The sequence below is a fragment of the Heteronotia binoei genome, chromosome 2 (genome assembly GCF_032191835.1).
Source record: "Heteronotia binoei isolate CCM8104 ecotype False Entrance Well chromosome 2, APGP_CSIRO_Hbin_v1, whole genome shotgun sequence".
NCBI classification, from domain to species: Eukaryota; Metazoa; Chordata; class Lepidosauria; order Squamata; family Gekkonidae; genus Heteronotia; species Heteronotia binoei.
The window spans coordinates 43295780-43584137 of NC_083224.1; the positions used below are offsets into that span (position 1 = coordinate 43295780).

A 288358-nucleotide genomic window follows, 5' to 3' on the forward strand; every position below is an offset into this window, starting at 1 on the left:
AAGGTGGAATGCATAGAATCAATACAGTCAACAGAATGGGACATTTAATAAGCAATGAAATGGGATTTGGTTTGTAGAACCAACCAGAAATGGTAATAAAAAACCAGAACTGAAGGATAAGTGTTAACATTACACATAAAGTAACACAAGATTACATAGTATGATCCAGCTTACAGCAAAAAACCCAACAACTTCAACCTTATTGCACTTGTACTTTACCTGTTAGGGTTCCCAGCCTCCAGGTGAGGTCTGGAGATCTCCCGCTTTTACGACTAATCTCCAGCTCCCCTGGAGAAAATGGCTGCTTTTAAGGGTGGATTCCACGTCACTGTACCATGCTGAGGTCCCTCCCTCCCCAAACCCCACCCTCTCCCAGCTCCACCCTCCCCCCCAGTCTCCAGGTATTTTCCAACACACACTTGGCAACCCTGGCTGGGATAGACAATTCACACCAGCTACTGACCTTGTGCCTTTCCTACCCTTTAGAAAAAAAGTAGTTGACTGCTCTCACCTTCCCTTGGAAGAGACAAGCAAGACTTTGAGTGTAGATCTAGAGTATACACTGGGCCTGAGCAACTGGAGATGCTCACAGGAAGTGGGTGGCCACGCCTGCTGGTCAGCCAGAGGAAGGGGTGGGGCTTGACACTGTGAGAGCTTCTCCCACTTTAGGGAGCATGTGCTTTGAAGACAAGCTTTTGCTGCTAATCTTTCTCTGAGCCACATGTGAGTGTCTGGTGGGTTGGAGAAGCTGGCTGGTGGAGGGGCCAGGGTGAGTGTGAGTGAGAAGGCTTCAGAGGTAGTTCTCATTATGCAGGTAGCTTGAATTTGTAAGCATTGTTATTCAGAAGACAGTGGCACTTGGTTCATTGGGGTTTACTTCTGAGAAAGTGTATGTGTAGGATTGTGTTTTGAGGAGAGAGGTCCTGCAGGCTGGTCAAAAGCTCCCATAGTGGTCTACCCTAAAGGAGTATTCCCCCACAATGATATTTATTTATTTATTTATTTCCTTCCTTCCTGTCCACCCACTCTACTAGAGAGTTTCCCTCTTGCTCTGAGTAGTGTCTTTCTTTTTTTTCAAACAAAGGTTTGCTCTCATAGAGGAGGAGGATGGGGGGAGGGGGACACCATAACTCTATCAGGGAATGAACCTCTAGTGCAGGGGTGGCCAAACTTGCTTAATGTTAAGAGCTGCATAGAATAAACATCAGATGTTTGAGAGCTGCAAGGCATGAATGCTAGATGTTTGAAGGAAGGAAAATAGATGGGGGGTGGTAAGAAAGCAACTTTAACTGAATTTTTCAAGCTGCTGGCTGGCTTGGCTTGTACAAGTGATTTAAAGAGCACAATGTTTTCTCCAAGTTGGCTGATGGGGCGGTGGGGACTTTGAGAGCTATACAACGTGTGTGAAAGAGCCCCATGTGGCTCCTGAGCCACAGTTTGGCCATCTCTGCTTTAGTGGGTGAAGCATAGAACCTGCAAAAAGCACTGGATTGTACACATGCCACTGCTTTATGCAGTGTCCAACCGCACTGATTCCCTTATGTGGATTGGCAGTGGCTGTATAGGCCCTCAGGCAGAGAATAGCCTTTCCTAACAGTTTCTGCTGTGGATGATCTTTGAACCACAGATGCCAGGAGCTGAACCCATGACTTCCTCCAATTAGAACAAGTACACTGATAGTGATTCTCAGAGCTTCATTGGGGTCCCCCCCCCTCCGCAATTTGCTGCTTTCTATTGGAGCAGAGACAATAATGAGATGTGGGAGAGCTGGTTTGTGTGGGGTTTTGGCAATACAAATCTTTTGAGACTTTCTCAGAAGTTCTTTCTCGGTTAATTAACCTGTCAGATGAAGACTTTGAGCAAGGAGAACTGCTCCTGACAAATTGTCTTCCCTCCAGAAGCAAAGTGCAACTGAGGAATGGGTTTTTTAATGGCTTCCTTCAACTGCAAAGGGGCTTGTGAAGTGGTGGAAAATGCCAGATGCTGGAAGGGCTGCGTAGATCAGATATGCTATCAGTTGTAATTCTGGTGTGGTTTTGGATGATGCATTGAGGCACAGAGTTGATATTACTGGGCTAATTAAACCGAGGATTTGACTTTCTGTAAAACTGTTTGATAGGTTCCTATTATGTTACAGGCTGCTGTGCAAATATTTTGAGAACAGAAGAAATTCTTTGCCTTTTTGTAGAACGTTGCTGTTTTTTAGTTATTGCTGCTCCGCTGTAGATTCTGAAGTCTGCACATCACTGGTTGGATGAGCGAGTTCATCCAAGCAGAAAAAGAACTGCTAGGGAAATTTCTCTTTCCCTGCTAATTCATACTTTGAGAGTGTTAGCTCCAACATGATACAAATTTTGAGTCCTGTGGCTCCTTTTAAGACCAGCAAAACTTTATTCAAAGTGTGACCAACATAGCTACCCATCTGTCTGATATGATACAGTTGGGGTTGCCAGCTCTGGGTTGGGAAATACCTGGAGATTTGGGAGGTGAATCCTGAGGAGGGCAGGATTTGGGGAGGGACTTCAGTAGAGCATAATGCCTTAGAGTCCACCTTCCATAGTGGCCATTTTCTCTAGGTGAGCTAATCTCTGTCTCCTGGAGATAACTTGTCATCCTAGGAGATCTTCAGCTACCAGCTGGAGTTGGCAACCCCAGACACAGTGTTGTGGAAAACAGCATTAGAATTTATTTTTTGTGGTCAAATTGTTCTGTTTAAGACTTGAAGCAGTCTTTAAAAGACTTGAGGGAGAGTGGTTGCTTTGAATTTTTTTTAAGAGGTTGTTATGCTACTCTGGGTTTCTATTAGGGGGAACATCAGGTTAGTTAGGTCAGGCTGATTGTATATGGACTGGCACAAGTCACACAGTGTTTAGGTTTTTGAAGACATGCTCCCAGTTCCTTGTCCACAACACCCCATTTAGCTTTAATGGTGCTCCACTCATACCAGCTGGGGTTTGCCTCAGCAACTTGAAAGGAAAGAAACCACATGTGACTCCAAGACGTGCTTGGTTGGGTGTGGGTTTATCCCAGTGTTGTATCTTATGACAATAACTAGGTTTTGCTTCACTTCCAAAGTTAAGCTGCATGACTGACCATGAATGCTAGTGGCCCTGGATATCCCTTAGCCTCTCTCTATGTGGGTGATTTACATCCAGATGTGACTGAAGCCATGTTGTATGAGAAATTCTCACCCGCTGGCCCAATCATGTCCATCAGAGTTTGTCGAGATGTTGCCACACGCCGATCTTTGGGTTATGCATACATAAACTTTCAGCAGCCTGCAGATGGTAAGTTAGATCGCAAGTCTCAAATATTATGCTGAGTAAATAGTCACAAACGCTTTCTGAGGTAATTTAAGATTCTTTGGGAGAAAAAGAGAATTTTACTAGAGGAATGTGCAATGATACCCCTATTGTTAGAATATCAAGATTATCCTAAGGGCCTTGCATATTTCATTTTAATTCTGAGATTGCTGGTTCTTAAATTATTTGGAATGGAAAAAAGTTATTTGCTGGTTTACTGACTGATTTCTGATATCTGTGAGATCACTACAGATGCCACACCAATGTGAAAGCAAGCCCCAGCCGCTAGGCTCAGTAAACCACTATGTTTAAAGCTAGCCCTTGTAAATTTAATTTAATTTAATTTTTTAATTTATATCTTGCCCTAGTGGGCTCAGGGTGGCTTACAACAATAAAGCAACAGAGTTAAAATAATATTATAAAAACAGACATTGCAAAACAGACATAGGCGGTAAACAGCACGTGGCTGATGGCTAACAGCATAACATAGCATGCTTGGGGAAGTGATGACTTTCAGAGGATGCCTGCTGGATTAATTAAAAGCCTGGTGGAAGAGCTCCATTTTACAGGCCCTACAAAACCTTGAAAAGTCCCGCAGGGCCCAGATCTCCAGCAGGAGCTCATTCCACCAAGTAGGGGCCGAGACCGAAAAGGCCCTGACCCTCATTGAAGCCAGCTGGGCATCTTTAGGACCAGGGACTATGAGAAGATGTTGAACAGCAGTAGTAAATGTAGTACAGTACCGTTTTTTTTCATCACCAAACTATAATTCTGTTTTATATATGGATTATTCCATGGACGATCTATTTCTGAGTTCAGCCTTTTTTTATTGATTCAGAGCTAGAGATCAGTAAACAGTATACTTGAGATAACTGAAATATTTAAAATATACAGTTAGACATTACTAATAACCGAGGTTGATTAATTTATAAAGCTTCTGCAGCCCAGACTCTGCTTTTTGCAAGTCAGAAAGTGCCACACATGAAGTCTTGTGGTCTAATATACACGTGTTGCTGTTTTAATGCACTTGCATAAAATTTGTGCATGGTTCACAGTTGGGCTATGACCATGGTTCACTGTTATCACTTGCTCCCCTTTCTGTCAAGCATCTTTTTAAAAGCGCTTTAGTCCCATAAAAATCTCTTCTGCCATTCCCTTCACATCCGTTTTATCCTTACATTCCACCTACTCATCCAATAGACCTTAACTTAAAGCTTTCATTTTCTTTTTTTTAAGGGCTATACTGTATTCAGAATTAAACCTCATTTGGCTCTACACCCATATGTTCCAGCCTCCCTGTCTATCTGAACCCTCAGCTTTCAGGAATATTGTCCAGAAGCCAGATTTGGTTGGAATAAATCTCTAAATTTCTCCTGTTATTGTAAAATCTGTCTTGAATCTCCATTGCTGGCAATGTGGACATACACGTAGATGTATCTTTACATATGAACATATGAAGCTGCCTTATACTGAATCAGACCTTTGGTCCATCAAAGTCAGTATTGTCTACTCAGACTGGCAGCAGCTCTCAAGGGTCTCAAGGTGAGGTTTTTCACACCTATTTGCCTGGACTCTTTTTAGATGGAGATGCCAGGGATTGAACCTAGGACCTTCTGGTTACCAGGCAGATGCTCTACCACTAAGCCACCGTCCCTCCCCTTTTTGAAAATATAGATGCTAGGCTGTATGTTAGTTCTTTTTTTCCTTCCAATTTTGTGTTCTGCCTGTGTGCAAATGAATATGCTTATTCCCTGCCAGCTGAGCGGGCCTTGGATACCATGAACTTTGAAGTAATAAAAGGCCGGCCCATTCGTATCATGTGGTCTCAGCGAGACCCAGGACTTAGGAAATCTGGAGTTGGGAACATCTTCATCAAGAATCTGGATGATTCCATTGATAACAAAGCCCTGTATGATACATTCTCAGCCTTTGGGAATATCCTTTCATGCAAGGTAGGTAAGCTATTGGCAGAAGTGGAATAGGTAAAAAGTTTGCATTACTCTAATACAGGGGTGGCCAAACTTGCTTAACATAAGAGCCACATGGAATGAATGTCAGATGTTTGAGAGCTGGAAGGAAAATAGATGGAGGATGAAGAGGTGGAAAGAAAGCAACTTTAATTTTAAATGCATTCTCCAGCTGGGTGGCTTGGCTTGGAGAAGTGATTTAAAGAGACAAAGGCCTTCTCCAAACCAGCCAGTGGGGCAGTGAGAGCTTTGAGAGCCACACAATATGCGTGAAAGAACCACATGTGGCTCCTGAGCTGCAGTTTGGCCACCCCTGCTCTAACCTGTTACCAATACAATATTTTTAGCAGGCAAAAAGCCTGACCCTTGCATTTCTTGGTATCGTTTGGCAAATCACAATGTGAAAGATCTTCTGATAGCATTTAGTGGGTTTGACTTGGAGTGGATACACATTTATTGCCCTTCATCTGGGCAGCAGGCATTAGTAATTTGATCCTAAGCAGAGTTACACCTTTCAAAGCTGGGCTTAAGGGGGGTAACTATGTTTAGGATTGCATAATTTGCTCTCCTCAGCAAGTTTTTCTGGTGAAAGAGTGGGATGAAAGGAGACTTGCCAAGGCTTCTCCAACAACGTTGTAAACCAGTTCCCCAGGCTAGCAAGCAAAGTCTTCTCCACTCCAATCGGATATCCAGCCTGTCACTGTTGTGGACTGGCCATTTAACTTACAGGGAAATTTCCTGGTGGGCCACTGCCCTAGAGGGCTACCACTGGCCAGGAACACACCAAGCCTCAGTCAACACCTCAGGGGCTGCTTGGTTTAGATCCTTCACCTAGGGATGCCAGCCTCCAGGTGGACCTGGGGATCTCTGATAACTAAAACTCATTTCCAGATTACAGGGATCAGTTCCCCTGGAGAAAACTGATTCTTTGGCGGGTGGCCTCTATGGCATTGTACCCACTTAGGTCCTTGTCCTTCCCAGGCTCCATCCCCAAAACTCCAGGAATTCCCAGCCTGGATCTGGCAACCCTACCTTCTCCATTCTCTGTCAGGGATCTGGCAATCCTACCTTCACCAACAATGGGCAATTGGTATTAGTTCACCCATTTTGTTTTCCTTCTGTCAGTTTTCAGGAGGAACCAGTGAGTGAGCTAGTACCCATTGTTTGTGCTGCTGCACTGAATGACCCCTGCAGTGGTGTCCTGTAGTGCCACAAGGGGTCTCTCAGCTTGGCTTGCTCCAGGACCAGTTTCAGTTCCTAGTCCACGCCTGCTTTGACTCTAGGATTCATTTTTCTGGAGGGAACTTCCTCCATTCTTTAAATTCAAGAGGATATTAACCATCCTAGGTAGCTCCATTTTAAGGTTACATGTCCTTGGCTTGCCAAGTATTTAACAGATGGACAAGTAGAAAGTGGTAAAAGGGACAGGCACTGATCGATTTTATTTCCAAGTGTGTAGCTTTCTTCACCTTTTCCTCTCCTTCCTCCTCCTTGTCAACAGGTAGTTTGTGATGAGAATGGCTCCCGGGGATATGGCTTTGTCCATTTTGAGACCCATGAGGCGGCAAACAGAGCAATTGAAACGATGAATGGGATGCTGCTGAATGATCGCAAGGTGTAAGTGGAGACCCTTACAACTTCCATAGGGTACTCGGTATAGTGACAAATCATAGTTACTTGGAAATTGAAATTTCTGAAGAGTTAGTGGAAGGTGCTTTCAGATGCAGAAATTTTGCCCTCCTATAGTGACCCCTTTTTGACCCACAAAATGCTAATGCATGTGTGTGGGGTACGTAGATAAAAGCTATGCAACTTGGGTCATTGCAGTTCAACTTGGAAGGTGTTTTGAGGAGAGGCATTGGATGCTATGCTGAAAATTTGGTGCCTCTAGCTAAAAAAACAGCCCCCGCAGAGCCCCAGACCCCTGCAGATGAATTCTCCATTATACCCTATCGGAATCTGTCTTCATAGGGAATAGTGGAGTACCCAACAGACATTCCCTCCCCCCCCTACTTTCTGATGACCCTGAAGCAGGGGGAGGGCCTCCAAACCAGGGGATCCCCTGCCCCCACCACCTAGCTACATCAGGGGTGTGCGGTCTAATATGCAAAGGAGTTCCTGCTACAAAAAAAGCCCTGCAGGCATCTAAAGTAGATAGCTTCCCTAGGCATTCAGGGGAAAGGGTGAGAATGGGTACAGTCTACCAGAACCTGGGGAGACCTGGTAAGAAACCAATTAGTATGACGCATTTGACATTTCAGAAATAAAACAGGAAGATTTCTTTCTTGACTCATGAGTTGATGCCTGGTTCAGAAGGAGAAAGGGGTGTGGATGAACAAGTCTGTACCGGGCCCAGGGAAAAAATGCTTTGGCCTTGGATAAGGGTAGCCTTTGTAATCCAGTTTTACTGCAGTCTCTGAATTAATCAAATACTGATAAATATAAGCAATTCGTTTTTAAGCTAAAATATGAAATATTCTACAGAGTTATTTCCATTCATTCTTTTGACTCACACAAGAGGAAAGGAAGATATGTAGTGCTCTTATCATGGGACTGATCCAGTCAGCAACTCAGCACACCTGGAACTCCCCACTTTCCAAAGCTGCAGTTGGGCCATGATTGAATCAGAGTCCTTTCATCTCCAGAGCCTTGGGACTCTGCAGCCTTAATAGGAGATGAGTTTGTTCAGCTACAAGCATAAACAGCTTAAAGAAGGGGTTGGATAAACATATGGAGCAGAGGTCCATTAGTGGCTATTAGCTGCAAGGTGTAGATAGAACACTATGTCTAGGGTCATGATGCTCTGTATTCTTGGTGCTTGGGGGGCAATTGTGGGATGGCTTCTGGAGTTCTGGCCCTGCTGGTGGACCTCCTGTTGGCACCTGGTTTATTTGGCCACTGTGTGACACAGAGTGTTGGACTGGATGGGCCATTGGCCTGATCCAACATGGCTTCTCTCATGTTCTTATATCACCTGGCAAATGTGTTCCATATTAGGTGCCTGGATCTCCAAGACTGAAAATCTAGAGAACTATCCTTTCCATAGTACCCTTGAACCTTATCAAGAGCAATTTGCACCTTGCAAATCCTGCTCATCATCCAACATCACGATGGGGGGGAAAGCCAAACCACTTACATTGTTTAGATACAAGCAGCACAGGAGTCTTGTTTGCTTAGGATTGGCCTGGTGATTCTGCTTGAGCCTACTAGAAGCTCATCAGTGTTACAAAGCAGTTTCACAGGACTTGCTTACTCTTCCCAGGTTTGTCGGCCATTTTAAATCTCGTCAGGAACGTGAGGCAGAATTTGGAGCCAGAGTAATGGAATTCACCAATGTCTATATCAAGAACTTTGGAGATGACATGAATGATGACAGGCTGCAAGAAATATTTTCTAAATATGGTAAGTACAGCCTTTAAAGTTGTAGGCAATGAGCTTAAATATGAGATTGTGCCAGCAAGAAAATCTAAAGAAAATTCCCTAGGACCCGAGAATAGTTCTGCACTGTTATTGAATCCTTTTAGCTAGCCTGAGGAAACCCACCAGCAGGGCTTAAAAGCACCCTCATTTTCATTGCCCTAAAGTGTGAAACTTACGGAAACTTTGTGGCTCAACACCTGTTTGCTGGTTGTCAGCCTGGCTTAAGGCTTGTTTTACTTTCAGGAAGGACCCTGAGTGTCAAGGTCATGATGGACAACACAGGCCGCTCAAAAGGCTTTGGATTTGTCAACTTTGAAAAGCATGAAGATGCTCAGAAGGCACGGCAATCTTTGGTTATTTAAAATTGGTTCTTTGGGAATCTTAATACTCACCTAGACTTTCTAGTTGGTAAGGCTAGACTTATCAGGGGGAAAAACATCATTTAGGTCAGGGGTGGCGAAACTTGATTAACATAAGAGCCACATAGAATAAACATCAGATGTTTGAGAGCCACAAGACATGAGTGTCAGATGTTTGAGAGCAGGAAAGTAGGTAGGAAAATAGATGGAGGAGGGAGAAGTTGAAAGAAAGCAACTTTAAGTGCATTCTCCAAGCTGCTAGCTGGTTTGGCTTGGAGAAGTGATTTAAAGAGAAAAATGCCTTCTCCAAGCTAGCAGACTGGACAGTGGGGGTTTCGAGAGCCACACAATATGTGTGAAAGAGCCGCATGCGACTCCCAAACTACAGTTTGGCAACCCCTGATTTAGGTAAATGGTATGAATAATAAGAATGAACTTTTGGGACCATTGCCTTTTCATAGGCAGAAGCTTTGTCAGTGTTATTTATTTGGGTTATTTCTGTCCCACTTTTCTCCCCACTGGGGGATTTAAAGCATGTTACAGAGCAACAGAAAAACATAATTTAGGCAAATGACAATAACAAATAAACAGGACCTGCTCCCAGTCTTTGACCAATCTGAAGTTTACTGCGCTATGTTAACCATGGGCCAGATCCCTTTGGCCTGGCCTGAAGGCCTCTGCATCTGCCCATGCCCAGACTTAAATATCTGCAGTAGAGGAGGAGCAAAAACAGCTCACAGAGTCAGGAAGAAATCCTTGTATGTTCTTCAAGTGTATGAGAGCTTCAATGGCATGGTGTGGTGGTTAGAGTGCTGGACTAGAGATCCAGGTTCAAATCCCCACTTGACCATGGAAGTTCACTGAATGACTTTCAGTTGGTGTCTCTCTCTATGTGCCTGTTCTGCTTTCCAGGGAGGTTGTTACAAGGATAAAATGGAAGTGTAAAAATTATTATGTAAGATGCTTTGGGTCTAACTTGGGAAGAAAGCTGGGGCATAAATATCTCAATAGATAAATCTCCTTCCATGGAGATTTTGTCACTTGGGAAACATGGGTAGTTTTCTAGGCACACAGAAAGTGTCAGTATGGTGTAGTGTTGAATTAAGACAGGGAAGACTTGAGTTCTAGTCCTCCTCACTCAGGTCATGGAAGACATTGGGCCAGTTATGCTTTCAGCCTAAGCAATATCATGAGAGTGTGGTGGTTAGCCTAAAATGGACAAGGCAAGAACCTTGTATGCTACTGTGAAGAAAAAGCATAATAAAAGAAATTGTGAGAGAGAGACAGGAATTCAGGAGTTTTAATAGCAATAAGAATCAAACTCAGTGCAGGGCTTCTGGCATTCTGGGAAGTGCTCATAATCTGTGGGGTGGGAAAGCTGAAACTGTAGCTTCTTCCTGCTTGTGAGCTGTTTCTTGATGGCCTGTCCCTTGGCAGGCTGTTGAAGACATGAATGGAAAGGAGATCAATGGACGGATGCTGTATGTGGGTAGAGCCCAAAAGAGGGTGGAACGTCAGAGTGAACTGAAGCGCAAATTTGAACAAATCAAGCAAGAAAGAGTGAGCCGATACCAGGTAACAGAAAAACAGAGACAAGATGCCCACTGGGTATAGCAAGGGGCATAGGAATTTTGTATCCCTATTCATCAAAAGGACAGATTCAGCTAGTGAGATGTAGCAGTGAGAGTGTTGGACTAGGATCTAGGAGACCCGGGTTCATGCCCCCACTGTGCCATTGAATGAGGTGCCAACCATGCACTGGCAAACCCTAGAAGATTTTGGGGAGCAAAGCATGATGGGAGGGAACTTCACTGATGTGGTGACATCACCACCACTCTACACTCTAGGATTTCCCCAAATCAATATGGTAAAGACCATGGAGACTGGGAAAAATCCTAGAACAGCATGGGAGGACAGGAGAGAACTGTGTAATGCCACCCCAAGCTCTTTACAGAAAGAATAGGATTTAAATGTCTTGAATTACATTCAGGTTTCCATAGTAACTACAGAATCTGTACATGGAATCCTTGAATTTTCTCTTTTGGTTAACTAATGGGGTGGCTGCTTTGGACTTGCTGTTCTTATCAAGTGGAAGAACAAAGTGCCAGATTTAAAGATGCATCATGACGACATTCCGTACTGATTCCTACTGTAGTAAACAATGAAACTTATTGATTTAAGTGGTGGGCTTCAGGGGATTTACGATTGTTTTTAAAACTAGCACATACATACCTAAACACTAGAAAACAAAGGCACGTGTCGTTTGCCATGAGCACTGTGTGCTTGGCTGGGCGACTGTTAACAGATGAATCTCTTGCATCTTACAGCGTTTTCCAGCAGGGTATCTTATGACACTTTTCCAGCAGTTTTGCAGGACTGTGACCCTGCTAGCTAGAGGCTGCTTTTCAGTCAGTAGCCTATTAATTAGGGGCATAGAATGAGCTAAGCTTCAAAAGGCAAAGCTAGAGATAGGTGCTAGTCCAGTCTTGTCAGAGCTTGGAAGCTAAACAGGGTTGACTGTGGTCAGTACTTGGATGAGGGACCACTATGGAAGATGGGGCTGCTATGAGAGGGAGGCAATAGCAATCCACCTCTGTTCATTCCTTGTCTTGAAAACCACGTGAAGTGGGAAGCTCATGGGGTCACCATGAGTTGGCTGTGACTTCACAGTGTGCTTTACCTTTAGAGATAGCTGTATGAGACACTTCGGTGAGAAGGGCGGGATATAAGTCCACTAAATAAATAAATAAATAAATAAATGTTTTGTATCTTCACATAGTTTTAGGCTTTCCCATGAGATCTTCCAGAACCTGTTAGTAAAACAACTATTTCTAGTTCAGCACAGGAGCATCTTATTTTTTGTTCAGCAGTTACTGCTATAGAATAGGAATAATTGATGTGTGAGCTTGTAAGCGAGAGAAACAGCTGGTTACTCTTCAGGGTAATGTGAGAACATAAAATGCATTGTTCGTTGGTGCCACTGTGGTCTATCAGGTAGACTTCCAGACAGGAGGTCAGTAGTGCATTCATAGTGTGGCCTTTGGTGAGATTCTCTTGCCTCCTCTTCCTTTCTGGGGAAATGTGAATTACAGTGTCCTCCTTCAAGTGGTGGTGAGAAGAGCAAGCAGGATCGAATTTACCAAGTCATGTGCAGGTCATGTACTATTTAAAGGAGAATCAGTATTAGTATATCCCAAAGGGAGTCAACTGTTTTGGCCCACATGTTGGAGTAATTTGTTATCTACCTTTGAAAATGTTGGTGTGCTGACACATAACAGGGGAGAAGGAGAAATGGTGACTAGAGGCCAGATGTGCTGTGAGCAAGCCAGTCCTTGGCAGTGTGGCTAGTGTTTTAGGAATCTACCTTGGACTCGCCCAGTGGCTGTGCCTTTCTGGGAGGTGGTGACAGTCATAAGCATGCTTGCAGCCCTCTGCTGTACCACTAGCTGCTGCAGTGTCTTGGCTGCTTGAGCAAAGATCTGGCCACGAGTAACAAGCAAAAATGTTAGGTGTGCCACATTTGGCACATGTACCAGGGGTTGCTCACCCCTTCAATGCCCCCTTACAGCAAGGACTCTTGAGAAATATGACAAACTCTGAATGTGGTACATTGGGCAAAGTGTTTGGCCTTGGTGGCATTTGGCTCCTTTCCATCATTGTGATTTCTTGTGGATCATTAAGATGAACACTGAGGAACTGCCTTTACCTCTTTGCTTTTAGGGAGTGAACTTGTATGTAAAGAACCTGGATGATGGAATTGATGATGAAAGACTAAGGAAGGAGTTCTCCCCCTACGGAACCATCACTAGCGCCAAGGTAAGATAGAAGTATAGCCTTTGTGCCATTAAATATGGAGACCTAGGCTTAATTCTCAGTACTGGCAGGTAAGTCAGTACACCTGTGTCAAGTCCCTTATTTACTGTCTATGCCTGGTGTATGTATCTGATGGAATGTGTGGGTAGAATGTAACTAGAGAAATGGGAGCTAAGCTGCTGCGCCTTCTGTGAGCAGTAGATCACAACCCCAAGGTCGGGCATCCTACATTGGAATGTTCTTATCTATTGCCTGCGCTTTGTAGTAATTGTGAGTGTGAGACATGATTTGTAACCCATGAAGTTTGAATTGTCTGCATGCCTAAAATGAGGTGCGCTTTTAACTGCTTGTCCTGAACTATATAACTTTTGCCATTTTGAACCGAGTCAGTTTCAACACGGACCCTGTGTTGTGAGCACCTGGTATTACCTTCTATTAAATGCTTATCTGAAAATATGGAGAGCCTCTTTATTTGAAGGAAGCTAGGGACTTGACAACCTGTTTCTGTACTATACTATTTCAGATCCTGTGTGAAGTGAAATAGTCATGTTTGCTCTTATGTTGAAGACAAGAATGATGTAAGCTGCTTTGGGTCCTCTCTTGGGGATAAAGACAGAGTATAATAAAGAAATCCTAGCATTTCTTTATTCTTGTGCATAGTCCCATGAGCCCTGAAATGGTACATTCTAGGAACAGAGTCATCATCTTTTCTACTTGTGCAAATTAGGAATTAGGATGTTCCTGGTCTTGCTGTTCTCTCCTACCTTCTCTTGCAAGTCAGACTACCATTAAACTTATGAAGTGGATAAAGTTTATCTTGGGGATAAAGACAGAGTATAATAAAGAAATCCTAGCATTTCTTTATTCTTGTGCATAGTCCCATGAGCCCTGAAATGGTACATTCTAGGAACAGAGTCATCATCTTTTCTACTTGTGCAAATTAGGAATTAGGATGTTCCTGGTCTTGCTGTTCTCTCCTACCTTCTCTTGCAAGTCAGACTACCATTAAACTTATGAAGTGACCTTATACTGAGTTGGGCGACTGGTCCATCTAGCTCATTATTGCTGAATCTGACTGGCAGTGCTTAGGGGTTGAGATCTTTTCCAGCCTTGCCTATGCAATCCTTCTGCATGCATGGTGTGTGCTCTATTGCTGAGTCATGGATTCTCCCCCAAATGGGACACAGTTTGTAACCTTCCTCAAAGGTAGGGATGCCACCCTCCAGGTTGGACCTGGGGATCCCCCAGAATTACAGTTCCACTCCAAGCTACAAAGATCAGTTCCTCAGGAGAAAAGGGATGCTTTGGAAGGTGGACTCTATGGTATTGTACCCACTGGAGCCCCTGTCCTCCCCAGGCTCAGTCCCCAAATCTCCAGAACTTTCTCCTGGATCTGGCAACCCTACTGCCCGCCCCATCCCCTGCCAGTGGCCAGGGAGAACCTGGCAACCCCAACTGAAAGCCTGAATTCATGTCAGCCTCCAGGTTGGACCTGGAGCTCTCCCAGAATTACGACTCCACGGATCAGTTTTCCTGAAGAAAATAGCCGCTTTGGAGGGTGGACTCTGTCACATCACATCCCACCTGAGCTCCCTTTCCTCCCCAAACTCCATCCTCCTCCCAGGCTCTGCATCAAAGTTTCCAGGAATTTTCCAACCCAGAATTGGCAAACCTGCTTTCAGATTAAGAGAGTGTAACTGGATGGAGGAATTCATCCTTGCACTGAAAAGCTAGAGGAACACAGTAAAGACTGCCTTGATGAGTTAATGCTGTACATGTGAGACTACCGGCAAATTCTACATGTACCAAATCAGGAAATGGCAGACTGCATCATTTGACAGGCTGTGGCAACTGCTTACTGAAAGTGTTTACTGATATATGTCTACCTTTCTGGCAATACTAAATCAATGCACCTCTAAGTGCTCAGCTGCTGGGGGGCACCCATGCGGTAAGGTTGTTGCTTTCATTCAGTGGTGCAATTAGGTAGCTTTAGGCTCTGGGTTGCATGGTTTTATGTCAGAGTCAGTTTGGTTTAGTGGTTAAGAGCATGGACTGTAATCTGTAACTCTTCCACTTGCAGCTGCTGGAATTGCCTTGGGTCAGTCATAGCTCTCACAAAAGTTGTCCTTGAAAGGGCAGCTTCTGTGAGAGCTCTCTCAGCCCCACCTACTTCACAGGGTGTCTGTTGTGGGAAGAGGAAGGGAAAGGAGATTGTAAGCATCTCTGAGACTCCAAGTAAAGGATGGGATATAAATCTTCTTCTTTTGATTAGGATGTTTACCTGAACAGCTGCAGCCTGATTTTGTTCTTGCCTAGTTTTGTATTGCAAATTACATGAGTTGTACAAGACCCTTTCTAAGCCTAGGACTGTATAAATGTGTGTGTGTACAGTAAAGCTGCCAATTGGTCCCCCTATTCCATTACTATGTCTCTCTCCCTGTGCCCCGCAGGTAGGAGTGTCATATGCTCAGTGGACTTTGTTCTGATTTTCAATTTTAGGTGATGACAGAGGGTGGACACAGCAAAGGTTTTGGGTTTGTATGTTTTTCCTCCCCAGAAGAGGCTACAAAGGCAGTGACTGAAATGAATGGCCGGATTGTCAGCACCAAGCCTTTGTATGTTGCCCTTGCTCAAAGGAAAGAGGAAAGGAAAGCTATTCTCACCAACCAATACATGCAGAGACTGGCCACCATGAGGGCCTTGCCCGGGCCACTCCTCTGCTCCTTCCAGCCTCCGGCAGGCTACTTCCTGCCCTCCATCCCACAGGTGAGTTTCTTCCAATGTCTGCTGCTATAAAATCAGACTGTGTAGTGCCAGTTTCAGTCAAGGTGCTGTGAACAAAGATGGCTGCATAAAACATCCTTCCAGAGAATTTGCATCATCAGAGGATGAAACACAAGTGTGAAACAGACTTCTTAATTGAACAATGGCAATTGAACGTCTGTGTCTCCTTATAGCACCTCGAAGCACAGTGCTTAAGAACAAAAGAAGAGCCCTGTTGGATCTGACTAGTGGTCCATCTGGTCTGTTATTCCCCCCCCCCACCCCTCAGACAGTGGCCAGACAGTTGCCTTGGAGGGCCAATGAGCAGGCTTTAAGGTTGCCTCCTAGCCCTGATGTTCATGAACATCAGGAGGCCCTGATGTTACCTCCTAGCACCTTCACCTGCCTGTAAAGATGAAGATTCCCTTCGCTTACCATGGTTAGTAGCCATCAATGGGAATTTTTCTCCTAAACCTTTCAGTGGAAACAATTAATCAATTCCCATGAGCCTTCCTGAATGATGGAACATCTCATTGGTATACCTCATCTCATTATGGCCTGGTCTTTAGAGAGCCAGTCCCTAAGAAACTAGTTTCCTAAGACAATGGAGAAGGAAGGGTAAGCCTGTGGCAAGAACTGAGAGCAGTCATAAATCCACAGTCCTGTTTGTGCACAGAACAGAGAATATCTGACCAGAAGCTTTTGCCAAGCTCAGTCCTGATCTGATCTTTGTTCAAGAGGTGTTTTGCTGGCTTGTCAGAACAGAAGAGCTCTGCTGAATCAGGTTGGAAGTCCATGCATAGCAGCATCCTGTTTGCCAGTGGCCAACCAGATGGCTCCATAAAGCACAAAAGTAGGTCATGAAGGCAATAGTCACCTTCAGTTGGGACATACTGCCCTGGACTGTAATGGTTACATTTAACTATCATGGCAAACAGCTCTTATGGTGGTGATAGACTTTATTTCTCCTTTTGATTAGTAGTAACAAAAGGCCAACTCCCCACCTGGCAGCATTTAGGTTGGGAACCACTGCTAGTCAGGTTGGTATTACCAAGGAAGATCCAAAGCCAAGAGTGTTGAAGCTGATGTGTGTAATTGCAGGGAAAAGAAACATACCTGTTTTCTGAAAGTCTTTGAGGATTCATTTCACTGAACCATCTGGAAGCGTATTTTTTTAACTTCAAAAGTTCATGTATTACGTTCAGATGGTTCTTTAAACTGTTGGATGCTTCTGTCATTGTGTCCTCCCAGGTTAACTTTCTAGCAACAGATTTGCATTTTTGCCATTGCAGATCATATAGTTACCCTTCCTATATTTTTACTTTCTCAAGATGGTGCCGGTATAAATTCTTTAAAAAGAGCCTACATGTTCCTCTGAAACTGCTACTTTTTGCACTTTAAGCTACCTGATGTGTGTGATCTGTCTTTTCTCTGAGAAGCTCAGGGAAACCCTACCCAATTCTGTAATCTTTTCCTGTTTTGCAACAAATGTGTGAGATAGGTAGGGCTAATTGGGAATAGTGTATTTACCTGGATATTTATATCCAGCTTTGGTCCTCAGGAGTGATTCAAAATGGCTTACCAATATTCTTTCCCCCTCCAGGTTAGCTAAGCTGAGGGTAATTTGCCCAGGGTCACCAAGCAAACATCCTGGCTGAGTAGTGATTCAAGGCTGGTTCTCCTGGATCCTAGGCTAGCACTTGAATCACTACAGCATGCTGGCTATTGCAGCATGAGGTGAGCTCACTGGGTGAGCTTCACAGCTGAGCAGTTATGCCCAGTTCTGCACTCTTAACTCAGGTGTCATGAACATGGTGTCCATGGGGTGCCATGACACCCACTCACTCCTTTCCTGGCACCCACCAAGTGTTTTTAGAAAGTGGAGTGGGCTTATTACCCAGTAAGACTTCTGATTGGCTGTTGATGATTTGATGGATTGTGCAGATTTTTTCTTAAATGTTGCTTTGGCAGCAGCTGCCACTGCAGCACAAATATCTTCGCTTACATCTGAAGGTAAGCTGATGCAGCCATTTTGTTGCTGGCTCTGCCTCCTGTGGCAACCATTTTGTGGCAGCACCCACTATGCTGTGTCAGAATTCCAAAGGTTTCCACAAGCTCAAAAAGATTGGGGACCTTTGTTCTAACCAATACCAACACTATCTGTGAGAACAGTCATCTTTTTATGTTTACCTACAAGCCTGTGCAGACAACCTCCTTTTCTTTTTGGTAGCCACAAACCAGAAGTACATTCTACAGCCCCAGCCCAGTTGCCCCTGTCCGACCTGCCCCCCGATGGAATGCACAGCCCTCCAGGCCTGGATGTGAGTTAAACATTTGGCTGTGTGAGGGTGGAAGTGGGTAAGGCTGTTCTCGGTGCAAAGCTCTCCCTTCCCATTGGTGCCTTTTTACTCAAACTGAAATGAAGACATCACTGCACCAGGGGGAATGCATGGCCTGTGGGACCTTTCTCTGCTTAGGCACGTGGAATAGCAGACTCAATACAACTCCTATATAAATAAGCTTCCCAATGAAGGCATTTAACATCTTTAGCATCCTTTCACACAGCCACCCCGGTCATGAGGACTAATGCACCTCCGAGACGCCTGCTGTCTAACATCAGCACCATGAGGCAAGCGTCCACCCAAGCACCACGGGTACCCCACCATGCCCAGAGAGTGGGTGAGTAAGGAAATGCTGGCAGCTTGGTCATAATCGAGAATATGCATGGAGGCGCATGCTGATTCTGCCACCTCCTTCCACTTGGCATCGTACATCATGTTCTCATGTGAACATCTTCAGGAGGGCATGGGGAAATTCAGGGTGAACGGCTACAGCCAAGTTTGATGTTTGCAGAAAGTTTCCTTGCTTTATAATAAAATAATTTGAGGGCAGTCAAAGATTGATCCAGTAAGGTTTATTGAAGTCAAATGCACAGTATGCTATTAATAATCTATTCAAGCCTGTTCCTGAGGTCTATCATAGTCTGTCTAGGCAACAGAATCCAGGACAAAGCTGTGCACATAATAGGGGCTGATTTGATAGGGACCACTGAGGGGGTTTTTTTGAGGGTGGGAATAAGATACGTGAGCTGCAATTGAGGTTGTAGCTGAGAGATGGGAAGGGGAGAAGGACAAAACTTGTTCTTGCTGTATCTCCCTTGGAGACTGAGAAGTGCTCAAGGAGTCTTAGAGTGCATCTGTTTATTTTGCCCATGTATCTGAATGGGGAATCATTACTTAAGCTTTGGGGCACTTGTTAGTGACTGGTCTCATGCAATTCAGATCTTGAAATGAGATTACTTAGCACCAGTTCACACATCAGAGAGTTGGGTCTGGAGTCCCCACTCTGTATAACTGTCAGATGTCAGTTGTGGGTTGGCCTCAGTTCTGAGTGTGCTCATTTCTCAATTTGGATCAGGACCCCAGCACACACAGAGAAGGGGCTTCCGGCTTCTCTCCTATACTGTTTTACTTCCTTGAAATGACCCTGAAGGTGCTCTTTGACTTGTTGGGGAAACCCACACAGATCCTAGCCAAATAGGCCAAATAAGGTTTCATTCTTTTCCATGAGCAGTGTGATCCAAATCCACTATTTGTGTTGAGGTTCCAAGAGAACCTGTAACACATCTGACTGTTATACAGGGTGAGAACCCAATCTGTGTTTTCTGTAATGTGTGAGTTTAAAAAATCCTATGTCCCCAGGTCCTTGAGGGGAGTTTCAGCTGCTGCCTCCACAGGCTTCTTTCACCCTGCGTAGCTTTGGGAAGCATGGCTGAGGGTTTTTAAAGTTCTTGCATGATATCCTTGGTCTCAAGCTTACAAAAGCGGACTGAATACAGATGGCTATTGGTCTTGCCTCATCTTTCTGGTCAGTCTTCTAAATTGTTTCTGTTTTCATTCTAGCCAACATAGGAACCCAGACCATCAGTGCTCGGGCACCGTCCTCACCACCCTTTTCCCGGAGTATCTCTCAGTACAAGTATTCCCCAGCGGTGAGGAATGTTCAGCCCTTGGGTGCTGTGACGCCCATGCCAATGCAGCAGGTAACGCCCCAGTACAATATCACCGCCTTCTTCAGCAGAGCACATAAGGTTACATAGGTCATGTTTTCTTATCACTCACAAACATGGAAGACTTTTGTGTTCATGTCTTTTAACTTAGAGTCCATGGACCCCTAGGCAAAGGCTGTGTGAGTGTTTTGGTCTTTGGCATGGGACTACTCGCAGTGTGGGTATCTATGACAGGCCAGCTCTGGGATCCTGATTATATGCTAGGTGTTATACACCATAGAATTTTAAGGTACCTTTTCCCTACTACAACTGCAGTAAGGAAAGGAGAATTCTCTTTTTTGTTCTTTTGAGAATCTTTTCACACAGCAATATTGTAAGGAGTTGCATGTGTGACAGGAAGGAGAATTGTTGAGATCAAAAGCCTTCTCACTGTTTCCTCCAAGGGAATGAGTCCTTTACTTGGTATCCGCTGAACTAGAATTCCTGAGGAAGCAGAGGTGTGGTTTCTGGATATGATTATTTTTGGCATGGATCCTTTCCAGGTCATAGAGCCAGCTGTTCACATCCATGGGCAGGAGCCGCTGACAGCATCCATGTTGGCTGCAGCCCCACCGCAGGAGCAGAAACAAATGCTTGGTGAGTGGAGGGTGTTGTCCTTTATTGCAGGGAAGCTACATCATTGTCCTTTATTGCTTCTGGGAGCTACATCATTTCCCCCCCATAAATCTCAAGAGCTGCCAGTCACAAAATGGTAGTTTGGTTGGTGGAGCTGGTCACAAAATGGCAGCTTGTATGTGTGTGTGGTTTGTTCATATATAGATACACACACACACACACAGACACACACACACCCCGAGCCTGTTGGTAATCACTCAGTGCTTCTGGAACTGTATTCTTGTATAGGTTCAAGTAGCATGTCCTTTCTGAATTCTGAGACCTGCATTTAAACCATGATGCAAATTGAGCTCTCCATGTTTGTTTCCTTTATATCTTTGAAAAGTGCTGTAGTTGCCTCCTTTACTTTTTATGACTCCAGGCAAGGCAACAGATCACTGTTGGTTGCTAATTAGTTGACTTCTTTTTATTTTATTTTATATTACTTCCAATTTCAATTTATATGCCAGTTCATGGGGCTCAGGTCCAGAGCTTTTTTTGTAGCAGGAACTCCTTTGCATATTAGGCCACACACCCCTGATGCAGCCAATCCTCCTGGAACTTACAGTAGGTCCTGTACTAAGAACCCTGTAAGCGCTTGGAGGATAGGCTACATCAGGGGTGTGTGGCCTAATATGCAATGGAGTTCCTGCTTAAAAAAAAATCCCTGCTCAGGTTCATTAACAACAACAAAAAGTACAGTATAAAAACAGATTTAAAACAAGTTAAAATTACGAAGCATTAAATGGCATCAAATAAATACAGACAAATTTCCCACTCACCTTACGCCGCTCTCATGTTCCTCTTCTCAGTAGGGCTTCCTTCTGATTTCACACTATCTCCCCTGGGGCTGCAGCTAGCTTCAGCTTTTTTGTGCTGCAAACAGAAACCGGTTTTTAGAGGTTTCTGTTTGCAGCATGAAAAAGCTGACGCTGGAGGACTTCCGGAAAGATGGCGTGGTGAGACACAGGGCATCGCTGAGCTCCGGCGTGCACTGTGATTTAGAGCGCTCCAGAGAGGTCCTTCTTCGCAGGGGGTCTCTTAAGAAGCGTCTGAAAGACGCATCGAAGCTTGGGGGAGCTGGTTGGGGGTTTAGGAGAAACGCGGAGGCGTCCCTTCTACCCCAGCCTGTCCCTCGCCTGGAGCTCTCCAACGCATAGCGCAACAACCAGGCCTCCGGAATAGGAGCGGAGGGGGCAACCGAACTCAGATGAACTGCCCTAAGCTAAGATTAATTTGAAAATTGCTAATTGCTAACATAAAAGAAATATCAAGAAGAGAAGCTATTGAAGAATATAAAAAATTACCGATCGGCGGAGAAGCGGGGAGCGAAAGACGGACCAGAAGCGGCTGGCAACGCGGCGCGGCAACGGAGAGGCGGAAGGGGCCATACAAGGGGAGAGGCGGAAGGGGCCATACAAAGTTTGACCGGGCGAGAGCGGCGGTGGCGGTAGCGGCTGAATAGTAGCGGCTGAACAGATCAGACAACTACTGGAATCCGAGGCATCGGCGGCCCTGAGTCAAGCGGAGACGGCCACAACAGAGCTTGGAAAAAGTGCCGGGGCGTCGGGGTGAGTCGACGGAGAGGCGAAAAGGAAGCGGGCGGTGAAGCGGTGGAGCGGAGAAACGGCAACGGGTCTACTGAACAGATGTGGTGAACGGAGAGTCGGGGAGAAATAGCCTGGTGTATGGCTTAGAGCGAGGCAGCATGGCGGAAGATGGCGCTGAGTGGTGAGTGAAAGAGAAAGCGGTGGCAGAGAGCGGGCTAAGAGCAAAAGACTTGTGACGGGAATATAGAAGGCGTCTGGGAAGAGAAGAAGGTCAATAAGACCGAAAGAGAAAGAGAAGGAGAGAAGGAGAGAAAGAAAAGGAGAGATAGAACCAAGGCTTAATCAAGAGAGGGAGAGGCAGTTCTTAGCAGGGAATTCTGCGGCTGTCCCTCCCTTGAAGAAAGGGTGAGAAATAAGAAGATATAAGAACCAGAGAAACAGAGACAGAGACTAAGACTATATATAGAAACTTTTTGGGACAGACTGCAAGCGGTTGAATAAAAGGGGAGAAAGAAGACAGAAGAAAGGAAGAAGAAGATAAGAAGCCAACAAGAAGAAAGAAGAAAGAAAATAAAGTAAAACTAACAAGACTGAACTTTAAATTTACAGTGGATCTCAGCTGTAATGATCATATTGAACTGTGAGTTGTGTGGGATGAATTCTGAATATTATATTAATGCCAAATATCATTATATTAATGCCAAATAATGAATTGTTAACGTGAAAAAGGTTGGGGGAAGAGATACTGATTTATAATTTTCTATTTGTTTAGGGATTGATGAAATGTGGAATTGATTTACCAATGAAATTGATTTATTGATTTTGGGGAAGACACAACAAAAGGAAATGATGGGGGTTTGACTTAAATAATCATCAGTAGCAGTTAAAATAGCCCATAATTTTTGAATGGCCAATATATACTAACATGCTGAAGTAATTACTTTGTGTTGTGAGTAATAATTGAAATAGAAGTAATATAAAGCCAGGAGAAAGTTACTTTATATTGTGTTAGTGACCAGAAAGATTATGGGAGATAAAGAGAAAAAAGAAAGACAGATGGAGGCCAAAATCAAAAAAGTGGGCCAGGGCACCTCACCGGGAGGTCAAAGAACTTTACCACCAACAGATAACCAGGAAGCTATAGAGAAATTGCAAGCGATAATGGTGGCAAGCTTTAAGCAAAGCCAAGAAGCTCTGGAAGGGATGAAAATGGATCTGATGGGGGAGATTAAAAAAACGAATGACAAAATGGATGATTTTCAAAAACAACTATTAGCAAACACACAGCAAGTGCATAGTTTGGTTGCTAAAGTGGAAAGACTGGAAGATCAAAATAAAGCCACCACAGTGACGGTACGAGAAAATCAGAATGAATTAGTGGAGCTGGAAGACAAAGTAGCGAAATTAGAAATGGAAAAGGCGGCATACGTATTAAGGTTCCAGAATATCCCAGAAGCTAGGGGAGAGAACTTAGAGGAAAAAATTCTGGAGATACTAAATACAGAGGAAGAGAAATTATTGGAGGGAGGAAAGAGCGAGATTGACTGGGTAAGAAGAATATCTTCCTCCTATTCCAGAAGACATAACCTGCCAAGGGAAGTTTTAGTAAGGTTTGTTCGAATAGCGATCTGTGAAAAGATTCAAAAAAAGGCAAGAGACGAAGGCTTATCCTGGCAAAATATTAATATAAAAGTCTTGAAAGATGTTCCCTGGACAATTCGCCAAAGAAGACAAGGATATAAGAAGCTGACCAGCTGGCTATTGAAGCAGTCAATTCAATTTAGATGGCTGGTGCCAGAAGGAATCTTTTTCACGTACCAGGCCAAGAGGTATAACATCACTACCTTGGGGAAAATGGAAGAATTCTGGGACAGCTTTGTAGCCTCAAGTAACCAGAGCTCTGATATAGAGGAAGATCAAGAGGAAGAAACAGACCTGTGTGGAAAAGAAGCAGAGGATACCTGCAAGTTCAGAAGAGAAGGAGTCAGAACAAGACAATTCACTAAAAGAGACCAAAGAGCAACCGAAGGAAGTAAAACGATTTTAGGATGAACAAAACGATGGGACTACAGATTGTATCGGTAAATGTGAACGGTTTAAATGAACCAAAGAAGAGAAGGAAAACCTTTTTACTACTTCAGAAAACTAAAGCCCAAATAATTTGCCTTCAGGAAACGCATATAAAGGAAAGCGATACGAAGTTTTTACAAAATAAGAGATTGGGACAGTTATATTGTTTGTGTGATGAAGGGAAGAGGAGAGGAGTAGCCATATATGTTCACCATAATATAGACTCCAAACTGATTTATAAAGATGAAATGGGAAGGATCCTGATAATAGAAACAACAATTAACAAAAAAAAGATATTGCTTGTAAACATATACGCACCGAATGACAAACAAGAAAATTTCTATTAAAAAGTACATGAGAAATTAGTGGAATTACAAATCGAAGCTTGTTGCATTATAGGAGATTTTAATGCGGTATTTGATGCCCAAAAAGATAAAAAATTCGAAAAGTTAAAGAAAAATCCATCACGTAGTGTCTTGCCAAAAGCTTTTCTCAAGATGGTAGAGGAGTTGAGTCTTATTGATATCTGGAGGGTTAAGAACCCACAAACAGAAGATTTTACACACTTTTCACAAGCTCACAGGTGCTGGTCCAGAATCGACATGTGTTGGATGACGATAGGCCTGATCCCGCAAGTTAATCAAGCCAACATTCTCCCGAAAACATTTGCCGACCATAACCCATTGCAACTGATGATACATTGTCCATCAAGGAATAGTCGTTGGACTTTGAATACTCAAATTTTAAAAGAGACTGCATTTCTGGAAGGGGCGAAAAAAGAAATAAAAGAATTTTTTCAGCGTAATGTGGAAGAAGATACCAGCATCCAGAATATTTGGGATACTTTCAAGGCCTTTTTTAGGGGAATGGCTATTAGCTTCACAGCAAAAAGAAATCGGGAACGGATGAAATTATTTAATGAATTAGTAAAAGATTTAAAAGAACAGGAGAGACAACAAAAAATTAAAAATACGAAAGAGATAAAAGGAAAAATACAAGCTACGCAACATAGAATTAATTTATGGCTAACAGAAGAACTGGAAAGGAAAATGAAATGGACCAAGCAAAACTTTTTCGAAAATGCAAATAAAACAAGCAGATGGTTAGCATATAAACTCAAAAAGGAAAAAGAAAAAAAAATTATAAGATCACTCATAAATCAAGAAGGTGAAGAGACTACAAAAGAAGACCAAATGGAACAAATAATCAAATGTTTTTATCAAAATCTATACAAAAAACAGGATATTGAAGAACAACGGCAAGACGAATATATTCAAAGCATTAATATGAAACAAATTACGAAAGAACAACAGAACTCATTGGATAGTTCTATCACAATCCATGAGATAATTGAAGCAATTAAGCAGCAGAAATCCAACAAAACGCCCGGTCTGGATGGTCTTCCGGTGGAAGTATATAAAACTTTTGAAGATATACTCTTAATTCCCTATAAAAAATTGTTAGAGAAAATTCAGGAGTCAGCAATAATTCCAACATCCTGGAGAGAGGCGTTGATTACATTAATCCATAAAGAAGGAACAGAGTCTAAGGAAATCATAAATTATAGACCAATTTCTCTCCTAAACGCAGACTACAAAATTTTCGCAACAATACTGACAAATAGATTTAAGAAAGTAGTAACCAATATAGTGCAAGAAGATCAAACGGGTTTTATACCGGGTAGAATGATGCGACAGAACTTAAGATATTTTTTGAACATCTTAGAATACTATAAAGATCATCCGGACAAACAATTTGCAGGAATTTCATTGGACGCTGAAAAAGCGTTCGATAACGTGAACTGGAATTTCATGAGCAAAGTGTTGGAAGCTGTTGGTTGTGGCAAGAACTTTAAGAAGCTGATTGAGGCTATATACACTAAACAAAAAGCAAGAATTAATATAAATGGGAACAACTCTGGATTTGTGGAAATAGAACAGGGGACCAGACAGGGATGTCCTCTCTCACCTCTCCTTTTTGTAACTACAATAGAATTTTTGATTCAAAAAATAAGAGAGGATACCGAAATTAGGGGCCTGAAGGTAAAGAACGAAGAATTTAAGATTCAAGCATTTGCAGACGACCTGCTGTTTTTCCTGGAGGATCCTATATCTTCGATTGATAAGCTAATAATGAACTTGAAACAATTTGGAGAAGTTTCTGGATTCAAAGTTAATACACAAAAAACCAAATTCCTAACTAAAAACATGACTAAAGAACAAATTAAACAATTAGAAGATAAATCGGGCTTCAAAAAAGAGAAGAAAATTCGATATTTGGGAATCTATTTAACAAACGACGTGAAATCTCTCTATTGTGACAACTACGAGAAGATTTTAAAAGAAATTGAAACAGATTTGGAGAAATGGCGAGACTTGCAAATCTCCCTTTTGGGAAGAGTAGCCACTATAAAGATGAACACTCTGCCTAGAATTCTATTCCTATTCCAGATGATCCCAGTCCAACTTCCCAACTCGTTCTTTCAAAAGCTTAATAAAATGATTCTGACTTTTATATGGCAAAACAAGAAGCCAAGGATTAAGTTAAAAATTCTCCAAGAGAGCAAACTAAGAGGGGGTATGGCCTTACCAAACTGGTATTTATATTATAAAGCCTCCTGCTTAGCCTGGGCCAGAGACTGGTGTCTGTTAGAAAACAAAAGATTACTAGTTTTAGAGGGGGCAGGACTGACTAAAGGTTGGCATGCATATATTTGGTACCAGACCTCCCCAAAAAACACCAACTTCCAGGCACATGAAGTTCGAAAAGCAATTTATAAGATTTGGTTTGAGATTAAAAAGAAAATTTATACATATATTCCATTGTGGGTCTCACCAGTGGAAGCAACCACCCACCCTAATTTATATGACTGGGAGAACCCTCAAAACTACTCAACTCTGTTAGATACTAAAAATAATTTAAATCTGGAAGCAAATATAATCCCAGACTGGTGGGTCAGATGCCAAATTAAGTCAATATACCAATCTGACAAAAGCGTGGGATTTCCTAAAGATGCCAAAGTAAATGAATTTGACACAATAATACATGAACCCAAAAATCTTATTTCAAAAATCTATAGCTGGTTATTGGAGATGGAAATGCAGTCGGAAACGGTTAAAGAGTGCTGGATAAAGTGGTTACAGGACTTTGGCTATTCGATTGAATTGGAAGAATGGGAAAAGATCTGGAAATATAATATTAAATTGACTAAATCGGTAGTCTTCAAAGAAAACCTTTATAAAATGATGTATAGGTGGTACCTGACTCCAGCGAGATTAGCCAGAATGAACCCAACTTATAACGATAAATGCTGGAAATGTAAAAAAGCTAGAGGGACACTATACCACATTTGGTGGAACTGTGAAATTGCTAGGAAATTTTGGATACAAATAAGTATATGGATCCAAAAAGTATTAAAGAAAAGGTTGAAACACTCTCCCGAATTGTATTTGTTGAGTGTATGTAGAGAAAACTTAACACAGGGTGAGAAAAAATTGGTAATATATATGATTACAACAGCCAGAATTCTCTTCGCAAAATATTGGAAATCCCCCCAAATCCCGTGTAAGGAAGAATTTTTGTTCAAGTTACTGGAGTCTGCCGAAATGGATGTTTTAACCATAAGGTTGAGAGATGGAAACTGGCAAGAATGCATAAAAACCTGGGAACCAGTGTATTTATGGGCGAAAGGTATGGGATATGATATGAGACAGTAGACTTAATATCCCTACATGCTCCTAAAGCTCCTTTCACAGGTGGTGGTGGAAGATGGGTGGGTATGGGACATATGTTTTTCTTTTTTCCTTTCTTGTAAAGTTACTTTTTGGTGGTGTCTTTGGTTTTTTGTTTGTACTTTTTTGTTTGAATTTCAATAAATGTTTAATTTTTGGGAAAAAATAAATAAAAAAAAAGAAAAAAAGAAAAAGCTGACGCTAGCTGCAGCCCTAGGGCAGATAGTGTGAAATCAGAAGGAAGCCCCACTGAGAAGAGGAATGTGAGAGCGGTGTGAGGTGAGTGGGAAATTGGTTACAGTATGCATTACTGTCCCACAAGCAGGAGAAAGAAACGGGGGGGGGGGGGGGGAAGAGTGTGCCAGATAAGGTGGTACCTGTTTCTGTCCTCAACCAAAAGCCTGGTGGAACATCTCTGCTGTACATGCCCTGTAGAATTTCATAAGGTCCTGCAGGACACAGATATTATCTGGCAGAGAGTTTCACCAGGTAGAAGCCAGGGCTGAGAAGCTCTGGCTCTGGTCGAGGACAGCTGAACGTCTTCAGGGCTAGAGATTACCAGTAGATTATTTCCAGTGGAGCATAGAGCTCTTCGGGGAAGGAGGTCCAGAAGATATGTAGGGTTTGGGAATACTGAAAGGAGAAAGAAGGGCAAGCTTCTTCCTGCTGTTCCACTTTCTTCCAGCGTTCCAGTTTCTGGGATATGCTGGAGCCTTTTAGTCTGCTGCTAGATGTCTGCCCCAACCAGGGCAGATGGGAGAAGGATGTGGGGTAAAGCAAAGGATTTGAAGTACAGGAATCTTCTTCCTTGGAGGTTCTTCATCAATAATAGGCCAAATGAAACGCCACAAGTCTTATGAACTGAGTCACTGGATGCATTCACACTAAATAATGCATTTTGGAACTGGATTTTTACTGTAAGAATAACAAAAATCCAGTTGCAAAATACATTTAGTGTAGTGTGAACAAACCCACTGTCATGTCTTCCATAGATTTTAAACTGATGTACTAGTAATTCTTTCTCCTTGGGGAATTTTTTTTTTTTTTGAACTCTAGGGATCTCTTGCAGAGAATATTTCCAGACCACAGATTACAACTTCCAGGGTTCTCTGGGGATTGTCATAGCTGTTAAATTATACAACAGAAGTAAATATGCTTCGCAGATATTCCCTTAGTCTATTAATTGTCTTTGCTGAAGATCGTGGTGCCTGCTAGCTCTTAACTGGGTCAAAGAAACTAAAAGAGACTGAGCTTGCAGATCTCCTGTCATCTTTTAAAGGTAAATTTCAGGCATTCTTGGCCTTTGATCAGAACAGTACAGGGAGGGACTTCAGTCCTTCCACCTCCACTTGGTTATGCTTATTGAACCTGCCCCCCCTCCAAGTGCCATTACTAGTCTTACAAGGGAAAAAGACAGGCACCTGTCTTCTTCCCCATTCAGGCTAATAGCAACATGGAAGGAAGGGGGGCATTTTTGACAGGCAGAACAATGCAGGGATGGATTTAATCCTTTCTACCTTCCCTGCCCCCCACACCTGAAATTTACATTTTTAAAAACACCCTGGGAGTATCTGATCAACCATTTCATAGCAAACTATGTACTTCCTCTGGTGTTTAAGTGACTTTCCTAGTCTTTGGGAAACTTTGGCTATTTTTCATAGCAGCCAGAAGTTCGGTGAATCGTTCTGAACACTTATTCTGCTCTATGGTAAGTGATCGGTTGTCTACTAACAAGCCTGAACATCAATCAAAGCATTTTTCCCTAGCAACAGTTTTGGGATATGGCAGCAGGGATCTCTTAGCATGCTCAGGTTTCATGGGGAGGCCAGTTTTCCCTGCTGACTGAACAGCTGGTGTCTTCCTATGAGCTGATGAAGCAAAACTGTGTCACGAGCTGATGAAGTTAAACTGAATTCAGACTTAGCTAGATTATTAAAAGTGGGGCGACGCAGGCCCTTTCTATGCTGTCATTTGTCTTGGACATTTAGTAAGCCCTCTTTCAAGAGTTTAAACTAATACTCCATTCTTGGGAGAATTTTCCTTCATCAGCACACTATAGATTGCATGAATGAAATATGGCATACCTACTTCAACTTCTGTTTGGCTTACGTGTTTAGAATGGTTAAGGAAGGTGGAATTGCATTATGAGAACTGGGCATGATGAGCAATCACAGTAAAGATGACTGGAATGCAAGTGTAGTCAAATAGTCATATCTTGGGTTTGGAGATGAGGGACCTGGATTAAGAACATAAGCTGTTCTGGTTCAGACCAGCGGTCCATCTAGCCTTGCAGTTCCCATCCATAGCAGTCAACCAGTTGCCCTGGAGGGCCAATAGCATGGAATAGTGGTCAAGACCTTCCCTTGATGTCACCTCCTAGCACTGGTATTATGAGGTTTGCTGCCTCTGAATATGGAAGCTCCCTTTAATTACCATGGCTAGTAGCCCTGTCTTCCACAAATCTGCCTACCCTGTTTTCAAGCCTCCTGTGCTTATGGCAATGAATTCCGTAATTTGATTCCTCATTGAGTAAAAAAAGTATTTCCTTAGTCCTGAATCTATCATCCATCAACTTCATTGGGGTACCCCTTGTATTATGAATTCGTTTCCATTTTGTGATGGTTAATACATTATAAGGCCTTGGACTACATAGTTGTTTCTCAGCATCTCCCCACCCCCATTTGCAGTACTGAAATAAGGGTTTCTTCTTATCAAATGACTGAATGTTTGAAAACATAGTAATTAAGCAATGTTATAGACATTCTTACTCCCTAACCCAGATAGCATAGGCTAACCTGATCTTGTTAGATTTCAGAAGCTGAGCAGGGTTAGCCTAGTCCAGGGATGGCCAAACTTGCTTAATGTAAGAACCACAGAATGTTTGAGAGCCGCAAGACATGAACGTCAGACTTTTGAGAGCTGGAAGGAAGGAAAATAGATGGCGAGGGAGGGAGAGATGGAAAGAAAGCAACTTTAACTGTAAATGCATTCTCCAAGCTGGCCAATGGGGCAGTGGAGGCTTCAAGAGCAAGACAGTATGTGTGAAAGGGCCACATGTGGCTCCCAAGCTGGAGTTTGGCCACCCCACCCTAGTATGTATTTGGATGAGAGACCTCTTGGGAATACCAGGATTGCTATGAAGAGGCAAGCAATGGCAAACCATCTCTGAACACTTCTTGCCTTAAAAACCCTACAGGCTTGCCATAAGTTGACTGTAACTTGATGGCAAATATATATATGTAGTTAAGAAAATTGAAGCATCAGATCTGCAATGAGGCCCATCAAAACAAATAAATTTCATTTTATCTGGGAATACTGCCAATGGCTTGTGCTGTTAACCTTTGGTCAGGTGTCCCACCCAAATGGTGGTCCATGTTGGATTCCATTGTGTGAAAAACAGGGCCAAACTGGTGGGATGTCTGTGATTGCAACTCCAGTTGTAAACAGCAGGGAGGAGGGACTATCTAATCCCCACTCCGCTCAACAGCTGCAGTTGCAGATCCTCTGCTTGGCACTTAGTACCTAACTTTCTTACAGTTGTTCTGGTTTGTATGTCATTTATCATTCATCCTACATCCCCCAGCTATACGGACTTCTTTTAAAATCCAGTTTTGTGCATGGTCTGCCCATTCATGAAAAGAGACTTTGCTTTTTCTCTGGTTGATGATAGTAGGGGAGGATTCTGTTCTATTACACAAATCCAGTTGCTTCAAAGTACTATTAGATGTCTGAGGAGCCTTCATCCTTGCTTTCCTATATGTAAAAAATGTGCATAGCCAAATTATTCTGGTTCATAAGGCTGCACAACTTTTCTACAAAAATTTTTAGTGCCTTGTGAAACAAATTAACCTGGGTCCCAATCCGGAGAGGAGGAAGGACATGTGTACTATAGATAAGTAAAGAGCAGCAGTGGGTCAACATAGGGACAAACCAATCCAAACAAACAGAAACTGTAGGTAGAGGGGATCTAGGTAGGGATGGTGGCTCAGAGGCAGAGCATCTGCTTGGTAAACAGAAGGTCCCAGGTTCAATCCCTGGCATCTCCAACTAAAAAGGGTCCAGGCAAGTAGGCGTGAAAAATCTCAGTTTGAGACCCTGGAGAGCCGCTGCCAGTCTGAGTAGACAATCCTGACTTTGATGGACCGAAGGTCTGATTCAGTATAAGGCAGCTTCATATGTTCATATATGTTCAGGTGGGGGCTGGAGATGTCCAAGAAGATCAAGTGTGCAGCCTAGAACAACACTTGCTGCTTCTTTCAGTGCAAGAATTCAGCTGGAGGCACTGAAGGAACAAGATAAATTCTTGCATTGTACCAACTGTCTCTTGAAATATTTTGCTTCTAATATGGGTCAGCAGTGTGCTAATTGCAATAGGCGGGGGCCCTTATCTGGTTTCATCTTGCAATCTTGGCTGGTTTCCACTTTTTCTCTCTGCTATGTACTTCTGCTGAATCTCTCCCTGAGCCAGTGCTTCCCCCTCTCCCTTCATAATCCTGTAAGACAAAACCCAAGCACTGTAGGGAGAGAAGCAAGAGATTCAAGCTGTTGTCGTGTCCGTTGTGACCTTTTCAATCCCTTTTTAGTAGGATGAAAGCAAAAGGGGGGGTGGAGATCCCAACTACTACAATTAATGTTGGGAAGATGAATTATTATCAGAGAATGCTAGAACTGGTCATCCAATTATATCATTTGACAAAGAGAGCAAAAGGAAAGAAAAATGTATATGTACTGTATACATATACACTCTTTGCCTGAATATGCTTACAGCACTCATTGTACAAGATGCAGCAATTTTAGAGATTGCTCAGTGGTTTTAATCTAGCAACAAGTTTCATAGCCCTGTGGCGCAGAGTGGTAAAGCTGCAGTACTACAGTCAGAGCCCTGTGCTTACGACCTGAGTTCGATCCCAGCGGAAGCTGGCTCAGATAGCTGGCTCCAGGTTGACTCAGCCTTCCATCCTTCCAAGGTCAGTACAATGAGTACCCAGCTTGCTGGGGGGAAAGTGTAGAGACTGGGGAAGGCAATGGCAAACCACCCTGTAAAAGGTTTGCCGTGAATTGTTGCGAAAGCAACATCATCCCACAGTCGAAAATGACTGGTGCTTGCATGGGGGACTACCTTTACCATTTTTTTTAAAGTTTCATAGGTGTTTGACAGACTGATCATCAGCAATTGGCAACAATAGCCAAAAATGGAACCTCCATATTTGGGGGTTTTGTATCTCTGGTTACCAGATATTACGAGTAAGCCATAAGGGTGGCTTATCACACTTTTGGCTTCATTGTGGGAGACACAGATTACTCATTTGATCTGATCCTCCAAGAGTTATGTTCTTAAAGTGAGTAAAGCTGCTTAATCTTTGTAGGCAGTGAAAATGGTCTACAGCTATTTGGGACACAGTGAACTGTGGATGTGTTTCACGCCCTTCAACTTATGGCACTGTTAAAATCCTTATGTTAAAGTGTTAAAACTTAGAAGTTTGCTTGCTGAAGTTAGTGATGTCATGCAATGCATAAGGAAATGTATGCTTCAATGAATACTTTCAGATTTTTCAAAAAGGCCTTGAGACTTGGGAGAAGTATTGGCAAAGCTCCGCGTGTGTTTGAATCAGCCTTCCCTTTGGACAGCCCAAGCAGATATATAACGATATCCGATGCATCCATATGGGTGCTAGTATTCCTGGACATACTAATTAACTTCCATGATTTTAAATGTCATCTTAGTCTTTAGGAACATCTGAAGTGTGTTTCCTCCCCCATCCCTCATTCATAGGCTACTTCTTAGGACATCTGTATTCTTTCACAGCCTGATCAAAATGTGTTAGAAATCTGGTACTGAATCTATTACTGCATTGTGGAGAATGCTTGTTTGTTTGGCCTCTACCACTTTAAACATCTGGTGCTTTATAGAAGTTGCTGGCAATTACATACAAGTAGGGGCTAAGAGGAGCCAGAATCTCTGCTTGACATGCAGAAGGTCCCAGGTTCAGGCCCCAGAATATCCAGTTAAAAGGATCAGGGAGTCGGTAATGTGAAAGACCTTCACCTGTGACCCTGGAGAGATGCTGCCAGTCTAAGTACGTGGTACTTGACCTTGATGGACCAAGAGTCTGATTCAGTATAAGACAGCTTCCTGTATTCAGGTAAAAGTGTACTCCACAGCCCTTTTTCATAAAGCCATTTTGTTCAGTTCTCAGCTTGGATTTGGGGCTAGCTTTCCCATGTCAGAGGAAAATGATGTGGGAAAAGCGCATTATTGAATAAATGATTTGAGGTGTCAGAAGCAAGACCACATGTTGTAGAGTAAGACCAAAAAGATCTTGTGTAGGGGGGGAGAGAAGAAATCAGGGTCCTTACTGCATATAAGACAATCTAGTCATAACATGAACAGAACTCATCCACGGTGCCATCTCAAAGACAGTTTAACAGCAACCTGCGCACCTCATTCCTTAGCTGTAACGCTTTCTGATGCTCAAGTGTGGTAACTGAGGCATTTGGGAGAATGAGAATCTGGCTCTCTTCCTAGGCTGTTGTGCAAGAGCTGAAAGATGGATTTGCTACCTTTTCTGCTTAATTTTAAAATTCTGTAAATGCGACAAATGGCTTATCCTTTTTGTTATGCACAGGTGAACGCCTCTACCCACTAATTCATGCAATGCACCCTTCACTGGCTGGGAAGATCACAGGCATGCTGCTGGAGATAGATAATTCTGAGTTGTTGCTTTTGCTGGAGTCGCCAGAATCCCTCCACTCTAAGGTACTAGGGGACTGGGTCCAAAAACCTCCAACTCTGAAACTTCTTTTAAATTTGATTTTGATTCCTGCCCTTACTTGGAGCTTATGGTGGTGTGTATTTCCCCTTTTTTGTCCTTATAACATCCTTGAGAGAGAGGTTAGTGTAGGGAGAGTGATCAGACAAAGGTCACCTGGTGTGATGTATGGCCCAATAAGAATTTGAACCATGCTCTATCTTCCAATTCTGATACTCCAATCACTACACCATAATTGCTCCCACAGTCATTTTTACTGAATAAAATTGTGCTTCATTTCTTAAGTTGCAAATTCTATAAAATTTGCACGCCTTCAGAATGTGCATTCCAGCACGTGTTATCAGAATCTGGAATGCATTTGGGATTGGGGGGGTGGGGAGAATTGCGTATTTGGGACCATCCAAAAGGTCTGATAAGTAAGAGAGTTTCACCTCTAACAACTTGAATTTCCACTTTGCCTTTGTTTTCTTTCACACCTAGCAAAGTCTCTTGGCTGTAATGTGTGTCTGATTTCTCACTCTTCTCTGTGCAGATATATATATCTGCATTAAACGACTGGTTTGCTTGGTGTGATACAAACACACGCTTTCTTCATAAGATTAAAAACATGATTTTAAAATAACTGTAATGGTGGTAGTAATAAGCATGCTAGTCTGGGGAAGAGGAAGGAGAGCATTCACATGACATAACTGAGAGATGTTAATTTTGGGAAAAGATACCGAGTGTGCAGGGCTTTGCTTCTAGTTTTGGCAATTCAAAGCAGCAGACTGTCATGTAAAGGCCTGCAATCCCTCTGGTTAAGTTCTGTGTAAACACACTGAAGTAAGGAGCAGACTAAGGGTTGGAGCCTACAGATTGTCCACCTGTGGTCCTTTCCTCCAGCATTCAGCAAAGTACTTCTGCTAGTGGGAACAGATGTGAAGGAAGGATCCAACCCACACTAAATATTTAGTTGTTCCTCTCACTCCACTTGAAGACTTGGAGCCATCTGAAAACCTACTTGGTGTTTCATAGAAAGTTCATGATCTGAATGCTTTCAGAGCCAGTTTGGTGTAGTGGTTAAGTGTGCAGACTCTTATCTAGGAGAACCAGATAAGAAGCAGAGATAATATATTAGAAGCAGGAAACCAGCCAGGGAGGCAGTGGGGCCCTTGGATGACCAAGAGATAAAAGGATTACTGAAGGAGGATAGGGAAATGGCTGAGAAGCTAAATGAATTTTTTGCCTCCATCTTCACTGTGGAAGATGAGAAGTGTTTGCCTGCTCTGGAACCACTTCTATTGGAAGGGGTGTTGAAAGACCTGAGCCAGATTGAGGTGACAAGAGAGGAGGTCCTACAACTGATGGACGAATAAAAAACTAATAAGTCACCGGGTCCGGATGGCATACATCCAAGGGTTCTGAAAGAACTCAAAGTTGAACTTGTGGATCTTCTGACAAAAATATGTAATCTTTCATTGACATCTGCCTCCGTTCCTGAGGACTGGAAGGTAGCAAATGTCACCCCCATCTTTAAAAAGGGTTCCAGAGGAGATCCGGGTAACTACAGGCCAGTCAGTCTGACTTCAATTCCGGGAAAGTTGGTAGAAACCATTATCAAGGACAGAATGAGTAGACACATTGATGAACACGAGTTATTGAGGAAGACTCAGCATGGGTTCTGTAAGGGAAGATCTTGCCTGTTACAGTTCTTTGAGGGGGTGAACAAACATGTGGACAAAGGGGACCCAATAGATGTTGTTTACCTTGACTTCCAGAAAGCTTTTGATAAAGTTCCTCATCAAAGGCTCCTTAGTAAGCTTGAGAGTCATGGAGTAAAAGGACAGGTCCTCTTGTGGATCAAAAACTGGCTAATTAATAGGAAGCAGAGAGTGAGTATAAATGGGCAGTCTTCGCAGTGGAGGGACGGTAAGCAGTGGAGTGCTGCAGGGCTCAGTACTGGGTCCCATGCTCTTTAACTTGTTCATAAATGATTTGGAGTTGAGAGTAAGCAGTGAAGTGGCCAAGTTTGCGGATGACACTAAATTGTTCAGGGTGGTAAGAACCAGAGAGGATTGTGAGGAACTCCAAAGGGATCTGTTGAGGCTGGGTGAGTGGGCGTCAACGTGGCAGATGAGGTTCAATGTGGCCAAGTGCAAAGTAATACACATTGGGGCCAAGAATCCCAGCTAAAAATACAAGTTGATGGGGTGTGAACTGGCAGAGACTGACCAAGAGAGAGATCTTGGGGTTGCGGTAGATAACTCATGGAAAATGTCAAGACTGTGCGATTGCATTAAAAATGGCCAATGCCATGCTGGGAATTATTAGGAAGGGAACTGAAAACAAATCAGCCAGTATCAAAATGCCCCTGTATAAATCGATGGTGCGGTCTCATTTGGAATACTGTGTGCAATTCTGGTCCCCGCACCTCAAAAAGAATATTATAGCACTGGAAAAAGTGCAGAAAAGGGCAACTAGAATGATTACAGGTTTTGAACACTTTCCCTATGAAGAAAGGTTAAAACGCTTGGGGCTCTTTAGCTTGGAGAAACGTCGACTGCGCGGTGACATGATAGAGGTTTACAAGATTATGCATGGGATGGAGAAGGTAGAGAAAGAAGTACTTTTCTCCCTTTCTCACAATACAAGAACTCGTGGGCATTCAATGAAATTGCTGAGCAGTCGGGTTAAAACGAATAAAAGGAGGTACTTCTTCACCCAAAGGGTGATTAACATGTGGAATTCACTGCCACAGGAAGTGGTGGCAGCTACAAGCACAGACAGCTTCAAGAGGGGGTTAGATAAAAATATGGAGCGGAGGTCCATCAGTGACTATTAGCCACAGTGTGTGTATATATATATATGTGTGTGTGGGTGTATGTATATATATATATATATATATATATATATATATATATATATATATATATATATATGAATTTTTGGCCACTGTGTGATACAGAGTGTTGGACTGGATGGGCCATTGGCCTGATCCAACATGGCTTCTCTTATGTTCTTATTAACCGGGTTTGATTCCTCACTCATTCACTTTCAGCTGCTGGAATGGCCTTGGGTTAGCCATAGCTATCATAGGGGTTGTCCTTGAAAGGGCAGCTGCTGTGAGAGCCCTCTCAGCCCCACCCATCTCACAGGGTGTCTGTTGTGGGGGGAGAAGATATAGGAGATTGTAAGCCGCTCTGAGTTTCTGATTCAGGGAGAAGAGCAGGGTATAAATCTGCAGACTTCTTCTTCTTGTTCTACTTCTAGAAGTTAGCAGAACTATGAACTGATGAATTCATAGAGAACAAATTGTAAAAGCCCTGTTTTTTAAAAAATGGATGGGGAGGGCAACAGAATCTCTGGTAAAAAAAAAAGCCATTCTTAGTGCATAAAATTGGAAGTGCTGCAACATTTACTTTGTCACTTGCCTTCAGTTTTGATGATAAAAATCCCTAGAAACCATTTAATAAGACGTTAAGTCAGCTGTGTTGAGTACACTCCTCTTTCCTACTTTTTCCCTCCAACCGGTTTGCAAGAACTTTTCCTTTCACGACTTGAAAAAATGGCAAGCAGGAGTGGCAGGGCTGCTTCTAGAAACATCTCAGACTCTTTGACTCTTCAGCATGAGAAAGATTTCCAGGTACCTTGAAGGCTCCTGTGGTGCATTCTGAACACATGGCCCAATGAAAAAAATTATGTATATATTTAGATTTTTTGACTCCCTTGCTACTGCAGGCTTCAAGGTGAGGTAACAACATATTAATAAAAACAATAATAAATTAAAACAGTTCAAGTATCAATGGTCAGATGGCATAATAATGTAATCTCATTAGGGTCATTTAACCATATCAAAACCAGGGCAAGGTCCACAAAGAGAGGGGGGGGCTATCAGATGGAGTTATTCCAGGGTTGCCTAGCAACCCTGGTATTCCCAGGAGGTCTCCCATCCACAGTTATTCCAGGCCACTGGCTCTGGGATGAGAGAACCAGGGCTTTTTTTGAGCAGGAATGCACAAGAATGCAGTTCTGGCTGGCTTGGTGTCAGGGGGTGTGGCTTTATATGCAGATGAGTTCTTACAAAGCATTTCAGAATGTGGCTCTTCACAAGTGTCCACCTGCATTCTGAGGCAATGCAATCCAGTTCTACCCCTTCATTCTGCTACATGTGTTAACCAGCGCTAAACACTGGATACCAAAACAGCGAGGCTTTAATGAATGGTTCTTTTCTGCCTGTATAGCAACTTTCCTTTTGGGAAGGGTGGCACTGCTAGTGTGGCAGACTTTGGTTGTCCAAGGTGTCACTAAATCATTCATGCTGGTGCATCAGGATTTTATTAAATGACCATGTTGAGCTTTGATTTTTTTTTTAGATTGAAGAAGCAGTTGCTGTCCTTCAGGCACACCAAATCTCTGAATCTACCCACAAGAGCAGCTCAACAGCCTTTCTCCAGTGACCAAGGTGGGTATGGAAAAACCAGATGGGTATAAAAGCATTTGGTTCCTTTCTAGCCACAGTGTGGAAATTCCATAAGACCTGTTGATTATGCTTGACTGTGATATCTTTAAACCAGTTTTGCACAGATCAAAATTTTGTTTCTATATTGTGAACTGTTAGGGGAAAAACATGTAAGACAGGAGCTTTGTGGTGTCATGATGGAGGAACAATAGAGGTATTTAGTTTCAATGGAAATTAAGGAAGAGAGCTAGAGCAATGGACTGGGATCTGGTTTGTCAGTTACAGGGCAGGCTTTTGTGCCTGGCAAAGCAAGTCAAATGCTGACAAAGCTCCAATACTTTCCACGGTGCAATCCGGTAGGAATGGATGGTGGTGAAGTATGAAGAGGAGAGCCAGTAGCCAGGATGGAGCCAATAGGTGAACTGTGCGTTATCTGAAATGCTGATTTGCTACACAAAGTTTTTAAAGTAGCTTTTTATTTGACAAGATTCTTTCAGTAAAGGAGAGCTACTTTTTAGAATAGGTAAACATATGGCTAGAAATAAGGGCTAGGCTGTACCTCCAAAACTTTGTTGTTGTTTTCCAAAAAAACCCTCCTCTTCGCTGATTTTTCTTCCACTGTGCTGCAACTTGTAGAAATAGATTTACAGGCTCTGCAGGGGTCGGGGTCAGGAGTGCACTGGTACATCACCAAGAAGTGGCATAGGGTTTCCTAGCTACTCTCTGTCATTTCCAGGTTTTCTTGGAAAGTGATGTAATCACCCATGTGACTCTGCTGGGTTTTTTTGTCCTGCCAATGCTTGGACTGGCAGCGGGTAATGGGAGCTGGGAAAAGGAGATCCCCCGCCCTAGCCAGGTGACTGTCAAGCCTATATGTGCATCAGCCCTTGTGAATTTAGTTTTTATTGTTGTACTGCCTTGCCTGAATTGTTTTTTAAACAATCCGAAACAGGAAAATAATGTATATCACTGGTATTCAGACTGCGGCTCACAAAGAGCTGCATTTACTTTCTTCCCTGGCATGCCTCTAGGAGTGGCCCACTTTCGAAGGACATGGCATAGCTGCCATATTGGGGAATGGTGTTCAGAAGAGAGCCATAGGAGAGCATGCCAAAGCACAGGTGGCCCCTGCGCCACTGTGAATATCACTGGTGTATATCACATTACATATTTGCTCCATTTTCTTTGCTGCCAAGGTGACTCCACCATTCAAATTTGGAAGATGGTCTTATGTGCATTGTTTGACTTCTGCATTTAATGAAGTATGTATTTGATGCAGGAAAACAGACAAACCTGTTGCTCTGCGTAATACAAGACTGAAGAGAGTGGCGCCATCTGAGAAACACATCACCTATACGTTGTCAAAGCCTTCTTCTGTATATGTACACAGGCCTGCTTCTTGTGCAAAATCTAACCCTGTTGTGAATTATACTTTCATTTGTGCACTTAAGAGCCACTGCAGTTTCTTTTCCGGACTGACAAATTGTTATCTAGATTTGAAATATATGTATATATCTCTCACACGAGTACTGTGCTGGCAGGCCTAGTAGTGATGATGGGAGAATAAAGCGGAACAAAATCAGTTCCCTTGGTGAAAAATGATACTATTGGTTGTGGGTTTGTTTTTTTAAAGTTAATTTCTCAATGCTGGCCATTTTTATTAGCTTTAATCTTTAAAAAAGCAACACTGGGGCCTGCACAGATTTTTTTTTAATTTGTTCCTGTCGACATGATAAAGACCATAAGCTTCACTTCATCAGCCCTTGGTGTCCTTTTCTAAAAAGTTGTTCGCTAGCAGTCACTGTATAAACAATATTTCTGGGTGTGCTGTAGGGTAAACACCCCACTCCTCCTCAGATGTTAGTGTGAGAAACAAGTGTGAAGCATTCTAAGTTCAGCTAGAATGCAGAGATGGCTTTAAAAAACCCAAATGACGCAGGGCAACTAGTATAGAGAAATATAGGTTTTAAAAAACCCACATTTCTCCAGGGATTGCATTCAGTAGGTGCTCACAAGAGCACAGCTCCTGAACCTCCAGCCAGGTTCTGCATGCAGTGGGGAGATCTCGGGGCATATGCAAATGAGATATGCTACTGAGCTCCTGCACCCTTTTTCTACAAAACAACCCCATACCAATTGCCCCATGTCCCCTTTGGCAGACGGGTACTCAGTTTTGTGTAAGCTATTGAGATGGCATTTACCTCCTTTACTTGTGCAGAAACTTCCGTAATGAATACAGCAGCTGAAGTAAAAAGGACTTAAAAGACTTAACAGGGAATGCAGTCTCAGCTGACACTTGGAAGTGTGCAGGACTTGCAAATGGTTTCTCTTCTTAAGGTGGCTCGTATCTAATACATAGTTTGCATTGCATATAATTACATTGCAGAATATTAGCATTTTGATGTCTGTGAAAGAAAATCATCCTGAAGCAGTGCAAGGGCAGAAATCCTCTCCCCTTCTGCTGATTGAATAAGGTGGAAATGATCCCCAAGTTCCACAAAATTGTCTGTCCAGTCCTTTCACAGTTGATGGGGAAAAACTAGTGCAATAAAGAACCTTTCCCCTAGAAATAGAGGCAGGATGTGGGAAGAGGGCAGGAGCAGAGACTAAGAATACCCCTCTCTCAGTGTCCCGTATCTCGTGTCAGGAACATCCAAATGAAGTGAAATACAATATATAGTCACAGTTATTAAATGTGGATTGTCAACAGGGCTCTGTGGCCTGTGCTGAAAAAATACGAATCCAAAATCTATTGAGTATGTATATTATGAAAGGAGGAAGAGTTCCTGGTTTGCAAATTCTGGGGATGATCATAGGATAGTGCCACCAGATGGGTTTCTTTAGAGATTTTTTATGTCCCCATCCCCTTTTGTTAAGAGCCCCGTGGCGCAGAGTGTTAAAGCTGCAGGACTGCAGTCCTAAGCTCTGCCCACGACCTGAGTTTGATCCCCGGTGGAAGCTGGGTTTTCAGGTAGCCAGCTCGAGGTTAACTCAGCCTTCCATCCTTCCGAGGTCGGTAAAATGAGTATCCAGCTTGCTGGGGGGAAAGTGTAGATGACTGGGGAAGGCAATGGCAAACATCCTGTAAAAAGTCTGCTGTTAAAACGGTGTGAAAGCAACATCACCCCAGAGTTGGAAATGACTGGTGCTTGCAAGGGAGACCTTTCCTTTCCCCTTTAAGCAACTGGTAGACAGGCATGTTTTTAAAAGCACTTCCAGAATTTTCTGTGTGAGGATATATTTGAGTCACAAGTCTCTCTCCACAACCCCACCGCCCATATGTGTGAAATGGCATGATCTATTCTTACCACCCCAGGACTTTCCTGTTGTCTAGGGCTGAGGAAAAGGAGACTGGGACAAATCTACATAGACAGAGTAAAGTGGTTGGCTCCCCTGAGCCCATCAGGGGAGGGCGGGATATAAATTTGATAAAATAAAAATTTTCTTTCAATATGCCCACCAAAAAAAAGCATTGAGGCGTGAGTTTTTAACTCAGTCCACATACAACTGATTATGCCATTGCCTACTTTTAAAAAAATCCACAGGGAACATTTAAAAATGTGATTTCCCTGCCTACAATCCAAACTGGTGCTGCCCCATCCTATCACCTTATTCTGCTGGATATGGAGACAAATCTCTGATTTTTTTAAAGCAAAAGCATTTTAAGTGTCTCAAAATCCTTTTTCAGGAATAATATGGGGGTGGGGGGGGAATGCTTTATCTGAATCTTTTGCAAATTACTTCTTGAAGAGAAAAACACTACTCTTGCCTCTGACTGAAATTTGTAAGAGCTTCCATGGAGAAAATTATACCAGATTTGCAATCTCATGAAAGTGGGCTTCATTGACCTTTTGAGAAGAAATGAGAATTCACAGACAACTTTTACTTAAAAGATCTCTGAGAGCTTAATAGCACATTTTGCATTTGTGTGAAATTATAGCACACATGCAGATTTGAATACAGTTAAGAGTTTCAAGCATAGCCTGAGCAAGCTACTCCAAGTGATAATCCCATATTCTATGGGGTGGCAGGTGAAGTGGTTTAACATTTCAAAACTGAATTTTTTATTTTAATGCAATCTGCTTCCAAGATCTTGGACTCAGGTGGTTGTTTGCCATTCATGAAGACATCTTGACTTTGCAAACTACAGCTGGTAATGTAACTGGATATGTGAAAGCTATTTTTTTAACTATCAGGAACTACACAAAGTAGTGAAGTCAACTAAACTTGTTTATTTAAAATTTCAAAATAACACCCAGAATGCGGACCAATTTATGATATCAGAATCCAGCTTCACTCCTTACAGGCAAGGCCTCAAATGGGGGGGGGGGCGGGCAGGGGGAGAGAGATAACAACCCAAGAGTGCTGGGGGAATCGTTCCCCTCTCAAAATTTCCAAACAATAAGCAGCTGCCATTTGCATTGTATCTTTACAATATGTGAGTACTAGGAAGAACTTGGTGCATACCCTATGTTAAAAGGCCATATATCAACCTTCCTTTAGTCTAATCTTACAATAGCTTCAAGAGTGGAAAATGGGATTCACAATTAAGTCTAGCTCTATGAAAAGGGAAGGTAGAGTGGTCCAAGCAGGTTATGCTTCCTTTGTTACAAGTAACCATTTAAAACATCATTCTTTCAAAACAGATGATGCATCCAAGCTTGTACCAATCCAGATTGCTAGAGGGGTTCAATGCATCCAAAAGAATGGAACTTTTATTTTATTAAAAGAAGCCCTGAGTCCTACCTGCAGTCCGAAATGGTGATGTCAAGTTTTAGTAACTCAGCTGCTTATTTGTGAAAATAGAAGCTACAAGTCCAGACTTGTGATAAGGAAAGCATCCATGCTGCTCTACATTGTTTCTTTGTCCACTACATGGCAAGAAAGTTAATATCCTTCCATGTATATGAGAAAAGTGGCCTTGTACAATAGTGTACATCTGCATCTACGAAACACACAGGCATTTAACCTTAAGGAAGCTGAGGCTAAGAAACAAAAACTCAAATCACAAAAATATATAGAAAGCAAAGATTTACTGGGCTCTTTGGTAATGGAGGGGAAGCAACTTTGAAATTTCTATATGACTCTGGGGACAAAATGCTGCAGTGTAGTTCAGTGCACAGAAGTTAAGGCAAAGCACACAACTTTTTCTTACTTCCCTCTACTGCTGCATTATCCAAAGCCTTTCATTGACACTGTCACCCAGTGTTGTTGTTACCCAGGTGTATCAGTAGACCAATACTGTAGGTATGAAGTTCTTTCAAGTGTTGTTTTGCCCCATCTGTTACAGAGATCTTTTTTCAGTTGCTTAAAAACCAGTAACTGTGCTAGGAAGTTAAGAACCTCAGAGGTTACTCTGAACTTTCTAAAGGCTTGATAGAAAGACTGAATAACTCTTAAAATATATATGTATATAGCATGAAACCCGAGCAGTGTCAGCAGGTCTGGAAGGCAAGATTTCCTACCAGGCCCTGCCTTCAGCCTGGTCCCAGTGACAGTTTTTACAGGGAGCAAAAATGTTATCTTCAGAATAGCCCAATATTGTTCTTGAGCGACTATTTTAAAAGTTTCCTTAATTCTTGCTGTAATTTCTGAGCAGCAGTGTTCTTTGGTTCAATTTTCAAGAGAGTGTTGATATCCGCCATGCTGGATTTGTAGTCCTGGAAATAATTTTAAACAATTAGTGTAGGTCACGGGTGGGGAATCTTTTTTCTGCCAATGGCCATATGGATATTTATAACATCATTCGCGGGCCATAAAAATTATCAACTTAAAAAACAGTGCTCTGCCAAGGGAGCATGATTCAGGCCAGCAAAATTAATACAAATAATTGTTTTTCTATTTGAAGTCATGTGGGGAGAGCCTAATCTGGCGCACACATACACACGGCCCGCTGCCCTAGGCAAATACATAGGGCTTTCTTATAGAAAAAGCCCAGCAGGAACTCAGTAGCATATTAGACCACACCCGTAATATTAGCATATTAGGTCACACACTCATTAGCATATTAGGCCACATCATCTGGGATAATCAAGTGCAAACTGAACTGTGACAGTAACTTTTCCAGTCCCTGCAGCAATTCTGACCAGCCAGCCAGGCCCCAGGGAGGCTGCCGCATAGTACATCTGGGCCCTGTGATCCTTGCTTGGCCCTGGGGAGGCTGCTGCACAGCGTGGCTGGGCCCCACGATCCTCTCTGGCCAGCCATGCCCCAGGGAGGCTGCCACATGGCTCAGTTCAGCCCAGCAATCCCCAAGGACCACACCAAATGACCTTGAGGGCCACATACGGCCCTCAGGATGGATGTTCCCCACCCCTGGTGTAGGTACTTGAGACCATGGTAAGGAGCTGACGAGAATTTGCATTAGCTAGAGCTTTTGGATGGCCTGTTGGCAAGAAATAAAATCAAAGAATGCTTAGGGAAAGCAAAAAGTAGTAGCCCTCCATAGCTACAAGACAACCTAGTGGAATATCTTTTGGTTGAAGAAACTTCACTGGCTCTTGTTGCCACTAAATTGAGTGTAAAGAAACAGCTTTATGTTTAATTGCAGCAAGGTCAAAGTGATCCATAGCAGCCTCTTCTAATGTGCGTTGAATAAACAATAGTAATTTCCTTATTACTCAGGCGGAGGAGCTACTGCCAATGTGGTATATGGGCAAGTGTTACCAGAACCCAGGGAGATCCAGATCTGCCATGAAGCTCACTGGAAGAACTTCAACCAGTCCAAATGTTTCGGGCTAACCTGCCTCAGGGTGCCTGGTGCCCGAGGTGAGGCCCCACCCTGCGAACTGCCCCGCCTTCCTCCCTCGCCCCTAGTGAGAGCACACGCCACCCAGCTGCTGTCCGTCACCCTGGCCACCATTGCCTCCAGAAGCTTCTGGAAGCAACAGCAGCCAGACTGAGTGACAGTGGCCAGGCATTCGCCTATTTCACTTGTTGCAGAGGCAATGGTGGGGGGAGGGCCTAAACTGGCACCCCCTGGGCCGCTCGCTAGGCAGTTACCTAGGACTGCCTAATGGATGGGCTGGCCCTGCTCACAGGGTTGTTGTGTGGATTTTAAAAAAAAAAATAAAGATGTCATGTTAGTAATCTGACTTCCTTGGAGGGAGAAGGGAAAACATTGATAAAACAGTTTCTGCAATAAAAAGCAACAGAGGAAAAGGTGAACTGGCATAAGCTGTTATATTGGTTGGGGGGGGGGCAGGGAAAGGTGGGCTCTGTCCTTGCCCTACCCAGATTACACAACCAGGGTAAAATCCTTGTTCAGGCAGAAACTTCCCAGTAGACTTTGCCATGCTGCAGGCTTCCACCTGTCTGTCTAGAAGGGAAGCGCAGTTAGGAGAAAGTGCATTTACCGTAGAACCTTCTGCACAGTTAAAAAAAAAAGTTGATTTAAAAAAAATAAGCAGCACACCATGGTATTCCCTGTAATGCACTCTAAAGCAAGCAGGAGGTTCCGTACCTTGAGCTCTTTATATGCTTGTGCTCGTCTGTAGAACGCCTTGATGTTTTTAGCATCTAATTTAAGGGCTTCTGAACAATCCTGAATTGCTTCCTTGTGCTGCTTCAGATTCAGGTAGCAAAGAGCTCTGGAGGGAAAAAACACATACACACTAGAATTACCTATTTAAGCATCTGGCCACACTTTGGGATTCTGTACACTTCTCATGAAGGGATGGTGGAAGAAATATGTGCAACAGATGCTCAGTTTAGAGTCACTGTGGCATAGGGGTTAGACTGTTCAACTAGGATCGGAGAGACCAGCATTCAAATCACCTCACTGTCACTGTCATGAAGTTCACTGGGTAACCTTTGTCAGCCGCCCTCAGCCTAACTCACCTTGCAACAACACTGTGGGGATAAAACAGGGAGATCTCTGGTGGAAGGGTGGCATAAAAATGTATGGGATCATTATCTTTGATGCAGCTTTCCCAACAACACTGCATGTTTTAGTTTGAATTATTAAAGTGATGAGTCCTGAAAAGACTATATGTTTGCAACCCATCTTCTTTACAGCCAACTAGACACCGTTCCCTTTCCACGTTTCTTCCCAGAAGCTACCAAGCTATCATTTTCCTGCATTAGAAGTACTGCCAGGATTTATATTCCAAGCACCAGCTTTCAGCTCAGCAGTAATAGATACTGGTGGGGGTCCAGGGGTACGTGAGCAGAGAAGGAAATGTATGAAGTACAGTTCAACTTTTGCAAGCAGTGCTTTGAAACGCCTATGAAAGAACTAACAGGCTACATATGGAGCAATAGAATATATACAACACGTACTTTAATTTGGTTTTGAAATAGTGCATGGAAAAGGTAAGTGGAGTCACAATCTTTTTTCCTTAGCACAACAGGATAGTGAGGAATAATTTTAGTGCTTCAGCAAGGACTCCTAAGCACAGGGAAATTTTCCGGGGGATCCAACCCTGTGCTCTCACAGTTCAAGGAATCTTAGAGTTGAAAAAGACCTCCAGGGTCATGTAGTCCAACTGCCTGCACATGCAGGAAACTCACAAATACCTCCCCCACTACACACACCCAGTGACCCCTTCTCCATGCACAGAAGACAGCAAAAAAATCCCTCCAGGATCCCTAGCAAAATTAGCCTGAAGAAAAATTGCTTTCTTATCCTGAAGTGATGATCAGCATTTCCCTGAGCTTGTGTAAGAAAGAGCCACAAGAACTAAGCACTGATGCAACCCTTCCTGCCCTCCTTCTCATGATCTGCCTAATTCACAGAATCTGCATTGCTGTCAGATGGCCATCTAGCCTCTGCTTAAAAACCTCCAAGGAAGGAGAGCCCACCACCTCCCAAAGAAGCCTGTTCCACTGAGGAACCACTCTAGCTGTCAGGGAGTTCTTCCTAATGTTTAGGAATTTGACTTTAATTTCAACCAGTAGGTTCTGGTCCGACAATCTGGGGCAACAGAAAACAACTCTGCACCATCATCTATATGTCAGCCCTTCAAGTACTCGAAGATGGTGATCATATCATCTGCCTCCTTTCCAGGCTAAACATACCCAGCTCCTGCAGCCTTTCCTCATACCCTTCAGGTAAGCTCCTCCATTAGCATGTCACAGTCCAGGAAGCTCCCACAAGATAATGACTCAGCCCTACCCACCTGCCTGAGTAGATACAAATTACCTGCCTACCAACTTCTTCTCAATTTGACCCAGAGAGAACTCCAGTTTTCTGGGTTACACCTCTGAGAATGCCAGTCACAGTTGCTCGCGAAATGCCAGGTCTCACAATGCCAAGACCATGGCCACACAGCGGGAAAATCTACAACAACCAACATTTTAATTGTATTATATGACATATCAACCATCAAGGTTGGCATCATAACAGAAACACAAGAGGGCCTATCCTTTTTCAGCACCTACAGTAAGAAAGGTGATGCCCATGAAAACCAAATTCTGTGTGACAAAAAGCTGAAATCTACAGCCTGCACACAGTATGCAAGCTGAGAAGATCTGCAAAATACATATATTTCTACTAATTTTAAACATCAAGGAGCCATGCAAGTACAGAATCCCAGTTCAGCCACTTCTCCGGCTTACAAGATTTCAGCAGGAATTGCCTGTATTTGCATTTCCTCAATCATAAAGGCCAAAAATTTGCATAAATATATGAAAACCATAATTTTCAAAAAGCTGCATTTACACCTAGTTTCACAACTGGTGCTTTTGCAGAGCAGTGGCATTTGCAGAACCGTGCACAGAATTAATAATATACTGTGATGAGACAGTGCTAAGGATATTTAACTAAAAGAGAATCTGACTAAAGGATAATCTGTTTTGAAACCACACGGGAACTGGCCTTGAGGCTGCACTGCCCTAATCAGTTCAGGTAGGTTATTTGTTCATCCAGGGTTTAACAGAGTCAATGTAATTCCCTTTGCTGCTCTTCCCAGAGGATTCTTACTGCTAAACAAGCAGATAAACATTGTCTTAGATCCAACGAAGTGTTTCTGGGGATGGAAAGATTTTTGTTCATGGAGTATCACTTCCTAGTCTCCTCCCTACCACTGCAGCCCCCAAAATCTCCTAAAATGCTGCTTCTGGATGTTCCCTGTCCTCCAGGAGCAGCATTTGGGGAAGGGGGGGGGGGTGAGAAGGCCATGCTTCACAGATGAAAATCCTTCTGTTTGAGGATCCAACCCAAACTGTAGGAGAAGTTTTAATGAAACTGAGACCCTTCTAAAGCTCAGACACTGGGCCCTTTGTTAACAGCTGTCTTCCCCAATCTCAGTTGCTGCATGGAAGATTCCTGTACCAGCTATAGTCAGAAGAACTGGCAGGAAGATGTCCCATTTTCTTTCCCTGGGATGCAGAACAAGTGGAGTACCAGAACTGACTTATCTGCCTGCTTTAATCTAAGCTCTGTGCAAGATTACTGGCCAGTGTTACTGGCCAGTGTTACAAGAGCTGCTTTCAGTGTTGCTTTTGCAGCATGTTCTCCACTGGTTCAGTAATGCCAAAACTCAAAGATCATCTGTTGTACATGCAGGGGCGACCTGACATCCCATGGTGCCCTAGGCAGACTCGATGCCTGCCCCCCCCCAAGCACTCCCGTTCCTCCCCCTGCCACACCCCCTCTCTCCCTTCAGACCCCTCCCCCCCCCGTGTCATTTTCAACGCCGGAACCGGCTGTACCGCCGCGTTTCGGCTCTTTAAAGCCCCCTCCCTGACCGAACACTCGAAACGCTGCAGGGGCAGGGCACGCTCACCGGCTCTCAGGAAGAGCATGCTGAAAGGAATACCCCCCGCTGCTACTGACTCCTCTCTCCTATCCAGGAAGTGGGGAGGGGAAGAGTCAGTAGCAGCAGGGGTTGTCCTTTCAGCACGCTCTTCCTGAAAGCCGATGAGTGCGCCCTGCCTCCACGGTGCGGTTTTAGCCACGTTTCGAGTGTTCGGCCGGGGGGGGGCTTTAAAGAGCCGGAATGCGGCACTAGAGCTGAAAATGAAACGGGCGGGAGGGGGGAGGGTCCGAACTCCGAAGGGAGGGAGGAGGTGTGGCTGGGAGGAGGGGCGCAGAGCTGCAGTGGGGAGCGGGGAGGCGAAGGGAATGGAGGGGCGGGCGGCGTAGCAGCAGGGGAGGCAGGCAGGCAGGCAAACTAGGTGCTTGCCTGAGGCACCAGGAAGGGGAGCCCAATTTGCTTCCCCCACCCTCCCAGTGCCCTAGGCAACTGCCTAGTTTCCCTAGTGGGAGGGCCAGCCCTGTGTACATGCTTCTCCAAAGGAAGGGCTGGTGATGCATTGGTAACATGGGCATTGCTAACAGGCATGTCCCATACTAAAGAGCTAAACTACTGAGCTACACAAATATGCTCCAAACCGAAAGTAGGAACAATTAGGTTCTCCATCCATTTACAGAAGGCCCACTACAATCCCTCTCTGCTGGCTTGGCTTACCCCAACCTCCAAATGTTGTATGAACCAGAGTTGCGGCTTTTGTAAGATGATATGGCTAAAGAACCATTTTTCCTGGTAAGAACAGGACCAGTTGCATTGCTCCCATCATTTGATGGCAACAACATTCTTTAGTTATGACACCATTGCATCAGACTGCATGACTGATAGGGGTAGGTATTTGTGGGTTTCCTCCATTGTGCAGGGGGTTGGACTAGATGACCCTGGAGATCCCTTCCAACTCTATAATTCTATGACTGCCCAGCCCGATCATGAGTGCTCTGTTATCACATACCCTCTGGAATAGACCCACCAGTGGAAGTTAGGAGTGTGTCCTTCCTATGGATTTTTAGTAGGCACTGATCCCATAATTGTACATTAACAGATGATGTATTGAGTTACTTTGCTAATTATGATTTCTTAAATCTTCCTATGTAATTCTGCACTGGTTGTTGTTGTTTTTAAAAAAATTCTTGTTCTTGATTCTGCTAAATATGCCATACATCTATAATTGCACTTTTAACAAAGGAAAGGCAGGATTTTTAGTGTAAAAGATGTAGGACCAGCATTATGAAAAGGCAGGCAAGCACTGTATGAGAAATAAGCAGCATCCATATAAGATTGTCCTTGCAACCGATGATAGACAGTGGGGGGGGGGGGGGGGTGGCGGACATCAATGATAGCATGTCATTTCTGGGGGAAACTGGAAGCGACACTATGCCTCTCTAGAAATTGCCAGAAACTCTATGATAAAACCAAAGAGTTTCCAGTGATTTCTAGAGAGGCTTGGCATCATTTCTAGGTTTTCTTGACTGATATTTTTATTTATTTTATTTTTCTCCCACCACTGCTCTGAGTAGCATCAGGAAAGGTAAGCTGAGGATCCTCTGCCCTGACTGATGGGCTGGTAACCCTCCTCTCATCTCTTTCATTCTGTTCAGTGCCCCTGACTAGTCCTAACTGGGATAAATTTAAGTGAAGGATGCCGTAAGAGGTCCATGAATGAACACACATCCTGCTAGTGTCTTCTACCCACAGGACAAGTTTAAAACTGGCAATCAAGGTTTCCTGACACTGTGTTCCAATTCCTTGAACAGACTGCTCAGGGTGGAGAAGGAAACATTATGTGACAAAATGATTATCTGAGCATTACCTGTTAGTGTAAGTGGTGCATTCCAGCTTGTGAAGTTTTAAGCTCTCCGTGTACTTTTCAATAGCTTTTTTATAGTTGCCCTTTTTCACAAATTCATTTCCTTCTATCTTCAGCTTATTTGCTTGTTCAGTGGTAGCAACTGTAGGCACTGGAATTTTAAGAAAAACAAATCAGGGCTTTTTAAAACAGCTAGACATACATTTATTGCTACAGCAGCCCATTAAATGAATTAAAATCCAGCCTCTGGTGCTTGGGGTTGTGGAATTATAATAATTAAAGTCAATTCATGATGTTACAAGGATACAAATCAAAAATTTCCAATGATCATTTGGCAGAGCCTAAATGACTCCAAATTACAGCCATCCTATTTGTATTATATGGTAGCACCAGGGAATTTCAGCACATTTTAAAGATTATGGGCAGGAGAAACCAAGACAAGGATGCAATTCAAGCTACAGAAGTCTGAATAAAAAAGTACTACTTTTACCAAGCCAGTAGACCTTGCAATTCAGCAAGCCAAATACAGTCAGCAGATACATATGCTGGACCTACCAGTCTCTGAAAAATCTCTTTCTGCTGCCTGCTGAGGATGAGGGGGGGGAGCTGTCAAACATCTGGCAGGTCACAATACTAAGCTGCTGGACTGCATCTAGCTTAGTGGTCATGCTGTGCAACACTGTCCTTGACCTACTTCACATAACTAATATTCAGAGATTGAAACTGGACTTACAGTGAGGGTTTCTTATCATTAGTAAACTAGAAGGTATCCTTGTATGGGTTGTTTACGCCTGCTCTTCAAGCAGAGCACATGCAATTACTACTCCTTTTCTTCAGGCAGAGCACATCCACTATCCTGTGGAGCCTCTGCTCTCCCCATTCATGTTTTGCGAAACTTCTGAGGAAGATACCCACCTGTAACAATCACAAACACTGACTTCTCCCTGGAGACTCGTAGCTGGAGATTCTGTGCAGGACAGAGAAATCCCAGAAAGTCTTCCTGTTTACACAGGGAGTTCCTCTCCAATTCTTCCTCCACAAGCCAAGACAGGGAAGAAACACGGCAAGTCCAATATTTCATTCTCCATCAATGGAGGAAGGTATTATTGTATGTGATTACTGAGTTCTGTTATCCCAGGTGGGAAAACAGAGAGGAGAAGAAAGGAGAAGAATCACTGAGGAACTACCTGCTGGAAGCCTCTTCTGCCAAATACCACCTCAGCCTAGGAAAGTGTGTCTATTCTGTATGGCCTCCTGAGGGAAAATCGTAGAGGAGTTCCTTTTGCCAGGGGGCTGAGACAGCATCTGCCCCCTTCAATGGAAATCTGGACAGGAATCTTGTTACCTTGTTGTTGACTGGAGATACAAAAGAGGTCCTGGCAGGTGAGGCACATTCTTCCCATCACTGCATAAAAGACCCCAACAATAACAGCCCACTCTTCTGAATCCAGGTCATGCTGAATGAAACTATCTGCCTTCAGGCTGTAGATGCCCTAAAGCTGTTGAGCCTGAAGAGGTAAGCTGGTACTATCTACGGAAACAGAAGAATCACTTTCTGCTGGAGAGAGAGCTCATGCTTCCCTGACAATTGACATGGTGGATCTTGAGGAAAGCAAAAACTTGATCCTAGGATGCTAGCAGAGGTCTATGACGTGCCCCTGACTGATAATCTGGTACACCCACTTGTCCTGGGTGGAATAAAACTAAGCAGGGTGAAGGTTTGTAGTTGGCCTCCTGCTGGTAACTGAAGGGCTTCTTTACAGTTCTTTGGCTGAGAGCTCTCATACATGGAGGTAGGCTTGGAGGAGAATTCTGATCTGTTCTAGATTGGAATTTTCATGCTGGAAAGATCCCCTGTGGTCATGAAAGGAACTCTGCCCTGAACTCTTGGATGTGCTGTTGTCTTTTGTAAGAAAAGACAGCATTGCTTTCTTCTTTTCCTTGGTCTCCACCAGGACTTTATTCAGTGTTGTGGTCCCAAAGAGCTTCTCTCCTTGGTAATAAACAATAAAGATGTATTTTGAGAGGTGATCCACATTTCAGCCATAGGATACAGAGAATAACAATGCTGGAGTCTAAGGAATAAACATGGCACCCAGGCTGGTATTTGCAGAGAACTCAGAGGCTCTTTGATTTTAAGCAGGTTTTGTTCAAGCCTGACTGGATTGGATCCTGTAAGAATTCTTCTGCCCAGATGATGGAAGCTCTGGAGAAACCAAAGGAGACTGTGCCCACTCTGAAGGCAAAGGCTGAGGCTTTGTGGGCTTTTTGAGACACAACTCTTTCTTTTTGTCACTTGTCTCTGGGGGTGCTGTCCTGATCTTTAAGAATCACCCCTGAAACAAGACCAACAACTGCTGCATCAACTAAAAGTACCCTTCAGAGTTTCCAAAGTGGAGAGGGTTCACATTATTTTTCAACTCAAGTTAGCCTCTCCCTTCACCCAAGGAGGCCCACTGCCTTCTGAGGGCCTTGTCAAAGGAATGTAGAAAAGAACTGGCAGCAGGAGTCGGCTCCAGTCCCCTCTTGTATATCCCACTTAAAGGTATCTTGATGAGCCCCATGGATAGAGGTTTACAAGATTATGCATGAGATGGAGAAAGTAGAGAAAAGTCCTTTTCTCCCTTTCTCACAATACAAGAACTCGTTGGCATTCAATGAAATTGCTGAGCAGTCAGGTTAAAATGGATAAAAAGAAGTACTTCTTCATCCAAAGGGTGAGTAACATGTGGAATTCACTGCCACAGGAGGTGGTGGCGGCTACAAGCATAGCCACCTTCAAGAGGGGATTGGATAAAAATATGGAGCAGAGGTCCATCAGTGGCTATTAGCCACAGTGTGTGTGTGTGTGTATTGGCCACTGTGTGATACAGAATGTTGGACTGCATGGGCCATTGGCCTGATCCAAAATGGCTTCTCTTATGTTCAAATCTCATTTTGGATGTCACCTTCCCCAGAAAGCATAGAATATTCTTCTGTTGGAATAGTCCAGTAAAAGCTTGGCCAGATGGGGCTGTTTTTCCCCACCCCCCACCCCCTCTCTTCTCTGAGTGCAGTCACTCTGAATGGCCAGAGGGGGCAGAATATCTAGCCCTGGAGACAGAAGGTGGTGTTGAATGCAGTAGGCGTAGAAGAGCTGTGACAGCTAAACCTGAGGGTGGCTTTGGGATCTGGGGAATAAGAGCTTAATTTAAAAAAGAGAATGCCACTTACATCTTCTGGGTTCCTTTTTTCACCTCTTCCTGGAAAGGGGAAGAGGAATCCTTGCCCCTCTATCTATGACTTCACCACTTTGCACCTTTTCCTCTTCAGATCCTGTTTAACTTCCTTCAGCACCTCATCAGTAATGTGGGTGTGCAGATGTCCAGGTAGACCAAAGACCTATCAGTGAGGATGGTGGAGGGGAGGAAAAGCCACCCTCAAAAGAAGGCAAATGAGCTCCCCCATTGCCCCCTCCACTGCCTTAGAAATCCTTTCTTGTGGCTGGTGGTACACTGGGGGGAGAGTGACGTGGGTGGCTCCATTGACAGGCACATCCTCCACCAGTGCTTTGGAGAAGGAGAGGGCTTCCTGCCTGTTCCCCATCCCTGCCTGTGCTTTGGCAAGGAAAAGGAGAATGGCAGCAGAGGAAGAAGGGTTTTTTTTAAGCAGGAACACACTTCCGGCTGACTTGGAATCAAGGGTGTGTGCCTTAAAAAGCAAATGAGTTCCTACTGGGCTATTTCTACAAAAAAGCCCTGTGTGAAACAATGGTGCCATCAAGGGGTGTGGCCTAATATGCAAATGAGTTCCTGCTGGGCTTTTTCTGGGGGGGGAACCCCTGAGAAGAGATGGTGGCTGTCACCATGGAGGTTTGTTTCAGGGGGCCTTGGATGATGAAGCAGCCATACTGTCCTCTTGTGGTAGATTGGCACCAGTTGATGCTGTTGAGAGTTCCCTGTCAGGGACAGCAGCTTTTTCTTACTGCTGCTATGAACATGGGAGATGGAGGGAACCGCTGCTAATTTCTTCAGGTGTTTGAGCATTTTCTCCTGCTTTTGCCAAAACAAGGCAAAAGAGCTGTGGAAGCTCATCCATAGAGCACACAGGGCATGGAGGGTGGACTTGAGCACTAGCATATGCCTTGCCTATGGGGCAAGGAGGCAGAACAATCCATACTAGGATACCTTCCTCCACTGACAGAGAAGGGAAAACTCCCTAAAGCACGACCCCAGGTTGCAGCTGGAGCATTACATGATTATATTCTCTTCCCAAATCAGAATGCTGGTTAGAAGTGGATGTTTCAGATTGCATTACAAGGCTCTGAATGCTATGTTCTTTGCAGGTACCTTTAACCAGCAGAAACACTCACCTTTCTTTGTTACAGAATCGTTCGATTTGCTTTTTGCAATAGCTTCGTGGCTTCCTAAAGGGGGCTCCCATCTTTTCTGAGCAGAAACAGGAACACTTGGGATGGGTGGCAGTTTCTGGCGCCACTGGAGGCCATCCTTTTCCAGTAAGGCCTTGGTCATTCTGAAAAAGGAGATCTACTGGCTTATACAGTTCTTCTCAGACACAGCCATTCGTACTGTAATAGGCTATCCAATGCAGTTGGTATGCCTCTCCGGTTGTGTGTCCAAGCATAATGTCATACAAGGCAGTCAGGCACTTTCTCCACTGAATATCCTCAAACTCACTAATAATTATTAGAAGCACTGGAGCAGTCATATACAGGTTTCCTTACACTGCACAATGGAGTGATGAAATCCCCAGAGTTCAGCTGGCTTGTTGGAATGCTTTCACCTTCCTCAGCCCAAATGATGTAATATCTATTGGGAGCTCAAAAACCATACCCTGGCAGCACAGCTGGACTGACCCTAGATCAATGGCCCCCAACCTTTTTGGCACCAGGGACCGGTTTTGTGGAAGACAACTTTTTCACGGATCGGTGAAGGTGGGGATGCTGGGGATTTTGCTGCCCTCATGCCCACACCATCCCTGCCACGCCAGGGGTCTTTAAATAAGGAGTAGGTGAAGGTCGCTGCCTCACTCCGCAGCTCAGTTGCTAACAGGCCGCGGACTGGTACTGGTCCATGGCCCGGGAGTTGGGGACCCCTGCCCTAGATGATTATCATGTAATTTTCTTTAACTACAATCTTAAGGAGAGTTGCATCTATTGATGTCCTCATGGGTTCCCCACTTGTAACATTATAATGATCTCTCTATTCTTTCCTCTGAATTGCACAGCTTTCATTTTTAAAAGCATGCCTTTCACTTTACATCTCTGTAACAAAAAGGGCTACAAGCTTACCTCAATTTAAAAAAAAAAAGCCGGTAATTCAGAGGAGCTAGGGGACAACAATTGCCTTTCTAGGTAAGATCCATCTTGTTGCATCAGGTGCCTCTAATCCAGTCCCATTGCCTCAATACTGAACATCCCGTTGCTCCTGAGAAACTCACTGCTAGGACTTTACAGAGATGGTACACCTCATTTTAATATCAGAAACACACCATCCCCAGAGAAAGAATGCTGCTTCCTAGTCTTAGCATACAATGGACAAAATTTATACTGACTTTAGTGGAGGCAGACAGAATCTTAATTTACCAGGTTACAAGCCAGCTGTTTGGGACGTGAGGAAAACATTTCACCTAAATACGGTGAATTCATTTCAGGATTTCCTGAGAGCTCCTTTAACACAGCTAAGCAAGAAATTACCTGTTGACTCCATCATGTGCAGCTTGTACAGTACAGTCAACTTGTAATACAGTTTTGTAGTCCACATAGGCTAACTGGTATCTTTCCAGAGCTTCATAAGCTGCTGCCCGCCTCAGAAGGGGTTTGATTGCAAAAGGGATAAGATCCAAGGCACTAAAATCAGTGGAGAAGCAAAAAAACAAAGTTAAGCAGCAGAAGCTACAAACTCAGGTTAGTGGCAATTCGTCTGGACATCTGATTGCCTGATTAGTGTGCATTTCTCTTGGGCTAGCTAGAGCTACCACACGGTGCTACACTTCAGTGAAGCAGGGAGACAATCATTGCTTTAATATAAAGTAAGGGTGTGCATTTTTTTCCTTTGGTTTTTTGGTTTGGAACTATTGGACCTGAAAAAAATTCAGGATTCCCCAAAAAAAGCAGGATCTCAATACCAGGAAAGTATTCAGAGCCAGGGTTTTTCAGATCTCCTGATTTTTTTCAGGTCCAACAGACCCAAACTGTGGGGAAAAGGGGGGTGGCAGTTGCAAAGCTACTAAAAACAGCTGAAAGGTGGCTTAGCTTGAGATCTTTTGCCCAGACCCTTTAAACTAAACTGCCCAACAGAGCCTGCCCACGAGCCTATCCTGCAAGTAGAGTTCTCACTGCAGGCTCAGCTGAGGCTCTGCTGGACAGCCTGGTTGAGAAATTTTAAAGGGGTACCTCCCAGTCAGTACTGACAGTGTTGCCATTGCTCTGAAAGATAAATCTCTGGACATGCTAGGCATTGCAAGAGACACTGCCTGAAGGATGCTGCTGCTCACCATTTCCCTGTGCCTTAGGAGAAATTGAAAGCAGTGTTGCTGTCACTGAGCAATGAAAGGAGGAAGAAGTGGTGTTCTGTCATTTACCTAGCTCATTTTAATTACTGAGACTGGTATAGTTTGTTTTGCAATATAATGATTCATAATTTTTTTAGATTTTCCTCAACTGCATCATATTGCTGTCAGAAGCACTGCTTTCAGAATAGTGCACAGGCCAAACAAGAGGCATGACCCTGACTGACCACAACAGTGCACTGTTTGCATTTCCTGGTTTTCCTGCCTTTAAAGATGACAAGATCCACATATGCACAGAGTGCTTTCTAAAGTGGATCTCTCCTTATGGAATGGGATATCAGTCAAAGTAAGGCTTTTTCATTCCTTGATTTTAAGGGTGTTTATGTATGCTAATGTTTTTAACATGTCAGGTCGCAGGTTGGTTTTAATTTGTTTTACTGTAAGCTGCTTTGAGCAATGAGGAAAAAAGGTGCAGAAATACAATAAATAAACTAGGTTATCTTATGAACAGTTACAGCCTAAAAAGAGCCAAAGTGTGCTGGCTTTCTCCTTGCAATCTCAGGAAGGAGAGAACCCTTAGTAAGTCCAACTCACTGCAGAAGTTTCTTGCCATACAGATGAGATCACGTTTTCTTGGGGGGGGGGGCATGTGGGTCACTTTCTGTGTTATATATGAAGCAGCTGATCTTCTCTGCTCTTCCTTCAGCAACTTAAGAATGAACACCAGAAGAGAACCTCAACCCAACATGTCCCTTTCCCTCATAGCAAGAAGCGACTGCTCAGATTTTGACAACCTGAAGGTCTTTCCTTCCCAGGACAGCGAGAGAGGTGAGATAGTGATTCTTTCCCTGGGTTTCCCTGTCTAAAGGGACAGCATCCTTCATGATTCCAAGTTAGCAGAATCAGCTGCTTCCCTGTAAAGAGCTGTAAATAAACAAATGAAGTGAGACAGTGGTGGACCAGCCATTTGTCCTCCTCTCCTCCGAACAAGCAATACTTACACAGAACAGTCCTTAATGCAGAGGCTGCAGTTCCCATCCTTCAAGTAACAGGCAGCACGGTTGGAATGAAGAACGCTCTTCTCTTCTGCACTTGCCTCCCCTGGGTCAAGAGACAGTAAGATAGGCTCTGAGTGTGAGGCAACTAAAAGATTCCTACCCCACTTCCTCCTATTACCAAGGCACCTTAACAATGCAAAATGTCTACAGTATGAATAAAACTGGTGTTATACACAATACAGTAACGTAAAAGCTAAAAACAGCAAACAAGCCTACAGAAGCCAGTGTGGTATAGTGGTTGAAGTATCAGACTAGGATTGGGGAGACCTGGGATCAAATCCCCATCCTGTCACTAAATCTGGTGATGCTGGGCTAGTCACCCAGCCTACTGTGCTGCACAGGCTGCTGAAAGGATGAAATGGAGAAGGGTACCTTGTATGCCATCTTGAGCTCCTTGGATGAAGGGAGGATAAACATATTCCAGACAGGGATAAACACTATTAGTTATTTCAAATATATCCTACCTTTTTCCCCAATGGGGGCCCAATGGGTGTTCTCTCTTCCATTTCATCCTCACAACAATCCTGTGAGGTAGCTTAGGCTGAGGATGTGTCACCGGCCCATCCATAACTGGGAAAACTAATCAGGGTGAGAATGCTTTAAAACAGAATTGATCCCTATGTTGACAGTAGGCAAATATTTGTTGGCAGAGTGTTCCAAAAGTTCAGTGATCCCATGGAAAAGACCCCTAATTACCAATCACTTCACCTCTGGAGGCAAAGGTAATCAGAGCACACTCTCCAACTAAGGGAATAGATAGGCTGATGTGGGAATAGGCAATTCAACAGAGTCTCTTAGAGATGGTTTATAGGAAAAAACCAGCACTCCAGATTGCATCTGGAAACAAACATGTAGCTGGTAGCAAGTGCAAAACTTTCAGTACAGGTGAAATATATTCATTTCATCAGATTCCTAAACAATCTGCTGCAATATTTTGAGTCATCTTTAAAGGCAGCCATATGTATAAAGAGTATTACAGCAATCTAACCAAAATGTAACCCAATATGGATATCTGTGGTGGATCAGTATCTTCAGTGGTAGCAAAGGAGAGTGAGACTTAGAACCACCTCCTCTTCCTCCACCAGGTGGTTCTTGCTGCTTATTAAAATCTTCAAAGCCCAGTAACTATGATGGCAGGCTGAGGTCACAACTAGGGAAGAAAATGGGTGGTTTATTAGCAACATCACTAAATCAGCCCTTCATTAGCAATGCTCACCCACTTTTTCTACACCACCACAATATTAATTTTCATCCTTATGTCTGATATACCCCTTCCCAGCATTTGCACAGCCCTGATTTTTCTCCTTGTGCTCCAGTTATTTGTTTACTAAACCTTTATCCTTCTCTTAATCATGTTAGGTGTAAAAACAGTGATCAGATACCAATCGTTCAATTTTAAGCACCATTTCTTAGCCCACAGAGCTCAGTGGGGGGTTACTTCCCAGATAACAGTATGTAGGATTTCTGACAAAACAAATTACATCTCTTAAAAGGAGATTGGAGCCAGGACTTCCCAATTAAAGCCCCCAGTTCTATCCACTACCACACACTGGCACTGCATTATTTCTCTAAAAATTATAATGGTTAGCTTATAATTCTTCTTATGGGTTTCCTTGTAACTCAATACAGATATCCAGGGCTATTTTTTCCAGAAAAAGAGGTGCCAGAACTCTCAAGAGGGAAATGGAGAAACACATGGGTGCTCCTCATGAATTTTTAAACATTTTTGAGAATTTTGTTTCCACAAAGAGGTTCCACCACATTCCCTCAGAAAAAAAGCCTTGTAGATAGAACAGAGTGCATTTGTGCCCTGTAAAGAAGGAAGGTCATTTTTGCCATGTTCTTCTTCACCATTCCTGAGAGCACCAACCCAATTGCTATTTGTGTGGGGAGATTTAGGTGGAACATGACATACCCCATTTTTCTTAACAGGCAGAACGTGTCTTTTGTATCCATTACTCATACTAATATATGCAAAAATCCTGTCACAAACCACTCTGAGGTTATTCCGTTGCACAAAACTAAAGGGAAAAACTTTTGCTATACCGCTATCTTATTTCTAAATAGTGCCCTAGTCTCTCTACAAATTGTTTAGTACTCCTGTTCCTCACCCTGATAGGCTTTTTTGTCAAGAGGCAACTCCTATTTCATATAACAGGCCCACAGCTCTCTGCAGAACACCACTACATTTCATTTAAGAAGTCAGAGTCCTCCCTTCTGCCCTCATTACAAGCTCTTTGATCCTTCATTATAGTCTCCTGTCCTTCATGTTAAACAAAACCATGAGGTTGAGAAATAGTCAGGAAGATGGGGGAAGACAGTCCAAGTGAGGTGGTAAAATGAGCTTCCACCCCTCACCTTAAGTCCAAGAAGGAATGCATGGAAAAGAAATGAAACAGAAGGTAGCTTTAGTCAGCCTCCGGCCCTCTCAATTCAAACCAGAAGCAGGCAGCAGAAAAGAAACAGAAAGTGGATCAGCCAGCCAGCCGACCTGCATCTATTTTCTGCCACTAACCCAAACTCCCTCATTATGACACAATGACTGCAGCAGACAGCCTGCTGACATAATAAGTCTAAGGCTGTGGAGGAGGTTTCAAAGGTCACCAGTAACTTAAGTCTGGGAAATCATGAAGACCTGAACATCTTCTACTTGTACATCCACTGCACTCTACCACATTTGGTGTACTGCGCTCCATGACAATTCCAGGAATATGTTCCGTCTGACAAAGAAGGCTGGTTCCCCATGCAACCAGAGAACCATAAAGCATCTCTGCCCTACCTAAAAAGCTGGTAAAGGCCTAGAGCACCCAAAACCAGCTAATGGGATGGAGTTTTTCTATTCTGCCTTCAGGTACTGTTTTTAACCTATTCTGTGTACCCAAATGCATGGAGTCTTAAGGGAATCCAGCTGGCTGTCTCTGTGCTTCTCTGTCCTCTACTTGAATCTAAACCTAAGTACATGGAGCAAAACCAAATGCATACGTATCCATATTTTAGTCCCACTTTCCCTTCCTGTTTTCTTTACAGCAAGTTTTAGATTAAAGCTAATTAAAGCTTGCCAGAGGGAGCTTAGATGTCCTATATGGGACATCGTAAATAGATCCCTCTTGGAAGGGCTTTTCCAACACGTCTTAAAGAGGTCCGCCCTCTCTTGAAAAAGACTACATCAGATCCGACTGAACTGGCACATTACCAGCCGGTCTCAAATTTACCCTTTTTGGGCAAAATTATTGAGAGGGCAGTAGCATTACAGTTACAGAGTTTTCTGGATGACACTTCTGTCTTAGATCCCCACCAGTCTGGCTTTCGCCCAGGTCATGGGATGGAGACAGTGCTGGTCGCCTTGGTGGATGACCTCCAGCAGCATCTGGATTGAGGCGGCTCAGCGGTACCGATGTTGTTAGACCTATCGGCTGCATTCGATACAGTCAACCATCAGTTGCTGACCCGCCGCCGCAGGGATTCAGGGGTTGGCCTTGCAATGGCTTTCCTCTTTCCTTGATGGTCGGGGACAAAGGGTGGCGATTGGGGGTGAACTGTCCCAGAGGCATCCACTTAATTGTGGAGTGCCACAGGGGGCGGTGCTCTCCCCAATGTTATTTAACATCTACATGCGCCCCTTTGCCCAGATTACCCAGAGGTATGGGTTAGGTTGTCACCAGTATGCTGATGACACCCAACTCTATCTACTGATGGACGGACGGCCTGACTTCATCCCAAGGTGCTGGTTATCACCTTTAAAGCCCTATATGGCCAAGGACCTGCCTACCTTAGAGACCATTTCTCCCCATATATTCCCCAGAGGGTACTCCGATCTGGCTCTCAAAATCTTTTGGCAGTCCCCAGGCCAAAGGAGCCCAAACTGAAAGTCATCAGGGAAAGGGCCTTCTCGTTTACAGCTCCCCACTGGTGGAACCAATTGCCGGAGGAGGTGCAGGCCTTGCTGAGCCTTACCCAGTTCTGCAAGGCCTGCAAGACTACCCTCTTCCAGCGGGCTTTTGCTTAATATGGAATTTACTGTAGAAGAAATACCATTACCACGGAACTGTAAGATGGACAACACCGAGATTTTAGCACCAAGCTAATTTGATGGTTTTAATTAATGATTTTAATGTAGGATAATATGTTTATATGATTTGTAATATACTTTGTATACACCTTGTTTTAACGGTTGAAATGTAGCATACTATGTTATGCCATGTGAGCCGCCCTGAGCCTGCTTCGGCGGGGAGGGCGGAATACAAATTAAAGATTATTATTATTATTAGATTGTAAGCTCTTTGGGGCAGAGAGCTGCCTTGTGCTGAGCAATATACAAATAACAGCTTTCAGAATCCTCACAACACAGACACACAAAAAAATGTTTTTAACCAGCATAGAAAGTGTTGTGTGTGTCTGTTTAAGAGAGTTAGAGCAACCAGAGCAATGTGAGCCCTAAACTGGAAAATCTGAGTTAGGCTATAACAGGTGGCCGAGTACCAAACCAGATCTGTGTTTTATCTAGCTCACAGCTACTATGCCTGATCAATTCCTCAAGCATAGATCTTTCTTACTTTTATGTTGCTCTTTTAAACTTAAAAGGATGGGAATTAAAAAGGGAGCATCAATTACACGGCACATCCTGCTAATGAACTGGTGTGAACTAGTCATTTTTCTCTCACGTGCAGTTCACATTTTTTAAATGGGGCTAGTAACCTCACAGGAACGTTTTGAAAATGATCATCACTCAGCCTTTACAAATTAAATGTGATAACTGGGCGTGATGACTAAAAGGAGCCTCCTCATCCAGGGGCAGCAAGTCACAGAAGCTGTGAACCCATGAAGGCCTGGGCTTCTATGGCCTGCTTGTTGGCCCTCCAGGGGAACTGGACTAGCTGGGCCACTGGTCTGATTGTCCTCACAATGTTCTCATGTAGGCAGATAAAATATAACAGCAGGAAGTGACTAATTATTATGGGGGAGGAGCAATTTCTCAACCTACTGTTCCATAATTAAGAAGAACAGATGAAGCAAAATAAACCACCAGATTAATCTATGAGATTCGGAGTATCTCATATAAATGAATTCGAATAAGGTGATCACCTTACTTATGGCAGTTAACCTCCAATTCTCAAAACCACTGGCAGCGGGGAGACGAAGTTTTCCTTCAAATAAGAAAACACTGAAAACAGGAGGGGCTGTAACTAGAGCTCCCCAGTCCCCCAGGACTCGGACCCCTGTCCCTCCGGCTTCCCCACCCGGCATCCTGAGGCCTTGCTGGGATTCTCCCTCCTTCGTCAGTACCTGCCGTTTCCAGCAGCTCCAGCGCCCGGCCATACAACGCAGCCGCCTGCCCGTACTGCCCGTTGCGGAACTGCTCGTTCCCGGCCTGCCGCAGGTCCGAGATCCGCGACGCAGGAGCCATGAGGGCGGCGACGAAGCCCGGAGGAGCCGGAGCCGGCTGCGATCAGCAGAAAGCACCGGCCGCGGCAGCAGCAGTTTCCTTTCTCTGTGTCGGATTAAGCGAGGGGCGGGCTTAATCGTGCCGGGGCTCCTCCTCTTTCCTTCAGGGGCGCCTGGGCTGCGAGAAAGATCCAGAGAAGTCGCGCTGTGAGCGGGGCCGAGCGAGTAGCAGATTAGAAGAATTCCATTTACACTAATTCCAAAGGGAGTAGCCGTGTTAGCCCGTGGCAGCAAAAAATAAACAGGAGGTTTATGCTACTCTACGGAGTAAAAGCAGTTTATTCCAAGTATAAACTTAGGTGGAGTAGACTAGAGGCCTCTTCTTCAAATGCACTGAGTGCCTCCTGTTACGTTGACTTTTTATAAGAGGTATAAAAGCACAAAGGGCAGGTTAAGGAGCCCATGGAAAAGAAATGCAGGAAATCCTGCGTAAAATTAAAATCTTATCAAGATAATTCACTATGGGACCAATCCTAAAGGGGTCTATAAGTCATTCAGTAGGGCTTAAGTGTCTCAAGTTGCTTCTGACATATGGCAACCCTATGAATTAATGATCTCCAAAATATCCTATTGTTTACAGCCTTGCTCAGGTTGTGCAAACTGAAGGCCCTGGTTTCCTTGATGGGGTCAATCTATCCCATGTTGGTAGATTCAGGTGGGTAGCTATGTTGATATGAAACAGCAGAACTAAGTTTGAGTTCAGTGGCACACAAAAGCTTATACTTTGAACAAAATAGGAGTCAAGTTGCACCTTTAAGACCAACTTAGTTTTATTCAGAACGTAAGCTTTCATGTGCTCTAAGCACACTTCATCAGATGAGGAATCTGGTACTTTGAATAAAACTTTGTTAGTCTTAAAGGTACCACTGGACTCAAACTGTGTTATCTCATTTTAGCGCTTCCTTTTTTTCTGCTGCCTTCAACTTTTCCTACATTACTGTGTTTTCGACTGACTCTTGTCTTCTCACAATGTGATCACAGTAGCCTCAGTTTAGTCATTCCAGCTTCTAGGGAGAGTACAGGGTTGATTTGATCTAGAACCCACTTTTTTGTCTTTTCAGCAGCCCATGGTATCTTTATTTATTTTATTTATTTATTTACATTAGACTTTTATCCCGCCCTTTCCGCAAGCAGACTCAGGGCGGCTTACAACAGTCATTTATAATCCAACATCACATTTCAAAGGAATCAATTTTCTTCCAGTCAGCTTTCTTCATTATCCAACGTTCACACCCATTTATAATAATAAAGGCAAATACTATGGTGTGAATTATCTTTGATCTTAATTGCCAGCAATACGTCCTTAAAAATCTGTTCTCGCTCCTTCATGACTGCCCTTCCCAGTCTCAATCTCCTTCTGATTTCTTGGTTGCAGTCTCCCTTTTGGTTGATGATGGAGCCAAAGAATAGAAAATCTTGAACAATTTCAGTTTCTTTGTCAGCCTTAAACTTGTGTAATTCTCCAATAGGCATTACTTTTGTCTTCTTAATGTTCAGTTGTAATCCTGCTTTGACACTTTCTGCTTTAACCTCCAGCATAGTAATTTCAGGACTTCACTCTTTTCTGCCAGTAATGTGGTATCATCTGCATAATGTCCTTCCAATATTCACTCCAGCTTCATCAAATGGATAAAATACATCCTTGTCTGATGTGTATGTGTAGACAAACATCCAAGGATGTATTTTATCCATATTGGCAAAGGTGTCAGACAAAGATGTATTTTTATATATGGATAAAATACATCCTTGTCTGATACCTTTGCCAATTGTTTCTTCGTATTCTGTCCTAACAGTAGCCTCTTGTCCAGAAATACAGGTTGCATATCAAAACAAACAGACTTTGTGGCACACCCATTTATTTTAAAATCAGCCATAACTTTTCATGACCCACACTGTCAAAACTTTTGATGTAATCTATGAAATACAAGGTTATTCTGAAATTATCTTTATGATCCAGTATGTGTGCTCATATTTGCAATATGATCTCTAGTGCCTCTTCTTTTCTGAATTCAGCTTGAACATCTGGCATTTCTTGTTCTCAATGCTGAATAAAAGATGTCTCCACATTCTGAGTCAGCAAACCTCTGATTACCAGTATTAGGAGGCAATTACTAGTCTGATCCAGCAGAGATCCTGAGGTTGCAGTTGAAAGCATTTAATTCCTAAACTCAGTGGGGAATCCCAGTGTTGAGATCTGTAATGGACCTTTATCTGTGATCTTCAAATGCATATTTTTTTTCACATAAAAAGACTGTATTCTGAGAATCTACTCAATGAATCTGACAAAGTGAACTCCAGTCTTTGGAAGCTGATGCTGAAATAAAATGATGTTAGTCTTCAAAATATCACTGAGCTTCTATTTTCTGTTTCTTGGAGTAGAAAACTAGCACTGTAGCTAGCAGGCTGGGCTAAACTTGAATCTGTGGTGATTATTCCAGATGGGTAGTCTTATTAGTCTGTAGCAGCAAAATAAAACAGGAATCCAGAAGCACCTTAATGACTAACAAAAATATATTTGTGAGGTAGAGCTCATTTAATCAGAATCACTGAAGTGTACATCCATTAGGTTGATTCACCATTCTGTTGTAAATGTTCACAAAAGCTTATACTGGAATCAATTTTGTTAATTTTTAAAGTGACATTGGACAGATTTCTACTCTTTTATCCATTGTGTGTTAGTTTTTTCCCTCTCATTTTAAGGCACAGGGAGTGTTTTTACAAGAAATTATGTTCACATGCAGAATCCTTTCAGAAGTCCATTCTTCCACTGCATGATTCCACAACCTTATTTTACTTCACTGTGACATGATTTCCCCCCCTTAAAAATAAGCCATGCAGCAAGACAAAAGGCTGGAGACTCTCTACCAGCTCTGCTAATGTTTCACTTTCACTCCTTTGTACCTGCTTTTTTTGCATTAGAAATCTTTCAGAAATGGCAATCCCACCTCTAACTGTGGAACAGCTACCATTTATAGCTTCTCGGGTCAGTACTTGAACATTGAACCCTACAGTTAATGCCCACTAAATAAGGCCTGGTTCACACATGCAGTAGTTTTAAGTAGCAAAAATGGCACAATGGACTGTATCAGTTCAGACTGCTACTGGCGGATTCCAGCTTTCAGTGTTCCTTTGCGTTAAAACAAACACATAACCTCCATGCAAACAGTAAAGTAGCAAGCAGGAAGAAAGGTTCTACTTCATGTCTTTGCTTGTTTTCTATTTGCAGTGTTTTCTCAAAACCACCTCAGAAGCCACCTATTCTGCCCCCGACACCTATGAACTAGGCCTCAGCTTACACACAACCAATGTTTCCTCTAAACTGAGTTAGCTTGAGCTGGCTCACAGATTTTTAGCCTCCAACTCACACATTTTTGTCTTAGCTCAGGAAGTATGACCCCAGAGCACACTAATTTATGCAGTAGCTCACAATTTTAATGTCAGTAGCTCATAAAGTATAATTTTTGCTCACAAGACTGTGCAGCTTAGAAGGAACATTGCACACAACCACTGCTAAAAACTAGGTGCTCTTTCCCTTCCTACGTCTCCCAGCGCAAATTAAAACCGCGACTTAGCCAGCTAGACGCGCGCCTGCGCCGACCCTCTGGACAAGTTGCTGCCACCGGTGAAGAGAGTAAAACTGGGTCAGTGACGTAGACCCGCCCATCAAAAGCGCCGGTGCTTCTCTCCGCCCCTCTATTGGTTCCTGTATGTGTGTGGGTAGGAGGCGGAAGTGCCGGGGGAGGGGGAAGAGCCTCAGCCAGAGCGGGCAGAATCGAAGATGGAGTGGCCGTGAGAGTGGCTTTGGTTGTGCGTGCGCTGCCCTTGACCCCTCTCTCTCGTTAGGCGGCTGCTGTTTTGGCGGCCTCGCCATGGAGACGGTGCAGATGCGCCATCCGCGCCGGTGAGGACTCTGGGTTAGAGATTGGGGGGGGGGGGGGAGAGTCTTTGAGACAGAAGAAGTGGTTGGATATCATCCTAGGCAGACCGGTGCTCTGTTTGCAGGCCTGCTCCTTCTCGAAGAAGAAAATGTTTCCTGCAACCCAGTATTTAATACGTTTACTCGGAAGTAAGCCCTCGTTTGCGTTCCGCGCGGCTTACTCGCAGGGGAATTTGCATAGGCGTTCCTGCGTTTACTGCACGGATCTCAGTGCATGCTTTCATATTGGCTAACTTATCTTTTTTTTTTAAAAAAAATGTTCCATTTCTTAAGGGTGTTCTATTGTGTCCTTTCCACCCCGAAGGGACTCCAAAGAAAGCTTGTAGCATTCTATAAATCCATAGCACACCTCTGCTCAGTGTAAAATCATAATGAAATAGCAACGATAGATAAAAAGAAAGTACTCTTTTGCACAATAATATTTTACTTGTGGAACTTCCTGCCGTTGGATGTAGTAATGACCATGGATTTAGATACTTTTAAAATGGGATTAGAAGAATTAATGGAGGATAGTTCTGTCAGCTGCTAGGAAAGCACCAATGGTGACACCTTAAAGGCTAACAACTTATTCCAGTATAAGTTTTTATGAATCGGCTTTGGATGGATGCTATATATTTCATGAAGTGAGCTATCTGATTTAGCAAAGCTTATCTTGAAATAAATTGTGTTAGTTCTTTCAGTGCTACTGGGCTCGTGTTTAATCTTGCTGCAACAGACAAATTTGGCTACCCCATTGGAGGAAGGAAACCATGTTTGGAGGTAGTATACCTCTGAATACCATTTGTTTAGGGTGGCCAATAGTAACTCTCCAAATGTTTTTTTTTTGCCTACAACTCCCATCAATCCCAGCCAGCATGGCCAATGGCTGGGGCTGATGGGAGTTGTAGGCAAAAAAAAACATCTGGAGAGCTACCATTGGCTACCCCTGGTTTAGGGGAAAACAGTAGAGGTTTTGCCATTTGTGCTCTGTCTGTCAGTCTTTCAGGACATTTGACTGGCTCCTGTAGGAAACAGAAAATGAGTTAAATCAACCCTTGATGGGATCTGTCAGAACTATTCCTGTTAAGAATCATGAACATAAAAAAACATCCAGTAAGCAACTTTCCACTAACCTGGGACAGGCTTTCTTTTTGGCCCCAGTACCACAATTTGTGAGGATGTTGGTATGCTGGCAGAAAGGGATGGGGGAATAACAAGAGTCATACTTGGTCAGACTCTCCAAGAGCATGTTGAGCCATAGTGGAAGGTTTGTTTAGGGGAACTGGGCCAGCATGCTGAACAAAACAGTGTGGTGTTCTACTGTCTGGTGCACATGCTGAGGGTTGTGTACCCTTGTACTAACCCTGAAAATCAGTGGTAAATTCAGGAGGGTAGCCATATTGATCTGGAGCAAGAGAACAAAGTTTTTTAGTCCAGTGGCACCTTTAAGACCAGCAAGTATAAGCCTGGGTATAAGCTTTTGTGTGCATGCACACTTCTTACACCTAGAATTAAACTTCGTTGGTCTTAAAAGTGCCAGCTGGGCTCAAACTTTGTTGAAGTGGTAAATGTTATAAATGTAATTTTGGGCTTGTGCTTTGAAAATATATGTTGGGTTGTTGAAGAAAAAAAAAATCCTCCACACCTTTATGACAGCTCAAGGACAACCAATTTCCCCCTCCCCCACCCCTCCACAGGTTCTGTTGAACTGAGAAAGTGGTATAGAAGGTAGAACGTCTGGTAGCTGGAAGACATAATGGGGGAATCTAATTTCCTTTCAGTTTTTCTTTCCACCTGCTTGCTTTTTATGTAATTTCCAGAAACTGGCCACTCATGTTCTAAAGCAGCTTTTAGGATGGCTTATTGTTCTTCTGGTGGTTGTTGTGCATAGTGCGAAGTATGTGATACTGTGGTTTTGTACCAATGTTTTATGTTGCATATCTGTAACGTGGAAACTTCTCCATTGGAAGTTATGTGCAACCAAGTGTAAGTGATCATGTGCAACCATTTTATAGGCGTACACTTTGCTTCATGTTAGGAAACTGTTAGCAGCCTTGAAGCAGGAAGTGTTGGTTTGTACTTGCTGATGTTCATTAATATGTATGTTCTGTTTCAGTCTTCTGTAATCCTAGCTCTGTTACACTGCTTATTAGGTGTCTCATCTTACTGATTGCATTGATTTACATTGTGTAATCTGCCTTGAGTCTTGGTGAGAAAGGTGGCCTTCCAATAGTGTAAATAAAATACAAATATTTATGTTTATTAATCTTCATTGCTCTTTTGGAAGCTTGAAACTCAGAAGTTCTGGTGGTAAAAATCAAGGATACTGAAATTTGGAAGTCATTGTCTTTAGTTGTGTTGTCCGATGCTTCTTGTGCGCATGTTTGAAATGGCTCATGGACTGTGTAGTTTAGCAAAAGAGAAGCAATTTAGTAGAAGCTGAGCTTTGGTTAATTGAAGCTAAAGTTACATGCTTGAGACAAATGCTTGTAGAACACTGCCTCTTCTTTGATTAGACACTTAGCTTTTAACTTTTAATGTAATATAATGCTAAGCTTCCAAATCTTTGCTAGCTTTGGACAGCATTATTGATCAGGAAAGCAGCCTTATTATGACAGTTGGAAGAATGCTGTGTTGCTGAGAACAGAGTAGGATGTAGATCTGTGGAAGTAAAACTAAAGATAGTTAGGCAAACTTGCTCTTCCTTCCTGTGCTTCCCCTGAGGCCCATATCAACTTAAGCATAGATGCGTTCCCTTCATCACTGTTAAGATAGTGTTCATGGGGAATATTACACTTTCTTTCTGGACAAAGGATGTTAAGGAAGCAATGCTATATAACAGCAGATCACTGAGCATACAAGTGACTTTTAAAATCTAAAAACACAAAAGCCTTCACAAAATCTGTATGCTTTTTAAATAAAATGGTAACAATAAAGAAATCTAGAATATATAATATTTAATATATATATAATTTATATTTAATGTACAATAATATGACATTTTAAATTAGTTATTGATAGAAATTAATGACTAATAAAGAAGTACATTTACTTTGATCATTTACAATGTCTCCTGCTTTAGCATGTGCATTCAAAGGGTGTTATTCGATGTCTACAAACTCATGCTTAGGCTTGGATCCTAAGTCTTTCTTCTGCTTGCTATGCACCCTTTTCCATGGCAGAGGCAGTCCTCTACAGCATAACACATTCCTCCAGCACTGGGATCTTAACATTCATGCGAGACCACCTTTCAATTAGCCAAAAAACCTTTAATCTATTGCTTGAGGCAGGCATTGTACAGTGAAGACCCACCTTCACCATGAACTAAGAGTGGCACAGTTAGAGCAAGATTTATGATCCAAACCTTACAGGACAAACGTAAGCAGAGTTACACCCTTCTAAGTACTTTAGTGCAATCCTGCACTGGTGTAACTCTGTTTAGGATTGCACTGTTGATATCTGCTTTTTAGTGTATTCTGAAACATGTTAAGAAAAAAAGACTTTGTTGGTATGTGCCTGAGTGTGGTTGGGGCAGTGTTCCCTCTAAGCTGAGTTAGCATGAGCTAGCTCACAGATTTTTCACCTCCAGCTCACACATTTTTGTCTTAGCTCAGGAAGGATGGACCCAGAGCAGACTCATTTAATGCAGAAGCTCACAACTTTAATATTAATAGCTCACAAAGTAAAATTTTTGCTCACAAGACTCTGCAGCTTAGAGGGAACATTGCTTGGGAGATGCCATGCATACAAAGAAATGCAATATAAATGTTTGCGCAATTTTGTCATTATTAGTGATAAAGGCATCATTGGCAGAATATGCCAGAAATGTGCTTGTATTCATCTTTTAGAGCAAATAGAAGTCTTGAATTGAGTGTTATTCTGCCTTTAGATGCATGAAATGGGTTCAAATCCATAAAAACTTGTGCCACTAAAATTTGCCAAGTTTTAATGTGCCACAATTTTTTGTCATTTATGCAGGCAATAGATGTTGTATTGTTAGAACTGAACTCTTTTGTTTTAATCTACTGGAGCCTGGAAGCACTAACCTTTATTACTCTTTGGCAGTGTATCACTTGGGTGTTTGTTTCTGTAAGACTGTGTTCTTGTTTTTTTATGCCTCTGTAAGTCATAAATTAAGTCAATAGATTCTGACACAAGTATGATAAAGCAGAGTTGTGGTACCTTGAAAAGCAACAGATCTATCATGACACGAGATTTGAATTTAGAAATATAATAAAGACAATTCATTCAAAGGATTCTAAAGTGAGGATTTCAGAGAAGTTTTTCAATCAAATTGAAGGTTGCATCACAAGGTTGACTTAACACACTTAATTCAGTGAAGTTTCTCTTGACCAGAGGCGAGCACTATGGAACAAATGCAGCTGCCTTTGTCTGATGCCTCATTAGAGCCATGTAGGCATTTTCCTTTGTTTCTGTAGCATTTAAAAAAGAACTGATATTTATCTGTTATGTAGAGTTCCTATTTGTTTTATAAGTCTTCTGTGATTTCTAATGGATTTTTAAACAAATAGAGCTGAAATTTGCAATTTGTTCTTGATCAAGTTTGGGTTATTTACAGAAAAATGCTTGTAGTTATTTGCCTCAGTAGCATAAGAGAAAATAAATTATGTGGGGGGATTTTAATACCTACTTTCTAACATTCATATGACCAAAAAGAAGAAGCCATAATTAATATACTGGCTGCATTCCTCACTTAAGAGAAAGCCTCCCTGGATAGAATGGGACTTGCTTCTGAGTAGACAAGTGTAGGATAATACTGAAGAACTCTGAGATTATAATGATGGAATAAAAATGGAACTGTTTTGCATACGACAAGGTTGTAAGACAGTTGTGTGCCTGTTTAGTTGCATATGTTACATAGCCAAGAATACCTATGTGGATTTTTTAGGTGGGTAGCCGTGTTGGTCTGTGACGGAAGAGCAAGATTAAAGTCCAGTGGCACCTTAAAGATTTCCAGAACATAAGCGATGTAGAATACATATGCTATCTCCTTAACCCCACTGAGTTTGGAGCGGGCACCAACTCCCCTGTGGTATAACATTTTAAAATCAGAACTTGTCAAATGCAGAAACTAACTTTTAAATTTGGGTTTTAGTAGTTGGTCACACTCTTAAACAATCCAATTTTGTTACTATTTTAAATATCAGAATATTAATGTTTGACCAATATAATGATCAATTAAAAGGCCAATTTATTTAGAAGCTTAACCTGAAGTTAAATTTTGAGTTGAACTCATTTCTTTTCTTAAAAATTGTACTATTAGAAGGTATATTTGAGACAATTCTCATTCTCTATGAATGGTATCCTAAGTCTATTTGTTTAAATGAGAACAAGTTCTGTGGTTGTAGTGCTTATCTCTGCCAGTGGTCTTTCGCCATTTCCTGGGTTTGAGTCTTAGTAATAGTTCCTCATTTCAGACATGCTGTTAATTCCACTATCATTTTTCTGTATTCCGAGAAGAACATTGAGGTTAAAGTAAGTTTTGTTTTTCAAAAGCCTATGTAGAAGATCCTGAGCCTGTTACTTATTGTACATGTGAAGTAAAGTATGCATGCAAAGCAAAAATTCATCTACAGGATCTAATACTTTAACATCTGGTAGTATTTGCTGATACAAATATTTAAGTAGCAAACATCCACTCACAGGCATCGATATATCTTAATAGTGGTGATAATTCTCTATGAGTGCTAAGTGCTAAGTAGGAATTATTTACTAATCAAATTGGGAAGACTATGGTGAACTAGATAATCGGGAATTGAGGACGAAGGTGGGCTGGGGATCTATGCTGTGTACCTATACAGATTAGTAGCTGAATACGATTTGGGAGAATAGGTTTGGATGTCCGGTCAGGGGATTCCAGTGCTCCTGGGAAGGGGAAGATATGACGGTGAGAATAGACGGAGATGCGAGAGAAGGAAGCAGAGACAAAACAGTGCTCGGCCCCCTTCTAGTCTACTTCCCATCCCAACGGTGACAAGTAGTGGGACCAAGAGAAATTGCCCGCGTCCGACACTGGTGTTATGCAACGCCAGGTCTATAAATAATAAGACCGAGACCATCAGGGACTTCCTGCTCCGGCAGGATGCTGACCTGGCTTGCGTGACCGAGACCTGGGTTCAAGAAGGGGAGATGACAGCACTCTCCCAGATGACCCCCCCAGGTTACTCGGTCTTTCACCAGTCCCGGATTAGTGGGCGGGGGGTGGGGTGGCGGTACTCATACGGGAGGGTTACTCCCTCTGGGCTCTCCCGGCCCCAAAGATCGACGGTATTGAGTGCGTTGGCCTTGCATGGGATGTCGGGGAGAGGTTGGCAATCTGGCTGGTGTACCGTCCGCCTAACGCACCAGCCAGCGCCTTACCACCCCTGATGGAGGCGGTGTCCGGCTGGGCGTTGGAGTACCCAGGGCTTTTGGTCCTGGGTGACTTCAATGTCCACGCTGACGACGCGGCCTCCACTCAGGCGATGGACCTAGTGTCTTCCATGGCGACACTGGGACTCTCCCAATTTGTCACGACTCCCACGCACCAGGCTGGGCACACATTAGATCTGATCTTTGCGACCGGGATTCAAGTGAACGAAATCGCAATGGAGGCGATACCATGGTCGGATCACTTAGCCCTCAAGGCTCGTATGGAGACGCTACCACAACCCTGTAAGGGCGGAGAGCCTATTTTGGCTCGCCCGTGGAGCCTGATGGACCCGGAACGGTTCCAAACGGCTCTTCGGGATCCTTGGCCCCCTTGCGATTCCCTTGATGCCCTGGTTGATGCCTGGCAAGATCGGCTATCCGGGGCAATCAACGAGATCGCACCCCGATGTCCTCTGTGTCCTTGTTCAAGGCTGGCTCCTTGGTATACCTCAGAGCTACGCCGGCTGAAACAAGGACTCTGACGACTAGAGAGGCAGTGGCGGTGCACTCGTGGCGAAGCGGCGAGAAAATCCTACAGAACGCTTATGAGGTCTTATGAGATGGCAGTCAAGGCCGAGAAGAAGTAGTACTTCGCGGCCAAGATTGCGTCTGCAAATTCGCGCCCGGCACAATTGTTTAAAATAATTGGACACTTAACCACACTGCCCCAAGGCAGACCAAACATTAGAGAATTGGAAATAGTCTGTGAGGCTTTTGCGAAATTTTTTGCAGACAAAATCACGTCGCTCCGCCAGGACCTGCCCATCACCTTGGATACAGTATATGAGCCCGAGGCCCCGTGCCTGTCTTCCGATTTAACCCTGGATCACTTTGACCCGCTCAGCCTGGAGGAAGTTGACGGAATCCTCTCCTCTGCACGTCCTACAACTTGTGATTTGGACCCATGCCCCTCCTGGCTAATTAAATCTTGCCTGAGGGAGCTTAAATGTCCTTTACGGGACATCATAAATAGATCCCTCTCGGAGGGGCGTTTTCCATCATCTCTAAAAGAGGCTTTGGTCCATCCCCTCTTGAAAAAAAGTACAGCAGACCCGGCCGAATTGGCAAACTATCGGCCGGTCTCTAATTTACCGTTTTTAGGTAAAATCATAGAGAGGGCAGTGGCGTCACAGTTGCAGAGCTTTCTGGATGACGCTTCCATCCTAGACTCTTGCCAATCCGGCTTTCGCCCGGGTTATGGGACAGAGACAGTACTGGTTGCCCTGGTAGATGATCTTCAACGGCATCTGGATCGGGGCAGTGTGGCGGTGCTGATGTTGCTGGACCTGTCGGCTGCGTTCGACACGGTCGACCATCGGCTACTGACCCGCCGCCTCACCGACATAGGGGTGAGGGGGTCTGCCTTACAATGGCTCTCCTCCTTCCTCGCAGATCGGGGACAAAGGGTGGCAATTGGGGGCGAGCGGTCCCAGAGGCGCACACTGGACTGTGGAGTGCCTCAGGGGGCAGTTCTCTCACCAATGTTATTTAATATCTATATGCGCCCCCTTGCCCAGATCGCCAGGAGACATGGACTTGGGTGCCATCAATATGCAGATGACACCCAACTCTATCTGCTAATGGATGGCCGGCCTGACTGCGTCCCAGAGAATTTAGACCGGGCCCTGCAGGATTTGGCAACTTGGTTGAGGAGGAGCGGGCTGAAATTGAATCCAGCGAAGACAGAAGTCCTCTGTCTAGGTCGGGGTGCTTGGGGAGGGGAAATACCTCTCCCTGTCTTCGACAGGGCACCGCTAAAAGTGGCGCACCGGGTTAGGAGCCTGGGAGTTTTACTGGAGCCTACACTATCAATGGAGGCCCAGATTACAGCCACTGCTAAGTCAGCCTTTTTCCATCTAAGGCGGGCAAAGCAGTTGGCTCCCTTCCTAGAGCGCCAAGATCTGGCAATGGTGCTTCATGCAACGGTCACCTCGAGACTGGATTACTGTAATGCCCTCTACATGGGGCTGCCTTTGTACCGAACCCGGAAGCTGCAACTGGTGCAGAATGCAGCGGCCAGACTGTTGTTAGGGCTTCCTAAATGGGAACACATACAGCCTGGGCTGCGCGAACTCCACTGGCTGCCAGTTATATACCGGGTTCGTTACAAAGTGCTGGTCATTACCTTTAAAGCCCTATATGGTCGAGGACCTGTCTACCTTAGGGACCGTCTCTCCCCATATGAAGAGCACTGAGGTCAGTCGGGAAAAACTTGTTGACTATTCCCGGATCGAGAGAGGTGAAGCTGCAATGTACCGGGCCTTCTCCTCTATAGCTCCGAGCCTATGGAACCAACTTCCAGAGGAAATGCGGGCCCTGCGGGACCTCGAACAGTTCCGCAGGGCCTGCAAGACCTTCCTCTTTCGACTGGCTTTCGCCGATGAAAATGGAAATTGCTAAGGAAACCGCCATCATAAAAGCAAACATAGCATTAGCACTTTTATTAATTTAATCTAATTTAATTTTAAAACTTAAGCAGATTTTTAATTAAATGTTCATGTTGTTTAATTTTATCTATTTGTATAGTTAAACTTGAATTGTGTTGTTAGCCGCCCTGAGCCTGCTCCGGCGGGGAGGGCGGGATACAAATAAAATTTTTTTGTTGTTTGTTGTTGTTGTTGATAATAATCACAGGCTTTGAGAAATGCAGTCACTGACTCTTGTGATCTTAAAGCATAGGAAGCCAAATTGCCTTTAATGCCAGAAAGTGGCACAAGCTGTGAGTCTTCATGGCACTCCTGAATTGAAACAAGATGATTTAAAGGCTGGGCAAAAGCATAGTTGTATTTATTCATTTCTGCTTCTCCTGTGCTGCTTCCTGCCCCTCTCCCCAGCTCAGAAAACCCACTTCAAAGTGTTAGAGTGTGTGTGTGGGGGGAGGAGCTAAAGCTAATTTGTCGCTAGTTTACTTGGTCAGCCTCCTTGAGCTCTAGAGAGGGGATATATACACTTTCTAAAAAAAGTAATAGCATGGCCCTCCTCCATTCTCTGAGCTGACATGTGTAATACTTGTTGAAAAGGTTGCCCTTTGTTCTTTTATCTTGGATCAGTATAGTCATTAATTGGTACATGCTAATCTCTAATGCAGGTATGATTTCTTATTACTTAAGAACATGCTTATTGCTTTCATTTAATTAATAGTTACATAATTTTTACTGATAAAGCTGATGAATTTGCCACAGTAGGTAATGGCATTTTTGCGTTAAGGCCTATTTTGCATTTATAGCTCAAGATCTTTTTCTTTGATTACAGGCAGTTAAGGAAATTAGATGAAGATAGTTTAACAAAGCAACCAGAAGAGGTGTTTGATGTTCTAGAAAAGCTTGGAGAAGGGTAAGTATATGATGTGAACAAATCAAGCTTCTTGCTCTCCATCCTCTTGAGTAATGTTCTGAACACCTAGAGTGGCTGCCTTTTACAGAAACGAATTGATTTGCATAAACTAACTTAATGTCAAACTGTTCTGAGGTTTACTAAAAGCTTGAATTATTATCTTAAAACTTAATATAATACCTAGAGATTAGAATGTCTGGAAATTCTGAAGTTTTGGAATAAAAACTGTCTGAAGGGATTCAGAAACATTTGTGGGGGGATTGAATATGTGCAATACTTTACTATCAAACCTGAATTACTTTTACTTATTTAAGAACAAAAAATGCATCATATCAAAATTAGCTAACATAATATCCATATATCTAATTCTTATTGTGCCTGTCTGTGGATTGGGGCTGTGGACAGACAAGACAGATCTTCATACAAATCTGAGAAATGCCCCAAGTTTGCAGAAACATTTCCAATCTAAAAAAATGGGGGAGATAACCTCCCCCCCACCAAAGGAGCATCTATAGCTTTAAGAAACTGATGTACCGCATTGTTTTGACCTTTGAGCAAGAAATCGTGGCAGCTAAACCTGACGGGAACTGCTGGGTGACTTGCTGTCATGCAGCTTACATGACTCATCCAGGATCATCATCTCGCTGCTGTTTAGCAGCAGCCACTCTATGAAAGCCAGTGTGATGAACAAGACAAGGTTGCCTTCTATCTCCATTTCTATTTATAATGACTTTAGAGATTTTGCTGATGCAAATCAAAGAGGATAGAGAAATAGTGGGGCTGAAATTGAAAGGTTTCTCTTATAAATATAGGGCTTTTGCTGCTGATGTGATGTTTATTAATGAAAACCCATTACAAGTGACGCCCTTGTTGTTAAATAAAATTAAAGAGTATGGAGAGTTGGCGGGCTTCTATATAAACAAAGAAAAATCGAAAATTCTAAGTAAGAATCTGTCATTGAGCAAACAGAATGAACTACAGAGTATAACTGGATGGTGAAGTTACCTCGAAGGTAAAATATCTAGGTGTAGAGATTACGATGAAAAACATTGATTTGTATAAAAACAATTATGAAAAGCTTTGGCATAAAATTGAAGAAGATATGTTAAAGTGGAATAAATTGAATATGTCTATGCTGGGTAGGATTTCTGCAATCAAAATGAATGTTCTACCAAGAATTATGTTTCTTTTTCAAACAATCCAAATAGTGAAAGATAACAAACAATTTAATCATTGGCAAAGAAAGATTTCAGAATTTGTATGGGTGGGTAAAAAGCCAAGAATTAAAATGAAAATTCTGACGGATGCGAAAGAAAGGGGTGGTTTCCAGTTGCCTGATATTAAGTTATATCATGATGCAGTTTGTTTGGTATGGATTAAGGATTGGATAATTTTGTTTAACAGAAAATTATTGGTTTTAGAAGGCCAAGGGAATGTTTTTGGTTGGTGTGCTTATATGTATTATGGGAAGGAGAAGATGGATGGATTTTTCTCACATCATTACATAAGAAGAAATTTGTTGAATACTTGGAAAAAATATAACAAATATGGTGATGAGAGAAAGCCGTTATGGATTGTGCCAACAGAAGTTATAAAGTTGTCTTCAGATCCACAGGAAGATAAATGGCTGTCATATAAACAACTGCTAAAAATACAGGGAGGCAAGGTGGAACTAAAACCGGTGGAAGAATTGAAGGACAAACTTAATTGGTATCAACTGCAATAAATTAAAAGCTTGGTGGAGCAAGATATTAGAAATACAGGAATAAGACAAGAGCAAACAGAATTGGAAAAAGTGCTGTTGGGCGAAAATGAAAAATTGATCTCAAAAGTTTATAAGTTACTATTGAAATGGTCTACAGAAGATTAAGTAGTAAAACCTCAAATGATAAAATGGGCGATAAATATGAACAAAGAAATACAAATGGAAGAACTCTATGAAAATATCGACGTGTTACAATATAAAAGATAACTGTTTCAAAATGTTGTACAGATGGTATATGACACCTAAGAAATTAGCAAAAATGAATAATCAAATATCAGATAGGTGTTGGAAGTGTAAAAAACATGAAGGTTCTTTCTACCATATGTGGTGGACTTGCGATAAAGTGAAACAGTTTTGGCAAATGATTCAACAAGAGACCTCGAAAATTTTGGGTTATGACAGCAAGAGAGCACCAGATATCTTTCTGGTGGGATTACAAATGGAAAGTTTTTCGAAACAAGATATGACATTGCTGTGATAGTTGCTTTCAGCTGCAAGGACATTATATGCGCAAATGTGGAAGCAAGATAAAATACCAGAGAGATGGGACTGGATCTTAAAAGTGTTATACTAGAGTGAAATGGATAAATTGACTAGAATTTTAAAAGCCTGTAACTTAGAAAAATTCAAGGATGATTGGAAGAAATTTCAAGAATTTGTTGATTTGACATGCAATTTAGTAGAGTATTTATGTGATAAATAGAGGGTTAACTTTAATTATAATTAATACATAATTTTGGTTTATTTTGTATTAAGGTAAATTGGAATTGAAGATTCTCTATAAGTGTGAATTTTACCTTGTTTTCTTTTTAATTATTTTAGACACTGGTGGAGGTCAAGAAAAAGGGGTGGGGGGAGGAGGAAATTTTGTAATGTATTGGTTAATATTTTGGAATTTATGGTTGATGAATATTTTTCAATATGTTGCAAAAATAATAAAAATTGGTTTCAACAGCATAGCTCTGTGAAAACCAACCCCTGTCTCAAAAAAAAAAGAAAGAAAGAAAAGAAAGCCAGTGTGATACAATGGTTAGAGTTTCAGTCTAAGATTTGTGTTCAAATCCCCAGTCTTCTGTGGAAGCACACTGGGAGACTTTAGGTCAGTCACAATACTGTCAGCCTAATATACCTCACAGGGTTGTCGTGGTGACAAAATGGCGGCAAGGAGGATGGATCCCTTTTGTGGAGAAAGGCAGGATATAAATGATATTACATAATACATATAGCTGGAAATGGGGGTTTAAATTAAAAAGGAGAGAAGGAAGCAAGGAAAGCTGATGATATGGGGTCCACAAGGAAGGAGGAAATAGTGTGGGAGAGGGTACAGGGAATCATGTTGGAGGGGATATAAGTCTTTTTAGATTTGCCACTGTGGAATTGGGCATGGTTCAGCAGGCACTCCACAACTTGTCCATGGCTTCCCGGGGAGAGGTTTCCAAGGGGAAAGAAGGAGGGCAAAATGAAGGCTGTGCGGGCAGATGAAGATAGATTGACTAGTGGGTGGAAAGGAGAGACGGAAGTAGGAAAAGGATGGGGGCTATGGGGGCTACCAGGGAAAGGAAAACAACAATAATGGGAAAGGAGAAAATGAGATACCCTCCTCAAGTCCTGCTTGTAAAGTTATGTTATTTGGAATCTTTATTGAATTTAAAAGTATACATTGCTTTGTATCTATAAGATAAATTGCAGTTATACTGAATACTTGAGAAAGTTGCAGACTGATGCATCCCATACTGCCATTTTTCTATCTGAGAATTAAGACAAAAATAAAAATGGAAGGTAGGAAACATTCAAAATGAAATAAAAGTAAATTTGGATAGAAACACATACCTTTAAAAACCATATTTAGATATTAAATTAAACTTTTACAATGTGTTATCACTAAACACATAGAATATAAACTGTTGCCAAAATTATTTACAGTTAAGCAAAATAATCTTGAAAATGCAATATTTTTAGAGCATATATAAGAATGATCACTGTCTAATGCTATAGACTGTCTTAGATAAAATTTTATTCTGCACATCTTGAATAAAAAAATTCTTTCATTTCACTTATTGCAGGAGAAATAAAAATCATAGGATTGTTTTTCAGTGTTCCATCAAATCTCCCATTTTTCATGTCACAAAAATTGAAAAAGTTTGGAACTCTTTTCATCTTATAAGACTAAGACTTCGGAAAGCAAACTATTGGAGGCAGAACACTGGATCCTACTGTCTGCAGTCCAATGATGTGGAACCCATTGAGCAGCTGGGACTAGCCATTTCCCCCCTCAAAGCTAACTTTCTCCTTTTGTTGCCTATAGCTATCCAAGTTTATATATCTTCTGAGCTTGGGATGTGCTCTTTTGATTTTGGCACATTGGGTCCTGTTTTTACATGATAATTAGTATGTCTGAGATATCTGATTGAATCTACTTTTGCTGCTGGCAGTTATTTCCCTAACATAATGAGCCTTTCCTTCCTTGACTCAGAAATCTCTTATTCTGTAGCCTCCTTGGTGCTTTATTTCTGCTTATTGTAGTACTGTGAATAAACTTGGGAGTATACTGACTTTGTGTTCAAAGCACCAGGTAAGGGAGTTGTTGGGTTTTATAGTGCTTCCAGATTTGACTTCTAAAATCTTATTTTTTTGGAGGGCTGGCTGGTTTTGGTCACATGGATCAATCATCCCAGCAGGATGGAGGATTCAGCAATTGAAAGTATTCTTGCTATACTATCAGGCAGGTAGGAAAATGACTCTTGAAATGAAAACCCCCAAAGTCTGTGGATCAAAGTCGTGTCATGGCTAATAAGGCAAACCTGCATTTTAGAACTCAGTATGAAGGCTTTTAATGTCTGGAAGATTTGTTGCATTAGTTGCTGTGGACCAACCTTTTTACAGTTTAGTGGTCTTTTGAGCTTGGCTCGGGCTTCTTAGAACTAACCACAGGGACCACAAACACAAAATATCTGCATTGAGACAGATGTGTGGGACAGTTCTACTTATTCCATCTCCTCTACTCTGCAAACCTTAGAAAAACATTATTCTTGTTTTAATTCATGGAACATGGGGTGAGTCTGTAGTCATTAAGACTTCCCTGTCCTGTTTGCCAGGAAGTTAAGGTGGTATTATTACTTTGATTAACCCACCTTCTATCAGAGTCTATTATCATTGTAAACTTTGTGAACTTTTTCTGTTTTGGAGGTGCAGCTTGTTATATTCAGAGGGTTTTTTTTCATTTCTATGGAACTTAAGCAACCCCCCCAGAACTCTGTTGATATCTTTAGCACGACTATTGGCTAGCGCTATTGGAATAGCAATGACTGTGCACCCAAAGCTTTACACCCACTGTTATCTTCAGAAACATAGCTTCTAATATCAGTAGTTTCTTAAAAAGCATTTAAATGCAAGTGAAAAATTTAGGCTGCTAGGCAGGAGACTCAAGGCCAGGACTTCCAAGATAGCCTTCTCAGAAGTCCTGCCTGTTCAACATGCAGGGCCAGGTTGCCTTCCTATTAGAGTCTCAATGTGTGGATGAGATAATGGTGTAGGGCAGGGGTGGCCAACGGTAGCTCTCCAGGTGGGTTTTTTTTTTTTTGCCTACAACTCCCATTAGCCCCCGCCAGCATGGCCAATGGCTGGGGCAGATGGGAGTTGTAGGCAAAAAAATCTGAAGAGCTACCGTTGGCCACCCCTGGTGTAGGGTGGAACGGTTCAAGTTTGTTAGGCAGTGGGATGCTTTTTGGAACAAGCAGGACCTCTACAAAAGAGATGGCTTCCACTTATCCCGAGAAGGAACCTGGCTGCTGGTGCTTAAAATAAAAAAGGTGGCAGAGCAGTTTTTAAATAAATCTTGGAGGACAGCCAACAGGAGATGAAATGTTGCTGGTTTGGGATGGCTCATCTCTCTGTTAATGTTCTAGAAGGAAATGGATTAGGACTGGCCACTGAGAGGGTAACAAACATATTGACTGCCTGACAAGGTCTAGAGGGCACAGGAAGAAGGCTACAGGCCTAACCTGTCTGGGAAATTATAGATGTTTATATACAAATGCTAGAAGTGTCTGAGGTAAGATGGAGGAACTGGAGTGCTTAGCGTCAGAGGAGAACATAGATATTGTGGGCATTTCAGAGAATTGGTGGGATGAGGATAATCAGTGGGATACAGGAATTCCTGGATATAAATTATAACAGAAGGATAGGGAGGGAAGGGTCAGAGGTGGAGTGGCTTTGTATTCAGAGAGGGTATACAGTCCAGTAAGACTGAAAATGTAAGAGAAATAGTTTCACTTATAGAAACACTATGGGTGGAAACAGTGTGCCGAAAAGGAAGGTTAACTCTGGGAGTTTGTTATTGCTCGCTAGATCAGAGGATGATTTTAAAACAGCAAAAGAATTAAGCAGCTAGATGAAATAAGTGTATCATAGGTAATTTTAACTACACACACATTGATTAGGTCAATATGTGTATTAAGTCAGGAGAAAGAGATTAGGTTTCTAGATAGTCTCAGTGACTGTGCCATGGAGCAGATGTTCACTGAACCTGCTGGGGGGAAGGTAATCCTGGACTTGGTCCTAAGTAATGCCTGAGATCTGATGAAAAATGAAATGTGATAGCATTGGTTTGGAACAGTTACCATAATGCAATTAAGTTTAACATTTATGTAAATAGCTAGTTGCCCAAAGACCAATGCAGCCACATTTAACTCTAGAAAAAGTAACTGCTTTCAAATGAGGGGGCTTGTGAAGATAAACTGAAAGGTAAGGAGGGTCAAATCCCTTCAGGAAGCTTGGAGATTATTTAAAACTACAATCCTAGAAGCTCAGATAAAATGTATACCACAGGCTAGGAAAGGTACAAATACATATTTTAAAAGGCCAGCATGGCTTTTTGGCCCCACTGATGATAAATTCTCTCTTTGCTCTCTCTGTGTATATATATTTTCAGGTTTGGACTAGCAGGCAGGGGGGAGGGTTGGCTTTTTTCGTATGGGAGGATTGCTCCTTCAGGGCGCTCCCTCAGCCAAAGATTGTAGGCATAGAATGTGCTGGCCTGGTGTGGGATGTAGGAGAGAGTTTAGCAATCTGGCTGGTATACCGTCTGTCTAATGCACCAGCCAGTGCCCTACCGTCCCTGATGGAGGCTGTGACAGGCTGGGCATTGGAGCACTCTCGGCTTATAGTCTTGGGTGACTTCAATGTCCATGCCGAGGACACAGCTTCCACTCAGGCGACGGACCTAGTGCTTTCCATGGCAGCACTGGGACTCTCCCAATATGTAACAGTGCCCACGCACCAGGCTGGGCATACATTAGTCCTGATCTTTGCGGCGGGAGTTGGAGTGGATCAGATTTCTGCTGAGGCAATGCCATGGTCTAACCACTATGCCCTGAGGGCTTGTGTGAATATGTCACCTCTACCCCGTTTAGGCGGTGAGCAAGTTTTAGCTCGCTCACGTAACCAGATGGACCCTTTGCAGCTTCAAATGGCTATGCGGGATCCCTTGCCCTCTGGCAACTCGCTGGATGAACTGGTGGAGAACTGGAACAACCAGCTCTCCACAGCCATCGACGAGATCGCTCCCCGACGTCCTCTTCATCCTCGTTCATGATCCGCTCCATGGTATACCCTGGAACTGCTATCAATGAAACAGCGATTAAGACGACTAGAGAGACAATGGCGACATACTCGTGACGAAGCTATGAGAACATCTTATAGGTCATTTATGCAGACCTATGAGATGGCAGTCCAGGCCACAAAGAAAACCTACTTTGTGTCCCGGATTGCATCTGCGACCTTGCGCCCAGCACAATTGTTTAGTATAATTCGGTCATTAACAATTTTACCATATGGTAAACAAAATATTAGAGAATTGGAAATAGGCTGTGAGGCTTTTGCGAGTTTTTTCACAGATAAAGTCTTGTCGCTCAGATGCAACCTTCCCGCCATAATTGATACAGTGAAAGAACTTGGGGCACCGAGCACGTCTTCTGGTCCAGTTCTGGATTCCTTCAGTCCACTCAGCCTGGAGGAAGTCGACAGGATCCTTTTAGCTGTACGCCCTACGACTTGTAGGCTGGATCTGTGCCCGTCCTGGCTTATAAAAGCTAGCCAGGTGATGCTACGCAAACCACTGCAAAGTATCATCAATAGATCTTTGATAGAAGGGATCTTTCCCACACCCCTTAAAGAGGCTGTGGTCCATCCCTTCTTGAAAAAACCATCTGCAGATCTGGCCGTATTGGCGAACTATCGGCTGGTATCAAACCTTCCCTTCTTGGGTAAGGTTATAGAGCAGGCGGTGGCAATTCAGCTACAGGGTTTCCTGGAGGACACTTCTGCACTGGATCCATTCCAGAACGATTTTCAACCAGGTCACGGGACGGAGACGGTTCTGGTCGCTCTAATGGATGACCTCCTGCGACATCTGGATCGGGGCGGCTCAGCAGTGTTATTATTGGACCTGTCAGCTGCTTTTGATATGATTGATCATCAGCTACTGACTGGCCACCTTGCCGACCTGGCTCTTCAAGCCATAGCATCTTGGCTCAGGCTGAGTCAGCTGAAGTTGAATCCAACGAAGATAGAGATTCTCTATCTGAGCCGGGGTGGTCCAAGGGGAGGGGTCCAGCTGCTGGCTCTTGACGGGGTGCCACTGATACCGGCCCCTAAGATCAAGAGCTTGGGCATGCTCCTTGAGTCCTCCCTTCAATGGAGGCCCAGGTAGCAGCCACTATTAGATCTGCCTTTTTTCATCTCCGGCAGGTGCGGCAGTTGGCTCCTTTTCTGGAGCACAACGACTTAGCAATGGTGAGCCATACTACGGTCACCTCAAGAATAGATCACTGTAATGATCTCTACATGGGGCTACCCTTGACGCTGACTCGGAAACTACAGCTAGTGCAGATGCTGTGGCACGGCTGTTAATGAGGCTCCCTCGAAGGGAGCATATTCAGGCAGTGCTGAAAGAGCTGCACTGGCTACCTGTTGTGTTCCGACTCCGTTTCAAGGTGTTGGTATTGACCTTTAAAGCTCTTTATGGTCAGGGACCTGTTTATCTGCGGGACCGCCTTTCCCCATATATCCCCCAGAGAGCACTGCATTCAGGGACAAAAAATCCGCTGTCCACCCCTGGACCAAAGGAGGCCAGGTTGCGTTTGACTCGAGCCAGGGCCTTCTCGGTGGCAGCACCAGAGTTATGGAATGCTCTCCCGGAGGCCATAAGGGCCCTGCAGGACCTTACTACATTCCGCAGGGCCTGTAAGATCGAATTGTTTCGACAGGCCTTTGATGCTTAAACTGAGAAAGAGCTGCCACCAGACATCAGCTAGAGTTTCCGGTGACCAACTGTCTGAAAAACAGAACCGCCAACATAGTAATGGCACAGCACTGTAAAATAGTTTTTAAATTTTAATTGTATTAATGTTTTATAGATTGTATTGACATTGTTTTAAATCGTGTAAACGAATGTTGTGAGCCGCCCTGAGTCCATTTGCAGAGAGGGCGGGATAAAAGTTTAATGTAAATAAATAAATAATCAGTTTTAAATAATCATGTCATCGTGTTTTTTTTAATGTGGGGTATATATTATTCTTGGTCTTCTAGCTTGCAGTCTATCCCTTTAAAATTGTTACTGGATTGTTGAGCATAAATGGAACTTGGGTAATCATTACAAGAGACCCTTGAGCAATGTTGCGTTCTTCAGTACATTCTAATGCATAAGCCAAATTCCTTGACATGCTGTGTTGCTTTTTATGGTATTCTAATCCTGTATATTTCTTTCTTTCTTGCCACAGATCCTATGGCAGTGTATTCAAAGCTATCCACAAAGAGACTGGTCAAGTCGTTGCTATTAAGCAAGTTCCTGTTGAGTCTGATCTGCAGGAGATTATTAAAGAGATATCCATAATGCAGCAGTGTGATAGGTAGGAGCACAACATGAGTTTTCCACCCTTTGTTTCTTTCACCCACCTCTACCCCCTTGTCACACCTGCACTGACAAATTATGAGCTAAATCCAGCCACTACTTCCCCCCTCAAAGCATGCATCCTTTGAGAATGCCTGCCTTGCCCTTAAGCCCCAAACTGGATTCTGCTCGTTAAAAAGACAAGTAAAGTATTGTAAAGTGAAAAAATAGAAATAAAAACATTTATCAATGAAATCATACATTTACTGAGCTAGTCCACTAAACAGATTTATACACCTGAAGCCCCATTTTAATAAAGGTTTTAAATTTTAGGACACTGACTTTAGGGCACTGTCTTGACTCATCTTCCATGGCATAAAATTCCATGGCAGAAAACTTAAGTAATAAATAAAATTGAACAGTGCTATTTCAGAAAAGGTGCAATCTGCTGTGGCTGCCTAGCTTGCCATGGATGATAGAGGGGGGTACAGAAAGCAGGGTTATGCCAGTCAACCTCAGTACAGACGTGTATATGGGAGGAGATGCTCATTTGACTGCCATGGTCACAATCCATGCAGGACTATAAGGGTTGAGACCATCATCTTGAAACATGCTGAAAACCCTAACTAGTAAATAGCAAAGCTCATCTTGGAGACAGGTATAGTATAGGTGAGCCAGTTTGGTGTAGTGGTTAAGTGTGTGGACTCTTATCTGGGAGAACGGGGTTTGATTCCCCACTTCCCCACTTGCACCTGCTGGAATGGCCTTGGGTCAGCCATAGCTCTGGCAGCTGCTGTGAGAGCCCTCTCCAGCCCCACCCACCTCACAGGGTGTCTGTTGTGGGGGAGGAAGGTAAAGGAGATTGTGAGCCGCTCTGAGACTCTTCGGAGTGGAGGGCGGGATATAAATCCAATATCTTCATCTTCTTCTTCTTAGCTAATTCAGGCTCTATCAAGTGTAACCCTAGTTGGACTACTTTGTGGCTGAAGTGGGGACCAGCTCACAGAGAGGAAGAAGGGTGACACATACTTTGCTGGGAGCAATCAGGCTACAGCTCTATTGATTACTGGTTCCTCAGATCTTGGCACAGCATAGGGGACAACAGGTATGGTTGACAGCACACTGCTATCAGCACCTTCTCCAAACCCAGCTGTTGGGATAACCAAGGACAGGGGGCTGGTATTAGAGCTGGAAGAAGTGGAAACTGCTATTCTTAGCCATCATCATCATCCTTCTTAGAGCATGGCCAGTACATCAGCCCTGAGTTTGGCTGTCTTGTGCCCCCCACAAGCCGCTTAAAGGGGCTGTACAACCTGCACTGTGTTCCCCAGCCCATATCTAAGCGCCAGCAGCCAGTTGTGACAGATGTGCTCATTTGACAAGTGCAAACAAGCACACACAGTAAATATAGTTTTTTGCTATGGGGAAGGTGAAAGTCCCAGAGGCTATCAGCTAATCAGCTCTGGGCCTTCCCAGCCCTGTTAACCAGGGGCCCACTGTAGTCATAGCAAAGGATAAGTAGCCACATAATGCAGAAGTATATTTGCCTGAAGTATCATACAGATTCTTTGCTGTTTTTGTTGTCTACTTTGATAGAAAAATTTACCCTAATGGTATCTCAGTGGTGGGAGAGGATATCAATTTTATAAATCCAATTGTTTAGTTTAACCTCTTAGTACTGTGATTTGTGGCCCAATTTCAGTGTAAGCATCCCAGTAAACTTTCTTTTATTAATGTTGTGTAGTTTATCACCAGGATGCTGCCTAAATTCAACATTTATTACATCATGTGTCCAACATCTGTAGAATCATGGTTGAGAGTGTGCATTTTTAAAAAAACCATCCCAATTCAGAACTTGTTACTGGGCATTAAGTATGGCTTTTTCCAGCATTTTAAAGGGCAAATAGCAGCTTGTATGGGCCATTTCTGATCAGGACCACATCACTGGGGAGGTTAACCAAGACTGAAGTGATACGATCTCTACGACTCCCTTGTTTTTTCTCTTAGGAGGCTCCTTTGGTATATCAAGGCAAGCCATTGTCTAACATCTTACAATGCTGCTGTGGGGGTTAGTGGAGCAATGCCCATAAAGTACTTTGCAGTACAATCCTAAAACTGGTGTCCTGAGACTAAGGCCTGCTGAATAGATCTCAGTAGGATTCTGAGTAAACCTGGTTAGGATTGCTTTCTTGGACATTTAAAACCCAAAATATATAACTGCTTAATCTTATGTTTTGGTGCAGTGTGCATTAACATTTTGATGTGTTAAAAATACTTCCTTATTAGAAGACTTGATGTGTTGCAAATTATTATTGGTAACTAAATATTGTACATTCTTTATGTAACCCCCTGCTGCAACAGTTTTAGCAACTTTTCATCACTTCTGTGCAACTGAATTATTTCCTTATTTCCCCTTGGATTATTAAACAGGATTATTAAACAGCAATTGCAGGCCAGGTAAATAAAGTTGTGCACCCTTCAGAGCAGCTCTGTGTGCCATATATTATTTTGACATTGGAGCGAAACTGCAGAACTAAGAGTGTGACCAAAGATTTCCTGTTTTGGTGTTTGTCTGAATAATGGAATCTGTATATTTTACTGAACTGAGGTTCCTAGTTAGATTCTTGGCTTGTTTTTTTTTTCTTTCATTTTCTTTCATTTTTTTATTTTGTACAATACATTTCATTGTATTCTGTATGTAAAGCATGTGAACAATTTAGCCAGTTTAATGAAGTGTTCTCTAATTTCCTTTAGTCCCCATGTAGTCAAGTATTATGGCAGCTATTTTAAAAACACGGACCTCTGGATAGTCATGGAATATTGTGGTGCCGGATCTGTGTCAGATATCATTCGACTGCGAAATAAAACGGTATGTGCTGCTTCAGAATTATAGTTGTTTGACACTGCTGTGAGGTGTGTCAAATTATTATTTCTGTTCTGCCTTTGGTCTTTTGAGCCTAAGACAATTTACAACAGCCTGCTCCCAGACAGGTTGAAATAACAAAAATACCATTACAGTCAGAAACCACATTTGCAAAGAGATCTGACAAAACGGTGCTTGCTTAAAAAGTAGGCAAAATGTTGCTGCTGTTGTTGTTTGGGGGGGGAGGGGTCCTTGCATCTTGCTTGGAGAAGATTGGCAGAGTTGGAACACACCTCACTTTTGGAGGGTGAGGCAGTTTTACAGTGCTGGAACACCAGTAGAAAAAAAACCCCAAGCAGTGAACAAAGTTGAGGGCAAGAAAAAGAAGCTTCAGTTATGCCAAGGAGTGTAATTGGTTCATGTGTTTATATAGGGAGACATTGCCTTTCAGCTATGTATATGCATGCTAAGGATGTCTTTCTAGTCACTAGTTTGATTTTTTGAATGACATGAGATGTAAAGCTTCATGCATCTTTGTTGCCTCAGAGATGGTGGCATCTTTTGGGGTCTATAGGTTCTCTCTGCTGCCTCTCTTCCTGGCCTCCTGAGTGTATATTTCTTCACAAAACTCTGCTGTATTTGCACATGTATCTGACAGCTCGCAGTAGGTGTGAAAAATAACTGTTGAGTACTGGTAGATGGCAACACATGACAGTTCTATTACATTAGACAATCATCATGTCTTGAGCATGTTAAACTAGAACACAGCTTGAATCCAATGAAGAACAAGACTGCTTGCCATATATAGAGATGTAGAATTTCCAGAAATGTTGAAACTATGGAGGGGAAATTGTTTTTCCCTGAAAAAGCAGAATTTGAGGGGAAAACTAAAAATATATGCAACTGTCATTTACCTATCAAACGTACACTTCTTACTTGATTGAACAACACAAAATGCATCATTTGTAGCTGAGCAAGCTTAGACACTGTTTACATATTTATAGAATTTAAAAGTATAAATTATAATTTTCTATGACATATACCCATTGGTTGAGAAAGATTTGCAGATTTCTACACCATATACTGCCATAGCAGATGCATATTTACCGTATTTTTTGGCCCATAAGGCGCTCCGGACCATAGGACGCACCTTCCTCCTGGGGGGAGATCTGCTGCCTCTGCCTCCGATCCGGCACTTCCCCCACGCCTGCCTGCCTGGCTCCATCTTCTTCAGGCAAGCGCTGGGATCGCTCCACGTGGCCCCACCGCAAACCCAGCGTTCGCAAGCGCCGGCTGCGGAGGGGGCAGCATGCTTCCTCCTTGTCTGTCTGCCTGGCTCCACCTCTGATGCTTAAAGCAAGTGCTGGGATCGCTCCCTCCGTCCTCCGATCCCAGCGCTTGCTTTAAACATCAGAGGTGGAGCCAGGCAGACAGACAAGGAGGAAGCACGCTGCCCTCTCCACAGCCGGTGCTCGCGAAGCGCTGGGTTTGCGGAGGGGGCGGGTGCTTCCTCCTTGCCTGTGTGCCTGGCTTCAGCTGTGATGTTTAAAGCAAGCGCTGGGATCGGAGGAAGCGATCCCAGCGCTTGCTTTAAGCATCAGAGGTGGAGCCAGGCAGACAGACAAGGAGGAAGCACGCTGCCCCCTCCGCAGCCGGCGCTTGTGAAGCGCTGGGTTTGCGGTGGGGCCACGTGAAGCGATCCCAGCGCTTGCCTGAAGAAGATGGAGCCGGGCAGGCAGGCGCGGGGGAAGCGCCGGATCAGAGGCAGAGGCAGCAGATGGCCCCCCCCCCGGAAGGTACGTACCTTCGGACCATAAGATGCACACACTTCCCCCCCACCACCACTTTTTTGGGGGGGAAGTGCGTCTTATGGTCCGAAAAATACGGTAATTTTTGCCATCTGAGAGATAAGGGGAAAAGTTAAGTTGAAAAAAGAAAATAAGTTTTTGGGTAAACAAAAAGAATATATTATTGACAGAACCTCTCTCATAGTGTCAGAATAGGAAGAACTGTCAGTTTGTTTGGATATTAACCACACTATAACATGGAAAGCATTGAACTCTGTAATGGATCATCATTAAAGTAATGACTTATTAATTGTTGCCAAAATTATTTACATTTAAACCACAAACATCTTGAAAATATTTTGGTTTTTTTTCTAACTGTACACTTAGAGTGAGTGAAATGTTTTGTAAGAGAAGGTTTTTGTCATTTAAAAAAAGGAGAGATTTCATAGGGTTTTTTTCCAGCGTTGCCCCAAATTTTCCATTTTTTCCATTGGAAAAATGGGGAGTCATTGGAACCCTCCCAATACCTTCATATTTTCAGCTATATGGTTCTTTCCTATCCTCCTCTTCCTCAGTGACTTCAAAAACTGAGTTGAAGGTTGCAGGATCATGTGGACAAAAGACCCCCCCCTTCCAAATCCACAAGATCTTGGGGTCCTTCAGTAAGGAAGGGGAACCGGATGCAACCATTCTCCCTTTCCTTTTCTGCTAGCAATGCATTTCTAGCACACAGAAATTCTACTAGCAAAAGAGCAGTGCTCATTTACCCATCTTTCCTTAAGCTGTGTGGGTTTTTACTAGTAGAATGCTCTTTTACTAGTAGAATGGGTTTAGTGGTAGTAGTGTGGGTTTTTACCCACACAGGACCTGCTACTTTCAGTACCAGCTTTTTGAAAGATCATTTAAAAAAAAAAGAAGTCCCCACGCTTATTTTTACTAGATGCTTTTTGTGTGTTTAGTGCCAATGATTCATAGGGAATGGGGCTTAGGAACTAAAATGTGTGTTATGATAGTGAGACCCAATTCATTCCATGCAAAGTAGTAAAATATAACATTCTCTTTCTCTAGTTGTTGGAAGATGAAATAGCTACAATAATACAGTCGACGCTTAAAGGACTAGAATACTTGCATTTCATGAGGAAAATACATCGCGACATCAAAGCTGGCAACATACTACTCAACACTGAAGGACATGCTAAGCTTGCAGACTTTGGGGTAGCAGGCCAACTTACAGTGAGTAGAAATTGTTCATGTACACATTTTTATGACATCTGGTGGAGCTAAAGTCAGGATGGGGAGGCAGGGGGATTGGCTAACATGGGTGTAATTTGATTTTTAATGATGATATTGCAACATATTTCATGCTTGCTGGTGGCTGCAAGGTTAGCTGTGGTCATGTATATTTCTAAGGCAGTTATGAGAACTTGTGACTGGTGTGAACCATCTCCCTCTCCACTCCCAAAAAAGCTTTCCTGCCCCACCCCCCAGGTTGTGCTTTAATTAAGTGCTGTCAAGTCACAGTTGATTTATGACAATCCCTCATGATGTTGTCAAGGCGAGAGATGAGTGAAGGTGGTTTGCCATTACCTGCCTCTGCATTCTTGTGGTCTCCCATCCAAATGCTAACCACAGCTGCCCCTACTTAGCTTCCAAATACTGATAACCTCCAGCTATTCAGGCTGCTAAGACTGCTTTTATCCTGAAGTAATAGCCACTTACTTAGGCTTGATTTCCGTTGACTTAAGTATGTTGAGGATTAGGATATCATTTTAATTCTATTTATGGTGTTTGAAGAAATACGTACTTCCCAATTTCTTATGGAACTCCCCCTCCGCATGTGTTCTAGGAAATTTCCTCTTTGTTGCCACACTTGATTTTTCAGCTGGGTAATTGTTACTTTCCTATTTCTTAGGATACCATGGCTAAAAGAAACACTGTGATAGGAACTCCATTTTGGATGGCACCAGAAGTGATCCAGGAAATCGGCTATAACTGTCTGGCGGACATCTGGTCTTTGGGCATTACTGCCATTGAAATGGCTGAAGGAAAACCACCATATGCTGACATTCACCCAATGAGGGTAAATATCAGGTAGAAACTTGAGAGCTCCATGCCTGGGAAACTTGATGAGCACTTCTACTTGCTTAAAGGGTCAAATCAAACTATTTTTGTTGCATCCATATCCAGGCCTAATTTAATTAGATTTTTAGTAGCAAAGGAAAACTTCTCTTCAGGATCCAAGATTCTAATTAAGTTGTAAACGTTCACCTTGGTATATATGTTAGACATCAGAAGAAAGGGGAGCATACCAAGACAAATGAAGAATTAAAAAAATGAAATAGTGCAAAGGAAAAAAAACCTTTAGTAATTATACAACCCCTGTGTGTTTAATGTGCAACTTCATCAGGGGAAATCTTTCACATTATTTTTAATACCATTCCCATGCGTACACTTGAAGATGCTAAAAAGAATCTGAAAGATTTCCGCTGACAAAGCTGCACACAAAATGCATCAGACTAACAAAGTTTTATTCAATCTTTGAAAGGTGCCAATAGACACCTTCTACTTCTGCTTGTTCTACTTCTTCAGACCACTTTGAATCTATCTTTATGGAAGGCAGGCTGTTTATAGATATGCACAGGGGTGGAATTCTAGCAGGAACTCATTTGCATATTAGGCCACCCACCCCTGATGTAGCCAATCCTCCAAGAGCTTACAAGGCTCTTTTTTGTAAGCTCTTGGAAGATTGGCTACATCAGGGGTGTGTGGCCTAATAAGGGTGTGTGGCTTGTCATAACCTTCTTTTGATACATTGGCCAAATCTTGTGCTGTAATGAATGGCATTTGTGAATATTGCTCTATAAGTCATGTGCCTTTCACTTTTATGATTTAACCTTTTACCAGCAAACCTTGGGTCTGGACTTCACTCTTTGTTAGTGTGCTCCTTCCTCTGAAGGAAAAAAAAATCAAGTTTCCTATGCCCCAACTATTTAAGGAAATTAATGAACATAAGAACATAAGAAAAGCCATGTTGTATCAAGCCAATGGCCCATCCAGTCCAACACTCTGTGTCACACAGTGACCAAAACTCAGGTGCTTGAAAAATGCTTGAGTACCTAATGTATCTGATGGGAAGGAAAGGAGATGGAAATTAACAAGCTGACCTCAGGAAGATTCTGCTGCACATTGTTGTAGTGCATAAGAAGCAGACTAAAGCCAAGTAAAAAAAATACTAGATGTGTAGAGTAGAAGGAATTAGCATTGCTTCTGTTCCTGGCTAGAGATCTGCCTTGATCCTCATTAGTCTTCCAGATGCTGATGATACTTTAGCTTCTTGTACTGGGCTGCAGGTGTGGCACAATGTACTGTCTTTGGTGCAGCTGCCATTCTGTGACAAAGGATGCTGGGACTCTTGTCAAGGAGAGCACTTTCTCTTCCATTCATCCCTATTTTCTTCCAAACATTTGGGGAGTTGGCTACCAGGTGCAGAAAGCTGGGATAATTTGGCAGCCTAGATGGGCAGGGCCACAGATTGCTGAAGACCATGCACAAGAGTTTTTAGCTGCCGTAGGTGGACTTGTACTTCATTGAATGCAATATTTACTGAAATGACATTCTTTCATAAAACTAGTTTACTTTCATAAAGCACAGTTTTCACAGTATAGCATAATTGTATTGTTGCAGTCATCATTTGATTTTTTTCATAAAATATAAAAGGTTGATTCAAAACTTAATAAATATAATAATCTACTAAAAGTGTAGGTAATATTTACATGTTGGTGTAGGAACAGTTTATGGGCACATGTTTTGTACATTCTAGCAAGTAGTATGCTGACAGCAAGCAAATGGGCCTTGTATGTACTGCTGAATTGGAAAGTAGATCTGCTGAAGGTACATTATATCCAATTAGGAAATGCAAAGTTTCCTCTCAACCATTAGTCCAGTTAAAGCTGAAAACAGTTGGAGTGCATTTTGACTAGTGAAGTTTTCAGTGCATTTGTCCTTTTGTATTTGGCTTTTTAACAAGATAAACATGTAGTGGAGGAAGAAAAAACACTATTATTGTTGCTTGCAGGCAATTTTCATGATTCCTACAAATCCACCTCCAACATTCCGAAAACCTGAACACTGGTCAGACGAATTCACAGATTTTGTAAAACAGTGTCTTGTGAAGTGTCCAGAGCAAAGAGCCACTGCTACACAGCTGCTTCAGGTCAGTAAATGCAGGGTGGAATGTAAAAAACACTTTTAAATGAAGGTGATTCCCTCCTCCCCACCCTGGTACAATCAACATACAGTGTTCTTAAATATACATTTCTAGAATCCTTGTTTTCTATTTTCCTGGCATAACAGTTTTTTTGCTGAGTTCTTAGTGCTTTGTTTTTCATAGTACTCCCGTCCCTGTCTGTGTTTGACTTGCCACAGTTGATATTCATAATACTACTTGAAGAAACAACTAAGTGGTTCACTTCATATATTTCAGTAATATTTTTTTGTATTTTAATTTTTTAAAATATGTGTGTATGTCTGAACCTGGAAGTCTTGGCAACTACTAGGGGTCTGGAGGATATTCAGAGAGGTGGCTGATTAAAGTCTGCCCCTGTCCTCCCGACTGGGTATTTCAAGGAGGTCTCCTATCCAAGTACTTGCCAGAATCAACTCTGTTTAGCTGCTGAGATCTGATGAGATTCGGTTTACCTGGGCTATCCAAATCAGGTAAACAGTAATCTTTCAACAACCTAGTTAAGGCAAACTAGTATAATCAGTTATCTCCATATTAGATACAACCTAGTTAAGGTAAACTAGTATAATCAGTTATCTCCATATTAGATACGGGTATGTGGCTACTAGATGTGAACACATAGTGACTTTGTGAGGTTTATATCGAGTGGAGGGGTCTTCAGATGTGCAACTCATAGCATTTAGTTAGTATATTGTACTAACTACTGATCTCTTTGAGAAAGCTAACCATTTTAGAAGTCTTAATCTTTGTCAACCTGAAGGGTTGAGCTGAGTACAAGCACATAATGAAAAGAAGGGGGAAACTTTTTTTTAAATTAAAACATTGTACCAATTTAAAATCATTAGTGGTAGTCATCAGCTTCCCAAAAATGTTCATGTTGTGATTCTGCAGAGTACAGGGAGAGAGTTCCATGGCTGTGCTGCAGTTATTGAGTGCCTCCTTGCATAATGTGATTGTGCCGTCTTGGTGCACAGATGGAAACGTTCAGGCTAATTGACATGACCATCTGGGTAGCTACAGGAAGAGCCTGCATCCCTTGGTTTGCAAGCCTGTGGTAAGCCAGTTGTGGGCATTCAGGAGAGAGGAAGAATTACTGGAGTGGTACATGGCTGAAAATGTTTGTCCAGCGTGTGTACTAATGCATGCTGAAAGCTGAATTTTGTGCACGCCATGAAGGCATACATCTGTCAGGAGAGACTTGTAGCTGATGTGTACAGGTTTTTTGAACACTTCTCCCTGTGCCTGTGATAAACTCCTTGGGTGTTTAAATAGGTCTTGGGAGCCTATCTAAATCATAGTAGGGCGGGGTAGGCTTTGTTGGGAAGTTCATAGCATTTTAAGAGTGATTCTGCAGTGTAACATGCTACTTGATGTGGCTGTGTAATATCCTTCTGGGGAGTTCCATGAAGCAAGACAAGGATCTAACGGTATTCTGGGTATTGGATGCCATGCTCTGTTCTAGGATATCAGGCTAAATCATCCCTTGGATTCCTTCTGCTTTTGTTCTGCAGCTGTTGTGCGATGGCTAACAAGCAGACCTTAAATTTTGCAAGCGTGTCCTTAATTCAAAGGCTTGCTCCCAAGTCCCTGTGCACAAGAGAGCAGCTTGTCAGATCCCTTGTTGGGAGGAGGGGTGTCTCTGACGGTCAGCCATATGCTGGGTAGCTGTATTCATTGGCAAGCTCCCTTTGTAGCTTCTGTGTATTTTTTTTCAGTTGTTTGCAAAATTAAGAACAGACTACATTCAGATGTCTTACTCAAACTGTAATGAAGTAAAATGTGCATGAACTGGACTTCTTGTTTCACTGTGCACTTCAGTTCTCCTCCCTTTCAATTTCTAATGTGGAGAACTAGAATTAAAAACCAACTCTGGTTATCCTTGATGCACAAATTCAAGGATGTGAGTTAACTTGAGTTAAATCTCTCCTGCCCTCAACTGAGAATTTTCATGCCAGTTTTAGATTTCAGAGTGGGGAGGTCTTCATCCTAATTAACGAGATTATCATTAGCTCTCAGTAGAATTTTTTTGCTGCTGCATTTCAATTGAAATTGTAGGTATAACATGTATATATATTTTTTTTCAATGTGTGTTTTAGCACCCATTTGTTAAAAATGCCAAAGGAGTTTTTATTCTGCGAGATCTAATTAATGAGGCAATGGATATTAAACTGAAAATTCAGGAAGCTCAGCAGCGTGAGTTGTATCATGATGATGAAGAAAATTCAGTGAGTATTAAAAGTGCATAAACACTTGCATAGCTTTTGTTGTTGTTTTTATATTTAACTCACTTGGTTGTTAGGCTTTTCCAGCCATCTCTCAGGAGAAACTTTCTTCCAGGATCCTCAGTTGGCTAAACTATTAGCCAACTGAGCTCTAAGTAGGTGAAGCATGATAAAGAAACAAAAGGGTTGGTTCTGTAAGCTTTGTCTTCTCACAGTATGGCTGCCTGAATGCTAACAATGCTGAACTGGCTCCACTACTTATTTCAAGCCCCAAGCATTGCTGGTTTGATAGCCATGGGATATTGGCAGCCAAAAAGAAGATAAGAACCATCAGTAGCAAAATATGTTAAGAAAGAGATGAAGCCAGGCAGATACTTGGAAAAGATCTTAGTAGGCTATTCAGGGCTTTTTTTTGTAGCAGGAACTCCTTTGCATATTAGGCTACACCCCCCTGATGTAGCCAATCCTCCAAGAGCTTACAGAGCTCTTCTTACATGGCCTACTGTAAGCTCTTGGAGGATTGGCTATATCTGCAGTTTACTCAGACTTTTTTAAAAAATGGGATTTCTATCCTGCCCTCCCCCACAAGCAGGCTCAGGGCAGGTTACAGTAACAAGATAAAAACAAATAAAACAATTCCATAATTCCAGTTTAACCTAAAAACTTATCTGATAACTACAAGATGGCATTCCATACTTCGACATTGCTAGATCAGCTTTCCTCTGTTGCTGATATTTGATGACTTATTAGGAAATTTCATTCTTCAGAACTGTCTATCAAACATCATTCTGTTGATTGAGAGGGAAAGAAACAAAGAGGACACTGATACTCAGTGAGCCATAATAAAATTCGTAGCACTAGCAATTCATGTTGCTTGCATTTAGTGGTTATCTGAAAGTTAATATTTTGCATAGATTAATTTATTGAGAGGGCAAAAGAAGGTGTTATCGTTCAGAAGTGTGTTTCTTGCATCCCATGTTCAGGAAGAAGATGAACCTGATTCGAGGACAATGGTGCGGGCCAGGGGACAGGAGACAAGTACAATCAGAACAGTTTGTGGAATGAGTGAAGGCATTAATACCATGATAGAATACAATGACACTTTGGAGTCTCAACTGGGGACAATGGTCATAAATGCAGAAGATGAAGAAGATGAAGGGACAATGAAGAGTAAGTGGTCTGATTTTAATTTAGGAGCTCAGTCATACAAAAGTAATCTCTAATGTAAGGATGCTATGAAGAAATTCTGAATGATTCTTGCATTTTGTGATGTTTGATGGGTTTTCAGTCTACAGTACCAGTACAATTCCTGGTTTTCAATAGTAAGATGAGGGTTGTTCCATCAGAAGCTCAGACTGTGTTTCTTATAGTGTTACTTGACAGAAATTATTTTTTAAAAAAGAATGCAGTAAAATGGCTTTTTATGCCGTCTATGAAACTTCAGTCTTGTCTGATGCGCAAGAGTTTCAAGTGGACCCAAGAGGTTTTTTTAAGTTGGTTTCCCAAATCGTAGTTTTCCGGTTCTACATAACAAAGGTGCTTTTGAACCAAGGGCATTTTCCAGCAATTTGTGAAGCGGCACAGAGGCTTGTTCAGAGAGAGAGATGAAAAGACCAAGACTTCTATGCAAGCCCTTAGGTATGCCTAAAGCAGCTCTTGGATCCTGGCCTGATTCAGCCAGCTATACATGCTTGAGTTGGAGTGGGATCCAGAGGGTAGTCTCCTTACACTGTGAGCATCTGACAGAGATAAATGTCAGCTTTCTACTGCTGGAGTGGTAATATGTCAATGGCACCAGTCCCTGTTTGCATATATTCATTTCACAAAACAGGGGGGGAAATCTACTTGAGAGTTGCACTGTGTAGACCAGTGTTCTTTTTCTATCTGCCCACTTGAACACTGGAAAGAAAGAGGGCATATAAGCACCTGCTTCACCCTCCATCAAAAAGTTAGCATTCACTTACTCACACCTCTCATCAGAGGGAAGGGAACTTGGACTGAAAATCTGAATCAGTGGTGCCTCACACTCATGCCTGGAAAAAGGCTGCTTACCATGGAAATTGGCAGAAGCCATATTAAGCTTTTCTTGCTGCTCCCTCCAAATTCTAGGAGGAGCAGGTTTGAATGGAGCCAGCAATGATGGAGGCTGCCTCAACATTGGCAACTCCTTCCTTTGCAGCACTCTTGCATCAATTCAGCCTTCAGTACATTGGCCAAGAGCAAATAGGCTTTAACCTCCGGACCACTGTCTGGTTCTCTCTCACCTAAGGCGCAGAAGATCCAAATTGTATGTGGCATTTCTGGACCTCAAAGGGGCTTTTGATTCTATCCCCAGAAGTCGTCTTTGGGAGAAGATGGCTGACACATCCCTAGACAAGAGGCTCATTTTTCTAATTAGTAGACTCCATATGACCACTTTGTGTCAAATTAGATACTCTGTCTCAGTGAGACTAACCCAAAAAATCCCGACCAACAAAGGAGTCAAACAGGGCTGCCTTCGTGCACCCCTTCTTTTTAATTTTTTTCCTGTCTGATCTTGTCCCCTTTTTGACCCAAGTGGATGGCCACAGCCCTAAATTGGGTACCACCAATGTCCCAATTTTGCTTTATGTGGACGATGCCGTCCTATTGTCCTGCTCCCGAGTAGGTTTACTTCGGCTATTAAATCGCTGCCAAGAGTACTGTAAAATCAATCAATTAGAATTAAATTATAAGAAATCAAAAGTGCTAGTCTTCTCCAAATCTAGAAAGCAATATACTTGGAGGGTGGGCGACCACAAGCTTGAACAATTTAACCTTCAAAGGGGAACTTGTAAAAGGAGTTAATGGAAAGCCACAGTGGCTCCTCAACAACTTCCTAGAAGTCTGGTTACCCAGGTGCCTGTCCATTTCATTCTCCTCTGCTTGCAGGTCAGCCCCTCTTTAACAGTGTTACTGTGTTTAAAAGAAGTCATTAAGTACAACAATCCCAAAGTAAAACCTTTTTAAAAAGCATAATCCACAAATAACACCTTTTATTAGAACTGAACAAATAACACGTAACTGCGAACGTTTGAGTTCATCAGAAGTCTTCATCAAACATCCAGCCTGATGGAGACTTCTGGTGATCTTGAAAGTTCAGTCCTTGTATGGTTAGTCTTAATAAAGGGAATAATTTGGATTGTGTTCTGCTTCTTTGGATTTGACCATGTTAGGTTTGGTTGGGCCAGATGCCAGCTTAGCCATAATGTGTCTCTGTGATGCTCTCAGTGAGGAGGGAAACTTGCCAGGATTCTGGGCGTCATCATACCAGGTTACTGGCCCTTACCAGCAGGTGGTTTGTTGGGCACATCAGGAGGTTCTGTGAGGTAGAACCAGTTCAAGCATGCCAGAGATCATACACTTGCTCTTCCCTCTGCCACCCCAAAGTGGTTAAACACTTGTTGGGATGGGAACCTCAACCATATGTCCTTTGTGTCTTCTGGAGACAGAGTTTCTCCCCCTCCTGGGTACCAGCATGGTGGAGTTGGAATGGATGATACAAAGAGAAAGGTGACTAGTCAGAAAGGATGTTCCTTTCCAGGGATGCTAATTTAGAGTTGAATAGAGGAGGAGACTATTGGATGACAATTATTTACTTCCTGCTCCCACACAGTGTTGTATCTAATTTCAGCCTAGTGATTCAGGCTCAGGGGTCTTTCAGTTAGGAAGTCCCACAATCCCTGAGGCCACTTGTCTCAAAAGGCACTCAGTCTCAGGATTCATCTGAAGCTTTCTCTCAACAAACTGACTGAATCAGTTAGTTCCATTCCTGGCCTTTTCCCATGACATCCAGGAAAGCAACATGGGTTAAACTTCCCTTTCTCTCTGAAAGCTACTAGTTGAATGTATTATTGAGTTGTAAAACACAAGAGTGGGAATGTTTTTCTTTACACAACAAATGATTAAAATGTGGAATTTGCTGCCAGAAGATATAGTGATGGCTACAGGCATCAATGGCTTTAAAAAGGAATTAGACATATTCATGGATAGGTTTAACTATGGCTACCTTGCACGTTCAGAAGCAGTCAGCTTCTGAATCCCAGTGCCAGGAGGCAACATTAGGGGAAGGCCTTAGCCTCTATGCCCTGTTGCTGGCCCTCCAGAGTAACTGGTTGGCCACTTTGTGAGGCAGGATGCTGCACTAGATGGACCAGTGGCTTGATCCAGCAGGGCTCTTCTTAAAGTTGTAATGTAGAAATGCTGTGAGCTTCTCAGCTTTAAGCCCTGGGGCAGCTCTTCCAGTGGCTGAACTTTAAGCTGTAAGTGTCTAAACAAGTAAGACAAAGTTAGTGATGGCTTAAGTGTAATACAGATGTGTGTTGGAGGAAGTTACTATAATTGCCTAAATAAAATATAGGGCAGGCAGCTCTAGTTAACCCCCAGAGCAGTTTGGGAACAGGGCAGCACTGTTGGAATGCATTTAATTTCAAAGAAGGAACTGGATTTCACTGTGTGGTGTGCATCCTTTTTTCCTGTATGCCACATGCAGATTCCCCCTCCCCCATCCCCTTTGTGTTAGCCAAACTTCAGATGGATTTATTGGGACATGGAATAAAAATGGGGAGGAAGAACAGAAATGAGTTAGGTTTGGTTAGGTTTTGTTTTTAAGTAAGCTAAGTAGCAGTTCATCCTAACTTGCTTAGAATCCCTGTTTGAGTCCTTTGACATTTTGATTATCATAGTTTGCCAGAGCTTTTTTTTTTGGTAGAAAAAGCCCAGCAGAAACTTATTTGCATATTAGGCCACACACACCCTTATGCCAAGCCAGCTGGAACTGCATTCATGCTCAAAAAAAGCTTGCTATTTTTTTTCTCTGCTTATATATTTCTTTAATACTTCTACATATTATTCTATTATATGCTTTCAGGGAGAGGATATGTTATAAAGATTTGTAATGCTGTTGATTTAAAACTGATTTGCTGTTTCCAATGCACATTCCATTGTGAATTTTATGTTTTGTGTTTGTGTGTGAATGCCCTGTGCTTTGAGGACTCCCGAAGTAGAAACATGTTTGATAAATAAAACAAATTATTTATGATGAAACATAATGCTGAAGTCCTTTTGACAGCTTTGAACCGAAAGAGGGAGCTCCAGCACAGTTTTTGTAGTAGAAAGTCTTTTGCACAACGTCTTAGGATGCTTGATTTCTCCCATGTTATCACTGATAGAAAAATTTTAAGCTAGTCTTTTACAAAGGATACAGAAGAGGAATTTCATAGTTCTGTAGTTGAATACAATGGAAGTTCAGTTGTCTGAATGTTGGCTGTTTCTTAGACATGGGTCATTGTTTACTCCTAGATAATGTAAGACCTGTGGGCTAGTTCTGAACTCATCCGTTTGTTGTCCATTTTCAGCTTTCCAAAAAAACTCCATTGCTTGCGGATGTCCCCCTAATTATTTGTGGTGGCTTCTGTGACACACCAAAGTCCCTCAAAAGTGGCAGTGGGAGAATGTTTGTAATCACTATGTCTCCCTTGCTCGGCCTCCTTCATGGGTTCAGAGATGTTCAGTGTAGCTGGCAGTTTTTATAGCCTACTGCAGCCAGTTTTGTTATATGGCTCACCTAGGGCATCTGAGACTGCCCCTGTGTATGGATTACTGGAACCATGAAAAGCTTGTTTGTTCTTATTGCCAGATACAGGGAGATGACAGACAGACAGACAAATTTATTGTCATTGTTCTCAAAAAAGAAAATGAGAGCAACGAAATGAGGTGGTCTTCCACAAACATACCAACACATCAACACCCACAAAAGGACATATACATAGAACATTTAAATGCATCTAAAAACACATAACCATTCATAACCCTGCATTTAGCTTAACCACGGCACTTGGATAGAAGCTGCCCTTGAATCTATTTGTCTTTGCCTTCAACACTCTATATCGCCTACCTGACTGTAAAATCTCAAATAGCAAGTGGCCCGGATGTGAAGGGTCCCTTAAGAGGAGGAGGGAGAAGGGTAAGTAGGCAAGGAACAAAGTAAAAGACTGGAAAGGGAGAAGGGTTGAGCTGTGCGTAATTCTGTGAAAAGGGGGGGAGATTAAATGAGACACTTAAGGGGAGGAAACGGGTTGGAATGCAGATGTGTGGTGGTAGAGTATGTGTGCAGAGAGTAGCTATTGGTGAAAGGCTCAGCCGTGTAGTGTGCAGAGAGGGTATGAGTATAGATGTGAAATTTCCAGAAACTTTGAAGCTTGAGGGAGAAAAAAGGCACAGGTGTGGAGTTTCTGGGAAAAAATTTTCTTTGGGAGGGGGGATTTGAAATATTTACTGTCCTAACAAACCTAAACTAATTTTACTGCCTTAACAATAAAAATGTATCATTTGCAACTCACTTAGCATATGAAATTGCAGTATTTTCCATACAAGAAATTTAGAAGCATTCTAAAAGCAAAACTACAAATGCACCAAAAACTTGAGGGAAAACTGCAAACCGATACCTCCTTTGCTACCTTAGTTCACCTTAATTTTTGCTTTCTGAAAAGCAGAAAAAATAGTAGTGAAACAGAAAACATGAGTGTTGGGGTAAGTAACATAAAATATATTATTTGGTTAGAAAAGGGGTCACATAAAGGGTTGATAATATCCACACAGCTAGATGTAGTTCCAGTTACATACGGTCTTCTTCTTTCTGAGGCTACTGGTTAGAGAGAGCTGAGTTGTCAGTGAAATTTTCAGAGTATTCCTCTGAGGCTTTGGCACAGTGTCTGCCCCCACCTCCTTCAGGTCTTCTGCCACCTCCAGCAAAGTAGGCCAATAAGCTACTTGTTACCCAGTCTGTGAGCATATGCGCCACAGTGCTTTGAGGGATAGGTGAAAAAGTCAACCACAAGGGAAGAGTCCAGGCAGAAAGGACAACAGAAGCAGTGAAAGCCTTGTGTTTATTTTATTTACTTAATTTGTACCCTGCCTTTCTCCCCAAGGGGGTTCCAAAGCCACTTATACCGTTTTCCTCTATTCCATTTTATCCTCACAGCAACCCTGGCCCAAAGTCACGCAGTGAGCTTCCATGGCACAAGTGGGGATTTGAAGCTGGGTCTCCCAGATACTAGGCCAACACTCTTACACTACACAACCCTGGCTCTCATAATCCCCTTATGAAGTTTAGGTATCCTAAATGCAGAAAAATAGTAAACAGTAGCGCCTTTAAGACTAACAAATTTCATTGTAGCATAAGCTTTCGAGAAACAAAGCTCTTTTTATTAGTAGCACCTTTAAGACTAATTTGTTAGTATTAAGGCTGCTACTGGACTACTGTTTTGTAGCAACAGACTAACACGGCTAACTTCTCTGGATCTAAGTGCAGAAATCCATTTTGTATTAAAGAGTTGTATGTGTTTACAGCATCCCCCCCCCAGTCCTTAAAAGCATTTCACTCATTCCAAAAGAAAAAAAAAATGATGAAGTTTTTTCAGTACTCAACTTTTTTTGGGGGGGGAGACCTTGTGAGAAAAATGGGGGGAAGCCCCCCCCCCTCTTTTCTGGGCCTTCTCATCTCTAAGTAGGAGATATAACCTAGTGGTAGAGCCTGTGCTTTGTATGTAGAAGATCCCAGGTTAAGTCTCTGGCTTCTGATTTCAGGTAGTAGGTGAAATCGGTACAGAGCAAAACAGATTAATGGTCTGACTTTATAAGTTTCATATGTTTAGAGAGCACAGAGAGTATAGTAAAAAAACAGTCAGATTTAAAGTTGTGATATATGTTTAAGCAATCCCTATCTTGCATTAATAAAAATGGCCATAAGATTATTAAAGCTTTGCACCCCTAATCTGTATTAACACTGGGGTTGCCAACTCCAGATTGGGAAATTCTTGGAGACTCCAGAGCCTGAGGAAGGTGGGGTATGGGGAAGCAAGGGAGCTCAGTGGGGTATAATGTCATATAGGCCACCCTTCAAAGTAGCCATTTTCTGTGGGGGGACCGATAACTGTAGTTCAAAGATCAGTTGTATTTCTGGGAGGTCTCCAGGCCTCACCTGGAGGTTGGCAACCCTGGCCAACAGCCAGTGAGCCTTTGTGGTACCATTCCAAAAGGGAGACCAGCAAGGACTTGCAGAGGAAATCTCACACACCCATTTCCTCTTTCCCTTCCTTGAAAGCCCCCTTAGCTTCTTCCCTTTTCCTGCTTCCGTCTCTCCTTTCGTCTGTCCACCAATCAACCTTTATTTGTCTCCCCTCCTTTCAGTTTTCCTTCTCTCTGGCATTCTTTACCTGGAAAAACTATAGCCCAGTTGTGCAGTGCCAGTTGTGCAGTGCCAAGTTGTGCAGGGTCCAAACCATAAGGATTTGTGGGGGGTACTTCATTTTCATCTATATCCCCTACTCTACATTACTTCCACTTTCTCTCCTGGCAAACCCTATATCCTCTTTCCCTGTTTCCATCTCTCCTTCCCACCCACCAATCCTTTTATCAGCTTCCATCTCAGTTGTATTCATGTTTTATTTGCTTCATTTATACCCCACCTTTCTCTACAGTGCGGAACAAAAACATCTTACATCATTCTCCTCTCCTCAATTTTATCCTCACAACAACTCTTTGTAGATTAGACTAAGCATGTGTAACTGGCCTGAAGTCACTCAGTGAGCCTCCACTGCACAGTAGAGATTCTAACCCGAGTCTCCTAAATTCTGTTTGATGTAGCAGTTAAGTGCATGGACTCTTATCTGGGAGAACCAGGTTTGATTCCCCACTCCTCCACTTGCAGCTACTGGAATGGCCTTGGGTCAACCATAGCTCTTGTAGGAGTTGTTCTTGAAAGGGCAGCTGCTGTTTGAACCCTCTCAGCCTCACCCACCTCACAGGGTGTTGTGGGAAAAGAAGATGTAGGAGTCTGTAAGCTGCTCTGATTCAGAGAGAAGGGTGGGGTATAAATCTGCAGTTGTCGTCTTCTAGTCTGAAGCTCTAACCACCACAAATTCATGGTATGGCTGCTGTTGAACAGTAGCAAGCAGACAGGCCTGGGTAGGTCATGGAAGTTGTGTGGTAGTTGCTGCTGGACCTTCCTTCAAAGGCCAGATTAACCCTGGAAAGGCGCCTGCCTCCTCCTCTTCCTTTTTTCTCCTCTTCCTTTTTATTGACAGAAACCAAGGCTTGAAGGCTGCAGCACTTTTGTGGTTGCCTAGCAACAGCCACTAAGCATATTTATTTAATGAAACCGCAGGTACTGCTTCTGTTATTTGGGGGAATTTTACCTCTCCAATTTTATGTATTTATATTTCAGATTTTTCTGCAGTCCTGAAGAGTTTTCAGGTTTGTCGAAAGAACTGTATTGTTTGTAGCTCTGATCTCTGTATCCATAGATTGAGCCATGTTTAGCCGTATACTGACTGACCTGGAAATGCTGGGAATTGAACTTGGAACCTTCTGTATGCAAAACAGGTGTTCTGGTGCTGAATTGTGGCTCCTCATTGTTATTCAGGGCTCATACAGACACAAGGAAGAATAACCCTAGTTTCTGTGTGAAACATACTGGGGAGTTAAAGGGTTCAGCATCCTCTCCTTTCTCTGCATGACCCTGCATTGTCAGGAACCTGCAATTCACATTTTATTGATGGACAAATATGTTTTTCACTCAGTGCTTCCCCCCACTTTTTCAATGGAATAGTCTCTTAATAACTAAACTTAGTTAAATCTAAATAGCTTTGTGTTTTCTTAATTAGGATTTGTGGGCTTTGATACCTGTGTCGTGTTAATTTGATGTGGAATAATTGTTCCTTGGCAAGGTGACGTGTGCCACATCCAGTCTGTAGAGTACAAATGTATGCATGTCTTTCCTTCTAAATTGCTTCAAGCGCTCTATTTTTCACCTTATCACTTCCACAGTTGTGTCCCTTTCACATTCAGTTAAATTGATTTAGCTGTAAAAGTTCATCAGCCATTTGTGGGATTTTTCTGGGGAAAGGTTTTTAATAACCTGCATAACAAAATGGTATTTTAAGTGCAGTGAAAGTTAAGGTCATTAATATTGTCCAAGTGACTTGTACTTCCTGACTGATGTAACTGGTAAGAAGAATCTGCCAAATGTGTCTGTTCTGTTGCATTCACAGTGTTGTAGAGCAGGGTTTAGATAATTCTTCTCTGCTTCCCCCGCTCCCCCCAACTGGGTGTACAGCTGTGAGTACTTTCCATATTTCCAGGAGGAAGAGACATGACAAGGAATTCCATGTGCATTCTCTTCTTTACATCGTGTCCTCTGTTCCCAACCAGGGACTTCCCATGACAAGTTTGTGGACAGTCAAAGGGTTTTGTTCTGCTCTAGAATCTTTTAAAAGCCTGTGGTTTAAAAGAAGAGTTGAGCCACATAAACCATAAACATTTTAAATTGAGCCATGGTTCAATTTGAACATATAAAAGTTTGTTATACCTGTACTAAGTCAGTGTTGTCTTTTCTGTTTGGTAGAGGCTCTCCAGCATCTTGTCTTTGTTTATTTTAATGGGTATGCCTGGGTCATTGCGCATGCAAATCAGAGGTTCTGCTGCTATGGCATAGCCCCTCCCCAGTGTGTGCCTTGTAAATAGCAGTGAGTGCTGCATGGATCATTGTTGCTGTGTGGAAGCAACCCAGGTATTTCAACTCTTGATGCCTGTCACATTTAATGAATCAGCTTATTTCAGGGTCCTGCAAAGCACATCTTAGTTGTTCCCAGTTTATTAAGTAACCTCTGTGTTTATTCCAGAACCGCTTTTTTGGTTCTTAACCTTATCCAGATGTAAAGCTGTATTGTTCTGTTATTTCTAGCAGCTGTTAGAACTACTAGAATCCTTCTGTAAACGTAAATTGCTTCATACAGCTGGTGAACAAGACACATGTGTGGTACATGCTATATGCATGTTATTGGCATGATTCAGACACCCTGGTTTGGCACTATGAAAAAGCCCCTGAAGAGGGGGGTGCTCATTTATTCTCTTGCATTGTAAATGGCAATCTAATTTTTTAAAAAAACGAAAAAACCTTCCCTTACCATAAGAAAACTTTGTTGTATCTAAACTGTGACTTGCTTCTTTATAAACCTCGATTCCAAATGAGGTTTACAGTTTGGTATCCTGGTTTGTGCACAAGCAGAGCTAGCCATCATTTGTGGGTCAGATGCAGCCACACTGATTTGCTCTAAAGTAAGTCTATAAATCTTCACACATGAGGGGCAGAGAGGAAGAGGGGAGCACGTGATGAGCCTGAGGATCCCCCAGATTGTTCGTGTGATGATAAACTATATTTTGTAAACAAATTTCTGTCATGTTCAAGTCCTGACAGCCTTATATCAAGTATCCTGCAGTGCAATCTCATACAATATTATACCAATCTAGATACATTTAAGTCAGTGGGCTTAGAGTTGAGTAACTCCATATAGGATTTAGCTGTTAGAGTGCAATTGTAAGCCAGTCTACTCAGAATCCTTCTTGGGTCCATTTTGTGGGGCTTTTCTCCACACACATCCTGGAAAATAATTGCTGTTAGTTGCGCTACTGCTTTAGCCAAAGTGGCTTTTGACAAAAAACACTTCCATTCAATAAATCTTTCACTTGTCTATAATTTTTCATATAGAGCAATAGCTCTATTTTCTCTGTAAAATTGCAGGTCTGAACAGAGTATAATTAAATATAGGAGGCATCCGTTAAAAGTGAAGCTCAGCTATGAGTTTAAACAAAGCATTATTGACCTGATACTTTATATGAGAGAGAGATGAAGGTTGTTCAATAGCGGCCACCTTTAACATCACATGGGCCCTTGGTACTGAAAAGGAGTTTGGCTGTTGCAGCCTTTATGTTACCACTAGGTTTTCCAGTTATGTTACCTTTATGTTACCTCTTTATGTAATCTTTATGTTACCACTAGATAACCTTTATGTTACCACTAGGTTGACCAAACTAGGGAAATTATGGTATCACCATAATTGTTGTGAATGGTCGCCATACTTCTGTTGATCCCATTTTAATATTGTGTAATTATGTCACATTGTGACTGACTAGAAGAGTGCTGAGCTGATCCAAAGCAGGTGCATCCTACTCATGCACTTTTAGCTTGGCCATAGACAGATTTCTCATATCTCTTGGCTGGGAAATGGTTCTGCGTGACTAAGCAAGGAGCAAACCTTCCACTTTCTTTGGAAACTGAAACCAAACAATGTCTCTTTCCTTAAGCAAAATAGGCAGTTCGGCTTTCCTCTACTTGAAACAAGAGATGGCTCAGAAGATCCCAGGAGGCACTGCACATCTTCAGGGAGTGCAAATTAGCAGTCTCTGTTAAAAGACAGCATGTGACCAGGAACTTCCCCACACATTGTGATTGGCAGCTGCATTGTGAGGGCACGCACTGTCCTTCCTCAAAAATTTAACAAGTGACCTCCAGTTTGACAAAAATTAATGTTTCCTCCTTTATTCTGTCCCTGCATCTCTTTTATTGCTGGATAGAAATGTAGGTAATCAGGAATTAATAGGGCAAGTTCTTTTGCAGGGTATTCTCCCCTTGGCTTCTGATAGTATCATCTGCAAGGAATAGGTCTGTTCTACAAAGCTAACACTAACTTTTGTGTTCAGGGTTCTACAAACATCTATTTGATTTCATTAGCAAATCCACATCTGCAAGCAAGCATTACTCATCAGGTGTCTTGTTCTGGTTCCCTAAAGCATTACTTAAAATGAAGAGGAAGAAGAAGAGATTTATACCCCGCCCTTCTCTCTGAATCAGAGACTCAGAGTGTCTTACAATCTCCTATATCTTCTCCCCCCACAACAGACACCCTGTGAGGTGGGTGGGGCTGAGAGGGCTCACAGCAGCTGCCCTTTCAAGGACAACTTCTGTGAGAGCCATGGCTAACCCAAGGCCATTCCAGCATGTGTAAGTGGAGGGAGGAGTGGGGAATCAAACCCGGTTCTCCCAGATAAGAGTCCACACACTTAACCACTACACCAAACTGGCTCTCCATGAGTAAAGGAATTTAATGGTTTTGAAATATGGGACTTGTTGCTAACAGATTGTTGTAAAATACTTACATGTAAAGGCACTAGGCTTATGCCTTATTATTTGTTTGTGTCTTTTACGTAGCTTAAACCTATAAGAAAGGTGTCAGATGATATTCATATTAAATATCGCCTAGCATTCAGACAGATTTTTTAAATGTATGAGATGAAAAAAGATTTTTGTTCATGCTTGACAAAAAAAAATGTAACTTTGGCAGATTTGTGTCATAGCTTTATTTTAAAGCTTCAGAAATGGCATATTAGTGTCATCCTCCTGACTCATTAAATGCTATTTTTAAAATTTCATGTTAAGTTCCTTAGACAATGATAAAATCTCTCTTTTTACACACATACCTTGCCATTGTAAGCAGTTACACCTTTCTAACCACATTGATCTATATGGATTTACCAGCAATAAAACCCATAGTTTTCCAAACATGCTTTGTAGATAATAGTAACTACACTTTTTGCTGCATCGCTGAGGAGGAGGTGCTGAATGATCAATGTTGTAATACAACTTGGCCCCCAGGTATTAACTCACACTTGTAAGAGCTGTTGCTGACTTGCTTCCTCTTAGCAATAATTAATACTTTTGCAATCTGACATGGGTGGTTGTTGATCCCAGAAATTTAAGTCAGAGTTCTGTTGAAGCCGCATCTGTTGGAATAGATACATGCAGGCATCTAAATTATACAGAATACTCCAATCTCCATATTTGTGTTTCTAGTGATTGCTAGCTTTATATTTCTCCAATTCAGTTGAAGGTGGTTCTTGAATAAATGGCTTCACATTCCTACCGCCAACATTGGTGTTGCTATTTCATGTTGACAGCCTAAAGTAGAAAATTAGCAGATGTGGTTGTTGAAGCAAGTAAGTGTTGTGTTTCTGAGTACACATGAATATATTTACTGAATATTCTGTCATGATCAGTGTTGTCTACTCAGATTGGCAGTGGCTTTCCATGTCTTGGTTTTTTCACATTACCTATTACCTGAAACCTTTAACTGGAGCCCCGTGGTGCAGAGTGTTAAAGCTGCAGTACTGCAGTCCTAAGCTCTGCTCACGACCTGAGTTCGATCCCCGGTGGAAGCTGGGTTTTCAGGTAGCCGGCTCGAGGTTGACTCAGCCTTCTATCCTTCCAAGGTTGGTAAAATAAGTACCCAGCTTGCTGAGGGAAAGCGTAGATGACTGGGGAAGGCAATGGCAAACCACCCCGTAAAAAGTCTGCTGTGAAAACGTTGTGAAATCAACGTCACCCCAGAGTTGGAAACGACTGGTGCTTTCACAGGGAACCTTTTCTTTCCTTAACTGGAGATGCTAGAAACTGAACCTGAGACTCTGCATGCAAAACACTGAGTTACAGCCGTTCTCCTAGTAATTATGGATTTTTCAGTGAGTTTCTGATGCATTGCTGCTTGGGATATTATATCAGATTAGCAGCCTGTCAGTGCAACTTCTCATGCCTCTGCAGTTTTCCCCTATAACCCCTGCAATACATCCTTAACAAGAGTGTGTTAGAACCAGCGCTTTAGAACATAAGAACATAAGAAAAGCCATGTTGGATCAGGCCAATGGCCCATCCAGTCCAACACTCTGTGTCAACAGTGGCCAGTGTGTGTGTGTGTGTGTATATATATACAACACACACACATATATATATATACATACTGTAGCTAATAGCCACTGATGGACCTCTGCTCCATATTTTTATCCCCTCTTAAAGCTGGTTATGCTTGTAGCCGCCACCACCACTTGTGGCAGTGATTTCCACATGTTAATCACCCTTTGAGTGGAGAAGTACTTTCTTTTATCCGTTTTAACCTTTCTGCTCAGCAATTTCATTGAATGCCCACGAGTTCTTGTATTGTGAGAAAGGGAGAAAAGGACTTCTTTCTCTACTTTCTCCATCCCAGGCTTTATCTTGTAAACCTCTATTATGTCACCCCGCATTTGACGTTTCTTCAAGCTAAAGAGCCCCAAGTGTTTTAACCTTTCTTCATAGGGAAAGTGTTCCAAACCTTTAATCATTCAAGTTGCTCTTTTCTGCACTTTTTCCAATGCTATAATATCCTTTTTGAGGTGTGGTGACCAGAATTGCACACAGTATTCCAAATGAGACCGCACCATCAATTTATACAGGGGCATTATGATACTGGCTGATTTGTTTTCAATTCCCTTCCTAATAATTCCCAGCATGGCATTGGCCTTTTTTATTGCAATCGCACACTGTCTTGACATTTTCAGTGAGTTATCTAGCACGACCCCAAAATCTCTCTCTTGGTCAGTCTCTGCCAGTTCACAACCCATCAACTTGTATTTGTAGCTGGGATTCTTGGCCCCAATGTGCATTACTTTGCACTTGGCCACATTGAACCTCATCTGCCACATTGACGCCCACTCACCCAGCCTCAACAGATCCCTTTGGAGTGCCTCACAATCCTCTCTGGTTCTCACCACCCTGAACAATTTAGTGTCATCTGCAAACTTGGCCACTTCACTGCTTACTTCCAACTCCAGATCATTAATGAACAAGTTAAAGAGCATGGGACCCAGTACTGAGCCCTGCAGCACCCCACTGCTTACCGTCCTCCACTGTGAAGACTGCCCATTTATACTTACTCTCTGCTTCCTATTAATTAGCCAGTTTTTGATCCACAAGAGGACCTGTCTTTTTACTCCATGACTTTCAAGCTTACTAAGGAGCCTTTGAGAATCTTGATGGCAACAGTACTTGAATTTGTCTCCTGAAACGAAATATGAATACAGCAGATGTGATTAATGCCATGGAGACCAATACAACATATGTGTTGGACTTTATGTGGAAGCTTAGTTTGATTTTTTTTTAAGTCCTGTGGAATCCAAAGAAGACAGAATAACTATGTTATACTATACAAAGTAAGCTTGAATTTGATGCAAGGTATTTTGTATGATGGAAGGTTTTAACTAGGGCTTTTTTTTGTAGAAAAAAATTCCAGCAGGAACTCATTTGCATATTAGGCCACACCCTCTGACATCACCATTGTTTTACACAGAGCTTGTTTGTAGAAAAAGTTTTGCAGGAATTCATTTGCATATTAGGCCATACCCCTGACACCAAGCCACTCCTGTGCATTCCTGCTAAAAAAAAAAATTGAACCTGGGACCTTCTGCATGCCAAGCAGACGCTCTGTTACTGAGCCACAGCCCCTCCCTGTGTAACCTAGATTGGTAGGCTGTGATAATCATTCTCTTTCTCACTCCAACCCCCTCCCCACTACAGCTGTGAAAACCATTTGAAGGGGGTGCTTTTGGCAGTTCAAATGTTCTTGTAAAACAACCCCTCTCCCTTTTGATTTATGCTTACTAAACAAAAATTACCGGGCTCAGGAGTGATCCTACTTGTGAGGCTGAATGATTAATTGAACTGTGATCCCCCCCCCCATTGACTAATTGTTAACTTCTTTAAGATTCTAGTATTTTGAGATCCAGTCATAGGTTGCTCAATGCCTACAAATCTCATTCTTTAAATACATGATGACAGAAGTAAAGGTGATTAGATTTCTGATGTATTGAAAGCTGTTTGCATAAATTATCGTTATTCTATATTGTGACCTCCATTCTAGTTTATCTGAAGTTGGCGTTGTTGGTAGTGCACAGTGAGGGCTGTAAAGACGAAAGCTTCAGGCACAGTCTGGGACAATAACATTGTTGGTCTTGTCTAATTCAGAAGTTCAAGCATTTATTTTACACTTGAACTCTCCTTTAACTCAGGAATAACAGCTGGCTTTCCATTATATTTTTGTTTATTTTTAGGTGTTGTGTTTTTTGATGTTATAAATGGCCAAATTAAAAATACAGGAAAATACACAGGATGATAAAATTAATGGTGCAATTGCTGAAGTGTAGGATCTCTGTATGGGAAAACAGCTGTTTATATTGTTAACCATCAGTCCTTCTGAATAGCTGCCTTGTACCAAACAGATAATTGGTCCATCTAGTCTAGAAATGTCCAATCACTGGGACACGGGTTCTTGAAGGTCTCAGGTAAGGATTTCTCCCAGAAACTGAACCAACCACCACTGTCTTCCATAGCATTCAGTTGCTGAGTAGAAAATACTGTGAATTTGTTGTGGTGAAGGGGGCAACAATTGTGGCAACTTAACTTCTGCATCTATTGATTCAGTATTTGGAATAAGCTCATTTTAAATGATTTGTCAATTTGTAGTTTTTTCCCCTTGAACAAATTGCTAGAGTCATTACATGAACTGACCTTAAATTGGCTTCTTACAGTTTCTCTTTGAGCTGGCATAATAGCCTTCTGATGCATCTGGCCTTTCCAAGTTATAAACTTTTTGCTCTGAATTTAATTTCATATATTCAGAAGGGATCTTGGTGTGCTTAGTTTGAAGACTATGGTTTCACGGGGAAAGCTGGTATTTCTGACAACTAGTTTGCATGTGGTGATTAGTTGATTTGATTTTGCAAAGCAAACTCATATCGTAGGCAAGGGGAACATTAGGATTTGATGTACTAGTTAACAGATACTGCTTTTTGCTAAGAATTCGCTTGGTAAATAAGCTCAGAACATTTGTGTGTGTAGTTTTTCTGTAATATAGCCTGTGAACATAAAATGGTTACTTCTGTGAGCTCTGTACACCCAGAGATGATTTAAGAGAAATACATACATCCGGTTCCCTGCAGACCTGTGAACAATCCAAGCAAATTCTGGAGTTCCATTGTCTTATGTTCGTGCAAAACTCAAATGTTTTTTGTGAAGGCTTAGGGGAACCTCAACATGTTGTTCTGGCAGGAAGCTTCCTTGGTGCAATATGTATTTTCTTTGCAAGTGTGTTTTTTCACTGTCACTGTTTCAGCTGACTTGTCAAAATTTAACACAGATTTAAACACCTTCTGAAGCATGAAGCTTCATTCCAGTAAAGCAATACAAACTGCTTCATATAAGCTATTCTCATGACAGCACTCCAAACATCACAGAAACCAAGACCTGGAGCATATTACTTTTTTTTTTAGGTCAAGCAAGCAAACATACTACACAGATATGCATTTACTGGAAAGATGAATCCTGAAAATGGCACCCATGTATGTTGTTGGTCTTTTAGGGACCTGCTCTGTTTGGCTTCAGATAAAAAATTTGATTAACTAATGACTTTTATATATTGCATGGAGATAGCTTCTGTTGTTTTGCTGCTGATCTTGAGAATTCTATGGGTGCAGCTTCCAAGTTCTCCAGAATTCTTCATTGGGCTAGATTCTCAAAAAAACAAAAACAAAGATGGTGCATGGAATCTTTCAGCTCATGAAGCCCCTTTTGTCTACATTTTGGATAGAATGCACAAGTCAGTTGAGCATTCGATCCAAGATGTAGACAAAAGGGCTTCATGACCTGAAAGATTCCATGTACAATCTTTGTTTTTTGAAAATCTAACCCAATGAAGAATTCTGGAGAACTTGAAAGCTTGCACTATGTTTTACAGTCTTAATGGAAAGGTATTACATGACCTTTTTGTTTTGTGGCTCAGTGTGGCTACCTAAGTCTTTTGTACACATTTTATGAATTGTTTACATGCAGTATGTTATAATCAATGTGTTTAATGACCAACACCAGATCACAGTGGCATCATTAATATATGTAGTAGATGCATCTTAAAGAATACATAAACGCATATCATCAGGTGGGTGACATTTGCTTGCTTTTTGCTCTGCTGAAAAAAATCTGTATGAGTACATTCTGTGTCAAGGCAACTTTTTATTTTATTTCTCTTGTTCCTGCCCTGTTGTGTACAATGCATCAGAACAATTTGATAAAGCAAATGAGATTAAATGTCTATTAAAATATAAAGTACTGCCTACTGAAGTTGTCTCTTCCAGATTTAAGCAGGCTGCTAAAATACAATCCAAGTGAGATGATGTTTCTGAGAAATCTTCAGGCTTGAATTTTTAATTTCCTAGATAAGAGAGATGTAGGAGAGTATTTACAAGTGAACTTAAATGTGGTTTGTCCTGTTCAGGTCACAGCTAATATCATTAACAGGGAGTCTGAATAGAGTTATCTACCTCAAGATAAAACCATCCTTAACATATTGAATAATAATTTATAGGTCAAAGACATCCATGGCTACCATTTCAGATTTCATAGTAATATCAGATGGTAGGGATCAGTATTGATTCTCTCAAAAACTTGTAGATAAGAGATTATATGTTTTCCTGAAGCATACCCTGTTCTCTTAAAAGGGCATGCAGGTACTATAGTACTGGTATTAAGTCTATTTGATGAACCATTTATATCAGGAAGAAGCCTGGCATGCTGTGAATTAGTTTCCAGTGATCAAGGGTAGTTCCAGGTGGAGACCAGTATAATCATCTAGCCTTAGAAAGATATGATAATTGCTATTTCAATTTGTCAGACAGTCATAGTCAGTAGGTAGAGGGAAGTACAACTAAACACAATGTATAATTAACTTGTGGAACTTACTCCAGCTTCTGGCTTTGATGAATTTATAATGGGTTAGGGCATGTTTATGGAGAAAAGGTCCATTGTTGACCAGTTATTTAGCCATGAGAGCCAGTTGGGGCCTCCAAGTTCAGAGGCTGAATGACATTCACTATTGAATGTTGGACAACAGTCAGCAGGTGATGGTTGTTCTTTGACTGATGACATCTCATTGGCTGCTGTTGGAATTGGGATGCTGCACCAGGTGTGCCACTGGACTGATCCAGCATGTGCCTACTCTCAGCCACACACATACACCCGTCAGAACTTTTTACTTGAAAATCTTTAAAAGCATTTGTGTTCTACCTAGTAGGTTTTTAATGTATGGTTCTGTTGCCAATTGTTAACAATGAAGAAAGCAATTTGGTTAGTTAGTGGGATATTCTGTCTTTTAGTTGAAAAAGATGATAACTTATATTTATATATAATTATAGGGATAGATGAAACGATGCAGTCCGTCAGACCATCTTTTCTTGACTATTTTGAACAAAAAGAAAAGGAGAATCAGAGAAACAACTATGGAAGACATATGAATGAAAGACATTCCTCAGAATGGAGAGTACCTCAGGATGGTGATTATGAATTTGTAAGTCCAAGCTTTTCTTACTATCCCCGTTTGAATTATGGAGGTATTAATAACAATAAGAGATGGGTACAGTAGTAAGCTTGCATCTCATTTTGATGGATATAGAAAAAGGAGCACAAAAATGCTAAAGGGCTGGGACAAGTACAGCTAATTTCTCTTGTACAGATTTCCATTGATCCCCCTCCTCCCCCAGTCCTTTATTAATGACACAGTAATGAGTACTGGGGACTGTTTCTTCTAGCCATATCCCACTTGTGATCATAATAAATGAGAACATTAAACAGGAAAATAATGTTGGCCAAATAGGAGAAGAACTGGATTCTAGTAATAAGTGGCACTAATTACTTTGGTGGCTTCTTTACAAGAGCCAGTTTGGTGTAGTGGTTAAGGGTGCAGACTTTTATCTGGGAGAACTGGGTTTGATTCCCCACTCCTCCACTTGCACCTGCTGGAATGGCCTTGGGTCAGCCATAGCCCTGGCAGAGGTTGTCCTTGAAAGGGCAGCTGCTGTGAGAACCCTCTCAGGCCCACCCACCTCACAGGGTGTCTATTGTGGGGGGAGAAGATATAGATCATAAGCCGGTCTGAGTCTCTGATTCAGAGAGAAGGGCAGGTTATAAGTCTGCAGTTTTCTTCTTTGTGAATTGAGCCTTGGAAAACCTTAACCTCTGATGTAGCTCTACTGTGACCCTTCCATGACTTGTAAGAGCTGCTGGATCAATGTTAATTTAAATTTTTCTGTTTTGCTATAGACAGCAATTCTAATGCTTATTGATCAAAATAAGATTATAGTGATGGCCCCTTATTCATGTTTGATCCTGTTGAGCATGAGACTATGCCTGAACAGCTGCTCTTATGGGGCTGTATGTCTCACCCTGAATGTTATCTTTCAGAAACAGGGTAGCTGTATTTTTTCTGAGCGGCACTGCTGCTGTTCTTTCCTTTTTAATATATGCTTGGATAAGTGGTTTAAAAACATGTGTTGACAGAATTCAAGCAACATAATGTAGCCTGATTAAATGTGAAATAATTTTGACTGGGGTTTTTTCATTAGCATTTTCGATGGGGGGGACATGTATGCAGTAATAAAAATCAAACATGGAAGCTTCTGCTTTGTGCCTAACTGTCCATATCCTTATTTACTGTGGCTTTGTCTGTCATGAAAGTGTGTACCTAGTCCCATAACACCGACTGAGATGTGTACAGAGCGATAGTAATTTATAATATATAATGCATTCGGGAAATGAAGGGACCCTGGTGCATTTTGTATACACGATGAGCATCTGTTGGCCACTGTGTGACTCTGCTTTCTCATCCCCATTATTGCTGAAGCACATTTAGTGCATAGATTAACTGTGAGCTTGAAGCATGAAATAATCTTATTGGCAAAGTTAATGTTTTGTGTCACTTTCATGTTGCTGTTTGAAAATTGGCTTTTTGATTTTTTTTTCCAAACTCTTTCTCAACCCCTGGTTATATTCCAAAAAGTCATGGTTATATACGCTTAAATCTGAGAGATAATGAAAGCATTTCAATGCAGCGACCATTAGTAGAGCTTATTTTATGTAGCCTTTGCATTAGATCAGTTGTTGGATTCTGACCCTTATAATCAGATGCTCAGTATTACTGAAGTTGTAAAAAACTGTCATAAACTTGGGCACAAACTGTGCAGTTCCATTAATATTTTTGAAAATATATGTCCCCGACATAACTACCCACAGATTTTGCTACTCTAAAATTTTTTAAATGCCTGCGTTTGTGGTTTTAAAACCATGACAGTGCAGTTATACAAATATCACGCATGGAAGACATACTGGGATGCCAAAATGTTTAGTGAAATGTCTCTGGATAAAATGCAGGTATACAATTGTCCTTATATTTTAAAGGCCAGAGTGTGTTCATTCCCATAATTGTAGGGAGACTACTTGGGAATACCTCCAAAGTTTATAAAACATCAATTAAATTAGAACACAGCTGCTGAAGGAGCATGTCCCCCATGCAGTTGCAGTGGAAGGTTTTCCATAGCACATAACAGAGCTTTGTCTTCTGTCTTCTGCCTCCCCCTTTAGCAAGAAGCACCATACTTGGCGGGGGAAGGGGGGCAATGGGAGACATTAGGTGTTGTATATCACACAACCTGTTTAGTGAACCCCCCACTTTTGGTCAGAGAAGGGTAGCTCAGAGGGTGTATGAGGATAAGAAAAGACTGGACAGAGATACAGAGGTCCAGTACAAGTCTCCCATTGCTTCCTGACATACCAATCTCCTGTGAATAGCCACCCAAGTGAAGAGAGAAGAAAAACAGATAAGACCAAGATCTCTCTGTGTATAGGTGTGATAGACTGAAGGCTGTCCTGCATACAAAAGGTATAACGGTCCGACAGCTGTTTTGCACCTATATAGGAGCTCTGCCCCAGCATCCAGTTACCTTTCAGGGGTGGGTGGAATATTGGAGGAAGGCACTGCAGCAGTCAGTTTGGGACTGCCTCAGCAAAGAGCAGACATTTTAAAGGGTAGCTGTGTCTGGTAGCATGACTGAGTCATTTAACATTACCTCTGGAGGAGAACAGAGCACCAGCTGTGAGGTCCTGTCTCCAGTGAGGAACAGACCTGGTACTGTTTAGTCTGACTCTTGGGAATGGACAGGCTGGTTTGGTGGAATCCGGGGTGTGTCTGTGAAGGAAGCGGGCAGGCAGTGAAAGCCTGTTTGTAACATTGGTGGCTAATATGGCTCAGGAGCCACCTATGGCTCTTTCACACATATTGTGTGGCTCTCAAAGCTCCCACTACCCTGTCAGCTGGCTTGGAGACAGAATTTTTCTCTTTAAATCATTTCTCAAAGCCAAACCAACTGGCAGCTTGGGTAATATGTTTAAAATTGCTTTCCTTCCTTCCTTCCTTCCTTCCTTCCTTCCTTCCTTCCTTCCTTCCTTCCTTGCTTCTCTCCCTCCTTCAAACATCTGACCTTTATTCTGTGTGCATTAATAAAGGGGATTCAAATCATGACCCAAAGCACCCATCATAATTTTTTTTTGTATTTTCAGGCAACTCTTGCCTCACAGATCTGTGTTCTTGCTCACCACAAAACTTACAACAGCAAACCTAAAGCCTTTATGCCCAGTAACCCAACTGTACCTTAGAACTAAGGGAAAGAACTGAGGTTTTATTGTGAAAAGCCCAGTTCCTCAAAACTTTAAGAGGCTGTATGGATCCCCTCCGTTTATAGGTAAAATCACTGAACCCCAGTGTGGTGTGGATGGACTCCGTGGTGCCTCACAATGTGTTTTCTGCTGCTCAGCTTCTCCTTGTCTAAACCAGCTGTTCTCCAAAGCAAGGACTGAATCTTGACTTGTTCCATCTTTAGAGCAGGAGCTGCTTCAGAAAAGCCAAGGAGGCATCATCCTTGCATATGCAAGGAGCACCATTTCAGAAGCAGAATCATAAGAAAGATACTTGGCTTGAAAACTCCAAGTACTTTTTGTTTGTGCTTTTCATTAGCATTTTAAAAGGAAAGAGATCTTGGGGTTATAGAGGATAGGTTGATGAAAATCTTGGCTTAGTCTGCAGCATTGATGTACAAGGCAAACTGCATGTTCAGGATTTTTTAGGCGAGGGATTGAAAAAAATGCCAGTACTGTAATGCCCTCGTATAGATATATAATGTGGCTTCAGTTGGAATACTGGGCACTTGGCTTGTTCCTCACTTCAGTGCACCTACCTGTTATCTGCCTCATGATTGCTTTCTTTGGTTCTTTTGCCTTCCCCCTGGCCCTGGCTTTGACACCAAATGAGGTCATAATTCTTGACTCCCTCTTCCCATCACATGACTTCTTTATATGTGCTTGAAGCTTAGACTACTGGTGCAGATGGTATTCAGATGCAGCAGAACATTTAAATGAAATTCTCTAGCTTGTACAAGAATTGTGCAACAGCATTTGAAGTAATCAAGTCATCAGTAGAAGCTTGAACACCATTGCACCAGCGCATTTAATTAGTCACGTAGTGTTGCAGATTTAAATAAATCATGCTTCTCATTTTATTCTGAAGAACATCTCATACATTGTTGGCCTCTCAGTCTGGAAGCCCTGTATACTGAAACTTAGTTTTTAACCACATGAAGAATTGTGTTTACTGGATTGCTAATCTTTTAAAAATGTCCTTAAGTTAATGAAGTCCCTTTTCCAGTTTAATTTATGTGTCTCCGTTGAGAGACGACTGAAGGTTAAAATGTTACTTGGCATAGATTTGTCCAAGATTGTCATGGAAATAAGCTCTAATTTTGAAGTTCATAGCCTGCTTGTGTAAACATAAGTATAAATGATGCCTCATAATGTCTGCTTTGAGTTTAAGACAGTTTATGCCTAATTGGATGTTTATTTTTCCCTCACCTTGACCGGATTTGAATCTTTAATGTGTCTCAGTATTGTGGAGTCTTTTGATAGAAGAAAATGAGAATAACTGGCTTTATCATATCCAGTAGTGGTAGGTGGTCCCACCAGGCACATTTAAAAAATATGCCGGGGGGGGGCACAGATGAATAAGGTATACATTTCTGTAAATCCTTGGTAAACTCCAGGCTTTCAAAAAGCTATGAGAAGTAAAAAATAAAAGTTTCAGGTCTGACCCCTCCCAGCTGTAAAAACAGTCTGAATGTGTACAAATGTCACTTGGGGAGGGGAAAACAGGAGGCATTTGAAGTTGTCATAGCAACAATGATGTGTTACAGCAGCCATTTCTCCACATGTTATCTGCCCTGGTTCAGGGCTGCTGTGTTTGTGGTGTGGGGCAGGGGGAGATCTGAGAGGAGGATACTAGGTGGTCTACTGGTTTTTTCCCTTTTCCCCAGTGTATTATGGCACATTTGTGCACTTTCCAGGGTTTAATCTTTCTCACACCTATTTTTCTGTGAAGTATGGTGAAAGATTAGAGTAAGGCCTGGATGGCTACTGTGTGGGTTGGAATATTTAATTTTTCTGCCCATTTTCCTTGACACTGACCTCCATGACAGCCAATTCCCCCTCCTCTGCTAGGAGTATTTTTTTTAATGGTACTACAATATTGTTATATCAAAACACTGTAACAATATGTATAAAAGGTTCTCTGAATTCCAGCTTCAATTTTTTTTTCCAAAAAAGAAAAAAGTCTCTAGCTGCTAGACCATTTCCTTGGGGAGGTATAAGGGTAAAGGCATACCTTCACAATGGAAGAGGCTAGAGACTTAATCTTTTTAGAAATGAAAGCTGGGAATTCAGAGAACTATGTTTATTGTTGTAGCATACAATGATATTCTGAAGCTCCAGAGACCCAGGGAATATGAGTGGCCACTGCTGGGGAACTGTTGCAGGTACACTGCAGGGAAACTTACCACATGGAAGTCACTTTGCCATTGCATGTTATCAGCAGCCACATAAATACTGGGGTGATCATAAAAGACTATCTCTCTCTGGAAACCATCAATGGAAGGAAGTGAATAGGGGAAAAGGAGTAAGGAAGAAGGGGAGGGATCTAATCCATAGAGGTGGGGAGGAGGAGAAGGAGAAGAGCAGCAGCTCCCATCTTAGAGGATTTCACAATCTCCTTTATCTTCCTCCCCCACAACAGACACCCTGTGAGGTAGGTGGGGCTGAGAGAGCTCTCACAGAAAGCTGCCCTTTCAAGAACAGCTCTACAAGAGCTATGACTGACCCAAGGCCATTCCAGCAGCTGCCAGTGGAGGAGTGGGGAATCAAATCTGGTTTTCCCAGATAAGAGTCCACACACTTAACCTCTACACTAAACTGGCCCAGGTGGTCCAGTTGAGAGAAGAGATCAGACTGGAAGCTGGACTTGGGGATGGGAAGGAAGGTAGATTATGGGAGTGGGAGTGCCAGAGAATGGGAAAGCAGCCAAGTAGAGAGATGAGAGGGGCATATGGATCAGTGTGGAAGGAAGTTGGCATTTCCCTCAAGAGTCCTTGCAGATCTACCACTTGAAGCTTACCTTGAAGGTTGGAGCGTGACTGCTGGGTCTGATCAAGAAACCATTTGTAGCCCCTGAGGATGACTGAAAAGATGGGATGTATTCTATTGATCATCCTTGAGCAAACTAAAAACAATCCAGACTACTTTGTCACAGATTCCCACTTGCTTCTGTTTAGTCTGCAGTCATTGTATGAGCATACAAGGTGACTAATTTTAAGTGCTCCTTCCTTACATATCTTTAGAAAAGTAACTGAATTCTTGTTCTATATAAATGAGGTTCTTGAGGATATTCTACAACTTGAGATGTTCTAAGGATGCTTTCCCATTATCCAGCAGCTATGTATCTTATGCTGTAAAATACAGTGAAAAGAGTTGCCCCTTTTCAGGAGCTTCCTCACTGGTGAATAGTATTTCCTCTTTCTTTTGAGTATTACAGTGCATGTTTGAGATGTATTTGTCCTTAAACTTATTGCCCTTCTTTCCCCTTAATAAATAGCACTGGGTGAGATCATTTCTTTAAAAAAGAAATGGAAGGCCCCCTATATAGCCATTGTTCCTGACGCACTGAAAGTCATGCCCTCAATAAATGTACAGGTTTGTAGCTCAGAAGAGTGAACAGAACTTGATACAGTGCATATCAAGGTGGACAGATCATCTACCTCTGCAGAAATCCTCTAGTGCAGGGGTGGCCAACGGCAGCTCTCCAGATTTTTTTTTACCTACAACTCCCATCAGCCCCAGCCATTGGTCATGCTGGCTGGGGCTGATGGGAGTTGTAGGCAAAAAAAAATCTGGAGAGCTATCTTTGGCCACCCCTGCTCTAGTGGATTCAAGCCACTATCTGTGTAGGTGTAAGTGTAAATAAATTCCACTGAAGCCTAAACAGCTATTAATTCTGTTTCCCCTTTGTGCAAGCACAGTAATATTTGAGGGGTTCATTTAATATTTGAGGGATTCATTTAATATTTGAGGGGTTCATTTAATTTTCCCTGAGTTGCAATGTGACATGCCTCTTGTTTTCCTACTTTGAGCTGTTATTTGCGGAGATCTCTTCTCACATAAAGAAGAAGAAGAAGATATTGGATTTATATCCCGTCCTCCACTCCGAAGAGTCTCAGAGCGGCTCACAATCTCCTTTACCTTCCTCCCCCACAACAAACACCCTGTGAGGTGGGTGGGGCTGGAGAGGGCTCTCCCAGCAGCTGCCCTTTCAAGGACAACTTCTGCCAGAGCTGTGGCTGACCCAAGGCCATTCCAGCAGGTGCAAGTGGAGGAGTGGGGAATCAAACCCGGTTCTCCCAGATAAGAGTCCACACACTTAACCACTACACCAAACTGGCTCTCTAAAATAAAGCAGCTCTTTGATTCTGTTGATAAAATTCCTTTGTTTGCTATAACACCATCTTAAATATCTCTCTGTCTGGAAGGACCTTTACAAATCAAAGTAAATGGTTTCCCCTATTGTGAGCAGAGAAGAATGCCTGGTGTTTTCACTAACTTCTGCATGCAGTGTGGCAAGGTAACAGCCCAGATAGGCCCACTTTTCAACAACTACGGTAGTGGTCTTCTGGACTGAATTTGCCAGCCCTCTGTGCAAATATTCACAATGTAACAGTGCATCTACAGAGTGTGCTCCCCCTCACCCACAAAACTGAGAATTTAAAGTAAGTTTTCATTCATCTGACTTTGGGAACAGAGGTGGGAACATTTTTATGCACATTTAATTACTGGTAAGCTGCGGTATTGCAGTCCAAACTCTGCTCACGACCTGAACTTGATCCTGGGGGAAGCTGGGTTCAAGTAACCGGCTCAAGGTTGACTCAGCCTTCTATCCTTCAGAGGTCGGTAAAATGAGTACCCAGCTTGCTTGGGGTAAAGTGTAGATGACTGGGGAAGACAGTGGCAAACCACCCCGTAAAAAATCTGCTGTGAAAATGTTGTGATGCAGCGTCACCCCAGAGTCGGAAACAACTGGTGCTTGCACAGGGGACTATTTTATTTATTTCTGTAAATTTATAGTCCACCCTTTCCCATAATGGGCTCAGGGCGGATCACAACATGGTAAAAACAATTAAAACCAGCAATAAAACAATTAAACCATTAGATCAAAATTAATTTAAGGCAGCATGGGTGGTGTGAGCACATAAATTAAGACATGATTGTCACAGGCGACTTGGATATCCAAAGAATGTCAACAGTATCAGCCTGATTTTAGCAATCAAGATGGCAAACAGTGCTGGGAGGGCCTGTTGAGTGGTGTACTAAAATAAGGGTGCCCACTTGCCTCAACCATAGGCCTGGCGGAACAGCTCCATTTTACAGGCCGTCCGGAATGGTAACAAACTACCTTTACCTTTAATCACTGGAACCAGAATCAGTCATTTTCAAAACAAATGTTGCTTGTCCTTAATTCAAATGGGGTTATCTTGGAATTCTGAACTGAATTTTCAAGGAGCTCTAAGAAAAGGAGTAGAAAAAGCAAAAGATACAAGCAAATGGGTGTTTTTATTTTGACGTACTTTTGTCTGCTCTTGGAACTTCCTGCATATAAAATTTAGTGTTTCCCTTGACATGCTTTGTCAGCTAAGTTTATAAAGTTTTATTCCTCTGTAACCAGTACCCATTTAACCATCAGTTCCTAGTATGCAGTGGGAGCCTGTCAAGGACTAATAGCAAGGACTTTCTTTCATTCTCTTTCTCCCACATTCTGATGCTGATACATGGTGGCTCTTTCATAGCCTGCTCAGGAGAATGTTAACAGTCTCACCAGTCGTACAGAGGAAGCATCTCTTGCCCTCTTTGGAAATGATTTATAGTGAGGAACTGCAAGAGGCCAAGTGATTTATTGCATATTGATCAGTGAAAACACACTCTGCTTTACAATGACTGCTGTGTCTGTGTTACAAGCCTTTGTGCTGGTCTCATTTGTCTTACGAACAGGCTAGTATCTCAATATGTGCCTTTCCTCCCTATGCTTATTTTTCTCTTCCAAGCACTAACATTAGATTGCATTTTAGCAACCTAAAGTTGATAACTTATTCCTTCAGTGCCTTCTTTTGGACTTTGTTGGAGGTTGAGAACTTAGCCTCTTAATCAATGGGTCCTGCATAGATCTGCCCTTAGAATTCATCGTGAATGAATGACCTCTTTTGGCTCATGGCAGGCGGCTGGGGCGACGAATTCAATCAAGTATTCCCAGTGGCTGAGCACTGTGGTGGCTGCGACCAGGGTTTCCTTGTGACATGAGAGTTTCATAGTGGTAGAGTGGTTGGGGACCTGCCAGTAGCCTGCCCCATGTTGTATTTCATGATGATGAATTTGTCATCCTCCATCCCAGCCCAAGATCCGCACATTCCCATACTGGTCTCAGAGCCACTGTGGTTTCTGGGATACTATGCTGTAGGGACAGAGATGATAAATGCACTCATTAGTGGCAAGCTCGTAGCACTGGTTGTGGAGATAGGAAAACTCTCCACGAGGTCCAAAATCAAAGGAGATCTTTCTCCTTCAGGGATTCTTCAGGGATTTCTCTGCCTCTTCAAACAAAGCAGCATGTGTTTTTGTTGTTGTTGTTAGATTTAGATCCTAATTGCCCATTGGGGGAAAGTGTACATGACTGGAGAAGGCAATGGCAAACCATCCCGTAAAAAGTCTGCCATGAAAACGTGAAAGCAACGTCACCCCAGAGTCTGAAATGACTGGTGCTTGTACAGGGGACTGACTACCTTTTACCTTTTTATGTTCAAAACAAGCCAGCAAATTCATCATTGTACAAAGATCAGAACAAATATGAGAATCCTCAAATAGGAAATGGAAAGTGGCATTTGGCCACTCCCTTGGCTGTTGTGTTGCCTTTCAGTAATGAGAAATAACCCTGCCTGGCCTCTGCTGCTCTGGGGGCAGTGGGCCTCTTGTAGTTCCCTATGCCCCAACAGCTCAATTTAAAGTTGATCTGTATAACAAATTTCATCTGAATGCAGTGAAGTGCTTTGCGGCCCTTTATTTATTAGCAATTTCTTCTTGGGTCAAGCTGAATGTGACTTGCAATAAAATATATAAAATGCATGCATCAGTTGACATAGAAAAGTATTAAGACAATAAAAAGAGCCTACAATCTATTTTTTTTCTGGTATTGGGAGAGGGTGAGATGTCATAAGAAATTTAAAACTATATAGCAGTTGCTGCAAAACTAAAACTGTGGAGCAGGTCCTGTGATCTGTCAGTGGAAGCCCACGGATGTTTCCAGCCTTCCCCAACCATAGCAGCTCTGTCTGTACCCAAGAAAGCTGGGGTTGTGATACCCTTGTGGACTGAGAAGCTGCAGTGGGAAAGAGGGTATTGTCTTCTCATTTTCCTTCAACACTCCTGCCTCCCAACCCATGCAGTTAATTGGTCCATGTGGATGCAGCACTGCTGGAGCATGATGGGATTGCTGGGGGTGGGTGCTTTGTAGTGATGGAACATGAGATCCAACCTTTAATCTCCTCCCATTCATGATTATCATTCAGCAGTCCTCCCTGCTTTCATTCTTCTGCCTCTGTTTCCCAGTTTGACCATAGGTTTTTATACAACAGTTAATACAGGCCCATTGAAATTGCTGGGTAGCAATGCAAGTAGCATTGGTATGCCTTTGCCTGCATTAGTTCAATTCGCTTCCAGTGTAAATATTTGCACACAGATGGTGATTGTTGCCAAACTTTCCAGTGTAAATATTTGCACATAGATGGTGATTGTTGCCATACTTGAACCCTTCTATGACCACATGAGCATTACATTTTGTTTCTCACAGAGCCTCATGGATGTCTGATGCTAGCATGGGTATTTAGGTGGTCTTGTGCAAATCATGAAGAGCCATCTTTTAGACAGTGGATATTATAGTGATGGATATAGCGATGATCCATCTGTCTTGAACTGGGATTAGAGATGTGAAGGCCTGGAAAAAAATGTGGGTTTTTTTCGTTTTTTTTTCCTGAAGCCTTTTTTTGTTTTTTTCCAAAAAATTAGGAAAAAAAGAAAGAAATTGATTATGGAATGTTTTATTTTAACGTGATGAATAAAATATTTTAAGACAAGGTGTTCAAATATTTTCCAGATATTTTCTAAAAAATAATGTATTAGATTATTCTAATTTCTGTGCACTGAGGACAAGCAAGTCCTAGGTCATGCCAATTCATTGAGAGGAAATATGAATAATTGTTACTTCTGGATTTTTAAAAATTGTTTTGTGGAGGTTTTCTTGTCTGTTCCACATAAACAGTTCAGGAGAGTGTTGCTCCATTTGATACAATTACAAATAAATATTATTTTAAAAGTAAATTCTGTTTGTAATAAATGTTTGGATACACTATATTTTTAATATGCTAGTTTTGATAATTGCATGCCAAGTAAAATTATCCATAGTCATATTTTATGTTCCTAAAGTAACAGAATGACTTTAAATCTGGAAAAGAAAAAAAGAAGTGCTAATGTAGCATTTTTTTCAATTATTCCAAAAAAAACGGGGGGCTTTCTGAGCTTCCAAATTTCCAGAAATTTTACATCTCTTACTGGGATAAGTCCTGCGTACATGTTGCTGTTAAGCATGTAACATGGTAATGCGTGAGACTTCTCCATGCAGTTTACAGGAAGCCATCATAGGCCATAGATTTCCAGTGTGTTCAGTGCATAGGGATTCCATCCAAGCCTCCTTAGGCATGGATGATTGCACCAGCTATTGTCTAGTCACAAATATTGGTGCACTGTGCTACTTGAGACTGCAGATATGAAACAGAATCTTTAATCTTAAAGAGCTAGCATATTGGGTAAAAAATTCTTGCCAGGCAACACGCCAGATGAACAGAGAAGGGTATGATGGTGGTTTTGAGACACAGAGCACTAGACATAGATGGACTTTTTGTTTAACCAGCATGGCAGTTCTTTTGTTAGGTTCTGTTGGGAAAGTTGTTGATTACAATGGAAGGTTTAATGTTGAAGCATGTAAGCATAACTATGGGCAAGTCCCTCTACTGGAGATCTTATGGGTAAGCCTAAGAACTCCTTGTGCTTTCTGTTGTTCTTGAGCTTTATACAATGGGATTGCATCAAGAATTCTGCTACTGTCAATCTTCAAGTGTTTTATTTTCTAGGAAAAGTCCATTAAAGTGATGCATTCCTCTGATACACTGAATGTTTTATGACTAAAATGCTGCACTTTTACTGAATCTGAAGGGATTTCTTTGTCCAAAAGTTTCTCCATCTTTTCCATTGGCAAATTGTAGGAGGAGAAAAGGTAGCTTAAATAGTAATATTTTTGCCAACCCTCACCCCTTCCAACATCGTTCTTTTAATATATTTCCTCATATTCATGAGTATCTGAGGAGCTTCATATTTGAAACTAGAGTTGAATGGATTGATCTCTCAATGGTAATTAATGTTAGATGTCAGACAGAGCAATGATACTTTACGGTGACTACACTATCCTGGATTCTTGTCTTTAGGGGCATTGCATAATATTGAAATTTGGAGAGTGGACAGCTTGTTACAGAGTGAATTCTCTATACTAGCATTAGACCTACACTCATAATTTTTTAAATGAAGAATCAAACCAAAACATGCAAATATGCTGTGAAGAAATCTGGAATACAGAATTAGGTTCCTTTCCATTTATTGGTTTCAATATTTCAGGTAGTTGCCTGCTTTTTGCTTCCTTTAAGCCAGTGATATTCACCTAGTGGCTTGACAGACATGTGGCTCTTCAGTGAACTGTCTGTGGCTCTTCTGTGTGCTTTTTCCCAATGTGGCATCTTCCCCATGTTTGAGGAGCACTGACGAGACCCTTTTCTGATGGGGCTTGTGATTGGATGGTGGTTCCTGTGTGATATAGCCACCTCTAGAAGAATGGATGAGCTTCAGACCTCATGCCAGGTATGCAGTAGAAAAGAGTAAGAGTCCAGTAATATTTTAAAGACTAACAAAATTTGTGGTAGAGCCTGACCTAAATAGCCCAGCCAAGCCCGGTCTCATCAGATCTCAGAAGCTAAGTAGGGTTTACTCTGGCAAGTACGGTACTTGAATGGCGAGTACTCCTTGAAATACCAGTAGTCAGGAGGAAAGGGCAGGCTTTATTCAGCCACCTCTCTGAATATCCTCCAGACCCCTAGAAAGGGTGGTATGAGCTTTCAGGACTCACTGCATCATGAAATGGTATCTGAAGAAGTGAACAGTGACTCACAAAAGCTCATATCCTACCACAAATTTCGTTAGTCTTTAAGGTGCTACTGGGCTCTTATTCTTTCCTACCGCTACAGACAGACTAGCATGGCTACCTAGCTTGATCAGGTATGCAAGTGTGGCTTTTTACCTCAGTGGGGTAGGGCGGGATATAAATCGAATAAAATAAATAAATAAAATAAATAAATTTTTTGGGTTCATGCTCATTGCAAATGTGGCCCTTCACAAGCCAAGGAGTGAGTACCACTGTTCTAGGCTTTGCATCGATGAGGATATTTGTGCTTAATGAAAAAGATGAAAATATGTGCAATTCATAGCGAAGAACAGCAGATTTTTGCAATGTGTATATACAAATCTATATGGACTTGTTCTGCTTTTACTGATCTTGAGGGAGCAGCACCTTGGCCAATAGAACTCCTGTGCAGCCACCCTGGAATCTGAGATTTTGCTAAGTTCCATACCCTTCCAAAACTGCCTTTACAACTATGAGAGCTAGAAAATTGATATCATTATATGGAAGCATTTTTTCTTTGCCAAACTTGAGCTTTATTGTAGTTCCTAGGTCTGGTCTTACTAGATCAAGCTTTCCTAGGTCATACTTCTTTTTTTCAAGGGCATCCTAACCTAGGATGGGTGCATCAGTGGCACAAGTTCTCTATCAAATTCCCTCCCCATGCTGAGGTGGGGTTTTTTTTATATTACGGCAGACTTCCTCTGCTTATTCAGATCTGCTTCAAATTCTGATATGCATCAAATGTCTCATATGTGCATATTGTGAATCTTATGAGATCTGAATTCCATTGTAACTCACAATGGGAACACGTCACTTTGGATTTAGAAAATTCTTTCTGCCAGTATTTGAAATTGGAAAAGGACAGATACCTTAGGGCCTGAATTGTTTTTAATATCTACCACAGAAGATGATTCCCCCCTTCTTCCACCCCACCTCACTGAGCACAGAGGTCCCACTTCATGAGATGAACCCATCATTCATAAGTTTACCCTTTTATAAGCTGACACTGATTTGATTTGTAAAGTTTTCTATCTTTGGTGTTTGCATTAAAACCATGTTTTGTGTGAGAAGCAGTTCCTTTGATATTTAAACTTTTTTTCTTTTAAAACTGCTGATTCTGAAAGAGAGTGGTACTTAAATCTTACTCTATTTCCCCTGTATGTGTATAGATAAATCACTTGAATTCAGCAAACATTAAGCATGCATGGTACATGCTTACCCCAGTGGGTTATTAATTCTGTATGTGCCCTTGACCTTTTGAGGCTAAATAAAAGAGAGAGAGAGACAATGACGAGGACTTGGAAAGAGAGGACAAAGATGCATCTTGTTACCTATGAGATAATTAAAAAAAAACCAAAACCAAAATGGTGCCAGATAAAGCTTGGGAAGTTCGGCTCCAAGATCTGACAATGGCTTTTGTGGACTCTGACATGACTCTAGCAAGTACTGGCTCCAATTAAGTAGTGTCATTGAGTAACAATGTCATGCAGATACTGTGCAACTTTTAGAGTTGAGACTGTCAGAACTTGTAACTTTATTATTGCTAGCTTAATGTAGAACCAGTATAATTGATGGTTGGCAAGTATGCATAGAGTGGACCTGAGCGTTGAACCAGACCGACCCCATATTGTAACCTTTCTTAACCTGAAGTGCCTGAGTAGTAGTTAACCCTGCCCCGATGGTATCCAAAGTATTTGGGGGCTGTAGACTGAATAATGTTGTATCTCTGTACTTTCTCACACTGACACCCTTTGAAGCCGAATCGTGTGGCCTTCAGAGTAAGGAGGCAACGTCTTTGCTGATAGCACTGGTGGGAAGACAGATGTGCCTGTAACGGTGTGAATTAAAGCTTTGTGGGTTGTTTGTTTTACTATATAAAACTGGGCCAGTGCTGGCTCTCGCCATCACTGTTATCTTGTACCTTGTATCTAACAGTTCTTAGTTCTCTCTAATAAAATCCTAGCTTGGAAACTAAGTATGGGATCTGCCTGGAGTTCTTAAGTTCTGACATTATAACAGTGATCCCATTGTTTCGGAGCTTATCTGAACTGGAAACCCGGCCCGATGGCTGCAAAGGTTCCAGACAACGGAGAGCCCACCACTCCAACGGAGGACCCGCCGCTCGACCCGAAGGTGACGGGGGTGAGGCGCAAGATTAAGGTGCCCGCACCTTTCTCGGTGGACGCGTTCGCCGCACCCCGATCCTGGAGCCCGCGGAAGTCCACGGCGGCGATCGACGCGGCGGAGCAGCGGTACAGAAGTATGCTGGGCGACGGGGCAAGCGGAGACGGAGACGACGACCAGGGCGAAGGTCCAGAACCGCGAGGCGGGGACGACCCGGTCCGGAGCCTCCGCAACGACCTGTTCGACTATGTACGGGAAATTCACAACGACGTACACGCCTCCCGAGTTATGATGGCCGAGGAGATGCAACAGAACCTAGGCGCGATCTACGACCAGCTCCGCACCTTGCAGACGGCGGTCCTGGGGATCCCCGTGGGAGGGCTGCCGCTGGGGCAACCGCCCGTGGCTCCACCGGCCCCGCTGGCTCCCGCGCCGCCGGTGGTGCCCGCTCCAGCCCCACCGGCCCCACAACCAGTGGCGCCTCCGGCCCCGGGGGCCCCCGCGCCGCCGGTCCCAGCGCCTCCGGCGCCGCCAGTTCCGGCGCCCCCGGCGGTCCCCGTGCCCGCACCGCCAGCGCCGCCGGCCCCAGCTGCACCAGCCCTACCGGCCCTGCCGGCCCCGGTGCCCCAACCCGCGGCACCCCCGGTCGCAGGGGGGGGGAGAGAGCTGAAAATTACTTTCGACGGGAGCCCAGAGGACGTGGAGTACTTCACCATACAGTGCGACACGTTCTTTACCCACTGGGGTGCGGACTACCCGACCGAAGCCAGCCGAGTGTACCACATTGCGTCCCGACTGAGAGGTCCAGCCCGCAAATGGTACGTCGGGCTGTTCACCGCGAGGAAGCCCGAGCTAGCAACCGTAGCGGGGTTCCTGCACGCCATGCTCCGCCAGTACGGCGACCCGCTCCGCGAGGAGAAAGCCATCGCAGCCCTCCAGCGCATCGAACAAGGCAACCGATCCATTCGCGAGTACGCCACGGAGTTCCTGGGCTACTGCGCGGCAGTGAGAGGGTGGAACGAGATTATGAAATATACTGCTTTTTGTAACGGGCTGAACCCGAACGTCCTCGACCGCTGCTACAGCCACGGGCGACCCGACACCTTGGTCGGGTGGATCCAGCTAGCCGGAGAGGTCGAGACCAACATCCAGCACGTGGGGCTTCGCCGACAGCAACTGGCGAAGAAGGGGTTGAAATCCACACCTACCAAGGCGGAGGGGCGGCGGGCCCCGACAACCTCGACCCCCACCACTGCCCGAAAGTGTTACCGGTGCGGTGACCCGGACCACCTCGCCTCCAACTGCCCAGCCAAAGCGGGGTCCACCCCGCCGACAGCCAGGCCAACCGCATCGGGGCCCAAGAAGAAAAAGAGTAATCGGCCGAAAGAGCCCGGACGGGGCTCCGTCGCCACCACCTTGGCGACTGACGAGGATTTTACCGCCGAACCAGAAACCGTGGAAGAATCGACCGCGGAGTCGGACGACACCGAGTCGGCGGGAAACGACAACGACCTGCTTTAATGGGTGCCGCGAAGCAGGTCCAGCAACAGCCGGCACTCCTCACGGTGAGAGCCACTGGGGGTTTATTGTTTATGGCCGTAACCCTTCTCAACCCGAACCTAAAACGGTTCATGCATGCCCGAGCACTAATCGACTCGGGGTGCAACCGGGACTTAATCACCCCCCGCCTAGTAGAGGCGCTAGGATTAGCCACGTCCCCCCTCCCGCTACCCATGCTTTTCCAGCAGATGGACGGGGGGCCCATGAGGGGAGAGCCATGTAAGCTAGAAACGCAGGCGGTCCCCGTTGGGACCGAAGAGCATTGGGGGATCGAAACTTTTGTAATTGCCCCCTCTTGCTCGTTTGATGTGGTGATGGGCTCGGGTTGGCTCGCCCGCCACCAGCCAGACATAAGGTGGGAGGAGCAGATCGTCCGATTCCCGGACTGGAGATGCGAACACCACCATTGGCGCCCCGAATGGGGGCCGCATCCGCCTCCCCGGAATGAGCGAGCCTGCCTCACCCTCGAGGAGGTCGCCTCGATCCCCAAAGAATACCGGGACTTAAAACTGGCCTTTAGTGAGAAGGAGGCGGATGAGTTACCACCTCACCGCCCCACGGACTGTGCAATCGAACTGATCCCGGGGCAGCAACTGCCAAAAGCGAAACTGTACTCCATGGGTTGGGCGGAGAAAGCGGAACTCCGCAAATTTTTGGACAAAAACCTGAAGCGGGGGTTCATACGACCGGCAACAGCCCCCCATGCCGCCCCCGTCCTCTTCAGAAAGAAAAAGGATGGGTCGCTTAGACTTTGCACAGATTTTCGCTCGATAAACGGGATTTCGATGTCTAACGCCTACCCGATCCCATTGATTAAGGACCTATTGAACACTGTGGCCACAGGGAAAATATTCACAAAACTCGACCTCCGAGACGCGTACTTCCGAGTCCGCATCAGGGAGGGGGACGAGTGGAAGACCGCATTCAATACCCCGCTAGGACAATTTGAGTACTTGGTTATGCCTTTCGGGCTACAGGGGGCCCCTGGGGTATTCATGAACTTTATCAACGAGGTTCTGCGAGAGTTCCTGTTTAAGGGGGTGGTGGTGTACCTTGATGACATCATTATCTATTCGCCAGATCTCAAGTCACATGTACCACTAGTCAGAAAAGTGTTGAGCACCCTGTGCAAGCACAAGTTGTATGCCAAACTATCAAAATGTGAATTTCACAAGACTGAACTAGACTATCTAGGCTTCCGAGTATCGGGGGAAGGGTTGTCAATGGACCCAGCAAAGGTTCAAGCGGTGCTAGACTGGGAGCCCCCACGAACCCGCAAACAGCTCCAAAGTTTTCTCGGGTTCGCAAATTTTTACCGCGACTTCATAAAGGGGTTCGCCACCATCATGTTACCCCTTACGGAGCTCCTTAAAACAAAGGGGAAGGGGGCAGAGGCAAAAAAGCCGGGCGCGCGCCTAACGTGGACGCCCGAGTGTCAAAAAGCCTTTACAGAATTGAAACGCCTCTTCACCTCGGAGCCCGTGTTGGCCCACCCTGACGAGTTAAAACCTTTTGTGGTTCAATGTGATGCTTCCGACGCCGCCGTCGGAGCCATATTAATGCAAAGGGGGGACAACGGGGTTCTGCGCCCCTGCGCCTACATTTCACGAAAGTTCTCGAACGAGCAGAAAAATTGGTCAGTGTGGGACAAGGAGGCTTTTGCAGTCATGTTTGCCTTGAAAACCTGGCGCTCCTGGCTTGAAGGGGCCAGAGTCCCATTTGAAATCTGGACTGACCACAAAAATCTCGAGGCATTGACCGGGCGCCGCAAAATGACTGCAAAACAAATCCGGTGGGCTGGGTTTTTCGCCAAATTCGACTTTGTACTGAAACACATCCCAGGTACCAAGAATTTCTTGGCGGACGCCCTCTCCCGCCTGCCACAGCACGAGAGCCTCCGCGAGGAGGTGGTGGACTCCCTTATCCCCCCTTCGGCCATCGCGGGGGGGGTCACCACCCGCTCCGGGAAGAGGATCGGCCCCCCGGAGCCAGACCTCTTGTCTCAGTTAGTTGCGGAGACTGCTCGGGAAGCAGATCAACCACCGAACCTCCGTAAAAGCGAGGACGGCCTCCTGTTGCACAACGAAAAGATCTACGTGCCCTCCTCCCTCCGCAAGCAGATTTTAGAGCATTGTCATTCCAGCCGCCTGGCGGGCCATTTCGGCTATGTCAAAACCCTCAACCTCCTTACCCGACAGTTTTGGTGGCCTAGGCTTAAAAGAGACGTCTCCGAATTCGTCCTCTCATGTCCCACCTGTCTGATGGCTAAACGAAGAGGGGGTAAACCTCCCGGCCACCTAGTGCCCCTCCCAACAGCCACCCGGCCTTGGTCGGTAGTGTCTATGGATTTCATTGTGGAGCTCCCGCCGTCGCAGGGCAAAACTGTTGTGTTGGTAGTGGTCGATACATTCTCCAAACAAGCTCACTTCATCCCCTGCAAGCAGCTCCCCACGGCTAAAAAACTTGCCCAACTTTTCTTTACACACATTGTACGCCTACACTCGTTCCCAGACAAGGTCATTAGCGACCGCGGGACGCAGTTCGTTGCCAACTTCTGGCGGGAGTTTTGCAAACTTGCGGGTATTGAGCAGGGCCTCAGCTCAGCCTACCACCCCCAGTCGGACGGACAGACGGAGAGGGTTAATAGCCTTCTAGAACAGTACCTCCGCTGTTTCATTAACTTCCAACAGTCCAACTGGGTGGACCTACTCCCATTCGCTGAATACGGCTACAACAACAGCCTTCACAGCTCTACTAAAACCTCTCCTTTCCAAATCATAAATGGCTATGAGGGCAAGCCTTTCCCAACGCTTCCCCTCCCTGCCACCCCCTCAGAACCCACTTCGTGCCAACAATGGTGGGAAGGCCTTCGGGAGAGCTGGAAGGGAATTCAGGAGAACCTGGAGGAAGCGAAAAAGGCTTACAAAAAACAGTTTGATAAAAAACACTCTCCTGAATGGGAATTGAGAGTGGGAGACACTGTCTTTTTGTCCACAAAAAACCTCCCCCTTCCTCAGCCCTGCCGCAAACTTGCGTTGAAGTTTCTTGGGCCTTTTAGGATCAAACGAGTAATCAATAAGGTGACTGCAGAACTCGAGCTGCCCAAGTCTCTAAGCAAAATCCATCCTGTTTTTCATTGCAGCAAGTACTGGCTCCAATTAAGTAGTGTCATTGAGTAACAATGTCATGCAGATACTGTGCAACTTTTAGAGTTGAGACTTCATTCTAACAGCATTTTACTTGACCTTTGTCTCTGTGGCTGAGTAGAGATTTGAACCTGGGTTTTCCAAGTCTATCCACTGTACCACATTAATGTTATGAAGTGAGCAATATACTATGCAGTCTGTTTTTTAAAAGTAATGATTTAATTATTTATATTTTGTGCTTTTAAAATGTACATTTAATGCTTGAGGTGCTCGTAGTCATCTGTGAATATACATGGTTTTGCACAGATGTATCAGTACCATGTCTGAAAACAAGCTAAGAGGTCTCTTTCCTGGAAGTAGGGTACCACAGTCTGAAAAACGCTAGTAGAAAATGAGAATATTACCCTGTTACTTGTAATGCAGATGGTCAAGGAAATGGTCTTGCAGGTCCTCATTTGCTCAGTGGGGTGTGGGTGCTTCCTTTCCCCACACTCCCAGTTACTCTACCTTTATTCTGTCGCCTCTGCCACAAGCTAGTCAATTTCTAGACTATTAATTCTTGGAGTTGTAAGTATCTAGAAATAATCTGTTACCTTGTTTGGGGGTTCTTCATCAGTGGTGTCAGCCATGTGTGTTCAAGCTAGAATCAGGATTAAGATGGAGACTTCTTTGAGTCGCTTGGTCAAATGGAAACTGAGCAACTACAGAGAAGAGCAGGAGAGCCTTATATGAATGGCTGCCTAATGGAGCTTCTTCCTTGGATTAAAGAGTTGTATCAACTCTGTCCTGCCTACTCCCTAGAGCAGAGGTGGCCAAACTGCAGCTCGGGAACCACATGTGGCTTTTTCACACATATTGTGTGGCTCTCAGAGCTCCTGCCACCCCATTGGCTGCCTTGGAGAAGGCATTTGTCTCTTTAAATCACTTCTCCAATCCAAGCCAGTCAGCTGCTTGGAGAATGCATTTAAAGTTAAAGTTGCTTTCTACCTCTCCCCCATCTATTTTCCTTCCTTTCCTCCCTCATCTTGTGGCTCTCAAACATCTGTCATTTATTCTGTGTGGCTCTTATGTTAAGCAAGTTTGGCCACCCCTGCCCTAGAGGTTTTTCATTACCTTTCTGTTTGCAGAAAGGGTCCCTTGTATACTTAGGCCTCCTGTGGCTATATGGCTAAGGTGGGACTCTGACTTGGATATGACCTTTCTGACTATTGTTGTTTTCCTGGCTAGAGCCATTTGCACTTCTATGGCACTGGATACTTGGAAGGTGAGTCATTCCCACTCCTTTTTCTCTGTTGCTCCTTCCAGCCAGCAAATGCACTCTGTATCCTTTGAGCCTGTGCAGCATGCAGACCCAATTATAGTAAACTTTGGTACAAATTCAGGGATGTAAGACATTTCACTATACAGGTGTTGGTGAAATCATAGTGGAGTGAATATTAGAGCAGCTGTCTTTATATAGGTACTTTCTTTGCCCTTCTGCTCTTTCAAAACCTTTCTGTGCTGCTTTATTTTAAGATCACTTGTTCTAGCTGGGTTATTAGAAATCTTCAAAGTTTAATATCTCCCAGTTTTCTGCCAGTTAACTATGCTTGTAGAAGAATCACCGGTTAAAAAAAAATTGTCTATTATCACCTTAGAGACAAACGCAGGTTACATAAGAGCCTGGCTGGATTGGACCACTTGTCCATCTATTCCAGTAGAAGTCTCCCACTCTGAAAGCAGTTTCAGACACTGTATTCAGCTCTAGAAAATGTCTAGGGGGGGGGGGGGGGGGAACTAATCTTTTCTGTTGGTCCTGAGAAGTTGACCTTTGCTTATCTTGTAATTCAGTTTCAGGAGGAAGGGGAAGAGACTACCTTGTCCCTTGTGGTTTATTAGATTACGCCATCAGAGACATTTGTCCTTAAGTATTTAAAAGATTGAAATGTCTGTAGCTGTGTGCTCTAGAACAAGACAATTGAGACACCTTGACATTTCTTTCCTTTCAATCATGTGTGTACAACTCTCAAGATGTTTGCAGAAATTAAGCAAAGTGCATAACATTGCAAGGCTGTAAGTAAATTGTTGGCTGTCCTAGTCATTGAGCACACAAGATTGCTTTGGACACCTAATTAACTCTTATCCTATTTAGTTCAATTAAAGTCTCTCATGAAGCTGCCTAATATCCATTCAGACCACTGGACCACTGAGCTCACTACTGGGCTACTCTGACTGGCATTGGCGCTCTGGTCTTTCTCATCCCGTGCTTCCCAAAACCTTTAAACTGAGGACTCCTGAAATTTTCTGTATGCAGATCTTGTGATCGACCATTAAGCCGCAACCCCTCATGCAGATGCTCCAAGACTAAAAGTTGCCATTATCAATTTCAGTTGTCCTGAGAAGCTTGTCTTTTATTTTAAAAAGCAAATGTTAGTTTTGCTGTGAAGATTGTGCACATACCTCTATGAGTAACGCCTGCTGGAATCTCAGAAGTGAGAGAACAGTTCAAATTAGATTTCCAGTGGCTGAAGAGAGGACTGCACAGTCCCATGTCGCTCCTTTCCTCCATATAACGAACAAAACCAGAGTAAATTATACAAAGCTATAATTATGTAAATGTTCTCAATTTGTGTAGGGTACACAATCCATATTTGTGTGTGTGTGCAGGGTTTGGTTTGTAGAAGAAGAGAAGATTGAATTTATACCCCACCCTTCACTACCCCGAAAGAGTCTCAGAGGGTTACAGTCTCCTTTCCCTTTCCCTCACCACAACACCTATGAGGTAGGTGGGGCTGAGAAAGCTCTCCCAGAACTGCTCTTGAGTAGAACAGCTCTGTGAGAACTTGTGACTGACTCAAGGTCACATCATCAGATCCTTGTGGAAGAGTAGGGAATCAAACCCAGTTCTCCCAGATAAGAGTCCACACATTTAACCGCTACACCAAACTGGCTTTGTACAATTTTTTTTTTCCTGTGAAACCAATGGGAAGCCCCACATGTTATGTGGGCAATCTGCTTAATAGCACTCCCATGGTATTTTAAAAAGTAGCGTGATTTTTCATAATTTGCTTTGGTTAGAACTTAGAGGCAATTTCACATTTCACATGTTTATCTCTTCTCATTACTGACAAACATTGTGGGGAGAAAGCGTTCAAGTACTTCATTTCAGGGATTTAAGCGTGGTTGAAGTAGAATTTTTTCAGTTCATCAGAGGTAGTCAGGGATTTTCATATCGCTGATTCAGAACTGTGAGGTTTTCTCCACTTTGTTTCTTCTGCCTCTACTCTCAGTGTGGGTGTCTGATTTGCATAATCATGTAGATGGAGTTCTCTGAACCATATGGTGAATATACAAATCTCTTTAATCCAGATACTACAATTCCTGTGTTGCGTGATAGACTTTGAGAAGTCTGTTGCAAGTCTAATAATACTGTCTCTGTGGGAAGAAAAAACAAAACGTGCAATGCAACTTGACCAAAAGTATCAAATTACTGAACCACCACAATACTTTTTAAATCTACATGGTTCTCATTTTATTCTGCCATCCTCTTCTCTGAGCCCAGCAGTTCTCACGCAGAATCCCAGACCTCCTAAGTGCTCATCCACAGTACTTCCCATTGCTGTCTCATCCTGTGGTTTCTGTGACTCAGAATTGCTGCTTAATCAGCATCTGAGCTTTGCCTGGAGATGAGAGAGGTGATGCTAAACAAGTATGTATGTAGAAACAGATTAATTTCTCTTCTTCATAGTGGAGGTGTATAATAAGAGCATTTCAGTGTAGGTTTAAATCAAAGATTGAAAAAGCATATCATTGACTATTAATAGAAAGCCATAATATGTAGCCCGGTGGCACAGAGTGGTTAGCTGCAGTACTCCAGTTCAAACTCTGCTCAAAACCTGAGTTCAATCCCATCGGAAGCTGGGTTGAGGTAGCCGGCTCAAAGCTGACTCAGCCTTCCATCCTTCTGAGGTCGATAAAATGAGTACCCAGCTTCTTGGGGTAAGATGTAGATGACTGGGGGTGGCAATGGCAAGCCACTCCGTAAAAAGTCTGCTGTGAAAACGTTGTGATGCAATGTCACCCAAGAGTCGGAAATGATGGTGCTTGTACAGGAGACTACCTTTACCTTTTAAAATATGTTTTAATTTTTGTTTTTGCATGCATTTTAGCTGTGGTTTTAGTTGTTTTAATAATGTGTGTGGTTTTTTAAATAGTTAAGATGTGTTTTTATTAGGTATGATTTAATTTGTTAGCCACATTGGTGGCCTCTACAAAGTCAAAAAGGTAGAGAATAAATTTTGTAAAATAAAATATTGTTGATTGTTGTTGGCCAGTGTCTTTGACAAGTGTTCCACAAGTGAAGTGTGTTAAATCTGTTAGAAGTGTTAGAGTGTGCCACAAGTGAAGGTTAGATCTGTACTTGTCACAACCCCTCCCCAGATCTCTTGCATGTTGTTCATGGAAGTCCTGTGACTCTCAGATAGCAATTTCAGAACAAGTAGCAGGCTTCTGAGACATGCTGGGAAAAAAATCTGCTTCACCAATTTCTTCATAAGCTTTTGTACTGTATCTGTCAACAGTAAATATGCAGTATTTCCTTCATGCCTTCTGTGGGTTTGTTCTCAGTGTGCTACAAAACCAGGAGCACAGCTCAGGTGAGCAGGGCAGGAGTGCAGACCTGGATCTGACTTAGGCTGTGATCACACACACTAAAGAATCCCCTTTCAATCTACTTTTCAAGTGGATTTTGCCAGTTCACATAATAAAATCCAGCCAGAAAGTGGATTGAAAGTGCATTATTTAGTATGTTTGATCACAGCTGTAGCCAGTTTTGTGGGCCCTCTCCCAGTCCTGCTGGTGCTGCAGATGGCCACCTGCGAACTAGACGAAGCACCTTTAAGGAGCCTTTTTAGGAAACTAAGCTTGCAAGTAGCTCACTTTTTTTTTTTTTTTTTAAAAAGGCTGTTTTCAAAACATTATATAGAGTCTAGGCATGGGTGAATGGACTTCTGCTCATGGGGTTAGATTCAGGCTAAATACTCTGGTAACAATAGGGGGTGAGTATTTTCTATCAATTCCCTCTTCCTGCTGCAGATCTCCATTTTGCCCATTATACCATTCTTGAGGGTCTCCTGATGCCAGGGTGCAGCATTTTTAGGAGATCAATGGGCTGCAGGGGGAGGGGGAAGGCAGGAAAGTTCTGTTCCACTGATGGAATGCCTCCCAATGGAAGGAAATTTAGTCTGGATCCCACCCATGAAATGCAACTTTCTCCCCTCACCCCTACCCCCGCTTCTGTGGCATGCCACTCCAAATCTTGGTCCTGAGGATGTCCCTTCTCCCCCAGGGGCATGATTGGGTGAGATCACAGGTTCCTTTGGGAGGGGAGAGTTGAGCGAGTTGCACTTCACAAGCAGAAGTCCTAGCACTTGTAGAAATGTGCACTGGATCCAACCCTATATAATTTATAATCTAGAAGATGCTGCCAATTCTTTCTTTTCAGTTATGTTCCAAATGTTCAGTGATGCTTATTTACAAGGCCTTTTGGAAAAATTCTAGAGTGAGAAACAAAATTAAGCAATTGTTAACAAGCTGTTTCATAGAAACTGCCAAACAATATTAATTGCTACTTTGGTTTTGTTTGTGGGCTAGTATAAAATCTAGACTTGTCTTCATAGCCTCCCCAGTTTTGGAGTGCACAGGCAGAGTAGCTTTGAATGGGACCAAAGAGACTTGCTACTGAAAGCAGAGTTTATGGTGCCTGCTTATTCTTTTGCTCACAAGCCTGCTCCGGCGGTGAGGGCAGGATATAAATCTAATAAACTTTAACAAGTAAGTTTGCATTGGCTCCTTCTGCCTGCTCCTGGCATTTCTGGTAACTATCAATCCAGGATAAAAGCTGGGTTCTGAAAATTAGTTCTGTGTTCATTTTAACTCTGATGGTCAAGCTTGCATACAATTCTGAAACTTGGGGGAAGGAGACCAGGGAAGAAAGAGATTGAAAATTCTGTGGCCCAACTCCTGTTCCTAAATCCTTGTGCATCAGGTCTGAATCTGGTATATTGTCGGAGCTGACAAAATGGAGGGAGGATGTGTGTGAAACAGAAAGCTTGTGCAGTATTTATGCTTTATGTACACACTGCCCTCCCACACCCATGTAGGAAAATAGATCTCCTAAAGTCCTATATAGCAAATTATCTCTGCTCCTCTGCATGCATGTGCATATATGCCAAGCACATTGAATCTCATTTTGGTAGCAAAAGAGTACTGTGCACATGCCATGTTTGGTGGAACATTTTTTACCTTCTAAAGAAAATTGCCATTTGCTCCCAACCAACCATATCAGCTAAATCTTTCACATATCTTAAGCCTGCCCTCTCTCCCATGAACCTCCAAGTGCATCCTGGTTCATGATGTGTAAAAATCTCTCAAGTTTGTCTTCAGGTTGGTGATTTGCAGCAGAGTGGTTCCTTTCTCCTTAAACATCTTTTTTTTTTTTTTACAAAAATACAACACATGCAGTGTTTTGAATTCCTTTGCATGCTGCAGCCCACAATGTCTCTTAAGCTAGCAATCTGCCTAAATAATTAAGTTGCATTAAAAGCAGAAGCTTGTGCTAAAACTTCTATTTTTCAAATCCTCTGAAAGATTAATATCTATGCTGTAGACTTACAGGAATTCCAACACTGTCAGCAGTTCATACCTTTGCAGTTCTCTCACTCCAGCTCTGTAAATTTTCTTCGTATTTTCAGAATATATAAAAATCTTATGCTATGGTGCTTGTGATTTTAGTAACATGTAGTAGCTGGTCTATGTTGTCAGATTTTGAGTTGGCCTAATAAGGTTGGTGGTCATTTCATTGTTGACCCAAAGATTGGAATTCAAAAGACTTCATACATTGGGCAATAAATCAGTCTAGAACAGGGGTGGCCAAACTGTGACTCGGGAGCCACATGTGGCTGTTTCACACATATTGTGTGGCTCCTGAAGCTCTCATTGCTCCATTACCCAGCTTGGAGAAGAAGAAGAAGACTGCAGATTTATACCCTGCCCTTCTCCCTGAATCAGAGACTCAGAGCGGCGGCTTACAATCTCCTATATCTTCTCCCCCCACAACAGACACCCTGTGAGGTGGGTAGGGCTGAGAGGGCTCTCACATCAGCTGCCTTTTCGAGGACAACTCCTGTGATGGCTGCGGCTAATCCAAGGCCATCCCAGCAGCTGCAAGTGGAGCAGCGGGGAATCAAACCCGGTTCCCCCAGATAAGAGTCTGCACACTTAACCACTACACCAAACTGGCTCTCTTTAGAGTATAGAAGGCATTCTCAAATCACTTCTCCAAGCCAAGCCAGCCGGAGGATTAAAGGATGCATTTAAAATTAAAGTTGCTTTCTTTCCTCCTCTCTTCCCTCTCTCCCCACAGCCCCATCTATTTCCCTTCCTTTCCCTTCCTTGTGGCACTCAGACATCTGACGTTCATGTCTTGTAGCTCTTAAACATCTGACATTTATTATATATGGCTCTTATGTTAAACAAGTTTGACCACCCTTGGTCTCTAGAACAATTGCTTGCAAGGTTTCCACTCTGATAACATCCACCCTGCCCAACAATTCCAGTTTTCAGGGCATATTCTGTATAATACCCCAGTTTATCCTCTGTGCATGCTTAGCTCTTTTTGTGGATAATATACCTGTCATTTTTTGTTGCAGAGAGGTTATGTAATACAGAGGAATAAGCTATCTTTTGGGGATTTGTCCCTATAAATGTCTTTTCCAACCCAAGACTTCACTCCAAAGGCATTTAAAGGGAACTGAGAGTCCTTTAAATGTCCTTTAACTGTGGAAGCATGGAATCTGTGCTATATTCAGGACTCTTCCTTACCAATAATAGTGTTGGAAGCTGCAATGTGGAAAGAAGGAAAGTTGGGAGTTGGACAGAATCAGGAGAATACGAAGGTCTAGATCAGGGCAGGATTGGCTGTGAAAGAGAGAGGCCAAAGAAAGGATGCATGGTATCCTATGCCAAGCTAGCAAGTGGAAATGTGAAGAACTTAAATGTATTGATTGCAGAAATCTCTTGGAGCCAAGGTTATTGAAGCAGAGGTGGTGTTTGTAATCTTGTACACAGAATACCTTCCATCCCAAGAGGACTTCCAAGCACTTAGCAAGCTATTTATAGGCATTTTCTTGCCAGCTATTGAAATATAGCTACTTTGGATGGTCGAATGTGACCACTTCTTGCTGCTTGATCCCTATTGATTGTCTGTATATGAAAAACTTGGATATGTGATGTTAATTTCTTGGATAGAGTTCCAGCATTTTGCTTGCTGAAGATGTGAAGCTGAAGGCAAGCAGCTATTGTTGATGTTAACTAGAAAAATCTGGATTCCTTTTTTCCTTTGCTAAAAGACCTTGAATATAGAAATAGTTCATAAACTTGTATTTACATCTTGAAGCCACCTTATACTGAATCAGACCATCAGTCCATCAAAGTCAATATTGTCTAAGGCTGGCACTGGCTCTTCAGAGTCTCAGGTCGAGGTCTTTCACATTACCTGCTGCCTGGTCCTTTTAACTGGAGATGTTAAAAAAAACACTCGGGTAATAACTTTTGTTGTGGATTGGGCAGAGACCACAGAGACCTGTTTTGATAGTAGTGCTGTCATTCTAGTATTCATTCTGATCTAGGCAGAGACCTGGAACAAATTTTCCTACAGTGTAAACTTCTTGTCCTTAGCATGCTTGCTGCATCAGCCGTAGTGCACAGTCCTAGTTGTGTGTTGAGTATGATGCTGTGTTGCCTTTAAGCAGAGGGAGAAGGGGGAAAGGGTGTACATTTCTGCATAAGCCCTTCATACAAGTATTGGAGAAGACCTGACTGGACTACATGAAGCCTGTATGCTCTTCTGCAGACACATGGAATTTTAGTGATGTATGAAAGGAGGAGTTTCCAGGAATGCTCACGTGGTCTCATACTTAAATTCTGGCAGATACATTTCATCAAATATTGTACATTTCTTATTTATGCCTCTGAGGGATGAGACACTGTGATAACATGTCTGAACAACTGTTCGACATGAGTAGGGGTCCTCTTAGTCTCCTTCCTATCATTTTCTTCAGTATTTAGGACACTCATGTACTCAAGTTTGTATTCTCTGCCTACTGCCTTTGTTCCAGTCACTGCTTTTACATTTCTTTCAGGTGCTGCTTATGCAACCAAGCACACTATTCCCCTGTTCTCCCAACCTCCCCCCCCAAAAAAAAAAAACTGTGTAAGAGTGATCAGTGCAAACAGGGCTGCTTAAGACACTTATGCTTAAATTCTCAGTAGATCTGTTTTGATTTAAGCTGCTTTCTTCTACAAGGGGCTTCAGTTTCTTTAGTAAATGAATCCTCTGAGCCTTCTCAGAGTGATGGATGTTTCCTTACATGTGCCACTCAAAGAAAGAAAGGTAGACTAGTTATCCCTGCAATTCCTGGTTGTGGAGTATAATATATAACTAGCTTTAATTGTAGAACTATCAGAGATGCTGTGCTGCTGGCATTTGACAAAAATAAAAAAGATAGATTCTAAGGCTTCTTGCCAGCCCATATCTCTGCATCTTCTGTGATGTAAGCAAATTATCAGTTTTTCCACTGACATGAATAGAGCCTATCTTGCAATTTCCTTTATAGAATGAAAATGGGTAGATAAGTATTAAAAGGTTTTTGCCAATGAGTGCAATCATGCATTGGAAAAGGACGTATATTTCATAATAGCAAGAAAATGTTCCCAGTTAACACCTGTATTTTTCTGCTACCGTCAACTTTGATCCCAGGTGATGTACTTTAGCTGTCATTTTGTTCCCAACTCATCCCACCTCTGAACTCTCTCATTCCCTTTGAAAGGGAGATTTTATATTACATATTTTTGTATAACTCTTGAGTTATATACAGGTATCTGCTTGTGCTTATACAAGGGTGGGGCATGATTTTCTGCAGATTACTGCCCCCAAATGTAGCCTCTTATCCCACATTGGTCCTGAATACAAATGTAAAATTTCTAGAAATTTTGGAGCCCTGGCTATAAACCAGATTTTTTTCAGGCTGAGGGGTAGAGAAACATAGTAGAAATTAGAGGGTAATTAAAATATACGCAATAATTTTGCCAAATGCAAACTTACTTTACTGCTTTTTAGACCTTGATACCATGATAAAGTTGAACAATCTGTTTCAATTTATATTTATAATATTTTTAAAAAGAAAAACCTTATAACCATTAATGTATGCAATTGTAATTACTGACACCTCCCAGTAGCTCTTTAGTCTTTGAGAGTCATCCAGTACTGCTTTAAAACTATTGTGTGGGGTTGCTGCTTTCTAAGCCTTCTATTTGAAATGACAATACCTGTATTTTATATGTGCCACCAGTGGTGGAATTCTAGCAGGAGCTCCTTTTCATATTAGGCCACACACCCCTGATGTAGCCAATCCTCCAAGAGCTTACAAAAAAGAGCCTTGTAAGCTCTTGGAGGACTGGCTGCATTAGGTGGGTGTGGCCTAATATGTAAAGGAGCTCCTGCTAGAATTCCACCACTATGTGCCACCTCCTCACATTGTCCAGCATGCCAGCTAAGGTCCTGTGTTGCCTGTGCCTCCAGTTGAGTGGTAAGATGGGTGGCAGCCATAGGCAAGGGCTTTCCAGTGGTGGTGCCTTACCTTGGAATGCCTTTGCTCATGAAGGCTCACCTGACTCCTATTTTACTTTCCTTTAGGTGCCAGGCCAAAACATTTTTCTTTGCCCAGGCTTTTTTGGCCAGTTCCTAGTTTGAGTACAGTTATATCAATATCATTTTAAACTGTTCTGTTGGTTTGTATTGTATTGACTTTATTTACTGATTTGTTTACATTGGCATGACTTGTTTTAATCAGCCTTTTTTCTTGGGGGGGGGGGGTATAAGCACCCTTGACTAGGTCTGGAAAGGCATTGTACAAATTTTCTCAACAAATCAAGCTCCCCCTCCCAATAATAATGTACCCATAGGATTTGCCATCTTAATTAAATGGCCCTTAGTTGCTTTGAATTCGCAGTGACCTTTTTAGCTAATGTGGGGTATGTCTTCTTACTGTGCCATAAATGTATCTCTTATACTGGACTTGAATCATGTAGCTTATTTTGTGCGCTGTAAGCTGGCATTTGCTTTGAATTACATTTCAAAAATGAATAATGTCTGCATCTGAAAATCTGATTTCTTAATCAGTAGGCATTAGGCACAAAGGTTCTAAATTAGATGAGAAGCCCTCTATCCAATTTTGCAAGGAATCAGAAGATATTCTCATTCTGTTTAGAGATAAAGCCCTCCAGTATTAATCATTTTAGACTGGCTGAAGGACAATTAGTCATCCAGATGGAACAGGCTCAAATGATGTGAAGTATACCATTCATTTATAAGAAGTCTAGAAATATGTGATTAAAAATGGTTTTGAACATACAGAGCTGAGTCAGACCACGGTTAATTCCTGCAGTTGTTCTCCAGGGTCCTAGGTAGAGGTCTTTTCCCAGCATTACATACCTGAGATGAGGAAGGCTCAGGACTGAACCTGGGGGCTTCTGTTTGCTTGGTAAACACTACCACTGACTTGTGGCTCTTCCCCATACAAATTTGTATGCATGTGCATAAAATTTATACCGTACAATGTCTTCTATATTTTGTTGTTCAATTACTTTGTTCTTGAGGTTCAGAAATAACCCTTTTACCCAGACCTAATAATCTTTAAAAAGAACGAAGGGAGTGGAGCTGGTATTCATCTTGAGTGAAAGACACTCCTTGTTGTCTTTTTGAACAAGAAGACAATTGCTAAGGTTTAGAGAGACTTGTGTTCACTTCTTCTTCTGGCACTAGTTGCTCTTGTGTCATGGGGCTCTGTAGGGGCTGTATTATCATTCCTATTCCCAGATTTATAGCTCTTAGGAAAGAACTGCCCATTTAGCAAAAAAACCCTAAAAGGTTTGTGTTGGTAGAGAACTGTGGTGAGCACCATTGACTTTATAGGCACTGTCCAGTAGTTGCTTATTACATTATGTAGTCCCTACTGTGTGACAGGGATCTAGGTTGTGTGTGTATTTTTAATTTCCAGCAAAACTGGTGGAATGTCAGTGATAGGAAAGTGTCTTGTGACCTGGAGAGAAAATACACACAGATTCCTCACAGTTAGAGCAGCAGTTTTTTCCTTTCTTCTCTTAACGTTAAATAGCTATAGTGGAAGCTTCAGGGTGACAGTTTAGAAGCCAAAAGTTAGCTGTCTGAAGGAGTTCGTATGAATAAAGACTTGACCTTTTTAACAACTTCTAGTTAATATATTATGACAGAACTGCCATAGTTGCTTAACTCAGGACATATTATGCATAATAATTAAAAGATTTATATCCCATCTTTCGGTCAAATAATCTCCAAGGCAGATTACATTCAGCTAAAACAACACATGAATAAAATGGGAGTCCATGCAAACATCTCTCTCTCTCTCCCCCCCCCCCTCTCTCTCTCACTCACACACACACAAAAAATGTGATATCAAACACTAAATGCAACTTTCTCTAAGGGTTGCAACTTTTCTTGCTATTCTCTTCCCCCCACCACCACCACCGATTCCCCAGTCAAAGGGAAGAGGGTTCTCTGCTGTTTGACCAGACAGGAAAAAGATGCATGAGGGGTGCAATAATAAAATTTCTTCCCAGCTCTCTGTTGCTGTTGGCCTGGGGGACATGGTGAGACCAGGAGATAGATGGTGCATATTTTTCAGTCAACCAAATAGACAACTGTATATGTGGATATCACTAGATGGCCAGTAAATAAACCAAATAGGTTACATAATCAGAAACAGAAGATGAAGAAGTTCTATTCTTTCTGCTAAAAAAGGCCAAATGCAACTGAAGAAAAACACCAAAACATTCATAGTGTCAAAATATAATCTGAAAGGAAGAACAAGATACCTGTTCCACAAGATTTAAGAAATCAAGGGGAAATTTAAAGCTCGGCTAGGTATGATGAAAGATCAACATGGAAATGCATTAACTGAACAGGACCAAATAAATATGGGAACAATACACTGAAGAACTATACAGAAGATATTAATCACAGATTCCTTCAAAGAATAATCTTTTGAAGAAGAACCTGAAATTTTAGAAAGAAAAGCAAAATCTTTGCTAAAGGTAGCTCAGAGAAACTAATCACCAGGAGCAGATTGGAGATCAGGATAACACATTATACTATTTGTCATCAATGTATAGGTGAGAAAGTTGACAGGGAGAAAGTCAATTCATTTGAAATGTGGTGTTGGATACCATAGATTGCCAAAAAGACCAATAAGTTGGTTCTATATCAAATCAAGCCTGAACTCTCCCTATAAGCTAAAATGACTAAACTGAAGCTATCATACTTTGATCACATTATGAGAAGAGTTATTGGAAAAGACAGCAATGCTAGGAAAAGTTGAAGGCAGCAGGGAAAGAGGAAGACCCTACATGAGGTGGATTGACACCATTGCAGAAGCCATGGCCCCCAGTTTGCAAGACCTGAGCAAGGCTGTTAACAATAGGATGTTTTGGAGGTCATTAATTCACAAGGTCACCATAAGTTGGAAGTGACTTGATGGCACTTAACACACACAGTAATAGTCCCTTTTCCCCCATGCCCCCAGAGTCCCACCCATTGTTTTGTTCATTTACTAAAGACTTGCTGATGAATAGTCAATAAATTACTTGTATTTTGTACTTTAAAAAAAAACAGGGAAAAAAGGGTAGGGAGACAGGACATGGTTTCCTGTCTTTGTGTTACAGTAAGTGTAATTAATTTAAATCTATTCCATTCCATCTTGGCGAAACAGCCATATAGCTGTTATAAAATGGTTTTTGGAGGTCAAAACTGGGCTGTGATGCTATACAGTTACTCAGCAATGTGTCCTTGAGAATATGAACTGTGACTAATGGGTCTGCTTAAATCTATTATGTATTCCTCTACAATGTTTTAATTTCATTGAGATTCAGGAAAGCTCGATGTTACGCCAGAGCCTTATTGTGACAGATGAAACCTATTTTAAGTGCTGAAACTGAGAGGTCAGCTTGGGGAACCAAGCTGTCTGCATCAAAATCCCAAGGCATAAAGTTGACCATATGTTTCGGAGATCTGAGCAGAAAGAAATAAAACATGACATGCGACTTGCTTCTTTGGCCAAGGACTTTTCAGAAGTATTCCTTTACCCTTTTGTGAGAGGCGTGCCTGCACAATTATTTTCTCTCTCCCCTTTTTGTTCTTAAAGCAGTGTTTAGCAGATTACCCATGAACTGTTAAAGGTTTGTGTCATTCTGCATCTTTATTCTACGTTACTTCACCTATGTTATTTTGTACAATAAGAAAGTGTAAAATTTCTGAAATCTTGAAGCTTAATCCTCGAGGATAAGGGTAGGGTTGGTCCCTTAAAGGAAGTTATGTAGACAGTCCTTTCCTTATTTCCTGCATCTGTTACATAAAACATTTCACCACATTAGAAAAGTGCTGTAGTGGTTAAGCGTTGCAATCTGGTATCTGGGATGCTCAGGTCTGAATCCCCACCTAATGCCATGGAAACTCACTGGGTCACCTTGGGCCAGACATACTCTCTCAGGCTAAGCTATCTCACAGGTTTGTTGTGAGAATAAAATGGAGGAGAGGAGAACTATATAAGCCACTTTGGGTCCCCATTGGGGTGAAAGGCGGGGTACAAATGAAAGAAAAAATAAAATGCAACATTTATAAATAATAATTAGCAAATATAATTGTACAATTCAACACTTTTATGGAATTTAAGGAATAAATGCCATAGTTTTCTGGGAGCAAAATTGCAAATAAAACCAATATTAGAATGCAAGCTGTAAACTGCTTCACCCTACACTTCCTTAGTACATGCATTTTAATTTTTCTGCTGAAAGGTAGGGGGGATATCAAGTTTAAAGCAAAACCCACAAATTTTGTAGTAAGCAAAAGATCCTGGCTTTGTACATTTATTATTGTTCAAACACAGTAGGGCTAGCAGCATATTTGGATATTGAGTTGAAAGAGCTAATTACTGTTATATTACAGATATAATAACTTATAGACAAAATTAGTTTTGTAAAATTCTAGTACTGTCTTCATATTGTACATTCTGAATAGAATCTTGTCTTGACCACCATTTCACTCTTCTCAAGAGAAAATATTTCTGAGGAGCATTTTTGGTACTCACTCAAACTTCCAGTTTTTCCACTGGGAAAAAAAAATGAAGAAAATTCTGGAGGGAGGGGGAGGCTGGAGGAAAACCCTTTTTCCCTTAATTTTCTGGAAGGGGAGGGGGTCATTGAATCTCTAGTAAAGGTACAGATGGATCCCACTAGAACAGAGCCTGCTTGTCCTTAGCTATTGTTTGTGCTTTCCTAATTCTTTAAGAGTTGCAGGATGTGCGACTGTAGGCATGGAGTATTCAAGGCTTCTCTTTTGTTCTCCCTGCTTCACTCCAGCTGCTGCATTTTCTAAGAAAAATACATTATCAAAAATCAGTTTGGTATTGGGTAAGTAAGTTTTGCTGTTAAAAGGAATGGGAGAGAGAAATGGCTGGAAAGGAGTTCTTGACGAGCCCAATAACAATTGTGAGAAAAGCCATATCAGTGTAAGAGTGGCATGGAAGGAGATAAGATTTTCTAAGGATCACTTATTCAGAACTCTGAGAAGAGAGTCAAGTGCAATGGAGATGTAACATGGATGTGGCCGACATTTGTATATAAAGAGAGAGCAAGAAAACAAATTTCCAAGACCAGGAACCTTCCTTATACACACACAAAAAAGGGTCCTCGTAGAACATTTAATTTATGCATTTAAAATATTTATAATCCTGCCTTTGACCTGAGCATCTCAGGACCAAAGGCAGGTAAGCACATGTTGATGAACAGATACATATTGCTGCTAGGAATGAGAGGCTCTTCCCACATGCTTGTCAACTTGCTTTGTCCAATCAGTGAAAAAGCATAAGTATGCTGGTGTGGGCAGGAGTTTGGCCATTATTTTGGTTACCTTTGGTTCCGGTAGACATCCAGAAATGGTGACCAAACTCTCCGGAGAGGAAGGAATCATGCAGGAATCTAGAAAGCAGAAAGGTGCTGATTTTTACAAGGTCTGTGAGAGCAAGGAAGCAAGGAGGATTAACCCCTGAACAGGATACCTCAGAGAGCTGCCTTTGGTATAGGAAAGGCACACAGACCTCCCATTTGCTTTAATGGCCTGGCACACTCAGTGCCTACATACATGTGTTGAACAAATGGTATAGGGTTCTGTTGTGCCTTGTCAAGATTCCTCTCTGTGAAGGAGACATTCTTATGGGAAAGAAGAATCATGCATCCATGCACCTTGCCTGTTTTTGCATTTGTGTTGCCTTTGTCCTAATCAGTTGTCATGCCCCCAATCAATACAGGAAGAGAATATTGGACTCTTTATGTCAGATTTCTGTGTATTTTGGGACCCTTTTTAAATAGAGATTTTTTGGCAGCCAAGGTTTCTGAGAAGTTCAAGGGCAGGCTCCAGAACAATTGATCTGAAAATTCCTTCTTGAGCAGTTATATCACCAGAGCCCCTCTCTTGTTTCTGGGCATATAGACATTATGTCTCCATTTAAACAGCAGTGTAAACATTTCAAGATTTAATGCTTGGTGGAGAACTTTTAACTCCCATTGAAATAAAATGAGATTCTGTCTTCTCTATCAGTATACTTTGGCTAACATGTAAAATGCAGTTTTACATCACTCTAACTTGGAATGACAATAATATACCTTTACCTTTTTTTAACTTGGAATTTGGCATCTTGCTGCAAATGTGTAGTTTATTCACATAGAATAATACTATATGGATTCATTATAGTGTATGACTGCTTACTTTCATAGAAATAATACATAAATGCTTTCTCTCATACAGCTGCGAAGTCAGCATTTTTCAATACCATGACATAGATTTGAACATTTTAATGCTGCGAGTCATTTCTCTTGATCTGAGGAGTTTTATGGGCAAATTCTGTTTCACTAAAAAGATCTCTGCTTTAGTGTAATAATTACCCAAAAGTAGTTTGAAGAGCTTGTCTTCTTGTGGCATCTGAAAAGCCTTTTCTAATGTGCTGCTGCAAATGACGTTACATATAGCCATCCCTTCGCTTCACAGTCACAAATCTGCTATAGTTGATAGTGGGATGAGCAGTAAGGCTACAAACTGCGCCTGTCGGGAATTGGGAATTGTGCATATAAACAAGCACAAATACCCACTAAAAATCATGTAGCAGTTTCACCAGTTCACTGTACTAACATGACTTCTCAGTTGGTTGATATATGTTGGAGCCCACATATTGACTGCAGAGCTTCTTTGTGCCTTTGTTGAAAACACCTAAGGATTTGCACCTCTGTAGATGCTTGTTTTTCTTTTTCTTTTCAGGGATATGGCCTGTAGCTTCCCAGCTTGCAGATACCATCTTACTGGTAGCTAGAATAAGGGACAAGCAAGTCTTGGGGGGTAAAAAACAAGGGGGGAAGGTGCAGGAGGGATTGTGGAGAATTTGAGAATGCGACTCCTCATGTTTTGTGGCCTGAACAGCCATGACTTGCCTTATCTCATCAGATCTTGGAAGCTAAGCATGGCCGTCATGGTTAGTACTTGGATGGAAGATCACTAAGAAAGACCAGGGATGTTTTGCAAAGAAAGACAATGGTGAACCACCTCTGCTCATCTTTTGCCCTGAAATTCCCACAGTCCTGAAATCACTATGAGTAAGCTGTGATTTGACTGTGCACAATAATTATTACTTTGTGGACTTAAAATCCCTGTCTCACACTTCAGAATAGGAGATTACCAAATTTACTCCTGCACAAGCTTTTGAGGCAGAGATGGCTTCATTTGATTACCTCTCAGGCAGCATTGATTATTAGTTCAATGCTTGCCCTTCTATCCACCACAATTCCCTTTTGTCGACTTAAAGAATAAATTAAGAAACCTTTACCAGGGGCTTGGCTTTCTGTATCCCTACAATGCTAAACTCAGGAGTAAGGTGGGACATAAATAATTTAAAACAGTGTAATTCGGAATGGTTCATAGGTTTCAAAGAAGCCAGCCTTACCCCTGCCTGCCATTCCAGAGCTGTAGTCTCCTTACGCATGAAGTACCTGCAACCACTACACCAGAAACTACAAAACTAAGAATGTTGGAAATGGGATGTAAGAGGACATCAGAAGAGAAGCCAAGCCCAAAATCTGGTGTGTCTCACTGAAAATTGCAAGGCAGAATTCCAAAAGAACCCTTCAACAAAAAGAGAAAATTCTTGACTCTTTGGCTGAGGTCATGAATCATCAGAGAATGAAGATGTTACAGAGTACTACTTAGAATACTTAACACAATGGAATAGCTAGAATTATGTGTGTAGGACCGAAATAATATGTTCATCTTTTTTGTTATGTTTTATTATATTCATCTCCTGAGGACTGGGTATTGAACAATCATCCTCTCTAAAGCAGATGTTATACAATTAGCATAAAATTATAGCAGGTACAATACATCAGTTTAAATAGCTGTCAGGTAAAGGTATATTAATGTGCATGCTTAATACATCAGATGGAGAAAGCACTTTTTCTGATGAACATCTTCCTTATTCAACAGGCAAAAATCTGTGTTGTCTTGCTAAAATGCTTTGTATTTCCCTTATGCTTAGCAGCACAATAATCTATGCATTTTAATGAGCTTAAGATGGTTGCTAATGAGAAAAATAATATCATACCTTGCAAAAAAAATTAATGACTTTCTGCAAACAAAGTCATGCTGGCGCTGTTACTGTTGACAACTCTGGGACTTCTTCTCTATGTAGAAAAAAACCACTCTAGAACTCTATCTACATGAATGTTATACAGAATTGATGCAGTGCACCATAACCCTTCCCCATGTTACCTGAGAGCCAGTTAATGGGCTGGGTTCAAGCAGCTTTTCCTTGGGAAAAGATAGAGGGTCCCTTTAGACTTCCAAAAGGCTTTGCCTGGGACTATGTGCCCTGTGTGGACAGAAGCCATATGGGATGGTGGCTGAAGTAAGGGGAGAGAGTAACTGGACCATGATGACCCAACAAGCTTCATGTCATAATAGGGATTTGAACATGGGACTTCTCTAGATCGGAGTCTAAAACTACTAAAGTAGACTATTTTAAAGAAGTACATAGAAGTATCCAACGCACCCTTCAAAGTACTCTGTGCATCCTCAGTTTGGTGTAGTGGTGAAGAGTGTGGACTCTAATCTGGGAGAACTGGGTTTGATCCCACACTCTTCTGCATGCAGCTGCTGGTGTGACCTTAGGTCAGTCACAAGTTCTCTCAGCTGTTCTCTCAAGAGCAGTTCTCAAAAGAGTTCTCTCAGTCTCACCAACCTCACAGGGTGTCTGTTGTGGGAAGGAGACGGGAAAGGAAATTGTAAGCTGCTGAGACTCCCAGTGAAGGGTAGGGTATAAATCCAATCTCTTCTTCACCACGCATAACCAGGGACGCTTTTTGAGTTGCACTCCCCCCCCCCAAACAAAAAGACATGAATGGTTGCCACAAGCTTGGACCCCCCCCCCCTACCATGCAGATGCAGGAATGATTTTATCTCATACTTGTAGGGAGAGGAAGGCATTGCATGCTGCCACTTTTTCAATTTTAAAAAGGGAAATGTTCCCCTGGACAACTGTAATTTAGTAACATAAAAGCACACTAGACAAAGTAAAGTTCTTCATCGTAAAATAATCTAGAAGTATGCACACTGGTGCATTAAGAATTCTCTGTTTGATGTACCATTTAGCAGAAAGTAATATACAGTCTAGGGATCCATTTCTGGGTAGTACCTTAGCCAGAGGCATTTGTATAGACTTGTATAAATGAAGCACCAATAATATAATAGAACATAAGAATTAGTGTACGTTTCAAGACTCTGACCACTTTCTCAGTAACCAACAGTGTCACATTTACTTCTCTCTCCTTGCTGAAATTCTGGCTGGATCTCCAGGATGTAAACAGGTGTGTGGAAAAAACCAAACAAACTTGTAAGCATACTAATAATGAACAGTAAGTTTAGGATATAACAAAACTGGCATGCCTTAAAGGCCAGACTTCCATGGTCCAACAGCCTTCCCATATCAGTATTGCCTGAGTGGCCAACCTGAGAATGAGCAAAATGAAGCAAGCCAGCTTCCAGCAGCAAATGACTGACAATGGTACACAGTCCTGTAAACATTTGTTTCTGAAGACTGCTCTCCACAAAAAATATAAATAAATAAACTGTATTTTCCCCCATCCACATAGAAGTGCAGCGTTAAGTTCAAGGATATTTGTCTTATGAGTAATCAGGTGTAATTAAAGGCAGGTTGTGGAGTTTCCAGCCAAATGCAAACTGACCAGAGTTTGGAAGAGGTCTTTGCTGAGGCAGTTTTCCTATGCAGCCCCTTGCTCCCTAGGAAGTGGGGGATAAGAACATAAGAGAAGCCATGTTGGATCAGGCCAACGGCCCATCAAGTCCAACACTCTGTGTCACACAGTGGCAAAAAATGTTATATACACACATACACTGTGGCTAATAGCCACTGATGGACCTATGCTCCATATTTTTATCTAAACCCCTCTTGAAGGTGGCTATACTTGTGGCCGCCACCACCTCCTGTGGCAGTGAATTCCACATGTTAATCACCCTTTGGGTGAAGAAGTACTTCCTTTTATCCGTCTTAACCCGTCTGCTCAGCAATTTCATCGAATGCCCACGAGTTCTTGTATTGTGAGAAAGGGAGAAAAGTACTTCTTTCTCTACTTTCTCCATTCCATGCATTATCTTGTAAACCTCTATCATGTCACCCCGCAGTCGACGTTTCTCCAAGCTAAAGAGTCCCAAGCGTTTCAACCTTTCTTCATAGGGAAAGTGCTCCAGCCCTTTAATCATTCTAGTTGCCCTTCTCTGCACCTTCTCTAAAGCTATAATATCCTTTTTGAGGTGCGGCGACCAGAACTGCACACAGTACTCCAAATGAGACCGCACCATCGATTTATACAGGGGCATTATGATACTGGCTGATTTGTTTTCAATTCCCTTCCTAATAATTCCCAGCATGGCATTGGCCTTTTTTATTGCAAACGCACACTGTCTTGACACTTTCAGTGAGTTATCTATCATGACCCCAAGATCTCTCTCTTGATCAGTCTCTGCCAGTTCACACCCCATCAACTTGTATTTGTAGCTGGGATTCTTAGCCCCAATGTGCATTACTTTGCACTTGGCCACATTGAACCGCATCTGCCACGTTGACGCCCACTCACCCAGCCTCAACAGATCCCTTTGGAGTTCCTCACAATCCTCTCTGGTTCTCACCACCCTGAACAATTTAGTGTCATCCGCAAACTTGGCCACTTCACTGCTCAGTCCCAACTCTAATGCGGCACGGGGGCTTCTAATGCGGGATGCGGCATGGGGGCTTCCTCAGAAAGGAGATCTCACTTTAATGATTTCACACCTTTCTAAGTCAGCTGGATCTAAGTATCTGTTTCTTCCTTTTTATTTGTCATTGAACTTCTAATTACACTTTAAGTCTGCCAAGTCACCTTTCTCTTGGTGCCACACTGATGGACACTAAGGCGCTCTGTCTTTAAAAGTGCAAGTGTGATATGTAGTGCCCTGGTTCAGATAGATGGTGCACAGGGAGGGAAAGAGGATTTAACCCTGCCCACCAGTATTTCTTGTTAATCTAACTGGAGTCCTGCTCCTCTCCAGTTCTGCTACTAGAACCTTCCCCTCCCCCCTCTATTAAAGAGCAAACTGTGTGTATTTCTGTTAGTGAGGTTAGAACCTTCTCTGCACATGGCTTTTAAAGACCAACAGAAGTCCAGGATTTTCGTCTCCTTTAACTTAATCCTTAAAAGTAACTGTTTTTAATGTTGAAAAGGTAGAGCAAACATCCCTGCATGGTTCATGTACTCTTTTGATCTAGTAATTCTTAAGCTCTGGATTTTTTGCCTCTGTGGATTTTCCATCACTGTTCGTCGTTCATGCCATCTGTGTCATGTCTTTGTGTCTTTTTTTTTTTTAGTTGAGGAACTGGACTGTTGATGAACTTCAGAGGCGACTCGGTGCGCTTGACCCAATGATGGAACAAGAGATAGAAGAAGTTCGACAGAGGTATCAGTCAAAACGGCAGCCAATTCTTGATGCCATTGAAGCAAAGAAAAGACGCCAGCAGAACTTCTGAGGAATGCTCACCAGTAGAATAGATTTCCATCATCCCTAACAATAAACTGTGCTTTTACAACTCTGTAGATGGATTTCTGTTTAAAATGTGTTAGCAAAGCAGGAGGCCATCATCTTTCCCTTTTTTACTGTAGCACCTTTTCAAACTCAGGAATGCCATAGTATGGAATCCTCTTGAACAGGTAATGCTGTGTTTCAGTGTTTTGTGTGTCTTTAAAGAGGTTGCATGTGGCTTCCAAGGAACTTTGTTTCTGTTTAGAGCTTGTTTTTGTCTTATGACTCTGAGGAACAGTTAGAAGTGGACTAATTAACACAGCTTCAGTCACTTCCACTGGCTCCTCTTCTGTGTTTTTGAGTTTATTCTGTATGACTGCATTGAAGTGCTTCAGTTGTTTCTGAAGGTTACAAAGTACGTAAAATGGCTTAACTTAATGTGTTCTGTGAAACTAGAAACTCTGCATACTTGTATATCCACCTAAACTTGAAGTGTGGGGGTGGAGGTAGGAATGCATCATATAACTTAACTGCTATCTCTCAGGGCCACCAAAAGCGAACACTGTACAATGAACAAACCCTGCTCTCAACTGTGCTGTACTACTGTTTGAATGGTACTGTGAAAAGAATTTGAAAAGGAAAATAAAGCTTCCAATTTCTGTCCCTTCTGAAAGCCTATAAAAGCCCCATGCCTTATATTACCATACTTACTGCATCATATTTCAAGGTTACCATCTGTATTTTCCCCTCTGTGTGTGTACTTTGAGTGAATGCTGATACTTTAAGTGATTTCTTGATTTTTTTTAAAAAAAAAATGTGAAACCAATCAATTGCTGAACACAGTATGAATCCCACTTCCTGCCTGCAGCAGAAGAATGTCAAAGTGCTTGCAACTCAGGAAACTGGGAACTCTCTTGAGACAACAAGAGGCTTAAAATATTTAAAGAATTGTTAATTTTTATGGGCTTTGCTATTTTGAGCTTAATTTGTTTGCAGCTTGCAATGCTAGTTTAAATTTAACTCAGGGTGGTTGTAGTTTCTTTTGAAGAAGACTGTTGGTTAAGTTTAAAATAAGTATCTGTTGACCCAAAGGAATACCTTCAAATTAACCTTTTTGGTTTAACAAAGCAATTGTATTTATTCTAGGCAGAGTCCACTAGGAACTCTGGTTGGGAAATTAAATTGGAACTTTGTAGGAAACAAGCCTCCCACAGTTCATATTCATTAGAGTAGAAATGGTACCAAAATTTATGATTGAATAATGTGCTTGTAGCTAATTATGGCTTGTCTGGATTTCTCACTTTTAACACTGGCATGTAGGGACCAAGATCCAAAGAGGCTTTTTGTGTATGCATAGAAGTCTCTGGCGCAGGCACACTGATATTTCCCCCCCCTTCTCTAGTAGCATCTCATTGTGCCTCATGGAATTTGAACCATCCCCTGATTTTTCAGTGATATCCCTTTAGGTATACAAATACCATTCCTGCTGCTTAAGGCCTAGAAGCATTTGTGAGGTTGTATTCTATTTGACGCTTCCTACAGTAGATTTCTCCTACTAGATTACTTCTCCATTTGTAAAATGCCGGATTGGTGGGGTCAGTCCAGGTACTTCCTGTTGTATGACTCTTACAGCCCTAAAAGAAGCAACATGTTTTGTTTTTTCAGTTGAAATTTTAATAGCAGCAATTCCCTGTCTGTTGCAAAACAATAGTTTAAATTAGTGGCTTTTCCCTTTCTAAGGACATGTCTAATAATACTTTTGGCTCACAGTGGTGTCCTAGAAAAAGCCAAACAGCCAATTCACAGATATTGCCAGACAAGGGATGCAGTTTGTGTCATGCAAATAGAAGCACTGAATAGTAAACCAAAGTAACTGTGTGTCCTTTGTAAAGCCATGCTAGTCAACTTCTTGGGGAAGGATGCATTCTGATAACTTCTAATATATTACAGGAGTATCTCTGCAAACAAAGCCAGTAAATTAAAAAGCAAGCTGCCTTTTTGAAATATTAGTTTCTGTTGATGGCTGAACTCTCCAGTAAATCATCTGGCATGAAAATTGTTAATGACCAGTGTTCTAATGTAACTTTCTAAAGCAGGGTCCAGATGCTATCTGTAGTGCAGCTTATTGTTCATGTTTGTTGTTCAAATAGGCTCATTTTTGCAGCCTGTTCTCCAATTCCTTGCTGTAAAAGCAATTTTCATGTATACCAATAAGATGGAAGGACCCTTAATAGTTAGCCATGAAGCAAATTGCTTCTAAAATGGAAGCATTTTGCCTCTGGTTAGGATTTTTACGCATAATGTGACTCATACATGTTCCAAGCTGAGTGAATTGCTTTCACATAAAGGAGATGATAGCATATTTAGTTGGCAGTATTGCCTTTATCATATCATAGGTGTTACTCAGTATTTTTTCCCCCTTGATAGCAGAGAAAGACTCAAGTTTTGGGTCTTATATTGCTATCGTATATGGCATTGTTAGAGAGGTGGTACCCTGTGCTGTAGAAACAAAAGGGTGAAAAAGCACAATGGTCTCAGTAATTTACTCCCCCCCCCCCAAAAAAAACAACAACAACAATGCATGGAAATCAAAATAAAATGCTAGACTTTTCCACCTGGGGTCTGTGCATTAAACAAGCCGAGTCTCATATTCAGCAACTTAACCATCAAGGGACTTCATTCTGCAATTTTCTAAAGGAATGTAACATTTCATCTGTCACCCAGATTGTAATCTCAGAGACTGAAGGAATGCTGTCCAATTTGAACCGCTTTCAGCAAGAATATGTAACTGGGAAATCTCAGCAAGAATATGTAACTGGTTAATGGGTCCATATGCACTGCTCAGAGCATTCCAAACCAGCTGCCAATATTTCCTTTTTGCAACCTGAAATCAAATGTCTGGTGTCAGTTATGTTGAGAGGCTTAATGTGAAGTTAGTAGCATTAATATTTTTGTAATAAAAGAAGTTATGCTGGTATGATGTGGTAACTTGAAATCCTGTTTTGTAGAGACCTCTCTGTTTTGTATATAATAGTATGAGATCCTTGGTTTGTATATGTATGAAAAAAATAACCTTATTGCATTTCCTTTTTGAGTTTGATACAGGAGATTTTTGTTTGTTTTGGACTATGAATATCTTTACCTTATTTGTTTAATAGGTCAAAATAAACTGTTCTGATAAAATTGTCTCACTGTATAAAACCTCTTTTCATGGTGCAAAATGGCTTTTCCATTATGCCTCCATGCTTAGGATGGAACAAATATTTGAACAAATATCTGCCCCATTTGGGGATATAGGGAGTTGTGTTCTAAATTTCCCATTAGCAGGGCTTTTTTTGTAGTAGGAACTTCTTTGCATATTAGGCTACACCCCCACCCCCGATGTAGCCAGTCCTCTAAGAGTTTACAGGGCTCTTCTTACAGGGTTTACTGTAAGCTCTTGGAGGATTGGCTACATCAGGGGAGTGTAGCCTAATATGTAAAGGAGTTCCTGCTACAAAAAAGCCCTGCATTATAATATCTGATGTGTATATGCATCTTTTTTTCAAGCCAAGTGACCAAGGACTTGCTGAGATGCTGCTGAAGGTAGCCAAGCTAGAATGCCAATTGCTGTTGGAGTCATTACTCAACTAGCTATTACAAAACAGAAAATTTAAGTACTGTATGTTGTTTATTCTGCCACTTCACAGCTTACAGATTGGTAAAGCACACCCACAACCAATAAAAACACAATTAAGATATGCTGTAGAAGAAGATACACCACAAACTAAAATTAAGGAACAATGAAAACTCAGTGCACAAAACCTAGACCAAGAAATTGCTCTCAATTAAATTACATCCACCATAGCCTCATAAATCTAAGCAGCCTCTCAATTCTGTAAGAATTGTAAATTAACAGCTAGATCTTCACAAACCAGGAAAGAGATACATAATCAAACAGACTTTATATCAGCCCTGACCTGGGTAGCCCAGGCAAGTCCAATCTCATCAAATCTCAAAAGCTAAGCAGGGCCTGACCCTAGCAAATATTTGGATAGGAGACCTCCACAGAATACCAGAGTCAGGAGGCAGAGGAAGGCTATCAAGTCACTTCTCTGGACATCCTCCATGCCCCAGCAGGAGTCGCTAGAAGTCACCATGATTTCCAGGCATGGGCACGCACACACAAAGGCAAAAAGACGGATTTTGCATCAGTCGTACCAAAGGCCTGCTGGAATGATATCCCCTGTAAAGCCTTGTAAATCTTGGCAGAGAAGTCACTATGCTCATCTTCTCTGGTGAGATAGTCCATAGTCCATACAGGGGCAGTAATTGAAAAGGAGTAGCCCAAACAAAAGACATGGGAACATCTTGGAATGAGAACTTGGAATAACTTGTTGCCTTAAAAATCGTGTGGGCATATATCGGGAGAGGTATGTAGGGCCCAGAGCATTAAGGGCTTTATAGATTATACATTAAAACCAGCACCTTGAACTGAGCCTTGAGTCCCTGTGAGAACATGAACTATAAATGAAAATAAGTAATATGCGTGTCATGAGAGTACCCAATTATGACTATTAGAAGTGTTGCTGCCACTACTCTGAAATGCTTCTAGCAGGCTGATCTTTGTTATTAAAAAAAATGGAAGAGTTGGGTAACAGAGCAACCAGGCATGATAGAGGTTGACAGAATTATTCATGGAATAGAGAAGGTAGAAAAAGAAATATTTTTCTTCCTTTCTCTCAATATCAGAACTCCTGGGCACTCAATTAAATTAATGAGCAGTAAGCTTAGAACAGATAAAAGGAAGTACTTCTTGACCCAAATAGTAATTAACATATGGAATTCACTGCTGCAAGAAGTGGTGGCAGCTACAAGCATAGACAGCTTCAAGAGAGGACTGGATAAACATGGAGAAGACGTCCATCTGTGGCTGTTAGCCACAAGGTATGCATGGAATGCTATATCTGGGGCAGTGATGCTCTGTATTTATGTTGCTTGGGTGGCCACGGTGGAAGGGCTTCTAAGTTCTGGCCCATTGGTGGATCTCCTGATGATACCTGGGTTTTGGCCACTGTGTGACATAGAATGTTGGACTGGATAGGCCATTGACCTGATCCAGCATGACTTCTCTTATGTTCTTACATTCTTAAGTCCAATAGATTAAAGCTCCTTTGTGCCAGAGGAAGGCTTTGCTATTAGTGAAATGGATTTATAGGATCCAATCCCATAATAACCCCTTCCCCAGAGTCACAGTGCTTAAACAATATATAAGCAAAAGCTGAATAATTAGAAGCAAACTGGACAATAATTATAGGCATACTTATATATTAAACAATATATAAGGGAAAACGGAATAATCTTGCAAACATAAAATTGTTTGCTTTTTTTAGCAGATCAAAGGAACACTAAATTGCTTAAAGATATGACTTTTAGCACATCAGCAGCCTACAACAGAAAATCCATGTGTGAATTAATGTTCCCCAAAAATGGCTCATATTTTAATTTAATTAGACTTCCTTTTTCAAGTGTTAGATGATTTAGGAGCATCCTTAACAAAACCAATTGTGCTCTTGTAGGAAGAGATGGGTAAAAAGAAAAGGAATAATAGAATCACAGAGTTGGAAGGGACCCCCATGGTCATCTAGTCCAGCCCCCTGCACAATGCCGGAAATTCACAAATACCTACTAAGTTTACAGAATCGGCATTGCTGTCAATGGCCATCCAGCCTCTGCTTTGAAACTTTCAAAGGAGAACTGACCATCTCCTGAGGATTCCTGTTCCACTGAGGAACCACTCTGTCAGGAAGTTCTTCCTAACGTTTAGTCAAAAACCCTTCTGATTTAATTACAACTTGTTGGTTCTTGTCTAACCGTTTGGGGCAACAGAAAACAACTCCACACCATCCTCTCTATGATAGCCCTTGAAGTACTTGGAAGTGGTATCATCTCTCAGCTGTCTCCTCTCCAGGTTAAACATACCCAACTTTCCTCATAGGATTTGGAATCCAGACCTCTCACCATCTTTGTTACCCTCATCTGGACACATTCCAGCTTGTCTACATCCTTCTTAAATTGTGGTGCCCAAAACCAAACACAATACTCTAGGTGAGGTGTAACCACCTAGATGCTGAACTGCACAGAGCCCTTCTCCGGTGTTCCCAGTAGTGGGTTAGTCCTTCACTCCTGGGAAACAGTTCCTCTCTGATTGCAGGGGCCAGCAGAACTCTGATCCCGGAAGGGAGGGGCCTTTCCCTGGAATCCCAGTTCTGTTCAGCCTCGTTTCTCAGCAGGATGTGCTGGCCTGAGCTCAGCTTCCCAAAGCAACAGTTGTGAGTAGCACCAAAGAGCAGGGGAGGATAAGGCACAACCATGCTCATTCCTTCCCCCAGCACTGACAGCGAGCGAGGACGGAAGACAGCTGCTAAGCTGATCCCACGGCTTGGCCTGTCTCCGCAGCAAGGAGACTGCGATTGGTGGTGCCTCAGGCACTCCCCAGGCATTCGGGCGTTCCCCGGACCAGGGGGGGGGGGTGGGAAGCATCTGAGGCAGTCTTTTTGCGCATGGAGGAAGGACGCACAGCCAGTGATGGTCTCCAGTGCGAGCTCCCTGGGCACGGTTTTTTCCAACGACTCAGAGGAGTGGGAACCAGCTGACCCTTGCTGCATGGTAAGACCCCTTTGGGGGCAGCAGGATGGACGGTGGCTCTATCATTGGTGGCGTTGAGCAGGCTAGCTCAGTGTTCACCTTCCCCAGCCCCTTTCAAGGCACACACTTTCCCTCTCCCCTTAGCAACTGTTCTGGAGCGAGAGAACGGAACAGGGAGGCTTGGGCTCTTATGATCCCCTCTCAGACTGGCGCCAGTAGAGTGGAGGTGCCCATAAGGTATTCACCCCCCCCCCCCCGTTTAAGGGCCCCCCAGCATTGAAGCCTGGTAGCAGAAAGGGTGGGAAAGGCGGCCATTTTCTTTACACCTCCCTTTCCCTCCACAGGGGAATTGACACCAACTCAAAATGGCCTCTCCAGCAATGTTTCCCAATGGGCAATGCAACTCCCAGATTCACCTCCCCATGACGGTGAATTAGAAAACCAGACCCCAAAGCTTACAGGGGATGACGCTAAGTTGCATTTCTGCTCATGGAACCAACAGTTGGTCTGGAGGGAGGCTAGGAAGATGGTCATGGAGGACGCTGAAGCTAGCCCAGTCCCTAAGAAGCGCCCCAGGCAGCATCCTAGCACAAAGGAAGGGGTGCTCGACCATCCCCTCCCAAAAAACGGAAGGAAGCCCCATCACACCCAGATACGGTTTCTCTGGGTTCTGATCAGGAAGGGGAATCAGAATCCTCAGAATCTGCTTCAGACAAGGAGGATGGGGAGCTTTCAGTGGAAGAAGAGGAGGCTAACACCCCCTCACACACTAGGATTTTTCCACCTGACATATACAGTCGTTTATTGCCCAAGATTGTGAGAACCCTGGGCCTGTCGTATACACCTAAGATAACAGAAGCTGAGGAGGATGACTTTCCAGTAGGCACCGATGAGATCATTCCTAAGTCAAGGACACAACCCCTTCAGATGCCACTGCCCGCTGGGTTCTTCTGCATTATCAAATCTGAATGGGAGAACCCAGCCAAGCCGAAGGCAATACACCAGGCTTTTCCCAAGTTCTATGACCTAATGCCAGAGGCCACTGAACGGATTAAGCTTCCGGTGGTCGATGACCCCGTTAACTGCTTGGCATCCTCATCGCTCCTTCCCATGGACACAGATGGCATGCCCAAAAATCCTACAGATAAGTGCATTGAGCAGGCTGTGTGCAGGGACTTCACATCCTTGGCCAATGTCCTTAAGGCATCGGTAACAGCATCCTTAGCATCCAGGGCGATATACACGTAGTCCTCAGCTCTATCCAAGGCAGATAAGAATCTGCCTAAGGAGGCCAGGGATGAATTAAAGAAGATCGCCATGGCTGCAGCGCTTTCATCAGATGCCACCCTGGATGCGGTTCAACAAGCTGCTAGAGCCATGGCATACAGTGTTACGGCTCATAGCAATACCTGGCTTAGAAACTGGGGTGCAGAGCAAAGGTGGCCTTGGTACCATTTAAAGGAGGCCAATTATTTGGAGAAGTCCTAGATAGATTCCTCATTGAGGGCAGGGACAAGAAAAAAGTTCTCCCCTTCAAGCGCAGAGAGGACAAGTAGGAAAAGGCCTCAGTCCTTTCATGACAATAGGAGAGAGTCCAAATCAGGTTCCTCTAAATCCTATAAACAAAGGTGGCAACCTAAGTCCAGAGAAGGCAGACAATCACCCTTCTCCAATAAACAGGGTTCCTCCTCCAAGGGAACAAAGAACAACAACTCAGCATGACTATCTGGTTTCCAGGGCCAACATAAGGATAGGGGGAAGACTCCAAAGCTTCACCCATGTTTGGAGCCAATCCATCTCCGACAAGTGGGTACTAGAAATGGTTTCCAAGGGGTATTCCATAGAGTTCAGTCACACCCCACAGGATCCCTTCCTGGAAGTTCCCAGGAGCTCATCCCCACAAAAGCATCAGCTGCTAATGGGGGCTATAGATCACCACCTTCAGATAGGACCAATTGAACCAGTACCTCAACTGGAGAGATCTCAAGGAGTCTATTCGATCTTTGTTGTGCCCAAAAAGAATGGGGACGTTAGAGTCATTCTAGACCCCAAGTGGATCAACAAGAGGGTCGTAACAAAGAAGTTCCTCATGGAAACTCTGAGTTCAATTATATCTGCCATTCAGAAGGGAGACTTCATGACCTCCATCGACCTGTCGGAGGCCTATCACTACATACCTATTACTGTACCCCACAGAAAGTACCTCAGATTCTCCTACGGTAGGAAATACTTCCAGTACAGGGCCCTCCCCTTTGGGTTAAAGTCCTCACCCAGGGTGTTCACCAAAGTGCTGGTGACATTGGTGGCAGTCCTACAACTGAAGGGGATCTCCCTTTTTCCGTACCTCGACAACATTTTAATCACGGCCCCCTTCAGCTCACAGATGGAAGCTGACTTAAGGGAGACAAGGAATCTCCTGTCAAGCCATGGCTTTGTAATCAACCTAGAAAAGTGCAGTCTGCTTCTGACACAGGTCCTGACTCACTTGGGAGTGGTGATCAACACCATCACGGACAGGGTCCTTATCACCAAGGAGAGACGAGGGAAGATCGCTCAGTTAGTTTCCCAGATAGTGAGCAAGGACAGGGAGAATGTCATGATACTGACCAAACTCCTAGGCATGCTAGTTTCCTGCCAAGACATTGTCCAATGGGTGAGATTCCACACTCATCCACTTCAAAGCCAGCTACGTCCCCACCAGGAGGCAATATGTCAGAGGTCTTCCTTAAAGGTCCCCATTCCAGATTGCGGTGGTGGCTGGAACCCAACTGCTTTCAGACGGGCCAAGGGCTGACAGAGCCCAAATGCCAGGTGGTGGGAATGGATGCCAGTCTTTTCAGATGGGGAGCCCTCGTGAAAGAAACCATGACTCAGTGGAAATGGTCCAACACAGAAGCAAGGATGAGAATAAATCTTCTGGAGCTGAGGGCAATCAGACTAGCTCCGATTCAATTTGCAGTACACCTAAAGGGCTGCCATGTTTTAATTCAAACAGACAACATGACAGCCAAGGCGTCTGTCAACAAACAAGGGGGGACGAAATCCAAGTTACTGAGACGGAAGGTCAAGAGCCTTATGGTCTGGGCAGAATCCCATATTCTCTCTCTAAAGGCAACACATGTGGCAGGCTGAGACAACACAGTAGCAGATCGTCTGAGCTGTCAGACGATAGACCCTTCAGAGTGGACCCTCCACAGGGATGTCTTCAGACAAGTATGCAGCTGGTTCGGAACCCCAAGGGTGGATTTGTTTGCCTCAGAGACCAACCATCAGGTTCCACAATTCTTTTTAAGAGGCAGAACTCCAAAGGCCCTGGGCATAGATGCCTTAAATGCATAGTGGCCACAGACTCTTCTGTATGCATTTCCCCCAACTCAGATTCTAGCTCGCTTCATTCAGACTCTGCTGGAAAGGAAAGCAGAAGTGATCCTAGTGGCCCCCTTCTGGCCAAGGAGGGCCTGGTTTCAGGACATAAAAAGGCTTGCAGTAAAGGCACCATGGCATCGCTCCATAAGGGAGGACCTTCTCAGTCAGGAGGGCATATTTCATCCACGCCCAGAAATGCTCCATCTCACTGCCTGGAGATTGAGCGGAAACAATTAACCTCCCTGGGGTATCAGGAAGGGGTGGTTGTTACAATGCTAGCGTCTAGAAAGAAGTCCACTAACAGGTCCTATAATATAACTTGGCAGGCTTTCCAATCCTGGTGTTTAAAAAGGGGTGTGGGTCCCAGGGAGATTTTGCTCTCTGAGATTCTGGCCTTCCTTCAGGATGGTCTGGAGAAGGGGCTGAGTACTAGTATGCTACACAGACAAGTGGCAGCCATTTCTACAGTCGGGGACGGGAAGGGGCAAATCCTTTTCCACTCACCCCACATCAGGCAATTCCTTAGAGGGGTGTCTCTCATTAATCCCCCAAGGAATTTAAACCTTGTTCTGAATGCTCTTTGTCAGAAGCCTTTTGAACCCATGGCGTCCTGTGGGCTCAAGGAGCTTACCTTTAAGACAGTTTTTCTAGTAGGCATGTCAGCTAGGAGGGTGTCAGAGCTTAAGGTGCTGTCTAGTCACAAGGACCTATGCATTTTCCACCAGGACAAAGTGGTTCTACGCTTAGATCCAGCCTTTGTCCCAAAAGTAAATTCAAGCTTCATAGATCAGAGGATATAGTACTTCCTTCCTTTTGCCCAAATCCACAGCATCCTAGGGAGAAACTGTGGCACTGCTTAGATGTCCGTAGGGCCTTGAGCTTTTATCTGGATAGGACCAAGACCTTCCGTACTACAGACTCTCCATTTCTTTCAAGAAATCATCAATGGTAAGAGCATTTCCTCTTCCACCATTAGCAGATGGGTAAGAGGGTGCATCATAGAAGCCTACAAGGCTAGGAGCCTGACGCCACCTCAGGGAGTAACGGCGCACTCTCTTAGGGGGGCAGCCACTTCGGCAGTGTATAGATCTTTTCCTTCTCTGGAGCTGGTCTGTAAGGCAGCCGCATGGAAGTCTGTCCATTCCTTCACTAGACACTATAGGACAGACAAATTGGCGTCCACTGAGGCAGCGTTTGGTAGAAAGGTCCTCCAGCATGCCATTTAGACTGGAAGTCACTGAGGCCTACCCTGAAGTACACTGCTTTTTTACATCCCAGGAGTGAAGGACTGACCCACTCCTGGGAACACTGGAGAACGGAATATTCTGTTCACTCACCGTGAAGTCTTCCTTCTCGGTGTTCCCAGAGTGGGTCAGTCCTGCCCGCCCTTCTATTTTGGAGGGGTTGGCTTCCATCTGATTTCTGGCATGCTGGACCTTTTGACTGGACAGTCTCTAGTGAGACTTTGTAAATATGGTTCGCATATTTCCCACAGTGGGTACACTGAGCACAGGGTTTCCCTGAGCCCCTGGGGGTTGAGTTTTATGTTTTCGTTTAAGTTGCTCTGTTCAGTTTTAAGTTGTATAGGGAGGCAAGGCGAGGTCTGACTGGGATTCCAGGGACAAGCCCCTCCCCTCCGGGATCAAAGTTCTGCCGGCCCCTGCAATCGGAGAGGAGGAGCTGTTTCCCAGGAGTGAAGGACTGACCCACTTTGGGAACACCAAGAAGGAAGACTTCACAGTGAGTGAACAGAATCTTCCGTTCTCAGGGATACCCCCATTTTTCTATAATAACTAGTACCAACACAGTATATTTCTAATGTGAGACCACTGAAAGAAACACAGAACGCATTCTTAGAAACATTGTCCAGCAAAGCACCAAACAGGCGCACAATAACTTATAGTGTCAACATATTCTCTCAGCCTTTTTATAAAATATTGTTGAGAATTAGTGGACAGCAATAGATGTCTAGGATAAAACAGCATGTAACACTTATTTTGCAATAATCAGTATGTCACAGTGATTACTGCAGAGATATAAGGCAGCTTTTGAGCTCATCTAGCAGCTGGGGTTTTTTTCCCCGCCTCCTCCAATTTGGAGGAGGGTCCATAAAGCAGGAGGACTGGAGCTGTTGTGGGTAGAAAATAATAGCAAACCCTGCCCTGCTCCATGCGCATGTAGAAATGCTTTATTGCACACTCAGCTCATAATATTCATTTGGGAAGGCCTTTAAAAACATGCCATTGACCATCTCTGTTTGCTTTTAAATTGAGGTTTTCTGCTGCTGCTGCTGCTGTTTTTAGGGTTGATTAGAGTGTTGTTTTCCATGAATTGTCATTCGATCCCTGTATGTTTTGTCAATGGCCCATTGCTTGGAGTATTGTTTAGCAGAGAATTGACTTGTAAGTTTTATATACTAATCAAGGTTAGTGCTCAAAGCCTGTGTTTTTCTACAGAGCTTCCTCCTTTCATTTTTCTCCAGCTGTGAAGTCTGATCCCACCCCACATTTTGAGCTGAAGGAAGTGCATTGAACTGTAGGGACTTCCTAGGCAGCTGCCTGCATAATTAGTGCACATTCTTTGCTTCATAAGAAACAGCAGAAGGCTGCAGTCATCTCTGATCACTCAGTTCTGATCTGAATGCTTACAGGAGAAGAACTTCATCCCACACAAAAAAGTGTCCCTCAGGTAAGTCAACTTTCAACTATTCTTGCCTTCTCTAACATGGGAAGTTGAGAATACTTTTTTCAGGTCTCTTTCAAAGAGAAAGTAATAAAGATTTAATGGGACTTTAATGGCATCAAATAAGATATGTGGAAAATAATGCTAGATTTTGAATTAGGCCACACATCATTTTTGAAATCTGAGCAGATCGTTTAGTACCAGAACTAAAGCTGGTGGTATTACCAAGCCAGTGTCACAGTCCTGTCTGTTGCTTTCAATCGCTCGCTCGGCTTGGCTTCGCGAACGAAGATTTAAGAAGGGTGCAATAGTCCACGTCTGCTGCAGGCTCGCTGGTGGCTGACAAGACCAATGCGGGACAGGCAGGTCCGGCCACAGTGGCTGCAGGGAAAAGTCTGATTTAGGGTTGGTGCTGTAGCAGTGCGATTCTTCCTCAATCTCCTTTTGTCCTCAAGACCAGCTATGCGTGCGTTCTCAAAAGAAGAGACAGCCTGGTGGATGGTGTGCCTCCATGCTTTGCGATCTGAGGCTAGGTCAGACCACTGGTGATGGTTGATGCGACAGGTGCCAAGGGATTTCTTCAAGGAGTCCTTGTACCTCTTCTTTGGTGCCCCTCTATTTCGATGGCCGGTGGAGAGTTCGCCATACAAGGCAATCTTGGGAAGGCGGTGGTTTTCCATCCTAGAAATATGCCCTGCCCAGCGCAGCTGCGTCTTCAACAGTAGTGCCTCGATGCTGGTAACCTCCGCCCGCTTGAGAACTTCAGTGTTGGTCACAAAGTCACTCCAGTGGATGTTGAGGATGGTGCGAAGGCAGCGCTGATGAAAGCGCTCGAGGAGTCGCAGGTGATGACGGTATAAAACCCATGATTCGGAGCCGTAGATGAGGGTTGTCATCACAACCGCTTTGTAAACATTGATCTTTGTGCCTTTTTTCAGATGCTTGTTGCTCCACACTCTTTTGTGCAGTCGGCCAAAGGCACGGTTTGCCTTTGCCGGCCTGTTGTCAATCTCCTTGTCGATCTTAGCATCTGAGGAGATGATGCACCCCAGGTAGCTGAACTGCTGGGCTGTCTTCAGAACTGATTCACCCACAGTGATGCAGGGAGGGTGATAATCTTCCTGGGGTGCAGGCTGGTGGAGAACTTCTGTCTCCTTCAGACTAACTTCTAGGCCGAATAGCTTGGCAGCCTCTGCAAAGCAGGACGTCATATGCTGCAGAGCTGATACCGAGTGGGAGACGAGTGCAGCATCATCAGCAAACAGTAGCTCTCGGATGAGTTTTTCCATTGTCTTGGAGTGGGCCTTTAGTCGCCTCAGGTTGAACAGGCTGCCATCGGTGCGATAGCGGATGTAGACACCATCGTCATCATCTAGATCTACTGCGGCTCTTTGAAGCATCATGCTAAAGAAGATCGTAAAGAGAGTTGGCGCGAGAACGCAGCCTTGCTTTACACCTGTGCCTATTGGGAAGGTCTCCGAGAGGTCGTTGCAGTGTCTGACTTGGCCTCGCTGGTCTTCGTGTAGCTGGATGATCATGCTGAGGAACCTTGGGGGACCTTGCTTTCAATAGGTTACATGCAAAGCGCAGGGGCTATAACTCATCTGCTTTGCTTTGCCAAGGATACAGTTCAACCCTAGCTAAAAAGGTACAAGTAGTTGCCTGTGCAAGCACCAGTAGTTTCTGACTCTGGGGTGATGTCGCATCACAACGTTTTCACAGCAGGCTTTTTACAGGGTGGTTTGCCATTGTCTTCCCCAGTCATCTACACTTCCCCCCCCCCTCAGCAAGCTGGATACTCATTTTATTGACCTCAGAAGGATGGAAGGCTGAGTCAACCTTGAGCCAGCTACCTGAACCCAGCTTCTGCTGGGATCGAACTCATGCCAACCCCAGCTACCTCCAGTTAAAAGGATCAAGCTGGAAATTATGTGAAACAGCTCTGCTTGAGACCTTAGAGAGCTGCCAGTCATAGCAGACAGCAGTGATCTTGAAAGACCAATGGTGTGATAGGGTGTAAGGCAGCTGTGTATGTTTGCCCCTCTCTGCTTTTGGGTTTGCAGTGTGACTGCAGAGATTTTCCTGTGTCTAGTACACACTACACAGCTCAGGTAATCAGGATCCATGGTTACATAGAATTAAAAAGCTCTCCAAAAGCTAGCAATATGATACAGTGATTGATGGAAAGTTGAAATGCTGGACATTTGGGGATGACCCTGTTTCCCAATGTTCTTGTCAAGCACACATCTACTGATGCTGAGTCACTTGCCTCTCACTGACCCAGACCCTCGTCCTCCCATTGCCTTAGGAAATGAAATGAAATACAGAATGAACTGTCAGATCTGAATGTTTCCAGTTACTTCTGAATGCAATAAATAATTTTATTTCAGTATGGGGCATTTCTGATTTTTACAATCTTGATCAACAATTTCCTACCACATTTCCTAGTATAAAAGTTTAATATTTTGCAAATGCACTTGTTTGGGAAATGATTGTAGGCGTATATTGTAAATATAAACAAAACCAATTGCAAACCAGAAGCAGCTTAAACTTGAGAATCTAGCAAGTGTTGAGCACATTAAGTTGGATCTCAGAAGGGATGCATGTCCAAGAGCAGTGAAATTTGGAAACCTGGAAACAATGAAGCACAAAATATATTGTGAAACAACAAAAAGCCTAAAAGGAAAAAGTAAACGAACACTCCTAATATCCAGAAGACTCAAAGGCCGATGTCTGTTAACATGTCTCTCTCTCTCTCTCTCTCTCTCGGCTTGGCTTCGCGAACGAAGATTTAAGAAGGGTGCAATAGTCCACGTTTGCTGCAGGCTCGCTGGTGGCTGACAAGACCAATGTGGGAAAGGCAGGTCCGGCCACAGCGGCTGCAGGGAAAAGTCTGATTTAGGGTTGGTCCTGTAGCAGTGCGATTCTTCCTCAATCTCCTTTTGTCCTCAAGACCAGCTATGCGTGCGTTCTCAAAGGAAGAGACAGCCTGGTGGATGGTGTGCCTCCATGCTTTGCGATCTGAGGCTGTTAACATGTAGGAATAGTGTATTCCCGTCAGTGATTGGTGCTGCATCGCTGGGGAAAAGAAGCTCCACTCTTGGGTCAAACAGAAAGGTGAATTTTGAGGAAGAAGATGTTGCAGGGGCAGCATGTTGGTGTTCTTTAGTGGATCTTTTATGGAAAGGAAGCCTTGCCCTAGAACCTGTAGTGCAAACAGAAGAACGCATGCTATTTTTCTCTCACAGCTTTTGGTCTTGGGTGGATTAGGAGAATTTTATCTAATGCTACCAAGATCACTGATGCTGCCATCCTCTGTGAGGCAGAAGAGACCACTCCAAAGATTGTTCTGCCTATAAATTAGGTATGTTTCCTGTCTTTGTGACTTTGATGAGACTGGCCAGGCTGGACTTCAAATGGTTGTTTTCTTTCTGTGTGTTGTCCATTCATACTCACATATTTCCTACTAGTATCATGCCATACTTTGAGTCATCACTTGTGGGCCCTGAACTGTCTAAAAGATCTGGCTGTTGTGATGCATGCCTTTAAAGAAGACTGTGCCTCAGTGAAAGAGCCTTGCTTTGCAGGTTCAATCCTCAGCATCTCCAGTTATAGGTCCAGGCAAAAGGTGATGTGAAAGACCTCAACCTGAGAACCTGGAGAGCTGCTGCCAGTCTGAATACTGACTTTGATGGATCAACGGTCTGATTCAGTATAAGGCAGCTTCATGTGTGTTCATGTGTGATTGATAACACCTATATTAGATCACTGCAATGTACTGTATGTGGGCCTGTCCTTGAAAAGTGTTCAGAAACTGCAACAGAATGCTGCAGACAGGATGTTGACTGGAGTGATCATACAGACCATATCACACCAGTCTTGGCCCATCTACACCAGCTCCCAGTTTGGTACTGGGCCCAGTTAATGATGCTGGTGTTGATCTCAAAGCCCTATAAGGCTTGGGGTTAGCCTACCTGAAGAACAGTCCACTCTATTATGAACCTACCCAACTGCTGTGGTCATCTTCCAAGGCCCTATTTTCAGTGCCCCGCCCTCTGAGATTACATGGGTGGCAACTTGGGAGAGGGCCTGCTTGGTCATGGAACTCTCTGGAAAGCTCTGGAACTCTCTAGCCAGGGAGTCTTGTTTGTCATCTTCTGCCACAGTCTTCTACCAGTGAGTGAACACTTCATTTTTTTCCTTTTGGCTTTCTCTCAACAATCCCTCTTTAATGCCCTATGTTTTAATTACTGTTTTTCTGTGCTTTTGCATACTTTTTTGGGGGGTGGGGGGGTTGGTTAATTATTTTTAATGATATGTTTTTATACTTGTTTTAACTGTCAACTACCATGGTAGCCCTGATGATGTAGGTAGACAGGGTACACTTCTTATAAATTAAAAAATGCCTTATCCTGAGTTCAAGTACTATTTGGTGGGTGGGGAGGTGGCACACATCCACAGAGAGGAGTGGAAGGCATATTTCTGCAGGTGGTGTTCATGATTTTCCTCTTTCCCCTGATTTTGTTCTCACAACATTGTTGTAAAGCAGATTAAACTGGTTTCAGTAAGTTTCCTAGTTGAGGGCAGGTTTGAATCTTATCTCTCCCCAGCCCTAGTCTAATCTTCTAATTACACCACACTAACTTCTCCTTATAGCTGCCTACTATAGTGCACTGCAGTGCATTTACCTCATAAATTGTACTCTGTAATGAGGCTTCTCAAGATTAGGCCCATCAGCATCCCTCAGGCAAATAAGAATTGCTTCCATTCACTTAAGGTATGGAGTTCCACATTGTCCCTCTCCACATGTATCCCCTGCCCCATATCCCCTCAACATCTGTGGTTCCCCAGCCAAGAGTTTTTTTTTTTTCAGGGGCTATAATAAGAAGCAGGAATGTGGACAGATCCATTCAGTGGGTTTTATCTTTCCTCTAACTTGACAAGTGCAGCACAAGATCCAAGCCAGAGAGAAAGGAACAGATGGACACTGATGAGAGTTGGCTGAAACACCTCTGTCTGTTTCAGAATCTGATGCTGAGTAATGGATCTGCTGTCCTTTAGAAACGCCCTTTAGAAATGCCTTTTTGCCTCCACCTATAGATTTATAAGCAAAGCAAATACTGCAGAAGTTCTATACATCTCCAGTGCTCCTTCCTTCAAAGATTACCTCTGTGTTAGGCATGAAAAAATAAAAGCATAAGTATAGTGTTGATTGATGTGAAATACTTGCATTTTATTTTGCAGACGGCAGGGCTCCCTCTAAGCAGGTGATTTGGCTACTGAATGAATTAGTTCGCTCTGGGGCCATTTTTCTTGAGCTAAGACAAAAATGTGTGAGCCAGAGGATAAAAGACTGTGAGTTAGTTGACACTAAGTCAGCTGAGAGGGAACACTGGCAGATGGGGAGGACCCATGGAGCTACTTTGAAAGTGGCTCCTGGAAACGCAGTCAACTTAGAAGTGGGTCCCAAATATTTTTTTAGTACCTCTGGATTAGAACTTGAAGTAAAAAAAATATAATTTTGGACTGATTTCAGGAATAAATAAACAATCAGTTCATTTGTGACAGCCTTACTTTATAATATAATAAACCCAATATAATGAAAATGTGTTAAAACTCTAATTGCTGCATTTTGAACCTGTTGGAGTTTCTCAATGGTTTTCAAAGACAGGAGAGAGCATATTATAGTAATCTAATCTGGAGGTTATCAGGGCCTATATAATAGTTTCCAGGTCTTCTCTTTCCAGGAATAGCTTCAATAGGTAAAAAATATTCCTCGCTATCTCACAATTTATTTATGTGATGAGAGGGATGGATCCAAGAGCCCTTCCAAAAGGAATGCAATGCCAGACGTGGTGGTGGAAAATGCCCTCAAGTCACAGCCAGTTTATGGCAACCCCTTAAGATTTGCAAGGCAAAAAACTGCATAGAGGTGGTTTGTCATTTTCTGCTTCTTTATAACAACCCTGGACTTTGTTGGTAGTTTCCCATTCAAGTACTAGCTATGGCCAGCCTTGCTTAAGTGAGATTTGGCTAGCCTGGGCCATCTAGATCAGCACAAATCCAGATATAAGTACAATAAATAAATAAATAAATATACTTGATACAAAACCTGCTTTATCCCTGTTTCACAGTCCTTCCTTCATGCTGAGGTTAGGTTTCAGTTTGTTCATGCATGTCTGTCCCTTCAAAGGCTCCAGACACCAGTTCAGCATTTCCTGCTTGAATACTTCTGGCTGCTGCTCTACTAGAGGTCATTATCTCTGCCTCAAAGTGTTTGACACTCTTGAAATGTAACTTGTCCTACTTTTGCCTCTCCAAAAGTCTACAGGCCAAAGACTACTGGCAAGGTTTAGTTATTCTAGTATCTGGCATGCTGAGTCCCTCTGCAGACTCTCTAATCAGGCATCTGGTTTAGAAGCACTAATGAGTCTGTTGTCTGATTACTGTGGAGAGGTGTAAGATTACGGTTTTGCGTAAAGGCAGCGATGGAAAAAGTAAATTCTATACTAGAGATGATTAAGAAGGGTTTTGACAGCAAAACAGTATGATACTCTTGTATAGACCCTAGTTTGGTCGCATGTGGAATAGTAGTGTGCACAGCTGTGGTCGCTGTGTCTTGAAAGCGATATTGTAATGCTGGAAAAGATGTGGTAAAGAATAATGAAAATGTTAATGCATCTTCCCTTCAAGGAAAGAATTTGGGACTTTTTTTTTTTTAGTTCAGAGGGGTTTATGAAATTTTCCAGAAGAGAAAGCAAAAAGAAGGTGCCATGGTATAGCCAGATGCCAGAAGGTAAGCAAGGTTGGACCTCTATGGGATATCACCAATGACAACTCTAGAGGAAGGGAATGGCAAGCCACCTCATCTTCTCACTTGCCTTGAAACCCCTTTGCTGGTGTCATGACATCACGCTACACAAACACACATGCGAGAGTTGAGAAGGCCCAACTGGGCATGCATGGCCTGCTGTGTGGTTGTTGTTAATTGTTGTTGACAGAAAGCAAACATTTTCTCCACTAGAATCTGGAAGTTGATGGAGAGTATCTTTGAGAGAATCAAAATTAAGTCCTTCACTCAATGAGTAATAAACTTACAGGATTTGCTCTCATAGGATGCAGTAATGGCTACTACAACTCATTTAGTGACTTTAAAGGGGATTCCACCAATTCATGGAGCATAGTTTCATCACTGGCTATAAATAGATCCCTTATGATCAGAAGGAGTATTCCTTTGCATACCAGTGCTGGAAAACAATGATAGGGGAAGACTTTGATCTACCTGCTTTGCTTGTGAGTCTTCAGGAGGCATCTATCCTTGAGGGCCTATGGTTGAGGCAGTGGGAGTTCTATTCCATCATTTGGTCTCCCTTGTGGTGACATTGTGCCCTACTGCAGTGCTATCTTATTGCTATTACCATCGTTTAAGGTGGGCCTATAACTAGTTACTTGATATACTGTGTCATTTCCGCCGGTGGTGCATTCTATTTATTGTTTTTACTGTATAATTTTAATATGGTGTTTTAACTTTGATCTGTAGGTTTTTATTATTATTATATGTTGTGGTCCGCCTTGAACCCGTTCATGGGAAAGGGCAGAATATAAGCCTATTAAGAACATAAGAGAAGCCATGTTGGATCAGGCCAATGGCCCATCCAGTCCAACACTCTGTATCACACAGTGGCCAAAATTTTATATATATACACACACACACACACACACACACATATATATACACACACTGTGGCTAATAGCCACTGATGGACCTCTGCTCCATATTTTTATCTAACCCCCTCTTAAAGCTGGCTATGCTTGTAGCCGCCACCATCTCCTGTGGCAGTGAATTCCACATGTTAATCACCCTTTGGGTGAAGAAGTACCTCCTTTTATCCATTCTAACCCGACTGCTCAGCAATTTCATTGAATGCCCACGAATTCTTGTATTGTGAGAAAGGGAGAAAAGTACTTCTTTCTCTACCTTCTCCATGCCATGCATAATCTTGTAAACCTCTATCATGTCACCCCACAGTTGACGTTTCTCCAAGCTAAAGAGCCCCAAGCGTTTTAACCTTTCTTCATAGGGAAAGTGTTCCAAACCTGTAATCATTCTAGTTGCCCTTTTCTGCACTTTTTCCAGTGCTATAATATCCTTTTTGAGGTGCGGTGACCAAAATTGCACACAGTATTCCAAATGAGACCGCACCATCGATCTATACAGGGGCATTATGATACTGGCTGATTTGTTTTCAATTCCCTTCCTAATAATTCCCAGCATGCTTGGTCAAGAAACCATAATTAGAAATTTGGAAGAGAGAAAAACAAAGAGGTGTGTCTTGCTGAAGGTGAGGTGCAGACTCTCTCAACCCTGCAGAAACTCCTCTGACTCCATTTTTACTCTACCTGAATATTTGTAAATAAAACTAGTATTACGGACACTAAGTCTCCAGGTCCCTCTCATACAATGGAAACCAACTCCAGACAACATGGCATGAAGAAATTTTAACCCCTGGGGAAGTGGGGAGTGCATAAATGGAGTTATTCAAGTCCTCCTGCCTTCTATTACTGTTTTCCCCTGACTTATTTAGGTCACTGTTTGATATGTGATCCCCCACCCCCACCCCAAACAAAAACCCACCAGCCAGATAGCTACCGTCTTGCCAGATATAATAATATTCCCTCTTGTATTCTCCTGTGCAGCTTTGGCGGGGGGCAGGAGAACACAGCAAGAGAAACATGAACTTTCTACTTGTTACCCTCTCATAAAGGTAAAGGTAGTCCCTTGTGCAAGCACCAGTCATTTCTGACTCGGGTGACGTTGCATCACGACATTTTCACAGCAGACTTTTTATGGGGTGGTTTGCCTTCCCCAGTTATTTACACTTTCCCCCCAGCAAGCTGGGTAGTCATTTTACTGACCTCAGAAGGATGGAAGGCTAAATCAACCTTGAGCCAGTTACCTGAACCCAGCTTCTGCTGAGATCGAACTCAGGTTGTGAACAGAGCTTAGGACTGCAGTACTGCAGCTTACCACTCTGTGCAAACGAATACCTCTTGTTTTGAATTCCAGTTGGTGTCATAATACAAAATCCAGCTTTGTAAGTGGTTTATCGCTTCTAGGTATTTGGTACGACCAGCTTTTTCTTTGGAAAGACAATAATGTAAAATGTATTAAACATGACCAGTCAGGAGCACCAGGTTGTTGGAGAGTCATTTGTTATGTTAAGGGGGTCGTATTTTGGAGGTAAGGAAATAAGAGAATATAATCAGAGTTCAGAGAGGGGAAATCAAGAAAAATATAAGCAGTTCTTGAAGTCTGTATTATGATCAAATTGAAGCTAATGTGCTCTTCTGCTGAACTGCAGCCCAGTGGGAACATCTGGGAACAGGCTCCTCCAGAAGTTCTTTCCAGGATTAGGTTTGCACCACTTTGAAAGGTGCCAGATGGTCTTATTGAAAGCTTTTGGCAAGACGGATATCCAGCTCTCCCCTAACTTTGTCATCTCAATTTGTTATGGGTGGTTTGCCCTGGTACTCTTGTACTATTTTTGTATTCTACCTGATGCAAAAGATGATCACACACACGAATCTGTTTCCCTAAACCTTAATAATGGCATTCAACTTTTAAAAGCCAGTGTGATATAACAATAGAGCTCTGTGGTGTAGAGTGGTAAGCTGCAGTACTGCAGTCCAAGCTCTGCTCATGACCTGAGTTTGATCCCGGCAGATGCTGGGTTCAGGTAACTGGCTCAAGGTTGACTCAGCCTTCCATCCTTCCAAGGTCAGTAAAATGAGTACCCAGCTTGCTGGGGGGAAAGTGTAGATGACTGCGGAAGGCAATAGCAAATCACCCCTTAAAAAGTCTGCCATGAAAACATCGTGATGTGACATCACCCCAGAGTCAGAAATGACTAGTGTTTGCACAGGGGACTACCTTTATCTTTTTAATGATATAACAGCTTACAAAGACTATAGGTAATGAAACTCAGGTTCAAACCCATGTTCAAGCTTACTTGGGGTGGGGTTGCCTTGAACAAGTCACTCTTTCTCAAGACATTGGGCAACAGATGGCTGCTGGTGAAAAAAAGCAGCCTTGTGTCTCCATCCTCTCTGATAATATCAGATAATACAAAAAATGTCAGATGCTCAACAAAGGGGATGGGGTGTGGCCCAGTGGCAGAACATCTGCTTTGTATGCAGATGATCCCAGGTTCAATCCCTGGCATCTCCAGTGGAAAGGATCAGGCAGGCAGTGATGTAAGAGATCTATCCCTTAAATCCTGGAGAGCCACTGCCGGTCTGAGTAGACAATACTGAACCTTGATGCATTATAATACAGCTATGTGTGCGCGTGTTATTCGGTGACCAAATTCAATGACTACACATCTTGTCAAATGACATAACATAAGAACATAAGAGAAGCCATGTTGGATCAGGCCAACGGCCCATCAAGTCCAACACTCTGTGTCACACAGTGGCAAAAAATGTTATATACACACATACACTGTGGCTAATAGCCACTGATGGACCTGTGCTCCATATTTTTATCTAAACCCCTCTTGAAGGTGGCTATACTTGTGGCCGCCACCACCTCCTGTGGCAGTGAATTCCACATGTTAATCACCCTTTGGGTGAAGAAGTACTTCCTTTTATCCGTCTTAACCTGTCTGCTCAGCAATTTCATCGAATGCCCACGAGTTCTTGTATTGTGAGAAAGGGAGAAAAGTACTTCTTTCTCTACTTTCTCCATTCCATGCATTATCTTGTAAACCTCTATCATGTCACCCCGCAGACATGCATACCAAACAGCCAGCTTAAGATCATTTATTGCTTATAACAGTATGCACCCATTTCTTTTTCTTGATCTCTCCACCAGTCCTGCTGGGTCAGACTTTGTCTATAGGCCAGGAACTCACTGCATGCAAGAATATGACTTTGGCAGCACTGCCCATTTTTCTATATTTCATCACAGCCTCTGTTGTCTCTTATCAAAGAGAGCAACCGCGTTCATTTTGATTCTAACTGCATTGCTTATGAATGTTATAGGAACAACTATGGTAGTCAATATTAAACAGAAACCTGGAGGCAGGGAAAATCAAGAGAATTTATTCCAGCATATGCTTTCATGAGCCAGAGCCCACTTCATCAGACACAGCAAGTGTACAGTAGTTACGTAATTACACATGAAGGTGCAGCTTCAACAAAAGCAAGATGTTACAAAGAGGCGCCAGTTTACATCATTGGTTGCTTATTTTTTGCAGTTGTTTTAAACAACCTCTCTTTGTAGCATACCCTACCCTTCTCCTTTTTTGTAACCTTTACTCACTTGCTTTATATTGGCATTCCTCTTCAGTGGGGAGGGGACCCAAAACAGCTTACATCATTCTTGTCTTCATTTTACCCTCATGACAATCCTGTGAGGTAAGTTAGGTTGACTGTATGCGGCTGGCCTACTCTCAACCAATAAGGTGCCATGGCTGGCCCACGGTCAACCAATAAGGTGCCATGGCTGGCCTACAGGCAACCAATGAGGTGCCAGGCATTTGAACCTGGCTCTCCCAAATCCTAGCCTGGGTGGCCCAGGTTAACCCATTCTCACTGGATCGCTGAAGCTAAGCAAGCCCTGGTTAATACTTGGATGGGAGGCAATCAGGGAAGTGTAAGGTTGCTATGCAGAGTCAGGCAATGACAAACTACCTCTGCCTGTCTCTTGCCTTGAGAACCCTGTAGGGTTGCCATAAGTTTGACTGGAGCTTCATGGCACTTTCCATCACCCCCAGATCCTAGTCCAACACTGACTGCTTGCCCATGCAGGCTTAAGTGTAGAGGTCCACTCTGCATTGAAAGAAGTGACCTTCTGACTCAGAAAGGCTTAGGCTGGAATAGATTTTGCTAGACTTTATGGTGCCACTGGATTCCTGCCTGATTTTTCTGCAACAGACTCACACAGCTACCCCTCTGGAATGACATGGCTCCAGTGGCAGCCAATAGCTATCGCACAATTGCCTGCCACAGCTGTCTTACGCTTCACCTTTCTGAAAAAGAAGCCTAGTTGGCAAAGAGGTGTGAATGTAGGAGAAATTCATTCTCTCAGCTTCAGCTTTTAATGAACAGCGAAAAAGCTTTTAGCTCTGTGAAATGAGCACCTCCAAAAACCAGAGGGGCTTTTTGTTCCTTTGATAGCTTCTTAGTAGGAAGTCTCTTGTATCTTAGTTTTGCAGAGCCCCTCTGGGGGATGAAGAGCAAACTGGCAACCTTTATTGAATCTCCCTTGTCAAGATAGAGTCTCCTGGACCTCAATTTCCACTCTCACAATGCCTGCCAGGCATCCATTTTTAATAAGGGCAGAGGAACCAGAGCTAGAAGGGATCTTTTTCCCCTTCTTATTTTTGTTTATTAGTCTGGAGACTTTCATGGCAGATGCTGAAATTACATTACATTTAATATCAAAAGAAGGAACGTTCTGTAACTTCAAGAGTGCACCTTGCTGGGAGGTGATCTGCAAAGAAATCCTTCTTCTGAATTTAATGACCTCTCAGCCCATACTGTCTGTAAAAGTCATGCCAGCATAAAACTGCCAACTTTCCAATGGCTTGATTTGTGTCAGTTGGCAAAGGGCGATAGCCCCGTTTTCATTGTTCAAAGTGTGCATAAGTCTACACACAGTGAGAAGTGGAATCGCCCCAATGGAAAGATGGTCAACTTTTAAACTGGTTCAGGTGGGGTAGCCGTGTTGGTCTGAAGCAGCAGAACAAAGCTGGAGTCCAGTGGCACCTTTAAGACCAACAAAGTTTTATTCAAGGTAAAAGCTTATACCTTATACCTTGCATTGGGCTCCCAGCAGACCATTGCCTGTGTGTCCAGTTGGGTGGGGCTGGGGCCAGCAGACAAGGTTCTCCTCCCCACTAGGCAGGTGGAATGTGTGTCATTTCAATGACTGAGCAAAATCTGTCTTTTCTTTCCATGTTGGAAAAAGCTTCCGGTTGCCTGTTTCTGCTGCTCACAATACCTTTTTAAAGGTGCAGCAGCAGGAGCTAGTTATAGAGTCGGTCACTTACACATCAGCATCTAGTGAAACACAGCACTCCACTATAATGTTTTTCACATTTATTATTGTTAACTCCCAATAGAATAAGAAAGATAATCAGTACGTAACTCCCAATAGAATAAAGAAAGATAATCAGTACGTAAGATCACAGGAACATAAGGATAGCCCTGCTGGATCAGACCAGTTGTTCATCTAGTCCAGCATTCTGTCTCACACACCGGCCAACCAGTTCCTCTGGACACCCAGCAACAGGGCATAGAAGCTGAGACCTTTCCTTCTAGCACTGGTATTCAGAGATTTGCTGCCTCTGGGTATGGAGGTTACCTTTAGTAACTATGGCTAGTAAGTGTTGATGGACCTTCCATCAATTTGTCTGATCCCCTTTTTAAGCCATCTACATTTATGGCCATCACTGCATTCTCTGGCAGCAAATTCCACATTTTATTCATTCATTGGGTAAAGAAGTATTTTCTTTTGTCCATCCTGAATCTATTGCCCAACAACTTCATTTAGTGCCTCTGTGTTTGAGTATATTAAAAGATGGAGAGGGGAAATCCATTCTCTCTCTCTCTGCTTCATGCAGACTTTTATAAACCAATATCATGCTTCCCATTGTCTTTTTTCTAAATGAAAAAGCCCCAGCCTCTTTAGCCTTTCCTCATAGTCCTGCTTGCAGGATAGGGTGGGATATAAATCGGAAAATTAAATTAAAAAGTCATAGGGAAGGTGCTCCAACCCCTTAAACATCTTGGTTGCCCTCATCTGTACTTTATCCACCTGTGCAATGTCCTTTTTGAGGTACAGCAACCAGAACTACATACAATATTCCAGATGAGGCTGCACCATAGATCTATATATGGAAATTATAATACCGGCCATTTTATTTTTTGTCCCTTTCCTAATGACCTTTTAGTCCCTTTCCTAAATGAGTGGACATTTTCACTGAACTATCTACTTGGACTCAAGATCTCTTTCCCTCTCAATTGCAGCAAGTTCAGACCCCTTCAGCATATATTTAATGTCTGGATTTTTTTTGTTGTTGTTCTAAAGTACATCACCCTACAATTCTCAAGAGTAAAACGTGCTGTAAGCAGTGCACAGAGGTTTTCATATTGTTCTTCCCTGTTCTCAGGCAGAATGAAGAGAGCTCATTCTAAACTCTGTATGTTGCATGGAGATGGACTTCTACTTGTGGAACGTTTATAGAGAAAAGTTCATAGATTCATCAGTACTCATTTATACAAAGGGCGTTTTCGCACTGACCTTACTCGGGAGCGACGCCCCTCTTCATCACGCAGCGTCTGCGCGGATTTCACACTAATTGCTCCGCAGAACCCGGAAGAGCCGCAAAGTCCCGTGGCTTTTGCGTCGCAAATGTAAACTGGCCAAAAACCAGTTTACATTTGCAACGCAAAAGCCGCGGGACTTTGCGGCTCTTCCGGGTTCTGCGGAGCAATTAGTGTGAAATCCGCACAGACGCTGCGCGGTGAAGAGGGGCGTCGCTCCCGAGTAAGGTCAGTGCGAAAATGCCCAGAGAGTCTGTGGAGAGACCATAGATTCATCAATACTCACTTATGCAGCCTTATCAATGAGCCTAGCAATGTACAAGTTTGTGACTGGACAACTATTTAACTCAGGTGCATAATAGTTTGATACCAAGAACTGATGCAGAGAAACAGCAGACCTTAGGAGAAAGAAGATACTGGATTTATATCCTGCCCTTCACTCTGAATCTCAGAGTGGTCACAGTCTCCTTTACCTTCCCCATCACCATAACAAACACCCTGTGAGGTGGGTGGGGCTGAGAGAGCTTTCACAGAAGCTGCGCTTTCAAGGACAACAACTCTTGTGAGAGTTATGGCTGACCCAAGGCCATTCCAGCAGGTGCATGTAGAGGAGTGGAGAATCAAACCCGGTTCTCCCAGATAAAGAGTCCACGCACTTAACCACTACACCAAACAGGCTAATGACCACTTGCTTACCTACTAGCTTCAAAGATGAGCATATTTTGAAGAGAGGCATTTTAATTAAAACTTAAACATATCAATTGATTTTCTTTCCTATTGTTAGTGAGAAGATGTGTAAATAGATTGTTTACCTGTCCAGAATTATTCTATGACCAGACCACACAGTATATTTTGTGTTTTTAAATTTATCCCTTTCTGCTTTTAGATCAGGACGGTTCCCACAGGAGTTCAAAGTCAATGGTTAAAAGTAACTTGAACAGAATAACCTTGAGAACCATAAACTATTATTTTTCCCACTTGAGCTATTTATAGAGGCACAGCCTTTTTACATTATAAATAAATATAAACTATAAATAGCAGAACATAAATTATAGAATAATAAAGACTGAAACATCTTCCTAAATTTTCTAAGCTTTTGCTGAAGATATTTTGAGTTCATGAGAAGAAAGTTCATTCTGGATTATTTATTTAGGCTCAGAGCAGTTAATGTTGATGTTTAACCCCAATTGTAAATGTTGCAGACTTCAGCTGGAATGTCTCACAGGCTCATGCCGCTGCTGACAATGCCCCAGAGACAACATCAAGCATATTTATATTGCACATCACAGCCAATCCATTACTGTGTACTTTCAAGTAATTTTCAGATGTTCCCCAATCAGCTATATCATGCTGTCATGGTGATTGAGATGCTACAGTGACCAGCAGTGCAATCCTAAACAGAGTTACACACTTCCAAATCCAGGGAAGTCAATGGCCATAGAAAGGTGCAACTCCGCTTAGAATGAAACAGGAGTCCATTGGCACCTTAAAGATCTACAAAATTTGTTTCAGCATCAGCTTTCATGGCTGATTAGATTGGATACAATGGGAGGGAGATCCAGAGAAAATTCAGGGAATTACAGGCGATCAGTCTGTACTGGGTAAGTTGGCGGAATCCATTATTAAAGATAGATTTGGCAGGCACATTGATGAACAAAAGCTACTGAGGAAGAATCAGCATGGGAAGATCTTGTCTCACTAACCAGTCAGAGTTCTTTGAGGGGGTGAACAAACATGTTGACAAGGGTTAATGAACAGGAAACAGAGAGTAAAGAAGTCCTCTGGGGGTGCGGTCACACGTCACATTAAAAGCGGGTGTGTAGCGCTCAAATTTGAACCGCTGAATATTGATTCGATGCAGGGCCGATCAGACGAGCATCCAAGAATGCGACTCATCCTGTTGTTGAGTGATCAGACATCCAATACTATCACGCTCTTTTCTTGGCACATGCATGATCAGATGATGTTTCCTGGGGGGGGGGGGGGGTCCACTGAACATGCGCCCAACTGTTTGGAGGTGGGAAATCAAACGTTGCTTCAGAGGCGGGGAAGGGGGCGGAAGTTTCTGGAATTAATGTTGCCAATTCAAACCAGGGGACTGCCAGGAACTACTTTCCTGAAAATTGGCAGTGATAATGATATCTGGAAATCCTCTACATTGAAAAAAAAAGATTTTTTTTCCTGCCCCCCCCCCCCCGCCCCGATCCTGTGTTGATCAGAGAAGCAGAAGCATCACCTCAGATTTCCGGATGATCTGGCAATGCGCATGTCTGCTGGGGCTTTTTTTTTTTTTTTAAAGGTGGGAGGGACGGTAAACATTTCAAGGGGCAGTATCGTGCGTGAGCTGTCCAAACAGGAAAAAACCGATCATGTGCCGCTTCTGTGAAAAATAGCCGGACTTTCTACACTATCAAATTAACGCGGCATTGATCCGCAGCAAGCAGGGATGACCCTGGATGAGGCTCGTTTGCCAGATGTGGATGTCTGGATGAACATATTTAATCCGTCAGCGAGACGGAGCTGTGTCATCACTAATGGTACGTCTGAACGCACCCTAGCTTTAGTTTGCTTGCTCAGAGGAGTTGAGTATTCCTCTTCAAATGACTAAGCTATTTTCATCCCAATAGTTAAAAGATCTGGGCTCTTGCCTCTTCTTTTGTCCACTTTCAAAGCTGTTTACAGGTTCAGGATGAGAAAACCTTCAGGCCAACACTTAGTATAGCTGCTTTGACTAATTATCCACTCAGTTCTCAAGATTTCAGGATGAAAGCAAGGCTTCAAAATCAACACATCTGCCTAAATAAAGTTTGCCTCCACCCATCAGTAAAACACATTTGAAAGTTCTGTACTAAATCGCTCAAGATAAAATGCCAAAGACTTATATAAAAGAAATAAAAATAAGGTGCTCTAAGAGCAAGCTTCCAACAGGCAGCTGCCATCTTCCCAGTCAATTATTCACTTTCCAGCACGTGTTACCTGAGATTCTTCAACTGAAGATCTGCCAGCATCAATAATCCCAAGGATGGCTACTTTGAAGTCTGAAATTTGATGCCCAGTGTTGATATGTTCAATCTCAGGCTTTTGCTTTTGGTATTTTAAGTCTATTCATTATTTTCTTCAACTTAGTATAGGTTATTGAGGTTGATAGCCATTTGTCATGAAGGGAGACAATGTGGCATAATGGTTAGATTAGGAATGGAGAGATCTATGTGCGTATGTGTATGTGTGTTTTAAACCTGTTTCTGACAAGCCCAAGAGCTAAATGTCCTGTCCCTTTAATAGAAGTTTAATGTGTGGAAATAGATAGTTGGAGCTTTTCATAGCATGGAGATAAATAACATTACCTGGCAAATAACACCCCATTAAGCTTCTATTAAAGGGATATAGCATTTTCTTCTCTAGGAAGCTGATCATAAATTTTATTGGATGACACTGAGCCAGACAGTCTTTCTCAGTCTAATCTGTCTCACAGGGTGGAAGAAATCAGAACCATGTATGCTATTAGTTGGAAGAAAGTCAAGACAAAGACATGACAGCAGTCATACTGCACACTAGTAGACTTTAGCATAAGGGATACATACCTGTGATGGATGGTGTAGTTTAGTTCTGCATATTGCTGGTGTTGATCTAAGAAGGACAATCAAGAGTTTCATCTATGGCATGCTTTTGTGTCTTGATGAGACTTTGGTTAAGGTGTTCTTAGTGCAGGTAAGCTAGTGATTTAAGTTAAAGCACTATCCATCAACAAAAAGGGAGGCTGCAACCAAGAAATCAGAATGTGACTGAGACTGGGAAGGGTAGCCATGGAGGAACAAGAAAAGAGTTTTACCCTGACCTGGATAGCCCAGGCAAGCCTGCTCTTGTTAGATCTTGGAAGCTAAGCAAGGGTTGACTGTGATGAGTACTTGGATGAGAGACTATCCAGTCAGGAGGACAGGCAGGCTTTCAGCCGTCTCTTTGAATATCCTCCAGGCCTCCAGTAGGTCAATCACCAGAGGTTAACAAGACTTCCAGGCGCAGATGCACATATACACACACCTAAAAATATTCAAGTATACAAAAAAAAAAAAGAAAAGATTATTACAAGTAGGGATGTGTTGCAGGCAATAAATAAAACAGAATCTAATATTCTGTTTTAACAATTGAATATCTGTTTTACTGTTGAATGTGTTTGGTGTAGTGGTTAAGTGTGTGGACTCTTATCTGGGAGAATCAGGTTTGATTCCCCACTCCTCCACTTGCACCTGCTGGAATGGCCTTGGGTTAGCCATAGCTCTGGCAGAGGTTGTCCTTGAAAGGGCAGCTGCTGTGAGAGCCCTCTCAGCCCCACCCACCTCACAGGGTGTCTGTTGTGGGGGGAGAAGATAAAGGAGATTGTAAGCCGCTCTGAGTCTCTGATTCAGAGAGAAGGGCGGGGTATAAATCTGCAATTCTTCTTCTTCTAATTGTTGGGATTTTATGTTGTAAGCTGCCCTGAGCCTCCTTCGGCGGGGAGGGTAAGATATAAATCAAATAAAAGAAATAAATATATATTTTTTTAAAAAATATATCAAGCTAATTCATGCCATGGTATTCCCCATTACTATGTATGTGTGTGAAAGTTGGACAGAGAAGAAAGCTGAGAGAAAGAAAGTCTATTCTTTTGAAATGTGGTGTTGAAGGAGAATTTTATGGATACTGCAGACCACCAAGAAGACAAATAACTGGGTTCTGGATCAAATCAAACCTGAATTCTCTCTAGAAGCTAAAATGACTTAACGGAGACTGTTGTACTTTGGTCACATTATGAGAAGACAAGAGTCACTGGAAAAGACAATAATGCTAGGAACAGTTGAAGGCAGCAGGAAAAGAGGAAGACCCTACATGAGGTGGATTGATTCAATCAAGGAAGCCACGGCTTTCAGTTTGCAAGACCCTCAGCAGAGCTGTTAATGATAGGGCATAGGTCGGAGGCAGGTTGACAAGACTTAATATACATTATCCATATGCTACCACTGGTCTATCTCCCAGTGCTTGCACAATCATTTTCCAGGTTAATAAACCAAGTAAAATGTGTAAATATATGCCTGAGCATATCTAGCACTGTATTTTCTCCCCACACCATAGATTCACTTAATTTTTTATACTTTAACGCTGTATTGCATTGGGCTTCGCATTGACCAGAAAAATATGAAAATATGCATAATAAATAAACAGAGGGCATCACCCAACCAAAGTTATGTGTGTCTGAGTCCCTATTAAATGCAATGGAAGAGTTAAGCCTATGTTTAAATCTGTCCCTTGAAATCTGTGGGTGTCTTGTGGGCAACATTCCTAGGGATGACAATGAAAACAGCGGGTAAATAGAGAGGTGCAATTTCCCCCCCTCCTCAGTCTTCTGTACGGCTGCAGCGGAAGCTGGGTCTCACCAACATCAGTGTTCTGTTCTGCCTACATTGGGCAACTGGCTATATTACCGAGCTGCCTCCACTTTGCTACATTTCCCCCCTTTCCCTGTTGCCATCACCCTTTGCCTTCTCCCAGTACAACCCTTGTCCTCAGGATGTGGCTGCCTGCCCTGTTGTTCCTTCTGTTCTGACAGGCACCAAAGGCAGACAAGGTAGGCCAAAGACAGTGATATCATCACCAGCCATTTCTAGTTGCTAGGTAATGACAGGATGCAATAAATTCTTCAGTGGTTTATTGGCTGGCTTGGCAAAATTGGTGAACAAAGGGCTGAGGACCAGGCTGAAAACATCTCTCCCATGCTGTCCCGGCTCCTGGGGAAAACGTCCCGTTGAATTTAGTCATCCAAATCTAGGTTTCAAGAGAAGAGGCAAGTAGCTTTTATCAGGAAAATGTGTTGTTATGTGTGGAAGCAAAGAAGAAAAACCAGATTCAATGGTGGGTCATTTAGATCTTTAATAAAATATACCATATGCATCCCATGCATAAATATAAAATTATTGTACATGCTGTTTAATGAACTATTTGCATAACAGTTTCCCTTGCCCACATTGAAACTGACATGTACATCGAGTACATCTTGCTACCAGAGTGGAGTGATGGGACACTCCTGAATTCAAGTATCTGCATCATCATTCTTCACCAGTTACAACAATGACGGTCCCCACTGGCTTCTTAAGAATGGAAGACGATGACCCTAATGTCTGTGGCTAATGCTTGCTCGTCCAGCTGTATATTTCTCTGGGAGCCAGCATATGGTTTGTTCTGATGGGAGTGCTTCAGTCTCTCTTGAGTTTTGAAGGGACAAGAATGAAAGGGCCTGATTCTTCACAACCAAGCAGCAGCAACGGTGGATAAACACAACACCTAGATTGGTTCAAGTGCCCAGATTCCTACTGGGATGGATATAATAGGTGTTTGTGCACATAGGAACAGCACAGAGAGTCACCAGAAATACTAATGAGTTAACTAATCTTTACATGCACATTAGGCATGTTTAAGGGAACCTGATGCAAACATATTGACCGATTAACTATATTCTGAAATCTCACTTCTATAACATAGATCTCCAGTCACTGTTCTGGACGGGTTCACTCATTCCCAGTCATTGCGATGTACAGCCTCACTATCAAACCTCCCATGTTTCAAATAGCTACCACGGCTCATGTGCCATGCACAGGGCTTTTATAGCATCTCGCAACACTTCAAACACCATGCTTTTCTAAGGAGGTAGTTCTCATGTTCAGCCAAGAGTCACTTGATCAAGTGATGCAGGCGCAGCTGCAGTGCTGAACTGTGATTCAGCTCTCTAACCCCCACCCCACATTTGTGCGTATTCATGTGCATCCACAGCTATTACACAGAAATGAAAATAGAGGGGCTGCACCAAGACACAGAAAACATGGATGGGGCGGAGAGGAAAGCCTCAAGCAGCTGATGAAAGAAAAAGGTTTGTTTTGCCAAATGGAACATTGTAAGGAGCTTGCAGCTTCGATTCAGAACTCTTCCTCACAAAAAGGAAAATTAGACTGACTTGTCTTGATATATTTTCTCTAACAGAAAACCAAATGGCACTAGGCTGTTTGTTGTCTAACTCTTCTTCCTGCACTAGTCTGAGACTTGCCTCTTTTTTTTTGTTCTCAGCTTTTACGCTGAATGGACAGATACAAAACTGGGTTTATGATGGTCAGTATTGTCCACTCTGACTGGCAGCAGCTCTCCAGGGTGTCAAGGTGAGGTCTTTCATGTTAACAGCTCTCTGATCCTTTCAACTGCAGATTTTGGGGCTGACCTGGAAACCTTTTGCAGCAAACCAGATCTACCGCTGAACTAGGGAACCCATCCCTGAGCTGTGCTTGTTGGTGCTAAGGCCATTCTAACACTGGCAAACAGGGCAACTTCCCATGTAGTCATGACTTTTCAGCAAGTGCAATATACAGAAAGGCAAAATGGCAGGGAGGGGGGTCACTTTACTTTCATCTACATCTTACCTTTCTTCCAAGGAGCTCAAAACAGTACTGTGGGTGTGCAATTTTAGTGAGGCTATCCTTGGCCATTCTGTGAACCTTTGCAACTCTATGGGATTTGAGACTGGGTTGCACAGATTAAAACCCCACATTCTAACCACTGCACTTTACTACCTGCGCCTCCCAAGGGGTAGAACCATAGTCAGAGGGTGACTTGACATGGTGAAAAAAGAGGGTGAGTGAAAGTAAAGCTGCTCCCAAAGAAAGCTGACAGCTTTATCAGCAAAAGAAAAAAAGGGGGGGGGGGAATGCAGTCATGGATGTTCTGCATAAAATGTGATTTGGCCCTAAAATGTAATTTTAAAGAAATTTCTTTTGCAATCATGTACATATTAGGAGCGAGTCCCAACTGTAGGGCGTCCTTTAAAATAAATGTGCCTAGAATCAAGCTGAATATCATGTATGTTAATACATGAATAAAAATAAATAAACATGTTTTAAACAAAGAGACCTTTTCATTACAGTGGTAGAGCATATTTTGAGCCAGGGCTCCCCAAACTATGTGAAGCACTATGAGGAAAGAATGTATCCTTGAGCATATATACAAAGCAGAGGGACTGACAGCCAAGCAAGCTTGAGGTTCAGCATCATTCAAGTGCAATTTGACACAGAGATTCATCCTTCTATTAAACCCAAAGGGGTGCAGAAGGTTGTACCCAAAATTGCATTGTGAGTGAATAGTGCATAGCTGAGTAGTGATCATAATTGACTGAATACCATCTGATGTAACATTGCCACTTCTGGTTTCAAACCAGATTTATTCTGAACAGAGTAGATTCTTCAGTATCTATAACTGGGCATTCAATGAAATTGCTGAGCAGTCAGGTTAGAACAGATAAAAGGAAGTACTTCTTCACCCAAAGGGTGATTAACATATGGAATTCACTGCCACAGGTGGTGGTGGCGGCTGCAAGCATAGCCAGCTTCAAGAGGGGATTGGATAAACATATGGAGCAGAGGTCCATCAGTGGCTATTACCCACAGTATTGTTGGAACTCTCTGGGGCAGTGATGCTCTATTCTTGGTGCTTGGTGGGGGGGGGAGGACAAAGTGGAAGGGCTTCTAGCCCCACTTGTAAACCTCCTGATGGCACTTGGAGGGGTTTTTTTGGCCACTGTGTGACACAGAGTGTTGGACTGGATGGGCCATTGGCCTGATCCAACATGGCTTCTCTTATGTTCTTAACTACAATTTACTTCAGGTGATGTCATTATTAATATTCAGTGGATTTTTTTTTTGGTGGCAAATTGAAAAGTCTGTTTTTCAGCAAATCCAGATCATTCGTTTTACTGTGATAAAGGTAAGCACCCCAACATGACATTCACATTAAACCCCCTGAGTTTGGAAATTGAAGATTCAAAACAAAGCTTTGACTCTGTATAAGTTCCCAAGGACACAAATACAAGGGTGCCAAAAGGATCAATTTATAAAAGTTGAAAACCCCTTTGCCTCCATGCTCAATGTTACAAGTCACTAATGTTCAACTGACAGCACAATACAGAATACTCCTGAGATTTTATTTTATTTTTTTTTAAAGCATAAGTGGTATTAGCTGCTGGTGGAGTGAATGCTGGCAAAGAAAGCAAAAAAGCCATCCAGAGCCAAGAGCAGAAAAAGTTCATACTAAAGGAAGGTGGAGGAAGGAAAAGCAGAGGTGAATAATGGCTTTGGTGCAGCTGTTGCCATGGTCAATTAGCTATACATAACAACTGGAAGCTCTGTATGGAAGTGAACATCCCCATTCATATCCAATCTCCCCACCAAAAAAGCATCCAGTGATATCTGAGAGTCTTCCTTAGTTAGATGTTCAAAAGGCTGCTTGTGCATGTAGATTCCTTGCTGGATTGTCCTGTTATTAAGCAGATAAAATCTAGCAGGAGGCATATGTTACAATAAAAGAGGTAAGTTTACAATAACAAGATCTGTGCTTTTATTTATAGGCTTATGTGAGATTACAGGCATAAGTAGCTGGATATCTGGGAAATCGGAAACAAGGAGCTGCACAAAACACAGCACTCTTAAAGAAGGGTTCTCAGTTGTAGGCATGATTTGGACAGTGCATGCCTCTTCAGGTTTCAAGATTTTGCTGTTGCATATAAAGTGGGCTTGAGGGCTCAAAGTTCCCACTTAAGCTAATGGAAGATTGTATAACCATACTGTTCCAGTTCTAAACCTATTTCATGTTTTGCAGGGCTAGCAAGTGAACAGTTGAGAGATATTTGTTGCAATAAGTATTTGTTTTATAGAGAGAAATCTTTCATTCTCTCCATCTCCTCTTCCATTCATTCAACAATGATGAAAGATACATGAGTGCCTGAAAATAGGCATCATAAAGATGTATTCTTGAACAACAAAACAAAACAGACATTTGTCTGTCTTTCTGTGAGCATAAACAGAGCGCTCAAGCTCTACAATTCTAATCCTATGAGTTATATCCTTCTAAGCATATTGAAGTTAATGGGTTTGAAGGGTTGCAAGCTTGGCTTAAAATTGCACTGCTTCAGTTAAAAATCTGTTGCTAGTGTTGCCACCTGCCTGGGGGAAAAATGCCCTGTCCCTTTAAAAGAGATGCAATTGCATGTTATTTACCAGGTGAGGTTATTTACCTCCATGCCATGAAAAAGCTTCAGCTGCCCATATCTACACAATAAGCCTCTATTAAAGAAACAGGGCATTTTTCTTCAAGCTTGCTGACAAACCCAACCCAACCCAACATTCAAGGAACCAAAACACTTCCCATAATTATTAAGGCAAACAGCTACAGCAACCTGACTGCCTGATCGGTTCTAACTTACTTTCCTGGTCTGAGGATGATTAGATCAGCCCTTGGTCATCAATATTGCAGCTTAATGTGGGTTTTGGCAGCTCAGACCAAGGAAGCTTAAATTTGCTTTGACTTTTCTCACCTCCTCCCTCTACTTTGCACTCACGAAGCTTTGACAGATGCATTAGTTGCCTGCACATGAGGCCTACTGATGTGGCAAGGATAATGATTCAAATGTTCCATAGGGACTTCTGCCCCCGCCCTTTTAAATTGAAGGGTAGCTGGACTCATCTTTGAATGCACATTTCATTGTCTCCCTGGCAGTTAAATGCACATCCAAATACATGACTAAGCATCATTTGGGCTTGCACCTGTTAAATAGGATGGACACATTTTAGTGAATGACAGCAAAAGGGTAAGAGAAGCAAGGGAAATGAGTGGCAGCAAAGCAAATGGAAAATTCAGGAATGCTTCCTCACTGTAAGAACTGGTAAGCAGTGGAGCAAGATGCTCATATTAGGTTGGAAATAAGACTGGAGGATAGCTAGATTCGAGTCCAGTAGCACCTTAGAGACTAACAAGATTGAGGGGGGGGGTGGTATAAGGCTTTGAGAGGTAAAGCTCCCTTCATCAGATAACCTCAGAGTTTCAACTCTCAAAAATGTATACCCTCCAAATCTTAACTTATCTCTAAGGCGCTACTGAGCCCAAATCCAGCTGTTCTACTGCAGACCAACATGGCTACCCTCTGAAATGAAAACTGGAGGAGTTTCTGTGAAAGGTGACCTACAGCACTGATGACCAGGTCCATAAATGCTCAGTTTGGGAGTGAAGTGGATACTGGCTAGGGTTGCCAATCCTCAGTTGGGGGCAGGGGATCCCCTGTTTGGAGGCCTTCCTCCTGCTTCATGGTTATCAGATAGCAAGGAGGGGGGGAGGGAAATGTCTGCCTGGCACTCCGTTATACCCTATGGAGACTGATTCCCATTGGGTATAATGGAGAATTGATCTGCAAGTACCTGGGGCTCTGGAGGGGCTGTTTTTTGAGGTAGAGGCACCAGATTTTCAGCATAGCATCTGGTGCCTCTCCTCAAAAAAACAACACAACCCAAGTTTCAAAAAGATTGGACCAGGGGGTCCAGTTCTAGGAGCCCCCAAAGAAGGTGCTCCTATCCTCCATTATTTCCAATGGAAGGAAGGCATTTAAAAGGATTGTGGTCCCTTTAAATGTGATGGCAGAACTCCATTTGGAGTTCAGTAATGCTTGTCACAACCTTGCTCCTGGCTCCACTCCCAGTCCCCAAATAGGAAATTGTGCTGGCTAGCTGACTGACTGGCAAGTCTTCTTAGCTATGCTCAGATGTAGCATTATGTACAAATACATAATTCTACATGTCAAAAGCAGAAGAGAGATTGCAACTGGATTCTCCCATTACTTGCAACTTGAAAAGCATTTTTAGTAGCGCCACGGGGGGTCAGATAAAACTGTTTGCAAAGTTCCAAGTCATTTTCATCTGGTCCATGTGCATCATCCCCCCTCCTAGCCTAAGGTGCCTGCAATGGCCCCATTAGAGGCCCTGCTACTACCTTGGGAGACAAGATGAATAGCCATCAAGGACAGAGCTTTCTCTGTTGTTCACTACCCTAAATGTACCCCTCTGCCTTGCACTTAACCTGTTGATTTTTTTAACAGCCAGGTCAAAGTCAACAGAGCTCAAGTTTTCTCTTGACTACCAAGTTTATCAGCTTTGTGGTTTGTTTGTTATTTTGTTGTGACCCCACTGCTTGAACATGACCATTTGTTCCTTTCTCAGAGTTCAGGAAACTAGCTGGATAATAATGTTATAGTCATCATTTTGTTATCAGTGCTGGATTTAAGATTTAATTTTATCCACCGTGGCTGCTGCTTCTGCCATTTCACAGTTTAGTTTTAAGCCCTCTTGACAATGGTGTTTGGAAGTAGTCTCTGGAATTTTACAGAATTGAGAGGTCAGGATTAAATCAATCAACATTACAAGATGTTGTGATGGGGGCAAACTCGCCCTCCACCAGTGCTACAAGTCCCCAGACCCACGCCTGCCCCTGATCTTGACTGTTTGGCTCAGCCATGAGTACCCAAGAGGATCTTTCCAGCAGTATAGCTTTATAATATACAGATTTCACAGCTCATTGCAGCAATGACCTGTTCCCAGGGTTTCCTGGCTGCTTTAGACCGCGACTCTGTATGACAAAGACACACATAAACCCTGACTGCCTTAGAGGAAGTGTTCCAGGAAGAGCTGTTCCCCCTGGTTACAAATTCTCCAAATGTTGCAGTGCTGGGGATCCTTTTCCCTTCTGGCAGTGGCAGATGTTTCTTCAAAGAAAATTAACCATTTTTTCCTGCCCCCCTTAACTTGGAGTATTGATATATTCCCTAAACTGACATTTCTCCATTTCCAGGTTCAGTGGTAGTCACACAATTCAGAGTGGTTGAAATATCACTTCTTGTAGGAAAAGTAAAATACTTGAGCGCTGTAAGCTGAAAATTCAAGGCCACTTGTTTATGGAGTGAAAGCTACCTGCTTATCCTTGGATTAGGTAAAAGTAAAAAGCAGCTGCGCAATATATATCACTTAGGTAATGCAGGTGACCTAATTCCAGAAACTGGAAATAAGTGGCAGTGTGCCCAGTTTTTTTTTCTGGAAGGAGATACCTCTCTTGCCCCTAATAATGGAACAGATTTTGAATCCAGATTTTGAGACCAACAAAAGTTTATTCAAGGTATGAGCTTTCATGTGCATGCACATTTTCATATACATAGAAATTGAAGCTAATGTTTCATATTTATATAGGCTGATGTCCCTACAAAGGTGAACATCAAATCAGTATACAACTTAATGAAGATGTTTTGACATATGCAAAGACTAAATAGCAATAACAAGCTAAGGTTATAGGTCACAATATACTCGGATGTAATTAGGGTGGGAACAGTGGAGCAATAAATAAATCAAAGTAGAAGACTATTGTGTAAAATTATCTTTCTTAATTTTTAAGAGTAATCGAGACTTTGCTGTTACACACTATTTGTCTCCTCTTATGCATGGAGTTAGCTGATAGCATTCTTTCCTTTGAGGTGGGTGCAGTGTTGTGTTAGAGAAACATATTCCAATATTTATTGCATTACATTACATTCATTAGTCCAATATCCTATTCCAAAAAAGAAATACACTGAAATACAGAGGATGTTTAGCCCTTCTTGGTAAGTATACATATGTAAGGACTAAATGAATTTACTCATGTCTGTGTATCTGAAGAAATGTGTACGCACACAAAAGCTTATACCTTGAATAAACATTTGTTGGTCTTAGAAGTGCCACAGCATTCAAAATATGTTCTACGGCTTCAGACCAACCCAGCTGCCCACCTGGATGTACCCCTTCTAATGATCAGCATTGCTAGGTCTCCACATGCTCTGGATCATTTTGTGTGTTCTTGCACCCCAGGTCCCAGTGACTTCAATCCCACAGAAAACTGTTGTTTAACCTATGTTAAATTACGTAAATCAAAACAGTTTTAACTAAACTTCCTGACAATTTGGCAGGGGTTGTGCAGGGGATGGGACTAGATGACCCTGTAGGTCCCCTCCAACTCTATGATTCTAGTTAGAACAGACTTCCTCAGGAGGTGGTGGCCTCTCCTTTCTGAGAGGTTTTTAGCAGAGGCTAGATGGCCATCCAACAGCAATGCTGATTCGTGAATCAGGCAGATTATGAGAAGGAGGGCAGGAAGGGTTGCATCAATGCTTAGTTCTCATGACCCCTTCTTACACACCCAGGGAAGTGCTGATTGACACTTTGGGGTCAGTCAGCAATTTTTCTCCAGGCCAGTTTGGCCAGGGATCCTGGAGGGTTATTATTATTATTTTTTTTGCCATCTTCTGTGCATAGAGCAAGTGTCACTGGGGGTGTTTGGGGAGGTATCTGTAAGTTTCCTGGGGATCCCTTCCAACTCTGTGATTCAATTTACCTGAGCTAATCCTTTGTAGCTCATCAACAGCAGTAAAGAGATAGAACTAAGTCACTCCTTTACCTTTTGCAAATGTTTCCCAGCCTAATCACTTGGCTGCAATTCTTATGCACCCAAGGCTACCAGGCAACTTGCTATTTGCAAGTCTGCTGTTGTGCATCCAGTGGTAGACTGATGAAAAAGTTTTTGTGTTCTACCATGGGTCAGTCTTACTGGATAAGGACAAACAGCACAAACAAGGTGCCAAGTGAAACTCTCTGCCTATTCCTAGTCACTTTCACTGCCGTTTACCATTTGATAGTGAAAGGTGACGGATTTTCAGCCAGCTTGCAAGGAGTTTGCTTAGGTGACTTCTAGGCAATCACCCCTTGGGAGAGCTCTGGTTATAATAGCGGCTCAGCCCCTTGAAAGAGGCAACAAAGGGTGCAGCTTTGACAGCTGACAAGATTTTGTATCTGATCCATTATGGCTGTGCTAATTGCCCAGTTACAAACTGCTCAGTATTCCAATACCATGAAGCAGAAGAAACTATGTAAGCATATGAGAGACTTAACAGTCTTTCCTTGTCTGCTTTCTTTGAAGATGATGATACTGGATTTTTACCCCACCCTCCAATCTGAATCTCAGTCCCAGAGCAGTTTACAATCTCCTTTACCTTCCTCCCCCACAACAGACACCCTATGAGGCAGGTGGGGCTGACTCTCACAGAAGCTGCCCTTTCAAGGAAAGCTCTGCAAGAGCTATGGCTGGCCCAAGGCCATTCCAGCAGCTGCAAGTGGAGGAGTGGGGAAATCAAACCTGGTTCTCCCAGATAACAGGCTGCACACTTAACCACTACACCATACTGGGTCTCTGAAAATCTGAGAAGTCCTGGAGGGTCTTTTATAGCAATTGCCTGCCTGGTGAAGGCAGAAGCTGCCATATCTCAGTGAGTACTCGGAGAATGTCTCAGTGAGTACTCGGAGAAACAGGGATGTTTAAAATGTGTAGCTCAACAGGCTGGGTTGAAAATGGATTGGCTTTTAAAACAGGTTCTGGAAGGTTTTGTGTAGTGCTTTCTGTGTTTTTTTAGACAATAACAGCCCAGGGCTCTGGTGAACTGTGATAGTATGGAAATAATTCAGTGCAGGCTCACCCAGGTACTCCAGCCAGAAGTAATAAAGAAAAACCTTTTATCTCTCCAGCTAAGGTGCTGTAAGAAGCTGGCTGCTTGCCTCCATTGGCCAAACAATCAAAGGCAGAGGCCCAAGGCAAACTGAATGTCTACTGATTTCTTTAATAGCAAAAAACACTCAGTTTTTTTCCTCCCTGCTGGTAAGTTTAGGTCGATAGAGGAGCCTGTTAGCAGAAGATTCCATAGGATTTGTCATGGAGAGCTATGGATACAGCTGCTGTACCCTTCGCTGGGCTGAAATCCCACACAGGACATAAATATTGCAGGATGACATATCCTGAGCCAGCTGTTGCTTTCTTGAACAATAATCACGCCTTGGATTAACCTCATTGCCTACAATACTGCCACTGCACAACAGGGCTCAGGGCAGGTAACAGCATTCATAAAACAATATTTATAAATGTAAACTACAGATTGCTTTTTGGATATACTGATTTTAAAAGGCAAAGGTAGTCCCCTGTGCAAGCACCAGTTGTTTCTGACTCTGGGGTGACATCGCATCACAATGTTTTCACGGCAGACTTTTTACGGGGTGGTTTGCCACTGCTTTCCCCAGTCATCGACACTTTTCTCCCAGCAAGCTGGGTATTCATTTTACTGACCTCGGAAGGATGGAAGGCTGAGTCAACCTTGAGCTGGCTACCTGAACCCAGCTTCTGCCGGAATCGAACTCAGGTCGTGAGCAAAGAGTTTGGACTGCAGTACTGCAGCTTTACCAACTGTGCATCATGGGGCTGATTTAGAGCTGTTCAAACTGTGGACAAGCTCCTGGTTTTGATTGGAAAGAGGGAATGGAGGAAAGCAGACTGGATTCACCCTGTTTCATGAGGAACCTTCCCAGCTGGGAGAGAAAGAGTTAAAAGGTTTAACACAATCTGTAATAGGCAGACAAACCAAGAATCCGCAGAAATGAAGTCTTCATTGATCAGCCTCTGTTTCAAAGTTCCAGCTTTGCTCTTGCCCATTACTCTCAAAGGAATGTCAAGTAAGACTGTACAACCTACTTAGGCTCATAGTTTTGTTTCTTCTGTAACACTTCTGCAAATGTAAGCTGCAGACTTGCCACAAAAGGTCTACTTGTAACACTGTAAGAAGTATGCCTGTTGAAATGCACATTTGCCAACCCATACTGAGGACATGTGCTAAAATATCAATGCGAGCAGTTCTGAAAGATCATCACAGTCCTCTATTCCCATTGCTCCTTTCCACCTTCACCTCCACCCTCAGCTCCTTTGCCTGACCACTGCTTCAGCACCTGAATTTGGGAGGCTGGGAAAATGGCTTCAGCAAATAACCTTGTTGTCCTCCTAAAACCCACATTAGGAACCAGTTCCTCTCAGATGTTTCCCTTGTATCTTCAAGCCAAGGAACAGAAGCACCCCTAGTAAAACAATTGTTCTTGTTTTCTCTTTGCATGTGTTTGTGTGCTGGGGGACAGAGCAGTGAGACTCAAGACAGTGATTTACTGTTGGGGAATTGCTTAGGACTTTTTACAAGTTTCTGTGGGGTAGATAACTCCCAGTAGTGCTACCAGTGGCACACCATATCATTTTTGCTCAACATTCCCTATCCGAAACAAGCCCCAAGATACTGGCAGCACTGTTGGAGCTAGCTCAGCTTGTTCCCAGAGTGCCTGGCAAAGTATGACTCTCATATCTCCCTTTGCTTTTTCATTACCGGATACACCAATATCTATGGCAGTTAGTTAGACTCTGTTATAGTCTGTCAAAAAAGCTGGGTGAAAGGAGAGAGCTGAGGGAAACGCTGTTTAAAAATAATACCTAGAAAAGCTTGGTCCACAGACCAGCAAAAGGAAGTATATGTGGTGGATAACCAATGTATCAAAAATTTGAAAAGTTTACATAGATACAGAGACAACAGAAATTGAGTTAGGGCCAAACTACGTTAAAACAGACACAGGGCCAACCTGTGGCCACCATCAGCATTTTAGCAGAAAACTTAGCTGTTTAAAAATTGCTAGGAAAAACTCCTGATCTTGTGGCAGCACCAGGTGATCTCACCCCCCCCTCCCCTCCCCTCACCCCCCAGTTTTCCAAGTGCTGAAACAGCAGTGGGGGATTGTTTCAGCACTTGAAAAGACAAGATGGGATACAAAATTGCTTGCTGCTGTGCACCCGGCCTAATCAGGATTGGGCCCTCACAAAATAGCTAAATTTCCCTCTAAAATGGTGTTGGCAATCATGGGTTGGACCTGTGTCTGCCATAACATGTAGTTTCACTCTGAATGTTGCATTTTTTTTTTCTTGGCTTGGTATACTTTATGCTGAAATTGATTCCATTATATGCATGAGTTTCTGGAATCAGCCCCGACAAACAGTGCTGAGTGATATTAATTACCATGCTGTAAAAATAACTCCCAAGGTATACTTTAGAATCCCTGTGGGGAAAAGGGGGGAAAACCTCAAGAGGCATAGTGGTACACTGACTGAACAGTGTGCCAAAATAGTGTACACTTTAAGAGGTGTGATTTCTTCTCAGGCTGCACAGAAGCTTATTTCGCAGCCCAGTTCTTTTGCCAAGTTGAGACCTGTTGTTTTGAAGGTTAAGACAGTGGACAATGACTACCTCATTGGTCTCCCACCACCACCACTGCTGCTGCTCTGTTAGGATAAATTAGTATTCCTCAGGGTGCCTGTGGCACTTTCTGTTGCCTAGTCTCCAAACTGAACTCATCCCTTAATAGTTATTTCTCATTAGCATCACATGTCTAGGCCAGCAGAAAAAGTGCCCATATCTTTGGGCCCAAAGCCCATCGTTGATGGGAAATGGCACTGAATTCATTTGAGTTTCCCAGCCTTAGGAAGAACACATTCGGAGCCTTGGCTTGACTTTGGAGATGGCTTTAAATGGAATGTTGCAATGAGAAACGGAGCAAGGATTCCTCAGCACCCATAATACTAGATTTGGACATCATTCTGCCACATGTATCAAGTCTCCCCCATTTCCCCACCCCCCAGCAGCAAGTTGGCTCAGGAGATTATTTCACACTGTGAAATCTTATTTATTAAAAGTAATTACAGACCACCTTTCCCCAGGGGCCCCAGGTGGTTCACCTCAAGCTGCCACAGAGCATGAAAATACAACTACCAACAATCAGGATTAGAACAACCTATTCAGACCAAAAAAATCAACAGTACAACAAGAGTCTCTTGTCTTGAAGCTTTAAGTTACCTAACAGGGAATTAAACCAATACTCCCTCTAAGCCGTGGAGTCTTGTGAGCAAAAATGTTACTTCATGAGCTCCTGGCATTAAAGTTGTCAGCTAGGGCATAAATTAGTTTGCTCTGGGGCCATATTTCCTGAGCAAAGACAAAAATGTGTGAGCTGGAGGCTAAAAACCTGTGAGCTAGCTCACACAGTTTAGAGGAAACACTGGTGGTAACCCATTCCAGAGTAGGAGAGCAGTTGCTGAAAATGACCTAGGATTGGTTGACACTGATTGAACCTCCCTGTGAAAGATAACCTCAAGGAGTAGCTGCTGGAAGGAGCACATATGGCCCATGGGATCATATCCAGGCAGAAGGTCCTGCAGGTATGAAATCCTTCCTTTCTTTTTATCCTATTAGATTAGAACTTTATTGATTTGCAAATCTTGAGCAGCAGTAAACTTTTGTGTACTTTATTTTTTGGATGCAAGGGATAAAAGAACTGAGGCAAATTTTGCTGTCACCAAAGAAACCTCAGGTTATCTCTTGAGCAAATAAAAAAGATTCCAAAGTGTAGGGAGGTGCCTGATCCATAATAAGTGGCTTAATGCATTCCCTAATATTCTCAAAAATAACAACAAAGGCATTCAAGCAGAACATGAAACAATGTGTCAGTCTTATTAAGGCCTTTTAGGAGCAGCTATGAAATCGGGAGGGGGGATACATAAAGGAGGAGCAGAAACCACCCGCTGGTTTTGAATGTTGTAGCACTGCATTGGGCATTATGATACTAAGTGCACACTTTGGGTTTGGTGGGGAAAGACATCTTCCTTGCAAAGAAAACGCCAGCAAACCTTGGTTTGACACTGGGTATACATGCAGCAAAGAGCTGCAACCACTCTTGGTGCTGCATGTACATACATGTATGATACACATATTTACAGATGTATTCATTCCATCAATGTAATGTTTACAAGTGACTATCCATATAAGCGACATCACAATTACTCTCTCCTGACATGCCCTGATCCCACATGCATTCTATGCAGGGTTGCCAACCTTGAGGTTGTAGCGGGAGATCTCCTGGGATTACAATCGATCTCCAAGCATTGCAAATCAGTTCACTTGGAGAAAATGGCAGCTTTTGAAAGTGGGCTCTGGCATTACATCTCATTATATTCCCTTCCCAAACCCCACCCTCCTCAGGCTCCATCCCAAAATCTCCAAGTATTTCTCAGTTTGGAGCTGGCAACCCTAATTCTGCATAATCTGTGAACAAGAGCCTATCAGTGCACATATGCAGGCTCTCTTCAAGTATAGGCTGGCAAGTACAAGGTGCAGACTGCATATACAGGAGCTATCTGCATAGGGCAGGCGTCCCCAAACCTTCTTGAGCCTGAAGACATCTTTGGCATTCTAACTCAGGGTGGGGGCCGTAACCACAAAATGGCTGTTGTAGGATGTTGAGCTAACTACAAAATGGCTGCCACAAGCAAGGCAACCAACTACAAAATGTCAGGGAGCGAGGTCATGTGCAACTCTAATAGTAACTCTTCATCATTTCAGGCTGCAGCTCTGTTGAACAGGATGCCTTTTAAAATGAACACACTGTTTAAAAATACTTTCTTGCGTACACACAGCTGACCATCAGCCATGCAGTGAAGATCCTTATACTGTGGTAGCAGCTGCTGAAGAAGCACTTTTAAAAAAATCTGCACTGACAACCAGATCTCAAAAGCCCCACCTGGCACCATCCTCTTTCTAAAAACACCTGGTGGGCATAATGCTGCCAGCATGAGGCTGGCAACCAACAGGACTCTCACTGCTGTGGGAGTGGGTCTTGCAGGCTACATAATGTCATCAAGCAATGTGCTGATGTCACTTCTGGTCACACAGGAAGTGGCATCAGCATATCGAGGTGCTGGCTGTTGCTCTCTCATTTCTCTCTCATTTTTTCCCTGCTGTCATGTTGAGCCATGGTGGGAAAGCTTAGCTGGCAGTGGGAAATTCCCCATCACTAGTGGGAAATTGGCAACAGGCCCAAGGAATGGCATTGGCGGATGCCATGATGCCCACAAGCACTACATCAAGGACCCTGGCATGGGATTTTGTTCATAAATTGGATCAAACATATATTAGGGTAGAGCCAGCAAGCATGATTCCACACTTCCTTATGCATGCTCATTTGTTGTAGTGTCTGACTGCAGCCTACTTGTATTAAGATTTTAAAAAATGTTTTTAAAATCTAACCGCTAAACTCTAACCGCTTAAACAACTAGTTGTCAAATCCAAAAAACAAATAAGCAAAGATTATGCATGAAGTGGCCCTAGAGGAGTCAGAAGTTATGGTAGACACATCAATGAAAAATAGGAATATCTATTATTAATGCCCAAGACTGTCAGGACCAAAACAATGTAAGACACTGGAATGACATCCTCTGTTATTAAGATATAATTCAATATGCTACTACTTGGTTTCAGTGATCTGGGTATTTTGCTGTAGCACACAATCTGCTGCTAATGTCTAAGGCAGGGATCCTCAGCAGGTGCCATACTGCCCGCTGGTGTATTTCCTGGGGTCGCTTCCTTCGTCTCCAAAGCATTTCTTCTCCAAAGCAAATAGCCAGTCTTTGTGCCTGAAGGGCGTGCCCAATTAATAAACTGCTTCCCCCATCATAGGAAGATGCTTGGCTCAGAACCTCCCAGGGTTACCAAGTCTAATTTAAGAAATATCTGGGGACTTTGGAGATGGAGCCAGGAGACTTTGGGGGTGGAGCCAGGAGACATTAGGGGTGGAGCCAAGAGCAAGGGTGTGGCAAGCATCATTGAACTCTGAAGGGAGTTCTGGCCATCACATTTAAAGGGACACCTCTTCAATGCCTTCCTTCCATAGGAAATAATGGACAGGGGCACCTTCTTTTGGGGCTCATAGAATTGGACCCCCTGGTCCAATCGTTTTGAAACTTGGGGGGTATTTTGGGGAGAGGCACTAGATGCTGTACTGAAAATTTAGTGCCTCTACCCCAAAAAACAGCCCCCCCAGAGCCCCAGATACCTGTGGATCAATTCTCCATTTTCTATGGGAATAAATCTCCATAGGGAATAACAGAGTTCCCAGCAGACATTTCCCTCCCCTCCCCCTGCTTTCTGACGACCCTGAAGGGGGGGGGCCTCTAAACCAGGGGATCCCCTGCCCCCACCTGGGGATTGGCAACCCTAGAACCTCCCAACCTTTTGTAATGGCCTCCACGGCAGCCATTTTGTGATGGGTTCCATGTTCCATAGGAGCCATTTTGTTCTGGAACCTACACTTTTTCAAAATTCCAAAAGTGCCAAAAGATTAATCAAAGTTGGAGACCCCTGGTCTCATTCAAACATTATCAGAAAAATGACACATCCCTGTGGTTAGATGACACTCTGGTTATTAATGGAGAAAGGAATTGCATGAGGACATTTTTAGCATACGGCACTACCCACTCTAGGATGTGCTCCACACCCTAATCTACCTAGTACCTGTATGGTCCTAGTGTCCCTTAGTGATTCTCCTAGTTAAAACAGTCACAGTGATGCAACATCCAACTACAGGGGAAATGAAACCGTGCATTTTATTTGGTAACATACGGTCTGACGGTCTGAGATACTCAACAGGCCATCCAGTACAAGAGACTGAAGACCAATTAGTGTGAGGAAAATATGGTGTTAGAACACTGTGCATTTATCTGAGCTTGTTTACACTGTGGGGAAGCAGAGCTGCCAAAGGTAAACAGAGTGGTCCCAATGTAATCATGTGGGGGAACTGCATTATTACCTCACTGTATACTGAATTTTCTACAGAAGAACCTCTCAACTTACATTCTTAGCACCCTGTCCTAGTTCATGTGTATATTGGAACAAATGCTTGCCTAATGGAAGAGCAAGCTTACCCCTTTCTCCATTATAATTATTATCTCTAGCATGATCCAAACACTCCACATAAATTCTGAGGGGTGCAGAGACTTCATAAAGTATTACCATTCCATTTTTTTTGGAAGGAGAAGAATCATTTTAACCAGCACTCTACATCAGGTCTCCCAGCTTTTTTTGAGTCCATGGTAGCCTTTAGAATTTTGAAACAGGGCAATGGGCTCAACCACAAAATGGCCACTTGAGAGACAGAGCCAACCACACACAAAGAGGAAGCTCCAGATCAGGAGATGAGAAGAACGAATTTTAAAAACACACTGGGAAAGAAGAGGCAGAGAGTGAATAAAACTGGCACATGTACTGGCACATGGCACCAAAATGTTATTTTAATTTACGCAGCCAATCAGATCTCAAATGGGTAGTCAAAAGCCCTCCTGGGCAGGACCCCCCCCCTTACTTTCATAGAAAACTTGGCAGGCACCATGGTGCCCCCTGCTCTACATGATCAGGCATTGATGTGGAGTTCACTCTAGACGTTACCTTTGTGGTGAAAGAGAGTGAAGAGAGCTTACTTCTTTGCTACTTAACAGATGGTTTCATTAAATGTATGAATCTCTATCTCTGAAGCTAAGCACATGTCCCTTACAGATTAGCATCAAAGAACCTACTCTAGGGCTCCAGTGAACATGACATCTTTGACACACAAATGAAAAGCAATGTAAGGTCACCAACACACTCTAATCTAATGAAAAGATAAATGAATTCAACTACACTGTCTTTCACATTCTCTGCATATAACCCAACAGTAACATTTATTCTCTGTAGAAAATAAGGTTGTCTTACTCCTGTGGACTCAACTCATAATGAACTCCCAATGAAGCCAATACATGTATTTCAAGCACTCAAAACATTAACCACATACATATTTCAAGACCAAAACCTTTTAGATTACCCAAGTCTCCATCTAAAAGGCACAGAGACCACATGGACATTATCAAGAGGTGGTCTCCTATACAGATTTTAAGTGCAACCTCATTTATTTGGATGTCGGTGTGGAAATAATATTCAAAGTAAAGTTAGTCCCCTGTGCAAGCACCAGTTGTTTCCGACTCTGGGGTGATGTCGCATCACGACATTTCCACAGCAGACTTTTTACGGGGTGATTTGTCATTGCCTTCCCCAGTCATCTACACTTTCCTCCCAGTAAGCTGGGTACTCATTTTACCGACCTCGGAAGGATGGAAGGCTGAGTCAACCTTGAGCTGGCTACTTGAACCCAGCTTCCGCCAGGATCGAACTCAGATCGTGAGCAGAGCTTGGACTGCAGAACTGCAGTTGACCACTCTACACCATCGTGTTTTCATAAATTTTGTAAATAAATATTAAAAAGGACTGCCACATAATGTCACCATACACATTCAAAACATAATTCATGATGTTCTTGGGTTTTTCCCCTTTAAGGCATGGGGAGGACGTTATTTTAATCTGGCTCAAGAATCTGCAGAATGCTTGGGGGGGGGGGGGGTGGTATCTGTATAGACACTTTCCGTTACCACCACAGGGAAAAGAAAATCCTTCCCAGAAAGGAATTTAAAAACCACAGTTTGTGGGCTACAGGGCTAGATGGACACAACCAATACCATTTGCTGTTAATTGAGAATATTGATCAGGTTCACTTCTGAATCCAAAGAACATGACTGGGTAGAATGGTGCCCTGGCTACTTTAGAAACATGCACCTCATATTGTAGGGATAAACATGTATTAATGGCCTCAAACAACATCAAGCTCTGCTTTCAAAATAGTGTGGCACAGCTCAAGGGCTGCCATCCAGGAGTATTTGGGAGGCAGAGACTAGGGAACCCAGCACTGTGCAATGCTGCCCACCCCCACCCCCCACTCCCACCCCCAGTTTTGGCTCTCGCTGCTACACTGAGCAAGGATGGGGGCTGGAATGAGAGAGGTTTCCCAGCACAGCAGGCAAGCTGGTAAGTCTAGGCAGCTCATTGCCCTTTTCTTCCTTTTAAGATTTTTAAAAAAGGGCGCTCCTTTTTTCTCCCATTCCTTGTAGAATTGCAGTGTGATTTGGCCAGGAAAGGGAGGTGAAAGGGGTACTCCAGAGCTGTTGGGGTGTCCAAGCATGATCACATGCCTGTGCTTTTCTGCAGATATAATGGGGGGGAGAAAGAGGGGGCAGCAGGAGCAACAAGTGGCACGGGACTGAGAGTATGCATGGACCACCCTTTCCCTTCCTGCACTGCTTGCTATTGCTGCTGGCGGTGACCCACATTTTCCTACATGTGAAAGCAGCCAAAGTTAGCTCTGCATAGTGTGCACCCAGCTGTGAATGTCAGTAATAGACATTGGTAGCAAGCAGTTGTGGTTACTTCTGCATGTGTTACCACTACTGGGAATGGGCCACCATGCACAATAGCATCCTATACACAACCAAGCATGAATGGAGTCATAAGAATTCTCTAATTTATTCCTAGAAACGCTTCCCTCTCCTTTATCATGGTTGCACCAGTAGCACTAGTCCTCATTACAAGAGCCCCATACGTTCTGCTGAGTGCTAGGCAGAGATTCAAGTCCAGTAGCACCTTAAAGAACCACAAGATCTCCAGAGTAAAAGAGTTCAAGAGTTAAAGCTCTGACAAAGTTTCCAATGAATGGAGCTTTGACTGTCAAAAGCTTATACTCTGGAAATCTTGTTGTTACGGGACTTGGATCTTGCTCTCCTACTGTAAACCAACACAGCTACCAACCTAAGCCAGATTTAAGTAACTGCTGGCTTTTATACCTCAAGTGGACAAGCAGACATGGTCCCATCTTTCCAGCTAGCCTTTCTGCAATTTGATATAACTTTGTTGTTCCAGATACAGTCTAACCTCATTCAAACTCTGCATAATACTTCCTTCAGTCTACCTGAAGACTATTACAAGTTGTAGAATGAAGTTTTCCACTATACCAAACAACATTGCCCTCTGCTTCTTTTTTGTTTAGCACCCAAACTGAGTTTCAGTGCTAGCTCCCTACTTGTTACATCCTGAAGGTATTTTGCTTCTGCTGCTCATCTGATTCTTTAGGCCAAGGCTATTCTCTTTCCCTCCAGCTGTATCTGTATGTAGGCCCATCACGTTACTTGGGAGCTTTGTTTCTCTTCCTCCTCTACAACTGCACAATGAAGCAGGAAACTTCCATTTAGGAGCAAAGTATTGTGAGATGAACCATTTTCAGTCATGTGGTAAATGCATGCGCTAATGCACAAAACACTTTCAAGGACACCTGAATAGTGTAGCCTTGGCTACACATGGAGATCAGTACAGAATAATAAATCTATTTAGTAAGTGGAGCAAACCTTGCAGTCACCAAGCAGTTGCCACAGAAACCATGCCGTGGCTTACTGTATGGATAGCCATCATCGCAAGAAGTGCTCCACAGACCACCACCAATTGCTGCCAAGAACATAAAACACGGAGACACTTTCCACATGATTGTGGTCATCTAGGTTATTCAGGTTGAGGGTAGACAACTGATAAACTGACCAAGGACATTGCAGGTTGCATCCCTACCATGATCAGAATATGTGGTCCATTCTGACAGCTTCCAGCATGCCTGGACATCATAACTCCTCCCATTTTTCTTTCACTAGTTTTGGATCCATCTGGAATCTTTCTAGAATGACTTTAACTAGGTAGTAAGAAGCTTCCACTATTTGTTTTTTTCAGACTTGGCTGGACATTTTATAAGGCAAGTCAACCAAGACAAGAAAATCCCTCTTCTAGAACCCCCAGGTTTTTGAGGAAGCTGCACATAATTCTGTCTCTCTAGACAGTCTTCACAACACCTCTTAAGTCTCTTTGGCAACAGCTGGAGATAATACGGATTCCAGGGCATTAAAAAAAAGGTGGGAGTAGGAAGCCATGTGAAGGAACAACTACTTGATGGATGGTGGAATTGGTTGTACAATTTGCTTGATTGCTGATCTCCAGTCTTGCATATCCAATTCACTCCTAATACCATGGCATACCATCAAAGCTCATACTGAGAGATGCCAGGAGGGAAATGGCACCATTTAAAAAGGGCCTATAATGGTAAAGCTACCTTCTTTTGCTGTTTTGCAGGGCTGCAATAGAGACTGCATCCTGACTGGGATAGCCCAGGCTAGCCCAATCTCACCAGATCTTAGAAGCTAAGTAGGGTCAGCCATGGTTAGTATTTAGATGGGAGACCTCCAAGTCCAGTGTCACATTGAGACAGGCAATGGCAAGTCACCTCTGAACATCTCTTGCACTGAAAGCCCTAAAGGGATCACCATAAGTTGGCTGCAACAAAGCACAGTATATTGGCCACTTGGCTCCAAGTGTCCCTTGACTAGAGGAGGATCAAGTTAGTCACAGTGTACAGTGTCCTGGTAGATTACCAGATGCATAAGGTCAGTAGATAATCTGCACTGGCTCAGGGAACCCACAAAGCTGCTTATGGAACAAGTCACTAACAGCAGCCATATTGCACTTGCTACCATTAGGCTCTCTCCTTCCCTGCTATCTGAAGCCAGAACAGAAGCAAAGTCGCTGACTCCCAATCCATTCAATGAATCGGAAGGATTCTTCTGGTGAGGTCACCATGGTCTGAGATGTCATCTCTTTGAAAAGCTTCACTAAGAATCTCCGACTCTTGGCTTGGGTAATCGGAATCCTCAGGGTCCTTCTTGTCGCTGTTCCGTACAGCGGCCTCAAGGGCCTTCTGCCTGCGGTAGAAGTGGGAGAACTTGTTAAAGATGATAGTTATGGGCAGGGCCACAACCAAAATCCCACCCAGGATGCATCCAGAGGCCGCCAGCTTGCCAGCAATAGTAACAGGCACAACATCTCCATAGCCTACGGTGGTCATGCTAACCGTTCCCCACCACCAGCAGGCAGGGATAGTATCAAAGCCAACATCTTCCTCCTTTTCAGCAGTGTAGGCCACGCCAGAGAAGACAGACACCCCAACAGCCAAGTACAGCAGCAGAATCCCCACCTCTCGGTAACTGTGCTGAAACAGAAAACAAAGATCAATTGGAGATGTGGATAGTTAGGCCTCAGAACCAAAATTCAAGAGTTTCACAAGGGATGCCAGCCTCCAGGTGGAACCTAGGGGTTCCTCAGAATTACAGCTCATCCCCAGACTACAGAGATCAGTACCCCTGGAGCAAATTAATGCTTTGAAAGGTGAACTTTGTGGCATTGTACTCCACTTAGGTCCCTGTCCCTCCTAGGCTCCATCTACAAATCTCCAGCTCTGTAACTCCTTTCTCACTCTGTATTGACCATAGGTACCACCTGTTGTTTAGTCTACTACTCTGCTTGCTTGCTTGCTGGGAATGCCATAAATAGTAATAAGATAGATACCTTCGGAACAGTAGCATTGTGCCACATGTTATCCATGTTTATGTAATGACCATGAGAATGTCTTGCTCTCCACTGTGGGAACTGGGGTGTCTGGGAACCAAGGGGGGGGGGGCAAGGATGGTTCGCATTGGCGCACTTTTGGCAAAGTATAACTGTACCTGGGAGTAAAGACAGTTTTAGTCTTGACAGTTTTAGTCAAGACAGTTTTAGTCTTGACACAGAATCTGAATGTGATCTCTGCACCCACCTGATGCCTTTAATAAATGGAACCATTTGAACTCAAATGGACTGTTTCTTGAGCGGGTGGGGCGGGAGAGAGAATGATACAACCTGGAACTGGCAACCCTACCCTCCCACCCCCTGCCAGTGGCCAGGAAGGTACTTGGCAACCTTGGGAATGTTCAGTCTGGAGAAGAGGAAGTTGAGGGAAGCATGATTGCTCTCTTGAAGTATTTGAAGGGCTCTCACTTAGAGGAGGGCAGGGAGCTGTTCCTGTTGGCAGCAGAAGAGAGGACTTGCAAGAATGGGCTTAAATTAAGGACAGGAAGGTACCAGCTGGATATGAGGAAAAACTTTTTTACAGTAAGAGTTGTTCAACAGTGGAATCAGCTACCAAGGGAGGTGGTGAGCTCCCCTTCACTGGAAGTCTTTAAGCAGTGGCTGGACGAACACTTGTCAGGGATGCTCTAGGCTGATCCTGCACTGAGCAGAGGGTTGGACTAGATGTCCTGTATGGCTCCTTCCAACTCTATGGTTCTAACCCTAACTATGACGGAAACCTGCAGGCCCTTGACTTTTCCAGTTGAATGATAATTTGACTGGCTGTCCTCTCTCACACAACTGGTCCATTCCTGTTTGTATTTTGCCCATAAATAGATAGAAAATACCACAAATCCACACATTAAGCAGGCACGTGTTTCCAGTCCTGCATTTGCTAGGGTTAAGCCAATGTGGAAGAGGGAGAAAGGAGAGCTTAGCGATCTTCCTGCATCCACCAATCCTCCTCTGAGAATTCCCCTTCTGTTAGATTATCCTCCTCCCAGTTGTGTTTACTACAGAAGACTGTTCCTCTGCCCCCCAGCTGTGCTTGCTATGGGTCTTGGGAGTCCAGCTGAGAAATAATGGAATAAATAATACAAATGGAAGGGGCTTGGGCATTTGCAGAGGGAAATCAACAAGCAAGGGAAGAATCAAGCATGCCTCCCACTGATAGTTCACTGCACACGTCCCCTCACATCATGAGAAAAACACAGAATAATGCATAGTTCTATCGTAAAGCTCTGCCTGCACCAAGAGCTTGTTTAAAAGTCATTATTAACCATATACTGGAGGAGTTTCAACATAAATGATAGAACAGCATGCCACAGAGCCCCCAGTCATTCCTCCTGGTTTGGAGAGCTGACAATGCAGACAGATCGTATATGAGTCAATGTGCAGCTTTCTTGAACACTGGAGAGCTCCACAACAGGTGCCATTGTTTGTTACAGAACCAGAATTCCACCCCCACCCCCCTGTACAGGACTGTACAGCTCCTGTTCATCATCATAAAAAGACATACTTGTTGTTTCTTCTTGCTTTTTGGGGGAGGAGGAGGCACTGTTTAAAAAGGCAGGACGTCAGTGTATTTGTAACTATGTGACTTTTACAGAGCTTCACATTTTCTTTAGAATGCCTCCTGCATCTATTAGCTGCATACTCACATATGTTTAGTCTGTTTGAATGACAAGGATTTCAGCGGGATTCATGCACTGTAACCCTATGCAGGTTTGCAGCCTTAAACTAAGCTGCCCCCCCAAACCTACCCCACCAGCTCAGATCGATACACATCTCAGCCATTTCTCAGAATATGACGTAAAGTGTTTTGTTGACCAACATCCCCATGACTAATGCAGCACCAGCCGCAGGCAGAGCCATCACTGCGGCCGTGCCTTCTCTGATGGACAAAATCTGGGCCTAGACAGAGCCTGCCTGGAGCTCCTGGGTGTTCCCCCTGGTGAAAGCTGCTGCCAGGCTCCAGATTGGCACCAGTGCCAGCCGTGCCATAGGGCCAGTCTCTGGTTTGTATTCAGCTGAGACAAACACCCGTATGGCGTCTGCAGCATTTGGCAGGGATGCAATTGATTTCCTGGTGGCAAATAAATATCTGTCACTCTCTTCCCTTTCACAGCCCGTGAGCAGACACTTGAAAACAGGCGGGGGGGAGGCCCACACAGAGCCAAGAGCCATATGCTGTGTGGGTGAAGCCAGCTCTCAGTCACTGGGAAGATCAAGAAGGTCGCTGATACAAAGAAAGACCTTTTGCAGGATGGACCTACATAATGTAGCTGAATAGGAGAAGCTACATCCGGCCAAATTCTTACTTTTCCTGTATTGTTAAGTTGCTTGTTATTTTTTTTCTTTGAAGGTTTTGATCATTACCTTTGTCTTAAAGGGGGTTTTTTAATAGTTGTAGGGTTTAATCAATGAGTGGGGACTTGAACCCAGGACTCCTTTGTCCTTCGCTTCAACCCCTACACCACACAGGCTCCCTACAAAAGCATCTCCAAGAGGGGTAAGGAACTGAAGCGTTGCCAGCATTTCAGCATATGCTGGTATCTCCATTAGCAGCAGCAACAGCAGGAGGAGGAGAAAAAGAAGAGTTGGTTTTATACCCTGCCCTTCACTACCCAAAGAAGTCTTGGAGCAGCTTACAATCTCTGTCCCTTCTTCTCCCTTCAACAGACACCCTGTGAGGTAGGTGGGGCCGAGAGAGCTCTGAGAGAACTGCTCTTGAGCAGAACAGCTTTGAGAGAATTGTGACTGACCCAACATTACCCATCTGGCTGCATGTGGAAGAATGCAGGATCAAACTTAGTTCTCCCAGATTAGAGTTCACCACTCTTAACCACTACACCAAAATGGCCCTAAGTGACACTCTAAGTAACACTGGCTGACATTTTCACCAGCAAGGGTTTTAAGGCAACTTTAGGAACCTGCAGCTTCTGTATTTACTTATATGTGGGAAGACTGCTGCAGTAACCATTCACCATACGAAGAGATCTGTGGAGCATCTCTTTACAACAGTCCTGTAAGGTAGGCCATCATCAGTTCATACTACTCTGGAGGGAGGAAGCTGGGAGACAACAGCTTTCACATTTGAACCAGGAACTTCCCAATCCACTGCAGACACTCTTAGCTGCTCTATTATGCTGGCTCATTTAAAACAAATTCATCAAAGAGACAGAGCTGAGAAATGCATATGACACCAAATGACATGCACAGCTGGATCCTCTGCTTGGTTGTTCAGAAGCAAGGCCCATCAAGTCTATTTAAACCAACGCTCAAAATAACTCTGCACAGGGCTGCAGACTTCGACAGCTTCTTGAAGCCTCTCTCCTTGGGAAGCTTCAAGCCTCCCTGTCCTCAAGCCTCTGATAAAGCTGCCTTATACTGACTGAGACTGCTGGCCTAGCAAGGTCAGAACTGTCTGCTCTGACTAGCAGCAGCTCTCCAGGTAGGGATGCCAGACTCCAGGTGGACTCTAGGGATCCCCTGGAACTATCACTCATCTCCAGACCACAAAGATCAGTTCCCTCAGAGAATATGGATGCTTTGGAGGGAGGACTCTATGGCAGGGGTGTTGAACTCATTTGTTATGAGGGCTGGATCTGACATAAATGAGACCTTGTAGGGCCGGGCCATGTTAGGCTGTGCTATGTGTGTACCTATTTAGGTAGCAGAAATATCAACTTTTTAAAGGACACAGACAAACATGACTAAAGTTTTTTTTTAAACAACCTTAAAATAAAACATGCTTAAAACATTAGCACTTGTTGGTCTTCAAGGTGCTTTCTTTGTATCTCTCCCATGGGATCCAGGGACCTGGGCAAAGGAAGCTCTGACTCTTTCCCTCGCTCCTTAAGGGACCAGGAGGGGGAGGAGCCTCAACCAATGGAAAAAATTGAGGTTTTGCTCTGCAGCTCCTGTGCAATCTAGAGCAAGCCTTGAAAAGCAAGTTGAGATACAGAAAGAAGCAAGAATCATAGAGCTGGAAGGCTCATCTAGTCCAATCCCCTGCACAATGCAGGAAATTCACAAGTACCTCCCCTTAAGTTCACAGGATCAGCATTGCTGTCAGATGGCCATCTAGCCTCTGTTTAAAAACCTCCAAAGAAGGAAATAGGGAGAAGGAAACAGACAAGAGCCAGTTGCTCGGGGGCCTGATAGGAGCCCTCTGGGGGCCTGATTCGGCCCCCAGGCCACCTGTTTGACACACTTGGCCTATGGTACTGTATCCCACTGAGACACACACCCCCAGGCTCCACCCCAAATCTCCAGGAATTTCCCAACCTAGAGCTGGCAACCATGTCCCCTCCCAACCCTCACTGGTGGCCAGAGGGGACCTGGCAATCCTACTCCGAGGTCTCAGGCAGAGGTCTTTCACACCCGATCCTTTTAGCTGGAGATGCAAGGATTTGAACCTGGGACTTTCTGTTTACAAAGATGATGGCTCTGCCACTGAGCAGAGCCCCACCTCTTCGTGAAGGCAAAGCCTCCGCCAAGTCTTTTGCACTTGTCTGTATTGCTGGGTAAATAGCCATAGGCACACCCATCATTTCTTCAAGGAGAATCCAAACCAGATGCTAGTCTTATCAGCAACTGCTGCCTGCTGCTACACTACAGGAGCAATACTGGCTTAGCTGGCTGACAACTGCTGGAAGCGACACTTTCACCGAATGACCCTTGCTGTTGTCAAAAGATGATGGGCCCATCCATCAATGACACTGGCACATGTTTTTGCTCAAGTATGTCAGGTGGGGAATGGAAGTCCCTCTTCAGTTTTACGCAGTGGAGGCAGGGAGGGCTCATAGAGTCACATGAGCCAAACGACCTGCCAGATCCAGTTATTTATCGGCAGGGAGCAAATGACAGACAGGAGGGGATGGTAGCAGAGTGACAGCCAGGCACAGAAGGAAGTAGTCGACTGAGACAAACAGCTTGCAAAATACCCTTGCACCCTTCTAAATTCATTGTGCTTTGAAAGTTGGAACTCTGCTTAGGATAGCACTGTAAACAGTAGTTGAGCCCAGCCAGAAATATGGAATAACCTGAGTTGCACAAGAGATGAAAAGTGGATTAAGTGGGGGGCGGGGGAGCCAGCTAGCTACAGAGAGGAATCCCCGGTGAGGGGTGTGTGTGCAAAGGAACGGCTAGACAAAGATCTCAGCATGCAGTTTACACTTGAAGATAATGGGTCCCAAGCTCCTGGATCAATAACACATTTTCATCTTTTTTATAACAGCCATTACTTTTACTTTCTGTCTCTTACTCCTCTGGCTGCGTGAATGGGGGTGGGGGAATAAAACCCACACACAGTCAAACAAAACACACTTTTAGCACAAGGCGGCAATGAAAAATAGGCTTCCAAGCAAAAATTCTAACAGGTTATGGCCCCACTATTAACAGCAGTGCCCTTAAAGCTCTGTGTGGCCTCTCAAATGTCTCCTGCTCTCTTGAATAATTCCACTGGGTCTCCTTTGCTTCCTCAAATGCCTGGAATGCCCCTCTGTGCCAAAACCCCTGTCAAAAGCTGCCTTGTCCAGGAAACCTTAGTCCTAACTCCCGATTGATGCAAAGCCTAAACACACCTATGAAATGGATGGACTGGATCCTGCAGAGATTTTTCACCAACAGAAACGGAGAGAAATTTTCACATATTTTCCTCTCCTAAAGCCCTTCGACTTCCACGCCTCTTTTTTCAGATTCCCCTGCCTCCCATGAGCAATCTGTTATAGGAGTTTTGGACTTGCAGCCAGAGTGGCCGGGGTGTGGGGAGGGGGCTTTAGGAAGCCTGATTCAGGTTCCAAGTAATTATGGTTTTATCTGACCCTTCTTCCTTCAAGGGGTTTAGGCATACAAAGTTCTCTCAACTTTTTATCCCACAACAACCCTCTGAAGTAGATTAGTCCAAGAGGGGGTAGTGACTGGTTGAAGAAACACCAACGTTTAAATCTGGCTCTCCCTTGGTCCTAGTCTGATAAATATCAGCTGAATTTGCACACATTAATCCCATTTCCCTTTACACACCACTCCCACCTTTTATCAACCCCCCCGCCTTTCAATGTGACACACATACACACACACATTTATGGATATGGAATGGCACAGTATGGTATAACCTAGGGGTGACCAAACTGTAGCTCAGGAGCCACATGGGGCTCTTTCACACATATTGTGTGGCTCTTGAAGCTTCCACCACCCTATTGGACAGCTTGGAGAAGGCATTTGTCTCTTTAAATCACTTATCTGAGCCAAGCCAGCTGGCAACTTGGAGAATGCATTTAAAGTTACTTTCTTTCACCTCCACCTCCCTCCCCTATCTATTTGCTTTCCTTCCTTCCCTCCCTCCCTCCCAGCGGCTCAGCCATTCATGTCTTGTGGCTCTCAAACACCTGACTTTTATTCTATGTGTCTCTTATATTAAGCAAGTTTGGCCACCCCTGGTATAACCAATCATCAAATATCAGAAGTCAAACAGGATTGATACTTGGATGGATGACCACCAAGGGACATACTGCAGAGGAAGACAATGGCAAACCATCTCCACTTCTCACTTGTATTGAAGTCCCCTTGCATGGTGGTGGTGTACAACACTAGGGTTGCAACTTGACAGCATACCCACAAATACACACACATTTAGAAAGAAACCATGTGAAGTACTTCCAAAAAAAAAGAGAACTGCCCCATGTTTAGCTTTTGCTACTTGGAAGGATATTGTTCTGGGCATGAGAGTAAGTGATGGAATATCTCCTTTGAACTGTGGGGAGACCTGCAGAGAGAGGACACCTGGGAGACTCCTACCCATATTATAAAAATGGCACGACTGTGCAACAGTAGTAACAATTCAGAAGAATAGCAACCTCAGAAACAAGCAGCAGGAGGAGACTAACAGTGCAACCCTAAGAACACTTTCCTGGGAATAAGCCCCACTGAACAGAAATGAGTACAATTCAGAGTAGACCTGCTTAAGATTGCTAAGTGTTTCATGGATCATGTTTTCCAAGCAGGTATCTAGGAAGAGCTCACATCCTTTGCTAGGTCAGTCATTTAATAATAATAACTTTTTATTTCTATCCCGCCCTCCCCGCCGGGGCAGGCTCAGGGCGGCTTACAACATAAAATGCATTATACATCAGTTTACTTATAAAATCACAGTTAAAACAGTTTACAATTATTAAAATTAACAATAGCAATATCAACATGGTACTAAGCGTTAGGTCTTCAGCAGAATTCAGTAATTAAAAGCATTTTCAATGGCACTTCCCGGTTTGTCGTTGGTTGAAGGCTACTTTGAAGAGGTGGGTCTTACAGGCCCTACGGAATTGATCTAAGCATCGTAGGGCCCGCACCTCCTCCGGGAGTTGATTCCACAGCAGTGGAGCAGCAATAGAGAAGGCCCGGTCTCGGGTGGCCTTCAATCTGGTCTCCCTTGGCCCAGGGATATTCAGCTGGTTTTTCCCAGCTGACCTCAGCGCTCTCTGGGGCTCATATGGGGAAAGACGGTCCCTCAGGTAGGCAGGTCCTCGGCCATATAGGGCTTTAAAGGTAATAACCAGCACCTTGTAACGAACTCGGTATACCACTGGCAGCCAGTGCAGTCCGCGTAGCCCCGGCTGTATGTGCTCCCACCTTGGGAGCCCTAACAACAGCCTAGCCGCCGTGTTCTGCACCAGCTGCAGCTGCTGAGTTCGGCACAAGGGCAGCCCCATGTAGAGGGCGTTGCAGTAATCTAGTCTTGAGGTGATCGTAGCATGGATCACCGTTGCTAGGTCACGGCGCTCCAGGAAGGGGGCCAACTGCTTCGCCCGTCGAAGATGAAAAAACGCGGACTTGGCAGCGGCCGCTATCTGTGCCTCCATTGATAATGAAGGCTCCAGAAGGACCCCCAAGCTCCTGACCTTATGGGCTGCTTTCAGCAGCACACTGTCAAAAGCCGGCAAGGGGATTTCCCTTCCCAGAGCACCGCGACCCAAGCAAAGGACCTCTGTCTTCGTTGGATTCAACTTCAGCCCGCTCAATCTGAGCCAACCTGCCACGGCTTGCAATGCTAGGTCCAGGCTTTTTGGGACGGAGTCAGGTCGGCCGTCCATTAGTAGATAGAGCTGGGTGTCATCTGCATATTGATGGCACCCAAGCCCAAACCTCCGGGCAATCTTTGCACAGCGCTAGAGATGTTGCCATGACCAATAAGCCTCCACTTTGTTAGCCTCCATTTCCAACCATCCTCCCAAATCTTGTGTTCATGGCTAGTTTGTCTTTGCCACTCACATGGGGCTCACACAGAGCAATTTTAGAACATTTGCAGTATAATAGGAGGCAAGCAGGCAGAAGAAAACATATGAGCAGAGATACCCAAGTCTGGTTGGATTATCACCAAGAAGACATAATGGCAGGCCAGAGATGCATTATCTGACAGTGTGGTAAACTCCAAGAGATGGCACCTGGCACAATGATACCTGGCACAATAAAGCCCAGAGAAAGAAATTGCAAACAGAGAGCTCTTAGACCTTCGCCCAGCCCAATCAAGATGCATTTAGCCACGTGCCTTTCTAACAAAAGAGGCCCTGGTAACGTCAGCCTTTCATTATTAAAGTCTTAGGTTTAATTTGAATGTGATTTCACAATGGAGCTGATAGTAGCTTCCAGTCTGAGGAACTGAAAACCATGGGATGCAGGGCTGGAGAAGGTTGAAACCGCTTCTACTCACATCTCAATCACAAGGAGAAAAAAAGCACATGCTAGCCTGAGAGGCACAAAACCCCCAGTGAACATTTGATGCCAAGTCCTCCTGCTGTCCACCAACAAACATAAGGACCTTGTAACATGTGAAGTGGCCCTCTAAAAGGCTCTAATATATCTCAGCCTTCACTTCCTTTCTTTATTTGGAAGCCTTCCCATGTCATGGGAAGTCCCTCTGATTCATCAGGGTAATCATTAGCCCAGCAAATAAAATGCCTACTATTTTGTCTTTTCTTGTATCTGGAGCTGCAACAGTAGCCCAAACACAGGTGTTTCACCAGCTGCACACCTGAATGCCAGCTCCCTTACTGTGCTGAGCTGCTCCTTTGATAAGTACTCCCATGTGTTTCTTCTTTGGGCTCTTTCCAGGATCTCTCCTTGGACTGTTACCTGGTTCCTTGCTCTGACTTCAGCACCCCTCTTAGAACCATGCAATTCTAAACAAAAATACATGCTTCTAAATTCTTCCAGTAGGCAGAGATTGAATTGCATGTCCAGACTGTGTACTTCCAATGTCCTCTTTATCAGTTTCCCAAACGCCTGAAGCCCCCCACCATGACTTCTGCAGGCAGAAATGTAAGGATAGGTTGCCTAATCCTGTTTTCCCACAGCCCTTTCTCTCTCCCCTTCCAAATCCCTTCCCTTTTCAGTTTACCTGTTGTACACAGTGTGCAGGCATTTGAAATATTAACACTTATTTGCATGGGCATTTGTATTTGGTGCTATGCGCTTGATATTGCTCTGACTGCACTAGTGTTATTTTCTTTCCTGCTTCAAACAACTAGCTTTTCTTTCACAATTCCGCATCTTGGTACTCTAGTCCAAGTTGCTAGGGGTCTCATTCCTTTGTTTCAAGATCCTTCAAGGACCTGTCTGTGTGTGCATGCCCCCCCCTATATGCTGTATGTAAAAAACTAAATTTGCAGCTCTTTTAGAACAGGAGTGAGAAGTGGCAAAAGAAAGGCTCCTCTCTTATGCTTGGCTTCCCAGGGTGAATTGCAGAGCTCTAAAAAGGGCCAAAAGCTGAGGGGTGCAGAAAAAATACACAATGACTAAAATAAGTATTATTTATGTATTATGTATTTATCTTTTCCCCAAAATACCTACTATGAAAGTGCAGGGACACAATTTTATATTCTTGCCTCAGGAGCTAAATTAGCTAGCTATGGCTCTGGTGAATCGGAACCCAGCTGGAAGCAGATGTTAGCCACATGGTCACATATCTCATCCACATGTGTCTATCTAACTATACATGGTAACAAAGGAGACTAGAGTAGTCCCCCTTGCTCACTTCTCAGTAGGGTTGCCAAGTCCAATTAAAGAAAAATCTGGGGACTTTGGGGGTGGAGCCAGGAGACTTTGGGGGTGGAGCCAGGAACAAGGATGTGACAAGCATAATTGAACTCCAAAGGAGTTCTGGCCATCACATTTAAAGGGACGGCACACCTTTTCAATGCTTTCCTTCCATAGGAAATAATGAAGGATAGGGGCACCATTTTTGGGGCTCATAGAATTGGACCCCCTGGTCCAATCTTCTTGAAACTTGGGGGGTATTTTGGGGAGAGGCACTAGATGTTATACTAAAAATTTGGTGCCTCTACCTCAAAAAATAGCCCCCCAGAGCCCCCAATACCCACGGATCAATTCCCTATTATTCCCTATGGGAATCGTTCTCCATAGGGAATAATAGAGTGCCCAGTAGACATTTCCCTCCCCCCCCACGCTTTCTAAAGGGGGGGAGGGCCTCCAAACCAGGGAATCCCCTACCCCCTCCCTCTCACACACACAAATACTTACCAGATTGGAGAACTCTACTTGCTGTGAAAACGAAAGAAAAAAGGGAGGGGCTGTTCTCCGAAGCTCTTCCTGCTTCTTGCCCAGCCTTAAAGGGGCCACACATTTTACAAACGGCTCAGGATCTCAACAATATGAAGCCTGCAGGTATGTTCTTCCCCCCCCTCCACCCCCCACCCCCCCCACCCCCGCTTCCCGATTTCTGGGGGGCGGGAGATTAGGCTGCGAACCCAGAAGTCCCCCGCCAGAGCGGGGGGGTTGGGAAGCCTACTTCTCAGTGACTACCACTTTGCCTACTTGCCTCATCCTGCTTCTTGTGCGGCCTCGCTTCCTTTCCCAAACAGATTACATTTTCTGCTGCTGCTCTGAGGAACAGGATTTTAAAAATCAATAAATAAAGGTTGCATGTGTAACAGGTGATACACAGTAAGAGTTCCTAAAAACAAAACAGTTAACTGGGTGAAACTGAGAAAGCTTTAAATCCTACACTCTCCATTTCACCACAGGATAGAGTGGGAGAGGGAGGTTAACGCAGCCAGCCAAACACATGTGAGGGAAAGGGAAGTTTACAAGCCACCTCCAACCTCTATTTTAAAAACAAATCAACATCTCAAAATGAGACAAGACTATCTGTTTACACACCTCCCAGCTACCTCAGAAAAAGCAAAACAATTGTGATAAACCAACACAAGTAGGGGAAACATGGGAATGAATGGTCTTAATTCTCAGGAATAGTAGAGTGAGTGAAAAGGCTTGTGTGGAAGCACCAATGGTTGACACCACTCTCACTTTATACATACTTAAGTGTCATCAACTCACAACCAACTTATGGTGACCCCAGCAAGAGACTTTCAAAGCAAGTGAGAAGTAGAAATGGGTTGCCATTTTCTTCCTCTGCAAAGTCTTCCTTCATGGTACCCCCATCCAAGTTCCAACTTGGCTTAATTTGTGAGATCCCATGAGAATGAGATATAATATCCCACCTCTCCTGCCCTCGTGTCACTTCACCTCTCAATCTACAGCAGTGTAGTGTAGGAGTTAGAGCACAGACTAGGATCTGGTACACCCAGGAGTGACAGACTGCACTATAAAAGTTTATAAGTGTTGTGTAAACATGAGAAGGACTCTGAAGGGTTAGTGTCTCACAGAGCCAGATTTACCGCCAGTTGAACGGAAAGACTTGGAAACTGACTACTGATGAGAAAGTTTAGCTCTGACTGAACTGGAACTGGAACAGTTTAGCTCTGATTGAGAAAAGTTCGACACTGACAGAGGAATGAGAAGGCTGGCAAGGAGGAATGGAAGGATTAGTGATGACCCCCCCCCCCTCCAATTCAGGCCAGAAAAACGGGATAGATCTTCTAGTTAGAGAAATGATTCCTTCTTCAGTCGAAAAGGGAGATAGCTTAAGGAACAGAGTAATCCATGGTGTGTTTAGAGAAGGAATTTGGGTAGTTGGAAGTATATCTTGTCTTCTGAGACCTGAAGAGTTAAACTCAAGAAAGTGAACTGAAGTGTTTAGGAATCACTGAAACCAAAGTTTCTCATCTTTAAGATCCTAAGAACTAGGAACTGGAGTTTGTGATTATAATAAATTACTTCAGAGTTATATTTGAGTCACCTCAGACATTTTACCCCAGATTTCACCTGATCTTTCCCCTCTATGTTGAATAAAATATCTTGTTTATTTTTGAACACTCTAAAGTCTTTGTGTGCCATTTTCAGAAGTTTATGTTAAAGAGGGTGATCTCATCTCTTTTCTCAAGTTCCTGGGCTGAGCCAGCATCCTACTATAATACTATGTGAAAGGTGGGATAGCCATAAATGTTTACAAAAGAAGAAAACAGACAATGGAGCTGCTCGGCTAGATAGGAAGGGGGGGAAAGGAGGAGAAATCCTGTGTCTGAGTTGACAGAACAGGGCTAGGTTGTTATACCAGGTTTCAATCCCTTTTCTGCCATAAAAGCTTGCTGGGTGGCCTTGGGCCAGTCCCACACTCTCATCCTAATCTTCCTCGCAGGGATGTTGTGGGAATAAAATAGAGGGAACGAGAATTAAGTAAGCTGCTTTGGGTCCCCAGGGAAAAGAAAGATGGGTATGCATGAAGAAAATGAATAAATATCCCCCCTGAAGGCACAGTTATTACAATGATGGGTGCCCCCTCTCCTCTTTCCTACTGTTGATATTACCTGAACTTAACCCCAAGCAGCACTTGCTCAGTAGCAATCCTCTCATTTATCTCTATGTAGTCTTCTGCTCACAGCATAAAAGACGCCTCTCTAAAGAGGTTAATCATAACCTCTTCCCAGGTAGTCTGGCTCCTATTTCCCCCGCAGTCTTGATGACTTATTTCTCTGTCAGAGTTATAAATTCCCATGATGGGAGTCAAATTATGATGAGCATTACTCTGCAATTTGCGTCCATGGAAAATTATTCTAAATCTGAAGCAGTAGCAGATGTTCTCAAGCAAGATTCCTCCCTCATCCTGATTTCACAGCTGTGGTTGACAGCAATAAGGAGATGAGAACATCCACATTGGGTGTCATTCAGCAATTTGGCAGCACACAGAATGTGAAACCCCAAGAAATGTGTGGCTCAACAGGTTTTCTCCTGCTGCTTCACACAGCACATAATAAAAAAAAAAACAGGGGAGGGGGAGAAGACCACCCTCCAAGGGTAGTAAAAATCTTGTCGCTGTGGTACATTCCCTGGTAACATTTAGAGTACTGTAATGTGCTGTACATGGGATTCCCCTTGAAGACTGTTCAGAAGTTTTAGTTGGTACAAAAATGCTGCAGCAAGAATGTTGACTGGAGTGGGTCATAGGGACCATATCAGTCCAGTCTTGCTGCATCTCAACTGGCTTCCAATTTGCTTCCAGGCTCAATTCAAGGTAAAGCCCTATATAGCTTCAGGTCAGCATACCTGAAGGATGACCTACTCCCTTATGAACCTACCCAATCTCTCCAGTCCTCTTCAGAGGCCCTGCTTTGGGTGCCTTGCCATCTGAGGCTAGATGAGTAACAATCCAAGGGGTTTCTCACTCATGGCACTAGACCTTTGGAACTCCCTAATCTGGGAGGTTTGTTTGTCTTCACCTATCCTTGTCTTCAGCCAGCAGTTGAAGACCTTTTTGTTTGGTTTGGTGTTCCTTTATTATCAGTCCTCTCCCTGTGTGTGCTTATTTGTTATGCTTGACATGTTTTAATGTTTTCCATCTTTGGAACATGGAGTTGGGTCAAAAGGTGGCATAGCAATGTTTTAAATAAACACAGCCCATTCAGAACCAGTTTGGGACAAAATACCTGAGAAAGCAGATTATGGGGAATGGGGAATCAATGGGCAGGGAAACTGTCAAACACCTCTTTTTGCCCACTGGTTCTGCTACAGATTTCCCTCTGCTCTGATAATGGGGTTGAGAGACAAACACAAAGTTGGGAGTTCAACGTGTTTGTCTCATGAGGTCTACAGTCCCTTGAATGGCCCTTCTGCTCCTACTACTTATAGAAGAATAGCTATCCCCCAATTTTTTTTTATAACAAGAACATGTTGTCATCATTTCTCATTTGACTAACTATTTTCAATGGTTCTTTCTTGTGAGTAGATATGTTGGTCTAAAGCGGTGTTTCCCAAAGGCAGGGTCGCGACCTGGCGCCAGGCCGCAGGGCCTCCAGTTCCCTGCCCACCCCTCCCCCCGCATTGCACACCTCCGTGCCTCCTTCTCCCACCCTTCCCCACCTCAGGCAGGTCAGTTTCATGCTGTGAAAAGCCCTTCCCCCCCACCAATCGCCCAATCGGTGGAAAATTGGCGCTGAGCTCATTCCGCGCTGGGCCAAGCCGGCTGTGATCTGTTTGACCTGTGGCTGGCTTGGTCCAGCACAGAATGAGCTCAGTGCCGATTTCTCACCGATCGGCTGCCCCCCTGCACCTCCCTCATCCCACGGCGTAGCACCCCAGCCTCCTCCTCCTTCCCTTCCCCACCGCTGGTAAATTTCCAGCTTTGTAAAGCTCCCCCTCCCCACCTCCTTGGCAAGGAAAACGGAGCTGAGATAATTCAGCGCTGAGGCATGCCGCCGGCATTTCAAAGGGACCGTGCCTGGAAAGGGTGCGTGGCTGATCCCTCCCCTACACTTCAGTGGGGAAGGGATCAGCCATGCACTTTTTCCAGGCGCGGTCCCTTTGAAATGCCGGTGGCATGCCTCAGTGCTGAATTATCTCAGCTCCGTTTTCCTCGCCAAGGAGGTGGGGAGGGGGAGGTTTACAAAGCCGGAAATATACCAGCAGTTGGGAAGGGAGGGAGAAGGAGGCACTTGTGCAGCGAGAGTCAGCATTTCTTAAAGTGAGTTGCTCCCATTCTGTTTTTTTCCATTTTTCTTTTCCTTTGTTTTCTCTTTCTTTCTTCCTTTTGTCCCTCCTTTCTTTTACTCCTTCCTTTCCTTCCTTCATATTTTATTTCTCTTTCTCTTCCCCTATCTCCCTCCCTCCCTTTCTCTTTCTTTCTTTCTCTCTCTCTCTCTCTCTCTTTCTTTCTTTCCCCATCCTCTCTCTCTCTGTCAGTCTTTTCTCCCTCCTTCCTTCCTTCCCGTTGCTAATCTGAGTAGACCTGGGGTGGGGTGGGGAGATGCCCTGCCATTTCATGTTTTCCCAGCACTGCCATTTCAAGTCAGTTCCTTCCTTCCTTCCTTTTCTCTGTCTCTCATTCTGTCAGACTTTTCCCGTCTCTCTTCTTCCTTCCTTCCCATTGCTAATCTGAGTAGACCTGGGGGGGGGTGGAGCTTGAAATGCCCTGCTATTTCATGTTTTCCCAGGCTGATATTTCATGTTTTCCCAGGATGAGAGCATTTTATATTTTTAGTTTTTTGCTGTGTGATCGTCTTGATTTTTTATTTTTAAAATTGCATTGCAAAATTCCACCATGTCCTACTTTTCCTAAAAAATATATTGCAAGAGTTTTAGGCTTGTTTGTACATCATTTCCTGTCTCCCGGCTCCACCCCCAAAGTCTCCTGGCTCCACCCTCAAATTTTAGTGGACCATGAAGGAGAAGTGTAAAAATAACCGGGCCACGGGAAGGGGGGAAGTTTGGGAAACCCTGGTCTAAAGCAATAGAATAAAGTTAGTGTCCAATGGCACCTTTAAGATCAACAAAATTTTATTCAAGTTATGTCTCCTTTATTTAAGATATTTTCCCACATATCTTAAAATATCTTCATCATGTTATATACTAATTTGCTCCTCAGCCTCTCTTTATAAGTTTGAACAGTTTTCTTCCATTTCATTATATCTGAAGAAGTGTGCATGCCCATGAAAGCTCATACCTTGAATAAAACTACGTTGGTTTTAAAGGTGCCACTGGACTCTAACTTTGTTCCAGTGGTTCTTTCCTGCATTGATATATGGTGGGTGACAAAAACCACAGTCAAGATTCCATGTTGATTCACTTGTACTGTCAGCCAAGGGTACAGTTCTAGGCATGCTGTTCTACTATTCATAGTCTCCATTTTACAGAGACAAGCTATGCTAAGTAGGGGAGCACATTCAGGTATACCCGAGCTGCTATACTTTCAACCTTTTCTTCTGCATCTATTGAAACCAATGGAGAATGGGGTACCTTCTTTGGAGGCCCACTGAATTGGACCCCCTGGTCCAATTTTTTCGAAACTTGGGGGACAGGCCCTAGCAGCTATACTGCAAATCTGGTACCTCAAAAAACATCCACTACAGAGCCCTGGATACCACCTTTACTATAATGGTCCCCATAGGGTATAATGGACCTGGGGAAGGGGGTGGAATCAGGATTTCCAAAAAAAAAAAAAAAATACTGAATCTGAATACCATATTGATATTGGGATTTGGGAATATCAGAAAATACCAATAATTTGTGGGTTCAATATATCCAAACCTAAAAAATACCAAATTATTTTTGTACACACCTAATGCTAACTTTGCTGGCAAGCACAAATGTAATATGAGTAATGAAAACCAGCTAGTACTGCCTCATAAATATTTGCCTAGAAGGGTACCCAAATCACTTAGGAGTGTGGCTGAATATTAAAAACTGCCCTTTTCCCTACTCAGAAGAGCAAACAGTTCTTAGAAGGCTTGGAGCTGCCCAACAAGCAGCAGCCACTGTAGTGCTGCACAAATGATACTGTGGGCAGCACTAGCGCTACCTTTCTGTCTGCTTGCTTACACCATACCTGCTCAACCTGTATATTTGTAAACAAACAGATAATGCAAAAAACAGACAAGCCCCAAGTTTAGAGTACTCCCAGCTCAAGGAAAGAGATTTGGCTAAGCTGCCCGCACCCTTTTACAGGACTGCAAAACAATAAAACTGAAATGCTATCAATAAGAGCTCTTCTAACAAGAGTCCAGCTCAGCTGAAGGTAGACTCTGAGACTGTGCTTAAGATAATGCATGGCTCCTGAGCACTGGAGCCAGAGTTAGACATGAGTTTCATGCACATTACATGTGCATACACACAAAAGCTCACTCCCAAAATTAAACTTTTTTGGCCTTAAAGGTGCCACTCTACTCAAACTTTGTTCTGTTGCTTCAGACCAACACAGCTACTCACCTGAATTACTTGGGATAGGATGCTTGCAGAGCAAAACAGTGATACTCTCCTCTAAAATAACCCATAATATTTTCCCCAGCACCTTAACATACCTCTTGTACAGTAACATAAAAAAGGTAAAGGTAGTCCCCTGTGCAAGCACCAGTCGTTTCCGACTCTGGGCTGACGTTGCTTTCACATTTTCACGGCAGAGTTTTTATGGGGTGGTTTGCCATTGCTTTCCCCAGTCATCTACACTTTCCCCCCAGAAACCAGGGTACTCATTTTATCGACCTTGGAAGGATGGAAGGCTGAGTCAACCTGAGCCGGCTACCTGCAACCAGCTTCCGCTGGGATCGAACTCAGGTCATGAGCAGAGTTCAGACTGCAGTACCGCAGCTTTACCACTCTGCGCCACGGGGGCTCATACCTCTGCACAAATGATACTGTTGGCAGATGCTTCTTTATATAAAAAGATTTTTGGCTAACATCTTCAGCTATTTTGTCTGAGTGTTGGATGCTCATGGCAACCTTGTAATACTAACCATCAAGAATTTCTGGTGTGCCAAAGTGTACTGTACTGATACTTCACTGTCGTTCGGTCCTAAGTTTGGCAAGGCTGCTTTCAGGCCACACCCTGTAAGATTGAGCATGAAGAATTCAGTCCAGCTTCTTGCAGAAACCCTGGCTTCATTTACAATTGCAATGCCAACCTCATATAAAAACAACAACAGCACACGTGTTGGTTCCTCAGACACCTTTCATATTGCAGGGGATCCAGCATCTCAGCCATCAGTCCTAAATCGCCAAATATGCATACACATCCAGCTGGCCTCAAAGTGCCTTCACAATGCCAGCTTTTGATGGTTAATCTTAGGATGCTTGGCAGGCAGTCCATTCCTAGGTAAATGGGCTCAGCAGAGCGAGCAAAATGATTCTGTTTTCTAAACACCAGCCTTAACATTTCAAGATTAGAGAGAGCCAGTTTGGTGCAGTGGTTAGAGTGTCAGACTAGGATCTGGGAGAACCAGGTTTAAATCCCCATTGTGCCTTGGAAGCTTGCTGGGTGACCTTAGTCAGTCACACACCCTCAGTCTCACCTACCTCACAGGGTTGTTGTGAGGATAAAATGGAGGAGAGGAGAATGATTCTGCACAAGCATTTCCCCCTTCCAGTCAGCCCTAATTTTTACTTCTCTCCGTCATAACAATAATCCATATTTTATGCAAAGCAAACAAAAGGCTGAACATGGGATTGTGAAAATGCTCAATGCAACCTAGGTTGCCTTCTGAGTCAGTTTGGTGTAGTGGTTAAGTGTGCAGACTCTTATCTGGGAGAACTGGGTTGGATTCCCTACACTTACAGCTGCTGGAGTGGCCTTGGTTCAGCCATAGCTATTGCAGGAGTTGTCCTTGAAAGGGCAGCTTCTGGAAGAGCCCTCTCAGCCCCACCCACCTCACCAGGTGTCTGTCGTGGGAGGAGATGATATAGGAAATTGTAAGCCACTCTGAGTCTGATTTAGAGAGAAGGGCAGGGTATAAATCTGCAGTCTTCTTCTTCTTCATGTAAACCAACCAGAGCTTATTTGTGTTGTGCACAAACCTGATTGATCATTGGGCCTGCCTACTTCCTCACTCCCTCCACCCAGTATGTACAAAGCAGTGATTGAAGTATCACTGGGGCAAAACTGAGACCGATTCCTCACTAGCCTTATGCTGCTCTCATGCTCCTCTTCTCTGTGGGGCTTCCATTGGATTTCACACTATCTGTCCCGGGCTGCAACTCGCTTTGCCTTTTTATGCACAGCAAACAAATCAGTTTTTAGAGGATCTTGTTTGCTGCGGAAAAGAGGCGGAGCTAGTTGCAGCCCCGGGGCAGACAGTGTGAAATCTGACAGAAGCCCCACAGAGAAGAAGAGAGTGAGAGCGGCATAAGGCTAGTGGGGAATTGGTCTGAGTTAGCTGGCTTTCTAACCCATCTCTTTTTAAGGGAAAGATACACTAAAAACCAAAGCTTGATAAAATCCATAAACAGGGTTTCTACAGTAAAACACACCTTTACTTTTATTCCTTCATATTATTTTAAAAAGTCCTCTTTTTGGCTTTGATTGGGCAAACACCGGCACACAACCACTAAAATAACCAATATTAGGCTGGTGAGATTTCTCATTCAAAGGACGCCAGAATTAAAGCATTCTGCATAGTTTTCAGGAACTCTAGAACCAGGTTTTCCTGTCCATGTATTACAAGCCTAGTATGCTTTATGCTGTTAAGGGGGAATAGGACAGAAGTTAATGGAAAGTTTTATATACTCTATTCCTCTATTGTTATTTTAAATGATACTCGAATATTTTTAAAGTATTTTAGCTTTGTCTTTTAGCTTATATTAACTTGTTCTGATTTATGCTGGTCATTGACCGTATTAAAATTGAATGAACGAACAAAGGAGGAGAAAAGGTAATTCCCAAATACTGTTTTGTTTCATTCACATCATACTTTTCTTCTGAGGAGCTGAGTCAGGGCTGGTTCCAGATTTTGAGGGGCCCTGAGAAAAGGGTGCTCAGCACCCCCTCCTCTGCCCACCGCCGGGACTCCCACTCATACCTCCTCTTTCTGCTCCACCCAGATACCCAATATCTGTCTGTGCATCCTTTCCTTGCCTGCTCATAACCCCTTCCACCACCCATGCTCACAACCACCTGCATGCCCTTTCCTCAGTAGCCCAGAGCAGTGTGGGTGGCTGAGAGCGCCACTGGTATGACCATAAAGAGCACCACTTGCACCACCCAAGTACTCTTCCCTGGTGGCAGTGGGCAGCCCAGGTAGCCAGGAGCTTGCAAGTAAGCAGGTGAAGGAAGGGTGTGCAGGCAGGTAGCAGAGGAGGTATGCAGGTGGGCGTTAGTGGGCCCTGCCAGAATCCCTGAACTCTGACTCAGTTCACCCATCCTCTTAAAGAACCCTGACACAGTAGTAGAGTGCATGCTTTGCATGCAAATGGTCCCAGGTGCAAAGACATGATTAACCATAATTAATTGTGAATCAGCCATGAGATGCAACCAACTAACCATCGGTAATTGTGAATCAACCACAAATCTTCTCCTCCAAACTGAGTTGGCGAGAAGTTCTCTTGGCTACTGTGGTATTTTGATTACTCAGACACAGTGATGAACCCATGAGCAAGAACCTAAGGGACAAGAGAAACATCAGTGGAACGTAGTACGGGATTACCTTCAAGGTAGCTCCTAAAGACCTCAGGCCCGTTGAATGTCGTGCCAGCTTCAGCACCCGGAATATCCTCATGAGACGGAACACCTGCACCACCTTGCCCAGGTTCCCTAGCTCTGGCTCCTTCCCCACAGTCATATCCACCAAGAAGGTGAAGTAGAAAGGCAACACTGAGACAATGTCAATCAGATTCAAGGGGTGTTTGAAGAACTTCTTCAGGTCAGGTGACAGCAGCAAACGGGCCGTCACTTCAAAAGTGAACCAGGAGATGCAGAAGTACTCCAGGTATTCCAGTACAGGGTCATCCATTGTATTGCCATTCTCGTCCACCAGCTGATACTCTTCCATACTGTGGATGCACATGGTTGCTATGGAGACCAGCACCACACTGATGGACACAAAGCTGAATAGTTTGCTTGGGATGGAGTAGCCTGGGTTCTCCATGGTAAGCCAGAGTCGCTTCCGCAGATTGCCACAGCACAAAGTGCTGTAGCGTAGGAGGTCATGGTTGAAATCAGAAATCTCATCTGGGGAGGTGTCCACACTGCTAACCTCACTCTCCTCATCCCAGCTGTGATGCCGGCTCTCCAGTTTCCGTTCATGGTAGCGGTAACTGCAGCAGGAGTCCAAGAAAAACTCGTTGATACCCCAGTACTCTATCTCCTGGCAAAAGGAAAACACACACAACTCCTCCATAACATGAAGCTTGCCAGTTTGGTAGAAATGAAGCACGTACAGGAAGAAACCGGGGTTTCGGTCGAAGTAGAACTCCCGGGCACTCACATCGTAGTCATCACACAGTTGCAGGATGGACTCCTCAGAGTCACAGGAAAGCAAGCGCCCAAGGCGGGTGTCGGGAAACTTGGAAAGGGCACTTGAGCTAAGCCTTCTTCTCAGACCCCCAACGTTGATGTTGATGACACCATCCTCAAATGCAGGATCCCAGTAATGGAGTGTCTTGTTGACCATGATCAGGAAAGCAAGGGCTAATTGGACCTGCAATCAATACAAAGGGAGGGAAACAAAAGGTAAAGATTTTAGGGGGGGCATGATTTTCCAGCTGAAGTAAAAGCATCTAAATTAGGAGGGGAAACACAGATGCCTGGAGGGTTTGTGGAAAATCACCTATCTAGTTAAGCACATTTATGCTTTCTTTTGATAGCCATAAATCAGGCAAGTTGCTTCCTTGGCTAACAGTGACTTACACTGGCTCTGCCATACAGAACAGAGATAGCTCTCTAAAACTAGCGATGTTTTAACAAATGGCCAAGCTATGTACTGTGAGAAAATGTCCATTCAAGCACCAATGATTGCAGGTTCTCTAGGCAAAAGCAGGTGTGGGGTTGCCAGTCTCCAGTCGGTGGATGGAGATCTCCTGCTATAAGAACTGATCTCCAGGCATGAGAGATTTGTTCACCTGGAGACAATGGCCACTTTGGAAGGTAGACTCTATGGCATTATACCCTATGGCAGGGGTGGCCAACAGTAGCTCTTCAGATGTTTTTTTGCCTACAACTCCCATCAGCCCCAGCCAGCATGGCCAATGGCTGGGGCTGATGGGAGTTGTAGGCAAAAAACTTCTGGAGAGCTGCCGTTGGCCACCCCCATGACATTTATGGAAGGTGGACTCTGGCAACTGAAATTCTTCCCCAAGTGCTGCCCTCCTCAGGCTCCACCCCCCAAATCTCAAGGTATTTCCCAACCTGGAGCTGGCAGCCCTACACTTGAGGGGCCAATTTTTTCAGCAGGGAATGGCAAAGAACAGGAAGGGAATGCTTAAACTTCTCTTGCATGTTGCATTTCTGTTGCACCCCCCTTCCCTCACCTTGTTTCTATGGTTTAGATTCCCTGGGGCTTTCATGTGCACAGAAGGATTTCTGCTTGTAAAGCACAACTTTCTAGTCTCCTGCCCCAGTCTGAAATGTCCCAAGACCCCCAGGAATGTGATTTGAAGGTAGAGTATTTGCCACAGAAAGGGGGAGGCTAGAAAGTTTTGCTTTGTGAGGAGAAATTCCTTCACTAGGGAATCACAGAATCAGAGTTGGAAGGGACCTCCAGGGTCATCTAGTCCAACCCCCTGCACAATGCAGGAAACTCACAAATACTCCCCCTAAATTCACCGGATCTTCATTGCTGTCAGATGGCCATCTAGCCTCTGTTTAAAAACCTCCAAGGAAGGTGAGCCCACCACCTCCTGAGGAAGCCTGTTTCACTGAGGAACCACTCTAATGGTCAGGAAGTTCTTCCTAATGTTGAGTTGGAAACTCTTTTGATTTAATTTCAACCCATTGGTTCTGATCCTACCTTCTGGGGCCACAGAAAACAGAAGGTTGAACCAGAACCAATGGGTTGAAATTAAATCAAAATAGTTTCCGGCTCAACATTAGGAGAACTTCCTGACCGTTAGAGTGGTTCCTCAGTGGAACAAACTCCAGAGAATTTAAGCCTGTATTTGGAACCCTGCAGAAGGCAGGGACAAAGCAGCAGTGGCCAGACAGAATTATAACAGAAACACAGTAGGCAGAGAAGGGTTATTCCAGGCTCCCACTGAAAAAGGATGGTAGCCTGGATTCTAATTGCTGCTTGGGTTCATTTTAAGGGGTTAATATTAGCCCAGTAGAACTTTTGAGCTCCCTTGCTCCAAAAAGATGTGCTTGTGGAACTCACCTAGCTTCAAGTTCCAAGGCAGGTTTTGCCTTGTATCCTGGAGAGCTTCTGCTGGAGAGCCCATTAGGCCTCTAGAACAGGTTTCACAATGCTTGGGATGAAGACCAACACCCTGCTCGTGGGTTGTCTGAAAAATACAAAACTCAACAACTTTGCTCCAAAAGGGAAGAATGGAAAAGCACTTTGGAAAAAAGTTTGGAACAAAGGCTGGATTATTTCACGGTAGGGACAGGTTCTAGCTCATTTTTCAGACAGGCTGGATCTTCAGCTCAAGAAGTCTACCAGTGGCCCAAGAGGTTCTCCCACCCAAGAAAGGTTCCTTGGACCAGAGGAAAACTCTGGCAGATCGGTAAAAGACAGCTCAGTGAGTCTACATTTGTGGAGGATTACAACAGAAAGTGACTTGACGAGAAACTGCACATCCAGTTAAGACTTGAGTTTTGCACTTCACAAAATTACACTTCCCATGCTGAAAAAAGTTGGGTGCATCCATTAAGCAACTGTATGTTTCTTGTTGCTCTCGCAAGGCATCTGTGCGGGCATCTGCAACAGCAACAGAGCATCGAAATGTTAGCTTTCCCTGCACTTTCTTTGCCTTGCCCCCAGTGGAAACATCCCTCCCTCCACAGGTGGAGGCTTAGGGGCAAGAAAATGGCACCAGTGTGGATTGGACCTGAAAAAATTCACACCTTCCCTTCAGCACTGGTACAAAAATACTCTTTCAAACTTTCAAAACAAAAAATTCTGAAGCAAGTTTGGGAAAGTTCTCAGCAATGCATGTGGGGGGAATATCGGAAGGTCACAAATACTTGACTGTGCAATGCAGATGCTGGGGAAAAGACCTGCAGGCAAAAGAGGACTGTCCCACTAAGTAAGGGGTAACTCAGATTTACCACCCAGTACAACCCCCATCAGATGGCCCTTTGCAACACTGATGGCAGTAGAGAAGGTTTTTCTTCACTGAGACCTTCCCTGTTGCTTAGAACATCTTTTTAAAGAACATCTACAAAGTGATCGGACTCAGCAAATTAAAAGCCATCTGTGGTACAGCCAGTCACTCTCCCATTTAATTTGCGTCGGGTCTGGGCAGAAAGGAAACCTTTACTGACAGCACAAGGGGAATGCATGATGCCGAGTCATACATCAAGGACTGCCTGCTGCGCCTGACTTCAACTGCTTCATTAACAGTCTACAAAATACAGAAAAGCAGTGGTGGTGGCCGGAGGGGGAGAAAACTCCCAAATGCACACATTTGCACAAATATATGTTATGGATATGCATTGGGATATTTGGTTCATATAGTAGAGTTTTGCCCAGTCATAGAAGCGTGATACTGACTGAGTGCACTAAATAAAACTCTCAAGAAGGACATTGCAAAAAAGGTAAACTTACACTTATTCAGGACTTTTTTCATAGAAAAAGCCCAGCAGGAACTCTTTTGCATATTAGGCCACACCCCTGATGCCAAGCCAGCTGGAACTGTCTTCCTGTGTGTTACTGCTCAAAAAAAGCCCTGCATTTATTCAAGTAGATTCAGTTCACATTCATGTTTCAGCCAACAGGAGAGAAAGACGCCTAATCTAAAGAGTACTTCCCCTACTACCAAATGGCCAGCTCATCTGTGGGAGTATGAGGGCACTGTACCTACAGGAGAGACCCAAAGAGACATGTGTCTCCAGTGGAAGACCATGTAGAGAGAGACAGGACAAAACAAGAAAGAGAAAAGGGGTCAGAGGGCAGCTCTCAGGTTAAGACAAAGAGAGGCATCCCAATCAAGGAGATAACCCCTATATACCATGGATGGCCAACGGTAACTCTCCAGATGTTTTTTGCCTACCTCTCCCATCAGCCCCAGCCAGCAAGGCCAACGGCTGGGGCTGATGGGAGTTGTAGGCAAAAAAACATCTGGAGAGCTACCGTTGGCCACCCCTGCTATACACACTTAGAATGATGTAGCGCCCCCCCCCCCCCCAATATCCAGGCATGCTGAGTCACTCACACCAAGACAAAGACCATGCAAACTTACCGTATCATATTCCATTTTGTTTTTGTATCATTCACATTAATGATGAGGAAGGATCATAGCTCAGTGGTCAAACACATACTTTGTGTCCATAAGGATCCTAAATTCAATCCCTGGCACGCATGACCTTTTTTTCCCTTCCAAAAAGGAGGTAACTGATCACTAGAAAAATACTGACTTAGAAGGATCAGTGGTCTGACACAACACAAGCCAACTTTATATGTTCGTCATCAGTCACATATCGCAATGTGCAATGCCCAAAACTCTGTGCCAGAAAAGCAATTCAATCATCATTAAAACTATTTATAAAACTCTTCAGCTGCTGGATGGGAAGAACAAAAAGGAAGAACTGGGAATCATTACAATCAAAGTTGTGGCTACTGAGGAAGGCTCAGCTCTTGCTACAGTCATTCATTCTCTGGTAGCATCCAGGTTAGATTACTGCCATGTACTCTACACGGGTCTCCCTTTGAAAATCATTCAAGGGCTGCAGATGTTTCAAAATGTAGAAAGACCGATGTCTGCCGTTAAGTCACAGACATCAGATCTAGGCAGGCTTAAAAAACTATGCAGGCTGCTAATTTCTTTCAAGGCACAAGTCACAGTGTGGGGTCTGATCAGTAAAGCCCCAAACGGTCTGAAACCAGGATACTTTGAAGAACTACCTACAAGCATATGAACCTGCCTGCCAGCTAAGATCTTCTATGGGTCTGCCTATTTTCTGAGGTAAAGAGGGGCAGTGTTAACCTGAGGCCTCTTCATAGAGTTGCCTTGATTCTGAAAATCCTTCCTAGTATCAGTTAACCTTGCACCCCTTCTCTTCAGCTTTACGCACCAGGTGAAAATGTTTTCCCTGGCCCTTTTTAATCCTGCTGCTTTTTTCATCTGAGGCGTTATTTTTGTCAATAGAACTGCAGAGACTGGATAAAGGCTTCAAAGAATTCGCTGACGGGCTTATGATTATTTCTGAATTCCCAATTGGTATTTGTCCTAGGAGTCCTCAACTTGTTATTGATGCTGGTTTGAAAGTTTTATACTCTGTGCTTACTTCAAAGTTCTAAGAAGCTCTACTGGAGGTTGACTCACACACACACAAGTCAACTCACAACAATAGTGCCTTTTCAACAACAAGGCGTTAATGGTGCGTTATCATCTCAGGAAACCTATTTCTGGACCAAACTGAGGAAAATAACCTCCTGGTCATAGCAGTGGAAAAAGCAGTTGGTTGGAAAAGATTTTTGTTTTCCTTTTGCTGAAAGGACTGAGAAAAAGAACAGGAAAACTCTCTTAATTCAGGTCAGGGAACTTGGTACTTTCCTCACTGATTTGGAGCTGCAGTGCCGAGAAATGGGGATTTAGTGTATCCACTCCCTTCCTCATACAAGTTTCCCAATGAAAACTTGTATACTAGCAGCTGGTTGCTCTGGATGTCAAAACAGACAAATATAAGAAGGGTTACCAACCTCCAGGTGGGGGCTAGAGATCTGCCACTATTATAACATATCTCCAAGCGACAGAGATCAGTTCACTTGGACAAAGTGGCCACTTTGGAAGATGGACTCCATGGCATTATACCCCACTGAAGTCTCACCCTTCCCCAAACTCTGCCCTCCTCAGGCTCCACTCCCCCCACAAAACCACCCCCCAAACCTCCAGATATTTCACAACTCAGAGCTGGTAACCCTAGCTATATGCAAATAGCAGCTGGAAAGAGATTTGAAATCAGGAAAATGGCACAAGGGGGAAAAAATTAACCCTCTTCCCCCAGTGCCATGCTCCCAGCCCTAACTGCAGTTCTCTCTGGCTGCTTGTAGTCAAGTTAAAGAAATGACAGATACTACATTTATACAACTTTAGTTCTTCACTATATTTATAGTGGTGTTATTGTTTTGCTATCAAGTCACAACTGATTATAGCAACCCTGTGGGGTTTTCAAGGCAAGGGACAAACAGAGGTGGTTTGCTATTGCCTGCATCTGAGTAGCAACCCTGGAATTCCTTGGTGGTCTCCTCTCTAAATACTGACCAGGGCTGACCCAGCATAGCTTCTGAGATCTGATGAAATTGAGTTATCGAGGGAAGGGAATTTTTACAGTATCTTTCTTTGGTAAAAATAATTGAATGTTTCTGCCTGTTCTATAAATAGAATGAAAGGCACCAGGACAACATAATACTTTAATACAGGAGTCCCCAACTTTTTTGAGCCTGTGGACACTTTTGGAAATCTGACACAGAGTGGTGGGCACGACAACAAAATGGCAGCCACAAGACGGAGCCAGTCACAAAATGTGCAGAAGTGAGGTCAAGAACTTGGGTAGTAACACATCAACATTTCAAGCAGAAGCTCTCTTTATGAACATGTTGTTTAAAAGTATTTTCTTGCGTATATTTTCAGTCAGTAAAACAAAGAGTGAAAAACCACTGAGAACAAGACCATCAAGAAATTCAAATCTCATGCAACTATATAATAAAATATTATTGTTTATGCCATTAAAGGTTTTGAATCTCTGAAATTATTATTATATTCCCACTATCTTTATATTAATTGTTTAAAAGGTGAAAGTTTATACACAAAAGAGAGAGGAACAATTGGTGGCGGCAGCTGTATCACTCTAGTGTGCTCACAGACACTGACACAGGCATTTAAAGCAACAGATGTGCTCAAAGGCACCCAAAGATAAATACAGCCTATTAGAGTACCTTTTGTAGATAAACAATACAGAATCTCAATCACACAGTGAAGATCTTTGAGCGGTGGTGGCAGCTGCTGCCAAAGCAACTTTTAAATATTTGCACAGCTCATCAGATTTCCAGAGGCCAATGAGAAGCCCTGCTGGGCAAAAGCCCCATGTGGTTTCACCCACTTTCTAAAAATACTTGGTGGGGGCCAGGAAAGGTGTTTGGGGGCACCATGTTGCCCACAGGCACCACTACTTTAACAGAAATCTCCTCTCTCAGCTAAAGTTGAGGGGATAATCGAACCATGCAATCTTGACTTCATCCTAAACTTTAGTTCTCTGTGACTTGATCAAAGTCATAGAGTCTACCTGGTGCTCTGTAGCCTGCATTTGCCAGCTGTCATGCCTTCTGCTCATATAAAGTGGACCATCCCATGCAGTCATGCTGCTGAGAGATGGAGCTCCACATCCATCAAAGCCTGAAAGGCAACCGGAAGAGTTCTGCAGTGCTTTTTCTAGCCTGGCACAAGGCTCTGCTCTCTCCCTTGCCAGGAACATGAATGGGAAGCATGAGAGTCAGGAAAGAGAGCCAAGGATGCTGCTGCTTTCCTGGCTAAGGGCCTGGCAACATTATGCTTTTACAGCATGCAGCTAAAAATGCAAGGTGTGAATGTGACAAATGGGTATTTGAACACAGATGTCATTATAGTGATACACCGAGTAAAGAGCCACTGTTGGCCAAGGTTTTCTGTAGAGCTTAAATTAATAGCAAACTCAGGTTTCCCCAGTACACAATGCATGAGCAGAGGGGCTGTAATCAACAATTTACAAGGCTGCTCTAGTTGACAAAAGTCTTCAGAAGAGCTTAACATCTCAGATTTGCTCTAAAGCAGAAGCCACTTTATTCAGTGGAACTTGCTTCCCTCCCAGTATGCATAGGATTGCATCCAGACTCAGTGGATTTCAGCTCTGGGATTGGATCCAGCCAGGTTTTCACCTGGTGAAAGAAGGAGGGGGTCCCTTTTGACCACCCATGCTGGTGATCATGGAGCTTACTATTTCTTTCCACAAACATCCTTCCCGCACCCAGGTTTGGCTCAGCTCAGAAGCTCCCACTGTTAATTTCACTATGAATCAAACTTACCTTTAAAATCACCAATCTCTGGATCTCAGATCTAGGAGTTCTCTTACTACAGGGGAACTTTTTCCCCTCCCAACCCCCCCCCCCTTTAACAAATATCCAGTTTACTATTCTGCAGCTCAGTGGCTTCAAAGTGAAGCTGTTGCCGAGGCTTTGAGGCCTCTGCAAATATCCCTAATGCCAGGACTCTAATTCTGTGTGAAATTTATCGAGCGAGATCAAATCATATCTGTTAATTATTAATCATCCGAGAGGGGAGCCCCCATCCTTCAACTGGGAAAAGAGCAGATCGAATTTTCAGACACGAGCTCTGCTCCTGTGACATATTCAGCCACATTGCCGCAAAGTGCTCCTCACCATGTTATGCAATAACATCCCTTAGGGCGTGTGCCTTTTAGAGCACTGAAAACATCTACATTTTCAGCGTTTCTAAAAAGGTTCACTGGGCAGCGGGGCAAGATGCCATGGCAGGAAAAGGGTGTGTTTGGTTTCTGGAGGGACCTGGAAATTTACCAAGAAACTTTGGTCTTCAAGAGAAGAGATTCTGCTGCATCCTACTGTAGATCTAAAATAGGCAAGTTTGCTTCTCAGCTAATATTTGAGGCAGATGGGTGACTTCTGCAAGACATTAGCATATCTCAGTTCAATTCTAAACGTACTGCATTCAACGAGCTCGTTCTTCCACAAATTCAGTATGGCTGGAGACTCCACTCACAGTGGCATCAAAACCAAACCAAGTCATGTTTTATTCTGCGTTGCTTGGGTTTTAAAACTTAAGCTGCCTACTGCAATATTTGGAATGAGGGGGCTATAGATATAATTTGTTTAAAAAAAATTGTTCCACACAAAGTATTGCCCTTGTTGTTACTTTTTTTAAAAAAAACTTAAGGTAAGAGAACTGTGCTTCTTGCCTGAGTTTCAAGAGAGATTTGGACTTTTCTGGCTTTTCCAATGAGATGACTCTCCTTGATCTGTTTCTTCTTACCGGGGTGCAGGTGCTGCAATCTCATACAATGGGCAACTCTGAAATGACCAGCCTACTCAGCATCTCACACTGAATGTCAGCAAGACCAGGTCTAAAGATCATGGCCTAATCTGTTCCCCGGCCCCCTTTTAATTTGGTTGAGAGCAGGAAGGAAGGTAGGAAGGCAGACAAATAGACGGAGGGAGGGAGATGTGGAAAGAAAGTAACTAACTTTAAATGCATTCTCCAAGCTGCTGGCTGGCTTGGAGAAGTGATTTAAAGAGAGAAATGCATTCTCCCAGCTGGCCAATGGGGCAGTAGAGGCTTTGAGAGCCGCACAATATGTATGAAAGAGCCACATGTGGCTCTTGAGCCACAGTTTGGCCACCCCTGCTCCAGGGGAATTGATCTCTGTTGTCTGGAGATCAAGGCTTTCTTTGTAGAAAAAGCCCAGCAGGAACTCATTTGCATTTTAGGCCACACCCCCTGACATCACCATTGTTTCACATAGGACTTTTTGCAGGAAAAGCTCAGTGGGACCTCATTTGCATATTAGGCCACACCTCCTGGAACAAAGCCTCTTATCTCCTCACAACAAAAAACTCTATGAGGCAGGTCAGTCTGAGAGTTTATGATGGGTTCAAGCTCACTCAGTGAGTTTCATGGTAAAAGCCAAACCCAGGTCTCCCACGATCCTAGTCCAGCACTCTGTTTGCCACACTACTTCAGCTTCAAGAATAATTGAAGTTTCTTCATACCCTGGAATTGCCAAGAGATGTACATCTTTGTCATTCAGAGATGGAGAGTGAAAATGGGGAAATGCAAATATCAAGCCAGGAGTTTTTAGAGACTGCGATTTCTTACCCTGGTCACTACAATCTGCAAGTATGGAAATAACAGTTGTTTCTACAGCATTTCAGAATGTTCAAAGGCTCCCCATTCCCTAACAAGCACCCTGCACAGTCAGCCAAAGCTGACTAAGGCTAAGAGATCACGGCTTTCCCAAGAGAGCCCATGTTCAGAAAAGGAAAAATCCGGGCAAGGGATAATTTTCTACTCCACTTATCGCCCCCTCAGTCATATAAGACATTTGCATATATGCATGAATGGGGTCCAGGTGCACAGCGTATGAATCTCCCTAAATGGAAAAGAATTACAGGGTAAGAATAGTAGCTTTGTTATTTTAAAAATATAGGGCAGGAGTACAGCTTTTTTTTTTTTAAACTTCCTTCCTGCACCATTAAAAATGGAATTAAACCGTCACAAGAGTCCTCTTTCAGAAGTTATAAACCCACAGACTGGGAGCCTGCCACCCACAGGTAATGGGAACATTTGCAACCCATGATCCTTTGGCTACGTATGGTTGCCATGCTATTAGGAAAATGGGGGGGGGGGAACTTTTCATCGTAGCAAGGGTTGGCATCCATGGAGGTGAACTGCTATCGACACAAGACAGCTAGACCGAGAAAATCCCATCAACCCTGGTTCCATGTGTTTTTGTATCCTGCAGGGAAAATAATGAATCCCTCTGATGTGAGCAGCACCTGACCTTTGGCTGCTACTTTCTGGTGGGCTCCAGCAGTCATGATTTCATAGCCCAAATTGGCCCAGGCCCTTCAACACAGAGGACTGAAAAAAAGCTCTCTTTGTGAATGCAAGGAAGAGAGAGAGAGCTAGGCACCTTCCCCTATGTATACACCCTATGAATTCACCTCCTACTTCATAGGGAAAGGGAAGGCAGCAAATGCCAGATGACTGTAGTTTTCTAAATTATGTTACAAATCATTCTCTGCTTTTTTATTTCCTTTATTAGAACCCGCACTATCACTTCTGTAGCTAGGTTAAGACGCATAGCCGTGGCCCTGACCTGAACAGCCCAGGCAAACCTGATCTTGTCACATCTTAGAAGTTAAGCAGGGCTGACCTTGGCAAGTACTTGGATGGAAGACCTCCAAGGAATACTAGGGTCAAGACACAGAGGCAGGCAATAGAGCCACCTCTCCAAATGCCCAGTAGGGGGTCACCAGAAATCAATCATGGCTTCCATATATGCATACACACACACACACAAAACAAAAAGATGGGTAGCAATGTTAATCTGTCTGAAGCAGTATCTGAAGAAGTGCACAGCGACTCAGGAAAGCCCCTACCCTGCCACAAATTGTTAGTCTTTAAGGACTCTCACTCTTTTCTATTTCTGTAGCTTGTATACATTCTAGAGGTGTAGATAATGGAATAAGCTTTGTATTATTCAAGACAGACCACCTTGATTCCTACCAAACAGCCCCACTTGATGGCCCACCTGGCATCAAACTGGTGAGAGGGGCGAATTCAGGAGGTGGTGGCAGCTAATAAAGGGAAAGCCCCCCTTAAAGCTCTTAAAGTGGGGAATAAAGAGGGATTTCCAAAAGAGAAGACTGGGTTTCCCTTGGACAAAACAAATCCCCCATAGCCTGTGGGTGGGATTGCACCTTGCTCACCTGCTTGCTGGCTGGTTGCTCCCCATAGAGGGATCAGCTCCCCATAGAGGTTCGGGCCCTCTTGGATCTGTTGCCATTCCGGAGGGCCTGTAAGACGAAGCTGTTCTGCCAGGCTTTAGGCTGAGGTAGGCGGGCGTCCCTATCTTGCTATACCATCTAACTGGCCTCCCAACACTGATACCACCGACTACCAATAGCGATTACCATCTGGACTGAGGAGAAAATCGGGCCAATATAATTGGCATCTTTGGAAACCAGGCTGTGTATTTAAGTGTCCACACTATTCACGCTGTTACTGGCTTGACTGTTTTAATTTTTAATGTTTTTAATTGTTTAATTGTTTTACTGTTTTATTGTAATAGTGTAATTATTGGTTTTACTGTCTGATATGTTAGAATCCGCCCGAGCCCAATTTGGGAAAGGGCGGAATTTAAATCCACAGGAATAAATAAATAATAAATAAGACAGGAGACAGAGCAACCTGACAGAAGCTGGGGTAAGAAACATTACAGTGAGAACAGCAGCAATGCCAGCATTCATCATGCCCACACAGCTTTGGTACATGAGAACTGACCACTGGATTTTTCAGGGTTCACATTCACACTATATGCCCATGGCAAATACATATGCTGCCCCCTGTTCACTCAACACAGTGACTGCACATATTGGGATGATCTCAAGTAGTGTTTGCTCCTGTTGTGTGCCATTGATAGGCTCCTTGGAAACCTGAACCCACACAAAGTTGCCTTATATACTGAATCAGACCTGTGGTGCATCAGCCAGTACTGTCTTCTCAAACTAGCAGTGGGTCTCCAAGATCTCAGGCAGAGGTCTTTCACATTATCTACTGCCCGCTCCGTTTAAACTGAAGATGCTGACAGGGATTGAACCTGGGACCTTCCACATGCCAAGCAGATGCTCTACCACTGAGCCACAGCCCCACCATGATCATAACATCTATAAAGTCTGTGCACGGGGGTGGGGGGCAGGGACCCAGAATGGACTGTCAGTGAAGTGAGGACCTCCCTATCTGTTTTTTTAGTGCTGTTTTGTTTCTTTTATTCAAATGAGATGTGCAATTTCTGCATTACTGCATTACTGATTTTACAATGATGCCAAAATGGTAAATTTGGTTTCTAAGGATGCTCTTAACTGATCTAGCTTTTGTCATTTTATGCGCTGCAAATCACCTTGAGCTCACATTGGTTGGGGGGGCAAAGAGGTACTGAAATATTTTAAATAAATGATGAAATTATTTTCTCACAGGTCATATTAGCAATATCAGAGGCATGGTCTACAGCATTTGTAGACCATGTAATAAAGCACCCGGGGCTGGGGTGTTTAACAGTCTCCTTGCTCCCATTTAACTCTAGCCATCAGTTAAGATCTTCTGCAGAGGCCCGGCCCTGCATGCTACATCTCTACAATAGCAAGGGAGCAGCAAACATCAAACAGGGCTTTTTCTGCAGTGCTGATTCACCTCTGCAAGGCCCTTCCCACACCTGGATCTGAACCCAGGCTTTAATTTTAGGGCACCACATGAAGAAATGTTTTGTCTATTTGATTGGCATGTATTTTCCTCCTCTCTTTTGCAGTCTTTGCTTTCTGATATTCCTGGGCAGGTGGGCATCCAGATTTTATACAATTAAATCTGTTTTATTTTATTGCATTTGAGCAGACTTCGGAGGATGGTGGAAGACAGGAGGGCTTGGCATGACTTTGTCCATGGGGTTGCAAAGAGTTGGACTCGACTGTGCGACTGAACAACAACAAAGACAATTTTAACAGTCACAGCTGCCTCAGAAGCCAGCAGAGTTAGAATCTGCAAGATAGGGAAGACTACTAAATAAATAAAATTCATACTCTGCACAGCGATGGAAATGGGTGTGCTCTGGGAAAGCCCAGCACTTTCCCAGAAACCAAACACAGCTGTTTTGAGAGATGGGAAACTGCTACCTTTGCCAAAGAATTCTGCCAATAAAAATGATGATAATGCCAACTGGAGTACAGCATCCATTTGAAGGAAAGAGTCTTCTTGCTGCTACTACTGAAAAGTGTAGGATGCTAGATCACAGTGTTTTTTCATTTGGTAAAATAGGCTTCACAACCCCCCCCCTGCCCTGGCGGGGGACCCCCGAATTAGCGGCCTCCTCCCCCGCTCTCCAAAAATCCGGAAGTGGGGGGGGGCGGAAACAGCGCCAATTTTGGTGCCACTCTCTCAAACAGAGACACTCTTTCCCTGCCTGCCTCCCTCGCAGGCTTCAGGCTCCTCCCTTCCTCCAGGTCATAAAGACCCACCCACCTCCGGCTTGCTATTCGCTCCAGTCTGGCCTCCCTTCGCTAGGTGCACGCTGGGACTCGTAGTCCTTGCGTCCTCTCCGGCTGCCGAGCAGCGTCTCCTCGGGGACTACGTTTCCCGGTGTGTCCCGTGCAGCTCCTTCCGTGGCTGGGCAGCTGTGTGTGGCGGCCGAATGGCAGTGCGGGGCCGGCAGAGGCGATGCCGATGAGGGGAGCCAGGCCATAGCCGGAGAGTAGAGGCAGCCGCCGGCATGTTCGGGCGGTCATGCAGCTGGGGCGGCGGGCACGGCAGCACCACCCGCAATATCTGCTCCCTCCACAACCTCAAGTGAGTTTCCCGGCGGGGGAGGCGGGAGGAAGGGGGTTCTAACACGGGTTCAGGATGGGGCACGTGGCCTTGATCTTGGCTCTACCCCTAATGTCTTCTGGCCCCACCCCCAAAGTCCCCAGATATTTCTTGAATTGGACTTGGCAACCCTATGGTAAAAGGCTTCTTTAACTCCTCAACTGGCCTTCATGGAAATAAAAACTCTGAGATGTACTGCAAATCTGTGTGCACACATGTGTTTAAAGTGGCATCAAGTTGTAGCCACATTACGGTGACCCCTCATGGGGTTTTCAAGGCAAGAGATGTACAGGGTGGTTTACCATTGCCTGTCTCTGAAGAACAACCCTGGACTTCCTCAGTGGACTCTAAACCAATACTTACCAGGCTGACCCTTCTTAACTTCTGATATCTGAGGAGACCAGGCTAGCCCGGGTCATGCATTTGCAAAATATTTTGCGGATAAAATTGTTGTCACACAGGCTGAGATGGGATGCCACCGTTTCCCCACAGTTTCAGCCAAGGCATCAACTGTCCCTTTTTGCCATGTTCCATTTGATCGCTTTATTTATTTATTTTAGTAAATTTATATTCTGCCCTACCCCAAATGGGTTCAGGCCAGGTTACAACATATAACACTGCAACGCCTAAGACATTAAAATCAATAAAATAATATATTAAAACAAGTAGAAACCTCCTGGTTCAGAAGGGTATAAGTTGAGAACTTTCCATTTGCTTCTCCCTGGCTATGATCACACACACTAAATAATGCACTTTCCAGATAGATTTTGCTGTGTGAACTGGCAAAATCCAGTTGGAAAGTGCACTGAACGTGGATTGAAAGTGTATTATTTAGTAGAAAATCAAAAATTTTATGCAAGAATATGCAAGTAAGTAAACAAAAGGAGTTACAAAAGCTAACGGGTTGTGAAGTTACCTCAAAGGTAAACTATTTGGGTGTGGAGATAACAATGAAGAATATTGATTTGTTTAAAAGTAATTATGAGAAGTTATGGCGTAAAATGGATGAAGACATGATAAAATGGAATAAACTTAATTTGTCATTGCTGGGAAGAATAGCTGCAATTAAAATGAATATTTTACCAAGAATAATGTATTTATTTCAAACTATTCCGATTGTGAAGGACAGCAAACAATTTAACAGATGACAGAGGAAGATCTCAGAATTTGTGTGGGCTGGGAAGAAACCAAGGATCAAAATGAAAATTTTAACAGATGCAAAAGAGAGACGAAGATTCCAATTACCAGATTTAAAATTATATCATAAAGCAGTCTGCTAGTGTGCTTAAAAGAATGGGTGATGCTATTAAACAGAAAACTTTTGGCGTTGGAAGGTCATGGAAATAAATTTGGCTGGCACGCTGATATGTACTATGGGGAAAAAAAAGATGGATGGTTTTTTCTCTCACCATTATATAAGAAATAATTTGTTGAATACGTGGATGAAATATAAGAAATATGGTGATGAGAGAAAACCATTATGGATAGTGCCAGCAGAAGTGATAAAAATAACGGCTGAAGTGGGTGAAGAAAAGTGGTTGCCATATAATCAGCTATTAAAAATACAAGGCGGTAAAATAGAGCTGAAAACTGTGAAAGAGTTGAATAATAAATATGACTGGTTTCAAATGCAACAAATAAAGAGTTTGGTGGAAAAAGACATTAAAACTGAAGGAATAAGAAAAGAACAAACAGAAATGGAAATAGTTCTGCTTGGAGATAATGAAAAATTAATTTCAAAACTATATAAACTGCTTTTGAAATGGTCTACAGAAGATGAAGTAGTGAAATCTCAAATGATTAAGTGTGTAATTAATGTAAATAAAGAAATACAGATGGAAACTTGGGAATATCTTTGGAAGAATTCTATAAAGCTTTCAACATGTCACAGTATTAAAGAGAACTGTTTTAAAATGATGTATAGATGGTATATAACTCCTAAAAAGTTCACAAAGATGAACAATAAGATGCCAGATAGATGTTGGAAGGTTCTTTTTACCATATGTAGTGGACTTGTGAAAGAGCAAAAAAGTATTGGCAGATGATTCAACAAGAAATATCTAGGATCTTGGGATATGAAATCAAGAAAGTTGCAGAGACTTTTCTGTTGGGATTATATATGGAAAAATTTCCAAAAGATTATAGAACTATAATTTGGTACTTGCTCTCAGCTGCTAGGACATTGTATGCGCAGTTGTGGAAGCAAGAAAGAATACCAGAGAAATGGGATTGGATTATAAAAGTTATAACATGGAGTGAAATGGACAAATTGACAAGAATTTTAAGAGACTATGATCTAGAAACTTTTAAGTTGGAGTGGAAGAAGTTTAGAAGTTATATAGAAAAAGAGTGGAAAATAAAAGGACATTGGACAATTTTTGATAATGATTAAGTCTTAAAAGAAAGAAAAATAGAAATTTTTGTTTTATTAGTTAAGGGTACCTTTAAATATTAGTATTTTAAGTATACAACACTGGTGGTGGTCAAGTAACGGGGGGAGGGGGGTTAGAAAAGTAATATATGGGATAGATAAAAAGAAGTAATTAATAATGCAAAGAATTTATTGGTATCATATGTTACTGTAATAAAATTGTTTTTTTTAAAAAAAAAAAATGAAAGTGTATTATTTAGTGTGTGTGATCACAGCCCCTCAGGAACAGTCAGACTGCTTGCAGAGATGCATCCCAACTTAAGGGTCATTGGATTCTGGCACACCCTACTAAGTCAATTCCACTAAATGACTGGAGGTATAGCTTGAGGATATTCGTGTTTTTTGTGGGATGCTTCTAAAGTAGCATGCTGTCTTCAAGAGGGAAGTAGCAGGGAGCTGATGATGACCCAGGACATCACTCTCTAGGATCTGATTTCTAGTTTGGGCTAAGAGGAATGCATTCTTAAGCTTCTACAGTCCCCTGGCACTTTGGAAAATGTAATCTGGTGACTGATATCCATGAAGCCATAACACCCAGTTTAGACTGCAGCAGCCCACTGGGGGTCAAGTCTCTTCAGAATACAGTTACAAAGCTGTTAAGGAGAGGTAGCAGTGGTGAGAATGTCAGACAAGCAGAGCTTCTTTTTGTAGAAAAGCCCAGCAGGAACTCATTTGCACATTAGGCCACACCCCCTGATGCCCAGTCAGCCGGAACTGCATTGCTTCTCAAAAAAAGCCCTGCAGACCCACATCTGCCATGGAAGCTTGTGGGTGAGCTTGAATCAGTCACTCTTCCTTGGCATAACCTAGCTCACAGAATGGTTATGAGGACTTAATGGAAGAAGGTAGAATGATGTTGTAGACCTCTTTGAGCCCCAATGAGGAGAAAGTAGGGTATAAACATGATAGGAATTAGCATATGTTGCCAGTATTTAAAAAGCTTTAGGGTCTCCCAGTTTTCTGGAGAGGTGGGTAATTCAAAGCTGCAGCCAGAGGCAAAGCATCATTTGCTCCCTTTCTAATTTCCTTCATTGTTAGAGATCCAGATTGGAGGTCAAGCTATGCATACCCCAGGGATTGTCTTTTTAATGGGGCAGGGTTCGTTCTACAAACCCATGTGGCACTTCTCATGATGAGTTTTGAACGCCAGACAATAATATCATTGTCCATCCAGGCATTTTGTTTACTCAGCTGCAAACAGATTGGCTTGTCAATTTTGCAGCCATGCATCTCTCTTAGCAGATATACTGCACTGACCCCCTTATGTTGTCCCGGTTGCCTTGAGAAAAGTTAGTAAGTAGAGTATAAATGTTTTTAATGATAGTAATGCTAGGAAAAGTTGAAGTAAGAAAAGAGGAGAAACCAACAAGAGATGGATCAAGATGGATAGGGTAGTCAGTCTGTCTGTAGCAGCAGAAAAGAGCAAAGAGTCTAGTAATGCCTTGAAGACTAACAAAATTTGTGGCAGGGTATGAGCTTTTGTGAGTTGCTGCTCACTTCTTCAGATACAGCCACAATGTGAGTTGATCCGTCCTTATCTCCTGGAGAGTGGAGTGATGTCAGATGCCGAATGACAACAGCATACAAATGCCAATAGCAGACATGATTGGATTAGGTGTGATGTGCAGAGGGGTAGTAGGCATAGAGAAATCAGCAATGCAGAGAAGTAGTAGGCATGGAGAAATTAGCACTGATAATGAGACAGGAAACCTAGGTCTCGATTGAGTCCAGAAGGATGCATTGTCTTAAGCTTCATTATCAGTTGCAATTCAGCAGTCTCTCTTTCTAATCTCTCTGAAATTCCTTTGTAAGAGAACTGCTAGTCTTAGGTTAGCAACTGAATGTCCCAGAAGATTAAAATGTTCTCCCCCTGGTTTTTGAATGTTGTGGTTTCTAATGTCAGACTTATGACCATTTATTCCTTGTGGTAGGGACTGGCCTATTTGTCTAATGCAGAGGATGGAAGGGCATGAGATGGATTGACTCAATCAAGGAAGCCACTGCCCTCAATTTACAAGACTTGAGCAAAACTGTTAATAATAGGAGGTTTGGAGACAATTGATTCATAGGGTCGCTATAAGTGGGAAGCGACTTGATGGAAAGTAACACATGTAAATATTTTAAATGGATGGAGAATGCCATGGGGTGGGGGGGGGGGGAAGCTGAGCATTCTTTTGGAAGGTATTTTTTTGATGACAAGGATGCTGCCTTAAGCAGTTTGATGGTCAGTTTTTAATCTTAAAAATGAATTACAGATTGGGGTGAATGGGAATCAAGAACTTGAGAGTGTAGTCCCCTCTCCATTCAAATCTACTGCATATCAGCCTCATAGTCCCCGGGCTGCAACCTACTTACATGTAATAGTAATTACGCAGGCCTCGGATTCAATGGGAGCTCACAGGAGTGCAGCTCCTGACCCTTTCTGACAGTTCCACCTCCTCCTTCCCACCTTGTCCATTGAATAGTAGGTGCACCTGCATAACAATCCCTGGATGAGCTCCACCACCTATTTTTCTACAAAACGACCCCATGCTTTGCAAGACTCTTCCTCAGGCTAAAGATTTGGAAGCCACAATGGTCTTGCACCCTTAAGTCTCTTGCTGCAGCCATGGAAAACTACACCTATTCCCCCACCTCCACTACAACAAAAGTTCAACAACATTGGGAGGGGCGGTGGCTCAGTGGAAGAGCATCTGCTTGGTAAGCAGAAGGTCCCAGGTTCGATCCCCAGTGTCTCCAACTAAAAAGGGTCTAGACAGGTAGACGTAAAAAATCTCAGCTTGAGACCCTAGAGAGCCGTTGCCAGTCTGAGTAGACAATACTGACTTTGATGGACCGAGGGTCTGATTCAGTAGAAGGCAGCTTCATATGGTCATATGTTCAACATATGAAACGGAACTTTCAAGATCTGTGCACATCCACTGTCTGTGATAAAACACAAGAGTTTATGCTGCATCATTGATTTTCTTTTCAAATCCCCCCTTCTCTTGCCACACACAGAGAGGGAGAAAAAGAAGGAAGAGGATCACTTCTGCAAGAGCAAACAAAGGAGAATATTGCTGTCTGATTGACTTCTGCACGGCCGTAGTCTCACAGAAGTAATGACTAATCTGTGCTTCTTCCAGAAGAATGATTGTTAATTTCAAGCTACAAGCACTGTCATTTGCCTTCAGGAAAACCTAGCAGAGAACCCAACTTGGAGGTCAAAGTCTTAATTATTAAAAAAGACAATCTTTGTTAATGTCGGAGTTATTTTTATAGTGCAATGACTATATGTGGCACTTCACAAATTAACCTAAAAGCAGTCCTGTTCCTTAAAGAGTTTACAGTCTTATGAGAGACGTGTGAAAGTACTTGTATTTATTTAAGATTAAGGAATTCCACATTTCCTCCTGGCTTGAACAGGGACTTGGAATGTTTACATCACCATGGGATTTCAGTATTTTAACAAAACCTAGGACTTTCCACTATTACAGGCAGCATAACCAGTGGCCAAGATACCCCAGGCTAGCCTGCTCTCATCAGATCTTAGAAGCTATCAAGTAGTCTCTGGATCCAATCCAAAGCATTGGTGTTAACCTTTAAAGTCTTTAATGGTCTAGGACACTCATACATACAGGACCACCTCTCTTGTTACAATCCCCTACCTTCCCTCTGGTCATCATCTAAGGGCCTCTTGCAGGTGCCTGGCCTCAGAATGGCTCAGTTAGCTATTACCAGGAGAAGGGCCTTTTCAGTTGTGGCCCCAAACCTGTGGAACATTCTCTCAGATGACACCTGTGCCCTTCCAACACCTTTAGTTTCCACAGTGCATGCAAAGCTGAATTGTTTAGGTTGGCCTTTGGAGAGTAATCACATGTTTGGGCTGTTTTAATAGTGGTATGGTGACAGACACGTATTTTAATGTTAGTATTTTATATTTGTATGTCGTTTTTAACTTATTGGTTTTAATGCTGTAAGTCACCATGATACCCTTTGGGTGACCAGTGCCTTAAAAAAATCTAATTAGCAAATAAATAAGTGGGGTCAGCCTGAGTTTGTATTTGGATGGGAAACTACTACGGAGGTTCAGGGTTGCTACAAAGAGGCAGACAGTGACAAACTACCTCTGAATGTTTCTTGCCTTGAAAATCTGATGGGGTTGCCATAAGTTAGCTGCAGCTTGACAGCACTTTCCACCACCAATCAGCGAACAGTCTCTGTCTTTTCCTTGATTAGATCTGAATGGTATATCATTACATTTCACCCTGCATTGTACAGCCCCTTGACTGAGCTGCTTGTTTTTATACCTCCTACATAAGAAGTCCATAAAGTGAGAAAATACTCTGTACCTCTGAAGAAGTGAGTTCTAGTCTATAAACAGCAACAACAACAACACTGTGGCCACGGTCACACTCACCATTAAATCCATCCCTAACCCATCGCTATTATACCCCGCAGCTTTTTTACAACGAATTTCCTGATCAGACATCCCTCCATCCTTCAGTTCTAAGCAGCGTTGGTCCCGAAGCTGGTTGATCAGAGGTCTCAACCGGACCTCATTTTTTGAGATGGCATTCCACACTCGCGCAAGCGCAGTACGTGGGATATTGTGCTTGGCTTTAAAAAAAAAAAAAAGGTGCCAGAAAAGGTGGGCGATCTGCTCCCCCCCCCCCATTTAAACACCCAGAAAGGAAGGGGAAGCCCCTTCCTCCCCCCTCCATTTAAACACCTCGACGTGGTGTTTAAATGGGGGGGGGGAGCATGGCAACTCTCTTTGCTGTCTCTTCGCTTGGTGGGGAGACAGCAAAGGTGGGTGATCTTCCTCCCCCCCATTTAAACACCCCGCCGTGGTGTTTAAGAAGAAGAAGAAGAAGATATTGGATTTATATCCCGCCCTCCACTCTGAAGAGTCTCAGAGCGGCTCACAATCTCCTTTACCTTCCTCCCCCACAACAAACACCCTGTGAGGTGGGTGGGGCTGGAGAGGGCTCTCACAGCAGCTGCCCTTTCAAGGACAACCTCTGCCAGAGCGATGGCTGACCCAAGGCCATGCTAGCAGGTGCAAGTGGAGGAGTGGGGAATCAAACCTGGTTCTCCCAGATAAGAGTCCACACACTTAACCACTACACCAAACTGGGCGGGGAGCATGGCAACTCTCTTTGCTGTCTCTCTGCCTCCCCTCTCCATTTAGGAAAGGTCCCCTGTGCAAGCACCAGTCGTTTTCGATTCTGGGGTGACGCTGTTTTCACGAAGTTTTCATGACAGACCTTTTACGGGGTGGTTTGCCATTGCCTTCCCCAGTCATCTATACTTCTCCCCACTGCAAGCTGGGTGCATATTTTACTAACCTTGGAAGGTTGGAAGGCTGAGTCAACAATTGCTGGCGCAATGATATCATTTGGAGTGGGCTCTCGCAGGGAAGCGGATGTGCGCTTGCGACGAGTCGGATACAATGGAGCGTTCAAACATAGAAAGTACACATGGGAGTCGTTGGAAGCATTCTTATTCCGGATTTAATATACTATCAAAAAAGTCCGCGTCTCAGTCGTGGCAGTTCAGGACACGAACGAGCCAACGACCATTGCCAGATGCTGATGTTTGGACAACTGCATAGAATCCAACATGCATCTGGCTTTCATCCATGCCCATCTCGTCAGTTTATGTGCGTCTGACCTCGGCCTGTGACTCTTTAAGTGATCACAATTCCCTTTGTTTTGGGGGCAACAGACCAACACAGCTGCCCCTCTGGAATACTCAGGATTTGTGCCAGTTGCAGATAAAGACTGAGTGAAAAGCTTTACAGAAGAGGAAAGTTTTGAACTGAGTCTTAAAAGAAGCAAGAGAGATGGCAACATGTTCTGGGAGGGAGCTCCAGTCACAGATGTCAGCAAAGAAAATGACCCAACCAAGTTGCTTAAGAGGAGGAAACCTTCTGGATTGCTGGAGAAGTTCTACTTGAGTGCCTTTTAAAGCTATTGGTTGCATTTGGGCATTTATTTAGACCTTACAATAGCTTTGCGGTGCAATCTTAAACTGAGTGGATGTCAATGAGCTTAGAAGATTGTACCTTTAAGAAGGCACTGCAAAAGAGTTAATAGTGGTCTGTTAGAGGCATTGTTTACTATGGTGTATGCATTTCTTTTTCAGAAAGGGCCATAAGACAGACTTTAAAAAAAAGATACACACACACCACAAGCAATGATGCCCTTTTCATAACACCTTCAAACATGGAAAAAAAGAAAAACCCTGCAGCCTTTGATGGCAAGTTTCAAGTCATCTGGCAAAAATGACTCAGAAACGTGTGAGCCTGTTCTCTTTCTTGAAATGCTGGAGAGAAGAGCTACAGTCATATGGTAGCCAAGTTACCTGAAATGCAGCAGTTCAGACTGCTATGGCATTATCCAGGGATTCCTGAACAATATTAGTAATCTGTGCTACATTAACCAAAGCCTGGCAAGCTCATTTCAGCATTATCACCAAAGTCTGGCAGTTTTATTTCTGTAATTTAAGCCAATCATTTCTTCCCACTAGAATACAAATTGTCTAGCGCTTAGATCATGTCTGTACATTTTCCATGCAAGGTAGAGTGCACCTACTCCAGAACGCTTGTAAATTTAGTGGAAACATAAATAATCCAAAAACCAGTTATTATCTTCCTGATAAAAATCAGTTATGCACACAGGCATAATTTGCTTCCACAGGCGCAATTCCAAGGATGACCCAAGTTTAATATAAATGGATCCTACATAAAATTAGACTTTGCTTCTTCAATGGAAGCCTAAGATATCTGATCATGAATTACCTGGTCACCAAGACTTCTTAAAAGCATAAAAGACCCAAGTTACCTATGATAAACACTTGGCAGAAGGCTTTTTGAAAGCGAGCAGAGTGTTTGTATGCTGATCAGGGAGCTCTGTATTCAAATCTCTTTTCTGCCATGTCATTCCCTGAGTGGCTTGGGGCCTGCTGTAACTTAGCCTACCACACAGGACTGCCGATGAGAAGATAAAAATAAGAACCTTATGCTAACTTGACCTTTCAGGATGATTTGGGAGGGGCTGTGGCTCAGTGGTAGAGCATCTGTTTGGTATGCAGAAGGTCCCAGGTTCAGTGCCCAGCATCTCCAGTTTAAGGGATGAGGTAGTAGGTGATGCGAATGACTTCTATGAGAAACCCTGGAGAGCTCTTGCCAGTCTGAGGAGACAATACTGGCAATGATGGACCAATGGCCTGTTCAGTATAAGGCAAGTTCATGTGTCCATGATAAAGAAATGGGTTGGTGTTGAAAGGGTATGGAAAGGCACTTCTGAAGTACTCCTGCTGCAAGAGTTTTCAATAGCTCCTTGCAGGAACAGTGCTGAGGAGAAACAGAGACCATAGAGAACTCAAGAATGCTGTGACAGTCCAAGAGAAGAGAATATGGTCAAAGGTGAGCCACAACTGAAGCCTCCTTTCCTCAGTGAACCAGAAGTGTGACTTTCCTGTGTTAAGCAGGCCCACCCCCACCCCATGTTTCTGTGAAGCTTCATGGGTCTGTTTGTTCCATCTAGCAAATCACAGTTCACTATTTTGCAGCAAACAGGGAAGCAGCTTTGCTTTTCAACAGCCATGTGACCCAAGCATACTGTACAAAGATGGAAAGAGATTTGAGCAACTTTGCACAGAATTCTAAGTTTTGTTCAAGGTGATCGTAAGTGTAAGAAATGTTGACTTCAGCAGTCTCATTTTAAAACTAGTTTAATGTCCTGACTTTAAGGTTGCAAGTTTTCTCCGCACTATGGTCCATTTTGCACCCTTTACCATCTAAGACCAATTCCCCACTAGCCTTATGCCACTCTCACGCTCCTCTTTGCTGTAGCTACAAGAGCAGCCAAAAGGATATTTTTCATACTCTCTATGTTGTTTTTCACCTGTATTGCTAATCTGAATGGGCGAAGTGGCTGATGCTATTAGCCGCCATTAGTAGAACTACCCCTTTGCCCCACTTCTTACCTCAAAACTTTTTAGCCCAGTACTTCTTAATTCAATACCATGGCAAGCAAGCAAGCACAGTTGTCAGGATTCCATTGGCAGCTATATATTTAGTTCTGATGATCAATATAGAGAAAGCCTTTGATATGATCTTCCATGAGAATGCCCTGCTTTGGATAGCCCAGGTGAGCCAGATCTCATCAGGTCTCAGCAGCTAAGCAGGGTGGGCCCTGGTTAATAATTGGATGGGAAACCACCCAGGAGGTCCAGGGTTGCTATGCAGAGACAGGCAAAGGCAAACCATCTCTGAACATCTCTTGCTCTGAAAATTCCTTGACAGGTCATCATAAATTGGTTGCAAACTGTCAGTGAAAAACCAAACAGCAACAACAAACACCCCAGCACCTCTTGCAGAGCCGGGATAAGTATCATGGGTTGAAGATGATGATGATGATATTGGATTTATATGCTGCCCTCCACTTGAATCTGAGTCTCAGAGCGGGTCACAATCTCCTTTATCTTCCACCCCCGCAACAGACACCCTGTGAGGCGGGTGAGGTTGAGAGGGCTCTCACAGAAAGCTGCCCTTTCAAGGACAACCTCTGCCAAAGCTATGGCTGACCCAAGGCCATTCCAGCAGGTGCAAGTGGAGGAGTGGGGAATCAAACCCAGTTCTCCCAGATAAGAGTCAGCACACTTAACCACTACACCAAACTGGCTCTAAATGTTGCTCTAAATGCACATACAACTTCTGGTACTCCCCAGCCCTCCCCAGTAACTGGGAAGTGGGTACAGAAGGGGTTTGCTTTGTTGAGCAGGGAGCAAGAAAGTGGACTCTTGCTGTGTACTACAAATAACAGCTAGCTCCCAAATTCAGCTAAAGAGTGTAGCTTGCTGGCTCTATAATTCATAATAACCAGAGGTTCCACAAGTCACATTTAGGACCCAATAAAATTCCTGAATCTTGCACTAGACAGCCCCAAGCTACAATTTTGAGCTTTGGGAAGCAGGATGGGAGAAAAGGAAGCTGAAAAACATGCTCTTTGTATTTTTTATTTCATTCCAAAGGACAGATTAGATTGCTACCCAACATCTTTTGGTGGTCCAAAGAACACATTGCTCATCATCATCGATACCAGCTGCACTCCTGATGTATACAAGGGTCCAAGAAATTTTGCACATATACTTCAAACAAAAAGTGACTCAGCTGCAAAAATGAAAGGGCCCACTACCTCCTCAGCTTTCTCCTTCCCCATTCCATGGAGGAGTCACCTTTTTATTACACTTCTGGCCTGACCAGTCTGTCATCCTCATGACATCGAGACACAATATTCCGCAAGCCCTCAGTTTTTAGATCAACTTTATCTCCTCTCTGCTGCTCAGCAACCCCCTTTAAGTAGGTTGCTGACTGCACAGGATCTTCTCATATTCCCATTTCTGTACATTAGCACAAAACTGATTGTAGAAATTCAATACCTCCCCCCCCCCCCCCCCAAAAAAAGGCCCATATGAGTGCACATGTTGTTTATCTTACCCCTGTGCGCTCTGTTCTGAACTTGCAAAACCTCAGTCTGCTAGATAAGATGCTGGGGCTTTGGTATAGGCTTGGCAGAAACCTCCATGGTTCTAGGATAGACGTTATCAGAACACTGGAGCTCCAAAGGCACACATGTGACAATAAACCAACTGGCCCAAGGTTGACATGCAAGGGTCACGACTGAGCAAAATCCAGCTCTTTACAACACCTCACACTGCAGCTTGTGTCCACTTTTTCTCTCAAACCAGAATGTCTGCAGAGTATGGCTCCCAGAAGGACACAGCTAGTAATACTTCCTTGAACTGAATTAATCTAGGAGACACTGGCAGATAGATGTCAAGGCAGGCATGCTCTGCAGGGGAAGAGATCACATGAACAACATCCTAGCAATCCAGAGATTTTTTTTTTACTCCCAGGCCATTGGGACCTCAATGATGAAAGGTCTTTACAGTGGGAACTGGCTTGTACACACTGATGTGTCTTCTAATGGCCAGAACTCACCAATATGTTTAAGAGAGGAAGGGGCAGTGCTCTGTACAACTCTAAAGAAAAGGCAAAGTCAATAACACTCTTCTGCAGTGACTGATTGCCCATTTACCTACGTAGCTTCAGGTAACTCACTTTAGCTTGCATCTACTTCTGTGGGTTGGCATGTTTATCATCAGCCAACCACAGTGCTTCCTGCCCTCACCACGGAGGAGAACTTGGACTCCATAATCAACTGCCAATGGTCCAAAGAGTTGGCCATACATACCTTCCTTTGTGATGTATTTTAACTGCTACTAGATTTGAGTGACAAGCCCCATGGCACAGAGTGCTAAAGCTGCAGTACTTCAGTCCTAAGCTCTGCTCACAACCTGAGTTCAATCCTGGCAGAAGCTGGGTTCAGGTAGCCAGATCAAGATTGACTCAGCCTTCCATCCTTCTGAGGTCGGTAAAATGAGTACCCAGCTTGCTTGGGGGAAAAGCGTAGATGACTGGGGAAGGCAATGGCAAACCACCCAGTAAAAAGTCTGCCATGAAAACGTTGTGAAAGCGAGGTCACCCCAGAGTCGGAAAAGACTGGTGTTTGCACAGGGGACTACCTTTACCTTTTTTATTTTGTTTAGATTCGAGTACTGAGTAGCATTCTAGAGACAAACAAGATTTGGAGGGTATTGGCTTGCAAGAATCAAAATTCCCTTTGTCAGATCTCTACAGTGTTACTGGACTCAAATCTAGCTGTTCTACAGCAGATCAACACAGCTACCCTCTGAAAACTATGCTAAACCACTATAACTCAAGCCAAGAGCCAGTCTTGGCTGAAAATTGAAAATTGATACAATGAACAAGAGGGAGAACAAGATCAAATCCAAGGTTCTAGGATGTTGTGGGGTTTGAATCCTAAGATTCATGTAAAGCTGCCTTAGACTAAGTCAGATCATTACCAGTCATCATTACTGTCTCCAGAGTCTTAGGTATATTACTTCCTACCTGAACCTTTATCTGGAGTTGCCAGGGACAGAACCTGGGTCCTTGTGCCTGCAAAGCAGATTTTCTGCCACCGAGCCAGCACTCCTGTCTAGCAGACCCTCTGCACCAACTCTGTGCAATGGCAGAATTTACTCAGGCCAGCACACTCTGTTCTCAACACCGCTGGAACTGTTTGCTAGAACCCTCAGGGGAGAAAGCAAGTCATGCGGCTGCACAGGTTCTGTGCACGTCCACATGGGAAGGGAACTGTAAACATCAGGTGTGTTTTCATACGCTGAAGTCTGCCTTGATACCATATTGTTGCCAGGCATGACAGTTCTGCCCCATAGCTCAGGGTGCATGGAGGCTGGCTGGGGTGACAGCCCTCTGCACATGCTCCAAGAAGCTTTCATGTTCATGAGTATTTCGCAGGAGCTTGCTTCCACAGAGAAGGGAGGTGCTTAGTGCTCAACAATACCAGCACCCATGGTCAATGACACTTCATTTTATGACCCCAAATCTATGGACTCTCAGGGACATGTGGGAGATGCCTCCTTTAGTAGCCAGAAGCTGGCCTTCTATACATGCTCAGGCACAATTTCCCTTTGTATAGAACGACTAGTTTCTGGCACTGAAAATAGGTTGGGGGTCTATGGCTTCCAGCAGCACGGGGTTCTGGTACAACAAATGGATGGGGGTGTCAACTTCTCAGGAGGCCAGCCACCTCCCGGCATTACAAATGGCGAGGGAGTTCAGGTGCCAGTGAGCTCCGGCGCCAGTTCAGCATTGGAGGGGTGGGCTAAACGAGACGACCTTCAAGTTCCCGACGGAGCGATTTGGGGGGGAAACTGTTCCGGGGGGGCACAAGGCCCAGGAGGAAGAAGCCCCACAACCCGCGTATACAACCTACCTCTCAGCTCTCAGGTGCGTGCAGGCAGCCGTGTGCGCCCCGGCCAAGGACTCCGCGCAGAGTTGAGCGCGCACCTGCCGAGCCGCGGCTGCGGGCTCTCTGCGCACCGAGAGGGCTCCAACCGAGCCATGTGCGGCTCAGTGGGGAGACGCCCCGCCCGCCAGGATCTTCCACCCGGGTGCGGAGCCGGAGCAACTCAGCGCCGCCGAGGCTGCCCAGTGGCCTCTTCTTGACCCGGGGGACGCCTTCCGACGCTCAGCAGCGCGCCTCGCCGACGGATCTGTGAGCGCCTCGGCAGCCAGCGCGGGACTAAGCGGAGCGTTGCCATTCTCTGCCTTTTTGAAGCTCAGCTCGCCACGCCACGAGCCGCCGCCAGGCGAAGCAGCCCATGCCAGGAACCGTCCACAAATTCGTGCTTTGTGCTTCGCAAGAAGAGAGAGAAACAAACAAACAGGCGAGCCAAGGATCGCGCAGTGGCGAGCCCGCTCTCCCTCTCCAGCACCGAGAAGCTGCTCGTAGCTGATTTGTCTCTAAAGCCAAAGAGGCAGACGAAGCAAGTCAGCACAGGAGAGATGCGTTCCCCACGGACTCCCAGAGCGTGGAGTGCCTTGGAGCGCTGCCTCTTGCGTAGCGCTTGGGGGCTATTTGGAAGGCAATTAATTAAGCGAGATGGACTCCCAGCAGACCGGGGGGGGGGGGGGGGAATGGAAAGGACAAGAGAAGGCCACGCAACAAATGGCGATTGCATGTGGTGTGCTTGACTGGAAATCGCAACGAGAGCGAGGTTTCAGAAGATTCTCAAGGCAGGCGCAGTTAATTGCCAGGCGGAGAAAGGTCAGCTGTAGAAGCCGTGGTCAACTGGGAAAGCTACGTGCTTTCAGCCCGCATGAGTGCACCCTTCTGTCTGCTCCAAGATACCAAAGATCAAAGAAGAGGGGGCCTCCTTGGGAGGTTAGATAGTGGGAAAGGGGATTCAGATTTTACTGAGCGACATGGTTTCTTTGGGATTTAGTGCAGGCAATTTGGCTTGTCCTCATGTGTTTTAAAAAATCTTGGAATCTGTGCCATAATTGTTGGTTTACAAGACACACGCACTCACCATGGCTGAAAGTGCTTTACTGTGTTCGGCTGCAAACTCAGTACCTTCAGACACCAAGTGGTTTCACTTTGCCTGGCCTGCTGCCCACTCTAAGCCTCCAAGAATGCTGCTTCCAGATTTTCAGGTGTTGGCCTGAGGACATATCTGCTTATCCCATACTGAAAAGAAAACACTGCATAGGCGTATCTTATTTTAAAAACTATCTATTATGCAATCTAGCAACAAGAAAATTTTATCTAGTCACAAACAAAATATGGTTTGTACTTAATATAATTTAAGGTTGTTGCCTTTTTTGTGAATGTATTTTCCTGCCTTTACTAACACAAGCACAAATATGGAAAGGAAGAGAACCAGCTTCTCATAAAAGGAGTTGCAGAAGTGAAAAGTCTCTTGTAAAAGGGTGGTAAACTCAAAATATGTTGAGTAGACTGTAAAAAACAATGTGATTTTTTACCTTTAATCTTCCAAAGCATCTTGGTATGCTTTCCTTCTGTTTCTTCTTTTATATATGAGATAGCCAGTGTGGTGTAGTAGTTAGAAAGGTGAATTTAGATCTGGAAGATCCAGGTTTGAATCTCTGACCTGCATAGAAGTTTATGAGATGACCTTTGACCAGTCTCTCTCTCTCTCTTTCTCTCTCTCTGCCTCACCTACCTAACAAAGGTGTTGTTGTGAGGATAAAATGGAAGAGAGAAGAAAGGTGTTGGAGTCTGCACTGGGGAGAAAAACAGAGTATAAAATATCTTCATAAATATGTAATAGCTCTTTTTAATGGCTATTTTGCAGTGATGCCCAGGCTGATCCCAGTGTACGTATGGCAGAACATCCACTGGTTTGGCTGACATTCTGTTCAGTGGTTACAAGCAGAGCGGGGTGGGGTGGGGGAGGAAGCTGATTTTTCTGCAGTTGGTTTGACTGTTTGTTGATGTGTTTGTGGATGTTCAGCAGGTTGCTTCAGTAGAACAGTGCAGTAGCTCAGTCAGTTTTTCATAAATGCACATTCACGCAGAGACTGACTGAGGTCTCCATCATCAGAGAGTCTTTTTTTAAAAAACTGGCAAGTTTCTATTGTGCTAAAATGCACTGACATTGTTATGATTGGCAGTCATGATCTTCCAGTTTTTCTTAATTTGTAGCTTTCTCTCTCTCTTAAGAACAGTAATTTCTAGCTTCCACTGATACTGAATCTGCATTAGGTAATTCTTGTTCCTGCTACTAGCTGTACAGGGCAAGACTGAGCATACATCGCAATTCTACATTATCATGAAAACAAGTCCTCTCAATTCAATTTCTTTAGAATCTCAGCTTTCAATAGGTTAAAAAGTAAACTGCTGGTTCCTACAGCTGCCCAGATATGCTTGTGGGCAGCATTTGGTGAAATTTCAGAATGGTTGTGGTGAGGCTTTGGTGCCCTACACGCTTCCTCATCCCATCCCCATGACTAGCAAAAGTTAAATTACAAAAAGTAAAAGAAGCTCTGCAAATTTGCACTAGTTGCAGAATTTATATTGATTGTCAAGTTGAACTTCCTGATCTGTAGCTTTGCTGGATACAGAAATCAGACTGTACAGGTGGCAGAATGGAATGGTATAATATAGCTTGATCTCATCAGAACTTGGTTGGAAGCCAAGCAGGGCTGGTACTTGGATGGAAAACCACCAAGGAAGACTCTGCAGAGGAAGGCAATGGCAAACTACCTTTGGTTCTCACTTGCCTTGGGATTGCTACGTCAGCTGTGACCTGACTGCACTTTACACAGAGAGAGGTGCAGAACTCTCATTTATTTTAGTGTAGAGTTAGCATTCTTGTCTACATTGTTCAGGTTCGAATGTAGCCATGCACTAGTGTTGTCATCTGATCAGGGTGGGTGGGGGGAACCCTGCCTCCCCTGTGTTTGTGCCTTTATTAATAGCTTACAAAAATGACCAGGTAAAGCTTTTCCCAGCCTGGAATGAAACACTTTCACCTGCTAATGTTTGTGCATGAAGCCACTATGACAGACACAGCTACCAAGGCTGGTTGAAAAGCTGATGTCATGCACTTAAAAATGGAGATACAAAAAAAGTGTATTGCAGGACATTCTTTGCTACCCGTGTTATTATTTCTCTCCCCCCCCACCCCCGGCAAACTCAGTGGGAAAGGAGTGGCTCTTAAGTATTGGGAAAGAACCAGGACATACTTTTTAGCTGTTGCAGGAAGAGGCAGCAGGGAAGATGTCAAGAGAGACCTCAGAAGATGAAAGGGGATTCCGTTGTCTTGTGAGATGAAGCAGAAGTTATTCATTCGTATGCCAATTAAGAATGGATGGATCAGCAGTTTAGAAGGCAGGAAGGAACGGCATGTGAGTTCAACTCTGTGGAGATGCACTAAACAACGAACTGTGGAACTAATTAGGAGTTGGGGATTTCTCTGCCCCGGAGGGAAATGAGAAGAGGCAACACTGTGAATGCTTTTAAGTCTACCCAACAAGTCTTTATTATAAGATTTTTTCCACATTGTAATTTTATCAGAAAGATTTACTCCTCGGGAACCTGATGAATGTCTTTTGAAGGAATCATCCCAGATCAGGTCTTCAGAATTTAGAAGTGGCTCTTTTGTGATGGATGATGAAGAGCCCCGTGGTACAGAGTGTTAAAGCTGCAGGACTGCAGACCTAAGCTCTGCCCACGACCTGAGTTTGATCCCTGGTGGAAGCTGGGTTTTCAGGTAGCCGGCTCGAGGTTGAGTCAGCCTTCCGTCTTTCCGAGGTTGGTAAAATGAGTACCCAGCTTGCTGGGGGGGAAAGTGTAGATGACTGGGGAAGGCAATGGCAAACCGCCTTGTAAAAAGTCTGCTGTGAAAACGTTGTGAAAGCAGCATCACCCCAGAGTCGGAAACGACTGGTGCTTGCACAGGGGACCTTTCCTTTCCTTTTGTGATGAGTTAAAAGAGTGTAGGTATGGGAAAAGGGTACCTTTCACATTGCATCTCCACTCTGTGAAAAGTGCCACTTGCATATTAGACCGCATACCTGCACATTAATTGCATATCGCGTTTCTGTTAAAATACTTAGATGTGGGTCAGTTCCAAATGTAATGACACCTAGCATTTGCTTAGTGCTTTTTGAGTACTAAAAACACTTCATGTGCAATATCACGTTGCAGCTTTTACCATAACCCTGTGAGATTGTATCATCATCATCAGTAGTAGTAGTATCTCCACACAGGGATGGGGGGAACAGAGGCTCAGGGGGAGCAGCCTGCCCAAGAGTGAAAATCATCTATTTGCTTGTTCCCTTCATTTATACCTCACTTTTCTTCCCTGTGAGGACCCAAAGTAGCTAATGTCATTCTCCTCTCCTCCATTTTATCCTCACAACAACCCTGTGAGGTAAGTTAAGCTGAGAGTGTGCAACTAGGCCCACCTTCACCCAGCAAGCTTCCAGAGCAGAGTGGGGATATTAAGGGGGAAAAAAACAGATGGAAAGTATCCCAAGGTGCATGGAACGGGTCTTCCTGATTTGCCACTCAATCTCTTAGTCACTCTATCAGTAAAGCATGGAGCGCAAAATGGCAGAACAAGCCAAGTAGCCCCTCCAGCCTTAAAATTCAGCATCATAGGTGCTGCTCAGCTCAGTAGTGCCCAATAAAGCCATTTCCTCACCCATTGCCTCTTCCAGCAAAGACACAGCAGAAGTAAGGAAGGAAGCAACTAAGGAACTGACGCTGATTATTATTGTCATCAAAGAATCTGAATCAAGGGGCCCTTGTGATACCAGAAGAGTGACTGGGACTTCGATGTGCTTGATCCTTTGCTGCCATATAGGGCAGTGACCCCCAATCAACAGACTTCATTCTTCAGCACAGTATACATAGTGCTGCTCTCTGGTAAGAAACCAGCCAATTTGGATCAATTGACAATTGAATGGAGGTGCAGATGTAGTTTAATGGAATGTATTGTTGAATATGAGCATTTAAAAAAAAACAAAAACTGTACTCAGCATAGCAAAAGAAAACAGTTTTGCATGCATTCATGTGCTAATCAGGGGGAGGGGGGAATAATGTCACTGGGATGTGTGTAGATGTTAGTCGGGCAAGGAATCCCCCCCTTAAAAAAGACACCAATAGGCTTGCAGTAAAATGGGAACAGAGTATAAAAATAAATCAAGCATGTTCTGTGTTCCTTCAAGAATCTCATTTGATTAACTCTGATGCCACTTCACATTTTAGAAAGAAACAAAGCTATGTATATTGAACATGACTTCTGCACTGACTCAAGCTGAGGCAGGGATAAAATTGAGTACAGAAGCAGGTCAGCTGAAAATATCTTGCCTTTTCTTTATCCTGCAGCCCTCCTCCCTTTCCCTCGTGCACTGTGGTGTCTCCCTTTGCCTCCCTCCTTCCACTGCCAGGGGAAGGTTCTTGGGGAAACCCACATTCATGGATATAAATGCTTTGCCAGTGGATGGGAGAGGAGAGAACTCCTGCTGCTGTTTTCTCTCTGAGGCACAGGGACAGAGAAAGCCATCAAAGAACAAAATGAGTCACGCCGTGGCACACCTAGCCTTGGCCCCCCTCCGTTACCTATTCCGAATCAGTGATGAGGGGTGACTCAATAAATAATGGAGGATATAGCTTTCCTCAATATATCATATCTGTACAAGGCTTTGCGTCCCAATGAGCTTGGGTCAGAGACATAAAACTGGAAGATCTGTCTGTTTATTTGGGTAATGCAGGAGGAGTAACCTTCTCTGTATTTGTTAGCCTTTAATTCTGCTCTTCTTCCAAGGAGCTCAGGGCAGTGCACTTGATTCCCCTTTTCTCATTCCCCCCCACAACAACCCTACAAGGTAGGTTAGAGAAGGTGACTTGCCCAAGGTCACCCAACAAGCTTCAGGACAAAGTACAGTTTTGAATCTGGGTCTGCCTAATCCTACTGCAACCACTACAGCACATTAGCATCGAGGATGTAGGATATTTTAATGTTTTATTTATTTTGTTAGATTTTTATCCCATCCTCTCCTGCATGCAGGGCTCAGGGTGGCTTACAGCTGTTAATAAAATAAATAAAAACAGTTAAAAACAAACTAATAACTAATTACACAACAATAATAAATAAGTCAGCATACAAGATGGCAGTGCATAGTGCTCCAATAGGATCTATACCAAGGTGTGACCATAATTAAACAGCTGGATGGTAGGCAATCGCCACCAGTAATCTCTGATCAGATATCATACCAGACTAGAGTGGGGTGAAGCAGGGGAGGCCAATATAACTGGACACCAAGCAACACCAAGTCAGCGGGGGGAAAATGAAGAAACATCTTTAAAAAACCCAGGATGTGGTAGGTATTGTAAGTCTAGATATATAATTCATCATTAGGTTTAACGTACAGGGCATTTCCTTCTAATAAAATTGTGACTGCAAATCATAATTCACTGTCAAGGGTTAGAACCTACGAGGAGACAGTAGCTTAGATCCCCTGCATGCTAGATAGCCTCTTTCCTGGACTGTGCTTCCTCTTGGGCCAATGTTTCTGTTTGTGCAAGAGCAATGGTTTTCAATGATCCTTTGTGCAAACCAAAGTGCTCGCACACAGAAAAACATGCTCTGTGGCAGAGGCCATTTAGCACACATGGACTGTTTCATAACCAGAGGTTTAAGCCTTAGCAACACTAAAAGAATTGACTAACATTGAGGTATCATTTCTTACATCTAAGATGCCCTGACTCGGATACTGTAGACTAGTCTGAACTTGTCAGAAGAAGAGTTGGTTTTTATATCCCGCTTTTCTCTTCCCTAAGGAGTCTCAGAGTGGCTTACAGTCCCCTTCCCTTCCTCTCCCCACCACAGGCACCTTGTGAGGTAGATGCAGTGGGTTGAGAGAGTTCTGGGGGAATGGAAACTAGCCCAAGGTCACCCAGCAGGCTTCATGTGGAGGAGGAGTGGGGAATCAAACCCAGCTTTCCAGATTAGAGTCTTCCGCTCTTGATCACTACACCATGCTGGCTCTTGGGAGCTAAACAGGGTCGGCTGTGGTTAGTATCTGGATGGGAGATCACCAAGGAATAACAGGGTCATGATGCAAAGGCAGCCAATGGCTAATCATCTCTGAACAAACCTTGCCTTGAAATCCCCACCAGGTCACCATCAGTTGGCTGTGACTTGATAGTGGGGCATTTTTTGTAGAAAAGCCCAGCAGGAACTCATTTGCATATTAGGCCATACCCCCTGATGCTAAGCCAGCCAGAATTGTGCTCCTGTGCATTCCTGCTCAAAAGCAAAAGCCCTGCTTGACAGCAAAAAAGACAGGGCAGACTGGCCATTTAACTTACAGGGAAATTACACTGCTGGCCAGGAACAAGAGGAGTCAAGCTCCATCCATCACCTCAGGGTCCACTTGGTCCAGACACTTCATTAGCAGTGCTAATTGGTATCACCTCATCAGTTGTGTTTTCCTGCTGTCACTTTTCAGGAGGAAGCAGTGCATGAGCTGATGCCCATAGTTTGCACTGCTGAGCTGGATGACCCCTGCAGAGGTGGCCTGTAGTGCCCCAGGGGGGCTCCCAGCTTGGCTTGCTCCATGACCATTTTCACTTCCTAATTTTCCATCTTGTACTAGACCTGACTCTTTGGGCCATGGCAAGTCGCTCTTCTGTATATTCTGTTTGGTCTCAGTGGCTCTGCTTGATATATCCCCAGCAGCCCATTCACTCACCTTTTGTTTACATAAAAACAAATTAATTATTCCTAAACTAGATGCCTGTTTAACTATATACTAATTTCTTTTTCTCTCTCCCCCCCCCCTTCTTCCCCCAGCTTTCTGTTTGGGTGCCCATTTGAGGGTGGAATAACGACAGACATTGTGTAAACTACAAAAAAGTACAACCCTGCCAAACCTTCAAAGTTTTCTTCACAGCATATGGATCGTCAGAGCGCTTAATAATAACTGGAAACACCAATGGACATAGTGCTAAATAATAAGTAGTAAAATCGACATACGTACATCTTAGACCTTCTGCAGATTATAACTTACGTATTTATGGTTTTATTGTATATTTTGGTTTTTAAATTTATATCATTTTTACTTCTTGTTAGCTGCCCTGAGGAAGGTGGGATATAAATGTGATAAAATAAATAAATAACCTATTATACAGCAAGGAAAACAAAAAAATAGACTCTCTAGAAGTTTCCTAACCTGGATCTAGCAATTCAGTGGCCTGGAGAGACCTGGCAAGCCTACTAATATAACTAAAAACTTCTACAATACATTTAACATGCAACAGAAAATTAAACAACACATATTACCCTTTCAGTAGGTAGCTGTGTCCTTCCTGCAGACCAGAATAGTTCTTGGCAGCCTGTCCTGAAACCTGGATCCTGGATGGACCATAGACTTGGGGGGGGGGGGGTCAGGAGTTACTTGAATCAGCTCATGAGGCCTAGCTGCTGGTATGAGTTTCATCTCTGCTCTTAATCACCTCCACTGACAAGGAAGTGTCATTGTCGGGAAGGGGGGTGCACTCACACTGCTGCTGCTCCAATCCAGGAAGGCAGACTAATAAACCAAACACCAGGGCAGTGCCCAGCACAAGTCTGTATAGCTACCTGACCAAGGGAGGCCTTCAATTGATCCACCCTGACCAACAGGAATTATCCTATTAGCAATGTATGTACATTACCCTCATGCTGCTGCACATATCTTCTGGGATCTTCCTCTTTTAATGTATGAAACAAATGCATGTGCAAAACATAAAACAAATGATGGAGGTGGTAACTGGGAGAAGAAGCCAGCATTCCTCTTTGCTAGCCTGCCTCCAGCTGGCTGCAAGCCAGACATCCAAAGCCAACTGGGCCAGCCAGAAGCCAGCTGGGTGGCAACCTCAGGCAGTGGACAAAGATTCATAGAGACAAGCCCTCAACCAACAATAAAGGGAAGCAAGCAGCCATTTCCCTGGAGTCCAAAGAGGTCAAGGGAGTGGAGCTCAGAGTTCATGCACCCAAGCCTGGTTCCATCTTCTTCAAAAGAATTATTTGCAATGGCAAGGGAGGCTTCTTTCTCACAGCTAAAAGCAGCTCTTTGGCATGGCTTCTCCAGGCCTAATACTCTTCTCTAAAAGATCCTTCAAGCTGCAAGCAGGACTTGGATCTTATAGAGTTGGCAGTGAACACCTGCCTCCCTGGTCCACACACACGCTATTTTCTCATGCAAAAAACATACCAGGGGGGGGGAGTTATTCCCTGATTTTGCTGCTCCATATAAAGTATCAGTGGACATGGAACAGCAAAATCATGGAAATAACTCCTCCAGTGAGGTTTTTGAGCAGGAGAATGGCTTGAAGGGTGTGTATGTGGAGGGGGGGAGAGCAGAGCAAGAAGCCCTTTCTCTTCCCACGGTGCTGTTCCACGTCCTTTTGGTCTCTCCTGCTTCAAAGAAGCTGTTCCCCACAGATGGTATGTGGCTGTGGACTGGGGAACAGGAAATGGCTCCAGGGAACCTGAACTCAGCTCTTTAGAAACAGTAACATTTACTTTGGGCCTATAGCAAAGATGTGAAAAGAAGATTATGCTGTGTATCTTCTACATGTACGTCAGCACTAGAGGAGCCTTTTCCAAAAGCAGATTAGTGTTCAGAGAGGGCTTTCTTCCTCCCATTTTGGTGCAGTAAATAAGGAACCGGAGGAGTTAGCCGTGTTAGTCTGTTGCTGCATAATAGTAAAGATGCATCTGATGAAGAGTGCTGTGTTTCTCAAAAGCTTATGTTACAATAAAATGCGTTATTTTGAAAGGTGCTACTGGACTCTTTACTATTTTAAATAAAGAAAAACCTTCATTCGCTTCCTTACATCTTCACTCCTTTAATTTTATTTCTTAAAGCATTCATTAGACTTCCAATTTTTTAAAAAAATGTAAGCAAAGCTGGAGGAAAGGGTCTTTTTAAAATTGCTATGGCAATGACGGCTTTGTTTTTTTAAAATTTCACCATTCCTGTACGTCATTCTCCTCTGCTCCCCATTTATCCTTGTAACAACACAGTGAGGAAGGTTAGGCGGATAGAGGGAGACTAACTCAAGGTCACCTTGCAGGCTTCACAGTCTGAGGAAGAGATTTCCTTCTTGTTCTCAGTTTCCATCAAAAATCTTAATTAGTTTAGTCTCTTTGGCATAATGGCCATCAAATCAGTCACCATTAAGAAGTCTGATATATCTGCTGGTTACTGAATCTCCTTCCCTGAATAATTTCAACACAATCTTTGTGCTGCCTAACAAAGTAATGCTGTTATAATAGATATTGGTAATTTAAATTCTCTTGTGTAAAGAACCTAAACCAAGTATCCATTTAAATGCAGTCATTAAATTCTGCAACAGTTTTGACTATTAACCATAACAGCAGTCGTGGTCCACTTCTACCTTCTCCAGCATACCACGGATATGATAGGATTTCTCTGAGATTTAATTTCATCAAGGAATTAATTCTTTTCCCGAATCTTAATTAATTCTTTCACTGTAACTATAGATTTTTCTTGCTTTTTCATTTCCTGCTGAATAGACTCCCGTATATTATTTAATATCCTCTTTCAGATCTTTGATTTCAGTCTCATTTTGAAGTTGCTCTCGTATAATCGTTAGATAGAATCTTTCCTTCCAACTTCTTTTCCATCTGTCTCAAACTTTCCTGAAAAATATTAAACTTAGTAACAAATAGTTCATCTGTATCAGGATCACCCCCCAATGACTCATGCTGAGTCTTCCTCTTTTAAATTTGTTTTGTAAATATTTCTGTTCTGTTCTTTTCCATGACCGTCAAGCATCTTCCACCGCTTGCTTTCTGGCAGTTTGTGCTGGGAATGGCTGTTTTACAATGAATCTGGATGATGAATTTGACAGGGTGCCTCCAACCTGTGGTTTTGATTTGGAATCACAGATGTTGGTACCTGGGGATCCCAGAATTTTCTGCAGTGTTCCTTTAATGTTCTCCTTCTTTCAGGGGAATGCTCAGAATAGCTGCATTAGCCAACTTCACTGCCAAAGTGCCACTGGGGAAATGTGAACTTTAAAATAAATTGCAGTTTTTGCGGTATACTAGCAGTTACTAGAGGAAATGAAACTTTACAATCCAGTCCTAAGGAACTGTTCTAACTGCAGAAGCCCCGTGACCTGGGTGAGCCCCCAAGAACCCATAAAGACCAAAGAAATGAACACAGAACTACCAATAAATGGATGCTTTTAGGTATTTATTTAGAGCTCTCAGGTTACTGGGTTAAGACTGTCTCCAGGGTAAGCAGGATAGTCTTTGTTCTAATTGCTGAACAACCCCAAGGGAGTTTTAGGTTTCTCCTGGAACTTTCGGTTAAGAAGAATGACAGTTTTCCAGCTTGGTTGGCACCCATCTTATATCACATCCTGAATTGTGTTGCCTCCCCGCCACCAAAGATAGGACTAAACAGTCCAGAATTCCATTGACTGTGTAAATGATAGAAATGCCATCTTGAACCAACTGAATCTATTTAAATTGTAAATTAGTTTTAATTTATTAAGCCTACTATATTATAATGCTTTGAATATCTGTTTTTATGGCTTATCCCAATCGCCCAGAGCCTGGCATAAGTCAGGATGAGGTGGTGATAAATTTAATTGATGATGATGATGTGTGGACTCTTGGAGATTGGTCTGCTTGTTCCCCAGGTGGCTGTCAGGGTTCCTTCCTAGGCACGAACCATCTTCTCCAGTTAGAAGAAAAAGGCAAGATCACTGGGGGTATTTAAACTTATGTCTATCCCCTTTGCCTGGGCAATACTTTAGGCCAAGGTAAGAAGAAACCATCTATTGCTTTGGAACAAAGTTGGAGTCCGGTGGCATCTTTAAGTTCAAAAAAGCTGTATTCAATAGTATGGAATGGAATATGAAGGACTGCTAATTCCATTCCATACTATTGTCTGATGATGTGTGCTTTAAGCACACGAAAGCTCACATGTCGGGACATTGCTTATGTTCCCCTCATATCCCACCATTTTCTCCCTATGAGCCAGCTCAAGGAAATACCGACTGGGGGGGAAAGAATCCCCCCAGAGGAGATCCTGCACCCCTAGCAGGAGAATGGCTAGTCTATCCTTGATTAACTGCTGTTTTTCCTACTTGATTATACTTTTATCTGCACCTGTGAGGCTGGAACCTTTGAACTCTCTCATCATCCGTTATGTCTAACATCCTAATCAGTTCCAGCATCTGATGTAGAAAATCATCTCTGAAAGACTAATAACAGGATTCACACCAAGACACTCCCTACCCCCAACTCCTCCTTTCCCCCTTCCCTTTGATAATTTCCCTCCATAAATGGGGGATATGATTTTTCTCTTCATAGCATCTGAAGAAGTGAGCTGTAACTCACAAAAGCTTGTGCTGGAATAAATGTTGTTTGTCTTTAAGGTGCCACTGGTCGTCTGTTTCCCTGCCCCCACCCCCAATTGCTCTCTCCATCCCATCATTCCTTGTAAGGGGAGTTTTCTTTTGAGGAATGTAGGACTGAAGCTCCATCTCCCACATTTTATGACCACTCTCCAGGCCCCTGTTCCACTTCCTCTTTTGGACCTTTGTTGAAATTCATGGACCAAAATAAGCTCAAGTTGTAGGTGATGTGTAGCCCTAGCAATAAGGAATGGAACAGAACACAGGGCAGATGAGAGAGTAACCATCACCTAGAGAGTTGTACTGTTGCAGCTGAAAGGGGGATCTTTATGTGGCAACCAGGCTAGTGCTAGGCAACTACTCAACCTCTCTTGTCAAGGGAAACTGCTCAGAAATCCCTTGGCCCAGACTTGGTCCAAAAAGATGGCCCCTTTTGCTGTAACTTGAAATCCTGAGTGAAGAGAAAGTACCTCAACACTGAATAACAGGAGAGAAACAAACACTGAGTGCTTTAAAAAGTCATCTGGACAAGCCTGAAGCCTTGAATGAAAGTGACCTTGAGTCTTGGAAGTGGCAGCCAGCAATTATCATGAATAAGTAAATAACCCACAAGCCTAAATAGGCAGGAAACGAAAGGCAGCTGAAGAGAAACTGGAGCCTTCAATGAGTGCTATAGAATCAATTGCAAAACCTCATTGGTTGGGCTGACTAATGTTTGGGCTCTTCAGGCATTGTGGGGACATTGAGGTGATGTCGCAGAGGGGTTCTCAGTTTGTCCTGCATCCATTTATACATTTCCGAATAGGAAAATCTTGCTTAACCAAAGAAAATGGGTTGACCATCAATAAACTCATTCAGAAACTCCAGGCTGCCTAATAAAAACTGGAAGCCAAGACAGCTTTTGATTGGTTAATGATAATAAAGCTAAATTATTAGGATCAAGGTTTTCCATGTGAGGGGGGGGGGAGGAGAAATTCTCAGCTGGTCACACCCAGGGCTTTTTTGTAGCAGGCACTCCTTTGCATATTAGGCCACACACCCCTGATGTAGCCAATCCTCCTGGAGCTTATAGGGCTCTTCTTATAGGGCCTATGTAAGTTTTTTGAGGATTGGCTATATCAGGGGTGTGTAGCCTAATATGCAAAGGAGTTCCTGCTACAAAAAACCCCCTGGTCACACCTATGTGGTCTCGGATCTAGGGGGCCTAGGTATGAATCCCCACTCTACCATGGAAACTAGCTGGGTGACCTTGGATCAGTCAGTCACTTTGAGCTTAAGTTACCTCACAGTGTTGTTGTAAGGATAAAATGGAGAAGGGGAGGGAATGTAGTAACTTACTTTGGGCCTCTGCTGGGAAGAAGGCATATAAAACAACAACAACAACCAGATGGTTTTTTTAAAAAAAAAAATCCATCACCAATGCCTCAGTTTCAGAGAGATGGTGTAGCATAAGTGTTAAGAGAATGATTCACGCCCTAGAGAGTTGAGTTATATTTCACCTGAACTACAAAGTTACTAGATGGTCTTAGGCAAGTCACCATATGTTAAAGTTGCCAGGCAACCAGCAGGACACTGGGTGGGGATGTGGTAGGGTAGCTGTCTATGAAGGCATAATGCCACTCCCAGGAATTGACATCAGTCCTCTAGGAACTGCTGGAAAATTGAGAAGCATGAAATCGCTTCTGGGTTTTCCTGGAAGCAGTGTCACCTTATCACCCACAGGCCTCTGTTGTTTAATCTTTCTCTTACCAGACACTGGAGTGCTGGTGGGGCAGGTCCATTGCGGGCAGGAGATCTCAGGAGATTACCTGACAAATCTATGTATCTGAGCCTCAACCCTGCTTTAGCAGCATGCGGATGAAAATAATACTGGGCTAATTCAAAGGACCACAAAGGCTGCAGTCTTAAAGATATTTTTCTGAAAGTTAGTTCCTATGAATTATATGGGGCTTACTTCCGAGTATAATTGTTTATTTGTTTACATTATTTCCACTCCACCCTTCTTTTCAATGGGAACCCAAAGAGGCTTACATCATTTGCATCTCTTCCATTTTATCCTCACAGCAACCCTATGAGGTAGATTAGCCTGAGAATGTGTGACTGGCCCAAGGTCACCCAGAGAGCTTCCATGGCATTAATGGGGATTCAAACCTGGGTCTCTCAGATACTAGTCCAACACTTAACCCTACACTATGCTTAGGATGGCTCCCAAAGTATCCTCTGCTTTTGAAAGATGACTGGTGTAATGTATGGGGACCCTGCTTTCTGTGTGGAGGTTAAAGACACTGCACAATGCATGTGATCACACATAGGGTACAACTGATTCACAGCTTCCAGAAGGAGAAGGAGAAGAATTGCTGTTACATCCCACCCTTCACTCATGGCTGGCGGGTGGAAGTAGGCAAGGTAGGTGGCCGTCTTGGGTGCCACTTCACCTTCAGGGCTCCTTCAGGCAACTTCTCCCATCACTCTGCCACTCTTTCCCGGCTGCCTTCCCTGCAAGGGGACACAACCTCGGAGTGAGGCACAGCAGCCCCGTTGCCACTTTTGCTCACTCAGCACCCAGGTGGATGAAAGAGGCAGTGCAGCCTCACTCTGACCACAGATGTGGGGGCAGCCTGGGGTGGCAAAACATCCAGCACCGCCCCTGCCTTCACTACTTGAAGGAGTCTCAGAGTGGCTTACAATCACCTTCCCTTCCTCTTCCCACAACAGACACCCTGTAAGGGAGGTGGAGCTGAGACAACTCCAAGAGAACTGTAACTTGCTCAAGGTCACCCAGCTGGCTTTATGTGGAGGAGTGAGGAATCAAATCTGGTTCTCCAGGTTAGAGTCTGCTGCTCTTAACCACTATGCCAAAAACAGTTGCTGAAGGGCCAAACCATGTGGAAGTTTTCTCCCAAGCCTGTGTGATCAAACATATATTACAAATTCCTTGCTGGGTTTGCTTTGCCATTGACATGATGCAGGATTTCTAGGGCCCTCCAGACAGACAGCTGTAAAGTGCAGCTACCTGTCCTCAGAGTTTTAGGAATTATGTGGATAACTCTTAGTTGTTGGTATCACTGACAATCCTGTGGGGAACCTTTCAGAATATAGATGAGGTTGTTGGACACATCTGACCTTTGAAGCCACAAATGCCCTTAGTTGAGATTACACTTGTCTATTGTCTATTTGCAGGTAGGCAGGGGTGAAAGGTCATCCAATTAGTCTGCCCTATTCAGTGATTCATCATATAATGCTGGCCATATGTCATATCATTCCCTCTTGTTCAGATGGCTTTACTCATATTTTCACTTTTTCCTAATCAGCTCCACTCTTCTTGTCCAAGTTTGCCTCTAATTAACTGCGTGCTCAACAGTGTGTTTTGAATGCTGAAATCAATTACAATCTGGAAGTTTATGGCTCTGCAAAAAAAGCATGCATGAGAAACTCCCAAGAGGCAAAAAAGGGATATTGTGGTAATAATGATCTGCTATCACTTTAACTTTGGTATGGCTTTGCTGATAACAAGGAATGCTTATTTTAGCAGTCAGAGCCATCTGGAAACAAGACCCTCACCAACCTGGCAAGGAACGAAAACATATTTTGGCTTTAATCTCAGGGGAAATGTTGGTTTCTTCCACATGGGGGCAGGAAAAGGCACCCTCGGCAGGAGTAAGCAGAATAGGAATGGGTGGGGACTGTGCATCCCCCCCCCCCTTCTCAGAAGGTCCCAGGTACAAAAATGTACCATGGCTCAGTTGTGAAATTAAAAAGTCCATGAAAGGGGAACTGAAATACAGAAATCAGCTTGACCATTGTGTAGGTGGATTTAAGCTCCATCACTGCCTGTCTACCAGTAAATGGGTTTAGAAAGGTATAAATCTGCTTAGGGCTGCTCTGAGAAGAACCCAAATATCCTCAAATGGAAGTTATAGGCAGGGGAGAGAAAGGGAACAATCAGGGCTATCAGTGGTTGAACCACCTGAGTCTGCAGTCAATTTGTAGCTAAATCTCAGCACTAGTTCTAGAGATGGAGATGTCAGCAATAACTCATCCTTGTTCTCAGATCATGAGCAATCCCCTATGTTCTTCTGCGGATCCCCAGGATCAATTTGTCTATACTATATATCCCTGCCCAGCCCCGTAGCTAGGGGGCAGGGGAACAGGGCCATGGGAGGGCCATGGGGGTGAGAGCAGGAAGTTGGAGAGGCTGGGGGCAACCTCTCTTCCTCTCCCCCCCCCGGTGTGATTTAGATGATTGGCTTGACCATTAAATGGTGCGGGACAGACAGCAGCTGCTCTTGGGTGCCCCTCCTGAGCAATTAAATCACACAAGAGTGGGAGGAAGAGGGTCAGCCCTGGGATGGGGGGTGAGGACCCCCCAAAAAGCCAGGGAGCCAGGCCCTGTGGGCCCCTGATTAGCTACGGGCCTGTCCCTGCCCTGACCTGGTTGGCCCAGGCTTAGCTTGATCTCATCAGATGTTGGAAGCTAAGCAGGGTCAGCCCTGGTTAGTAGTACTTAGACTGGAGACCACCAAGGAAGTGCAGGGTTACTACCTAGATGCTGGCAAAGGCAAACCACCTATGTTTGGCTCTTGCCTTGAAATCCCTATAGGGTCGCCATGAGTCAGTTGCAACGTGAAGGTACTCCATGCACATAGGTGTGAAGAGAGAGGAGGCAGAAGGACTTGGAAGGAGCTCTTGCTCCCATTGCTGCTGCTGTCATGGCAAAGCCCCAGGAGGACCCAGCCTCTCAGCCACGGTGATGGAGAATCTGCTATTCCCTCTCTCCATTGTAAGTCATCTGATGTGAGCAGCAAGAAGACAGTAGTTTTTGATCTAACAATTATTATGGACAGACACAGCTGAAATGAGGGATGCTCAGATCTCAACAGAATGCCAGTTCACATTCTGTTCACCAGTCTCAGGCAGAGAGCTGATTTTTCATTGAATACCTGGCTGTTTGTGGGCAGATCAAGCTTGTTCATGGAGATACTTCTCCTCCAGTCAAGCGGTATAGTACAGTGCAACTGGCAGTATTTCATGCACACAGGGCTTTTTTGTGGCAGGAATGCACAGGAACACAGTTCTGGCTGGCTTGGCACCAGGAGGTGTTGCCTAATATGCAAATGAGTTCCTGCTGGGCTTTTTCTATCAAAAGTCCTGTGGGAAACAATGATAATATCAGGGGTGTGGCCTAATATGCAAATGATGATAATACTGGATTTATATCCCACCCTCCACTCCGAATCTCAGAGTCTCAGAGTGACTCACAATCTCCTTTATCTTCCTCCCCCACAACAGACACCTTGTGAGGAGGGTGGGACTGAGAGGACTCTCACAGCTGCTGCCCTTTCAAGGACAACCACTGCCAGAGCTATGGCTGACCCAAGACCATTCCAGCAGGTGCAAGTGGAGGAGTGGGGAATCAAACCCGGTTCTCCCAGATAAGAGTCCGCACACTTAACCACTATACCAAACTGGCTCTCAATGAGTTCCTGCTGCGCTTTTTCAACCCAAAAACCCCTGAATGCATACATGTTCTCAACTGATTATGAGTTCTAGTGCTCCCCTGCAGAACTGTCATCACAGCACACTACTCAGCAGTCAGCTGGATAAATAAATAGCAAATCAATCAGTCAGTGGTGATAAATAATAAATGAATCAATAATTTTTAAAAACCCTTTTCTGTTTTCATATGAGAGACAGAGGTTCTTCTGCTGACACTGGAAATTCACACAGATTGTTTATTACTGATTATAACAGAGAACTATTAGTATGGAGATAGCAGCCTGAATAGCTCAGCCTAGCCTGATCTCATCAGAACTTGGAAGCTAAGTCAGGTCCTTCCTGGTTAATACCACCGAGGAAATCCAGGGTTGTGACCAGGGCTTTTTTGGTAGAAAAAGCCCAGCAAGAACTCATTTGCATGTTAGACCACACCCTTTGGCACCAAGCCAGCTGGAACTGTGTTCCTGCTAAGAAAAAGCCCTGGTTGTGACACAGAGGCAGGCAACAGCAAACTGGCTCTGAACATCTTGAAAACCCTATGGGGTCACCATAAGTTGGCTGGGAATTGATGGCACTTTCCACCAGCAGTGTATCCATAGCAGACAGAGGCAAAACAGACATGGAGAGTTTTGTGTGAGCCTCCAAGACCAGAGCTAATGCTCCTTTATGAGCGTAGCACTGCCAGGTTCAGTCTGCAAAGTTCAGCGCCTCAAAGGCTGCCAGCATCCTTCAGCGAGGGCTGTGCTCTTTCTAATCTTAGTTTGTGCTGCCTGACTGTTCACATGAGATTTCCTCAGCCATCGGCTTCACTTTTTTTAAAACAAAACAAGCTTTGGTGGAAGCACCATAAAAGGACCTGTGTGTGCCAGTTGGAATCAGCTTTATTGTCACTTGCTTGCAGGCACAGGGGCTCCCGGAGAGGGGAGAGACCAAGCAGACTTTCCACTGCAAATGTTGATACGCCAAAATCAAGGCCGACCTTAGCTTTCTTCCCATGGTGCAATTATAGCTCTGTGCTCAGCAAAGACTCTGGCTCGCTGTCTCTCTTCAACAGCAACAGTGTCTTATTTCCTGTAGTTTTCAATTACCTGTGCAGTGTCTGCTGGCACGATCTTCAGGGAGGCAGCTGCTAGGTCTGGGCGATGGTAAAAGTATATTGTTAATGCAACTGCAGGATTCTATCTCTTGCATCCCCACACACCCCACCTCCAGCTGATCCTAGCATAAAGGCTGGATAGGCAGGGGAATCAGAATGTGAGGCATCTCCAAGGGTGGTGGATACTGCCATCAACTCACAGCTGACTTAACAGTGACATCTGTAGGGTTTTCAAGGCAAGAGGCATTCAGAAGTGGTTTGCCATTGCTTGCCTTTGCAAGGCAACCCGGGACTTCCTTGTTGCTGTCCCATCCAAGTACTCACCTGGGTTGACCCTTCTGAACTCTGATGAGATCGGGTTAGCCTTAGTTCCTTGGAGGAAGTGCAGGAATGAAATGGGCTGAACAGATAAAGGAATTCACTGAGGGTATCTTTATGATGTCTTCTGTCTGTCAGTTTCAGAGAATGACTGGGTGGTTGCCCTGCATTTATAGGTTGCCTTCCCACCAGGCACTGGCCAGAGCCCATGCCTGAGCATTTTTTGAAGCAATGTAGCACTTAACTATTTGTGCTGGTTTTTGAGGCTGGAGGAAGTTTTGTGAACTTGATTAAATGTTTTCAGATGTATTTGGTTTTGCTTTTGTTATGTGTTCCAAACTTTGATTGAATAAACATATAGAAGGAGTTCTTTCATGCATTTTTAGGGCCACTAGGATGAATTCAACAGCAGAAGGACTAGGCAGGCAGCATGCCAACCAGTAACATCCTGATCTGTGTTCTGTTGTATGCTCTGCTGCTGAACCAGGGGTATGGGAAGATTCTACCTGCGCAGGTTCACATAGGCATTCCTGGGTGCGGCTCCATAGTTGTTAAATTCATGTCTCCTGGAACTCCTTGTAATCTTGGCTGCAGCCCATGGCCCACTCCACTGATCCAAATGCAGAGTGCCTTCCAGGAGATTTATACTGTAAAGTTTTTTCTCCATCTATTTCAGGATAGCCATGGAAGTGTGTGGCCCCTATGGCATGGGGATGCAGCTGGAATCAGCTAGACCACTGACTGACATTTCAGTCAGGTTTGTTTGAGGTTTTCTTGTGCTGAAACTCTTGGCTGTGCTTTAACCATTGTCAAATTCATATGATTTGTCTATTTCTATCCATCCTGGGCTTTTCCCCCTGGGGGGGGGAGGGAAGAAAGAAAGAAAGAAAGAAAGAAAGAAAGAAAGAAAGAAAGAAAGAAAGAAAGAAAGAAAGAAAGAAAGAAAGAAAGAAAGAAAGAAAGAAAGAAAGAAAGAAAGAAAGAAAGAAAGAAAGAAAGAAAGAAAGAAAAATGTTTTAGGTGTAAAAATGCAGCTCTTGACTCTACGGAGAAATTTGCAACAGAAATTCACAGCATTTGCACTTATCTCCTTCTTGTACTTGAAATATATCTGATTAATAAAATTAACTGATCAACTTGTGTTTTTTAATAGGCAGACACACACAAACAAGAGAGAATAAATGTTCTTTCCATGGATCATTCCCATAAATAGAACTGATTCAGAACTCTCTTTTTTAAAAAAAATCCATATGTTTTGTTGTGCCTTCCTTTTTTGGTGATTTTGCAGTCCTTGTGAAAAGGTTCATTTATTCATCAAAACTGTTTGCCCTCAGCTTTCTTTTGCCCACACTAGCATTATTTTGTAGTCAAATTTGATTAGTTGCATTGACTTACATGGTGTTCTCTACTGGTGAGGTGACAGGCAACATAAATATTGCTTCATATTCAGTGTTGTGGTGCCGCTCTGTTCATTTAGTGAACCCTACTTGGACGGAATCACTCCTGTGAAAAATTAAGGAAGAGGAAGAAGCAGCCAAGGGAGGCAACAGTGACATGCAGGGTTACCATATTTTGAAAAGCAAAAAAGACTATTTCAAACAAGTGATCACTATGACAAATCTCATTTTAAATACTCCTACTGTTTAAGCTATGTGAATTGCTACTACCTAGGGATATTCCTAACCTTCCAACCCAAAAAGGGGACATTTTCATCAGGTTGTTTAAAAAAAGAAAAGAAACGAAAAGAGGACGGATACAAAAAAATTAAATAGAAGAGGATGCCTGGCAACCCTTTGTTGTTGTTCAGTCGCACAGTCAAGTCCAACTTTTTACGACCCCATGGACAAAGTCATGCCAGGCCCTCCTGTCTTCCACCATCCTCCGAAGTCCGTGCAAATTTGTGTTTGTTACATCAGTAACGCTGTCCAGCCATCTCATCTTTTGCCGTCCCCTTCGTCTTTTGCCTTCTGTCTTCCCCAGCAGCAGGATCTTCTCCAGTGAGTGCTCCCTTCTCATTTTGTGGCCAAAGTATTTGAGCTTCAGCTTCAGCATCTGACCTTCCAGAGAACAGTCAGGGTTGATTTCCCTTTGGACTGACTGATCTGATCTTCTTGCAGTCCAAGGGACTCTCAAGATTCTTCTCCAGCACCACATCTCAGAAGCATCTATTCTTCTGTGCTCGGCCTTCCTTATGGTCCAGCTCTCACAGCCATACATTACTACTGGGAATACCATCACTTTGACTACACGGACTTTTGTTGGTGGGGTGATGTCTCTACTTTTTATTATACTGCCCAGGTTCACCATAGCTGTCCTCCCAAGGAGCAAACATCTTTTAATTTCATGGCTACAGTAACCACCTGCAGTGATCTTGGATCCCAGAAATATGAAGTCTGTCACTACTTCCCCTTCTATTTGCCAAGGTGTGATGGGGCCAGATGCCATGATCTTAGTTTTTTTGATGTTGAGTTTCAAGCCTACTTTTGTGCTCTCCTCTTTCACCCTCTACAAGAGGTTCTTTAGGTCCTCCTCACTTTCTGCCATTAGAGTGGTATCATCTGCATATCTGAGGTTGTTGATGTTTTTCCCGGCAATCTTAATTCTGGTTTGTGCTTCATCCAGGCCAGCATTCTGCATGATGTACTCTGCTTATAAATTAAATAAGCAGGGTGACAATATACATTCTTGTCGAACTCCTTTTCCTATTCTAAACCAATCAGTTGTTCCATATCCTGTTCTGACAGTTGCTTCTTGACCCTTATACAGGTTTCTCAGGAGACACGTGAGGTGATCTGGTACTCCCATCTCTTTAAGGACTTGCCACAGGTTGTTGTGATCCACACAATCAAAGGCTTTAGTGTAGTCAATGAAACAGAAATAGACGTTTTTCTGATACTCTCGTGCTTTCTCCATAATCCAGCGAATGATGGCAATTTGATCTCTAGTTCCTCTACCTCTCCAAAACCCAGCTTGAACTTCTGGTAGTTCCTGATCTACATACTGCTGAAGCCTAGCTTGTAGGATCTTTAACATGACCTTGCTGGCATGTGAAATGAGTGCAATGGTGCGATAGTTTGAACATTCCTTGGCATTGCCCTTCTTTGGGAATGAAATATAAACTGATCTTTTCCAATCCTGTGGCCACTGTTGCATTTTCTAGATTTGTTGACATAACATATGCATCATTTTAACAGCATCATCTTTTAGGACTTTGAATAGCTCAACTGGGATACCATCATCTCCGCTCGCTTTGTTGTTAGTAATGCTTCCTAAGGCCCATTTGACTTCACACTCCAGAATGTCTGGCTCAAGGTCAGTGATTTTACTGTCATGGTTGTCAAGGACATTGAGATCCTTCTTGTATAATTCTTCTGTGTATTCTTGCCACCTCTTCCTGATCTCTTCTGCTTCTGTTAGGTCCCTACCATTTTTGTCCTTTATCATGGCCATCTTTGCACAAAACGTTCCCTTGATTTCTTCAATTTTCTTGAAGAGATTTCTTGTCCATTCCATTCTGTTATTTTCCTCTGTTGCTTTGCATTGTTCTCTGAAAATCTGCATTCATTTGGGTGAATTTTTCCTTTTCACCTTTGCTTTTCGTTCCTTCTTTCCTCAGCTATTTGTAAAACCTCATCAGACAGCCACTTTGCTTTCTTGCATTTCTTTTTCTTTGGGAT

General features: G+C 43.4%; 4 protein-coding genes across 10 annotated transcripts; 2 read left to right on the forward strand and 2 right to left on the reverse strand.

Annotated features, from left to right (window-relative positions):
* Positions 1–627: 627 nt before the first annotated feature.
* On the forward strand, positions 628–40448 carry PABPC1L (poly(A) binding protein cytoplasmic 1 like). Of its 5 annotated transcripts, none has more exons than XM_060230882.1 (16): positions 628–723; positions 3076–3287; positions 5061–5254; positions 6771–6886; positions 8532–8671; positions 8933–9027; positions 10486–10623; positions 12769–12864; positions 15361–15627; positions 17855–17945; positions 18190–18303; positions 19527–19666; positions 20176–20269; positions 34265–34395; positions 38761–38849; positions 40126–40448. In XM_060230882.1, exons 2-15 carry the CDS (start codon positions 3095–3097, stop codon positions 38842–38844), a joined length of 1893 nt encoding a protein of 630 aa, XP_060086865.1. In that variant the 5' UTR covers positions 628–723; positions 3076–3094; the 3' UTR covers positions 38845–38849; positions 40126–40448. The 5 variants fall into 5 exon arrangements, with proteins under 5 accessions (XP_060086865.1, XP_060086867.1, XP_060086866.1 ...); XM_060230884.1 differs by having other exon boundaries at positions 641–723; positions 40043–40448; XM_060230883.1 differs by having other exon boundaries at positions 696–769.
* A 2610-nt stretch (positions 40449–43058) lies between these two features.
* On the reverse strand, positions 43059–64502 carry TOMM34 (translocase of outer mitochondrial membrane 34). Of its 2 annotated transcripts, none has more exons than XM_060230891.1 (7): positions 64256–64502; positions 58916–59015; positions 57100–57252; positions 55756–55916; positions 51408–51555; positions 46309–46435; positions 43059–44506 (listed from the first exon to the last, which is right to left on the reverse strand). In XM_060230891.1, exons 1-7 carry the CDS (start codon positions 64374–64376, stop codon positions 44402–44404), a joined length of 915 nt encoding a protein of 304 aa, XP_060086874.1. In that variant the 5' UTR covers positions 64377–64502; the 3' UTR covers positions 43059–44401. The 2 variants fall into 2 exon arrangements, with proteins under 2 accessions (XP_060086874.1, XP_060086872.1); XM_060230889.1 differs by having other exon boundaries at positions 55750–55916.
* Positions 61615–164352, forward strand: STK4 (serine/threonine kinase 4). Of its 2 annotated transcripts, none has more exons than XM_060230888.1 (11): positions 61615–61823; positions 78015–78095; positions 87639–87767; positions 90503–90617; positions 93467–93631; positions 94311–94478; positions 96474–96611; positions 98738–98866; positions 99847–100033; positions 118769–118920; positions 161018–164352. In XM_060230888.1, the coding sequence occupies exons 1-11, from the start codon at positions 61798–61800 to the stop codon at positions 161174–161176; spliced, it is 1449 nt and encodes a 482-aa protein (XP_060086871.1). In that variant the 5' UTR covers positions 61615–61797; the 3' UTR covers positions 161177–164352. The 2 variants fall into 2 exon arrangements, with proteins under 2 accessions (XP_060086871.1, XP_060086870.1); XM_060230887.1 differs by lacking the exon at positions 61615–61823 and adding an exon at positions 68115–68315.
* A 50621-nt stretch (positions 164353–214973) lies between these two features.
* On the reverse strand, positions 214974–237404 carry KCNS1 (potassium voltage-gated channel modifier subfamily S member 1). The gene is made up of 2 exons (XM_060230895.1): positions 236413–237404; positions 214974–215699 (listed from the first exon to the last, which is right to left on the reverse strand). Exons 1-2 carry the CDS (start codon positions 237376–237378, stop codon positions 215253–215255), a joined length of 1413 nt encoding a protein of 470 aa, XP_060086878.1. The 5' UTR covers positions 237379–237404; the 3' UTR covers positions 214974–215252.
* Between the last annotated feature and the right edge of the window lie 50954 nt (positions 237405–288358).

What these genes read in the sequence shown, in the direction of transcription:
- STK4 (XM_060230887.1), top strand. Translation starts at nt 68,122, where the DNA reads ATGTGTGTGGGTAGGAGGCGGAAGTGCCGGGGGAGGGGGAAGAGCCTC. An exon ending in AGATGAAGGGACAATGAAGA is followed by an intron (nt 100,034 to 118,768) that starts GTAAGTGGTCTG and finishes ATATAATTATAG; the next exon opens with GGATAGATGAAACGATGCAG. An exon ending in AGGATGGTGATTATGAATTT is followed by an intron (nt 118,921 to 161,017) that starts GTAAGTCCAAGC and finishes TTTTTTTTTTAG; the next exon opens with TTGAGGAACTGGACTGTTGA.
- PABPC1L (XM_060230882.1), top strand. Translation starts at nt 3,095, where the DNA reads ATGAATGCTAGTGGCCCTGGATATCCCTTAGCCTCTCTCTATGTGGGT. An exon ending in AGCATGAAGATGCTCAGAAG is followed by an intron (nt 9,028 to 10,485) that starts GCACGGCAATCT and finishes GTCCCTTGGCAG; the next exon opens with GCTGTTGAAGACATGAATGG. An exon ending in TCCTGCCCTCCATCCCACAG is followed by an intron (nt 15,628 to 17,854) that starts GTGAGTTTCTTC and finishes TCTTTTTGGTAG; the next exon opens with CCACAAACCAGAAGTACATT.
- KCNS1 (XM_060230895.1), bottom strand. Translation starts at nt 237,378, where the DNA reads ATGGTCAACAAGACACTCCATTACTGGGATCCTGCATTTGAGGATGGT. An exon ending in CTTTAGGAGCTACCTTGAAG is followed by an intron (nt 215,700 to 236,412) that starts GTAATCCCGTAC and finishes TTTCTGTTTCAG; the next exon opens with CACAGTTACCGAGAGGTGGG.
- TOMM34 (XM_060230889.1), bottom strand. Translation starts at nt 64,376, where the DNA reads ATGGCTCCTGCGTCGCGGATCTCGGACCTGCGGCAGGCCGGGAACGAG. An exon ending in GCACATGATGGAGTCAACAG is followed by an intron (nt 55,917 to 57,099) that starts GTAATTTCTTGC and finishes CTCCTTTTTCAG; the next exon opens with AATGACCAAGGCCTTACTGG. An exon ending in TGCACCACTTACACTAACAG is followed by an intron (nt 46,436 to 51,407) that starts GTAATGCTCAGA and finishes TTTTCCCTCCAG; the next exon opens with AGCTCTTTGCTACCTGAATC.